The sequence below is a fragment of the Zeugodacus cucurbitae genome, chromosome 5 (genome assembly GCF_028554725.1).
Source record: "Zeugodacus cucurbitae isolate PBARC_wt_2022May chromosome 5, idZeuCucr1.2, whole genome shotgun sequence".
Lineage (NCBI taxonomy): Eukaryota > Metazoa > Arthropoda > Insecta > Diptera > Tephritidae > Zeugodacus > Zeugodacus cucurbitae.
This window is the reverse complement of record NC_071670.1, coordinates 74,516,553-74,804,910: the sequence shown is the minus strand read 5'-3', so window position 1 is coordinate 74,804,910 and position 288,358 is coordinate 74,516,553. Positions and strand designations below refer to the sequence as shown.

General features: G+C 36.0%; 23 protein-coding genes and 3 long non-coding RNA genes across 60 annotated transcripts; 10 read left to right on the top strand and 16 right to left on the bottom strand.

The window, feature by feature from the left end:
- Positions 1-40,783: 40,783 nt before the first annotated feature.
- On the top strand, positions 40,784-42,941 carry LOC128922170 (uncharacterized protein DDB_G0282077; the record flags this gene model as incomplete). Its single annotated transcript, XM_054231823.1, has 3 exons — positions 40,784-41,029; positions 42,511-42,558; positions 42,658-42,941. Coding segments are annotated over 3 exons (578 nt in total), but the record flags the coding sequence as incomplete, so codon positions are not given.
- Positions 42,942-67,551: 24,610 nt separating this feature from the next.
- Positions 67,552-72,889, bottom strand: LOC105212856 (homeobox protein B-H1). The gene is made up of 3 exons (XM_054231593.1): positions 71,859-72,889; positions 69,302-69,530; positions 67,552-68,821 (listed from the first exon to the last, which is right to left on the bottom strand). Exons 1-3 carry the CDS (start codon positions 72,517-72,519, stop codon positions 68,179-68,181), a joined length of 1,533 nt encoding a protein of 510 aa, XP_054087568.1. The 5' UTR covers positions 72,520-72,889; the 3' UTR covers positions 67,552-68,178.
- A 75,845-nt stretch (positions 72,890-148,734) lies between these two features.
- LOC114804069 (uncharacterized) lies at positions 148,735-152,296 on the bottom strand. The gene is made up of 2 exons (XR_003752361.2): positions 151,822-152,296; positions 148,735-149,024 (listed from the first exon to the last, which is right to left on the bottom strand). It is a non-coding gene; the product is annotated as an uncharacterized LOC114804069 (long non-coding RNA).
- A 7,412-nt stretch (positions 152,297-159,708) lies between these two features.
- On the top strand, positions 159,709-160,639 carry LOC105212863 (uncharacterized). Of its 3 annotated transcripts, none has more exons than XM_011185185.2 (3): positions 159,709-159,831; positions 160,067-160,240; positions 160,305-160,639. In XM_011185185.2, exons 1-3 carry the CDS (start codon positions 159,828-159,830, stop codon positions 160,520-160,522), a joined length of 396 nt encoding a protein of 131 aa, XP_011183487.2. In that variant the 5' UTR covers positions 159,709-159,827; the 3' UTR covers positions 160,523-160,639. The 3 variants fall into 3 exon arrangements, with proteins under 3 accessions (XP_011183487.2, XP_054087505.1, XP_054087504.1); XM_054231530.1 differs by having other exon boundaries at positions 159,725-159,888; XM_054231529.1 differs by having other exon boundaries at positions 159,737-159,911.
- A 366-nt stretch (positions 160,640-161,005) lies between these two features.
- Pab_0 (Para-aminobenzoate synthase) lies at positions 161,006-163,655 on the bottom strand. 5 transcript variants are annotated; one of them, XM_054231522.1, is made up of 7 exons: positions 163,378-163,655; positions 163,238-163,309; positions 163,122-163,157; positions 161,812-162,994; positions 161,561-161,750; positions 161,332-161,496; positions 161,006-161,246 (listed from the first exon to the last, which is right to left on the bottom strand). In XM_054231522.1, exons 3-7 carry the CDS (start codon positions 163,124-163,126, stop codon positions 161,080-161,082), a joined length of 1,710 nt encoding a protein of 569 aa, XP_054087497.1. In that variant the 5' UTR covers positions 163,127-163,157; positions 163,238-163,309; positions 163,378-163,655; the 3' UTR covers positions 161,006-161,079. The 5 variants fall into 5 exon arrangements, with proteins under 5 accessions (XP_054087497.1, XP_054087496.1, XP_054087495.1 ...); XM_054231521.1 differs by having other exon boundaries at positions 161,812-162,963; positions 163,122-163,173; positions 163,378-163,654; XM_054231520.1 differs by having other exon boundaries at positions 161,812-162,963; positions 163,378-163,652.
- An 833-nt stretch (positions 163,656-164,488) lies between these two features.
- LOC105212853 (ATP synthase subunit delta, mitochondrial) lies at positions 164,489-165,206 on the top strand. Its single transcript, XM_054231528.1, has 3 exons — positions 164,489-164,687; positions 164,741-164,952; positions 165,029-165,206. Exons 1-3 carry the CDS (start codon positions 164,489-164,491, stop codon positions 165,089-165,091), a joined length of 474 nt encoding a protein of 157 aa, XP_054087503.1. The 3' UTR covers positions 165,092-165,206.
- LOC105212854 (succinate dehydrogenase [ubiquinone] iron-sulfur subunit, mitochondrial) lies at positions 164,538-167,164 on the bottom strand. The gene has a single exon (XM_029040587.2). It carries the CDS (start codon positions 167,162-167,164, stop codon positions 166,238-166,240), a length of 927 nt encoding a protein of 308 aa, XP_028896420.2. The 3' UTR covers positions 164,538-166,237.
- Positions 167,165-167,529: 365 nt separating this feature from the next.
- LOC128922071 (uncharacterized) lies at positions 167,530-170,306 on the bottom strand. The gene is made up of 2 exons (XM_054231532.1): positions 170,166-170,306; positions 167,530-167,947 (listed from the first exon to the last, which is right to left on the bottom strand). The coding sequence occupies exon 2, from the start codon at positions 167,884-167,886 to the stop codon at positions 167,530-167,532; it is 357 nt and encodes a 118-aa protein (XP_054087507.1). The 5' UTR covers positions 167,887-167,947; positions 170,166-170,306.
- LOC105212855 (protein obstructor-E) lies at positions 170,280-172,684 on the bottom strand. 2 transcript variants are annotated; one of them, XM_011185176.3, is made up of 5 exons: positions 172,534-172,684; positions 171,259-171,450; positions 170,904-171,107; positions 170,498-170,794; positions 170,280-170,407 (listed from the first exon to the last, which is right to left on the bottom strand). In XM_011185176.3, the coding sequence occupies exons 1-4, from the start codon at positions 172,592-172,594 to the stop codon at positions 170,538-170,540; spliced, it is 714 nt and encodes a 237-aa protein (XP_011183478.1). In that variant the 5' UTR covers positions 172,595-172,684; the 3' UTR covers positions 170,280-170,407; positions 170,498-170,537. The 2 variants fall into 2 exon arrangements, with proteins under 2 accessions (XP_011183478.1, XP_011183477.1); XM_011185175.3 differs by having other exon boundaries at positions 170,280-170,794.
- Positions 172,685-177,747: 5,063 nt separating this feature from the next.
- LOC105212849 (dual specificity phosphatase 29) lies at positions 177,748-188,598 on the top strand. Of its 2 annotated transcripts, none has more exons than XM_011185166.3 (5): positions 177,748-178,050; positions 184,012-184,181; positions 184,591-184,719; positions 188,105-188,202; positions 188,260-188,598. In XM_011185166.3, the coding sequence occupies exons 1-5, from the start codon at positions 178,033-178,035 to the stop codon at positions 188,463-188,465; spliced, it is 621 nt and encodes a 206-aa protein (XP_011183468.1). In that variant the 5' UTR covers positions 177,748-178,032; the 3' UTR covers positions 188,466-188,598. The 2 variants fall into 2 exon arrangements, with proteins under 2 accessions (XP_011183468.1, XP_011183467.1); XM_011185165.3 differs by having other exon boundaries at positions 188,078-188,202.
- Positions 188,329-190,099, bottom strand: LOC128922072 (uncharacterized). 2 transcript variants are annotated; one of them, XR_008471342.1, is made up of 4 exons: positions 189,958-190,099; positions 189,648-189,888; positions 188,759-188,874; positions 188,329-188,435 (listed from the first exon to the last, which is right to left on the bottom strand). It is a non-coding gene; the product is annotated as an uncharacterized LOC128922072 (long non-coding RNA). The 2 variants fall into 2 exon arrangements; XR_008471343.1 differs by lacking the exon at positions 189,648-189,888 and having other exon boundaries at positions 189,958-190,097.
- Positions 190,100-190,263: 164 nt separating this feature from the next.
- Lytr_4 (Transcriptional regulator lytR) lies at positions 190,264-194,982 on the top strand. Of its 7 annotated transcripts, none has more exons than XM_029040611.2 (4): positions 190,264-190,397; positions 191,270-191,586; positions 191,644-192,838; positions 194,825-194,982. In XM_029040611.2, exons 2-3 carry the CDS (start codon positions 191,359-191,361, stop codon positions 192,814-192,816), a joined length of 1,401 nt encoding a protein of 466 aa, XP_028896444.2. In that variant the 5' UTR covers positions 190,264-190,397; positions 191,270-191,358; the 3' UTR covers positions 192,817-192,838; positions 194,825-194,982. The 7 variants fall into 7 exon arrangements, with proteins under 7 accessions (XP_028896444.2, XP_011183470.2, XP_011183471.2 ...); XM_011185168.3 differs by having other exon boundaries at positions 190,343-190,483; positions 191,365-191,586; XM_011185169.3 differs by having other exon boundaries at positions 190,343-190,483.
- An 891-nt stretch (positions 194,983-195,873) lies between these two features.
- Positions 195,874-202,464, bottom strand: LOC105212848 (uncharacterized protein DDB_G0292186). Its single transcript, XM_011185164.3, has 4 exons — positions 201,950-202,464; positions 200,509-200,666; positions 199,176-199,368; positions 195,874-199,109 (listed from the first exon to the last, which is right to left on the bottom strand). The coding sequence occupies exons 1-4, from the start codon at positions 202,001-202,003 to the stop codon at positions 197,151-197,153; spliced, it is 2,364 nt and encodes a 787-aa protein (XP_011183466.2). The 5' UTR covers positions 202,004-202,464; the 3' UTR covers positions 195,874-197,150.
- Positions 202,465-202,849: 385 nt separating this feature from the next.
- Positions 202,850-204,938, top strand: LOC105212846 (nuclear envelope integral membrane protein). Of its 2 annotated transcripts, XM_011185161.3 has the most exons (5): positions 202,850-203,105; positions 203,172-203,682; positions 203,736-203,931; positions 203,989-204,210; positions 204,268-204,938. In XM_011185161.3, the coding sequence occupies exons 1-5, from the start codon at positions 203,015-203,017 to the stop codon at positions 204,712-204,714; spliced, it is 1,467 nt and encodes a 488-aa protein (XP_011183463.2). In that variant the 5' UTR covers positions 202,850-203,014; the 3' UTR covers positions 204,715-204,938. The 2 variants fall into 2 exon arrangements, with proteins under 2 accessions (XP_011183463.2, XP_011183462.2); XM_011185160.3 differs by having other exon boundaries at positions 202,851-203,105; positions 203,736-204,210.
- Positions 204,939-205,024: 86 nt separating this feature from the next.
- On the bottom strand, positions 205,025-208,324 carry Cyp28c1 (probable cytochrome P450 28c1). 2 transcript variants are annotated; one of them, XM_054231524.1, is made up of 8 exons: positions 208,032-208,324; positions 207,828-207,966; positions 207,548-207,760; positions 206,073-206,323; positions 205,922-206,009; positions 205,741-205,861; positions 205,406-205,678; positions 205,025-205,330 (listed from the first exon to the last, which is right to left on the bottom strand). In XM_054231524.1, exons 1-8 carry the CDS (start codon positions 208,217-208,219, stop codon positions 205,164-205,166), a joined length of 1,440 nt encoding a protein of 479 aa, XP_054087499.1. In that variant the 5' UTR covers positions 208,220-208,324; the 3' UTR covers positions 205,025-205,163. The 2 variants fall into 2 exon arrangements, with proteins under 2 accessions (XP_054087499.1, XP_011183464.2); XM_011185162.3 differs by having other exon boundaries at positions 205,922-206,323; positions 208,032-208,323.
- Positions 208,325-212,112: 3,788 nt separating this feature from the next.
- Positions 212,113-217,487, bottom strand: LOC105212862 (dynein axonemal intermediate chain 3). Of its 2 annotated transcripts, XM_029040619.2 has the most exons (10): positions 217,340-217,487; positions 217,129-217,274; positions 216,930-217,070; positions 216,202-216,863; positions 215,959-216,133; positions 215,475-215,665; positions 214,316-215,413; positions 213,264-213,439; positions 213,005-213,207; positions 212,113-212,928 (listed from the first exon to the last, which is right to left on the bottom strand). In XM_029040619.2, the coding sequence occupies exons 2-10, from the start codon at positions 217,266-217,268 to the stop codon at positions 212,313-212,315; spliced, it is 3,402 nt and encodes a 1,133-aa protein (XP_028896452.2). In that variant the 5' UTR covers positions 217,269-217,274; positions 217,340-217,487; the 3' UTR covers positions 212,113-212,312. The 2 variants fall into 2 exon arrangements, with proteins under 2 accessions (XP_028896452.2, XP_011183486.2); XM_011185184.3 differs by lacking the exon at positions 217,340-217,487 and having other exon boundaries at positions 217,129-217,333.
- Positions 217,488-218,174: 687 nt separating this feature from the next.
- LOC105212844 (adenosine 5'-monophosphoramidase HINT1) lies at positions 218,175-218,907 on the top strand. The gene is made up of 3 exons (XM_011185156.2): positions 218,175-218,333; positions 218,387-218,528; positions 218,580-218,907. The coding sequence occupies exons 1-3, from the start codon at positions 218,200-218,202 to the stop codon at positions 218,847-218,849; spliced, it is 546 nt and encodes a 181-aa protein (XP_011183458.2). The 5' UTR covers positions 218,175-218,199; the 3' UTR covers positions 218,850-218,907.
- A 193-nt stretch (positions 218,908-219,100) lies between these two features.
- On the bottom strand, positions 219,101-220,326 carry LOC105212845 (rab-like protein 3). 2 transcript variants are annotated; one of them, XM_011185159.3, is made up of 3 exons: positions 220,090-220,326; positions 219,563-220,009; positions 219,101-219,502 (listed from the first exon to the last, which is right to left on the bottom strand). In XM_011185159.3, exons 1-3 carry the CDS (start codon positions 220,142-220,144, stop codon positions 219,294-219,296), a joined length of 711 nt encoding a protein of 236 aa, XP_011183461.1. In that variant the 5' UTR covers positions 220,145-220,326; the 3' UTR covers positions 219,101-219,293. The 2 variants fall into 2 exon arrangements, with proteins under 2 accessions (XP_011183461.1, XP_011183460.1); XM_011185158.3 differs by having other exon boundaries at positions 219,101-219,505; positions 220,090-220,321.
- Positions 220,327-225,365: 5,039 nt separating this feature from the next.
- Positions 225,366-231,239, top strand: Aper1_7 (protein obstructor-E). Its single transcript, XM_011185155.3, has 4 exons — positions 225,366-225,568; positions 230,359-230,574; positions 230,646-230,840; positions 230,893-231,239. The coding sequence occupies exons 1-4, from the start codon at positions 225,514-225,516 to the stop codon at positions 231,120-231,122; spliced, it is 696 nt and encodes a 231-aa protein (XP_011183457.1). The 5' UTR covers positions 225,366-225,513; the 3' UTR covers positions 231,123-231,239.
- A 1,713-nt stretch (positions 231,240-232,952) lies between these two features.
- Positions 232,953-235,465, bottom strand: LOC105212840 (uncharacterized). Of its 2 annotated transcripts, XM_054231523.1 has the most exons (4): positions 234,878-235,465; positions 234,406-234,823; positions 233,860-234,345; positions 232,953-233,797 (listed from the first exon to the last, which is right to left on the bottom strand). In XM_054231523.1, exons 1-4 carry the CDS (start codon positions 235,334-235,336, stop codon positions 233,403-233,405), a joined length of 1,758 nt encoding a protein of 585 aa, XP_054087498.1. In that variant the 5' UTR covers positions 235,337-235,465; the 3' UTR covers positions 232,953-233,402. The 2 variants fall into 2 exon arrangements, with proteins under 2 accessions (XP_054087498.1, XP_011183456.1); XM_011185154.3 differs by having other exon boundaries at positions 233,860-234,823; positions 234,878-235,459.
- Positions 235,466-238,466: 3,001 nt separating this feature from the next.
- LOC105212839 (uncharacterized) lies at positions 238,467-247,140 on the bottom strand. Of its 4 annotated transcripts, XM_029040630.2 has the most exons (7): positions 247,114-247,140; positions 244,050-245,888; positions 242,634-243,932; positions 240,718-240,895; positions 240,252-240,273; positions 239,181-239,696; positions 238,467-239,119 (listed from the first exon to the last, which is right to left on the bottom strand). In XM_029040630.2, exons 1-7 carry the CDS (start codon positions 247,123-247,125, stop codon positions 238,936-238,938), a joined length of 4,050 nt encoding a protein of 1,349 aa, XP_028896463.2. In that variant the 5' UTR covers positions 247,126-247,140; the 3' UTR covers positions 238,467-238,935. The 4 variants fall into 4 exon arrangements, with proteins under 4 accessions (XP_028896463.2, XP_054087494.1, XP_028896461.2 ...); XM_054231519.1 differs by having other exon boundaries at positions 242,634-245,888; XM_029040628.2 differs by lacking the exon at positions 247,114-247,140 and having other exon boundaries at positions 242,634-246,141.
- A 2,419-nt stretch (positions 247,141-249,559) lies between these two features.
- LOC105212838 (uncharacterized) lies at positions 249,560-253,185 on the bottom strand. Its single transcript, XR_008471451.1, has 2 exons — positions 252,513-253,185; positions 249,560-249,749 (listed from the first exon to the last, which is right to left on the bottom strand). It is a non-coding gene; the product is annotated as an uncharacterized LOC105212838 (long non-coding RNA).
- A 669-nt stretch (positions 253,186-253,854) lies between these two features.
- On the bottom strand, positions 253,855-254,723 carry LOC105212837 (uncharacterized). Of its 2 annotated transcripts, none has more exons than XM_011185151.3 (2): positions 254,566-254,723; positions 253,855-254,505 (listed from the first exon to the last, which is right to left on the bottom strand). In XM_011185151.3, the coding sequence occupies exons 1-2, from the start codon at positions 254,608-254,610 to the stop codon at positions 253,894-253,896; spliced, it is 657 nt and encodes a 218-aa protein (XP_011183453.1). In that variant the 5' UTR covers positions 254,611-254,723; the 3' UTR covers positions 253,855-253,893. The 2 variants fall into 2 exon arrangements, with proteins under 2 accessions (XP_011183453.1, XP_011183454.1); XM_011185152.3 differs by having other exon boundaries at positions 254,569-254,682.
- Positions 254,724-256,287: 1,564 nt separating this feature from the next.
- LOC105212836 (3'-5' RNA helicase YTHDC2) lies at positions 256,288-263,029 on the bottom strand. 3 transcript variants are annotated; one of them, XM_029040635.2, is made up of 5 exons: positions 262,889-263,029; positions 259,268-260,049; positions 259,004-259,211; positions 258,329-258,940; positions 256,288-258,272 (listed from the first exon to the last, which is right to left on the bottom strand). In XM_029040635.2, the coding sequence occupies exons 2-5, from the start codon at positions 259,832-259,834 to the stop codon at positions 256,375-256,377; spliced, it is 3,285 nt and encodes a 1,094-aa protein (XP_028896468.1). In that variant the 5' UTR covers positions 259,835-260,049; positions 262,889-263,029; the 3' UTR covers positions 256,288-256,374. The 3 variants fall into 3 exon arrangements, with proteins under 3 accessions (XP_028896468.1, XP_011183451.1, XP_054087890.1); XM_011185149.3 differs by lacking the exon at positions 262,889-263,029 and adding an exon at positions 260,302-260,429; XM_054231915.1 differs by lacking the exon at positions 262,889-263,029 and having other exon boundaries at positions 256,288-258,251; positions 259,268-260,198.
- LOC105212835 (uncharacterized protein C9orf85 homolog) lies at positions 260,907-261,895 on the top strand. The gene has a single exon (XM_011185148.3). It carries the CDS (start codon positions 261,086-261,088, stop codon positions 261,725-261,727), a length of 642 nt encoding a protein of 213 aa, XP_011183450.1. The 5' UTR covers positions 260,907-261,085; the 3' UTR covers positions 261,728-261,895.
- Espn (Espin) lies at positions 262,138-285,002 on the top strand. 9 transcript variants are annotated; one of them, XM_054231911.1, is made up of 13 exons: positions 262,138-262,277; positions 269,808-270,032; positions 273,019-273,312; positions 277,268-277,451; positions 277,646-277,828; positions 277,930-279,078; positions 279,331-279,715; positions 279,810-280,034; positions 282,224-282,698; positions 283,247-283,493; positions 283,553-283,801; positions 283,856-284,064; positions 284,139-285,002. In XM_054231911.1, exons 2-13 carry the CDS (start codon positions 269,881-269,883, stop codon positions 284,449-284,451), a joined length of 4,065 nt encoding a protein of 1,354 aa, XP_054087886.1. In that variant the 5' UTR covers positions 262,138-262,277; positions 269,808-269,880; the 3' UTR covers positions 284,452-285,002. The 9 variants fall into 9 exon arrangements, with proteins under 9 accessions (XP_054087886.1, XP_011183443.1, XP_011183441.1 ...); XM_011185141.3 differs by lacking the exon at positions 262,138-262,277 and adding an exon at positions 263,180-265,755 and having other exon boundaries at positions 283,868-284,064; XM_011185139.3 differs by lacking the exon at positions 262,138-262,277 and adding an exon at positions 263,180-265,755.
- Positions 285,003-288,358: the final 3,356 nt, after the last annotated feature.

Sequence of the window (288,358 nt, the reverse complement as noted above, 5' to 3'; positions counted from 1 at the left end):
AAACCGATCTTTTCACTTTGACACGCTTGGACACGCTCCTGAGGAGCGGGTGCGTCCGGGTGGTGGCTCAAACGCTTTGGGGCACCTAGTAGGTTCCATTGGCTACCATTAGAGCCATTTGTGGCGAACCTAGCTTCACCAGGAGCGTGACAATCATATGAGTACCATAAAAACCAAATTTTTCACTTTGACACGCTCCTGAGGAGCGGGTGCGTCCGGGTGGTGGCTCAAACGCTTTGGGCCACCTAGTAGGTTCCATTGGCTACCATTAGAGCCATTTGTGGCGAACCTAGCTTCACCAGGAGCGTGACAATCATATGAGTACCATAAAACCGATCTTTTCACTTTGACACGCTTGGACACGCTCCTGAGGAGCGGGTGCGTCCGGGTGGTGGCTCAAACGCTTTGGGGCACCTAGTAGGTTCCATTGGCTACCATTAGAGCCATTTGTGGCGAACCTAGCTTCACCAGGAGCGTGACAATCATATGAGTACCATAAAAACCAAATTTTTCACTTTGACACGCTCCTGAGGAGCGGGTGCGTCCGGGTGGTGGCTCAAACGCTTTGGGCCACCTAGTAGGTTCCATTGGCTACCATTAGAGCCATTTGTGGCGAACCTAGCTTCACCAGGAGCGTGACAATCATATGAGTACCATAAAACCGATCTTTTCACTTTGACACGCTTGGACACGCTCCTGAGGAGCGGGTGCGTCCGGGTGGTGGCTCAAACGCTTTGGGGCACCTAGTAGGTTCCATTGGCTACCATTAGAGCCATTTGTGGCGAACCTAGCTTCACCAGGAGCGTGACAATCATATGAGTACCATAAAAACCAAATTTTTCACTTTGACACGCTCCTGAGGAGCGGGTGCGTCCGGGTGGTGGCTCAAACGCTTTGGGCCACCTAGTAGGTTCCATTGGCTACCATTAGAGCCATTTGTGGCGAACCTAGCTTCACCAGGAGCGTGACAATCATATGAGTACCATAAAACCGATCTTTTCACTTTGACACGCTTGGACACGCTCCTGAGGAGCGGGTGCGTCCGGGTGGTGGCTCAAACGCTTTGGGGCACCTAGTAGGTTCCATTGGCTACCATTAGAGCCATTTGTGGCGAACCTAGCTTCACCAGGAGCGTGACAATCATATGAGTACCATAAAAACCAAATTTTTCACTTTGACACGCTCCTGAGGAGCGGGTGCGTCCGGGTGGTGGCTCAAACGCTTTGGGCCACCTAGTAGGTTCCATTGGCTACCATTAGAGCCATTTGTGGCGAACCTAGCTTCACCAGGAGCGTGACAATCATATGAGTACCATAAAACCGATCTTTTCACTTTGACACGCTTGGACACGCTCCTGAGGAGCGGGTGCGTCCGGGTGGTGGCTCAAACGCTTTGGGGCACCTAGTAGGTTCCATTGGCTACCATTAGAGCCATTTGTGGCGAACCTAGCTTCACCAGGAGCGTGACAATCATATGAGTACCATAAAAACCAAATTTTTCACTTTGACACGCTCCTGAGGAGCGGGTGCGTCCGGGTGGTGGCTCAAACGCTTTGGGCCACCTAGTAGGTTCCATTGGCTACCATTAGAGCCATTTGTGGCGAACCTAGCTTCACCAGGAGCGTGACAATCATATGAGTACCATAAAACCGATCTTTTCACTTTGACACGCTTGGACACGCTCCTGAGGAGCGGGTGCGTCCGGGTGGTGGCTCAAACGCTTTGGGGCACCTAGTAGGTTCCATTGGCTACCATTAGAGCCATTTGTGGCGAACCTAGCTTCACCAGGAGCGTGACAATCATATGAGTACCATAAAAACCAAATTTTTCACTTTGACACGCTCCTGAGGAGCGGGTGCGTCCGGGTGGTGGCTCAAACGCTTTGGGCCACCTAGTAGGTTCCATTGGCTACCATTAGAGCCATTTGTGGCGAACCTAGCTTCACCAGGAGCGTGACAATCATATGAGTACCATAAAACCGATCTTTTCACTTTGACACGCTTGGACACGCTCCTGAGGAGCGGGTGCGTCCGGGTGGTGGCTCAAACGCTTTGGGGCACCTAGTAGGTTCCATTGGCTACCATTAGAGCCATTTGTGGCGAACCTAGCTTCACCAGGAGCGTGACAATCATATGAGTACCATAAAAACCAAATTTTTCACTTTGACACGCTCCTGAGGAGCGGGTGCGTCCGGGTGGTGGCTCAAACGCTTTGGGCCACCTAGTAGGTTCCATTGGCTACCATTAGAGCCATTTGTGGCGAACCTAGCTTCACCAGGAGCGTGACAATCATATGAGTACCATAAAACCGATCTTTTCACTTTGACACGCTTGGACACGCTCCTGAGGAGCGGGTGCGTCCGGGTGGTGGCTCAAACGCTTTGGGGCACCTAGTAGGTTCCATTGGCTACCATTAGAGCCATTTGTGGCGAACCTAGCTTCACCAGGAGCGTGACAATCATATGAGTACCATAAAAACCAAATTTTTCACTTTGACACGCTCCTGAGGAGCGGGTGCGTCCGGGTGGTGGCTCAAACGCTTTGGGCCACCTAGTAGGTTCCATTGGCTACCATTAGAGCCATTTGTGGCGAACCTAGCTTCACCAGGAGCGTGACAATCATATGAGTACCATAAAACCGATCTTTTCACTTTGACACGCTTGGACACGCTCCTGAGGAGCGGGTGCGTCCGGGTGGTGGCTCAAACGCTTTGGGGCACCTAGTAGGTTCCATTGGCTACCATTAGAGCCATTTGTGGCGAACCTAGCTTCACCAGGAGCGTGACAATCATATGAGTACCATAAAAACCAAATTTTTCACTTTGACACGCTCCTGAGGAGCGGGTGCGTCCGGGTGGTGGCTCAAACGCTTTGGGCCACCTAGTAGGTTCCATTGGCTACCATTAGAGCCATTTGTGGCGAACCTAGCTTCACCAGGAGCGTGACAATCATATGAGTACCATAAAACCGATCTTTTCACTTTGACACGCTTGGACACGCTCCTGAGGAGCGGGTGCGTCCGGGTGGTGGCTCAAACGCTTTGGGGCACCTAGTAGGTTCCATTGGCTACCATTAGAGCCATTTGTGGCGAACCTAGCTTCACCAGGAGCGTGACAATCATATGAGTACCATAAAAACCAAATTTTTCACTTTGACACGCTCCTGAGGAGCGGGTGCGTCCGGGTGGTGGCTCAAACGCTTTGGGCCACCTAGTAGGTTCCATTGGCTACCATTAGAGCCATTTGTGGCGAACCTAGCTTCACCAGGAGCGTGACAATCATATGAGTACCATAAAACCGATCTTTTCACTTTGACACGCTTGGACACGCTCCTGAGGAGCGGGTGCGTCCGGGTGGTGGCTCAAACGCTTTGGGGCACCTAGTAGGTTCCATTGGCTACCATTAGAGCCATTTGTGGCGAACCTAGCTTCACCAGGAGCGTGACAATCATATGAGTACCATAAAAACCAAATTTTTCACTTTGACACGCTCCTGAGGAGCGGGTGCGTCCGGGTGGTGGCTCAAACGCTTTGGGCCACCTAGTAGGTTCCATTGGCTACCATTAGAGCCATTTGTGGCGAACCTAGCTTCACCAGGAGCGTGACAATCATATGAGTACCATAAAACCGATCTTTTCACTTTGACACGCTTGGACACGCTCCTGAGGAGCGGGTGCGTCCGGGTGGTGGCTCAAACGCTTTGGGGCACCTAGTAGGTTCCATTGGCTACCATTAGAGCCATTTGTGGCGAACCTAGCTTCACCAGGAGCGTGACAATCATATGAGTACCATAAAAACCAAATTTTTCACTTTGACACGCTCCTGAGGAGCGGGTGCGTCCGGGTGGTGGCTCAAACGCTTTGGGCCACCTAGTAGGTTCCATTGGCTACCATTAGAGCCATTTGTGGCGAACCTAGCTTCACCAGGAGCGTGACAATCATATGAGTACCATAAAACCGATCTTTTCACTTTGACACGCTTGGACACGCTCCTGAGGAGCGGGTGCGTCCGGGTGGTGGCTCAAACGCTTTGGGGCACCTAGTAGGTTCCATTGGCTACCATTAGAGCCATTTGTGGCGAACCTAGCTTCACCAGGAGCGTGACAATCATATGAGTACCATAAAAACCAAATTTTTCACTTTGACACGCTCCTGAGGAGCGGGTGCGTCCGGGTGGTGGCTCAAACGCTTTGGGCCACCTAGTAGGTTCCATTGGCTACCATTAGAGCCATTTGTGGCGAACCTAGCTTCACCAGGAGCGTGACAATCATATGAGTACCATAAAACCGATCTTTTCACTTTGACACGCTTGGACACGCTCCTGAGGAGCGGGTGCGTCCGGGTGGTGGCTCAAACGCTTTGGGGCACCTAGTAGGTTCCATTGGCTACCATTAGAGCCATTTGTGGCGAACCTAGCTTCACCAGGAGCGTGACAATCATATGAGTACCATAAAAACCAAATTTTTCACTTTGACACGCTCCTGAGGAGCGGGTGCGTCCGGGTGGTGGCTCAAACGCTTTGGGCCACCTAGTAGGTTCCATTGGCTACCATTAGAGCCATTTGTGGCGAACCTAGCTTCACCAGGAGCGTGACAATCATATGAGTACCATAAAACCGATCTTTTCACTTTGACACGCTTGGACACGCTCCTGAGGAGCGGGTGCGTCCGGGTGGTGGCTCAAACGCTTTGGGGCACCTAGTAGGTTCCATTGGCTACCATTAGAGCCATTTGTGGCGAACCTAGCTTCACCAGGAGCGTGACAATCATATGAGTACCATAAAAACCAAATTTTTCACTTTGACACGCTCCTGAGGAGCGGGTGCGTCCGGGTGGTGGCTCAAACGCTTTGGGCCACCTAGTAGGTTCCATTGGCTACCATTAGAGCCATTTGTGGCGAACCTAGCTTCACCAGGAGCGTGACAATCATATGAGTACCATAAAACCGATCTTTTCACTTTGACACGCTTGGACACGCTCCTGAGGAGCGGGTGCGTCCGGGTGGTGGCTCAAACGCTTTGGGGCACCTAGTAGGTTCCATTGGCTACCATTAGAGCCATTTGTGGCGAACCTAGCTTCACCAGGAGCGTGACAATCATATGAGTACCATAAAAACCAAATTTTTCACTTTGACACGCTCCTGAGGAGCGGGTGCGTCCGGGTGGTGGCTCAAACGCTTTGGGCCACCTAGTAGGTTCCATTGGCTACCATTAGAGCCATTTGTGGCGAACCTAGCTTCACCAGGAGCGTGACAATCATATGAGTACCATAAAACCGATCTTTTCACTTTGACACGCTTGGACACGCTCCTGAGGAGCGGGTGCGTCCGGGTGGTGGCTCAAACGCTTTGGGGCACCTAGTAGGTTCCATTGGCTACCATTAGAGCCATTTGTGGCGAACCTAGCTTCACCAGGAGCGTGACAATCATATGAGTACCATAAAAACCAAATTTTTCACTTTGACACGCTCCTGAGGAGCGGGTGCGTCCGGGTGGTGGCTCAAACGCTTTGGGCCACCTAGTAGGTTCCATTGGCTACCATTAGAGCCATTTGTGGCGAACCTAGCTTCACCAGGAGCGTGACAATCATATGAGTACCATAAAACCGATCTTTTCACTTTGACACGCTTGGACACGCTCCTGAGGAGCGGGTGCGTCCGGGTGGTGGCTCAAACGCTTTGGGGCACCTAGTAGGTTCCATTGGCTACCATTAGAGCCATTTGTGGCGAACCTAGCTTCACCAGGAGCGTGACAATCATATGAGTACCATAAAAACCAAATTTTTCACTTTGACACGCTCCTGAGGAGCGGGTGCGTCCGGGTGGTGGCTCAAACGCTTTGGGCCACCTAGTAGGTTCCATTGGCTACCATTAGAGCCATTTGTGGCGAACCTAGCTTCACCAGGAGCGTGACAATCATATGAGTACCATAAAACCGATCTTTTCACTTTGACACGCTTGGACACGCTCCTGAGGAGCGGGTGCGTCCGGGTGGTGGCTCAAACGCTTTGGGGCACCTAGTAGGTTCCATTGGCTACCATTAGAGCCATTTGTGGCGAACCTAGCTTCACCAGGAGCGTGACAATCATATGAGTACCATAAAAACCAAATTTTTCACTTTGACACGCTCCTGAGGAGCGGGTGCGTCCGGGTGGTGGCTCAAACGCTTTGGGCCACCTAGTAGGTTCCATTGGCTACCATTAGAGCCATTTGTGGCGAACCTAGCTTCACCAGGAGCGTGACAATCATATGAGTACCATAAAACCGATCTTTTCACTTTGACACGCTTGGACACGCTCCTGAGGAGCGGGTGCGTCCGGGTGGTGGCTCAAACGCTTTGGGGCACCTAGTAGGTTCCATTGGCTACCATTAGAGCCATTTGTGGCGAACCTAGCTTCACCAGGAGCGTGACAATCATATGAGTACCATAAAAACCAAATTTTTCACTTTGACACGCTCCTGAGGAGCGGGTGCGTCCGGGTGGTGGCTCAAACGCTTTGGGCCACCTAGTAGGTTCCATTGGCTACCATTAGAGCCATTTGTGGCGAACCTAGCTTCACCAGGAGCGTGACAATCATATGAGTACCATAAAACCGATCTTTTCACTTTGACACGCTTGGACACGCTCCTGAGGAGCGGGTGCGTCCGGGTGGTGGCTCAAACGCTTTGGGGCACCTAGTAGGTTCCATTGGCTACCATTAGAGCCATTTGTGGCGAACCTAGCTTCACCAGGAGCGTGACAATCATATGAGTACCATAAAAACCAAATTTTTCACTTTGACACGCTCCTGAGGAGCGGGTGCGTCCGGGTGGTGGCTCAAACGCTTTGGGCCACCTAGTAGGTTCCATTGGCTACCATTAGAGCCATTTGTGGCGAACCTAGCTTCACCAGGAGCGTGACAATCATATGAGTACCATAAAACCGATCTTTTCACTTTGACACGCTTGGACACGCTCCTGAGGAGCGGGTGCGTCCGGGTGGTGGCTCAAACGCTTTGGGGCACCTAGTAGGTTCCATTGGCTACCATTAGAGCCATTTGTGGCGAACCTAGCTTCACCAGGAGCGTGACAATCATATGAGTACCATAAAAACCAAATTTTTCACTTTGACACGCTCCTGAGGAGCGGGTGCGTCCGGGTGGTGGCTCAAACGCTTTGGGCCACCTAGTAGGTTCCATTGGCTACCATTAGAGCCATTTGTGGCGAACCTAGCTTCACCAGGAGCGTGACAATCATATGAGTACCATAAAACCGATCTTTTCACTTTGACACGCTTGGACACGCTCCTGAGGAGCGGGTGCGTCCGGGTGGTGGCTCAAACGCTTTGGGGCACCTAGTAGGTTCCATTGGCTACCATTAGAGCCATTTGTGGCGAACCTAGCTTCACCAGGAGCGTGACAATCATATGAGTACCATAAAAACCAAATTTTTCACTTTGACACGCTCCTGAGGAGCGGGTGCGTCCGGGTGGTGGCTCAAACGCTTTGGGCCACCTAGTAGGTTCCATTGGCTACCATTAGAGCCATTTGTGGCGAACCTAGCTTCACCAGGAGCGTGACAATCATATGAGTACCATAAAACCGATCTTTTCACTTTGACACGCTTGGACACGCTCCTGAGGAGCGGGTGCGTCCGGGTGGTGGCTCAAACGCTTTGGGGCACCTAGTAGGTTCCATTGGCTACCATTAGAGCCATTTGTGGCGAACCTAGCTTCACCAGGAGCGTGACAATCATATGAGTACCATAAAAACCAAATTTTTCACTTTGACACGCTCCTGAGGAGCGGGTGCGTCCGGGTGGTGGCTCAAACGCTTTGGGCCACCTAGTAGGTTCCATTGGCTACCATTAGAGCCATTTGTGGCGAACCTAGCTTCACCAGGAGCGTGACAATCATATGAGTACCATAAAACCGATCTTTTCACTTTGACACGCTTGGACACGCTCCTGAGGAGCGGGTGCGTCCGGGTGGTGGCTCAAACGCTTTGGGGCACCTAGTAGGTTCCATTGGCTACCATTAGAGCCATTTGTGGCGAACCTAGCTTCACCAGGAGCGTGACAATCATATGAGTACCATAAAAACCAAATTTTTCACTTTGACACGCTCCTGAGGAGCGGGTGCGTCCGGGTGGTGGCTCAAACGCTTTGGGCCACCTAGTAGGTTCCATTGGCTACCATTAGAGCCATTTGTGGCGAACCTAGCTTCACCAGGAGCGTGACAATCATATGAGTACCATAAAACCGATCTTTTCACTTTGACACGCTTGGACACGCTCCTGAGGAGCGGGTGCGTCCGGGTGGTGGCTCAAACGCTTTGGGGCACCTAGTAGGTTCCATTGGCTACCATTAGAGCCATTTGTGGCGAACCTAGCTTCACCAGGAGCGTGACAATCATATGAGTACCATAAAAACCAAATTTTTCACTTTGACACGCTCCTGAGGAGCGGGTGCGTCCGGGTGGTGGCTCAAACGCTTTGGGCCACCTAGTAGGTTCCATTGGCTACCATTAGAGCCATTTGTGGCGAACCTAGCTTCACCAGGAGCGTGACAATCATATGAGTACCATAAAACCGATCTTTTCACTTTGACACGCTTGGACACGCTCCTGAGGAGCGGGTGCGTCCGGGTGGTGGCTCAAACGCTTTGGGGCACCTAGTAGGTTCCATTGGCTACCATTAGAGCCATTTGTGGCGAACCTAGCTTCACCAGGAGCGTGACAATCATATGAGTACCATAAAAACCAAATTTTTCACTTTGACACGCTCCTGAGGAGCGGGTGCGTCCGGGTGGTGGCTCAAACGCTTTGGGCCACCTAGTAGGTTCCATTGGCTACCATTAGAGCCATTTGTGGCGAACCTAGCTTCACCAGGAGCGTGACAATCATATGAGTACCATAAAACCGATCTTTTCACTTTGACACGCTTGGACACGCTCCTGAGGAGCGGGTGCGTCCGGGTGGTGGCTCAAACGCTTTGGGGCACCTAGTAGGTTCCATTGGCTACCATTAGAGCCATTTGTGGCGAACCTAGCTTCACCAGGAGCGTGACAATCATATGAGTACCATAAAAACCAAATTTTTCACTTTGACACGCTCCTGAGGAGCGGGTGCGTCCGGGTGGTGGCTCAAACGCTTTGGGCCACCTAGTAGGTTCCATTGGCTACCATTAGAGCCATTTGTGGCGAACCTAGCTTCACCAGGAGCGTGACAATCATATGAGTACCATAAAACCGATCTTTTCACTTTGACACGCTTGGACACGCTCCTGAGGAGCGGGTGCGTCCGGGTGGTGGCTCAAACGCTTTGGGGCACCTAGTAGGTTCCATTGGCTACCATTAGAGCCATTTGTGGCGAACCTAGCTTCACCAGGAGCGTGACAATCATATGAGTACCATAAAAACCAAATTTTTCACTTTGACACGCTCCTGAGGAGCGGGTGCGTCCGGGTGGTGGCTCAAACGCTTTGGGCCACCTAGTAGGTTCCATTGGCTACCATTAGAGCCATTTGTGGCGAACCTAGCTTCACCAGGAGCGTGACAATCATATGAGTACCATAAAACCGATCTTTTCACTTTGACACGCTTGGACACGCTCCTGAGGAGCGGGTGCGTCCGGGTGGTGGCTCAAACGCTTTGGGGCACCTAGTAGGTTCCATTGGCTACCATTAGAGCCATTTGTGGCGAACCTAGCTTCACCAGGAGCGTGACAATCATATGAGTACCATAAAAACCAAATTTTTCACTTTGACACGCTCCTGAGGAGCGGGTGCGTCCGGGTGGTGGCTCAAACGCTTTGGGCCACCTAGTAGGTTCCATTGGCTACCATTAGAGCCATTTGTGGCGAACCTAGCTTCACCAGGAGCGTGACAATCATATGAGTACCATAAAACCGATCTTTTCACTTTGACACGCTTGGACACGCTCCTGAGGAGCGGGTGCGTCCGGGTGGTGGCTCAAACGCTTTGGGGCACCTAGTAGGTTCCATTGGCTACCATTAGAGCCATTTGTGGCGAACCTAGCTTCACCAGGAGCGTGACAATCATATGAGTACCATAAAAACCAAATTTTTCACTTTGACACGCTCCTGAGGAGCGGGTGCGTCCGGGTGGTGGCTCAAACGCTTTGGGCCACCTAGTAGGTTCCATTGGCTACCATTAGAGCCATTTGTGGCGAACCTAGCTTCACCAGGAGCGTGACAATCATATGAGTACCATAAAACCGATCTTTTCACTTTGACACGCTTGGACACGCTCCTGAGGAGCGGTGTGCGTCCGGGTGGTGGCTCAAACGCTTTGGGGCACCTAGTAGGTTCCATTGGCTACCATTAGAGCCATTTGTGGCGAACCTAGCTTCACCAGGAGCGTGACAATCATATGAGTACCATAAAAACCAAATTTTTCACTTTGACACGCTCCTGAGGAGCGGGTGCGTCCGGGTGGTGGCTCAAACGCTTTGGGCCACCTAGTAGGTTCCATTGGCTACCATTAGAGCCATTTGTGGCGAACCTAGCTTCACCAGGAGCGTGACAATCATATGAGTACCATAAAACCGATCTTTTCACTTTGACACGCTTGGACACGCTCCTGAGGAGCGGGTGCGTCCGGGTGGTGGCTCAAACGCTTTGGGGCACCTAGTAGGTTCCATTGGCTACCATTAGAGCCATTTGTGGCGAACCTAGCTTCACCAGGAGCGTGACAATCATATGAGTACCATAAAAACCAAATTTTTCACTTTGACACGCTCCTGAGGAGCGGGTGCGTCCGGGTGGTGGCTCAAACGCTTTGGGCCACCTAGTAGGTTCCATTGGCTACCATTAGAGCCATTTGTGGCGAACCTAGCTTCACCAGGAGCGTGACAATCATATGAGTACCATAAAACCGATCTTTTCACTTTGACACGCTTGGACACGCTCCTGAGGAGCGGGTGCGTCCGGGTGGTGGCTCAAACGCTTTGGGGCACCTAGTAGGTTCCATTGGCTACCATTAGAGCCATTTGTGGCGAACCTAGCTTCACCAGGAGCGTGACAATCATATGAGTACCATAAAAACCAAATTTTTCACTTTGACACGCTCCTGAGGAGCGGGTGCGTCCGGGTGGTGGCTCAAACGCTTTGGGCCACCTAGTAGGTTCCATTGGCTACCATTAGAGCCATTTGTGGCGAACCTAGCTTCACCAGGAGCGTGACAATCATATGAGTACCATAAAACCGATCTTTTCACTTTGACACGCTTGGACACGCTCCTGAGGAGCGGGTGCGTCCGGGTGGTGGCTCAAACGCTTTGGGGCACCTAGTAGGTTCCATTGGCTACCATTAGAGCCATTTGTGGCGAACCTAGCTTCACCAGGAGCGTGACAATCATATGAGTACCATAAAAACCAAATTTTTCACTTTGACACGCTCCTGAGGAGCGGGTGCGTCCGGGTGGTGGCTCAAACGCTTTGGGCCACCTAGTAGGTTCCATTGGCTACCATTAGAGCCATTTGTGGCGAACCTAGCTTCACCAGGAGCGTGACAATCATATGAGTACCATAAAACCGATCTTTTCACTTTGACACGCTTGGACACGCTCCTGAGGAGCGGGTGCGTCCGGGTGGTGGCTCAAACGCTTTGGGGCACCTAGTAGGTTCCATTGGCTACCATTAGAGCCATTTGTGGCGAACCTAGCTTCACCAGGAGCGTGACAATCATATGAGTACCATAAAAACCAAATTTTTCACTTTGACACGCTCCTGAGGAGCGGGTGCGTCCGGGTGGTGGCTCAAACGCTTTGGGCCACCTAGTAGGTTCCATTGGCTACCATTAGAGCCATTTGTGGCGAACCTAGCTTCACCAGGAGCGTGACAATCATATGAGTACCATAAAACCGATCTTTTCACTTTGACACGCTTGGACACGCTCCTGAGGAGCGGGTGCGTCCGGGTGGTGGCTCAAACGCTTTGGGGCACCTAGTAGGTTCCATTGGCTACCATTAGAGCCATTTGTGGCGAACCTAGCTTCACCAGGAGCGTGACAATCATATGAGTACCATAAAAACCAAATTTTTCACTTTGACACGCTCCTGAGGAGCGGGTGCGTCCGGGTGGTGGCTCAAACGCTTTGGGCCACCTAGTAGGTTCCATTGGCTACCATTAGAGCCATTTGTGGCGAACCTAGCTTCACCAGGAGCGTGACAATCATATGAGTACCATAAAACCGATCTTTTCACTTTGACACGCTTGGACACGCTCCTGAGGAGCGGGTGCGTCCGGGTGGTGGCTCAAACGCTTTGGGGCACCTAGTAGGTTCCATTGGCTACCATTAGAGCCATTTGTGGCGAACCTAGCTTCACCAGGAGCGTGACAATCATATGAGTACCATAAAAACCAAATTTTTCACTTTGACACGCTCCTGAGGAGCGGGTGCGTCCGGGTGGTGGCTCAAACGCTTTGGGCCACCTAGTAGGTTCCATTGGCTACCATTAGAGCCATTTGTGGCGAACCTAGCTTCACCAGGAGCGTGACAATCATATGAGTACCATAAAACCGATCTTTTCACTTTGACACGCTTGGACACGCTCCTGAGGAGCGGGTGCGTCCGGGTGGTGGCTCAAACGCTTTGGGGCACCTAGTAGGTTCCATTGGCTACCATTAGAGCCATTTGTGGCGAACCTAGCTTCACCAGGAGCGTGACAATCATATGAGTACCATAAAAACCAAATTTTTCACTTTGACACGCTCCTGAGGAGCGGGTGCGTCCGGGTGGTGGCTCAAACGCTTTGGGCCACCTAGTAGGTTCCATTGGCTACCATTAGAGCCATTTGTGGCGAACCTAGCTTCACCAGGAGCGTGACAATCATATGAGTACCATAAAACCGATCTTTTCACTTTGACACGCTTGGACACGCTCCTGAGGAGCGGGTGCGTCCGGGTGGTGGCTCAAACGCTTTGGGGCACCTAGTAGGTTCCATTGGCTACCATTAGAGCCATTTGTGGCGAACCTAGCTTCACCAGGAGCGTGACAATCATATGAGTACCATAAAAACCAAATTTTTCACTTTGACACGCTCCTGAGGAGCGGGTGCGTCCGGGTGGTGGCTCAAACGCTTTGGGCCACCTAGTAGGTTCCATTGGCTACCATTAGAGCCATTTGTGGCGAACCTAGCTTCACCAGGAGCGTGACAATCATATGAGTACCATAAAACCGATCTTTTCACTTTGACACGCTTGGACACGCTCCTGAGGAGCGGGTGCGTCCGGGTGGTGGCTCAAACGCTTTGGGGCACCTAGTAGGTTCCATTGGCTACCATTAGAGCCATTTGTGGCGAACCTAGCTTCACCAGGAGCGTGACAATCATATGAGTACCATAAAAACCAAATTTTTCACTTTGACACGCTCCTGAGGAGCGGGTGCGTCCGGGTGGTGGCTCAAACGCTTTGGGCCACCTAGTAGGTTCCATTGGCTACCATTAGAGCCATTTGTGGCGAACCTAGCTTCACCAGGAGCGTGACAATCATATGAGTACCATAAAACCGATCTTTTCACTTTGACACGCTTGGACACGCTCCTGAGGAGCGGGTGCGTCCGGGTGGTGGCTCAAACGCTTTGGGGCACCTAGTAGGTTCCATTGGCTACCATTAGAGCCATTTGTGGCGAACCTAGCTTCACCAGGAGCGTGACAATCATATGAGTACCATAAAAACCAAATTTTTCACTTTGACACGCTCCTGAGGAGCGGGTGCGTCCGGGTGGTGGCTCAAACGCTTTGGGCCACCTAGTAGGTTCCATTGGCTACCATTAGAGCCATTTGTGGCGAACCTAGCTTCACCAGGAGCGTGACAATCATATGAGTACCATAAAACCGATCTTTTCACTTTGACACGCTTGGACACGCTCCTGAGGAGCGGGTGCGTCCGGGTGGTGGCTCAAACGCTTTGGGGCACCTAGTAGGTTCCATTGGCTACCATTAGAGCCATTTGTGGCGAACCTAGCTTCACCAGGAGCGTGACAATCATATGAGTACCATAAAAACCAAATTTTTCACTTTGACACGCTCCTGAGGAGCGGGTGCGTCCGGGTGGTGGCTCAAACGCTTTGGGCCACCTAGTAGGTTCCATTGGCTACCATTAGAGCCATTTGTGGCGAACCTAGCTTCACCAGGAGCGTGACAATCATATGAGTACCATAAAACCGATCTTTTCACTTTGACACGCTTGGACACGCTCCTGAGGAGCGGGTGCGTCCGGGTGGTGGCTCAAACGCTTTGGGGCACCTAGTAGGTTCCATTGGCTACCATTAGAGCCATTGGTGGCGAACCTAGCTTCACCAGGAGCGTGACAATCATATGAGTACCATAAAAACCAAATTTTTCACTTTGACACGCTCCTGAGGAGCGGGTGCGTCCGGGTGGTGGCTCAAACGCTTTGGGCCACCTAGTAGGTTCCATTGGCTACCATTAGAGCCATTTGTGGCGAACCTAGCTTCACCAGGAGCGTGACAATCATATGAGTACCATAAAACCGATCTTTTCACTTTGACACGCTTGGACACGCTCCTGAGGAGCGGGTGCGTCCGGGTGGTGGCTCAAACGCTTTGGGGCACCTAGTAGGTTCCATTGGCTACCATTAGAGCCATTTGTGGCGAACCTAGCTTCACCAGGAGCGTGACAATCATATGAGTACCATAAAAACCAAATTTTTCACTTTGACACGCTCCTGAGGAGCGGGTGCGTCCGGGTGGTGGCTCAAACGCTTTGGGCCACCTAGTAGGTTCCATTGGCTACCATTAGAGCCATTTGTGGCGAACCTAGCTTCACCAGGAGCGTGACAATCATATGAGTACCATAAAACCGATCTTTTCACTTTGACACGCTTGGACACGCTCCTGAGGAGCGGGTGCGTCCGGGTGGTGGCTCAAACGCTTTGGGGCACCTAGTAGGTTCCATTGGCTACCATTAGAGCCATTTGTGGCGAACCTAGCTTCACCAGGAGCGTGACAATCATATGAGTACCATAAAAACCAAATTTTTCACTTTGACACGCTCCTGAGGAGCGGGTGCGTCCGGGTGGTGGCTCAAACGCTTTGGGCCACCTAGTAGGTTCCATTGGCTACCATTAGAGCCATTTGTGGCGAACCTAGCTTCACCAGGAGCGTGACAATCATATGAGTACCATAAAACCGATCTTTTCACTTTGACACGCTTGGACACGCTCCTGAGGAGCGGGTGCGTCCGGGTGGTGGCTCAAACGCTTTGGGGCACCTAGTAGGTTCCATTGGCTACCATTAGAGCCATTTGTGGCGAACCTAGCTTCACCAGGAGCGTGACAATCATATGAGTACCATAAAAACCAAATTTTTCACTTTGACACGCTCCTGAGGAGCGGGTGCGTCCGGGTGGTGGCTCAAACGCTTTGGGCCACCTAGTAGGTTCCATTGGCTACCATTAGAGCCATTTGTGGCGAACCTAGCTTCACCAGGAGCGTGACAATCATATGAGTACCATAAAACCGATCTTTTCACTTTGACACGCTTGGACACGCTCCTGAGGAGCGGGTGCGTCCGGGTGGTGGCTCAAACGCTTTGGGGCACCTAGTAGGTTCCATTGGCTACCATTAGAGCCATTTGTGGCGAACCTAGCTTCACCAGGAGCGTGACAATCATATGAGTACCATAAAAACCAAATTTTTCACTTTGACACGCTCCTGAGGAGCGGGTGCGTCCGGGTGGTGGCTCAAACGCTTTGGGCCACCTAGTAGGTTCCATTGGCTACCATTAGAGCCATTTGTGGCGAACCTAGCTTCACCAGGAGCGTGACAATCATATGAGTACCATAAAACCGATCTTTTCACTTTGACACGCTTGGACACGCTCCTGAGGAGCGGGTGCGTCCGGGTGGTGGCTCAAACGCTTTGGGGCACCTAGTAGGTTCCATTGGCTACCATTAGAGCCATTTGTGGCGAACCTAGCTTCACCAGGAGCGTGACAATCATATGAGTACCATAAAAACCAAATTTTTCACTTTGACACGCTCCTGAGGAGCGGGTGCGTCCGGGTGGTGGCTCAAACGCTTTGGGCCACCTAGTAGGTTCCATTGGCTACCATTAGAGCCATTTGTGGCGAACCTAGCTTCACCAGGAGCGTGACAATCATATGAGTACCATAAAACCGATCTTTTCACTTTGACACGCTTGGACACGCTCCTGAGGAGCGGGTGCGTCCGGGTGGTGGCTCAAACGCTTTGGGGCACCTAGTAGGTTCCATTGGCTACCATTAGAGCCATTTGTGGCGAACCTAGCTTCACCAGGAGCGTGACAATCATATGAGTACCATAAAAACCAAATTTTTCACTTTGACACGCTCCTGAGGAGCGGGTGCGTCCGGGTGGTGGCTCAAACGCTTTGGGCCACCTAGTAGGTTCCATTGGCTACCATTAGAGCCATTTGTGGCGAACCTAGCTTCACCAGGAGCGTGACAATCATATGAGTACCATAAAACCGATCTTTTCACTTTGACACGCTTGGACACGCTCCTGAGGAGCGGGTGCGTCCGGGTGGTGGCTCAAACGCTTTGGGGCACCTAGTAGGTTCCATTGGCTACCATTAGAGCCATTTGTGGCGAACCTAGCTTCACCAGGAGCGTGACAATCATATGAGTACCATAAAAACCAAATTTTTCACTTTGACACGCTCCTGAGGAGCGGGTGCGTCCGGGTGGTGGCTCAAACGCTTTGGGCCACCTAGTAGGTTCCATTGGCTACCATTAGAGCCATTTGTGGCGAACCTAGCTTCACCAGGAGCGTGACAATCATATGAGTACCATAAAACCGATCTTTTCACTTTGACACGCTTGGACACGCTCCTGAGGAGCGGGTGCGTCCGGGTGGTGGCTCAAACGCTTTGGGGCACCTAGTAGGTTCCATTGGCTACCATTAGAGCCATTTGTGGCGAACCTAGCTTCACCAGGAGCGTGACAATCATATGAGTACCATAAAAACCAAATTTTTCACTTTGACACGCTCCTGAGGAGCGGGTGCGTCCGGGTGGTGGCTCAAACGCTTTGGGCCACCTAGTAGGTTCCATTGGCTACCATTAGAGCCATTTGTGGCGAACCTAGCTTCACCAGGAGCGTGACAATCATATGAGTACCATAAAACCGATCTTTTCACTTTGACACGCTCCTGAGGAGCGGGTGCGTCCGGGTGGTGGCTCAAACGCTTTGGGGCACCTAGTAGGTTCCATTGGCTACCATTAGAGCCATTTGTGGCGAACCTAGCTTCACCAGGAGCGTGACAATCATATGAGTACCATAAAAACCAAATTTTTCACTTTGACACGCTCCTGAGGAGCGGGTGCGTCCGGGTGGTGGCTCAAACGCTTTGGGCCACCTAGTAGGTTCCATTGGCTACCATTAGAGCCATTTGTGGCGAACCTAGCTTCACCAGGAGCGTGACAATCATATGAGTACCATAAAACCGATCTTTTCACTTTGACACGCTTGGACACGCTCCTGAGGAGCGGGTGCGTCCGGGTGGTGGCTCAAACGCTTTGGGGCACCTAGTAGGTTCCATTGGCTACCATTAGAGCCATTTGTGGCGAACCTAGCTTCACCAGGAGCGTGACAATCATATGAGTACCATAAAAACCAAATTTTTCACTTTGACACGCTCCTGAGGAGCGGGTGCGTCCGGGTGGTGGCTCAAACGCTTTGGGCCACCTAGTAGGTTCCATTGGCTACCATTAGAGCCATTTGTGGCGAACCTAGCTTCACCAGGAGCGTGACAATCATATGAGTACCATAAAACCGATCTTTTCACTTTGACACGCTTGGACACGCTCCTGAGGAGCGGGTGCGTCCGGGTGGTGGCTCAAACGCTTTGGGGCACCTAGTAGGTTCCATTGGCTACCATTAGAGCCATTTGTGGCGAACCTAGCTTCACCAGGAGCGTGACAATCATATGAGTACCATAAAAACCAAATTTTTCACTTTGACACGCTCCTGAGGAGCGGGTGCGTCCGGGTGGTGGCTCAAACGCTTTGGGCCACCTAGTAGGTTCCATTGGCTACCATTAGAGCCATTTGTGGCGAACCTAGCTTCACCAGGAGCGTGACAATCATATGAGTACCATAAAACCGATCTTTTCACTTTGACACGCTTGGACACGCTCCTGAGGAGCGGGTGCGTCCGGGTGGTGGCTCAAACGCTTTGGGGCACCTAGTAGGTTCCATTGGCTACCATTAGAGCCATTGGTAGCGAACCTAGCGTCACCAGGAGCGCGACAATCGCACGAGTACCATATGTCGATGGTCACCCAATGATGCACCTTTGGTGGTCACTGGCGGATGGAACGGATGCACTAGGTGGATGGAATTCTATTTATACATGTTGGTGCTATCGAGCACTAACTTTTTCATCCATCCACCATCACTCCACGATCACCAGGAGCGCGACAATCACCAAAAACCGATTTTTTCACTTTGACGCGCTCTTGAGGATCGGGTGCGTCCGGGTGGTGGCTCAAACGCTTTGGGCCACCTAGTAGGTTCCATTGGCTACCATTAGAGCCATTGGTAGCGAACTTAGCGTCACCAGGAGCGCGACAATCATATGAGTACCATAAAAACCGATTTTTTCACTTTGACACGCTCGTGAGGATCGGGTGCGTCCGGGTGGTGGCTCAAACGCTTTGGGCCACCTAGTATGTTCCATTGGCTACCATTAGAGCCATTGGTAGCGAACTTAGCGTCACCAGGAGCGCGACAATCACATGAGTACCATAAAAACCGGGGTGGTGGCTCAAACGCTTTGGGCCACCTAGTATGTTCCATTGGCTACCATTAGAGCCATTTGTGGCGAACCTAGCTTCACCAGGAGCGTGACAATCATATGAGTACCATAAAAACCAAATTTTTCACTTTGACACGCTCCTGAGGAGCGGGTGCGTCCGGGTGGTGGCTCAAACGCTTTGGGCCACCTAGTAGGTTCCATTGGCTACCATTAGAGCCATTTGTGGCGAACCTAGCTTCACCAGGAGCGTGACAATCATATGAGTACCATAAAACCGATCTTTTCACTTTGACACGCTTGGACACGCTCCTGAGGAGCGGGTGCGTCCGGGTGGTGGCTCAAACGCTTTGGGGCACCTAGTAGGTTCCATTGGCTACCATTAGAGCCATTGGTAGCGAACCTAGCGTCACCAGGAGCGCGACAATCGCACGAGTACCATATGTCGATGGTCACCCAATGATGCACCTTTGGTGGTCACTGGCGGATGGAACGGATGCACTAGGTGGATGGAATTCTATTTATACATGTTGGTGCTATCGAGCACTAACTTTTTCATCCATCCACCATCACTCCACGATCACCAGGAGCGCGACAATCACCAAAAACCGATTTTTTCACTTTGACGCGCTCTTGAGGATCGGGTGCGTCCGGGTGGTGGCTCAAACGCTTTGGGCCACCTAGTAGGTTCCATTGGCTACCATTAGAGCCATTGGTAGCGAACTTAGCGTCACCAGGAGCGCGACAATCATATGAGTACCATAAAAACCGATTTTTTCACTTTGACACGCTCGTGAGGATCGGGTGCGTCCGGGTGGTGGCTCAAACGCTTTGGGCCACCTAGTATGTTCCATTGGCTACCATTAGAGCCATTGGTAGCGAACTTAGCGTCACCAGGAGCGCGACAATCACATGAGTACCATAAAAACCGATTTTTTCACTTTGACGCGCTCGTGAGGATCGGGTGCGTCCGGGTGGTGGCTCAAACGCTTTGGGCCACCTAGTAGGTTCCATTGGCTACCATTATAGCCATTGGTAGCGAACCTAGCGTCACCAGGAGCGCGACAATCACATGAGTACCATAAAAACCGAATTTTTCACTTTGACACGCTCGTGAGGATCGGGTGCGTCCGGGTGGTGGCTCAAACGCTTTGGGCCACCTAGTAGGTTCCATTGGCTACCATTTGAGCCATTGGTAGCGAACCTAGCGTCACCAGGAGCGCGACAATCGCACGAGTACCATATGTCGATGGTCACCCAATGATGCACCTTTGGTGGTCACTGGCGGATGGAACGGATGCACTAGGTGGATGGAATTCTATTTATACATGTTGGTGCTATCGAGCACTAACTTTTTCATCCATCCACCATCACTCCACGATCACCAGGAGCGCGACAATCACCAAAAACCGATTTTTTCACTTTGACGCGCTCTTGAGGATCGGGTGCGTCCGGGTGGTGGCTCAAACGCTTTGGGCCACCTAGTAGGTTCCATTGGCTACCATTAGAGCCATTGGTAGCGAACTTAGCGTCACCAGGAGCGCGACAATCATATGAGTACCATAAAAACCGATTTTTTCACTTTGACACGCTCGTGAGGATCGGGTGCGTCCGGGTGGTGGCTCAAACGCTTTGGGCCACCTAGTATGTTCCATTGGCTACCATTAGAGCCATTGGTAGCGAACTTAGCGTCACCAGGAGCGCGACAATAACATGAGTACCATAAAAACCGATTTTTTCACTTTGACGCGCTCGTGAGGATCGGGTGCGTCCGGGTGGTGGCTCAAACGCTTTGGGCCACCTAGTAGGTTCCATTGGCTACCATTATAGCCATTGGTAGCGAACCTAGCGTCACCAGGAGCGCGACAATCACATGAGTACCATAAAAACCGAATTTTTCACTTTGACACGCTCGTGAGGATCGGGTGCGTCCGGGTGGTGGCTCAAACGCTTTGGGCCACCTAGTAGGTTCCATTGGCTACCATTATAGCCATTGGTAGCGAACCTAGCGTCACCAGGAGCGCGACAATCACATGAGTACCATAAAAACCGAATTTTTCACTTTGACACGCTCGTGAGGATCGGGTGCGTCCGGGTGGTGGCTCAAACGCTTTGGGCCACCTAGTAGGTTCCATTGGCTACCATTTGAGCCATTGGTAGCGAACCTAGCGTCACCAGGAGCGCGACAATCGCACGAGTACCATATGTCGATGGTCACCCAATGATGCACCTTTGGTGGTCACTGGCGGATGGAACGGATGCACTAGGTGGATGGAATTCTATTTATACATGTTGGTGCTATCGAGCACTAACTTTTTCATCCATCCACCATCACTCCACGATCACCAGGAGCGCGACAATCACCAAAAACCGATTTTTTCACTTTGACGCGCTCTTGAGGATCGGGTGCGTCCGGGTGGTGGCTCAAACGCACCAAAAGAGCGTACAATCAATCACATGAACCGGGATGCGGAAGAGTGAGCGAGGCTACTTTACTACAGTTGTTATAGTACTACTATCACTTTTCTGCAGTCCTTCTATAAAAGCGTCCGGGTGGTGGCTCAAACGCTTTGGGCCACCTAGTAGGTTCCATTGGCTACCATTATAGCCATTGGTAGCGAACCTAGCGTCACCAGGAGCGCGACAATCACATGAGTACCATAAAAACCGAATTTTTCACTTTGACACGCTCGTGAGGATCGGGTGCGTCCGGGTGGTGGCTCAAACGCTTTGGGCCACCTAGTAGGTTCCATTGGCTACCATTATAGCCATTGGTAGCGAACCTAGCGTCACCAGGAGCGCGACAATCACATGAGTACCATAAAAACCGAATTTTTCACTTTGACACGCTCGTGAGGATCGGGTGCGTCCGGGTGGTGGCTCAAACGCTTTGGGCCACCTAGTAGGTTCCATTGGCTACCATTTGAGCCATTGGTAGCGAACCTAGCGTCACCAGGAGCGCGACAATCGCACGAGTACCATATGTCGATGGTCACCCAATGATGCACCTTTGGTGGTCACTGGCGGATGGAACGGATGCACTAGGTGGATGGAATTCTATTTATACATGTTGGTGCTATCGAGCACTAACTTTTTCATCCATCCACCATCACTCCACGATCACCAGGAGCGCGACAATCACCAAAAACCGATTTTTTCACTTTGACGCGCTCTTGAGGATCGGGTGCGTCCGGGTGGTGGCTCAAACGCTTTGGGCCACCTAGTAGGTTCCATTGGCTACCATTAGAGCCATTGGTAGCGAACTTAGCGTCACCAGGAGCGCGACAATCATATGAGTACCATAAAAACCGATTTTTTCACTTTGACACGCTCGTGAGGATCGGGTGCGTCCGGGTGGTGGCTCAAACGCTTTGGGCCACCTAGTATGTTCCATTGGCTACCATTAGAGCCATTGGTAGCGAACTTAGCGTCACCAGGAGCGCGACAATCACATGAGTACCATAAAAACCGATTTTTTCACTTTGACGCGCTCGTGAGGATCGGGTGCGTCCGGGTGGTGGCTCAAACGCTTTGGGCCACCTAGTAGGTTCCATTGGCTACCATTATAGCCATTGGTAGCGAACCTAGCGTCACCAGGAGCGCGACAATCACATGAGTACCATAAAAACCGAATTTTTCACTTTGACACGCTCGTGAGGATCGGGTGCGTCCGGGTGGTGGCTCAAACGCTTTGGGCCACCTAGTAGGTTCCATTGGCTACCATTATAGCCATTGGTAGCGAACCTAGCGTCACCAGGAGCGCGACAATCACATGAGTACCATAAAAACCGAATTTTTCACTTTGACACGCTCGTGAGGATCGGGTGCGTCCGGGTGGTGGCTCAAACGCTTTGGGCCACCTAGTAGGTTCCATTGGCTACCATTTGAGCCATTGGTAGCGAACCTAGCGTCACCAGGAGCGCGACAATCGCACGAGTACCATATGTCGATGGTCACCCAATGATGCACCTTTGGTGGTCACTGGCGGATGGAACGGATGCACTAGGTGGATGGAATTCTATTTATACATGTTGGTGCTATCGAGCACTAACTTTTTCATCCATCCACCATCACTCCACGATCACCAGGAGCGCGACAATCACCAAAAACCGATTTTTTCACTTTGACGCGCTCTTGAGGATCGGGTGCGTCCGGGTGGTGGCTCAAACGCACCAAAAGAGCGTACAATCAATCACATGAACCGGGATGCGGAAGAGTGAGCGAGGCTACTTTACTACAGTTGTTATAGTACTACTATCACTTTTCTGCAGTCCTTCTATAAAAGCGTCCGGGTGGTGGCTCAAACGCTTTGGGCCACCTAGTAGGTTCCATTGGCTACCATTATAGCCATTGGTAGCGAACCTAGCGTCACCAGGAGCGCGACAATCACATGAGTACCATAAAAACCGAATTTTTCACTTTGACACGCTCGTGAGGATCGGGTGCGTCCGGGTGGTGGCTCAAACGCTTTGGGCCACCTAGTAGGTTCCATTGGCTACCATTATAGCCATTGGTAGCGAACCTAGCGTCACCAGGAGCGCGACAATCACATGAGTACCATAAAAACCGAATTTTTCACTTTGACACGCTCGTGAGGATCGGGTGCGTCCGGGTGGTGGCTCAAACGCTTTGGGCCACCTAGTAGGTTCCATTGGCTACCATTTGAGCCATTGGTAGCGAACCTAGCGTCACCAGGAGCGCGACAATCGCACGAGTACCATATGTCGATGGTCACCCAATGATGCACCTTTGGTGGTCACTGGCGGATGGAACGGATGCACTAGGTGGATGGAATTCTATTTATACATGTTGGTGCTATCGAGCACTAACTTTTTCATCCATCCACCATCACTCCACGATCACCAGGAGCGCGACAATCACCAAAAACCGATTTTTTCACTTTGACGCGCTCTTGAGGATCGGGTGCGTCCGGGTGGTGGCTCAAACGCTTTGGGCCACCTAGTAGGTTCCATTGGCTACCATTAGAGCCATTGGTAGCGAACTTAGCGTCACCAGGAGCGCGACAATCATATGAGTACCATAAAAACCGATTTTTTCACTTTGACACGCTCGTGAGGATCGGGTGCGTCCGGGTGGTGGCTCAAACGCTTTGGGCCACCTAGTATGTTCCATTGGCTACCATTAGAGCCATTGGTAGCGAACTTAGCGTCACCAGGAGCGCGACAATCACATGAGTACCATAAAAACCGATTTTTTCACTTTGACGCGCTCGTGAGGATCGGGTGCGTCCGGGTGGTGGCTCAAACGCTTTGGGCCACCTAGTAGGTTCCATTGGCTACCATTATAGCCATTGGTAGCGAACCTAGCGTCACCAGGAGCGCGACAATCACATGAGTACCATAAAAACCGAATTTTTCACTTTGACACGCTCGTGAGGATCGGGTGCGTCCGGGTGGTGGCTCAAACGCTTTGGGCCACCTAGTAGGTTCCATTGGCTACCATTATAGCCATTGGTAGCGAACCTAGCGTCACCAGGAGCGCGACAATCACATGAGTACCATAAAAACCGAATTTTTCACTTTGACACGCTCGTGAGGTTCGGGTGCGTCCGGGTGGTGGCTCAAACGCTTTGGGCCACCTAGTAGGTTCCATTGGCTACCATTTGAGCCATTGGTAGCGAACCTAGCGTCACCAGGAGCGCGACAATCGCACGAGTACCATATGTCGATGGTCACCCAATGATGCACCTTTGGTGGTCACTGGCGGATGGAACGGATGCACTAGATGGATGGAATTCTATTTATACATGTTGGTGCTATCGAGCACTAACTTTTTCATCCATCCACCATCACTCCACGATCACCAGGAGCGCGACAATCACCAAAAACCGATTTTTTCACTTTGACGCGCTCTTGAGGATCGGGTGCGTCCGGGTGGTGGCTCAAACGCACCAAAAGAGCGTACAATCAATCACATGAACCGGGATGCGGAAGAGTGAGCGAGGCTACTTTACTACAGTTGTTATAGTACTACTATCACTTTTCTGCAGTCCTTCTATAAAAGCGTCCGGGTGGTGGCTCAAACGCTTTGGGCCACCTAGTAGGTTCCATTGGCTACCATTATAGCCATTGGTAGCGAACCTAGCGTCACCAGGAGCGCGACAATCACATGAGTACCATAAAAACCGAATTTTTCACTTTGACACGCTCGTGAGGATCGGGTGCGTCCGGGTGGTGGCTCAAACGCTTTGGGCCACCTAGTAGGTTCCATTGGCTACCATTAGAGCCATTTGTGGCGAACCTAGCTTCACCAGGAGCGTGACAATCATATGAGTACCATAAAAACCAAATTTTTCACTTTGACACGCTCCTGAGGAGCGGGTGCGTCCGGGTGGTGGCTCAAACGCTTTGGGCCACCTAGTAGGTTCCATTGGCTACCATTAGAGCCATTTGTGGCGAACCTAGCTTCACCAGGAGCGTGACAATCATATGAGTACCATAAAACCGATCTTTTCACTTTGACACGCTTGGACACGCTCCTGAGGAGCGGGTGCGTCCGGGTGGTGGCTCAAACGCTTTGGGGCACCTAGTAGGTTCCATTGGCTACCATTAGAGCCATTTGTGGCGAACCTAGCTTCACCAGGAGCGTGACAATCATATGAGTACCATAAAAACCAAATTTTTCACTTTGACACGCTCCTGAGGAGCGGGTGCGTCCGGGTGGTGGCTCAAACGCTTTGGGCCACCTAGTAGGTTCCATTGGCTACCATTAGAGCCATTTGTGGCGAACCTAGCTTCACCAGGAGCGTGACAATCATATGAGTACCATAAAAACCAAATTTTTCACTTTGACACGCTCCTGAGGAGCGGGTGCGTCCGGGTGGTGGCTCAAACGCTTTGGGCCACCTAGTAGGTTCCATTGGCTACCATTAGAGCCATTTGTGGCGAACCTAGCTTCACCAGGAGCGTGACAATCATATGAGTACCATAAAAACCAAATTTTTCACTTTGACACGCTCCTGAGGAGCGGGTGCGTCCGGGTGGTGGCTCAAACGCTTTGGGCCACCTAGTAGGTTCCATTGGCTACCATTAGAGCCATTTGTGGCGAACCTAGCTTCACCAGGAGCGTGACAATCATATGAGTACCATAAAAACCAAATTTTTCACTTTGACACGCTCCTGAGGAGCGGGTGCGTCCGGGTGGTGGCTCAAACGCTTTGGGCCACCTAGTAGGATCCATTGGCTACCATTAGAGCCATTTGTGGCGAACCTAGCTTCACCAGGAGCGTGACAATCATATGAGTACCATAAAACCGATCTTTTCACTTTGACACGCTTGGACACGCTCCTGAGGAGCGGGTGCGTCCGGGTGGTGGCTCAAACGCTTTGGGGCACCTAGTAGGTTCCATTGGCTACCATTAGAGCCATTTGTGGCGAACCTAGCTTCACCAGGAGCGTGACAATCATATGAGTACCATAAAAACCAAATTTTTCACTTTGACACGCTCCTGAGGAGCGGGTGCGTCCGGGTGGTGGCTCAAACGCTTTGGGCCACCTAGTAGGTTCCATTGGCTACCATTAGAGCCATTTGTGGCGAACCTAGCTTCACCAGGAGCGTGACAATCATATGAGTACCATAAAAACCAAATTTTTCACTTTGACACGCTCCTGAGGAGCGGGTGCGTCCGGGTGGTGGCTCAAACGCTTTGGGCCACCTAGTAGGTTCCATTGGCTACCATTAGAGCCATTTGTGGCGAACCTAGCTTCACCAGGAGCGTGACAATCATATGAGTACCATAAAACCGATCTTTTCACTTTGACACGCTTGGACACGCTCCTGAGGAGCGGGTGCGTCCGGGTGGTGGCTCAAACGCTTTGGGGCACCTAGTAGGTTCCATTGGCTACCATTAGAGCCATTTGTGGCGAACCTAGCTTCACCAGGAGCGTGACAATCATATGAGTACCATAAAAACCAAATTTTTCACTTTGACACGCTCCTGAGGAGCGGGTGCGTCCGGGTGGTGGCTCAAACGCTTTGGGCCACCTAGTAGGTTCCATTGGCTACCATTAGAGCCATTTGTGGCGAACCTAGCTTCACCAGGAGCGTGACAATCATATGAGTACCATAAAACCGATCTTTTCACTTTGACACGCTTGGACACGCTCCTGAGGAGCGGGTGCGTCCGGGTGGTGGCTCAAACGCTTTGGGGCACCTAGTAGGTTCCATTGGCTACCATTAGAGCCATTTGTGGCGAACCTAGCTTCACCAGGAGCGTGACAATCATATGAGTACCATAAAAACCAAATTTTTCACTTTGACACGCTCCTGAGGAGCGGGTGCGTCCGGGTGGTGGCTCAAACGCTTTGGGCCACCTAGTAGGTTCCATTGGCTACCATTAGAGCCATTTGTGGCGAACCTAGCTTCACCAGGAGCGTGACAATCATATGAGTACCATAAAACCGATCTTTTCACTTTGACACGCTTGGACACGCTCCTGAGGAGCGGGTGCGTCCGGGTGGTGGCTCAAACGCTTTGGGGCACCTAGTAGGTTCCATTGGCTACCATTAGAGCCATTTGTGGCGAACCTAGCTTCACCAGGAGCGTGACAATCATATGAGTACCATAAAAACCAAATTTTTCACTTTGACACGCTCCTGAGGAGCGGGTGCGTCCGGGTGGTGGCTCAAACGCTTTGGGCCACCTAGTAGGTTCCATTGGCTACCATTAGAGCCATTTGTGGCGAACCTAGCTTCACCAGGAGCGTGACAATCATATGAGTACCATAAAACCGATCTTTTCACTTTGACACGCTTGGACACGCTCCTGAGGAGCGGGTGCGTCCGGGTGGTGGCTCAAACGCTTTGGGGCACCTAGTAGGTTCCATTGGCTACCATTAGAGCCATTTGTGGCGAACCTAGCTTCACCAGGAGCGTGACAATCATATGAGTACCATAAAAACCAAATTTTTCACTTTGACACGCTCCTGAGGAGCGGGTGCGTCCGGGTGGTGGCTCAAACGCTTTGGGCCACCTAGTAGGTTCCATTGGCTACCATTAGAGCCATTTGTGGCGAACCTAGCTTCACCAGGAGCGTGACAATCATATGAGTACCATAAAACCGATCTTTTCACTTTGACACGCTTGGACACGCTCCTGAGGAGCGGGTGCGTCCGGGTGGTGGCTCAAACGCTTTGGGGCACCTAGTAGGTTCCATTGGCTACCATTAGAGCCATTTGTGGCGAACCTAGCTTCACCAGGAGCGTGACAATCATATGAGTACCATAAAAACCAAATTTTTCACTTTGACACGCTCCTGAGGAGCGGGTGCGTCCGGGTGGTGGCTCAAACGCTTTGGGCCACCTAGTAGGTTCCATTGGCTACCATTAGAGCCATTTGTGGCGAACCTAGCTTCACCAGGAGCGTGACAATCATATGAGTACCATAAAACCGATCTTTTCACTTTGACACGCTTGGACACGCTCCTGAGGAGCGGGTGCGTCCGGGTGGTGGCTCAAACGCTTTGGGGCACCTAGTAGGTTCCATTGGCTACCATTAGAGCCATTTGTGGCGAACCTAGCTTCACCAGGAGCGTGACAATCATATGAGTACCATAAAAACCAAATTTTTCACTTTGACACGCTCCTGAGGAGCGGGTGCGTCCGGGTGGTGGCTCAAACGCTTTGGGCCACCTAGTAGGTTCCATTGGCTACCATTAGAGCCATTTGTGGCGAACCTAGCTTCACCAGGAGCGTGACAATCATATGAGTACCATAAAACCGATCTTTTCACTTTGACACGCTTGGACACGCTCCTGAGGAGCGGGTGCGTCCGGGTGGTGGCTCAAACGCTTTGGGGCACCTAGTAGGTTCCATTGGCTACCATTAGAGCCATTTGTGGCGAACCTAGCTTCACCAGGAGCGTGACAATCATATGAGTACCATAAAAACCAAATTTTTCACTTTGACACGCTCCTGAGGAGCGGGTGCGTCCGGGTGGTGGCTCAAACGCTTTGGGCCACCTAGTAGGTTCCATTGGCTACCATTAGAGCCATTTGTGGCGAACCTAGCTTCACCAGGAGCGTGACAATCATATGAGTACCATAAAACCGATCTTTTCACTTTGACACGCTTGGACACGCTCCTGAGGAGCGGGTGCGTCCGGGTGGTGGCTCAAACGCTTTGGGGCACCTAGTAGGTTCCATTGGCTACCATTAGAGCCATTTGTGGCGAACCTAGCTTCACCAGGAGCGTGACAATCATATGAGTACCATAAAAACCAAATTTTTCACTTTGACACGCTCCTGAGGAGCGGGTGCGTCCGGGTGGTGGCTCAAACGCTTTGGGCCACCTAGTAGGTTCCATTGGCTACCATTAGAGCCATTTGTGGCGAACCTAGCTTCACCAGGAGCGTGACAATCATATGAGTACCATAAAACCGATCTTTTCACTTTGACACGCTTGGACACGCTCCTGAGGAGCGGGTGCGTCCGGGTGGTGGCTCAAACGCTTTGGGGCACCTAGTAGGTTCCATTGGCTACCATTAGAGCCATTTGTGGCGAACCTAGCTTCACCAGGAGCGTGACAATCATATGAGTACCATAAAAACCAAATTTTTCACTTTGACACGCTCCTGAGGAGCGGGTGCGTCCGGGTGGTGGCTCAAACGCTTTGGGCCACCTAGTAGGTTCCATTGGCTACCATTAGAGCCATTTGTGGCGAACCTAGCTTCACCAGGAGCGTGACAATCATATGAGTACCATAAAACCGATCTTTTCACTTTGACACGCTTGGACACGCTCGTGAGGAGCGGGTGCGTCCGGGTGGTGGCTCAAACGCTTTGGGCCACCTAGTAGTTTCCATTGGCTACCATTAGAGCCATTTGTGGCGAACCTAGCTTCACCAGGAGCGTGACAATCATATGAGTACCATAAAAACCAAATTTTTCACTTTGACACGCTCCTGAGGAGCGGGTGCGTCCGGGTGGTGGCTCAAACGCTTTGGGCCACCTAGTAGGTTCCATTGGCTACCATTAGAGCCATTTGTGGCGAACCTAGCTTCACCAGGAGCGTGACAATCATATGAGTACCATAAAACCGATCTTTTCACTTTGACACGCTTGGACACGCTCGTGAGGAGCGGGTGCGTCCGGGTGGTGGCTCAAACGCTTTGGGCCACCTAGTAGGTTCCATTGGCTACCATTAGAGCCATTTGTGGCGAACCTAGCTTCACCAGGAGCGTGACAATCATATGAGTACCATAAAAACCAAATTTTTCACTTTGACACGCTCCTGAGGAGCGGGTGCGTCCGGGTGGTGGCTCAAACGCTTTGGGCCACCTAGTAGGTTCCATTGGCTACCATTAGAGCCATTTGTGGCGAACCTAGCTTCACCAGGAGCGTGACAATCATATGAGTACCATAAAACCGATCTTTTCACTTTGACACGCTTGGACACGCTCGTGAGGAGCGGGTGCGTCCGGGTGGTGGCTCAAACGCTTTGGGCCACCTAGTAGGTTCCATTGGCTACCATTAGAGCCATTTGTGGCGAACCTAGCTTCACCAGGAGCGTGACAATCATATGAGTACCATAAAAACCAAATTTTTCACTTTGACACGCTCCTGAGGAGCGGGTGCGTCCGGGTGGTGGCTCAAACGCTTTGGGCCACCTAGTAGGTTCCATTGGCTACCATTAGAGCCATTTGTGGCGAACCTAGCTTCACCATCTTTTCACTTTGACACGCTTGGACACGCTCGTTAGGAGCGGGGGCGTCCGGGTGGTGGCTCAAACGCTTTGGGCCACCTAGTAGGTTCCATTGGCTACCATTAGAGCCATTTGTGGCGAACCTAGCTTCACCAGGAGCGTGACAATCATATGAGTACCATAAAAACCAAATTTTTCACTTTGACACGCTCCTGAGGAGCGGGTGCGTCCGGGTGGTGGCTCAAACGCTTTGGGCCACCTAGTAGGTTCCATTGGCTACCATTAGAGCCATTTGTGGCGAACCTAGCTTCACCAGGAGCGTGACAATCATATGAGTACCATAAAACCGATCTTTTCACTTTGACACGCTTGGACACGCTCGTGAGGAGCGGGTGCGTCCGGGTGGTGGCTCAAACGCTTTGGGCCACCTAGTAGGTTCCATTGGCTACCATTAGAGCCATTTGTGGCGAACCTAGCTTCACCAGGAGCGTGACAATCATATGAGTACCATAAAAACCAAATTTTTCACTTTGACACGCTCTTGAGGAGCGGGTGCGTCCGGGTGGTGGCTCAAACGCTTTGGGCCACCTAATAGGTTCCATTGGCTACCATTAGAGCCATTTGTGGCGAACCTAGCTTCACCAGGAGCGTGACAATCATATGAGTACCATAAAACCGATCTTTTCACTTTGACACGCTTGGACACGCTCGTGAGGAGCGGGTGCGTCCGGGTGGTGGCTCAAACGCTTTGGGCCACCTAGTAGGTTCCATTGGCTACCATTAGAGCCATTTGTGGCGAACCTAGCTTCACCAGGGGCGTGACAATCATATGAGTACCATAAAAACCAAATTTTTCACTTTGACACGCTCCTGAGGAGCGGGTGCGTCCGGGTGGTGGCTCAAACGCTTTGGGCCACCTAGTAGGTTCCATTGGCTACCATTAGAGCCATTTGTGGCGAACCTAGCTTCACCAGGAGCGTGACAATCATATGAGTACCATAAAACCGATCTTTTCACTTTGACACGCTTGGACACGCTCGTGAGGAGCGGGTGCGTCCGGGTGGTGGCTCAAACGCTTTGGGCCACCTAGTAGGTTCCATTGGCTACCATTAGAGCCATTTGTGGCGAACCTAGCTTCACCAGGAGCGTGACAATCATATGAGTACCATAAAAACCAAATTTTTCACTTTGACACGCTCCTGAGGAGCGGGTGCGTCCGGGTGGTGGCTCAAACGCTTTGGGCCACCTAGTAGGTTCCATTGGCTACCATTAGAGCCATTTGTGGCGAACCTAGCTTCACCAGGAGCGTGACAATCATATGAGTACCATAAAACCGATCTTTTCACTTTGACACGCTTGGACACGCTCCTGAGGAGCGGGTGCGTCCGGGTGGTGGCTCAAACGCTTTGGGGCACCTAGTAGGTTCCATTGGCTACCATTAGAGCCATTTGTGGCGAACCTAGCTTCACCAGGAGCGTGACAATCATATGAGTACCATAAAAACCAAATTTTTCACTTTGACACGCTCCTGAGGAGCGGGTGCGTCCGGGTGGTGGCTCAAACGCTTTGGGCCACCTAGTAGGTTCCATTGGCTACCATTAGAGCCATTTGTGGCGAACCTAGCTTCACCAGGAGCGTGACAATCATATGAGTACCATAAAACCGATCTTTTCACTTTGACACGCTTGGACACGCTCCTGAGGAGCGGGTGCGTCCGGGTGGTGGCTCAAACGCTTTGGGGCACCTAGTAGGTTCCATTGGCTACCATTAGAGCCATTTGTGGCGAACCTAGCTTCACCAGGAGCGTGACAATCATATGAGTACCATAAAACCGATCTTTTCACTTTGACACGCTCCTGAGGAGCGGGTGCGTCCGGGTGGTGGCTCAAACGCTTTGGGCCACCTAGTAGGTTCCATTGGCTACCATTAGAGCCATTTGTGGCGAACCTAGCTTCACCAGGAGCGTGACAATCATATGAGTACCATAAAACCGATCTTTTCACTTTGACACGCTTGGACACGCTCGTGAGGAGCGGGTGCGTCCGGGTGGTGGCTCAAACGCTTTGGGCCACCTAGTAGGTTCCATTGGCTACCATTAGAGCCATTTGTGGCGAACCTAGCTTCACCAGGAGCGTGACAATCATATGAGTACCATAAAAACCAAATTTTTCACTTTGACACGCTCCTGAGGAGCGGGTGCGTCCGGGTGGTGGCTCAAACGCTTTGGGCCACGTAGTAGGTTCCATTGGCTACCATTAGAGCCATTTGTGGCGAACCTAGCTTCACCAGGAGCGTGACAATCATATGAGTACCATAAAAACCAAATTTTTCACTTTGACACGCTCCTGAGGAGCGGGTGCGTCCGGGTGGTGGCTCAAACGCTTTGGGCCACCTAGTAGGTTCCATTGGCTACCATTAGAGCCATTTGTGGCGAACCTAGCTTCACCAGGAGCGTGACAATCATATGAGTACCATAAAACCGATCTTTTCACTTTGACACGCTTGGACACGCTCGTGAGGAGCGGGTGCGTCCGGGTGGTGGCTCAAACGCTTTGGGCCACCTAGTAGGTTCCATTGGCTACCATTAGAGCCATTTGTGGCGAACCTAGCTTCACCAGGAGCGTGACAATCATATGAGTACCATAAAAACCAAATTTTTCACTTTGACACGCTCCTGAGGAGCGGGTGCGTCCGGGTGGTGGCTCAAACGCTTTGGGCCACCTAGTAGGTTCCATTGGCTACCATTAGAGCCATTTGTGGCGAACCTAGCTTCACCAGGAGCGTGACAATCATATGAGTACCATAAAACCGATCTTTTCACTTTGACACGCTTGGACACGCTCGTGAGGAGCGGGTGCGTCCGGGTGGTGGCTCAAACGCTTTGGGCCACCTAGTAGGTTCCATTGGCTACCATTAGAGCCATTTGTGGCGAACCTAGCTTCACCAGGAGCGTGACAATCATATGAGTACCATAAAACCGATCTTTTCACTTTGACACGCTTGGACACGCTCCTGAGGAGCGGGTGCGTCCGGGTGGTGGCTCAAACGCTTTGGGCCACCTAGTAGGTTCCATTGGCTACCATTAGAGCCATTTGTGGCGAACCTAGCTTCACCAGGAGCGTGACAATCATATGAGTACCATAAAACCGAACTTTTCACTTTGACACGCTTGGACACGCTCGTGAGGAGCGGGTGCGTCCGGGTGGTGGCTCAAACGCTTTGGGCCACCTAGTAGGTTCCATTGGCTACCATTAGAGCCATTTGTGGCGAACCTAGCTTCACCAGGAGCGTGACAATCATATGAGTACCATAAAAACCAAATTTTTCACTTTGACACGCTCCTGAGGAGCGGGTGCGTCCGGGTGGTGGCTCAATCGCTTTGGGCCACCTAGTAGGTTCCATTGGCTACCATTAGAGCCATTTGTGGCGAACATAGCTTCACCAGGAGCGTGACAATCATATGAGTACCATAAAAACCAAATTTTTCACTTTGACACGCTCGTGAGGAGCGGGTGCGTCCGGGTGGTGGCTCAAACGCTTTGGGCCACCTAGTAGGTTCCATTGGCTACCATTAGAGCCATTTGTGGCGAACCTAGCTTCACCAGGAGCGTGACAATCATATGAGTACCATAAAACCGATCTTTTCACTTTGACACGCTTGGACACGCTCGTGAGGAGCGGGTGCGTCCGGGTGGTGGCTCAAACGCTTTGGGCCACCTAGTAGGTCCCATTGGCTACCATTAGAGCCATTTGTGGCGAACCTAGCTTCACCAGGAGCGTGACAATCATATGAGTACCATAAAAACCAAATTTTTCACTTTGACACGCTCCTGAGGAGCGGGTGCGTCCGGGTGGTGGCTCAAACGCTTTGGGCCACCTAGTAGGTTCCATTGGCTACCATTAGAGCCATTTGTGGCGAACCTAGCTTCTCCAGGAGCGTGACAATCATATGAGTACCATAAAACCGAACTTTTCACTTTGACACGCTTGGACACGCTCGTGAGGAGCGGGTGCGTCCGGGTGGTGGCTCAAACGCTTTGGGCCACCTAGTAGGTTCCATTGGCTACCATTAGAGCCATTTGTGGCGAACCTAGCTTCACCAGGAGCGTGACAATCTTATGAGTACCATAAAACCGATCTTTTCACTTTGACACGCTTGGACACGCTCGTGAGGAGCGGGTGCGTCCGGGTGGTGGCTCAAACGCTTTGGGCCACCTAGTAGGTTCCATTGGCTACCATTAGAGCCATTTGTGGCGAACCTAGCTTCACCAGGAGCGTGACAATCATATGAGTACCATAAAAACCAAATTTTTCACTTTGACACGCTCCTGAGGAGCGGGTGCGTCCGGGTGGTGGCTCAAACGCTTTGGGCCACCTAGTAGGTTCCATTGGCTACCATTAGAGCCATTTGTGGCGAACCTAGCTTCACCAGGAGCGTGACAATCATATGAGTACCATAAAACCGATCTTTTCACTTTGACACGCTTGGACACGCTCGTGAGGAGCGTTTGCGTCCGGGTGGTGGCTCAAACGCTTTGGGCCACCTAGTAGGTTCCATTGGCTACCATTAGAGCCATTTGTGGCGAACCTAGCTTCACCAGGAGCGTGACAATCATATGAGTACCATAAAAACCAAATTTTTCACTTTGACACGCTCGTGAGGAGCGGGTGCGTCCGGGTGGTGGCTCAAACGCTTTGGGCCACCTAGTAGGTTCCATTGGCTACCATTAGAGCCATTTGTGGCGAACCTAGCTTCACCAGGAGCGTGACAATCATATGAGTACCATAAAAACCAAATTTTTCAATTTGACACGCTCCTGAGGAGCGGGTGCGTCCGGGTGGTGGCTCAAACGCTTTGGGCCACCTAGTAGGTTCCATTGGCTACCATTAGAGCCATTTGTGGCGAACCTAGCTTCACCAGGAGCGTGACAATCATATGAGTACCATAAAAACCAAATTTTTCACTTTGACACGCTCCTGAGGAGCGGGTGCGTCCGGGTGGTGGCTCAAACGCTTTGGGCCACCTAGTAGGTTCCATTGGCTACCACTAGAGCCATTTGTGGCGAACCTAGCTTCACCAGGAGCGTGACAATCATATGAGTACCATAAAAACCAAATTTTTCACTTTGACACGCTCCTGAGGAGCGGGTGCGTCCGGGTGGTGGCTCAAACGCTTTGGGCCACCTAGTAGGTTCCATTGGCTACCATTAGAGCCATTTGTGGCGAACATAGCTTCACCAGGAGCGTGACAATCATATGAGTACCATAAAACCGATCTTTTCACTTTGACACGCTTGGACACGCTCGTGAGGAGCGGGTGCGTCCGGGTGGTGGCTCAAACGCTTTGGGCCACCTAGTAGGTTCCATTGGCTACCATTAGAGCCATTTGTGGCGAACCTAGCTTCACCAGGAGCGTGACAATCATATGAGTACCATAAAACCGATCCTTTCACTTTGACACGCTTGGACACGCTCGTGAGGAGCGGGTGCGTCCGGGTGGTGGCTCAAACGCTTTGGGCCACCTAGTAGGTTCCACTGGCTACCATTAGAGCCATTTGTGGCGAACCTAGCTTCACCAGGAGCGTGACAATCATATGAGTACCATAAAACCGATCTTTTCACTTTGACACGCTTGGACACGCTCGTGAGGAGCGGGTGCGTCCGGGTGGTGGCTCAAACGCTTTGGGCCACCTAGTAGGTTCCATTGGCTACCATTAGAGCCATTTGTGGCGAACCTAGCTTCACCAGGAGCGTGACAATCATATGAGTACCATAAAAACCAAATTTTTCACTTTGACACGCTCCTGAGGAGCGGGTGCGTCCGGGTGGTGGCTCAAACGCTTTGGGCCACCTAGTAGGTTCCATTGGCTACCATTAGAGCCATTTGTTGCGAACCTAGCTTCACCAGGAGCGTGACAATCATATGAGTACCATAAAACCGATCTTTTCACTTTGACACGCTTGGACACGCTCGTGAGGAGCGGGTGCGTCCGGGTGGTGGCTCAAACGCTTTGGGCCACCTAGTAGGTTCCATTGGCTACCATTAGAGCCATTTGTGGCGAACCTAGCTTCACCAGGGGCGTGACAATCATATGAGTACCATAAAAACCAAATTTTTCACTTTGACACGCTCCTGAGGAGCGGGTGCGTCCGGGTGGTGGCTCAAACGCTTTGGGCCACCTAGTAGGTTCCATTGGCTACCATTAGAGCCATTTGTGGCGAACATAGCTTCACCAGGAGCGTGACAATCATATGAGTACCATAAAACCGATCTTTTCACTTTGACACGCTTGGACACGCTCGTGAGGAGCGGGCGCGTCCGGGTGGTGGCTCAAACGCTTTGGGCCACCTAGTAGGTTCCATTGGCTACCATTAGAGCCATTTGTGGCGAACATAGCTTCACCAGGAGCGTGACAATCATATGAGTACCATAAAAACCAAATTTTTCACTTTGACACGCTCCTGAGGAGCGGGTGCGTCCGGGTGGTGGCTCAAACGCTTTGGGCCACCTAGTAGGTTCCATTGGCTACCATTAGAGCCATTTGTGGCGAACCTAGCTTCACCAGGAGCGTGACAATCATATGAGTACCATAAAACCGATCTTTTCACTTTGACACGCTTGGACACGCTCGTGAGGAGCGGGTGCGTCCGGGTGGTGGCTCAAACGCTTTGGGCCACCTAGTAGGTTCCATTGGCTACCATTAGAGCCATTTGTGGCGAACCTAGCTTCACCAGGAGCGTGACAATCATATGAGTACCATAAAAACCAAATTTTTCACTTTGACACGCTCCTGAGGAGCGGGTGCGTCCGGGTGGTGGCTCAAACGCTTTGGGCCACCTAGTAGGTTCCATTGGCTACCATTAGAGCCATTTGTGGCGAACCTAGCTTCACCAGGAGCGTGACAATCATATGAGTACCATAAAACCGATCTTTTCACTTTGACACGCTTGGACACGCTCGTGAGGAGCGGGTGCGTCCGGGTGGTGGCTCAAACGCTTTGGGCCACCTAGTAGGTTCCATTGGCTACCATTAGAGCCATTTGTGGCGAACCTAGCTTCACCAGGAGCGTGACAATCATATGAGTACCATAAAAACCAAATTTTTCACTTTGACACGCTCCTGAGGAGCGGGTGCGTCCGGGTGGTGGCTCAAACGCTTTGGGCCACCTAGTAGGTTCCATTGGCTACCATTAGAGCCATTTGTGGCGAACCTAGCTTCACCAGGAGCGTGACAATCATATGAGTACCATAAAACCGATCTTTTCACTTTGACACGCTTGGACACGCTCGTGAGGAGCGGGTGCGTCCGGGTGGTGGCTCAAATGCTTTGGGCCACCTAGTAGGTTCCATTGGCTACCATTAGAGCCATTTGTGGCGAACCTAGCTTCACCAGGAGCGTGACAATCATATGAGTACCATAAAAACCAAATTTTTCACATATGAGTACCATAAAAACCAAATTTTTCACTTTGACACGCTCCTGAGGAGCGGGTGCGTCCGGGTGGTGGCTCAAACGCTTTGGGCCACCTAGTAGGTTCCATTGGCTACCATTAGAGCCATTTGTGGCGAACCTAGCTTCACCAGGAGCGTGACAATCATATGAGTACCATAAAAACCAAATTTTTCACTTTGACACGCTCCTGAGGAGCGGGTGCGTCCGGGTGGTGGCTCAAACGCTTTGGGCCACCTAGTAGGTTTCATTGGCTACCATTAGAGCCATTTGTGGCGAACCTAGCTTCACCAGGAGCGTGACAATCATATGAGTACCATAAAAACCAAATTTTTCACTTTGACACGCTCCTGAGGAGCGGGTGCGTCCGGGTGGTGGCTCAAACGCTTTGGGCCACCTAGTAGGTTCCATTGGCTACCATTAGAGCCATTTGTGGCGAACCTAGCTTCACCAGGAGCGTGACAATCATATGAGTACCATAAAACCGATCTTTTCACTTTGACACGCTTGGACACGCTCGTGAGGAGCGGGTGCGTCCGGGTGGTGGCTCAAACGCTTTGGGCCACCTAGTAGGTTCCATTGGCTACCATTAGAGCCATTTGTGGCGAACCTAGCTTAACCAGGAGGGTGACAATCATATGAGTACCATAAAAACCAAATTTTTCACTTTGACACGCTCCTGAGGAGCGGGTGCGTCCGGGTGGTGGCTCAAACGCTTTGGGCCACCTAGTAGGTTCAATTGGCTACCATTAGAGCCATTTGTGGCGAACCTAGCTTCACCAGGAGCGTGACAATCATATGAGTACCATAAAACCGATCTTTTCACTTTGACACGCTTGGACACGCTCGTGAGGAGCGGGTGCGTCCGGGTGGTGGCTCAAACGCTTTGGGCCACCTAGTAGGTTCCATTGGCTACCATTAGAGCCATTTGTGGCGAACCTAGCTTCACCAGGAGCGTGACAATCATATGAGTACCATAAAAACCAAATTTTTCACTTTTACACGCTCCTGAGGAGCGGGTGCGTCCGGGTGGTGGCTCAAACGCTTTGGGCCAACTAGTAGGTTCCATTGGCTACCATTGGGAGCCATTTGTGGCGAACCTAGCTTCACCAGGAGCGTGACAATCATATGAGTACCATAAAACCGATCTTTTCACTCTGACACGCTTGGACACGCTCGTGAGGAGCGGGTGCGTCCGGGTGGTGGCTCAAACGCTTTGGGCCACCTAGTAGGTTCCATTGGCTACCATTAGAGCCATTTGTGGCGAACCTAGCTTCACCAGGAGCGTGACAATCATATGAGTACCATAAAAACCAAATTTTTCACTTTGACACGCTCCTGAGGAGCGGGTGCGTCCGGGTGGTGGCTCAAACGCTTTGGGCCACCTAGTAGGTTCCATTGGCTACCATTAGAGCCATTTGTGGCGAACCTAGCTTCACCAGGAGCGTGACAATCATATGAGTACCATAAAACCGATCTTTTCACTTTGACACGCTTGGACACGCTCGTGAGGAGCGGGTGCGTCCGGGTGGTGGCTCAAACGCTTTGGGCCACCTAGTAGGTTCCATTGGCTACCATTAGAGCCATTTGTGGCGAACCTAGCTTCACCAGGAGCATGACAATCATATGAGTACCATAAAAACCAAATTTTTCACTTTGACACGCTCCTGAGGAGCGGGTGCGTCCGGGTGGTGGCTCAAACGCTTTGGGCCTTTGGGCTTTAGTAGGTTCCATTGGCTACCATTAGAGCCATTTGTGGCGAACCTAGCTTCACCAGGAGCGTGACAATCATATGAGTACCATAAAAACCAAATTTTTCACTTTGACACGCTCCTGAGGAGCGGGTGCGTCCGGGTGGTGGCTCAAACGCTTTGGGCCACCTAGTAGGTTCCATTGGCTACCATTAGAGCCATTTGTGGCGAACCTAGCTTCACCAGGAGCGTGACAATCATATGAGTACCATAAAACCGATCTTTTCACTTTGACACGCTTGGACACGCTCGTGAGGAGCGGGTGCGTCCGGGTGGTGGCTCAAACGCTTTGGGCCACCTAGTAGGTTCCATTGGCTACCATTAGAGCCATTTGTGGCGAACCTAGCTTCACCAGGAGCGTGACAATCATATGAGTACCATAAAAACCAAATTTTTCACTTTGACACGCTTGGACACGCTCGTGAGGAGCGGGTGCGTCCGGGTGGTGGCTCAAACGTTTTGGGCCACCTAGTAGGTTCCATTGGCTACCATTAGAGCCATTTGTGGCGAACCTAGCTTCGCCAGGAGCGTGACAATCATATGAGTACCATAAAACCGATCTTTTCACTTTGACACGCTTGGACACGCTCGTGAGGAGCGGGTGCGTCCGGGTGGTGGCTCAAACGCTTTGGGCCCCCTAGTAGGTTCCATTGGCTACCATTAGAGCCATTTGTGGCGAACCTAGCTTCACCAGGAGCGTGACAATCATATGAGTACCATAAAACCGATCTTTTCACTTTGACACGCTTGGACACGCTCGTGAGGAGCGGGTGCGTCCGGGTGGTGGCTCAAACGCTTTGGGCCACCTAGTAGGTTCCATTGGCTACCATTAGATCCATTTGTGGCGAACCTAGCTTCACCAGGAGCGTGACAATCATATGAGTACCATAAAAACCAAATTTTTCACTTTGACACGCTCCTGAGGAGCGGGTGCGTCCGGGTGGTGGCTCAAACGCTTTGGGCCACCTAGTAGGTTCCATTGGCTACCATTAGAGCCATTTGTGGCGAACCTAGCTTCACCAGGAGCGTGACAATCATATGAGTACCATAAAACCGATCTTTTCACTTTGACACGCTTGGACACGCTCGTGAGGAGCGGGTGCGTCCGGGTGGTGGCTCAAACGCTTTGGGCCACCTAGCAGGTTCCATTGGCTACCATTAGAGCCATTTGTGGCGAACCCAGCTTCTGGTAAAGTTTCGGGTAAAGTTTCTGGTAAAGTTTCGGGTAAAGTTTCGGGTAAAGTTTCTGGTAAAGTTTCTGGTAAAGTTTCTGGTAAAGTTTCTGGTAAAGTTTCGGGTAAAGTTTCTGGTAAAGTTTCGGGTAAAGTTTCGGGTAAAGTTTCTGGTAAAGTTTCGGGTAAAATTTCAGGTAAAGTTTCTGGTAAAGTTTCGGGTAAAGTTTCGGGTAAAGTTTCTGGTAAAGTTTCTGGTAATATGGTACTCATACGATTGTCGCGCTCCTGGTGAAGCTAGGTTCACTACCAATGGCTCAAATGGTAGCCAATGGAACCTACTAGGTGGCCCAAAGCGTTTGAGCCACCACCCGGACGCACCCGATCCTCAAGAGCGCGTCAAAGTGAAAAAATCGGTTTTTGGAGATTGTCGCGCTCCTGGTGATCGTGGAGTGATGGTGGATGGATGAAAAAGTTAGTGCTCGATAGCACCAACATGTATAAATAGAATTCCATCCACCTAGTGCATCCGTTCCATCCGCCAGTGACCACCAAAGGTGCATCATTGGGTGACCATAGACATATGGTACTCGTGCGATTGTCGCGCTCGTGGTGACGCTAGGTTCGCTACCAATGACTCAAATGGTAGCCAATGGAACCTACTAGGTGGCCCAAAGCATTTGAGCCACCACCCAGACGCACCCGATCCTCAAGAGCTCGTCAAAGTGAAAAAATCGGTTTTTGGTGATAGTCGCGCTCCTGGTGATCGTGGAGTCATGGTGGATGGATGAAAAAGTTAGTGCTCGATAGCACCAACATGTATAAATAGAATTCCATCCACCTAGTGCATCCGTTCCATCCGCCAGTGACCACCAAAGGTGCATCATCGGCATATGGTACTCGTGCGATTGTCGCGCTCCTGGTGAAGCTAGGTTCGCTACCAATGGCTCTAATGGTAGCCAATGGAACCTACTAGGTGGCCCAAAGCGTTTGAGCCACCACCCGGACGCACCCGATCCTCACGAGCGTGTCAAAATGAAAAATTCGGTTTTTATGGTACTCATATGATTGTCGCGCTCCTGGTGAAGCTAGGTTCGCCACTAATGGCTCTAATGGTAGCCAATGGAACCTACTAGGCGGCCCAAAGCGTTTGAGCCACCACCCGGACGCACCCGATCCTCACGAGGGTGTCAAAGTGAAAAATTCGGTTTTTATGGTACTCATATGATTGTCGCGCTCCTGGTGAAGCTAGGTTCGCTACAAATGGCTATAATGGTAGCCAGTTGAACCTACTAGGTGGCCCAAAGCGTTTGAGCCACCACCCGGACGCACCCGATCCTCACGAGCGTGTCCAAGCGTGTCAAAGTGAAAAAATCGGTTTTTATGGTACTCATATGATTGTCGCGCTCCTGGTGAGGCTAGGTTCGCTACCAATGGCTCTAATGGTAGCCAATGGAACCTACTAGGTGGCCCAAAGCGTTTGAGCCACCACCCGGACGCACCCGATCCTCAACAGCGCGTCAAAGTGAAAAAATCGGTTTTTAGTGAATTTTAGCTCATCTCTGAACCACCAACGCTTGCGCAGCCATTTTTCGCTAGTACATTTGAAAATCTTACACTTTCCCATGTTCGCCACCATTTCTAATCGATGATAACGACGTGTGGCCCCCTATAGGTGAGAAATTGTACTATACAGAACATTACCGTGTACACATTTGAAAATCTTACACTTTTCCAGGTTCGCCACCATTTCTAATCGATGACAACGACGCGTGGCACCCTATAGGTGAGAAATTGTACCATACAGAACATTACAGTGTACACACAGTGTACAAACTGTATATATTTAATATATTAAAACTTTTGTAACTGTTTTTTGGTAAAGTTTCGGGTAAAGTTTCTGGTAAAGTTTCGGGTAAAGTTTCGGGTAAAGTTTCTGGTAAAGTTTCGGGTAAAATTTCGGGTAAAGTTTCTGGTAAAGTTTCGGGTAAAGTTTCGGGTAAAGTTTCTGGTAAAGTTTCTGGTAAAGTTTCTGGTAAAGTTTCGGGTAAAGTTTCGGGTAAAGTTTCGGGTAAAGTTTCTGGTAAAGTTTCTGGTAAAGTTTCTGGTAAAGTTTCTGGTAAAGTTTCGGGTAAAGTTTCGGGTAAAGTTTGTGGTAACTTACCCTAAAACTATGGTAATATGGTACTCATACGATTGTCGCGCTCCTGGTGAAGCTAGGTTCACTACCAATGGCTCAAATGGTAGCCAATGGAACCTACTAGGTGGCCCAAAGCGTTTGAGCCACCACCCGGACGCACCCGATCCTCAAGAGCGCGTCAAAGTGAAAAAATCGGTTTTTGGTGATTGTCGCGCTCCTGGTGATCGTGGAGTGATGGTGGATGGATGAAAAAGTTAGTGCTCGATAGCACCAACATGTATAAATAGAATTCCATCCACCTAGTGCATCCGTTCCATCCGCCAGTGACCACCAAAGGTGCATCATTGGGTGACCATAGACATATGGTACTCGTGCGATTGTCGCGCTCGTGGTGACGCTAGGTTCGCTACCAATGACTCAAATGGTAGCCAATGGAACCTACTAGGTGGCCCAAAGCGTTTGAGCCACCACCCAGACGCACCCGATCCTCAAGAGCGCGTCAAAGTGAAAAAATCGGTTTTTGGTGATTGTCGCGCTCCTGGTGATCGTGGAGTGATGGTGGATGGATGAAAAAGTTAGTGCTCGATAGCACCAACATGTATAAATGGAATTCCATCCACCTAGTGCATCCGTTCCATCCGCCAGTGACCACCAAAGGTGCATCATTGGGTAACCATCGACATATGGTACTCGTGCGATTGTCGCGCTCCTGGTGACGCTAGATTCGCTACCAATGGCTCAAATGGTAGCCAATGGAACCTACTAGGTGGCCCAAAGCGTTTGAGCCACCACCCAGACGCACCCGATCCTCAAGAGCGCGTCAAAGTGAAAAAATCGGTTTTTGGTGATTGTCGCGCTCCTGGTGATCGTGGAGTCATGGTGGATGGATGAAAAAGTTAGTGCTCGATAGCACCAACATGTATAAATAGAATTCCATCCACCTAGTGCATCCGTTCCATCCGCCAGTGACCACCAAAGGTGCATCATTGGGTGACCATCGACATATGGTACTCGTGCGATTGTCGCGCTCCTGGTGAAGCTAGGTTCGCTACCAATGGCTCTAATGGTAGCCAATGGAACCTACTAGGTGGCCCAAAGCGTTTGAGCCACCACCCGGACGCACCCGATCCTCACGAGCGTGTCAAAATGAAAAATTCGGTTTTTATGGTACTCATATGATTGTCGCGCTCCTGGTGAAGCTAGGTTCGCTACCAATGGCTCTAATGGTAGCCAATGGAACCTACTAGGTGGCCCAAAGCGTTTGAGCCACCACCCGGACGCACCCGACCCTCACGAGCGTGTCAAAATGAAAAATTCGGTTTTTATGGTACTCATATGATTGTCGCGCTACTGGTGAGGCTAGGTTCGCTACCAATGGCTCTAATGGTAGCCAATGGAACCTACTAGGTGGCCCAAAGCGTTTGAGCCACCACCCGGACGCACCCGATCCTCACGAGCGTGTCAAAATGAAAAATTCGGTTTTTATGGTACTCATATGATTGTCGCGCTCCTGGTGAAGCTAGGTTCGCCACTAATGGCTCTAATGGTAGCCAATGGAACCTACTAGGTGGCCCAAAGCGTTTGAGCCACCACCCGGACGCACCCGATCCTCACGAGCGTGTCCAAGCGTGTCAAAGTGAAAAAATCGGTTTTTATGGTACTCATATGATTGTCGCGCTCCTGGTGAGGCTAGGTTCGCTACCAATCTCTCTAATGGTAGCCAATGAAACCTACTAGGTGGCCCAAAGCGTTTGAGCCACCACCCGGACGCACCCGATCCTCACGAGCGTATCAAAGTGAAAAATTCGGTTTTTATGGTACTCATATGATTGTCGCGCTCCTGGTGAAGCTAGGTTCGCTACCAATGGCTCTAATGGTAGCCAATGGAACCTACTAGGTGGCCCAAAGCGTTTGAGCCACCACCCGGATGCACCCGATCCTCACGAGCGTGTCAAAATGAAAAATTCGGTTTTTATGGTACTCATATGATTGTCGCGCTAATGGTGAGGCTAGGTTCGCTACCAATGGCTCTAATGGTAGCCAATGGAACCTACTAGGTGGCCCAAAGCGTTTGAGCCACCACCCGGACGCACCCGATCCTCACGAGCGTGTCAAAATGAAAAATTCGGTTTTTATGGTACTCATATGATTGTCGCGCTCCTGGTGAAGCTAGGTTCGCCACTAATGGCTCTAATGGTAGCCAATGGAACCTACTAGGTGGCCCAAAGCGTTTGAGCCACCACCCGGACGCACCCGATCCTCACGAGCGTGTCCAAGCGTGTCAAAGTGAAAAAATCGGTTTTTATGGTACTCATATGATTGTCGCGCTCCTGGTGAGGCTAGGTTCGCTACCAATGGCTCTAATGGTAGCCAATGGAACCTACTAGGTGGCCCAAAGCGTTTGAGCCACCACCCGGACGCACCCGATCCTCACGAGCGTGTCAAAGTGAAAAATTCGGTTTTTATGGTACTCATATGATTGTCGCGCTCCTGGTGAAGCTAGGTTCGCTACCAATGGCTCTAATGGTAGCCAATGGAACCTACTAGGTGGCCCAAAGCGTTTGAGCCACCACCCGGACGCACCCGATCCTCACGAGCGTGTCAAAATGAAAAATTCGGTTTTTATGGTACTCATATGATTGTCGCGCTACTGGTGAGGCTAGGTTCGCTACCAATGGCTCTAATGGTAGCCAATGGAACCTACTAGGTGGCCCAAAGCGTTTGAGCCACCACCCGGACGCACCCGATCCTCACGAGCGTGTCAAAATGAAAAATTCGGTTTTTATGGTACTCATATGATTGTCGCGCTCCTGGTGAAGCTAGGTTCGCCACTAATGGCTCTAATGGTAGCCAATGGAACCTACTAGGTGGCCCAAAGCGTTTGAGCCACCACCCGGACGCACCCGATCCTCACGAGCGTGTCAAAATGAAAAATTCGGTTTTTATGGTACTCATATGATTGTCGCGCTCCTGGTGAAGCTAGGTTCGCCACTAATGGCTCTAATGGTAGCCAATGGAACCTACTAGATGGCCCAAAGCGTTTGAGCCACCACCCGGACGCACCCGATCCTCACGAGCGTGTCCAAGCGTGTCAAAGTGAAAAAAACGGTTTTTATGGTACTCATATGATTGTCGCGCTCCTGGTGAAGCTAGGTTCGCTACCAATGGCTCTAATGGTAGCCAATGGAACCTACTAGGTGGCCCAAAGCGTTTGAGCCACCACCCGGACGCACCCGATCCTCAAGAGCGCGTCAAAGTGAAAAAATCGGTTTTTGGTGATTGTCGCGCTCCTGGTGATCGTGGAGTGATGGTGGATGGATGAAAAAGTTAGTGCTCGATAGCACCAACATGTATAAATAGAATTCCATCCACCTAGTGCATCCGTTCCATCCGCCAGTGACCACCAAAGGTGCATCATTGGGTGACCATAGACCTATGGTACTCGTGCGATTGTCGCGCTCGTGGTGACGCTAGGTTCGCTACCAATGACTCAAATGGTAGCCAATGGAACCTACTAGGTGGCCCAAAGCGTTTGAGCCACCACCCAGACGCACCCGATCCTCAAGAGCGCGTCAAAGTGAAAAAATCGGTTTTTGGTGATTGTCGCGCTCCTGGTGATCGTGGAGTCATGGTGGATGGATGAAAAAGTTAGTGCTCGATAGCACCAACATGTATAAATAGAATTCCATCCACCTAGTGCATCCGTTCCATCCGCCAGTGACCACCAAAGGTGCATCATTGGGTGACCATCGACATATGGTACTCGTGCGATTGTCGCGCTCCTGGTGACGCTAGATTCGCTACCAATGGCTCAAATGGTAGCCAATGGAACCTACTAGGTGGCCCAAAGCGTTTGAGCCACCACCCGGACGCACCCGATCCTCAAGAGCGCGTCAAAGTGAAAAAACCGGTTTTTGGTGATTGTCGCGCTCCTGGTGATCGTGGAGTCATGGTGGATGGATGAAAAAGTTAGTGCTCGATAGCACCAACATGTATAAATAGAATTCCATCCACCTAGTGCATCCGTTCCATCCGCCAGTGACCACCAAAGGTGCATCATTGGGTGACCATCGACATATGGTACTCGTGCGATTGTCGCGCTCCTGGTGAAGCTAGGTTCGCTACCAATGGCTCAAATGGTAGCCAATGGAACCTACTAGGTGGCCCAAAGCGTTTGAGCCACCACCCGGACGCACCCGATCCTCACGAGCGTGTCAAAGTGAAAAATTCGGTTTTTATGGTACTCATATGATTGTCGCGCTCCTGGTGAAGCTAGGTTCGCTACCAATGGCTCTAATGGTAGCCAATGGAACCTACTAGGTGGCCCAAAGCGTTTGAGCCACCACCCGGACGCACCCGATCCTCACGAGCGTGTCAAAATGAAAAATTCGGTTTTTATGGTACTCATATGATTGTCGCGCTACTGGTGAGGCTAGGTTCGCTACCAATGGCTCCAATGGTAGCCAATGGAACCTACTAGGTGGCCCAAAGCGTTTGAGCCACCACCCGGACGCACCCGATCCTCACGAGCGTGTCAAAATGAAAAATTCGGTTTTTATGGTACTCATATGATTTTCGCGCTCCTGGTGAAGCTAGGTTCGCCACTAATGGTAGCCAATGGAACCTACTAGGTGGCCCAAAGCGTTTGAGCCACCACCCGGACGCACCCGATCCTCACGAGGGTGTCAAAGTGAAAAATTCGGTTTTTATGGTACTCATATGATTGTCGCGCTCCTGGTGAAGCTAGGTTCTCTACCAATGGCTCTAATGGTAGCCAATGGAACCTACTAGGTGGCCCAAAGCGTTTGAGCCACCACCCAGACGCACCCGATCCTCAAGAGCGCGTCAAAGTGAAAAAATCGGTTTTTGGTGATTGTCGCGCTCCTGGTGATCGTGGAGTCATGGTGGATGGATGAAAAAGTTAGTGCTCGATAGCACCAACATGTATAAATAGAATTCCATCCACCTAGTGCATCCGTTCCATCCGCCAGTGACCACCAAAGGTGCATCATTGGGTGACCATCGACATATGGTACTCGTGCGATTGTCGCGCTCCTGGTGAAGCTAGGTTCGCTACCAATGGCTCTAATGGTAGCCAATGGAACCTACTAGGTGGCCCAAAGCGTTTGAGCCACCACCCGGACGCACCCGATCCTCACGAGCGTGTCAAAGTGAAAAATTCGGTTTTTATGGTACTCATATGATTGTCGCGCTCCTGGTGAAGCTAGGTTCGCTACCAATGGCTCTAATGGTAGCCAATGGAACCTACTAGGTGGCCCAAAGCGTTTGAGCCACCACCCAGACGCACCCGATCCTCAAGAGCGCGTCAAAGTGAAAAAATCGGTTTTTGGTGATTGTCGCGCTCCTGGTGATCGTGGAGTCATGGTGGATGGATGAAAAAGTTAGTGCTCGATAGCACCAACATGTATAAATAGAATTCCATCCACCAAGTGCATCCGTTCCATCCGCCAGTGACCACCAAAGGTGCATCATTGGGTGACCATCGACATATGGTACTCGTGCGATTGTCGCGCTCCTGGTGACGCTAGATTCGCTACCAATGGCTCAAATGGTAGCCAATGGAACCTACTAGGTGGCCCAAAGCGTTTGAGCCACCACCCGGACGCACCCGATCCTCACGAGCGTGTCAAAGTGAAAAATTCGGTTTTTATGGTACTCATATGATTGTCGCGCTCCTGGTGAAGCTAGGTTCGCTACCAATGGCTCTAATGGTAGCCAATGGAACCTACTAGGTGGCCCAAAGCGTTTGAGCCACCACCCGGACGCACCCGATCCTCACGAGCGTGTCAAAATGAAAAATTCGGTTTTTATGGTACTCATATGATTGTCGCGCTCCTGGTGAAGCTAGGTTCGCCACTAATGGCTCTAATGGTAGCCAATGGAACCTACTAGGTGGCCCAAAGCGTTTGAGCCACCACCCGGACGCGTTTTTATGGTACTCATATGATTGTCGCGCTCCTGGTGAGGCTAGGTTCGCTACCAATGGCTCTAATGGTAGCCAATGGAACCTACTAGGTGGCCCAAAGCGTTTGAGCCACCACCCGGACGCACCCGATCCTCACGAGCGTGTCAAAGTGAAAAATTCTGGCACCTACTAGGTGGCCCAAAGCGTTTGAGCCACCACCCGGACGCACCCGATCCTCACGAGCGTGTCAAAATGAAAAATTCGGTTTTTATGGTACTCATATGATTGTCGCGCTACTGGTGAGGCTAGGTTCGCTACCAATGGCTCTAATGGTAGCCAATGGAACCTACTAGGTGGCCCAAAGCGTTTGAGCCACCACCCGGACGCACCCGATCCTCACGAGCGTGTCCAAGCGTGTCAAAGTGAAAAATTCGGTTTTTATGGTACTCATATGATTGTCGCGCTCCTGGTGAAGCTAGGTTCGCCACTAATGGCTCTAATGGTAGCCAATGGAACCTACTAGGTGGCCCAAAGCGTTTGAGCCACCACCCGGACGCACCCGACCCTCACGAGCGTGTCAAAATGAAAAATTCAGTTTTTATGGTACTCATATGATTGTCGCGCTCCTGGTGAAGCTAGGTTCGCCACTAATGGCTCTAATGGTAGCCAATGGAACCTACTAGGTGGCCCAAAGCGTTTGAGCCACCACCCGGACGCACCCGATCCTCACGAGCGTGTCCAAGCGTGTCAAAGTGAAAAAATCAGTTTTTATGGTACTCATATGATTGTCGCGCTCCTGGTGAGGCTAGGTTCGCTACCAATGGCTCTAATGGTAGCCAATGGAACCTACTAGGTGGCCCAAAGCGTTTGAGCCACCACCCGGACGCACCCGATCCTCACGAGCGTGTCAAAGTGAAAAATTCGGTTTTTATGGTACTCATATTATTGTCGCGCTCCTGGTGAAGCTAGGTTCGCTACCAATGGCTCTAATGGTAGCCAATGGAACCTACTAGGTGGCCCAAAGCGTTTGAGCCACCACCCGGACGCACCCGATCCTCACGAGCGTGTCAAAGTGAAAAATTCGGTTTTTATGGTACTCATATGATTGTCGCGCTACTGGTGAGGCTAGGTTCGCTACCAATGGCTCTAATGGTAGCCAATGGAACCTACTAGGTGGCCCAAAGCGTTTGAGCCACCACCCGGACGCACCCGATCCTCACGAGCGTGTCAAAATGAAAAAATCAGTTTTTATGGTACTCATATGATTGTCGCGCTCCTGGTGAAGCTAGGTTCGCCACTAATGGCTCTAATGGCAGCCAATGGAACCTACTAGGTGGCCCAAAGCGTTTGAGCCACCACCCGGACGCACCCGACCCTCACGAGCGTGTCAAAATGAAAAATTCGGTTTTTATGGTACTCATATGATTGTCGCGCTCCTGGTGAAGCTAGGTTCACCACTAATGGCTCTAATGGTAGCCAATGGAACCTACTAGGTGGCCCAAAGCGTTTGAGCCACCACCCGGACGCACCCGATCCTCACGAGCGTGTCAAAGTGAAAAATTCGGTTTTTATGGTACTCATATGATTGTCGCGCTCCTGGTGACGCTAGGTTCGCTACAAATGGCTATAATGGTAGCCAATGGAACCTGCTAGGTGGCCCAAAGCGTTTGAGCCACCACCCGGACGCACCCGATCCTCACGAGCGTGTCAAAGTGAAAAATTCGGTTTTTATGGTACTCATATGATTGTCGCGCTCCTGGTGAAGCTAGGTTCGCTACAAATGGCTATAATGGTAGCCAATGGAACCTACTAGGTGGCCCAAAGCGTTTGAGCCACCACCCGGACGCACCCGATCCTCACGAGCGTGTCAAAGTGAAAAATTCGGTTTTTATGGTACTCATATGATTGTCGCGCTCCTGGTGAAGCTAGGTTCGCTACAAATGGCTATAATGGTAGCCAATGGAACCTACTAGGTGGCCCAAAGCGGTTGAGCCACCACCCGGACGCACCCGATCCTCACGAGCGTGTCAAAGTGAAAAATTCGTTTTTTATGGTACTCATATGATTGTCGCGCTCCTGGTGAAGCTAGGTTCGCTACAAATGGCTATAATGGTAGCCAATGGAACCTACTAGGTGGCCCAAAGCGTTTGAGCCACCACCCGGACGCACCCGATCCTCACGAGCGTGTCAAAGTGAAAAATTCGGCTTTTATGGTACTCATATGATTGTCGCGCTCCTGGTGAAGCTAGGTTCACTACCAATGGCTATAATGGTAGCCAATGGAACCTACTAGGTGGCCCAAAGCGTTTGAGCCACCACCCGGACGCACCCGATCCTCAAGAGCGCGTCAAAGTGAAAAAATCGGTTTTTGGTGATTGTCGCGCTCCTGGTGATCGTGGAGTGATGGTGGATGGATGAAAAAGTTAGTGCTCGATAGCACCAACATGTATAAATAGAATTCCATCCACCTAGTGCATCAGTTCCATCCGCCAGTGACCACCAAAGGTGCATCATTGGGTGACCATCGACATATGGTACTCGTGCGATTGTCACGCTCCTGGTGAAGCTAGGTTCACTACCAATGACTCAAATGGTAGCCAATGGAACCTACTAGGTGGCCCAAAGCGTTTGAGCCACCACCCAGACACACCCGATCCTCAAGAGCACGTCAAAGTGAAAAAATCGGTTTTTGGTGATTGTCGCGCTCCTGGTGATCGTGGAGTCATGGTGGATGGATGAAAAAGTTAGTGCTCGATAGCACCAACATGTATAAATAGAATTCCATCCACCTAGTGCATCAGTTCCATCCGCCAGTGACCACCAAAGGTGCATCATTGGGTGACCATCGACATATGGTACTCGTGCGATTGTCGCGCTCCTGGTGACGCTAGATTCGCTACCAATGGCTCAAATGGTAGCCAATGGAACCTACTAGGTGGCCCAAAGCGTTTGAGCCACCACCCGGACGCACCCGATCCTCACGAGCGTGTCAAAGTGAAAAATTCGGTTTTTATGGTACTCATATGATTGTCGCGCCTGGTGAAGCTAGGTTCGCTACAAATGGCTATAATGATAGCCAATGGAACCTACTAGGTGGTCCAAAGCGTTTGAGCCACCACCCGGACGCACCCGATCCTCACAAGCGTGTCAAAGTGAAAAATTCGGTTTTTATGGTACTCATATGATTGTCGCGCTCCTGGTGAAGCTAGGTTCGCACCCGATCCTCACGAGCGCGTCAAAGTGAAAAATTCGGTTTTTATGGTACTCATATGATTGTCGCGCTCCTGGTGAAGCCAGGTTCGCTACAAATGGCTATAATGGTAGCCAATGGAACCTACTAGGTGGCCCAAAGCGTTTGAGCCACCACCCGGACGCACCCGATCCTCACGAGCGCGTCAAAGTGAAAAATTCGGTTTTTATGGTACTCATATGATTGTCGCGCTCCTGGTGAAGCTAGGTTCGCTACAAATGGCTATAATGGTAGCCAATGGAACCTACTAGGTGGCCCAAAGCGTTTGAGCCACCACCCGGACGCACCCGATCCTCAAGAGCGCGTCAAAGTGAAAAAACCGGTTTTTGGTGATTGTCGCGCTCCTGGTGATCGTGGAGTGATGGTGGATGGATGAAAAAGTTAGTGCTCGATAGCACCAACATGTATAAATAGAATTCCATCCACCTAGTGCATCCGTTCCATCCGCCAGTGACCACCAAAGGTGCATCATTGGGTGACCATCGACATATGGTACTCGTGCGATTGTCGCGCTCCTGGTGGCGCTAAGTTCGCTACCAATGGCTCTAATGGTAGCCAATGGAACCTACTAGGTGGCCCAAAGCGTTTGAGCCACCACCCGGACGCACCCGATCCTCACGAGCGTGTCAAAGTGAAAAATTCGGTTTTTATGGTACTCATATGATTGTCGCGCTCCTGGTGAAGCTAGGTTCGCTACCAATGGCTATAATGGTAGCCAATGGAACCTACTAGGTGGCCCAAAGCGTTTGAGCCACCACCCGGACGCACCCGATCCTCACGAGCGTGTCAAAGTGAAAAATTCGGCTTTTATGGTACTCATATGATTGTCGCGCTCCTGGTGAAGCTAGGTTCGCTACCAATGGCTATAATAGTAGCCAATGGAACCTACTAGGTGGCCCAAAGCGTTTGAGCTACCACCCGGACGCACCCGATCCTCACGAGCGTGTCAAAGTGAAAAATTCGGTTTTTATGGTACTCATATGATTGTCGCGCTCCTGGTGAAGCTAGGTTCGCTACAAATGGCTATAATGGTAGCCAATGGAACCTACTAGGTGGCCCAAAGCGTTTGAGCCACCACCCGGACGCACCCGATCCTCACGAGCGAGTCAAAGTGAAAAATTCGGTTTTATGGTACTCATATGATTGTCGCGCTCCTGGTGAAGCCAGGTTCGCTACAAATGGCTATAATGGTAGCCAATGGAACCTACTAGGTGGCCCAAAGCGTTTGAGCCACCACCCGGACGCACCCGATCCTCACGAGCGCGTCAAAGTGAAAAATTCGGTTTTTATGGTACTCATATGATTGTCGCGCTCCTGGTGAAGCTAGGTTCGCTACAAATGGCTATAATGGTAGCCAATGGAACCTACTAGGTGGCCCAAAGCGTTTGAGCCACCACCCGGACGCACCCGATCCTCACGAGCGTGTCAAAGTGAAAAATTCGGTTTTTATGGTACTCATATGATTGTCGCGCTCCTGGTGACGCTAGGTTCGCTACAAATGGCTATAATGGTAGCCAATGGAACCTGCTAGGTGGCCCAAAGCGTTTGAGCCACCACCCGGACGCACCCGATCCTCAAGAGCGCGTCAAAGTGAAAAAATCGGTTTTTGGTGATTGTCGCGCTCCTGGTGATCGTGGAGTGATGGTGGATGGATGAAAAAGTTAGTGCTCGATAGCACAAACATGTATAAATAGAATTCCATCCACCTAGTGCATCCGTTCCATCCGCCAGTGACCAGCAAAGGTGCATCATTGGGTGACCATCGACATATGGTACTCGTGCGATTGTCGCGCTCCTGGTGACGCTAGATTCGCTACCAATGGCTCAAATGGTAGCCAATGGAACCTACTAGGTGGCCCAAAGCGTTTGAGCCACCACCCGGACGCACCCGATCCTCAAGAGCGCGTCAAAGTGAAAAAACCGGTTTTTGGTGATTGTCGCGCTCCTGGAGATCGTGGAGTGATGGTGGATGGATGAAAAAGTTAGTGCTCGGTAGCACCAACATGTATAAATAGAATTCCATCCACCTAGTGCATCCGTTCCATCCGCCAGTGACCACCAAAGGTGCATCATTGGGTGACCATCGACATATGGTACTCGTGCGATTGTCGCGCTCCTGGTGACGCTAAGTTCGCTACCAATGGCTCTAATGGTAGCCAATGGAACCTACTGGGCGGCCCAAAGCGTTTGAGCCACCACCCGGACGCACCCGATCCTCACGAGCGTGTCAAAGTGAAAAATTCGGTTTTTATGGTACTCATATGATTGTCGCGCTCCTGGTGAAGCTAGGTTCGCTACCAATGGCTATAATGGTATCCAATGGAACCTACTAGGTGGCCCAAAGCGTTTGAGCCACCACCCCGACGCACCCGATCCTCACGAGCGTGTCAAAGTGAAAAATTCGGTTTTTATGGTACTCATATGATTGTCGCGCTCCTGGTGAAGCTAGGTTCGCTACCAATGGCTATAATGGTAGCCAATGGAACCTACTAGGTGGCCCAAAGCGTTTGAGCCACCACCCGGACGCACCCGATCCTCACGAGCGTGTCAAAGTGAAAAATTCGGTTTTTATGGTACTCATATGATTGTCGCGCTCCTGGTGAAGCTAGGTTCGCTACAAATGGCTATAATGGTAGCCAATGGAACCTACTAGGTGGCCCAAAGCGTTTGAGCCACCACCCGGACGCACCCGATCCTCACGAGCGTGTCAAAATGAAAAATTCGGTTTTTATGGTACTCATATGATTGTCGCGCTCCTGGTGAAGCTAGGTTCGCTACAAATGGCTATAATGGTGGCCAAGGGAACCTACTAGGTGGCCCAAAGCGTTTGAGCCACCACCCGGACGCACCCGATCCTCACGAGCGTGTCAAAGTGAAAAATTCGGTTTTATGGTACTCATATGATTGTCGCGCTCCTGGTGAAGCTAGGTTCGCTACAAATGGCTATAATGGTAGCCAATGGAACCTACTAGGTGGCCCAAAGCGTTTGAGCCACCACCCGGACGCACCCGATCCTCACGAGCGTGTCAAAGTGAAAAATTCGGTTTTTATGGTACTCATGTGATTGTCGCGCTCCTGGTGACGCTAGGTTCGCTACCAATGGCTCAATGGTAGCCAATGGAACCTACTAGGCGGCCCAAAGCGTTTGAGCCACCAACCGGACGCACCCGATCCTCACGAGCGCGTCAAAGTGAAAAAATCGGTTTTTATGGTACTCATGTGATTGTCGCGCTCCTGGTGACGCTAGGTTCGCTACCAAAGGCTCAAATTGTAGCCAATGGAACCTACTAGGTGGCCCAAAGCGTTTGAGCCACCACCCGGACGCACCCGATCCTCACGAGCGCGTCAAAGTGAAAAGATCGGTTTTTATGGTACTCATGTGATTGTCGCGCTCCTGGTGACGCTAAGTTCGCTACCAATGGCTCTAATGGTAGCCAATGGAACCTACTAGGTGGCCCAAAGCGTTTGAGCCACCACCCGGACGCACCCGATCCTCACGAGCGCGTCAAAGTGAAAAAATCGGTTTTTATGGTACTCATATGTTGACATATAGGGGATATTTAATGACAGTCAATGGTAATGAACCTAGGAAATATTTTGGTGTGTTGAGATCGACGGTTCGATCCCACTGTGATAAGAATTTGAATCATTTTATTAAATGAAATAGACCATTTGTTTTTAATTTTATAAAAGTATATTAATTTATTTTGTAGAGTATTCAATATTTTAGTTATTTCCTATTTCATATATTTTCTTTTTCTTGTGGATGATTTGGTTTAAAACTCTGCTGAAGTGGGATAGAATTCATTACAATGTTGACATATAGGGGAAACTCGGATAGCAAAGACACAGACATGACTTTACTATGTTACACTTCATACATTTTCTTTTGCTTGTGGATGATTTTGCTTAAAACCCTGCTGAAGGGATAGAATTCGTTACAATGTTGACATATAGGGGAAACGCAGATAGCACAGACACAGGCATGACAGATATTTAAACAAAGAACGTATAATCAAAGACCGTATAGAACTTTGGTTTTTATTTTTACACAAAGCGTTTGAGAGAACTAAGAACAATAGACACTAGGGCTCTCGCGTCAATTCTCCATGCGATTGCTTTGTTAGATTTACATTTGCAATTTATTTTATATTTGAAGTTATTTTATACAAATTTATAAATTAATATAATTACCAGAAGTTCGAGTTATGGAAGGAAATGTATATGAAATTTGGCTTCTAAACGCGTTTGCCAACCCAAAAATTCAAGTTATGGAGATCTTCGAGTTATAAAGTGTCATAACTAAGCCATACAAAAAGCTACAAAAGTAAAATTTGGTATAAAGGATCGCACTTTGAAGGACCTTATTTGGGTGTAATTTTTTAAAAGTGGTCGTGATTTTTTGTACAGCTGATCTCCTTTTTGCACGGTTAACTGGGACAGTAAATTACTGGACCAATTTAAGAAAAAAAATCGTGCAAAAAATAATTGGTAAAAAAATAATACATTTCAAAGTTTCGTCATTAATCGCTGTGTCTTGTTTTTTCCTTACTTCTTCATACAGCTTCATTTATTTGTTTACTTATAGAAATTGTTGCAACCTTTTCAACGACTTTCAAATCTAAAACTTGTATTTTTTAGTTTAAACCTAATTTAGAATTTATTCAATTCTATTAACAGCAATGTATTAGGTCTCCTTTCCGCTTTTTTGCTATTTATTTAATGCTTTATAAAAAGTGTTACAGTGATCGCATTTAGTTCAAATATGCGCCGTTTCGTTCGATAATCTGTTTCCATCTAAACGGCAACTTCATAATACCCCCTCGTATAAGAACGGAGTTTGTCCATGGCGAACAGGTGGTAATCACTTGGCGTTATGTTCGGGCTATATGGTGGATGCGATAAAACCTCCCATCCGAGCTCCTGTAGCTTGACGAGTCATCAACGAAGTGTGTGGTCTGGCGTTGTCCTGGTGAAACACTACACCCTTCCTGTTGGCCAATTCTATACGCTTCTGGTCGATCGCCTGCTTCAAGCGGTCCAGTTGTTTGCAGTAGATGGTAGAATTAAGCATCTGGCCATATGGGAGCAGCTCATGGTGGATGATTCCCTTCCAATCTCACCAAACACATAGCAAAACCTTCCTGGCCAATCCCGGCTTGGTCACTGTTTGGGACGATTCACCGGCCTTCGACCACGACCGTTTTCGCTTGATATTATCGTATGTGATCCATTTTTCGGCTTTAGTGAACTTCATGTTTATACGTCTATAACTGTTGAATGCAATATCCAAACTAATCATGCATAGCGCCGTTTTGTAGGTTATATCAAGATCTCTCAAAGATGTATAGTATTGCCAGATATGAGCTCTGTAGAGCTTTATACATAGCCGTGAAATTCAAAAGACAAAAAAGCGGAAGGGAGATATTTGTGACGTATTGACGTATGGATTTTTGATTTTATTGCAAAAAAGTATACAATTAAAATAAAAAAACCGTACAAAAAATACATGTAAAAAGGAGATCAACTGTATATTTCTTGCAAACCAATAAAGCTATATACATAAACCAAACTTTCTGCAGCCACTTCCCTTACGTACCCCATTACGCACCATAAAAATAGTTGAAATCGGATAATAACCACGCTCACCTCCTATACAAAGGTTAGGTAGAAAATTACTAAAAGTGCGTTAACTCACTAAGGAAAAACATCAGGAACACTCATTTTTAAATTGGCCTCTTACACGGACGAAAAATGGGCGAAATCAGTTCACAACCACGTATATGGGATATAACTCAATTTTGAATTACATCAGATTCCTTCACTTTATAATAATAAATTAGGAACCAATGAAGAAAGCGTAATATAACTTTACACGAAAACTGTATTAGAGCTGTGGCATCACTTGTGGAAAATTGTCGAAATCGGAGTATAACTTTTCAATGCACCGGATATCGAACATTAAGAACTCAGAGCCTAAGAGTAATTTTTCTCCGAAAATCGAAATCTCAGATCTCAGAATATCTCAGAAATTTTAATTTAATTCAGAGGGCATATAGTGTACCTTGGTATTGAAAATGAGTGAAATCGATTCGTTATTCTATTGGAATTTATGCCGAATATATGAGTCAAATTGTGTGCTATCTTAATAAAACTAAACATTTAATATTTTATGCAGTCTACACAGAAGTTTTACAGTTACAAGACATTGAATTGCTATTCGTTGGCGTAGGTTCAAATCCTATCCCTCGTGTTATTGAATATATATTTTTTAATTATCTTTTTGTTTTTCTAAATTAAAAAAAAAGATATTTCCAAATAATATTTCTTGTATTTATATTTTCATTAAATTGTATTTAATTTTTTCTATTATTTTTTAATTTATTATTTTAATGTTGTACACTTTTCTCAATTCATTTACTTTATATTTGTTAATTGTAAGAAGTCAATTATTGCTGTTTTGTTATGATTTTTACACCAAACATTTAATATTTTATGCAGACTACGCAGGAGTTTTGCAGTCGCAAGACGTTGAATTGCAATTCGTTGACAAAAAAAAGTTCAAACCCTGCCTCTCGTGTAATTGTAGAGTTTTAATTTTCCATTTGTCTTTTAATATTCAAAAAAATGTTTTAAATAATATTTCTTGTATTTATGTTTTCTTTAAATTTCATTTAATTTTCTCTCTACTTTTTTTGGATTATTATTTAATTTATTATTTTAATGGTGTGCACTTTAATCAATTAATTTACTTTATTGTTATTCTACGTTGTCCTAAGGCACCTGTCAATAAGCTAAAAATGTCCGTTGATGTTCGTTGTATTTAAATTTTTATACTCTCGCAACAAAAGTTGCTAAGAGAGTATTATAGTTTTGTTCACATAACGGTTGTTTGTAAGTCCTAAAACTAAACGATTTAGATATAGGGTTATATATACCAGGGTGACGAGTAAAGTTCAAATCCGGATGTCTGTCTGTCCGTCCGTCCGTCTGTCCGTCAGTGCAAGCTCTAACTTGAGTAAAAATTGAGATATCTTAATGAAACTTGGAAAACGTGTTCCTTGGCACCATAAGAAAGTTAAGTTCGAAGATGGGCGGAATCGGACCACTGCCACGCCCACAATATGGCGATAACCAAAAACACATAAAGAGCTGTAACTAAGCCATAAATAAAGTTATGAAAATAAAATTTGTAACATAGGACCGCATTAGGGAGGGGCACATTTTAATGTAATTTTTTTGGAAAAGTGGGCGTGACCCCGAACCCAAATAGGTTTTGTGTATATATCTTGCAAACCAATAAAGCTATATAAACCAAACTTTCTGCAGTCGTTTCTTTTAGCCGTTTCCTTATACAGTCCAAAAATGAAAGAAATCGGATAATAACCACCCACACAAACGCAACAAAAATATAGGTAAATCTCTAAATAAATTGCGAGAGTATAAAATGTTCTGTTGCACCCGAACTTAGCCTTACCTTACTTGTTTATTAACAATTTTTACATCTTATTATAATTTCAAACTTATTTCGTTTTATCGTATTTATGTATATAATTACTCGCTAATAAACTTACAAATTAAAGCACATAAAAAACGTTGTTATGAAGTTATACTGAGCAATTTTCCTTTGATTGTAAGTTGGAATTGGTAGTGCCCTTTTCTCTCTGTTTCTAAGGAAATGGTAAAGGCTCATTTATTTTATCCAAACGCAAAGTTTTTATTTTCGTGAGGAATATGTAATTATTGAGAATTAAGAAATAGTTTAATTATGGAATAAAAAGTGTTTTAAAAACATTTAAAGTAAAAAATTATAGTCATTTGATATTTAGTGGTAAGGATAATGCAATAGTCATTCGTGTAAGTGAGGTCAAAAATTTAACAATTGATATGACATTTACCTCCCTTTATGATTTTTCAGTGATATCTTAATTCTTACTACAACTTTCGTGTACTATAAATATTATTTCGGAAATCACAAAAGTGAATTAAGCATACAATTAAATCCTAGTAAATATGTATATAATATTGTTAATATATTGTAGAACATAAGCGGCGGCGACTATATTTTCAATACTTGTGGCAATTTCAAATACACGATTGCGTACTTAGTCATATTTAAACACAATCCGAAAATTGTTTAAAAACGTATTATATATAACCACGATATCATTAATATTTTTAAGACTTGTGAAATTTGTAAATATACCACTACGTGTCACTGTCAAGTATTTAGTTTCTAACGATTTTATTCTTTCACTACTTATTTTTTTTTTTAATTTAAAGCAAATACCCATACATAAGGCTAAAACATTTACATAGATTGTGACTTTGCTGCATGCTCTTGTATGTCCTATAAATTAATATATACATATACATATGTATATAATGTTTTATGTTCGAATTGATGTTCAACTTTGCAACTTCAAAGCATCGCATTTTATTCCATTGGCTACTTTTACGATGAATTCAAGCGCTTAATCGAAAAAATATGTTGGAAAATTGCCTTTCACGCTGATGACTAAAATAAAGTTTTTTTATAAAATTCCTTTGAATTTTATTTCAGTAAAAAATATTGTAAAACGTTCGTAAAAGATTCATAAAATATTCATTTTCCTCAACTCTTAAGCCGGACGTCCGCTGGGGAAACTTACTAAAATGCTAACGGTTGCATCTATCAGTGAATATCGTTCGCGTACTCTCAGCACGCGTATACTCGTATATATATGTACATTCGCACTAGAATATTAATACTGTAGGTACGTAATTTTTGAAGCAATAGAAGCATCAAAATAAGATTGAGATACTGTGACTTTTTTAAACTTTAAAAATCCATTTTCCGCAGACTAGAAAGGTATACGATTTCTAAAAATATACTTAAAGTATCTAAATGAAGTGAGGATGGAAAAGCTAAGGGTGAAAAACTTGCACAAAATTGTATGAATCCTTTCTCCACATATAACGTCAACAAAGTGGTGCCGTTCTATGGTCAGATGGCACGTGTTTCGTATCGATTAACAATGGATTTATTTTGTTCTTTGTTGTATGTTAACTTGTGGTACAAATGTTCACCGTAAATTATATCATATTATGTCATGATTTTCTTTACTCAAAACAAAATAGACAAATATTTGAAGATTATGCAATTTGTCACATGAATGTTGTGCCACGTGTTCGGATGTTATCGCATTTGAAATAGCTTCAAGTAGGTCTACTTTCATAATAATATACAACTAAGCTCAACTTTTTATTACCAAAATTTCTATGAAACGTTCTGTGAGTTGAGACTGTGTATTTTAGTTGCATTTGAATTTTACAATATTTCCTTATTTTGAATGCAATGTGTTTATTGTGTACATATATGTATAAGTACATAAGTATATGTATTTGTGCGACTACCATACGTGCTGCCGACACTTTATGAACCAATATATATGAATGTGATTTGTTGTTTTCCATCAACGCCTTTTTGACAACCGTAACACCTATGCTTCACGCCTATCATAATTTATTCCAATAGTGACAGGATATTTTACACCTACATGCACAGTAAGTTCGTATATCAACAAACATGGATGTGAAGTATTCGAAGACTTCTGGATATTGTTAATTTATTGAGCCGTGCATGCCGTTGATTTACAAAGTATTTATTATGCGATTTTCTGACATTTCAAAGTGAATCCTTGTTGCTTCCGTACATCGTTATTTGAAATTACCATATTACTGAATGTTTGGATACATTATACATACATATGTATAATTGCATAATATATGGAATACACTCATATACTAAGCGTGCCCATGCCTGAATACGTAAAAAGCAATCGATTGTATACAAAATTTTGTTGATTTATTGAAATGTAATGTTATTCAAATTATGTTTCCAATTCCACATTGAAATTTAATTTAATATTATACCCAAAAGCCTATCAAACCTGTTGCCCTTCCATGTGCCCATTTGTAATATAAAATAATAAGGAAGGGTTAAGTTAGGCGTAACCGAAGATTTTATATTCTCACAATTTACAAGACTCACAGCGGGGGGAATTTTTTCAGATGTTGGCTCATATTTTTATTATCGAGTGAAATAATGCTAATCGAAACAAATTGTATATACTGGATATATGAGAAAAAAGAGCACCAGTGCAAAATTATATTAGTGGATGCTTTGAACCTCTGTGCCAGTTCTCGGCGTAAGCTCCATATCTCAATAATATTTAATGATTATATTTATATTAATTACAAATTATTATGTTGTAAAATAGTAAATTCATATTTGTTTACTAACGAATGTTTAACCTACATAAAACATTTTTATTATACAATTTTGGAGATACCAGTAAGCATAGTCATAATCTTCTTGGATTCTGAAAATTTTATCGACTAATAGTATTCTGGTATAACCGAACTTAGCCTTTATTTTTTTATAATACAATTTTGTAAGGGGTTTGTGGCTATAATTCTTACAAATTGCGAGAGTATTTAATTTTCCCCAGCGTCTAAACATTGCTCTTCTTTACCATATTATGTTGCTCAGAAGTAATTTACGGTGGTCTGACCGCAAGTTATTATGCAATGCACGTGCTATGAACTCAATAGCAATTTTAAGAAGCGAACACATTAAAGTTACCGATTTTAGCTGCATTGATTTGATTTGCAATCAACATCTTTATGAGAGGGACGTTCAAAAAGTAGAGTCACCTTTCCTTTTAACACATCATATTATTTTTATGAATTCATAACCATTACTATAGGACCTTCTTTAGGATTTGTGCATTCCAGTGATCCTTCAAACCTCCCACAAATAAACGAGTAATGTTACTTATATTCCATTGATTATGTAACTATGTAATCCGGCGACAAAAATAAATTTGAATATATATATCACGTACGTTTTCAAGGGTCACCTTAACTTTTGAACATACGTCATAATAGCAACGCGCAAATACAGAAGCCACACACTTTAATGATCATCTCAATCATGATTTATGGGAATATGTGGTGCTGTTGGTGACCTGCGATGAGGAGCAAACACATTAGTATTTTAAAACACAAATTGATCAAATTTAAGCATACCGGTACCGGTTCAAATCCGGATGTCTGTCCGTCTGTTTGTCCGTGCAAGAGATAACTTGAGTAAAAATTAAGATATTTTGATGAATATAACTAAAAACTTATAGAGCTATAATTAAATCATTAATATAGTTATGAAAAGAGTATTTGGTACAGAGGATCACTCTAGGGAGAAGCATATTCGAGTAGTAATTTTTTTGGAAATGTGGGCGTGAACCGCATATTCTGCATATATCGATTAACATGTTAGGTATCTTAGCAAAATTAAATGAATGGTGTACCTTTGTGGTGAAAATGAGGCAAATGGATTCAGCCCTCATATACTATATATGATGACTTTCGTTATTCTAGTGGACTTTATGCCGAATTTGTGGGTCCTAAAAATGGGCGGAATCGGATTATAACCTTGTTTACCTCCCATACAAATGTTAGGTTGAAAACTATTAAAAATACGTTAATTCAGAAAATTCTGATATTATAAAAAAATTGTTTCTACCAATGTGCCTTTGTGCCAAAATCGGGTCAATACTTCCTGTAGCCCCCCAGAAATAGTTGAAATCGGTCCAAGAATTACCCCAGCCCCCACATACTATATATGTAGATTGAATTTTCTTTATTCTAATGCACTTTATGCCGAATATATTGGTGGAATTGTGCGTTAGTTTAATAGAATTAAATTAATAACTTGCAAGAATATTAAATGTTCGGTTACACTCGAACTTAGCCCTTCCTCACTTGTATAATTTATTTTTTATGTACAGAGGTAACATCTTGTGGGATTGCCTTTTGCATTATCGATAATTCCTATGTTTTCGGCATTTTATTTATGCATTTTTATGCATATGCACAGTTAGTTTGTTAAGAATGCAATAAAACCCCAACACTACTCTTACTCAAACCAAATCCAAGAAAAAGGCTAAATCGCGGTTTGTAATTACTTCTGACTCAAAAAAAAAATTTTATGTAAATACTTTTGACTACTGAGAGTCTTTTCTTCATTTGTCCATTTCTCTGTCATATGTCCAGCTATTCTTACCAATAGCATTTTCTTTTCTCGACGAAAATGTTGTCTCACCATACGGCATTATATACGAGAAAACTCTATATGGTTTTATTCACTTGAACTTAAACAGACGTTACTCAGTAAGCTATCAACCTGCAAAACTCGATTTTTTTCGCATTGGATTAATGGGCCAAATATTCATTTAACTCTTATTTAATCGAGTGAAATTTTTCGTTATTCTAGTTAACTTTATAATTGATATTGATCACTATGTGAGGAATGAGAATGAAATGAAGTGAAACCCTTTCAGAACTTCCCCTAACCCCCATATGGCCATCAAATAACTTCTGGTGATAACTATTTTTTAAATCAATCGACATTAAACAAGTTATCTTAATGAGACGAATCGTACATATTGCTTATAGGATCAACTTAAACGATCAATTTAAAAGGTGGGGAATGTTAATGCTCGACATTTTTACTGTTAAATTTTTCCGACACTTTCAAATATAATATTTCACACGTCTTTAATTTTTAACAATTTTAGAATAATAATGTATAAATTACTTTGTATGTATGTTTGTATGTGACCGTGATATTAGTCAATTTAATTAACTTTGTTATCCTTTGTGTGTATGAAAGGTAAAATAATGCTCATGTATGTAAGTACAATAACATTACATGTACTCATGTATGTAAGTAAGTAATGTATAGGAAATTTATATTATGAAAAGTCAGTTGAAAATATAACCATTACATTTAATTGAGCATAACCAAAAGTTTTTATTATTAGTTCTTGCGGTCTGTGCAAGCTGGAAACGGTTGCAAATTTGTCATAGACATAGAGGGTCATTAATACCGCATACTTTTCCTATATACATACTATGTGTATGTAGACTAACCCATGCCAGCTTATGAAAGTTGAACCTTCGGAAAAGAAAAATTAACGGCATTTTAAATGTGAACTCTTTATATAAATTGGCTGAAAACATATAAGTGAAACTTATGATACAAAACTTATTAGGCATGGCTAAGTTCGGGTGTAACCGAACATTTTATTCACTCGCAATTTATTTATTTTATATATATATTACACACAATTTGATCCACGTATTCGTCATATATATGGTATAAAGTCTATTGAAAGTTGGAAACCCTAATATTAGGAATATGGGAGCTACATAGGCGATTTCATAAATTTTTGGCACGGAGACATGTTATTAGAAGAAAAATATGCCCTCTGAATTTCTTCAAAATATAGCTCCCATATATCTAATCCAACTTTCAATGGACTTTATACCATATATATGACGAATATGTGAATGTTGGTTATATTTTTATTATAACTATTTTATTCGAGCCAATATATTTATGGCGAAAATTTGACAAAAAAACAGAGTTTTTTGGTTTAAACTGTGTCAAAAATTCAAATTTCAATATTTTATTTTTTCCTTCGTTCATTAACTAGATTTATCTATGCACTATCGAAATATTTTTGGTTTATTGATTTTGGATGAACCAAAAATGAGTTTTGAGTTATGATTATTATTATGAAATTATTTTAAATAAGGAGTCCTCCTTCAAAGTTGCTAAGAGAGTATAATAGTTTTGTTCACCTAACGGTTGTTTGTAACCTAAAACTAATCGAGTTAGGTATGGAGTTATATATACCAAAGGGTTCAGGGGATCAGGGTGACGAGTAGATTTGAAATCCGGCCTGTCTGTCCGTCTGTGCAAGCGATAACATGAGTAAAAATTGAGATATCTTAATGAAACTTGGTACACATATTCCATGGCCAAATAAGATGGTCGAAATCGGCCTACTGCCACGCCCACAAAATGGCGAAAACCGAAAACAGTTAAATTGCCATAACTAAGTCATAAATAATGCTATAAAAGCAACATTTGGTACAAAGGATCGGGGCATATTTGGATGTAAGTTTTTTGGGAAAGAGGGCGTGGTCCCGCCTACTATTAAGTTTTTTGTACATCTCTCGTAAACTACTAAAGCTATATCAACCAAACTATCTCGAGTCGTTTCTTTTAGCCACTTCCTTATATAGTCCAAAAATGGAGGAAATCGGATTATATCCACGCCCACCTCCCATACAAAGGTTATGTTGAAAACTACTAAAAATGCCTTAATTCAGTAAGGAAAAACACTCATTATAAATGAGGTACAGAAGAGCTACACTCAAATTGGTATACAAAATTTTAAATGGGTGTGACTCCGCCCACTTATCGGGTTATAACTTCAACTAGATCCCATATACCTTAAATTAGGGTATTCAACTTTTAATGGACTTTATACCATATATATGACGAATATGTGGGTCTAATTGTGTGTTATATTAATAAAATTATATAAATAAATTGAGATAGTGTAAAATGTTCGGTTACACCAGAACTTAGCCCTTCCTTACTTGTTATTTGCTGAACTATGTCAATGTCGTCGTATAAATCGTACAGCTCATCGTTCCATCGTCTGCGGTATTCGCCGTTGCCAATGTTCAGAGGACTATAAATCTTCCGCAAAAGCTTTCTCTCGAAAACCCTAAGAGTCGTCTTATCGGATGTTGTATTTTGAGTGGCGTATGGGTCTGGTGGTGAATGAGGACAAGACGAAATATCTCCTGTCATCAAAAAAACAGTCAGCACACTGGCGTTTTGGCTCCCACGTCACTGTTGACAGTCATAACTTTGAAGTCGTGGATAGTTTCGTCTACTTGGGAACCAGCGTTAACAACACCAACAATGTCAGCCTCGAAATAATATCATCCCAATTTGAGTCAAATAGGTTAAAGAGTAGTGAGTAGTGTCACGCACATTGTCTACCTCCTACAAAATTTTTAACCACTTTGACACGTGATCATCTGTTTTAAATTTTATAACAAAATTTATAAATTTATAATTTTGTTATATCCCTTTTTTGTTTAACTGCATTTTTTAGTCGTTGCAGTATTCCGGGTTTGACCATCTACAATACCACCCTTTTCATACTGGCAAGGGTTAAGTGTACCAAATTTTTTTTTTTAACGCTTAACCGAATGTTCGATCGGACAGACGGATGGACATTGCGACTAATATTTTAAATATAAACTATTCTAACTTTCACGTTGGATCAAACTGCAAAACGTGAATCCCGGACAGGCAACGTGACTTGAAATTTATATATATATATATAGATAAATAACCTTCTGTATGACCAACATGTGATACAAGTAATTAAATTTGTAGAGTATTTATTATTATATTATGCTTCGGTGGCTAATACAGTGAAATTATTATTTATAAATAAGGTTATATCTGATTTAAAAATCCACTGAAGTGCAGTTAGTTTTCTTATAAAATATATATTTTTGTACAGAATACAATAACAATAAATCTTTTGAAAGGGCATTGGTTGGTTTAAGACAAATCCACTGCAATAGATATTGAAATATTCTTTAAATAATAATAACTTTTGGATCAATTAATCAAACTTACTTTTCTCCTCGAGTTACTTGGAAAACCATAAAATTCAACAGTAAATGATATATCCCTTTCGTTTTAATTATATATCATTTATTATTCAATGTAATAGGTACGTTTAAAAATTCACACAACACTTAATCAAATTGCATACATAGATTTTATTAACTTTAAAAATTTACATATATCTTATATAAGACTTAAATAATTAATTAAACGCGCTATGTGTATTAAATAAATAATCGGTATTTGCTTAATGCATAACCTTCTTTACAGTTCTCATAATTCCCATAAATTAAACACTAATAATCATATGTAAAAGGTTTATGGAGTGTATAATCATCGGCACATGAGAACCGATCCCCCAATCACAACTATTATTAGCAGTTATCTATTATGAATAAGCATATAGGGATCAACATAAATTAATTCTATTAACTTAATTGTAATACATTTGCATACTTTACAAAATATATTATGTACGTACGTTATATTTTGAATGTGCATGTACGTTTGGCCAATTTATTTTCGAAGTTATCTTCAAACTCAAACATGAATTTGATCATCATCGTCAGACTGGAGCTGGGAGCTTTCACGTGATCTGCCTGGAGGGCTTCCTGGGTTAAGAGTAGGACTGGGGGAACGCGATAATACGATATGTCTTGTAGGCGACTGTTGAATAGGTGAACATGGTGAGTACCGCTGATCTGTTACAGCATTTATTTGAGACGGTGGGCCTACTGTCGATGCAATAGATGGTAATGGAGGTGAAGCGATCGGCTTGACAACAGCTATTGGGTTACTAGTCGATGTCGCACCAGTTGCTGCGGCTACTGCTGCCGCCGAAGCGTTTTGGTAATAGCTGCTTAAAGAAGATAGCGAGCTGGAAGCTGAGAGGTGAGAGAAAGGTGACGTGGCAGAAACTGGCAAGCTTGCAAGCGGTCCTACATTATGAACACCTGCGTATAAATTATAAGGAAGCGGCTTTTGCATTGCGGCAGCTGCCGCTGCTTGACGGTAATACAAATCAATGCTCGAAGGAGCAGGGACAGCATGAGGTGACTGTGAACCAGGATATGGCCATGCTCCCAAATAGGGTGTTCCACCATAAAGTCGTTGAAATGCTGCAAAGTTCCCTGCCTCTGCTAGTAATTCCAATCCCACTGCAGTTTGCCGTTTCCATTTGGTTCTGAAATAATGTGAAAAAATATGTTTAATATGTATTTAGAGTTAGTATAGCAAAAGGTTCATTACAAACAGACAGGTTCATTACTTCAGACAACTTTTTATGATGTTCCAAATTTTAATATTTTTATTAATTGTAAATGAAGAAGTTTCACTCCTGAATTATTGTGTGTCATATAGTATTATTAAAATAAAGTCTCTTTCTAACATACTGACGGTTTTTGTACCAGGTTTTAACTTGGCAGTAAAATGAATTTTTAGAATATTATTTCATATCCCCTCATGTTAACAATAGATGTAGTAAATTTCAAAACATTTAATTGTAGTATTATATTAGAACAAAGTTTGTAATGTTATTTCCCTAACTCAATATTCATTTATAAAGTTAATAGGAATCTGTCTAAGGTTCTTACTTTCCTTCCATCCATCAAGTATTATTGTGTGTCATATAGTATTATTAAAATAAAGTCTCTTTCTAACATACCGACGGTTTTGGTACCAGGTTTTAACTTGGCAGTCGCTTAAGTCCAGCTTATGGGCAAGCTCTTGTCTTTCTTGAACACTTAAATACTTTTGTCTTTCAAAAGATTTTTCTAGAGTTTGCAATTGATGATCTGTAAAAGCGGTGCGCGCTTTACGTTGTTTTTTACTCAAACCATGTGTGTCATTTGTGGAACCACTTTTAATGCTATTACCGTCCTCATCTTTAGCACCTGTAATCAAAAATATTTAATATTATAAATATTTTTAAAACTATAAAAGTAAATGTAAATAAAACTACATTATACAAAGAAAACTTTAGATTTTAATTAATTGTATCAATAAATCACATATCTACTTAACAATCAAGCTTATACATTTATTTTTATTTGCAAAACTCAAAGGTATAATCACATATATCAAGATTATCAGAATGGCGAGAGAAATAGAATTCCAATAAATTTGATAATTAACAAATAGAAAATCCAATACTAATTTAAATATGGACATAAAATGCAGCAAATATGTTTCAACTCTCGTCAAAAATTAACAATAACCGTTGTCACATTTCCCTATACTCAGTTCACTGAATACGAAGATACGACCAGTATAGTATGTTTGTTAAAGTACAATTATTTGCAACACTCAAAAATATAATCACGATTTGAAGATAATCAGAATGGTGAGCGAAATTGAGAGCCAATTTTCTCTTATAAAAAGTCATTTTACCTTTAGACAAGTCAAATACTAATTAAAATATGGACATAAAAGTAGTATCAACTCTCGTAACAAAATCCGTTGACGCATCCCTATCCCTATACTCAGTTCACTGAATACGATTATCTCCCGCCGTAATGAGGTTGATTTTGCTTGTCATATAAGTTGATGTCTATTATATTCAAATAAAATTAAGTGAGAATATTTCGTTAGTCATCACATAATGTGACACCAATTATGGTGATGTCTTTTTGAGCCATTAGATTTTAAATTCAATAGTTTCTGCATTTCTGGTTTGCTTTATATGTATGTATGTGGAATCTATATGTGAGGTATTTTAGTAAATTAGGCAGTTTTATGCTTATAAATTTGATATAAGAAATTAATGATATCAGGGTTATTAAGTAGGGATTCTAATCAGGTGTCCGTATCGCCAATAGTAAATGTTACATATTACTTTAATTTATATTTTGCAAATGCTTTCGAATACCTACAAAAGAATGTGCAGTATTGATAATTAGAAATGAACTCACATGAACAATGAGTTTGCTCTTTTTACCCGGCACTTGTCCAAATATTGTAATATAATTCTGTAAGGTGTAATATATAATAAATATAGTTTAAAAAAACTAAAAAATACACGCTTTTAAACCACATCAAACTAAAAAATTAAAAATAATTCTTAATATATGCTGCCAAAAATAGTTAACGAAACATTTGTACTTTAGGTTAAAAATCGTGAGTTACTCAATATGAGAAAAATATAATACAAAGCACCCACGCTTTTTAACCAAAAATTCAAATATGTTTCGTTAATTATTTTTGTCAACAAATATTAAGAATTATTTTTAATTTTTTATTTTGAAAAGCGTGTTTTTTAGTTTTTTTAAACTATATTTATTATATATTACATCTTACAGAATAATATATATTTCGTTCTATTTTCATCTCAATTCGAGCAAAATTATTGGAGTATCACTCAGTTATTATGGATTAATTTATTTTTAACTTTTTAGTTTGATGTTATGCTCTAAGCAGTTCTGCTAAAAAGGGAAATCTCAAAATCGATAATTAGGCAGTATTCAGTTCTTACGCAGAACCTTCCTGTTACTAATTGGCTTTTATAGAGATGTTTTGGAACATTTGGAATTAGAAAAAATTTACTAGCATTTAAAGATACAGGTGGAAAAGCATATTAAAACGAGTTTTCTATTGCAGTTGCTTTTCAGAAGTGTTTAATGTAGGCCTTGTTTTGATGACAACCAAAAGTTCTCTTCTAATATTTCAAAACTAAATTTTATTACCTGGAAGACAATGGTTTTGCATAATTTCATATTATTTCTCTTGGTGTGCATTTATTTTGAAATTTTTGTTATCATACATTTTTGTTAAGTGCGTCTGCATTTTAAATTCCCCGCTATATAAGTATACACAGCTTTACTATAAAAGTATACTTTCATTAAGGATATGTATTTATATACATATGTTGCATACTTTTTAAGCTCATCTTTTTGCTGAGTTGCTCACACTTTAGATCGCCTTGTTGCAATGGAAAAAGTTACAAACATACAAACAAATATACATACATACAAGTGAAGCTAATAAAGCTTATTAAAAATAGCTTAATGTTTGTGTGTAATTTCTTCATATTTTGAATTTTTTTCTCAGGTTTATGCATATATGGGTTTGGCGATGATATGTGTATATGTTATTTTGTCTTAACACTAATTTAACGTTGCCTTATTGTCCAATTAGTGTTTTACGTTAGATGTACATATGAACTACGGCCAAGTACCCAAAATTTATCGGTCACCCCACCCAATATAAATTGAATCTCACCTCACCATTACTACAAACACTGTTATCGTCCAAGTGGCCGCCGCTCCCAACTTCACTGTCACAATCTTCGTTGTCCTGATAATCACTATTGTTATCAAAGTCGCGAGCGACTGAAGTTGCATTCGCGTAATGCTGTTGCATTGCTGCCGCATATTGCACTACATTTATACCGTTTGAACCAATTTGTGTTGCGCCGACGGGAAAATGAATTTTCTGTGCAACCGCGCTAACGGGTGTTTGTGTATGTTGTGGAATTAGAGTATGTGATGGACCCCTCGAATGATGTATTTGCGACGGTTGAAGATGAGCAGAGTGATGGTGCATGGTTAATGGAATTGGTGATGAATCAGACTGTTGTACAGGTGTTGAAGATTCAAATGGTGGTTGGGAGCATTGAATAAACGAAGTTTGAGATGTGTTGTTCCCACTGTGATTGTTATTATTCATATTTTGTTGTTGTTGTTGATGATGTTGATGCTTGTAAAATACAGCAGCCGCTGCCACGCCAGCTGCATTAGCCGCTTCTACTGCTGCGGCGGCGGCGGCACTTCCAGCTAGAATATCGTTAATCATAAAACGTGACCGATTAGGTTTTATATTCGACATTTTTTGCTTTTGTTCACTGGTGGCTGAAGGTGAAGTTATAAATGTCATTGATTCTTTCATGACCACACAATTTCCAAATACGTAGAAATATAAAAATTTAGTTTTATAACACTGTATTTTTGAGTAACGTAGATATACGTATATGGATTAATTCAATACAAAACACTGTATTTTTGAGTAACGTAGATATACGTATTTGGATTAATTCAATACAATGCACGGTATTTTTGAGTAACGTAGATATACGTATTTGGATTAATTCAATACAAAAATATCACTCAATTGTTGCGGTATGTAAATTGATTTTCACACTAACAATTTTAATTAATTGCAGACACGTTTTTTTATCATATAAACTGATTTCAACGGATATCCACGGAGTTTTAACTTTCTTCGCCACCGTCAAAACAAGACTAACCGCACCTGCAAGAATTTCAGATACCATGAGTATCGTATTCAACTGCGTGTGACTTCGCCAAGGGAAACTTGATATTGTGGTGGATGTTTAACGATGCAGATATGTTTTTCTCTTTTACTTTGACTATGATTGCTACTCAAACATGATTGCTTTTTCACTCACACCAGATAACACCGCCATGTTTTGCACTCTCCGCCTTAAATCCAATACGAATGTTTCTACTGATACCAATTCGTTAGTTTGCATATACATATGTATATGTACTATTAAAGAAGTTAATATGTATATAGCATGTGTTAACGTTTAATTATATAGTTCTTTTATATTTTAAGGGAAACAGATATTCACAGGTACTTATACACATATACTTCAAATGATTTATTTTTGTTACGTATAATATACTAAAGGCTAAGTTTGCCAGCGCTCACCCGAATTATTGAATACACCAAAATCTAATACATACATATATATATAAGTACTATACATATGTATACTCGAGGTGAAATGAAGACGCTATAAAATTATAGGAAATATTTTGTTACAGATAAGTCCATTGTACATACATATTAGGGCTCTTAAAATTATTTGATTAACCTGAAAACCGATTATTCGAATATCCGGTTTGTAACCGTTTGTACGAATATTAACCGGTTAGCACTATTCGGTTAGTCGCAATGTTCCGACTATTCGAATAGTCGTTCTACTGCGGTTATTCGAATAGTTATACTGTCACTATTCGAATAAATGAAAAAAAAACATAGCGATTTTTCCTAAGGCCAAAACCAGATATATGTCCGTATTTTCCAGATATATACAATGTGCGGTATAAATCGGTTGAGAAGTGTTCGGGCAGAAGGGCACGAGCAAAACCGACCACTGACCGACCCAAAAAACCGGTTCTTCACAGAAAACCGACTAACCACTCGTCGAAGTTTTGCCACAAAACGCCCCAAAGCCCCACCCACCGACCGCCCACACTGCCACGAGTGTGTCCCAAAAAAACCGGTTCCAAAAAGTAACCGGTTACTGCAGTACTAGGCACATGCCGCAAAAAGCCGAAAAAACTCGACAGCAAGTGGGTAGGGGTATAGAATAGCGAACTCAAGAAACATACCACGCAGTGTTGTATCAGTCATATTTTAATTTTGCATGTGAAACAACAACAGTGTTGGTATGACAGTCATAAAAAAATAGCGAGTTTTTTGTTAGTTTTAATGTTTCACTTTTTTTAATAAAAATAAGAAAATTAATGAACTTGCACTATTCGAATAGTCGACAACGAACGCTTTACCGAATAGTCGAAAATGAGCGGTTAATCGAATAGTCGATGACTAACGACTATCCGAATAGTGCAAACCGAATATTATTATTCGAATAATGCCCTATTCGGTTAATTCGGTTAATCGATTAGTCGAATACCAAGAGCTCTAATACATATATACATACGTACGTAGGTAATGTGCACAAACGTTTTTTGCCTTATTTTTACTGTAGTATGTTTACAAAATCCTCACTAAAAGTATGAAAATGAGTTAAATTACTTACACTAATTAAAGGAAGCAGTACATGTATGTGCAAGTAGTAGCAGTCTCGAAAACACATTGTGCTGCACTTGCTGAATGTATGTTTAAACAAATCTGTAACTAGAGCTGTAAACGTTTTATAACGAACCATTTCATATAATTCTCCGCCGGGTAAACGTGGTACCGCCTTTTTTTAATATTGTGAGAGTGGTTATGTTGTGAGTTTGCATCGAATGTACTTTCATTAAAATAAGAGTAGTTGTAAGAACATTTTATATCGGGAATTTTTGGTTATAAGTGGCATAGTATTCCAAATAAAAAAGTGTAAAAAGTAATAGATAACACACTATAGTATCTGTGAAAGTTTCTACGAATTCAAAATTAGCTCATTCCTTAAATTTACTCTAAGGTGCCAATTTAATATGCTAATGAAATGTAAGAACATTTTATTCGTATAGATTTGTAATAATTTAAGTCAAATCTTTAAAAAAGTGTATTTATAAATTAATATCTAAGTCTGAGCTACACAGAAGCAAAATCGTTATATTAAAAACTTAAATGTAAGTCACACAGTCGTCTCTCGTCTAAATTAAATAATGGAGAGCCTTATTTTTGCGGACAAAATCAACATTGTAAAACAGCAAAGTATAGATGTTGACATTAAATAAAGAACAAACGAATTTATTTTGCTCCTTAGTATTATACATACATACATATATGTGAGATAAATTTGGATGGTTTATATCACTTAGATCTTTACAGTTCGTATCAGTCTATTGAATTTTTTTTGGTCAAATGAATATCATTTAAAATGAGTTTAGATTATTTGATACATTGTAATTGTGACTATTTTGGAACATATTTCAAAAATATGTTGTTAATAGCATGAACATGTGCACATTTGTTTTATTTTTTAAGCAAATGCACATAGAATTTTAAGCATGCGCACCATAACCACAAAGTTATTTGCGAAATTAACCGCAAATTGCCTTCGGCCTTTTTAGGTTATTTATCGTGCTACCAATAAATATGCAATATAATTGGAATTGAAATACCCAAATGTACAAATGCATTTTAATTACTCGAATTATTATTATTTGTGTCGAACCCTTATGCTTCCTATTCACGTTGTTCATGCTCATCATTAGGGAACCGCAATTGTATTTAATTAGAAAATTAAAAACACAGAAGTATATGACAAGATAAAAAACTCACATCATTACTTTCTTTGCAACTTATTTGCAACTACGCTATTCTTTTCGAAACGGTAGGAGGTCAATTATTAAAGGCTGAAGTGGCGCCGTTGAGCGGAAAGAAATCAATAAAACACATTTCTTTACCTTCATTTTGATACTTGGTGAAACTGTTGGATAGATCAGATGGAGAGCGACCTGGTTTCGTTTCGTAATCCCAATTGGCGACAAATTGCAGGAAGAATTACAGGAGAAATTAATGGCGCGTTATTATTGATTCGGGTATAAACGCGTAAGCGCTATCGTGCGACTTCTTAAATCGATTGCTGGAAAAAATAATACGAGCTACAGAGCTAAATAGAGAAGGTACTATCTTCTATAAGAGTGTACAGCTGCTGGCGTGCGACGATGATATTGATATCATCGGAAACAACAACCGCTCCCACGTCACTGTTGACAGTCATAACTTTGAAGTTGTAGATAGTTTCGTCTACTTGGGAAATAGCATTAACAACACCAATAATGCCAACCTTGAAATCCCAAGCAGAATCACTCTTGTCAACAGGTGCTACTTTGGACTGAGTAGGCAATTGAAAAGTAAAACCCTCTCTCGACGAACCAAAAACAAACTGTATAAGTCGCACATTTATATAGTTCAGCGAATAAAACGACAGCGGCTACGCTGGCTAGGTCATGTTGTACGAATGGATGAAAACACACCAGCTCTGAAAGTGTTCAATGCAATACCCGCTGAAGGAGTATACATTGAATTTCATGATAGAGGCACATGGTGGCTATAAAAGGACCTGGTGTGTTCAACTTCTACAAATGCCATTTATATTATACATTATATAGTCGCTTTTGTTTATAATTCTTTTCGAATAGGTTAAAGTATCGAAGTGGACCTATATTTTTATGCTCTCGCAACAAAAGTTGCTAAGTGAGTATTATAGTTTTGTTCACATAACGGTTGTTTGTAATACCTAAAACTAAACGAGTTAGATACCAAAGTGATCAGGGGGACAAGTAGATTTGAAATCCGTCCCCATATATTGGACATGAGGACCTCAGTGCTTCTAATATTTTTTTTTTACGGAAAATATAAGTAAGTCTCTCAGATATTCTGATGAAATTTGTAGGTAATATTTTTCTGCGTGCCAAATTTGGGCCCGAAAATAGCCCTTCCTTACTTATTTTATTTATCATTCTTACAGCCTGATTTAATCACTTGAAATAATATCGTCCAATAAATATATAGAGCTTGTGCTAAAAAATATAATTTAATGACATGCATACAAATGTAGTATTCTTTTACCATTGCGTATTACATAGCCAAGTAATTATTTAAGATGATTGGATGCATTGGATGACTTTGTCAGCATTTGACATTATGTCATCGATCTCATTTCTATGAGTCGGTTAGCGTCAGGGGACGTATCGGAAATTGAATCTGTTATGGGCTCTCATTGAGAAAGCTGAAAATATCTAGTATTAAATTCCGGCCAAACAATTGGATTACATATTTTTATATAATAACAAATTTAAAATTAACTCTTTTAATATTTATGAGAAAACTGACATACATCCACTTCTCTTCAACTATAACATCCAAATTGATTTTTTCTTAACTGCATATGACTATGGTTTTATATTGACATTACTGCCGCATCGCTTTCCCTAACAACAGCCAATGAATTCCGATGACATAATTCACACACATTATATGTTCTGTGAAAGTATTTTTGAAAATTATTTAATTATCAAAGATATTGTAAATTATTTCACTTTAATTTGTCATTTCGAAATTAATTTTTTGCCAAAATATATACATATAAAGATATAGAATACATAAGCATGTAATAATAAGTTTCCTACCCCTTACACATTTGACAATTTTCAACAACTAAGAGATCAATTTAGTTTACAATCGTTAATTCATCAGTGTTTAAAAAAGCTAAGGTAATAATGATTTTATGAGCTAGTTTACTACCAAGGTGTTGATAAGATGCATTTTGTCTCTAAGCAAGAGGACAACATCTAAAATTCCTTGCAACTAGAATAAAAATCGACTGCGAATACAAGTTTATAAACACAAGTAAGAAAAGCCGCGAGGTTATTTGCATGTAAAAATAAGCTTTCGCGTTAAATCTTTAATTTTCTTTCATTTCTTTTTCCTTTTTGGAAATAGCACATAAGAACGGTAATATTTTTATGACTCAATTCAATGGTCTTAAAACTTACATTGTTGCCCGTAGTGTATTTTTATGGGTTTTTAATCGGTCTTGCGTTCACGAATAAAAGAGTTGAGTGTTAAGCATTGTTACCAATTATGAGCGAACCAATTAAGAAGTTAAAACCTAAGTAGAGGCATGAAATGTTGAGACAAACTGTCCGCAAACTCTGCAATATGGATATAAAATATACATTGTTGCAAAGATATGTAAAAAAGCATCGTGATTGTAATCGCCGAGTACAATTCCGTTGGTATCGCCACATTGTTAGTACCTCATAGATGATCGCGTTGGCGGTCATATGCTTGGCACATTATATTTCATGTGCTATCATTTACAATACATACATACGTATCTTTACAGGCATCAGAAAAATCAACTCCGCTATACCCGGTAACCCCGATTAATCGTGATGGCCAAAGATCAACCTATTGTTTTTTGTTTGCAATGTTTTCAAATTGTTTGCTTCGATTAACCGTGATTACATCTATTATCCGTGATGGTAGAATTTTTATATACATAACGCAACAAAAGTCGCTAAGAGAGTATTAAATTAACAGAGTATTATATATACATAACGGCTGTTTGTAGGTCATAAAACTAAACGAGTTAGATATAGGGTTATATATATCAAATTGATCAGTCGAGTGCTTTCGAAAATGGGCAAAATTGGACCACTGCCACGCCCACAAAATGGCGAAAACCGAAAACACATAAAGTGTCATAACTAAGCCATAAATAATGTTATAAAATTTGGAATAAAGGATCGCATTAGTAAGGGCCATATTTGGATGCAATTTTTTTGAATAAGTGGGCGTGACCCCGCCCCCAATTCGGTTATTTGTATATATGTCGCAAACCAATAAAGCTATATAAACCAAACTTTATTTCAAAACCATATCTCAGGAACTACTCGAAAGATTTCAATGAAATTTGGTATATAATATTTTCTTGACACCCTGATCACGTGTGGAAAATGGATGAAATCGGTTTACAACCACGACAACTTCCTATATAACTTAATTGTGAAGTCCATCTGATTCCTTCACTTTATAAGATATACATAAGGAAGCAATGTAGAAATAAAACTTTACAGAAATACTATATATGATCCGTGGCATCACTTGTGCAAAAATTGTCGAAATCGGACTATAACTTTTCAATGCGCCTTATGGTAATTTTTCACCGAAAATATCGGTAAATCTCTCAGATACCGTCCGTCCGTCCGTCCGTCCACACGAAAACACATAAACTAAGCCATAAATAAAGGTATGAAAGTAAAATTGTGTACAAAGGATTGCACTATGAAGGGCCATATTTGGAGTTTTTTGTACATAACTCGTAAACTACTAAAGCTATATCAACCAACTTCTAGAGTAATTTCTTTTTGGTACTACCTTATACAGTCCAAAAAAGGAGGAAATCGTTTTATAACCACGCCTACCTAATATACAAAGGTTATGTTGAAAACTACTAAAAATGCTTTATTTCAGTAAGGGAAAACAACAAATACCTTAAATGGGTGTGGCTCCGCCCACTTATGGGTCAACACTCCAACCAATTTCATTTGAATTCATGAAATTTGGTTTGTGATATTTTCCTCGCATCCCAATGATATGTTGGCCAAATCGGTTCACAACCACGCCTACTTCCTATATTCCAGAACTTTGAAGTCCATCTGAATCGTTTACTTTACAATATCTAAAGTAAGCACTAGTGAACATATCGGAACAGAACTTTCCATAAATACTGCATTTATAGTGTGGCATGGCTCTTCTAAAAATCTTCGAAATCGGACTGTAAGTTTTCAATGCCCCATATATCGAACATGAGGACCTCAGTGCTGCTATTTTTATATTTTTTTTTATACCGAAAATATAGGTAAGTCTCTCAGATATTTTGAAGAAATTCAGAGGGAGTATCTTTCTTCTAATAATATGTCTCCGTGTCTTTCAATGGACTTTATACCATATATAGACGAATATGTGGGTCGAATTGTATGTTATATTAATAAAATTACACCCGTACTTAACCCTTCTTTACTTGTTTTAAAGTTGTACACCAATGTTCATTTGTTCAATAATAAAAATATTAAAAAAAAACTAAAATCAAAATTGTTATTCGATTAACCGTGAAAATCGATTATATGTAATGCTTCTGGTCGCGACCATCACGAATAATCGAAGCCCGACTGTATTACAATTGTTTTGGCTATGTTAAGTAATCGAATAGAAATCAAATAGAAATCAAATAATAACACAATGCCGAATACCATTCGATATCGAATGAAGAAGTTACGATGCCCTTTTCACTTCATAATAATCAGAAAATTCAGATTTTTTTACTTTATGGTATGCGATACATATATGTATATCTATATATATATATAAATTACATGTCACGTTATTTGTCCGGGATTGGCGCCTAAACTACTGAACCGATTGTAATGAAATTTTGCACACATCTGCAGTTTGGTCCAACTTAAAAGATAGGATACTTTATATTTCAAATTTTAGTCGCAATGTCCTTCCGTCTGTCCCTTTGGCCATTCGGTCAAGCGATAATTTGAATTGAAATATTGATTTCTTAATAAAACTTCATACACGTTACAATTAGCAATATAAGATTATATTGTTGGTAGGCAAAACCAGACAAATGCAAAAAATAAAAAGTTAAGAAAAAAATAAGACAGCAGTTATTCACAGCACAGAAGGACGTTAGGATTTACACTTCTTTAGGTAAGTGGGCGTGGTCACAGCTCAACTTCCGTCAATCCGGTCGGTCATTTGGTCAGGCGATAATTTGATCTGGATAACCTAATATAGCTTAGCTCACACTTAAACCTTAGTAGTATGAGTTGGTATCCTTGACGCCCAAAATCGGACTTCTGCAACGACTAAAAAATAGTTTGCAAAGACTAACAAAAAGGGATATAACAAAAATAAAATTTAAGCTGTAAAATTAGAAATACATGATACGGAAGGGAATATGTGTTTAATTGCGGAAAACTTAGAAAGTAGTGAAAGTAGTAGAGTCTTGTCAAGATGGTAGAAATATAGACAATGGACGTAATACTACCCACTACTCTTTGACCGTTTTGAGCGGTGGAATAGAACTGCAACCAAATTCAAAATGTATTAATCTGCAAGACAATTTATGACCTATTGTTCGCGACAAAAATTTATTAATTGAGATGAAAGTACAAAATAAACATTTGAATAAAAACTCATTTAAACTACTGAACATCATTACGGTATGCCATCACATGATAGGGCAGCCACCGACCTAGTTACTACTACATTACTAACATAAGAACAAACAAGTAAGGAAGAGCTAAATTCGGGTGTAACCGAACATTTTATACTCTCGCAATTTATTTATTTAACTTTATTTATATAATATAATACACAATTTGACCCACATATTCGTCATATATATTGTATAAAGTCCATTGAAAGTTGGAAACCATAATATTAGGTTAGAAACACCGAGGTCCTCGTGTTCGATATATGGGCTATCACACTATAAACATAGAATTTGTGCAAAGTTCTGCACCGATATCTTCACTAGTGCTTACTTTATATATTGTAAAGTAAATGAATCAGACCGTATTCAAAGTTCTGGTATATAGGAAGTAGGCATGGTTGTGAAGCGATTTGGCCTATTTTCACAACATATCATTGGGATGTAAGGAAACTATTACAAACCAAGTTTCATTGAAATCGGTCGAGTAGTTCCTGAGATATGGTTTTTGATCCATAAGTGGGCGACGCCACGCTATTTCTTATATGAAATTTAGTGTTTCTGACGTTTTTCGTTAGTGAGTTAACCCACTTTTAGTAATATTCAACCTAACCTTTGTATGGGAGGTGGGCCTGGTTATTATCCGATTTTGAAAAGCAACCTTCCTATGGTGCCAAGTTTCATCAAGTTTTCTTAATTTTTACTCAAGTTGCAGCTTGCACAGACGGACGGACGGATGGACAGACGGACAGACAGACATTCGGATTTCAGCTCCACTCTTCACCCTGATCACTTTGGTATATATAACCCTATATCTAACTCGTTTAGTTTTGGGTGTTACAAACAACCGTTATGTGAACAAAACTATAATACTCTCTTTAGCAACTTTGTTGCGAGAGTATAAAAATTATTTATAATCGGATAATATTGACTGTTGATTTTGAACAAGGCGGTTTTTTATGGACGCGCCACCTGACTGGTAAAACTTTTCTAATATTGTTGATCCTTGGAACAGAAAATAGCGTTAGCAGTTGCATCGTCTGGAATTGCGGTTACTTTATTAGATGGCGAACGAACGGCACATTCAACATTTAAACTAAAAAATAGTGGAATATCAGCAGTGCTGCGGCAGTGTTCAGTCATATTTTGGGATGAGTGCACAATGGCTCACAAATATTCACTTGAAGCAATCGACCGAACTATGAACGATTTTAAAGAAAACGACAAACTTTTCGGCGGAGCGTTCTTACTATTATCAGGTGATTTCCGGTTGAATTTTTAAATGTTATGAATTAAATTAAAATTATTGTAATCCAAAATATTAAATATTATCATTAAAATTAAGTAACTATTTACCTTAACATTCTACTTTATAAAAATAAATGTTAGATGCAATAAATTATACAAATATTTTCATACCAATATGTACTTCTTTTGATCACCTATTTGTAGTTGAATGTGAATATTTTTATAGCTCTTAGCAATAAATATTTAACACTATGTAACGAAGGGGAAGATAGCATAATTAACTTCATTGCCAACACTTTTGTTCATTATTACTAGATGCAATATAAAAAGATGGTAGTTTAGCAAGTTGAATTTTAAACCTTCAAAAAAATATAGCTACCAGTTTGAACAATAAAAAATATTTACACAGAGTATCGCATGTTACACAGAGTATAATAGTTTTGTTCACCTATTCAACTAATGTTTGTAACGCCTGAAGCATTATTCATATACATATGTATATCAAGCTGATCAGGATGAGATCGAGACGAGTGTTTGCCGAATATATCCGAATGTTTGCCCGTCTTATATTTAAGAAAGTCCTTGACCAATTTCGACGAAATTCGATACATAATAGTTTCTTGGCATCCTGATGTTACGGGTGCAAAATTCGTTCCCAACCATGCTTTCTTTCCAAATAGCACAAATTTTAATTCCATCTGATTCGTTCACTTTAAAATATATAAATCAAGATATATAATATAAATCAGATATTACTGCATTGGAGGTGTTGCATAGCTCATTTAACAGTTCCGCTACAATATTTCAAGAACTCAAATATCGAATATTAAGACCTCATTGCTTATGAATAATTTTTTACCGAAAATAACGGTAAATCTCTCAGATAGTTCATAAAGATTCAAAACATTCGGAGGGCCTTATACCGTATGTATCGATTAATATGTGAGTTATCTTTAGTATTAGAGCTAAGTGAGCGTACAATTTTGGATATAATGTAGTTTGGCGAAAATTAGTGAAATCGTCCGGGAATTACCCCAACCTCCATATTACCGAATTTAATGATTTTCATTATTCTAGTTGTCTTTATGCCAAATATATGAGACAAATTGTGTGTTATCTTAATAAAATTTAATAAATCGGTTGCGAGAGTATAAAATGTTCGATTACGTCTGAAATTAGCCCTTTCGTACTTTTTTTGTTTTTTGTAATAAAAAAATCATATATGAACAAAATTACTTCACCAATTGTTAAATAAACTAAAAGAAAATGCATTGAAACTGGTATACGTATTTCCTAGTTTAGTAGTTTTCTGTCACCAAACATTTTATAAAATACTAGCAGACCGCTCCGGCTTCGCACGGGTTTAAACAAACTTTTCAAAAGTTATAAGTTTTTATTCACTTATTCTCACTCTACCATACATATGTAAGTACTTTATTAAGTATTAAAGGTAAAATGATGAAAATTCGAACATGAAATTATGTTTTATTTGCAATGAGCTAGTCTTTGACGTCCGTTGCCTTTCTCTCTGATTATGAAGGCGTTGGGAACGCTCAGAGTTCGACTCCCTAGTGCGAGCTTGTATATTTCTAATATTCTGTTCTTCAAGTCGTTGCACACGCTCCATGCTCGACCCTACTTGAGAGGTTATGAAATATTGTTCAGCAAGCAGCTGCGAGCGCTTGTACTCGACTCTCAGGCATGCGCATGTGATGCGAAGAGAATGACTTGTAAGACGATTTACAGTTTCAGATTAAGATTCTCCATCACGGAGTCTTTTTATTTCCCGAAAGTTGAGATTATCGCCTATATAGCCTATGTTACTCGGGATGAATGTAGCTTTCCAATGGTGAAAGCATTTTTGAAATCGGCACAGTAGTTTTTGAGTATATTCATTACAAACATACATACAAATCTCTTATAATAGAAAAAAGTATAGATTTAAATTTCTTTAATTTAATTTCTTTTAATTAACTTAATTTCATTTGGTAAATTGTATTACTTGGACTTCATTTGTATGTCAACGCGTTTCGCATATTCGGATATTTCCTCAAGTGTAGTAGTATTTACTGTTTATATTAATCACATGCAAATATTAAATTAATTGCAACTTTATGTTTTGAAATTGCCACACATGCCAGTACACGCTGATATGTCGCGATAAGCAGCACGATATATTTATAACACTACAAAAACTTACACCTGCGTAAGATGTACTTCCCGTAAATCGTGCTAATACTATTGCAAAGTGCTTATGATATATAAGCATTCAGAAAGGTACACCCTTATTTCAAAACAGTTGTAAAATATCTCAAACTCAAATATGGGGACAAAAGTGTTAACCAAAAACTGCCTTTCGATTATTTCTAGTTACCTTGTCAAATTTTCACTCTTTCAACATGGACAAATTATGAGAAGCTCAAAGGGTTGATTTGTGCCTGTGATTGAAATTGCCCTGATTTGCATGACCTTCCCATACTAGTCTTCCGAAGACTTAAAGGGCGACGCAATTGTCGCACATATCAGGGAACACGCAATATTTTCTATCTGAGAGGTGTCCATTCCAGTACTACCGCGGTTTGTTTACTGGTTTATTTGAATTTGAATTTTTAACAGTATAATTGATTGCTGGAGCACGCGCAATTGCCTGAATATTTCGACACGACAAATTTTATGACGAAAAAATTATGAGGCATAAACCGTATAAAATTACATTGCATAATGTTTGCGGTTGTCGCTTTCATGCTAGCTCCTTGTTGACATCTATGTACATATATGCATGTATATATATATATGTATATAAAAATTTGTAAGTTATATTCAACAACAAAAACGTCACACCACTTAAACTACTGTTCCACAACTAGTTAAACTTGGTCGAATTTGTATAATGTGTAGTACAAACTTACATATTGATTTTCTCTCGTTTGATATAAGAAGGGAATTAGGGTAACTAAATACTATATACTAATACTATTATATATATATACAGTAGAACTTCCCGAACTCAAATCACCATAATCCACAAAAAAACTTCGAGTTATAAAAGGTTTCATCAAAACATAAATTTAAAATAAAAAACTGTAAAGAATAGATTTATACACAGTTTTATTTACGTACTTCGTGTAAAGTTATATGTACATACATTAAAACATGTATTCTGTAATTTTGTTTGTTCCAGTTTGCTATTGTTTGACTCTTGACGTCTGGACGTCCGTATCACATGTCTTTGTTACATGATTTATGCAATCCATAAGTGTAATATCATATTTTTTGTTCGTCGCTATATGACAATATATGGGGCTCTTTTAATTTGACTTCTATTTCCAACTCAAGAGTTCGAGTTATAGAAGTTCAACTGTATATATATACATATACTTATATTTAGACATAGATCATAACGAAATAATAAAAACACAAACTACTTCAATAACCAAATATATAATATAAATATATATTGATATATAGGCGCTTTTATTTCTGGTAGATCAAGGAGGGATCAACACTACCTCTCTAATTAATAGAAAAGTTAATAGAAATTTATCTGTTCTCTCCTCACTACAAATAACGTGGTAAAAGTACTAGTTGCTATTATTACTTACTAGCTGGTTTTACTATAAGTGCTTTATAAATGTGAGGCAACTAAAACTACATTAGATTATAACTGGCATAGCCTCATAACATGCATTTATGTCACGAAAGTATTTTAATTGGGCGCCATTGCGCTTCGTGGTTACTAAAAATACCATACTTTCAAAAGGAGGTGCTAGCCTTCGACGGATGAGGGATTCACGACTTTGCTTAGCTGTAAATTTGCTGATGGTTGATATTAAAGCTATTCGCAGATTACAAAATTAGAGTTTTATTTCTAAAGCCAATTTTATAAATATTAATATTTCCAGCAGACGCCCGTTCTACTTTGGAACATTGTGTACATTCAGTTAAATTTTATAAATATTCAGTTAAAGATGAAAATTTTATTCGAACTGTAAATCTAAAAGTGTGATTAAAACTAAGAAAAATATTTGTTTCAAATAAAGTCATTATTTTAACATATTGCAAATAAGTTGGGGATTGTGAACTCCATTCCCTATATTTTCCTGTTTACATAAAAAAAGGATCTTGGCATAAAATATAGAAAATGTTTCTTCTCATATATAAGTATGTATGTACGCTAAAAACAAGGTCACATTTATTTAATACATTAATATTTATTTAATAAACGATTAATTAGTTATGATTGAAAAGTATTAATTTTTTGCTGAAAAACTCGTTTAAAAAGCTTTTCCTCAAATGTTCAATTTCAATATTGCTGTACTCCATACATTTTTTGACAATTCTGAGCTCCCGACCGATTAATCGGCCTTCGCATCGGCTCGGCCACAAAATTTAGTATCGGCATCGGCCGTCTTTGGCCTATTCTTTGCCGATTCTTACTTACATAATATTTTTTTCCAATTTCTTGATTTCTTAAAAGCCTAAATAAAGCACAGTTTGATTTGTATTTGCCTGAACCAATTATTCCTCACTATGATAATATTAAGTCTAGTACTATAAAGAACTTCATTATTTTTGTATAAAATTTGAACTTGTTGAGATTTTGAAGATAATTTCATAATGTCACTCTTATAGGAACCCTTGCTGCTATTGGCAAAAAAACTGGGAGTCTATTTTTAAAAGTTTCTGTTGAGACAACTTTCCATAATCAACTTCATTCGCCATAGACAGGAACGGGTAATAATCATTTTGTGCTGGTCTGGATTATGTGGTGCATGCAAAAGAACCTCCCAAAACAACTTTCTTTATGTTCTTAAAGGAAAAAAGCTATATTATTGACGAGCAACTTGTTTTGAGAAAATGCGAATCACTTTTTTTATATCTACATATTACAAAAATAATTTATTTAGTTTTGGATATTAATTCAATTAATAAACAGCTTCATATTTATATATAAACTGATTTTACTTAGTTTGTGATGTTATTTGTTTTTGTTCTTTCGGCATCGGCCAAAAATTGGTTATCGGACTAACACTACCCAGCGCATTCATTGCAAAAGTTTTATTTCTGGCTTAAATGTTACAGGCATTTAAGCGAATGAGGCACATAGCCGTTATGTGAACAAAACTATATTACTCTCTTTGCAACATGTTGCGAGAGTATAACAACGATGCCGCAAGAGGCATTTTTGATGGGGAAAGGCACTTAAATGGAGAGACATTTAAGCGGGGATCACTGTATATTTTTTACATTTGTATATTCGAACATTTATTAGCATTTTGGTCTATGCTTAACCGATTGTTGTATTGTTTTATACCGAAGGCCAAATGTCTAAAATAATTTTATACTCTCGCAACAAAAGTTGCTAAGAAAGTATTATAGTTTTGTTCACATAACCGTTGTTTGTAAGTCGTAAAACGAAACGAGTTGGATATAGGGTTATATATATCAAAATTATCATAGAGTCTAAATCCGACTCAGCCAATTACTATATGTGATGATTTTCGTTTTTCTATTGGACTTTATGCCGAATATATGGTTTAAATTGTGTGTTCTTAATAAAAAATATAACAATAAATTGCGAGAGCATAAAATGTTCGGTTGCACCCTTACTTGTTATTCTTTGATTAAATATCAAACATTTCTTTTTATTGGCAAATTTATCTACATATTATTAAATATAAATGATTCTTTTGAAAGAGCGCATACTATTTTTTAACGAAATTCACTTCTTACGGAATAAACATAAAGCGAGCAATGCTCATGTTTCTATGATTTGGAATATATAATATATATGTACATATATATAACTTATAATTTATAAAATATATATATATACGAAAATACATGTATGTACGAATTTTTTAACCGTTTCCGATTACATCCAGAGAGTGCTGCAGTGCTCATATATGACTGCATTGTGATTTGCGTGTAGCACCAAAAATGTAGCGTCAGGTGCCTCACACCAACTTAACCGTTTGAATGCAAACCCATACATATTAATCATAATTATGCTAATTAAATTTTCATAAGTTTATAAATATAGCAAGAGTGAGCATGTTCCCATACGTGTACATACATATACTAAGTATATCTATAAATAACTACATAGGTTATATGCATAATATGTATGTATGTAAATAAAGCAAAATTTTATGAACACAAAAAGGACAAAATTTATAACGCAATTAAGTAACGTACATCATTTCAAAATTAAATTCTTATTTTCAAATTCCAATACGTACATACATACAGACATACTAAAGCATAATTGCTTGTTTTTTGGTACTTTACTCCATATAAAATTTGGATATGAACTCGTCAGTTCTCAATAACTAAAACTGTCACAAAATTTTGTAAATTGTAGTCAGCACTCAGAAGCAGAGAGTTAATTGGACAGTTTTCACACCAACAAACCTACATATATGTATGTATGTACTATTCAGTATGAAAGAAAATATAGACAAATTGCGTGATGAGTGGCCTTGCGTGCGTTCAACATCAACTTATAAACGGTAGAAATCAAACCACAAAGTGCTCAACCGCTGTTTGCCTTACTTTTATTTACACCCAGAGCGACACGTCATATCAAGAATATTGTCCCACCCTTTATGTTATTCGTAATTTGCCTGCGGACTTACAAAATCAGAAAAATTGTTTACGCTTTAGTCAAGAATTAACCATCGTTAACTGCCAACACCCCCACCACCGCTTGAGTTTTCTTAAGTGCTTTAGTTTGGTATTTTGTTTCCGCTTGCTGTTTTTGCTTCTAGCACCTATTGTTAAAGTTACAACCTTTCAGATGCTCTCTTAATGTTCAATTGTAGTTATTATTGTTGTTGCTGGTAATGTTACAATGGGTGAATAAATCAACTTTAACATACACGTGACCACCACAACTACAATCATTTCAACCGCTAATTTGCCCCGTTTCAAATTAATTGTGTAACTGCACTGTGGGAAGATAAAGCATTTTGCTAATAAACTGTAGAAGTAAAATTCTTTACCATACTTTATTAGTAGCGTTATAAGTATTTGTATAAATAAAATCAATTGCATATACATAGTAATAGATCTGTACATGTATTTATATTAATGTGCAGTATGGGAAAAAATTATTTAATATAATCAATTATTAAATATAAGGTCTTTTGGAAAAATTAATATTATAAGTTTCTAACTATTTCTTTATGGTATACTTCACCAAGAATAATAAATGAAAAGTTTATTTATTTAATATTTACTTATTTATATTTATTATGCTGTTGACAATAGATGCTCTATTACTAGTTGTTGCCTTTTCCTGCTGGGATCTTCATTCTATACAAGATAGTATATTTTAGTAATGACTTGGAGTTTATTATGGTTCATTAAATGTTAGGTGCAACATAATTACGTCAAGGATTGACGCGTTTAAAACTTTTGTTCTTATTTTTATACTCTCGCAACAAATGTTGCAAAAGAGAGTATTATAGTTTTGTTCACATAACGGTTGTTTGTAACACCCAAAACTAAACGAGTTAGATATAGGGTTATATATACCAAAGTGATGAGGGTGAAGAGTGGAGTTCAAATCCGAATGTCTGTCTGTCCGTCCGTCCGTCCGTCTGTGCAAGCTGTAACTTGAGTAAAAATTAAGATATATTGATGAAACTTGGCATACTTATTTCTTGGCACCATAGGGGGCATATTTGGATGTAATTTTTTTGGGGAAGTGGGCGTGGCCCCGCTCCCTACTAAGTTTTTTGTACATATCTCGCAAACCAATAGAGCTATATAAACCAAACTTTCTGCAGTCGTTTTTTTTAGCCACTTCCTAATACAGTCCAAAAATGAAAGAAATCGGATCATAACTTCGCCCACCTCCCATACAAAAGTTAGGTGGAAATTACTAAAAGTGGGTGAACTCACTAACGAAAAACGTCAGAAGCACTAAATTTGACATAAGAAATGATGGAAGCTACATTCAGATTTTTTTTACAAAATGGAAAATGGGCGTGGCGTCGCCCACTTATGGGTAAAAAACCATATCTCAGGAACTACTCGACCGATTTCAATGAAACTTCGCAACCACGCCTACTTCCTATATACCAGAAATTTGAAGACAATCTGAATCGTTTACTTTACAATATATACATTAAGTACTGGTGAAGATATCTATGCAGAACTTTGCACAAATTCTATGTCTATAGTGTGATAGCCCCATTCTAAAAATCGCCGAAATCGGACCATAGGTTTTTAAGGCCCCATATATCGAACACGAGGACCTCGGTGCTTCTAACCTAATATTATGGTTTCCAACTTTCAATGGACTTTAAACAATATATATGACGAATATGTGGGTCAAATTGTGTATTATATAATATAAATAAAGTTAAATAAATAAATTGCGAGAGTATAAAATGCACCCGAACTTAGCCCTTCCTTACTTGTTATAGTTATGCAACGTCCAGTGATGTGTTCAACTATTTGGAACGCAAATCTAATAAAGCGGAAATTAATTTTACTAAATATAATCGATGTTGATATTTTGATTATTATATTTATATTATATTATTATTTTGAACACTTTTTATAAAACCCTTAATTGCAACTGTGTTTATAAGCCTCCCTTGTTGTAAGGTTTAATATTAGTATAAAATAATAGTATTAAGCACTTTTAAACATTAAGCCTAAAATCTATGTTACGTGGTATGCCCACATGCGCAGTGTAACCGTAAATGACAATACATTATCTAACAAATATTATTTAGTTGCAAGTATTGCTCTCTGAATATCCTTAAAAGAGAAATAAAATAATTCACCCAGCATTCAGATTCCACGAAAGGTTGCTAGATATAAAAGTCACTAGTGACCAGTGTTTTTAAAAATACGTATATATCTAAGCCAATATTATGTGTATATATATATATTATATATATATGTATGTATCTGTAATCATTTTTTATGGTATTTAGAGTCTATGTTGAATGTAAGGCCGTTTATGTATTAAAAGGAAAGTCCTTAAGTTTGTTTGTGTTTGCGATTTGATGTTTCCTGTTGTAATGTCCATAAATGCTAATACTCATAACGCACCGAAACATGGTTTTTACGCAACTTAAGTGCGAACAATAAAGAGATCAACGGAGATTAAAGTCACACAACGTTAGCCAGTTATTACTAAGCTAGCATACAAAGCTGAAAATAAATTGCATGTAGGGTGGAAGTTATTGTTAAAGCTTCTAACTGAGACGGTCGAATATAAAAGGAAAATAATACTAATCAGTAACGGTTATTTTCGAGGGTATGGAGCAAAAATTACAAAGGGAACGAATTTTACATTAGGCAATAAAACTCTGCTAGCTCTGACATGCATACGGAACAAATGTAAGCACAAATATATGCTCATGAAACCACTTGACTTCCTGACACGTGTACGCTCTCTCAGTTTACAGAAAGGGATTACTTAGTTATATATAAATATAACCACGTTGATGTTTGGAGTATTTACCGTAAGTAAATTGTTCATAAAGTGTTTTAACACTATTTTGAAAAAATGATTTATAAATATGTATATTTAAATGTGTACATTTTAAGAGTAACGCTTAAACTCTCTAAAAAAGTCAACTTAAATAAAAAGATGTATAACATATTTATCGGTATGCTAACACCTATGCTAAAGGTCATACATTCTCACCTCTTTATAGAGAGTATTGACTGATATAAAAATAATATTTAGGCCTTTCGAGCCCAACGTTGCCTGCGAGCAATTTCACTAGTTTGATAATTTAATGCAAAAGCTGTGTTCAATTTTTTAACTTGATTTAAGTGGCTACTTATAGGTTAGTATATTAAGAATGAAAATCAAAACAGTTAACAACATTCTTTATCGTCATTCTTATAATTTTTTTAACATAGTGCAATAACGTCTTTGTGAACAGAAATATGCAAACGTTTGCTAGAATCGATCCAATTACTATAATAATTTCACTTAATGAAAAAATGAGTATGCATTCTTGTTCGATATTTATTGAATAATATTTGTTGGAAAACAAGTTTGTTTGTAAGTCGCTTGTGTATTAATTGAGGATTTTATGAATCCCACAAGTTGCCTGTGGGCAACGTTGAGCCTTAGTATAATAAACATTTTTGTTTTGTAATTCTCTAAGGTAATGATAATCAAAGGCATTTGAATTTACAGAAAGTTTCTGGAAAAAGGATTCCATCTCAAAGGTGAAAATTCTAAAATTCTCGATGTTCTAAAATTGTCCCTATTACAAATGGTTTTGTCCGCAAACCCCAATCTTACTGTAATTTCAAACTTTGTGTCAAAAAATAGATTTCAAAAGCTAAGGGTTCCTTCTGAATTGAAAAAAAAAGTGAAATCAATCACAACTTAATATGTATGTGGGCGTAGTTTATCGTCTAGCATCAATTTGATGTCGAGAATTCTCTGATGACTTCTAGTGCTACATTCCTCGAGTCAACCAATAGAAAAGAAGGTCGCGCCTCATCAGCAACATTAATAGAATCTCCAAACGATTGGTTCTAGGAAATCAACAAGCAGTTTACAAGTTTATTTCTACACATGCTAATGCGAAACGCTACGATTAAAATGGGTATTGGGTTGTTTTTGGTGAAAAAGGACGTTGTAGACTATACCAAACTGGGATTCCATTGACTATTTTTTAGTATGATTTTTGTATACCGCATTGGCCCAAAATTGCTCACAAGCATTCTTCTGTAGCGGCCAAGGCGTAGCAACGTGAAATTTTGTTTGTAATCTCTCTTTGACATTCAATGGAGAAAAAAATTTAAAACCACAGGAAAAATGTCGCGGTCGAAAGAGTTAATTCTGCATCATTATTTGCAAGTCATTACCGTTAATCTAACTTTACCTCTAACAATAAATACATATTACTGTGTCGATATTTTAATGTAATGTAATTTAACAATTTCCTCCGAATATGAAGATCCAAGCGTCTCCATTTAACTTGGACATATCGGTAAATATCTATACTAATATTATAAAGAGGAAAGGTTTGATTTTTTGTTTGTTTGTCTCGAATAGGCTCCGAAACTATTGTACCGATTTCACCGTTGGAAAGCTATACTATCCCTGCGTGACATAGACTATATTTAATTAAAAAAAAAAATAGGGTTCCTTACCAAAACTCCGATAATGTAAAAAAAAATACCAAAAAACCAAGCGAATGCTGCGAAAACGATTGAAGATATAACAAAGTGATGTACTACAATTTTGTGGAACTTATCATTATCTACATCGCGACATCATATCTCTAACTATCAATTGTCTCAATAAGCGATTTTATATAAAAAAAAATTAATTAAAATACCACTACTTGAAAAAGTCTTTATTTGTACCTTAGTATTAATCCCTATCTTTAATTAATGATTATTATTTTAATGATTTATTATTTAAGATCCCTTCAAAACCTTTATATAACTTTTTGAGTTGTTAGATTCTGACATTCCATTCATAAAATATCACGAGTTAAAAATTTTGAAAAATATCCGCTCGGCGGCTAACTATGCGTTGTAGAGTTGTAGGCGTCACTCGGGCACGGAGGTACCGGAGGGGGGTTAAGATCGCTCTCGCGGTCGGCTCCTTACTGAATGGTCGTGTGCGGAATTAAAAAAAAATTGTCGCTTGATAATAATATAATATAAAAATTAATTGCTGTTTGTTTGTCCCGCAAAAAAACGAGAAGGGCCAAAACGATCTGGCTAAGTTTAGTCTTTAAATATTCGTGGAAGGCCCGAAAAAGATTTGAAAGTGAGTAAGTATGGAAAAGTTGCGAGGAAGATAATAATAAAAGAATTTTATTCGAGTTGACAAGGAAAATATAAAAAGAGAAAACAAAAAAATAATATTTTGAGGGTTGTCATTGTTGCTTTATTAAAATATTTTTGTTATTGTTCGATTGAATAAGTTTGTGTCGATAGCCCAAAACAATTTGTAACAAATAAGGAAAGGCTAAGTTCGGGTCCAACCGAACATTTTATACTCTCGAAATTTATTGATGTAATTTTATTAAGATAACATACAATTTGACCTATATACATATTCGGCATAAAATCCAATAGAAAATCATCATATATAGTATATGAGGGCTGATGTAATTCCAGAACCAATTTCACTCATTTTCACCACCAATTTGGTGAAGGTAAGCAAACAAACGACACATTCGGCCTTGAAATTACTCCTAAATTGCAAATGAACGAAACACCAGTCGACAAAATAGCCAAAAATAGCGCTATAACGAAGATTTTCCAAATATTAAAGAAGTCGCTGGAGGTACTGCACAGGACTTTAAAAGATCTTGAGTCGATGAACGTTTTTAGTGGAGGAGGTGGAGGATTTTGTTAGCGGGTGATTTACGCCAGACTCTTCCAATTATTCCTTGATCAACTGTTACTGACGGGCTAATCGCATGCCTAAAATCATTTAATTTGTGGCGACTCATAAAGAATCGCCAATTAACAACTAACATATGAGTGTTTTTGCAACAATATCAAATTGCGATTGTAGAATCAGTTGGAAATGGTAGGGTCGCAGTTGACACCTCGATGGATTAATAGCATTTCCAACAGATTTCTGTCACTTTATTGACGCGAAAGAGAAGTTTCCTGACATGAAACCTCAATATGATAACCATAAATGACTGATTGAATGACCTATATTGGTGGTAAAAAAAAGATATCGATGATCTTAATGCGACAATTTAGAATTTCGGTCCAAGAGAGTTGACACAGCTACAGCTATGACGTAGTCAATTATCCCAAACTATTTAAAATTGCCTGTACTATCACCACCCACTTTGCGATTAAAAGTAGTGTGAGTTGTCATCATGCTGCGTAACATAAATCAACCTCGAATAATCAATATCGTCGCCGAAGCCAAGATTGGACCAACTTAATTTAATGTATACCTTAGCCACAAAAACGTGTGGCCGGGTCTGCTAGTGTTAGATATTTTAATAATTATCGGTTAACAAATTTACTTAATAGATCACGAAGACTGCAGGAAATGTCAAGAACAACACACCAGAGAAACAATAGAGCACCCTGCATTATCAAGACAACGGCTTCAGCATTTGGGGGCTACACTGGAAGACGGCACTTCATTTGGTATCGCAAAGGATCAAAACTGGTCTATGTGTGGCTTTATAGCCTACCAGAGTAACCTAACCTAACCTAACAATTTTACTTAATACCTACATATCATTTATTTTATTTATGTGTAATATTTTAAAAAAGTTGCAAACTATTGCAGATATTCTACAATTGTGAGGGTATCTCATTTTAAGCTGCGACCGGTTCCAGTACTTACTGTAACTAACTTATTCTCAAATAAATAAATTCTATTTAAACGTTATATATGTATGTATATATGTAAATTAAGTGATTTACAAGTATAAACAAATATACAACAAGTAAGGAAGGGCTAAGTTCGGGTGTAACCGAACATTTTATACTCTCGCAATTTATTTATTTAACTTTATTTATATAATATAATACACAATTTGACCCACATATTCGTCATATATATTGTATGAAGTCCATTGAAAGTTGGAAACCATAATATTAGGTTAGAAGCACCGAGGTCCTCGTGTTCGATATATGGGGCCTTAAAAGCCTATGGTCCGATTTCGGCGATTTTTAGAATGGGGCTGCCACACTATTAACATAGTATTTGTGCAAAGTTCTGCATCGATATCTTCACTAGTACTTACTTTATATATTGTAAAGTAAACGATTCAGATTGTCTTCAAAGTTCTATATAGGAAGTAGGCGTGGTTGTGAAGCGATTTGGCCTATTTTCACAACATATCATTGGGATGTAAGGAAACTATTACAAACCAAGTTTCATTGAAATCGGTGGAGTAGTTCCTGAGATATGGTTTTTGACCCATAAGTGGGCGACGCCACGCCCATTTTCAGCTTTGTAAAAAAATCTGAGTGCAGCTTTCATCTGCCATTTCTTATGTCAAATTTAGTGCTTCTGACGTTTTTCGTTAGTGAGTTCACCAACTTTTAGTAATTTTCAACCTAACTTTTGTATGGGAGGTGGGCGAAGTTATGCTCCGATTTCTTTCATTTTTGGACTGTATTAGGAAGTGGCTAAAAAAAACGACTGCAAAAAGTTTGGTTTATATAGCTCTATTGGTTTGCGAGATATGTACAAAAAACTTAGTAGGGGGCGGGGCCACGCCAACTTCCCCAAAAAAATTACATCCAAATATGCCCCTTCATAGTGCGATCCTTCATACTAAATTTTATTTTCATAGCGTTATTTATGGCTTAGTTATGGCACTTTATGTGCTTTCGGTTTTCGCCATTTTGTGGGCGTGGCAGTGGTCCGATTTTGCTCATTTTCGAAAGCAACCTTCCTATGGTGCCAAGAAATAAGTGTGCCAAGTTTCATCAAGATATCTTAATTTTTACTCAAGTTACAGCTTGCACAGACGGACGGACGGACGAACAGACAGACATTCGGATTTGAACTCCACTCTTCACCCTGATCACTTTGGTATATATAACCCTATATCTAACGCGTTTAGTTTTGGGTGTTACAAACAACCGTTATGTGAACAAAACTATAATACTCTCTTTAGCAACATTTGTTGCGAGAGTATAAAAATATAGCATACATATATTCCACTAAATTCCAAATTCCTACATACTCCAAGTAAAAAGATATTACGGTTTGTATTGCTCATCATATTTGCACTACAATTTAACAATCAATTCTCCATATAAGTACGATCGAAGACATTGTGTTTACGAAATCACGTTTTCTCCGTAATCGTCGACCGCGTAAAAGTAAAAAATACTTTCAATTCAAATCAAATTTCTACAATCTAATTCTAATAATAGTAGTAAAGGAACTCGGTTCTTTATGCCCTCACGACCAGTTCTCCCTTTGCTAACATTTCCACTTGATCAATTTATATTTCTTTCTGTATTTTTGTGCGATTGTATCCCATATTATCGCATTGATTATTGGTTGTAATGCTGCAAATTAAATGCCTTGCAATACAATTTTTAAAGCTTCTTATTCGTTCCCAGGAACTCACCTGGATACACAGCTATGCATGAAGGTACTTATTTGTGAATGTTCGGTTTGTCATTTTATTGCAAAATTCAAGTTGTATAAATACAATCGTGCCAATAATCATATATGTACATGTATACATTCTACATATATAAAGATATGGGTATTTGGAAAGCTGTAATTTTGTATATTTATGAGAAATGTAGCGAAAATGAAATTGCCAAGACTGTTCAAAAATACGTGATCGATACCTTCAGTTAATCACAAAGATCGTATATAAATATGTATTATTATATGTAAGTACTTCTTCTTCTTCTTCTTCTTAACTGGCGTAGAAACCGCTTACGCGGTTATAGCCGAGTCCACAACAGTGCGCCACGCATCTCTCCTTTTGGCGGTTTGGCGCCAATTGGTAATACCAAGTGAAGACAGGTCCTTCTCCACCTGGTCCTTCCACCGGAGTGGAGGTCTCCCTCTTCCTCGGCTTCCACCAGCGGGTACTGCATCGAAAACTTTCAGAGCTGGGGCACTTTCATCCATTCGAACAACATGACCCAGCCAGCGTAGCCGCTGTCTTTTTATTCGCTGGACTATGTCTATGTCGTCGAACAACACATACAGCTCATCATTCCATCTTCTGCGGTATTCGCCGTTGCCAATGTTTAAGGGACCGTAAATCTTCCGCAAAACCTTTCTCTCGAAAACTCCTAGTGCCGTCTCATCGGATGTTGACACCGTCCACGCTTCTGCACCATAAAGTAGGACGGGAATGATGAGGGACTTGTAGAGTTTAGTTTTTGTTCGTCGAGAGAGGACTTTACTTTTCAATTGCCTACTCAGTCCATAGTAGCACCTGTTGGCAAGAGTGATTCTGCGTTGGATTTCAAGGCTGACATTATTATCGGTGTTAATGTTGGTTCCTAGGTATACGAAATTATCTACAACTTCAAAGTTATGACTGTCAACAGTGACGTGCGAGCCAAGACGCGAATGCGCTGACTGTTTGTTTGATGACAGGAGATATTTCGTCTTGTCCTCGTTCACCACCAGACCCATTCGCTTCGCTTCCTTATCCAGGCGGGAAAAAGCAGAGCAAAGTACTTATCCGCATAAAATAGTGTGCATTTACCTTTTGACCTTGAAGTCAATCAGACGATAGATAAAATAAATCTACCATAAAATGAAAGAAGTATTGAAGTTCCAAAGCTTAGGCCGATCGTTGTTTCCTTTTTTGCTGCGAGAGAATAATGAATTACCTGGTATTACGAAAATAAAAATCGAATGTTAATACCAACTACTCAATTTATATATTGTTATAATATACCGATGATCGAAAACTCTTATTTTAACGTTAGCCTTTATTTAATTAACCTTTTTTTCTTTTTCTTTGAATGAATATATATGTAGTTATATTCTGAAAGTTTTTCCTCGTTTGTGGTGTACGTATCCAAACTTGGGGAGAACATTGCGGTGTGAAATATGCCTGAATATAAGCATGAAGCACCTGAGCAATGCTATATGTAATGAGCTTCGTTATTCTAGTTGTCTCTGTCAATGTATTAGTTAAAAAAATGTTTTACTATTATGCCAAACATGCTTTAGTTGAATAGCCAAAATAAATGGAAACTGTCCAGTCCATCAATTAGCCCCTGGTCCAGTCATATTATCCTTAATCATTTCGACCCCGACTTTTTTTCTATTGCGAACATAAGAGAATACCACAAAAAAATAGTTTAACGTATTATTATTTTATGTATGAAAACTTAAAACAGTTTTTGTTGTTGTTGTATGGATAAATTTGTACACTGTCTGTTGAGGTCAGGGGATCGAACTTTGGTGATTCTATTACTGTTGCAGATGAGGGCAGACTTCTTTTTCTATTGTTTGACTCCGAGAATGTAGCACTAGAAGCCATCACAGTATTTGTGATCTTAAATTTAATTTAGTGAGTGGAGTATGCTTTACCACATTCAAATGCTTGTGATAAAGTAGCCAGGAATTAACTACATAAAGCTTTATTTTATTGTGAACTCTTGTAGGCTAAACAAATTGCTTTGATTCATGACAAGGTCAATTGCTTTTCTATAAACAAATAGTTGAAATATTCTATTGGAGATTTTTGCATTTCCACCTGTAAGATGGAATCATGATTTTCTGTAACAAACATTTTTATTACCCCTATGGACCAAAGTTGCCCACAAGCAATTTGTGGGTTTAAAATAATCGTAACTTAATACACAAACTACTATAAACAAACTAACTTTCCAATAAATATTATTCAATATTTTTCAAATAAAAATTTATTCTTATTTTACTATTAAATTAAATTATTACAATCATTAGATCGATTGTAGCAGACGTTTGCATATTTCTGTTCACAAAGACGTTGCTGCACTATGTTAAAAAAAACTACAAGAATAACGGTAAATAATTTAGTTATCCGTACTCATTCTTAATATCTTAACCCATTAGTATCCACTTAAATCAAGTAAAAATATTAAACACAGTTTTTGCTTTAAATCATCAAACTGGTGAAGTTGCTCACGGGCAACATCGGGGTCGAAAGGGTTAATACATGATGTTAAAGGTAATATCTATTAGTTTGTAACCTCCATCTCAGTTCAAAATGAAAAGTACCACACGAAACTGATGCTGTAAGACCGCTATTTTATAGGAGAGGTGGCGACGGGGAAAGGAATGTCGCGTCGAATCTCCAGTGTTTGACGACACACTTTGTTTCTTATTCGTAGCACTTTACTCATTTGCATTTTGAAATTCTTTACAGTGCTGAATTTGCGCAAATTTTCAAATTAATATGAATATACAATATAAAGCATTGTTCACTTAAAATCTGTCGCACAAATATTATTATAACTGAGAAGATAAACGACGGAAACTAAAATTTTTTACGGATTTAAGAAGTGAATTTATTAAGCTTTTAATAGTAATATTAAATCTTTATTAAATATGAAACTACGGGTACTACGGTTTTTTAATAGAGAGCATTAACTTTTGAACAGTTTACTTGTCACTTTGCCCGCATATTTATTAAACAAAGGCAACATTGAGTCATATGTTTAATAACCAGGACACTTCTTCTCAAATTATTTTTAAGTTGTGTACAATTCACCTTCTTGCTTTGATACCACTTCATGGCAATGAAATAATAAATTATGCTTGCCAAACCCTGCCAGAATTTTTCATAAGTACTGTGGTGTCGAATAAATGTTAGAAATATTTTCTCAATACACTCTTTTATATAAATATTAGATGTCATTGTGGTCGAAGTGTACGGCTTTTAAGGCCACAAGAGCATATTGTCTAACAAATCATAACTTTTTGAAAGAATTTATAAATTTTATATATATATATATTTTGCTTTCACTTTCTTATGCATATTTGCAACAAAATATGTTGGTCCAGAAAGTTGATTTCAGTCGAGTTTGACATAAGTTTTGTCATCTATTCAAAAACAGTCCTTGAACTTTGTTAAAATTTCATTGTACAGAGACGAGTACGGCTATTTACCAAAATGTAATGCTCGTCAGTTCTGTTTGGATATTTAATTGCAAGGTATGTATTTCGTCCAACATTTGAACATATCCGCCGGCCGATACTTATACTAGCCCCGATTTTTTGGTTATTTCGGGTCTGGTAACCTGGTATTTTTCTTAATTTATGTAAATATCTAATTATAAATTACGAGCCTTTTTAACATAAATTTTTAGCTCTTTCTAAGCTTAAAGTACCAATTAATTTTCGATTATCGTATAATACAACTGATATGCAATTGCATTGAAATTTCACATATTCACAATTCATGTGTATTAATTACGAACTCAGATCTGCACTGAACTTTTCTAGATAATTTGAAAAATAACGGTATAGCTACCCTACAGTGCGTATTGATTTTAAGTGAACGATGCTTTATTTGGAAATTTGAATTTAATAATACATATATTATCAGACTCGGCCACACGTTTTTGTGGTTAAGGTATACATTAAATTAGTATATATTTCAATATAGAAATGATTGAAGTACCTTATTATAGATCTGTATTTAGCGCAAATCAACGTATGTAGTTTATTAAACTTTGTATTTTTTAATATTATATTGGAGTATGCAACAAATGTGTAAATTACTAAGTTGGCTCAATCTCAAGCTTCGGTGACGTCATTGATTAGCTTCTTCACAGCCAGTCTAGTCTTGTTCCATTGCAAAGTCGAGGGTGATTTATGTTATACAGCATGATGACAACTGACGCTACTTTTAAATGCAATTTAAGTGGTGATAGTCCCGTCAATTTCAATGATTATAAAAAATGTTTGGGATAGTCGACTACGTAATCGTGGCTATTTTGCAACCTGACGTTTCGTTAATTTACAATTTAGGAGTAATTTTAGGGTAAAATTTCCAATTTCCTTTTCCAATGCTAGGGCCACCACATTTACGTTCGAATTTTTGCTTATAGCAATGAAATTAGGAACGATTTTCCAGTACCCCTGGGAGCATCAAGAAAGTAATCCCTCCAGATCTATTTTCCAGAGTATGTATTAAATTTTAGCGATTCTATGTTGTTCATTCTATGGTAGAACAGTTGTATGAATTGTTTGGGTCAATGTTTCAGTATCGTATTGTTGTTACCTTTGTAACTCATTTACATAAAATAAATAATTTATTATGTTATTGCTATATCAGTTCTACAAATTACTGCAAAAGTTTGATTGTGTTTGTGCAATTTGTCTTGCATGCATTTTTATTGGCTGGAATATTTTAAACATATTTATTTTAAATCATAAAAACCAAAGTGTATTCAACAAAGGGAACTAAGTATTTGACATACCCGTTTTTGACAATAAAATAGTAAACAATTCATTTATTTGTTTACATTAACCCGTCTTTTTTATCTTGAACAATATAATATATATTGATAAAATTGTTTGCAATTTGTCAGTTGGAGCACAAAACATTAGTAAATTGCTTCCACGTGTTGTTTTGCATAATCAGAAAGTATTCGGCATTTTCTTTTATTCATTTAAAAAATATTTTTTTTTGGTTTGAAATTTGTTTACTTTTGAATTTCAAAATTTGAATTTTTGAATAAATGTAAGGGTTAAATCAATGGCAACAAACATGTCAAATTTGGGTAAAAAAAATTAAATGTCATATACTTAGTTCACTTTGTTGAATACACTTTGATAAAAACAAAACAAAATAGCTAATTTTATTTAATCAAAATTATCTATCGACACAACCTTATGCAATTGAACAATGACAAAAATATATTAACAAAGCAACCATCAAAATATTATTACTTTTTGTTTTTTTTTTTTTTGTTATATATTTTTGTTGTCAATTCAAATAAAATTCTCTTATTATTACCTTCCTCGCATTTTTTCCATATTTACTTACATTCTAAACCTTTTCTGGTTTTCCGCGAATATTTCAGGACTATTTTTATGCTACAGATTTTTTTTTATGAATTTTGCAAACTTATATATAAATATGCACACTATTAATAAAATATATTAGAAAATGGAGAATAAGGACAAAAAGTAGCTAATGAAATATATATTTATGTTTGTGAATGTAGCGTACAAGAATTTGAGAAAATTAAATGAAAGAGAATGACAAAAAACTCGAACCGAGTTGTCATTAAATTATTGAAAATAACTTAAGGAAATTAACCATGCGAAACACTTACCAAATTAATTTACAACAATTTTATTTTATTTATTTTTTTTAATTTAAAATTCATAGTGTCTCATTATTATCTGATAAACATATTTAACAAAATATTTATTAAGATTATTTTTGGGTGTTACAAAAAACTGTTAAATGTACATATGTATGTCGATCTACAAACCAAATTCGAATTGTTACAGTTTTATTGAGACATGGGTTGCTTATTGCAACCAAAACTTAGTTAAAATAAACTAGGGTTAATGCTCCTATCTATTAAACTATTTGCACAACATTAATAATTATTAGCGTGATAACGCTTCAAAAAATATTGTATAAGTTTTAGATGATTTTTCATACATTCTAGACTACATCAACGCTTTCTACTAAATTTTCCACATGAAATTTCCATGACGTCCTCTCTGTAAGTTTCAAAATAGGTAAACTTAGACTATTCATACTTATTATACAGACAATCGAAATAAAAGGTATGTAGAACACCTGTACTGTGTCATCTCGAAATGTGACATTATTCCCATGATGGATTTTCTGAGAGAGTTTCAGAGTTAATTGAATTAAAGGCAGTGTGGTTATAATTTTCTAATCACCTCATTTGAGTTATACAAAAATAATGAATGTATTCATGTTATATGATGTAAAAATTAAAAATATGCAGAGTGCCTTACAATAAACGCGAAACAATAGGTGTACTTAATTGTGGTAGCATTTATTAAGCTCAACATTAAATGAAAATCGGTGAAACTAAATACAATTATAAACATACAAAGTCACTTTTGCGAGCTGGCTGCGAGTTGAACTAATTCTCATTCGAAAGTTGCTCATTGCGAGATAAACTACAATAAAAAATAGTTTCTGTCATGTATTCATTCGTAGGAATACAATAGATATCATACATGTACTAGCTCATGTTCATATTCGTGTGCATGTATATGGCACATTTAAAAGAACAACTAAACTAGTGGATCAGTAATGAAGCAGTTAAATGAATTTAATAGTGGGAATGTTATGCGCTTTTAATAAAGGAAGGCATCACCATTGCTTGCGTTTTAGCGCTACGTAATTAAACAACATCATAAGACTACATACGTATATATTTGCAGTAACAATTACTAGTTACTGGGTGAATAGCTCTAGATCTAAACTTGGCGATATCGTTAAGCACATATGTACATGTGAAACGTGAAACCCTTTTCATAAATATGTTGTTAAAAGTAGGCCACTTTCATATTTCAATTCTATATCATAATGGATGCTGCTATGACAATATATACATATACTATATATTCATATTTTTAAAGATTATTTACAACTAAATACAGATAAGTGTTAATGTGAATTCGATGCTTTTATGGTCGTCCAAGGCACTGGTATAGATCATAGAAATGTAAATTACCGCAAATAATTTCCTGTCATTCATCAACAGCCGCCTGCAATCCTTAAATGGTAAAATTGACGAGTGACACCCCGAAATCAAGCACGGAAGGAAATGCACATGCACATATACATCTACTTGCGTATTTATCAAACATGTTAAAAAAATATATAAGGGTGCTTTCAAGCCATTTGCTAGAAAAATTAGGTGGTTATCATTCTATAAATCTTTGGTAAGCAAGAGCGGATTTGTGTCACCATACTTATAATATGTTGCTCAATTTGCAGGAAAGTATTAACCAACTGAATATTGCCGTGTTGCATTTCGATATCTTTTCATCACTGATAAATCTGTTATGATAACAAAAAAAACAAATGCATTTTGAAACGACTAAATACATAAATTGCTAGGTACATGTACAAGTATGTTTGTGTATTTTATGGTCATGCTTATATACATATATGCTCGTATATATTTGATGAAAAGATATCCATAACTTAAATATTCCTAAATAAAATAAGATATCAAACTATATTCAAGGGATATTCATGGATGCATTGTAAATGCTAACATTTATTTTTTTGTTTAGAAGCTAAATTTAAACAATCTTGTTCTTTTTCAATGTTTGTTATTTTAATCGATAGACGTTTTCTCCATGAAAGTGCTCTGTTCAAAAACAATAGATAAACATTTATAAAGGGTGATTTTTTAAGAGCTTGATAACTTTAAAAAAAAAAAAAAACGCATAAAATTTGCAAAATCTCATCGGTTCTTTATTTGAAACGTTAGATTGGTTCATGACATTTACTTTTTGAAGATAATTTCATTTAAATGTTGACCGCGGCTGCGTCTTAGGTGGTCCATTCGGAAAGTCCAATTTTGGGCAACTTTTTCGAGCATTTCGGCCGGAATAGCCCGAATTTCTTCGGAAATGTTGTCTTCCAAAGCTGGAATAGTTGCTGGCTTATTTCTGTAGACTTTAGACTTGACGTAGCCCCACAAAAAATAGTCTAAAGGCGTTAAATCGCATGATCTTGGTGGCCAACTTACGGGTCCATTTCTTGAGATGAATTGTTCTCCGAAGTTTTCCCTCAAAATGGCCATAGAATCGCGAGCTGTGTGGCATGTAGCGCCATCTTGTTGAAACCACATGTCAACCAAGTTCAGTTCTTCCATTTTTGGCAACAAAAAGTTTGTTAGCATCGAACGATAGCGATCGCCATTCACCGTAACGTTGCGTCCAACAGCATCTTTGAAAAAATACGGTCCAATGATTCCACCAGCGTACAAACCACACCAAACAGTGCATTTTTCGGGATGCATGGGCAGTTCTTGAACGGCTTCTGGTTGCTCTTCACCCCAAATGCGGCAATTTTGCTTATTTACGTAGCCATTCAACCAGAAATGAGCCTCATCGCTGAACAAAATTTGTCGATAAAAAAGCGGATTTTCTGCCAACTTTTCTAGGGCCCATTCACTGAAAATTCGACGTTGTGGCAGATCGTTCGGCTTCAGTTCTTGCACGAGCTGTATTTTATACGGTTTTACACCAAGATCTTTGCGTAAAATCTTCCATGTGGTCGAATAACACAAACCCAATTGCTGCGAACGGCGACGAATCGACATTTCACGGTCTTCAGCCACACTCTCAGAAACAGACGCAATATTCTCTTCTGTACGCACTGTACGCATTCGTGTGGTTGGTTTAATGTCCAATAAAGTAAACTGAGTGCGAAACTTGGTCACAATCGCATTAATTGTTTGCTCACTTGGTCGATTATGTAGACCATAAATCGGACGTAAAGCGCGAAACACATTTCGAACCGAACACTGATTTTGGTAATAAAATTCAATGATTTGCAAGCGTTGCTCGTTAGTAAGTCTATTCATGATGAAATGTCAAAGCATACTGAGCATCTTTCTCTTTGACACCATGTCTGAAATCCCACGTGATCTGTCAAATACTAATGCATGAAAATCCTAACCTCAAAAAAATCACACGTTATTTTCATTCCTGGTTTACTTTGTCCTAATCTCATAACATTGGTGAAATTATTCACATTTTATTTTATTATAAATATAGTAAATCTGCTCATGTAAAAACTTGTATATTCATAAAATTAATATAATAAATATTTTTCGGTACATCATAAATACATAAACATGTTTTATCCAATAATTTTATTGGCTTATGGATATAATTAAGATGTGGAGAAGCACTAAAATTTATAGACAATATCAAAAACCATATCTAAAGAACTACTCGACCAACTTTAACTAAATTTGGTACATGTTATTTTCTTGATCTTTAATGCTACAGCTTGGACGAAATTGGTTGACCATCACGCCTACTTCCCATATAGCAAAGTATAAAATTTCGTCTAATTAATTTTTTTTAAATATTAATGTGTCACTAGTGAAGATAACGGAATAAAACTTTGCACAAATATGGTATTGGAAGTGAGGGATCACTCATCTAAAAATGATCGAAATCCGACTATAACTTTTCATGGATTCAAATAACAAACAACAGTGGCTGAATATTTGGGTGTAATTTTTATATAGGGTGCAAACTTAGTAAAATTAAATAAATAAATTGCAGGAGTATAAAATGTTCGATTACACCTGAATTCAGTCCTTCCTTACTTGTTACGTTTTTTTTTTTTCGACTCCTAATGTAAATTCTTGCGTTATGTCAAGTGTAAAATGTTAAGTTATTATACATATTTGCTTTATGCTCACAAAATAAAAAATATCAAAGACTGGACAACCAAGCACACGTCACCTGAGTGTCTTCAGCCAACTATAAACCACAAGCATTCAACGATATAGACTTAACGACCGTATTGCTCATTAACGACAAGGAGTGAAAAGGAAGAAGTCCTTAAGTCAATTTTGAGGAAAAAAAGAAATACTAAAAAAGTGTGTAAATAAATATAAATAAGAATTTTCTCAAAGATTTATCAGCATATAATTTGAAGAATTCATTGTATTTTCGCTCCTTAGTATTTTATAAAATTTGCAATTATAGCAAGAATGCTTTTAAACAAAATAAAAAATATGAGTTAAGTATGTTTTTGTTCCGAACAAAATTGTAGTCGGCACCTTAATTTGTAATATAATATGTGGCAACTAATTGCCATTGTTGGTAAACTGAAAAGTGCTTCGAAGAACAATTGACAGGCCACAAGCCACAAGCCACAAGCACAGTAAAGCGTAGAGGGTGTTTTACTTAAAGAAGTTAAGAAGCCACTTACTGTTATTTTTATTTGCTTAATTTTTTTGAATATAACAAGCAAAATAAATAAATTGTACTCTCTTTCTCCATATATGTGTACATATTTTCGTTAATGAATGACTATATAAGTACATACATATGTGTATATTTACCGTTGCTGAACTTCTATGGATTCTTCGCGGCTTAAACTGCTTATCGATAGCTACAGCAATTTCAGTTACAGCACGTACATAATACAGTATACTCCGGATAAAATAATTTTTAAAAAATGTATTCAATAAAGTGAGACAAATGCAATAAATTTATAGAAAATGTAAGATTGTTTTCTTCATAAAGGAAGGAATTGGAATGAGCTGATATTTTGTTAAACTTTACTATTTTCTGTTATGTCTGAGAATATCCGAGTTTTTAAGAAAAGTACAATAGAAAGTATTAGTAAGCGAATTAATACATATTTTTTAAACATTAGGGATTAATATACTACAAATATATCAACTCTTATTTATGTTTTGTGGGTGACTGTTATGAAGTAAGTAAAAACCAGTATCTAATCGGGTCCTTTACAGTTATAACTCAGTCCTAACTCTGAAAAGTACAAAAGGCAATTTAAAATAAACGATGCAGTAATTGTTATCGGTTTAATAAGTATTTTTAAGTTCAAAATAATTGTACATGAAGCACTGGGAAATCCTTTGCCTGCATTAATTTTCCACTGTCATACACATACGTAAATATGTGTACATAAAATATGACACTAATAATAAAATCATAATAGCTGTTTTATATAAAAATGTTTAATACCTTTTTTTAAACACTTTGTCCAATAATATACGTACATAATAAGAAACGTGCTCTAATGAATTAAAAGACTTATTAATATAAACTATGTATTAAGATTTGTTCGTTTTATACTTTTAAACCTTTAAAAAGGCACTGTCAGCTAATTTTTTCGTAACATCCATACTTAAATGTTTACATTTTAAAAGCTGAATTGGTGAATATCAGGAGCGTTGAGAAAAAAATCTCCCTCAAATATTCATAGTATGCAGAATATACTTAAATGTTTACTTATCTACACATTTTTTAATCTGCATATCATATTACAATTTTTGATGCTTTTTCATAACGAGTGTAAGAATATTCATCCCAGCACATTGTGTGGTCTCTTAAACATGCTTGATTTAATTTTTTCGCATTCACACTGATATTTGTGAATGTGTGCTATATTAAAAATTTCTCATATTTTTTGGAACTATTTAGTTGATTGTGTTTACTTTGTACTTTTATATACATATTTAAGTATTGTATATGAATGTACGCTAATATCTTGTCGTAAACAAAATAAAAAATAATTCGAAAACATAACGATCAATTAAAGAATAAAGATTTATATTAGATTAAAAACAAGTAAGAATGATTTTAATACTGGTGAAACCAATTTCGTAATGTCTGCTAAAATTCAATCCGGAGTAGAGAGTTTTGAAAACTCGTCGAAAAGGGGTAATATGTAATATTATAAATCTAATAACTACACAAGCACTTTCCATACTAATCTTTATTTTTATGACTTAGTATGTGCAGTTTCTTTATGATATCGAGTTCTTATTTCTAGTACTCAGTATATTTAGGTTTAGTACTTTTTCTTGAGATTTACGTGTATTTCTAATTGTGTCATATTAAAATGAAATGTTATACAACAGTGTGGCCTTTGATATGGCCGTCGTTACTAATTTTAGTTCAGGTAAGTGGCTTCACCTTTTATGATAGTACTCACCTACACTTATAGAACAAAACACACCATCCAAAAGAAACACACCTATGTAAGTACACTTTTATATATAGTTTATATTAACACAAAATGCATAATAACAACAATGCTTAATCCTCCTTATGAACAAGACCTTTTTTAATGCTGCTATTAGTGTATAATTCTGTTAATTTGAAAGATGCCGGTTGGCGCCATTAAGACGCTGTACCGGAAATAATAATAATAGCCGTTAATATTAAAAAAATTTGATCCCACCGCACACCTATACTTATTTGTGGCGAAAAGGTTTGCCCTAGGTGTGTGATGCAACATTAATAAGAATCATGTATGTATGTATTGTAATACTGATAGTTAGAAAGTGGTTGAATGCCGCAACTAATTTATTTTGTGAATGCATGTGAAAATGCGAGGTCACTGCCACTACCTTACCAATATATAAAGGGTGATTTTTTAAGAGCTTGATAACTTTTTTAAAAAAAAAAACGCATAAAATTTGCAAACTCTCATCGGTTCTTTATTTGAAACGTTAGATTGGTTCATGACATTTACTTTTTGAAGATAGTTTCATTTAAATGTTGACCGCGGCTGCGTCTTAGGTGGTCCATTCGGAAAGTCCAATTTTGGGCAACTTTTTCGAGCATTTCGGCCGGAATAGCCCGAATTTCTTCGGAAATGTTGTCTTCCAAAGCTGGAATAGTTGCTGGCTTATTTCTGTAGACTTTAGACTTGACGTAGCCCCACAAAAAATAGTCTAAAGGCGTTAAATCGCATGATCTTGGTGGCCAACTTACGGGTCCATTTCTTGAGATGAATTGTTCTCCGAAGTTTTCCCTCAAAATGGCCATAGAATCGCGAGCTGTGTGGCATGTAGCGCCATCTTGTTGAAACCACATGTCAACCAAGTTCAGTTCTTCCATTTTTGGCAACAAAAAGTTTGTTAGCATCGAACGATAGCGATCGCCATTCACCGTAACGTTGCGTCCAACAGCATCTTTGAAAAAATACGGTCCAATGATTCCACCAGCGTACAAACCACACCAAACAGTGCATTTTTCGGGATGCATGGGCAGTTCTTGAACGGCTTCTGGTTGCTCTTCACCCCAAATGCGGCAATTTTGCTTATTTACGTAGCCATTCAACCAGAAATGAGCCTCATCGCTGAACAAAATTTGTCGATAAAAAAGCGAACCGAACACTGATTTTGGTAACACTGATTTTGGTAATAAAATTCAATGATTTGCAAGCGTTGCTCGTTAGTAAGTCTATTCATGATGAAATGTCAAAGCATACTGAGCATCTTTCTCTTTGACACCATGTCTGAAATCCCACGTGATCTGTCAAATACTAATGCATGAAAATCCTAACCTCAAAAAAATCACCCGTTACATATATATCTTCGACAAGATATGGAGTTGAGCCAATGAGTTATATAAACTATACCAACTTGAACCTAATATTAAAAAAATTATAATTACAAAGTATTTTTAATAAGTAAATGTTCAAATATCGACTAATGTGGTGGAAAATATATACAGCATGAATAAAAAAAATATTTTTAATATTTTAGTATCTAAGAAAATCATGGAATATTTTATTAAGGTCTTTTCGTGCTGATAATTTATTTATGTCGGTGTTCTATAAAAGAAAACATTTTATGTCAACCTGGAATTTGTAAAAAAAATTATAACACCGAAAAGTGTTAGGTAAAAAGTTGTATAAAACATTAGTGGTACTCATTTAACGTTGCAATGATATAAATATAGTAAATTTGCAATATGGCAACAAATGTTAAATGAGCGCTCTTTGGCAATATTGTGGTAATATCAGCTTATTGTGAATTAATTGTAAGCATGCCATGAATGCCACTGAAAAAGGTCTCGCATATTTGCAAGATTGTCGTAAAATGAAATGCATGTAAAAATTAACAGCTGTTTTACGATATTGTAATTTTGCGATGTTGCCATACGTTTACGACGTTAAATGAGTACCACTATTATAAAAAGTATTCCTACTCCGATGCTGAAATACAGTCTCCGATCTAGTTATGATCCATAATTGCTTTGGTTTCGGCATTTTATTTACCAAATTATATATTTTAAGGCTTAGTTAGTTAGTTATGAATGCAATAGAAGCCAATCACTACTCTTGCTTAAACCAAATCCAAGAATAAAGGAGAGGTCGCGGTGTGTAAATACTTTTGACGGAAAAAAATGTGTGTAACTACTTTTGACTACTGCGAGTCTTCAGTTCATTTGCTTATTTCTAGCTATTCTAGCCAAACGGACTTCATTCGCTCAGGAATAGATCAAAGTTTACAACAACATAACATTTTGTTACAATGCGACAACAACAACAACAAGCAAAAGCTTTATCTATGAAACTTGTAAAAAAAAACGTTCGATGTGTAAATAATTTTGACTACCTCTGTATATATGTATATAGGATGAACATTTATCAGCGGTAATGAACTTCAGTGAAAAGAAAATATTTTACTATAGTTCGCCGCCTTTTAAGTCGGCACGATATTAATGCTTTGTTATTCAGAAGCAAAACAAAAATAAATATGTTCATATAATGAAGTGAAGCTTAGGTAGCAACAGAAGAATGGATCATTGCCAAAAGCGATTCGTAATGCAGTGGCTGTCGATAGCATTTTCGAATGATTGTGGGTTGGACCACTTAATGCAGGTTACGCAGCAAAATGTTGAGTCGTCAATGAAGTTGGTTATTCGAGTTTAGACAAAAGACGGAGGCTAGATATATTCACATATGTAGAAATAAATATACATACATACACTTATGTATATATAGTAGTAGGTTATGTGGTATTTCATTCATTCATGAAATTTGAGATTAAAATGCTTAACTATTCCATTTTCTATATCTAGCTTCGTTTTGTTATGTTTTCTTCTCTGATTTCTTTACAAATTTCAAACCAACTTTAACGAGTAGCATGAAAAATTGTTTCAAGTCTTGGTCTTGAACAATAAACATAATTCTAATGACAATGGCTCTTTTGTGAAGATTATCGAACCCATTTAACTCGTTCAATAATACCTTTGAGTTGTTATATTTCTTTTCTTGCCAGTAGTAGAAGACACAAAAAATAATTATAACACCTCGTTAGTTGTTCATTTCATTGATTTTCGGTAGCACAATCGATCTGAATGTCTACACAATCAACCAATCCTATTAAAACTGACACCTTTGCATGTCAGTTATGCCTCCACTACGCGTAGGCCGTGGAGAAGGGTCATTACGGCTATGTATGTATGTTATGCTTGCTACAATATGTATTTGTTTGGAAAATAAGTTCATAAGTTTGAAGGGAAGGTGTCTGCGATTTGTGCTTAATAAAATATATACTTAATTACTCATTAATTTTTAAATACATTAAAATTGCAATATTTTATTGTGATTAAGATATATTTATAATAACAGTTGTAGTTTGAATTACTACAATCATTTATAAATTTAAAAAGTAGAAGACTAAAACTTATCCAACATCACGTAACAGGGTAAAAGTTATAAAACTTAAAAACATGATTCAGAGTATTGATAAACGACAATGAATCACATTGGAAACATGTGTGTGTCCATATTTTCGTATGTGTATGTGGAGAACCAGTCGCTGTTATGTCAAAGCAGATAACGAAATTAAATGACCATATAAATGTGAGTTTGTTTAAACGAGCCAGCAATCATTGATTCGTTGTGATCCAAAGCATGACTGCCATTCTAAGCCGGAAGTTGAGCCGATTTAAGTTTTTATTGTCATATCGACGCTGAGTGAAGCATATGATGGCTTGCGTTATACCCTAAATTTTAATATTATATGATCTTACTTATACATAGATGTACACATATGAATGTATATACACTTAATCATGCCAAAAACTTAATTTGTGCGCTTTTTGGTTTAATTTCATTTCCAAATATACTTTAGATACTGGAGGCTAATTAATATATGTACTTTTAAAAAGGCTATGGGCCTTAACTTATAATTGAATATTCCAAGTAGTCATCGTTAATAGGTCGCATTTGTTTATGACCAGATATAATAGACAGATAGATATTCTCAATTAATTATAATACGACAGCTGTTAAGATATATTTTATATGAAATATACAGTATCCGACTAAATTATTGATATCCCACCACATTTTTTACTATTATTTGAATATTTCTTCCAAGACTTCAGCAAAAAAAATGCAAATACTATTTGTAGATTATAAGCTACCAAATAATAATGGTATGATATTATATTTACCGGGAGTGATGCTGAGTACAAATTTAGAGTTCTCAGCACAAAAAATGGCTTAGAAGATACTTATTTACCAGTAGGATAATGAGCCCAAACATACAAGTTGGGTTAGGAAGAATGTTTCGATCGAAAATCGACAGAAATCACACTATGGCTTGCCCAAACCTGTGACTTAAATCTTATTAAGCATATATAGCAATATTTAAATGATAAACTCGGCCGATATTCTTGTCATCCCAATAAATGAGACATTTTCAATAGATTGAAGGACTCCTGGGAAAACATACCAGAATCACTTTTTCTTTAATATTTAAGCTCTATTTAAAATCTAACCTTATAATACATGGGGATATCCATGCATTTGTCGTTGTTACATATTTGCCTTTTTCAGATGATCGCGTGTTTTGCAACAAATAGTTGAAACGTACATTATATAAATAAGGAAAATAGAAAATCAATCAAAGCGATCAATTTCACTGCTTAAAAGATATAATCATTTTGGTGTTTACATTCATAGGGTATACATAATTTTGTCGGATACTGTATATATATATATATATATATTTTATACATAATGGGCGAAAATTTGATTAAGTTCTCTAACTTTCATTAAAACGTCGCATAGATTGATTGATATTTTCGGTAAAAAGTGAATCATAGTAATTGAGGTCCTCATATTTGCCATCTAAGGCCTTGGTTGATATAACATTAGTTGTTTGCATACACACTCTCTAAAAAAATCACTAATGTTATTCACTAGGATCCCCTTTACTAAATTTAACTTTTGTGATCAGGGTGAATAATGGAGCTCACATCCGGATGTATGTCTGTCCGTCCGTCCGTCTGTGCAGGCTGTAACTTGAGTAAACATTAAGATATCTTGAAGAAACTTGGCACACTTGTTTCTTGGCACCATAGGAAGGTTGCTTTCGAAGATGGGCAAAATCTACTAAGTTTTTTGTACATATCTCGTAAACTACTTGAGCTATATCAACCAAACTTTCTAGAATTGTTTATTTTAGGTACTACCTTATACAGTCCAAAAAATGGAAGAAATCGGATTATAACCACAAAGGTTATGTTGAAAACTAGAGGACCTCGGTACTTATAGCCTAATATTAGGGTTTCCAACTTTCAAATAAATTGTGAAAGTATAAAATGTTCGGTCACAATTGCGGCAATTATTGCACGACGATATATTTACAAAAATGTGTCCGGAATGTTTCTTCAACAATTATACATATGTATTGAGTATTAATAATTTGATAACGGGAGTAGTTAAACACTGTTCCAATTGAATAAATAGAATAATTCATAATGTGCAGAAGCATGACATGAATAATAGTTATGTACAAATTTGTTACATTTACTAAAAAGTAAATATGTAAATTTAATTACATTTCAAATGTCAGGTGCTAAATGATAGCATCAAAAATGTTAAGTTAAATAGGTTGAAAACTAAAATTAAGGCAAATTTACAGATTTAGCTGACAGTTATAGAAGCACTATAAATATTACATGAACCGAGAAAGTATTTATCTAACAAAATAATACCGCGCTTTTTATTTTTCCACCACCATTCTCGCACCAGTGTCAGCAGAGGAACGACTTCGACAAAGGTAAAAACAACAAGTGCGGTTATATCTATTTGCTACACACCACTAACAAACGCACTTAAAAAAGTTATGTCTATTCATATAGGAAAGCGACTGACAACACGCAGAGTAACACGAACAATCTGATCGCTTTACCAGCCAAATGGTTTTGCAGTATGACTGGTCACCACCACAACCGGAAGCGATGGCTATCTCCCTCCGACACCCGTACACTTGACCACTAAAATTATTCCAGCGTACGTTAAAAAAATAATTGCGCTTTGAGAGGAAACACCTTTAAAAACTAGTAACACAGTGACTAAATTTATATAATTTGAAACTGTTTCGCTTTTATAAAGGTAAATAATTACAATTACTATAAATTATGCAAATCTTGTGTTAAATATAGATACACTATGTGTTAAGTATACAGACAAACGTACAAGTCTGCCCCCATGTGCATTTTTATTCCGATTAGGCATGTGAGTTCCCTTAGGTAAGGGAAATATAAATTCGGACGAAACAAAATTTTGTACACTTTTATATTATATTTATATGTATATATAACATATGCATACATATTCGTTAATTTTAATGTGAAGTTAGACCACTTCAATACATTTCGGTTCCCAATTTCATCACAATAAGGGTAGCATGAGCATTTGATGTTAGTTAAATGCTATATATGTATGTTTTATATGTATATTTTATGATTCAAACAATTCACTGCAAAGAAACACATTAACCGCTGAACATGTATAAAATCGGATTAGGCTGAGATTTGGATGTGGAAGAATTATACTCAACTATTATATATTGTTTTTGATAATCGAAAGGTAATAACTAGAAATAACCTTGTTAAAAAATTATGTAACGTGCAAATATAAATATAAACTAATTATCCACTATAGGGAGGTAGTCTTTTTCTGATGATATTAAAGAAGTAGCTGTATGCTCAACGCTCCGTAGCAACGTTACACAGGTTTTATTTTAATCACTTACATGTCTAGGGCATATATATTGTTCGGTTTGGATTGATCTCAACTATTCCTTACTCACCGAGTATATATTTAGTATGTCAGAGTTACAAATAAAACATGTGAGCAACATAAGGAAAAAATTAATTCATTTAGGTAATATATGCCAACATATGTATATAAACGCATACACATGTGTATCAAGCCATTGGGTTGCATGTTAACGAATGTATGAGCAAAAATTCGACGTTGCGGAAAACTCAACGAAACTCAACGCACGAATAAAAAACAGCATACGATAAGCAAACATTTTACGATAGCATTTACGATTACATAAGGAATATTATTTACAATTAATCGCGTTTAGCACAAGCAAGTTACCACCTGTTCACGGACTACACTACCATTGAAGTTGTTTGCTGTTGTTTCAAATATGATATACGTATGTATTTATAAACAGGATTCACCTGTCGAATTGCAAATTAAATTTAAATCTATACAAATATTTAATATGTACATAACAGTTTGTGTTTCGTTAAATTAAACGGAAGAAGTGAGTTAGAATTAAGTTTAAGTACTTGCAATGTATAGAGGTATAACCCCAATAAGCGGTACCACACAACAGATATTGAAAAAAAGTTTGCCACTAAAAAAGCCTTGAATAATTCCTCGACAATAGATCACTTCAAAATTCCTTAAACTGACTTGATACGTTGCTGCGAAAGCGGTTGCTAAGTTAATAACCTTGGTTAATAATATATATATACAAACATAATGTTGGATTGTCTAAAAACTTTACCCCAACTTGTGATATCTAAAACCAAACTATTTAGATATAGAATTATATACACCAAACCGATCAAGAACCAATGACGATAGTTATCGCACTTCTTGTAGTATTAAACATAACCGTTAATTTGGTGATATTCGTGATTGTCATCCGATTTACATTTTTATATTGTTGGACGAAATTTCTACGTTTGGTTGGTGCAAATCTAGTATTTATTGATCAAGATATATATATATTAAAACTATTACAGTACGATCATCCAATTCCACTCATACTCGATGCATTGTGTAGCGGGAGTACAAAAATAGTTAAAATCACTGCCTTTAACTTTTTAGAGTTTCTTCAATTCATTCGCAAACTCAACATAAGCACATTTTACATATAGTATTAACAAACAACAAAACCCTGTTTGTTTGGACGTTTTGACAATACCAACATTTTAATGATTACCAAATTTAATACAAATTAAGCACCCTTCTACCTGCGAGTGTGTAAAGTATTATTTAGCTTTATTGCTGAGAAACACGAAATGGTTTGAGTGGTTTCAGTAACCTAGTCATTTGTAGCCAAGTATCGCATGGTGTGACTAACGAATGTCGTGAAAAGTAAATGTAATTGTGGCGTCAGTTCATTACAGGTGGTTGCCTTTAATGTTGAAAAATCAACATTTAAGTTCCTGCCTTCCTCCGATGTTCAACTAAGAAGTACATAAATGCATTGAATTGCATCGAAACGAAGCGAATGGTGTTGCAAAAACCCTAACTAGGTAGGTATGTATAGCCTTTAAGTTGATCGCCACCACTGCGCACCACTTCGCCTATTTTTATAAGCACAGTCTCTTATGAGCAGACGTATTTATTTTTTGTATTCATACATTTACAAGTAAACGTTTTTGTATTAGTTTGTTATACTAAGCCATTTATTTATTCAGTTAGTTACTTATATAATAAAGTGAGGCGGTCGGCAACCAGTTAGTTATAGTAAATTGCTTGCATGTTATTTTAAACTTCTTTTTTATGTATGATCAAAATGTAAGAGGCGTTAACGAAGCATAAAAGCGCACGTTTAACAAATTTACTGAAATTTACAAAAAAATCACCATGTAAAGTCTAAAGGAATTGTTCATTCTTATTCCATGATTGGACAAAACTTAAAAAAACGATAAACATGTACAAACTGAATCGCCTTGAATGACCTACTGTAACGTGTTTTTATTTGCTTGAAGGAAATATAATATTGATGTTGCGGTTGATTCTATTGTTTTAAAACGTTAAAACAGATAGTCAAACGATAAATCCACCTGCCAAGTGCGCCAAAGCAAAGCTAGATCCAATTTCAACATGATTCAAGTTGTATGAGTTTCTTATATAATTAAGTAAACACTACCATTTTTATTCATACGGTGTAAGGGAGAATCTGTTCTGTTTAAATTCCTGCGAACCTAACTCGCATCTTTGTTATATATCATCGCATTAAAGTTTACATAAACTGTATATATGTACATAAATATGTACATTCGCCGCTTAAGTTGTGAGAAACCCAAATTTTGCGATACTTCGATGTTGACATGCATCAGATGTACACCATGAAAAGGCTACTCTTTCATTTCGTTCGTAAGAGAAAATCAAATTATAAAGAGGACGGACCGCAATGATATTCGTAAGCGGCTTATGAGATTAGTTTTTGGAGACGTTGACAAGCCGCGCCTTTAATAAAATATTCTTTACGAATCCAAAATAATTTTTGAAATGTTGTTAAATAATAAGTAAATTTATACATCAACAAACATTTCCTTTTATTTAACGTATTTGAAATCCGTATGAGATGATATTCATGTGATATATATTTTTTATTATAATATCTATATTCAACAAATTGATGAAAATTAGCCATGATGAATAAAATCATTTATTATTAATGCTAATGGTAGTAATTCATTGACAAACGTTCCTAAACCCAGTTGTATTTCTTAAAATTGCATTTAGTCCAATTTGCTGAATACTCTTTGATAAAAAACATAAACCTTTTCTTTTTGCAGTTAAATGTCAATATTTTTAACAATTAAAAAGTGTTTACCTTTTTGTCGGCTTTGAGTTGGATTTAACTTTAATATGACATTTGTCTTGATGGGATCATAAAGCGAATTGACGAATAAACGCAATACCTGTGATATATCTACGCAGCCAATCTCACACGGAGTCGCAACAAAAATTTATGACAAGGGTACAACCCTCATTTGCTTCACATATTCCTACATAAACATTTAGTATGAAACTATTTTCAATAGCGCGAAACTAAATACAGTTAGTTTTCCGAAATAACGAATATTCGTTTTAACGAAACCGCTTATAAAGAACAAGCAAATTTGTTACATTGAGTACATTAAATAACGAACATCGGTGATTTGTAAGTACTCGGTTTAACGAACAATATGAAGAAGACATATGAAGAAAGAAAAAAAATTAATAACATCAAACCAGAATTAAAATTAAAACTTGAAAAAATTCAAAACAAATGCGCAAATTGAAAAAATGTTGAATTTTATAAAAAAAAGCTTAAAATTATTGATAAGCACCAAATAGAAGTATGAGTATCAGAATTTGCCCATTTTGGAAGAATTTATTGCATTTGAATTGTTTTGTTATTGTTTTTCATTTTTTAACAAATAATTAATAAAACAATTTATTTAACTGCAATTTACGGATATTTAACTAATTTTTATTGAAAAACATACCTCTAAGTGAGTACTTGAATTAATGAAAGATCCGATGTAACGAACAGGCCTGACAATTAATGTGTTCGTTATTTCGGAAACTCCTGTAAATACTTAATTTTTTCGTGTACCGTTGCCAATACTAAGTAATCGCCTTCTGAAGAAAAGTCTTGCCGATGTCGATATACAATAATATTGGATTTGACTTCTAAATTTTATTAAGAGTACTCAAAATGCATATATTAAAATTATTACACACTACAAAGCATATAATATTATTTACACTTTTAAATTTAAAATTAAAAATTAATATATACATGCATATATGTATATATATATACAATATATACTCACATAACGCTGTTAACTTACCAAAAGTTGAAATTACAAAAGCCTTTAATTACTAACATTCCAACTGTTAGTCGTTCAACTGACCTCATTAAGAGAACTTGTTTCTCAATCTGCTTCAGCTTATCGCCCATCAGATTAGCCTGCTAATTTGATGTGACTATTCAACTTTGCAGCGAATACTTACAAATAATCGTTTTTAATCACTTCCAGTTTTATTTTTAAATTATGGGTAATCGCTATTGAAATAATTAAAACTTCGTCAAAGTCTAGACGGTTTTGTTTCCTAAATACATATGATGATACATTTATACATTAATAATATGGATATACGTGGTTGAAAAAATTTTTAAAAGTGGGTGTGGTCCCGCTTCTGATATGTTTTTGTACATAAACGATACAAAAGTCTAGCTTATGGAAACATCTCCATCTAGCACTGCTATGTATGGTTAAAAAGTATAACTACGCCCATCCCATACAAAGGTTATGTTGAAGACTACTAACCGTTCTATCATTATTAGGCAAAAAAAAATAGTATTAGTAAATTGGTCTCGGTACCAGATACGTCAACTAGTACTAGGATGTAACTACACCCAGATAAAATACGTAAACGAGATGTCCCAAATACTTGAGTCCACTCTACCCATAATTACCTGATTACGGTATCGAAGGCACTTCAAAACTACATGCAGATGTTGCTTATGCTGACAATGCTGTTTATGTCCATGGTTTATCAAATTTTCCTGACATCTTTATATTTCGCATTTAAAATGCGCGAAATCGGTTTTCAACTATCTACGCCATATAACAATATAATTTTGGATTCCATCTGATTCGTTTACTTTGCAATACATAAATCAAGAACCTATGCAGATATCAATATAAAACACAAAATTGCACAAATACAGCAATGGTGTCATAGCTCAAAATATTTTCCTTATAGTTATCCCGGGTGCCAAAATAGCTAAAATCGAGCTTATCTGATTTAATCGGGTGTAACCAAATATCTAACAAAATTTATTTATTTAATGTTATTTAAATAACACAATTCGTCCCGTATATTAGGCATAAAGTTTATTAACCGATATACATTCATATGATATTGTCAGTAAAAAATTAGCCACAACCACTGAAGTCCTCTTATTCGATACATGGGATCCAGAAAAATTATAGTCCGATTCGGAGATTTTTGGACGGGCGAAGCCATGCTAGAATGCTGTATTTATGCAGAGTTTTGTTTCGATATCTTCACTGGTGCTTTATTTATATATTGCAAAGTGAATGCAAATATCCGTGGAAAAGGGATCGACACACACCATATCTTTGTCAATTTTAAAGCCACTTTCGACAGCACGAAAAGGAGCTGATTCTATTCCGCTATGTCAGAATTTGGTATCCCCGCAAAACTAATACGGCTTTGTAAACACCAAAAGCTACGTCAGGATCGGGAAGGACCAAATGAGGTTTCAGACATGATGACTCACCATCGTATGACTTCTTCTATCTACTACGAGCCGCAGAACTTATTAGAGAAGGTACACTCTTCTATAAGAGCGTACGACTGCTGACGTACGCCGATGATATTTATATCCTTGGTAATTGCAACTGGGCCGTTATTTCTGACTTCTCCAGGCTAGATAAAGAAACAAAGCGAATGGGTCTGGTAGTGAACGAGGACAAGACGAAATATCTTCTCTCGTCAATCAAATAGTCAACACATTCGCGATCATAAGTCATAACTTTGAAGTTGTAGATAATTTCGTCTATCTTTGAACCAGTATTAATAATATACCAATACAATGTCAGCCTTGGAATCCAACGCAGATTCACTCTTGCCAACAGGTGCTACTTTGGATTGAGTAGGCAATTGAAAAGTAAAGTCCTCTCTCGACAAACAAAAACCAAACTTTACAAGTCCCTCATAATTCCCGTCCTGCTTAATGGTGCAGAAGCGTGGACGATGTCAATATTCGATGAGACGACACAGGGGTTTTCGAGAGAAAAAGATTTTGCGGAAGATTTATGGTTCCTTCGAACATGGGCAGAATATGGAACGATGCTGTAGGCGGCTAAGCTGCCTAGGCCATGTCCTTCGAATGGACGAAAGCGCTCCAGCTTTGAAAGTGTTCAATGCAGTACCCGCTGGTGAAAGGCGAGGTAAAGGAAGGCTTCCACACCGTTGGAAAGACCAGATGGAGAGGGACTTGGCTGCACTTGGGATTTCCAATTGGCGCCAAAATGCGAGAAGGAAGGTTGAATGGCGCGCTGTTGTAGACTCAGTTAAGAAGAAGAGAGTGAACGAATCAAATTGGCTCCAAAATTGTGGTATAAGGATAATAGGCGTGGTTGTTAATCAACTTCGCCCATTTTCAATATACATACATTGTCATGTCCGATGTTCATGAACCGAATTTCCGCTCATTTATTCAAAATGCGTTAAAAATCAACCAAAATATAAACCGCTTACTTAACTAACAATAATATTTTTACTTTCTGTTATATATCTTGAGTTTACTAAGTTTTAAGTTTATGGTTTAATAATACTTATTTATGTAAAAACCTTAAATAATTAATAAATATGTATAATAATCGTTTTTAATTTTATGATATTTAAAAAATTCAAATATGTAATTTATAAAAATGCGTACTCTTTCCGTTTTTGCGAATATAATTTTACGGCATGGCAACGAAGCGTTTCTTCAAAATGATGACACACTGAAAGTATACGAATTTAGATAAAACAAAACTTGTTCAGGTCGAGAGAAAATTATTGCCAAATGTATTGTACACAACTGTTTCAACATATTTAATTAAATTTAAAAGCTCGTATTTTTAAAAAATTATTTTACCACACTGATGGTACTTTACTCCACCCTTTTAGACTGTTCAGAGATTAATTCCGTTGTCAGGAATTAGCAGCCGCCCTCTCTACAGTTGCATTATAAACCACGCCTATTGTGTGTAATTGTTTTGAGAGGCTAAAGTACACAGTCAATTTTCCTGTCTGCAACGAATCACAACTAATCAGGTTGAAGACGGAACAATGATGCACTCGCAAATGTTCTGTCTCTTTTTTTATCCACAGAAATATATAAAACATAAAATAACATGCGCAGTTCGAAAGGTACATTGACAATTGTTTGTCTCATTCCATCTTAAACAAATTCGTATTGATTGTGTCATATTTATACCGTCAAAAATGTGCAGTTACCAATTAAAGATTTATTATTTTTTAACTTTACTTTGGATGCTGCTTATTATCTCTTTTAATACTATATTTTCATTCAGTATGTTATTGCTAGTAACAATATTACTTTATCATTTATTTCAAACATAGATGTCAAGAAAAGGAATAAGATATCAAGAATTTCCCTGCTCAACTACGACTTATTTCGAAAATAGGCCTCTGTATTGCCTTCTTGTTAAGAAACTATATAACTGTATACGAGAAACTTTTTATGTTTTGAAATTCGCATTAAAATATATGTACATATGTTAGTATGTAAAATTTTTCCACCAGATATCTGCTAAAAATGTCATTTAGTAAAAGAACTGTCATAATCGGTATTATATATATGTATGTATATATTTATATTGATATAGAAATATTCTGAGTGATAATTTAGATCAAATTTTTCATATTTTTCTGTCATCAAGGGAAGGTAAGGTAACACTGGTACACTTACGTACTTGAATCTAATCTACGTAATAATTTTAAAAAAAGCAAAAACCAAAAAAAACAAACAAAAAAAATTAAAAATTTGAAAAATACAAAAAAATTAAAAAAAATATTAAAAAATAAAAAAAAAACAAAAAGAGATTAAATGTCTGCTACGTCCACGTCATTAATCCTGTGTTACGCTAAATTCTGATAATAATAGTGCATAAATCAATGATTTTTCATCACGTTCTGAGTTGGTTTTTTATTTGTAGCTCATACAAATATTGCTGTCCCAAAATTCCCTTTGGGGGATAAAAAGGTGATGAAATAAGGAACATTTTAAGATATTTTCGAAAAAAATCGAAGGGGGCATAAGTTGTTAAAAATTCCAAAAAAAAAAAATTTTAATTTTTTGCTATGAAATATTAATTTTAAAAATTTTTACGGTATACAGTTTCAAAGTTTGAGAAATTCTGTACAAAACAGTCACAAGGTGTTTTAAAATCTGTTCATTAGTTTTAAAGTTTTGGCGGTTCGAAAATTTTTTTACAAAAAACTTTGGCCCCTTATAATATGGCAACCCCGCGTTACACAGACCTAAAACCATATGTTTTATTTTAGGTTTTACACGTACTATAAGATATATCATTGCCAAAGAAAATAAATAACTTTTTTTTTCAAGTGGCTTTTTTTCCAGAGAATGCCCCATAAGTAGGGGATAATATTTAGAATTTAAAAATTGTATGATGAAACATAAAAATGTTAAAACAATATTGGGATCCAATAGGTCGGTTGTAGTAGGCGGTGTTTATTTGTGCCTATTGTTTTCGCTTGACTGCGTTTTTTATACTCTCGCAACATTTTGCAAAGAGAGTATTATAATTTTGTTCACATAACGGTTGTTTGCATCTCATAAAACTAACTCGAATCCCCAAAATCTACACAAAAAATCGAGTTAGAGAGACTTCGAGTTATAGAAGTGTTCATTAAAACATACAAGTTTTCAAAAATCTGTAAAGTTTTGTTTATTTACTTAGCATAAAGTTAAAATATGTATGCTGTATTTTTGTTTGTTGTAGTTCGCTATTGTCTGGTTCTTGGTGCCTGTATCCCATGTCTTTGCTACATGATTTATGCAATCCATAAGTGTAATATCATAATTTTTGTTCGCCTCCATACGATATCGGGACTTTTTTAAAATTCTGCCTCGATAGTAAAATTTAAAATTTTTGGAAAATTGTATGAAATTTTACTTCTATTTCCATTTCAAAAGTTCGAGTTATGGAGAACTTCTAGTTAAGGAAGTTTGAGTTATAAAAAGAAATGTGTATGAAATTTCACTTCTAAAAGTTATTTCCAACTCAAGAGTTAGAATTATGGAGATCTTCGAGTTAAAGAAGTTCGAGTTATCTTTTAAAAACCTGCCTCGATAGTAAAATTTTAAATTTTGAATTATGCCCTGGTCGATGGTCGAAAAGTTCGATTTATGGAAGGAAATTTGTATGCAATTTGACATCTATTGCCAATTCAAGAGTTCGAGTTATGGAGAACTTCGAGTTAGGGAAGTTTGAGTTATTGAAGAAAATTTGTAGGAATTTTGATTTCTAAACTATTGGCTATTGCCAATTAAAAAGTACGAGTTATGTAGATCTTCGAGTTATAGAAGTTCGAGTTGTGAAAGTTCCACTGTATATATATCAGGAACAAATGAAAACTGTATTTGTGGTGTGGCATCACTTACGTGGGGAACTTATTTTATACTCTCGCAATTTATTGAAGTAATTTGGGGGCGGTTTAGCTTATATAGCTTAACTGGTTTAGAGATATATACAAATAACCTAACCACTTACCCGAATACATCCCGAATATGTCCTTTCCTAGTGCGACCCTTTGTACTAAATTTTACTTTTATAACTTTATTTATGGCTTAGTTATAACACTTTATATGTTTCGGTTTTCACAATTTTGTGGCCGTGGTAGTGGTCCGAGTTCGACCATTTTCAATTCCAACCGTCTCATGGTGCCAAGCAATACACATACATATGTACCAAGTTTCGTAGATATCTTAATTTTTACTCAAGTTATCCGTTGCACGAACAGACGGATGGACGGACTGACAAGATATTCTGATTTTAACTCGTCTCGTCATCCCGATCATTTTGATATATATATGTAGCTTTATGACTTACAAACAACCGTTATGTGAACAAAACTATAATACTCTCATAGCAACCTTTATTCCGAGAGTATAGAATTATGTAAGACAAGGAAGGTCTAGGGTTTGAGCGTAACTGAACATTTTATACTCCCGCAATTCGCAAGACTCACTGATCTGGTATTTTCAGTTTTGGCTGATATTTTAATTACCGAATGACGTGCTTCTCATCGAAATAGTATCTCTTAATTATAGAGAGCTCTTTTATATTCAGATATGTACGATATAAGCCAAGCATCAGAGAAGAGAAGTAAGAAATAAATGTTTATTATTAACAGATTTATATTTTCATAGTTTTCATTACTTTTCTTTCGACTTTCAATATTTATTTTAAACTCTATTTCAAACAATTTCGTTCGTATTGATTACCTTAGTCAAAGCGATAATGGCAACCGCCAACATATGTATACTCAGGTAAAAATACCTACACACATGTTTGTATATGGATGTTAACAAATAGATCTCTCCAAACATTAGTATTTCACATTAATTTGAAATTAAATGGATGTTAATTACCCAAATTATTTTAATCGCAATTATATAAGATGCCACACCTTAACAAACATAACTACACTCGCGTGCATTTATGCTCAATTTGGTAGGAGGTTTCAGCAATCGACGAGTTTCCGGAACACAAAGCCAGACATAAATACGAAGACATATACAATCTATGTGTGAGAACTGATGTCGAATTGGTGCTATGCATGTACGTTTAAAGCTACAGATACACTTTTGCCCTAATTGTTGTTCTTAATATAACCAGTATCGTCATTTTAACCTTCATTAACATTTCGATCGTCATTTGGCCTTAATTTCTGACAAATCATGTTGAGAGCCTTTTGATGTTATCGCTAGCATTAATTGTTTCTGTAATTTTGGACCTCTTATTTGAGTCTTGTTTCGTCGTTTTGCACCTTTTTCGCCACTTGTTGACAGATGGCTAAGTACTCTATACATACATTATACAATTCACATACATATTTACTCTGTGCACATCTTGTTGGCGATACACCGTCGAATATCATCCCGTTTCACATTTAACAATCAATCAATTTGTGAATTCTCTTTTTGTGGGATATATAATGCCTACATTAAATAAATATACGTACTATTATGAACCAGTTTTGAATGTATAATTTGTTGAAGACAGTTGCATTAAATATTTAAAGTTGCAACGACAGCTGGGTCATGTATGTATGTATGTATAACGCGTACTCTGTAGGTGTGAAGTGTGAAGAATTCTTGTGTTTTTCTTATCTAAATTGCTTTCTGAGTATCAATAATTTACCCAGAGTGCGATACAGTGTCGTGGTGTCGCTTTGGAGATCGAGTACAAGAGAGTTTGGCACAGCCCTCTTAATTTTTAATTATACTTAAACACTTTTTTCCAGATGTGCACAGCTTTTGTAAATGAATACCTCTCTATTCTATAAACTAGACAACATCCGTCGCTTTTCACTGTAATCTATATACATACATACATATGTATAATTGAATATTTTATATTTTTAAAGAAGTTCTTAAATTATTTTTTTGTTCTGAAAATGTAGAAAAAATTGTTATTACGTAGTAAATTATGACGACATAAATCATCTGTGACGGTAATCTTTTTTTGGCCGTCTGACTTGACGACTTCTCTAGCTCTGCCTATACGTATGTACCTATATAACAAACTAAGCAGTGTTTCACTAATCAGTCAGACGATTTTAAGAATTTTAATAACGCCAAAGCATTGGATTTGTATTAATAATTGAACTACAAAAACGATATTACATTGATAAATAGAACTATTCAAATATTACCGTCTTAAAATCTTTGCTTTTGAATTTTGAAATTGGAAAAATTTGTATTTACAAAAACGCGCATATAACCATTCGAGAATGTTAATTCTTTCAATCTCAAACAACAGTAAAAATAAGAGCTTTAAAATTTATATACATATACATATATATGTGTTTATAGTGACACGCAATGTTTCTTAAGATGTAGATATGTATATAAGTAATTATTTACACGCACAATTCAAGTCAACTAAATAACATGGATTTAATAGGAAATATTATTAAATAATATTTTTATCAGCATTGTTTAGATGACAAACTTTTTAAAAATTTCTACAAACATAATTTAAATAAGATATCTTGATAAGATATCAAACGGTTAGTGGATTTTTAAAAGCCCTTTTTTCATTTTAAAACATTATTAGAAACTTAACATTGCCTGTTGAATGTCGGCCACTTAACAGTCTTAAAAACAAGAGCAAGTAAATAAATTAGTACGCCGTATTTGTTTATTATTGTAATATGCTTCTAAGAAACCTGGTAGCAGTTATAGCGAATAAGTAATAAACTCTAATATAATACAGAAAGCAGCAACGATCATTATAATCAAATTTGGGCACTAATGATCGTTTAATAACATCGCTTATGCCCCTGACAGACGGCGGCGTTAATCCTGATTAACTGGATTAATTCGGGAGTTATCTCCGTTTGCTAACTCTCATTTAATTCTCAAGTGGGAGTTCGTGGCATTTTCTTTGGCAACATTGTTAAACATGGCCGCTTTTAACCCATTGTGAATGAAAATATGCAAATACTGACAGCTGTAATTAGTGATTTTGTACTAATTGTGCGGCTAACCACCGCAATATTAGCTTTCTATCCAATTTTATTATACCCGGACTTTACACGTTCAAGAAATTGCTTTCAAGTTGCCACACACTCACACTTTTTTACTATACACTCTCACTTTTAGAACTTGAAAGCCGTCTTGCTTTAAATTTTTCAGGCAAGAAGTGTTTCAAGTTGATGATCAAGAAATGATCAGCTGAGTATAGAGATCTCCAATTTTGAAATTAAAAGTATTTTGAAAATTTTGAAATTAATTACGAGTAAAGTTGAAATAAGTAAATTATTCCCTTTTACGAAATTGTACTCAAACAGAGCATTTTATGGAACATTAATCTTCCGTTGTATCTACAGAATGATAGCAGTCTTCTTGACGGCGGCATCTCTGTAACAATAATTGAATAACAAGTTGCTTGCAGCCTACGTCATGGCTTTCAATTTATGTCAATTTTGATAATTAGTTCGTGTGATCAACTTGAAAGCAAGTTCTAGCCGTGTAACGGCAGTGTTACCAAACTGAAAATATTATTGCTAATCACCTGTTTATGAAAGTTTATAACTCGCTTTGCTGCCGTCTGTCACCTACATATTTGGAACTGATTATCGGGGTTAACTCTGCCGTCTGTCTAGGCTATTAGTCTGACTTATAAAATCAAATCACATCTAAAACATTTCCGTACTCAGTCCCAAAAATTATTGGCACTGAATACTCTGATACTCTGATTGAGGGATAAATGGTACAAATTCAGTTTTAATGAAAATTTCTGGCTGTAAAAGACAGGAAGTCAAGCTACGCAGTTAGAGCACAAGTAATAAGTCCAGGTAGGTAGGTTAATTAGAGTTAACCACTCGAGAGTCAATAAGATATACAAATGATACCTGCATATATACAGACATAAATACATACATATGCGTATAGATGTGTATCAATATTTGAATGCTTAAGGTACGACGTATGTATATGTAGAACACGCATTAACGTATAACGATTGAGTGTGCATACTCTTTTAAAAACTTTAATGCATTACTTCCGCATTTGTGAATTTATGAAAGTTTTCTGAGTTACATTCAGGTATATACATCTACATATACAGTGGTTTTGCATATACATATGTATGTACATATAATCTATAAAGAGCAACGCTGTTTTTACATTAAGAGCTATCGAGGACAGGTGTAATTTAATTATCCTAACGTGTAAATACTGTAATTGCTACACCGTATAAAAATTCGTTATTGCCCTTAAATTTGCTCAGCTATTATGTTGAGTTTGTTTATTATTAGTACACATGGTTCCGGTCTCTGACTCTCCTTTTTGCACACTTACAATGTTAATACGAATAAGTCCCTTTTAAATTAAACATAAAATTGTTCACTTATCTAAGTTGCCACCGAACTGTTGAAGTACGCTGTTGTACTGCCGCAATACAATGTGGTTAGTTAAGGGTACTGATACACATATTTGGCTATTCGACGACATATGAACACCACAAAATGAGTGCTGTACAAATTTCGTCTAGTCATGTCTGCGCATTCGTGACCCTAAAAGCCTACCCCATATAGCTGCTAAGCAAAATTTCAAGATTGCATGTTAGTTCATATATGTATGTATATTTATGAATGATCATGCATATGTATTTTTGTTAGCGAAGCAGTTGTCAGGTGTCCTGCCGCTTTCATCCTCATTATATTTAAAAGGCAATTTAATTGTGTAAACGATTACACTATTCTCTTTCAATTATTTAAAAAAAACGTTAGATATCATAATATAAATTTATGTGAATACAAGTACATATGTATGTAAATAAAACTATGTTATTAAATCAAACAGTGATAAATTTAAATACTATAGCATATGGAACTCGGATATTTGACCATAGGATGTTAATAATATATACCAACAGTGAAAATTAATCGAACAATCTTGGGCCAATGCATCTGTATGGCTTACATGAACTGTTCACCAGAATATGATCGCCGTAAATATGTATGTACATAGAGACGAAACTTTACACGTCAGTAATTGCAAGTTATGCGAAGAATTAGCCAATACAAATAAAGTATATATATATATAACATTTGATCTAGTCATATAATAAAGCTTATTAGTGGTACTCATTTAACGTCGTAAACGTATTGCAACATCGCAAAATTGCAATATCGTAAAACAGCTGTTAATTTTTACATGCATTTTATTTTAAGACAATGTTGCAAATATGCGAGACCATTCTCAGTGGCATCCATGGCATGCTTACAATTAATTCACAATCAGCTGATATTGCCACAATATTGCCAAAGAGCGCTCATTTAACTAGTGTTGCCATATTGCAAATTTACCATTGTTATATAATTGCGACGTTAAATGAGTACCACTATTGAGTTTTAAAATACTTCTTCAGTTCTTAGTAAATTTTATTACTCTAGAAACACAATATTCTTATTAATCTATGTTGCGATACATCAGATACAGTACATTATAATGTACATATGTGTATGTGATTGGCGGAGGAACCGCTTAGCCGGTTATAGCCCTATCGATGACTGCGTGCCACTCCTCTCTTTCCCTCGCAGTTCGGCGCCAGTTGAAGATCAAAAGTATAACCAGGGCGCTTGTTTGATGACAGGAGATATTTCGTCTTGTCCTCTTTCACCTCCAGACCCATTCGCTTCGCTTCCTTATTCAGGCGGGAAAAAGTAGAACAAGCGGCGCGGTTGTTGCTTCCGATGATATCAATATCATCAGCGTACGCCAGCAGTTGTACACTCTTATAGAAGGTTGTACCTTCTCTATTTAGCTCTGCAGCTCGTACTATTTTTCCAGCATCAAGTTAAGGAAGTCACACGATAGAGAGTCACCTTGTGTGAAACCTCGTTTGGTATCGAACGGCTCGGAGAGGTCCTGTCCAATCATACCGGAGCTTTCGCGGTATAAAGGCAGCTCCTTTTCGTGCTGTCGAAAGCAGCTTTAAAATCTACAAAAAGGTGGTGCGTATCGAAGATGTGGCGCATGGTGAATATCTGACAGTTGTGGATTTTCCAGGTCTGAATTCCAGGTAATATCCATTCAGTTTGTTGATGGTCGGCTTTAGTCTTTCACACAATACGCTCGATAGAACCTTATAGACGATATTTAGGAGGCTTATTCCACGGTAATTGACACAGATTATGGGAACTCCCTTTTTATGGATTGGGCAGAGCACATTGAGATTCCAATCGTCAGGCATGCTTTCTTCCGACCATATTCTGCAAAGAAGCCGATGCATGCACCTTATCAGTTCTTCGCTCAACCGTGCTATTCGGATTCCTTCATGGTCGGGTAAAAGAGCATCTGTTCCATCGTCATCCATTGGGGAATCGGCCATCTCCTTGTGTTGTACTTTCACTGCCATTCAGCAGGTCGGAGAAGTGTTCCCTCCATAATCCCAGTATGCCCTGGACATCGATTAACCTTGGTCTCTACATGAGGATGCTCTGGTCTTGAAACCTTCGTTAAGTCGTTTCAATTTTCGAGAATTACCTCTGTTGGCCAACTTCTCAAATATAAATATAATATTATACACCAAATTCGATCAAAGTAGTGGGCAGTACCACATTCATTTCCCATTTTTCAGTAGAGATCTTCTCTACTATATTTAGTAGTACTGTTTGTTTTTTTGAAGTTTTGTGGGCTGTAAACTCGTAAATGTACCTACAAATGTTTATCCCTTGTTCCAAATTTTATAGCTTAATTTGTAGATTTCTTATATCCCTATGTTTATCCCTTGTTCCAAATTTTATAGCTTAATTTGTAGATTTCTTATATCCCTATTTTGTTGAATTTTTTAGTCGTTGCAGTAGTCCGGGTTTGACCATCTACAATACCACCCTTTTCAATACTGGCAAGGATATAATGTACCAAATTTTGTAAAGATATCAAAATCAAGTTAACGCTTGACCGAATGACAGATCGAACAGACCGAAAGAATTGCAGCTAATATTTTAAATATAGACTCTTCTATCTCTCAAATAGGATTGGAATAGGATGCAATAATTGTGTTTAACACTAAACTTACCAGAGCGTCAAATGGCCGCTTTTGAGACTTTGAAAAATAATTAATATATGATAATTATTTTGTGTTTAATGTTTATGCTAAATTCTGTATTAATTACAATCAACTGGAAAACAGTATAATTTTTATTTCAAAAGTTGTCATTTGACCGCCATCTGTAGAAATAGTTATGTACATATGTATATAAAATATGTCGGTAGATTTAGTGTTAATGCTAAAAATAAATGGAATGTCCTTACCCTATCTTCAAAATATACTAACAATATAAGGTAATACGAATTGTAATGGTGTATAATATTCGACTGCGACCACACTTAACACGTTTATTAAATAACAGCAGTAATGCCAAGTTTGGAAAAAATTCCCAATACGAAATACAATGATTATATACATATATGTACATCTACATATATTTTGATTGCTTTCATTTGTTCATTAATCATTGACGCCACATTAACTTATTATTGCGAAGGCTTCCGTTCAAAAGCGTAATCAATTAAGCCCATAACGAATTCGTGGAATGACGCTGCATGGGTAAAATTACATTACTGCATGCTCACGTCAAATGTTTATGCATTTGTATATTTATAAGTATCTATATATTAATACACATAGGTAGTTCTGAATGCAGAAAAGGGGTTACAATTTATATTACCATAAAGGACTCGGGCTACTAAATGCTTTGTCATGACCGACAAAGAACGTTTCCTTTATTTATAGAATTATATTACCACGAGAGTGATTTTGAATTAACTGAAGCCTTATATATCATTCATTAATTCTTTTTAACAAACTAATAATAATTAATTTGAAGTAATCTGAAGTTTTAAAGTAGGTTAAAATTTCAATGAATAAAGTGCAACTTAAAATTACTGTTAGCTTTTTGATTATTCTCAATTGAAATAATTGAAATTTTAAATTTTTGTATTGATATGTTTCAATAGAAAGGTTAACTCATATAACACATACACAGTCAGTAAATTATTTCTAAATAGATTTATAAACATACACATTTATGTATGTACCTAATGCAACTCATTTAAAAGAGGTGTGGAAATAGTTAAGTGAAAGCAAGACAAGTCATCAATCAGGTTCACTTGACCGATACTTAGAATTGTACTTTGTTTATTACCGCTTTCAATTTTTTGAAACTGTACCACGAATAAGTAACTCCTTGGCGTCAAATTTTTGTCAAGCGTGTTGTATGACTTTAACAGCATTTTGGCGTTTCACCACAATAGTGTGAGTTGTGAGGACCTTTTCTGCTATAATCCAATCACACCAAATCCATTAGTTAAGCGAATGAAAGACCAGGTATAAACATAAATATTCGTAGTGTAATATAATTTATCATCAATCAAGATGTTAGAGTTGATAACTGGGCTGGCTGGGTTTCAAAAGTAAGTATTTCCCAATAATTCAATTAACGCTTTTGAATTGAGTTTTATGCTTCATAATTGTATTATATATCTATACTCGTATATGTACATAAGTCACATCAATGTCCTTATAGGCAATAATTATGTGGAATGCATTCAATGCATTTATTGTATTCCAAATATTGTTATTTACATATATGTACATATTTATTAAAATATCAATGGTATATTTGATTTAATTATTTAAATTGCAATTTCAGAATACATATACTAATACATATTCGTATGTACAATATATAACTAAATCTCACAATCCTTATAAAAGACATAATTGACTAATCATAATATGTATTTGAAAGGAAATGACACCAACTAAATTATAAAACGTAAAAATGTTTATTAAACATCATAAATTAATACACTAATTAAGATATTTCGGAAAAAGTAATATGATTATAAACACATGCATGCATATATGGACGTATGTTCATATGCTTTACAAATTCATTAGCACATTAAAATGCTTATGGGTGACAAAATTTCCGGTCATCAACTGTCACGACTGCAAAACACAAGCAGTTCAAGAAATCATAAGGGGCAAAGGTAATTAAGAGCAATGAAAGCACCGTAGTTGGCTCTCATTAATGGAAATTTAATTTCTTTTCATATTATACATATATTTAAGTAATACATAATTCAGATACCCCCTAATTAAACTGAATTTTTATGAGAGAAATTTTAATTGAAATATAAGCTAATTACTGGATTTCTGAATCGCTACTAAAAAAATTATAAATTATTTGATACGCATCGTCGATCTGCATGAAAAAGTATGCGGATCAAAGCATGGTACCAATTATAACATAAAGAACAAATAGTAACAAATACTATCATTCTGCGTAAAGATCTATGAATTCACTACTATGAAAATATTGCTTTTTCGTTTAATTACGTCTTGGGACTGAAAGATGATCGGCAAAACCAGGGTTTGAATGGAGGTACGTGTGTTTATAGAACTTGTACTTGAATTAATACCGTATATGTATATATCTACTGCTATAAGTCCTGTATATCTTGATGAAACACACACATGTTTCTTGGCACCATAAGAAGGTTGCTTTCGAAGATGGGCAAAATCGGACCAATGCCACGCCCATAAAATGGCGAAAACCTAAAACACATAAAGTATCATAACTAAGTCATAAATAAAGCTATGGAAATTTGGTACAAAGGATCGCCCAATGAAGGGGCTTATTTGGATGTAAACTAATTAAGCTATATCAACCAAACGTTTTAGAATCGTTTCTTTTAGGTACTCCTTATACAGTCCAAAAATGGAGGACAATTTTAAATGGGTATGGCTCCGCCCATTTATGAAACTATTCGACCAATTTCAATGAAATTCAATTCGTAATATTTTGCTGACATCCCAATGATATGTTATGAAAATAGGCCAAATCGGTACACAACCACGCCTACTCGCCTTCTACAAATGGCCGAAATCGGACCATCATTTTTCAAGGCCCCACATATGGAACATGAGGATCTCAGTACTACTATTAAATTTTTTACCGAAAGTATGGCTTGGTCTCTTAGATATTTTGAAGAAATTCAGAGGGCATATTATATATGTATGTATATAATAATATTAGGGTTTCCAACTTTCAATGGACTTTATACCATATATATGACGGATTTGTGGTTCAAATTGTGTGTTATATGAAGAGAGTATAAAATTTTCGATAACACCCAAACTCAATATTACGGATTGTTTTAGTTGGATTCTCAGACCATGAGTGTAAAAAAGAGATTTTTACGTAAACTTTTTTGCTCCCTGTATGTATTTATTCCTAGTCATATATAAATACGTACATTCCAGTACATACATGTATGTATGAAAAAATAATCATTAAGCTTTAACTATGAGAGCTTGCGAGAAAAAAACGTAAATTACTTTGATAAAATACTCATGAACTCGCTTTTTAAATATGCAAAAAGAGAGCAATTTACATAAATTTTCCCAACATTAAAACAATTTTAACTCACAACACCTTCACCCTTAACACCTACATATGTACAATACACTTTCATGAGCCACTTCGTTGGTGGGTGAATTCCCCCCTCGAAATTAAGTTCCCTTACCTTTGACACTTTCCTTTGCAATATTCAGTGTAACTGCGGGGTGAATTTTCACTGACAGCTTTGTCGTCAACCACATTAACAAATTTACATCACGCCCTTCCTTGAATTAATAAAACACCCAATAACCGTATACAAAACTCTTAGCAGGATTTTCGTACCCCTCGTTATATTTTTTTTATTCATTTTTAGAATAATATTGGTTTGGTTTGTTGTTGAGTTGTAAAGTCAGGTGCCTGCCACGCTGTGGAAAGTGGAAATTATATATTCTGACACCATTAGTGTTAAAAGAGCACACATTAAAACATTTGAATTCCATGTGAATATGAATGTAATATATGAGAATGAAATATTGGATCTAAAAGGATTTTTTTCTTACATATAATTAATTTATCCAACTTAAATACATATTATATAGTGAGACATATCAATTTTATTTGCAGTTTCTTTAAATAAATTATCATAAAGCACAAAATCAAGAATATTTTGTCAATCTCTGAACGCAATCAAGATGAATATTTTTAATAGATGTAGTTTAGTACATTAAGTAAACCATTGTAATTAATATAATATGATATAAACTTCTTTTAGACCACGAAAAAAATGTCTGATAAAAATTAATGTTAAGTACTTATCCTTCTAAAAATATAAACTGAATATATGTTCTTAACGAATCTAGTACATTTAGTGTCATAACTCAAAACAAGTGAAAGGCTAAGTTCGGGTGCAACCGAACATTTTATACTCTCGCAATTTATTGATGTATTTTTATTAAGATAACACACAAATTGAACCATATAAGCCAAAGACACACTAAAACTAAAATATTTTCTCTGAATTATATTAAGATATCTGAGAGATTTACCGATATTTTCGGTGAAAAATTACCATAAGTGTCAAGAAAATATTATATACCGAATTTCATTGAAATCTGTCAAGTAGTTCCTGAGATATGGTTTTTGTCCCATTTACAATGTACAATGGAAAAAAAAGCTGAGTGCAGTTTCTTTCTGCTATTTCTTCTCTAAAATTTAGTGTTTCTGGCGTTTTTCGTTAGTGAGTTAACGCACTTTTATTAATTTCCGACCTAACCTTTGTATAGGAGGTGGGCGTGGAATGTAAGGGAACCAATTGCAGAAAGTTTGGTTTATATAGCTTTTTTGGTTTGCGAGATATATATATATATTGTAAACCTATTTGGGAGCGGGGCCAAGCCCACTTCCCCAAAAAAATTACATCCAAATATGTTTCGTCAAGATATCTCAATTTTTACTCAAGTTATCCGTTGCACGGACGTACGAAAGGACAGGCAGACATTCGGATTTTGATTATTGTATAAAAATTGCATTATGTTGCGTAGAAGAATAAACCGTGAAATAAGAATGTAACGTTATTCAACTTGTTGCGTTGCATTATTTTTTAACCACGACAACAGCACATCTTAGTTGTTCCAGAATTAGTCATGTTTGTTTAGAAAGAACGACATATTTTGTGTTACAACATAAATTGTCATATAATGATGTTAGTTTTCTTTTCAGAAAGAACGACAAATTTTGTGTTAGAATGACCTGATATTGGTGAAAAAAGAATTAAATTTTGTATGTTGCTTATTTTCAGCAATAACGAAAGATTTAACTTATGACAACGATTTTTATTTATATTTTCCACAAATAACGACATATTTCGGAGTGGGTCACGTTTATGCCAAGAAAAAACTTTAGTACACTCTATTTAGTGCACTTATGCTCAGCGTTTTATTTAATATATTACGTGTCACTGGTTTATTTAAAAAGATAATAGATGCGATTGATTTTAACTTGAAATAAATTACAATTAAATACATACCTCTGAAGCTGTTCGGAACTAGGGGTTAAAAAAAAAACTTTTATTGCGCAAATTAAAGTAATTATCCACAAAAGAAAGAACACTATTGCACATGCGTAAGAGGATATGTTAGCCCACGGTGGAACATCTGGATAGCTAGTTCGATTGGCTTCTCTCCAGTGCTTGGCGAATCGAGGATAGCTATTATGTGATTAATTTACAATATTAATCCACTCGTCTGACGTTGCGCTGAATATATAGAGCAAATATCTTTCATATTTTATATTCTTTTATTATCTTTCAATATTTTTCACAGAGTTCTAACACTAGTTTTTGGCTTCAGAATTCGCAAACATTAGAATTTCGCTGCTTATATATACCCATAAGTTCGATATTCTCTATATAAGTAAATTTAAATTTATTTATACAAGTAAATTATTAGTTGAATCCATTGTTAAAATATTGCTTGTAAACCACATTAAAAGATCAGTATCACTGTATCAGTTTAATATACACACACATAAGTATTTAAAGTGGCTTAGATTTATGTTTGCATTTTAGTTAAACTCAAATTCTATCGCTCAATTATGTCATGATAAGACACAGGCACATTGTATGGATTGGTTCGTGCTGAGCATTCTTACTCATTTGCTTACTAACTACAAGCTAAAGAACAAGTTTCAATTACGGCTGCAAACAACCATCAGGTTAGTTGCCTGGCTTACCAATGGAAATATGAGGATGGCGTTAAAATCCCTTTAAATTAATGCCACGCGTATTAAATGTGCGTCGGTTCCTTTATTCTACATTTCTTCCAGTTCTTCCATCTTTCGTTTATTGTTGCTATGAAAGTAAATCCCCCTTTCGAGAATCAATTTATTGATGCTGTTCTTTAAAGTTGTTTTAAAATTTATTACCATGTACACAACGAGTATATCCGAGTTTGATCTTTATACCTACTAGTAGGTGTGAGCTGTTGAGTCAGTTAAGTAAGAAAATGTACGATAATGGTATTTTATTCTTACCACGCTTAAATCATTTAATGTGGGCCAACAAGTCCCAATGTGTACGTTGATGTGAGTATACGACCAAAAATAAAGGAACATTTAACAATAGAATGCAAAGGGTTGACATAAAATATAAACCTTTTAATTTGCTTGTAAAGAAATTTTGTTATCTTCTATACTATGTTGTAAAAAATGTAAAAAGGGGGAGCAGTTAATTTCTTCTATAAGTTTGAAATTATCTTCATACTAAGTTTTGGTTAATCTCGTTTAATATTGTGAAATTGAAGTTGTAGAGGCCTATTTTAGTCATTTCATTTCGCCAATAGATTTTATGTGGTTTTGATTGATATATAGAGCGACTATACTTGATTTAGCTTCGTTTGTTTGTCCTACACACAGTATCTGAAATGAACTTAGCATTTTTGGAATCATTTGATAATTATCATATTCCAATATAGCTTTTCATTTAATTTTAATTGAAATAGTGGCACATATGTACATACATACATATTATAGTGTAGGTATCTTTTATCATATTTCAAAGAAAGATTGGTTGTACTTGTGAAAAACATTTAAATATTTGTGATAAACAAAACTTTAAGAATATGTTGTGTTTACTTAAAAACAAAGGAACCGGCTAAATGTACACAAACAACTTGAAAACAAGAATATAAAAATGCGATCGACATTCAAATTTATGTTCAATCTCATAAAACGCGATAAATGTCCAGAGAGCACTGCTAATGGATAATATCGTTAAATACCTCTTAAGTGCTTTCAACGAGTTTATGGTGTCAACGATGTTCTTTTGTATTTATGTTTTTTGAAATCAATTAAAACTTATGTCGAATTAAATAGGTGAAACCCTTTTGTTATGATGCCTTATTAAATCTTTCCCGTCGCAACAAGCAGAACATTACTACCTTATCACCGCCTTATTACCTTTTTTGTACAATTCTTTTATATAATGCTTAATTTGAATATGTATATATGTATGTACATATATGATCGTTTTAATTTAAATACAAAGTGTTTTACATATAAATATTATTTAGTTTGAAATAGTCCCAAATGCTGTTAGCTATTGACATAACAACTATTATAAATATAAGTACGTATGTAAATATGTGTCGACAATAAAGGTTTAACAAGACATAATCACAAAAGAGTTTTTCATATTTAATATTTTTATAGCAAATTTCATTAATTTTCAAACCATATTATTCAAATAATGACTTTACTATAATACTAATTTCCATTAAAGTCATTTAAAATCTTTATGGTCCGAACGCATAAATATGTAATAATTATATTTTTGTCAGAAAGGTGTTGAAGTAGAATTAATGCTCCCTGATCAGCAGGATGGCTCTAAAATGAATAAGTGCAGTCAAATGTGTTTCCGACTATATAATTTATACATTTACGTACATACAGAATTACACGTACTATCCCTTAATACACCAAAACCAAAAAAGCCTGCTGTGCTGTATAGCGGTTACTAATCACAAAAATGTGTACAACTGTTTAAAAAACCTTAATGTACATCTAATAGCAAAGTTGGCATTACCCTGCTGGTAACTCAAAGTAAACAGTTGCTGTATCCAATTACGATCTGTAATCCCGTCGAGTGGTGTGGCACGCTTCACCAATTTGCTTATTGACTCAACAGCTAAACACAAATGTACATATGAAGGTACATATAAGATGTGTATGAACACATACATATATATAGTAAAAGCATCGATATATTCTAACTGCCTGACTGCTCACAGGACAATACATTGAAAGAGCGAATTATTTCAATGTACGTACGCATTTAAATTTAATTACATCAATGCCTCTGCTAATTTGTCAATTGCCAATACAAATCGCAGAATGTATGGAAAAATAATAATTCAACAAAATAGTTTACTTAAATACGACGACGAAACTATGGGGAAGATACAAATAGAACAATCGAATATGTATAAACTTAACCGTTCATATATTTGGTATTCGGTATAACGTAAGGGTAGGTAAATACTGAGTTTGGTTTTTTTTTTTAATTATGCACTGAAATCTTTCGACACATTAAAATATTAATTACTGTTATACATATATATATGTTATACATATATATCCACTATTTTTTTACAATACCTTAACAAGTAAAATGTCAAAAAAAATTTCATTGACTTGTCTCATTGAAAGTTTCCAGAATTATCAACATCTCCTAAATTTATAATATATAATTTAATAACATTGAGTTTTATTTCTAGCACATGTACTCAATGTTTATTCTCGTTTGATCAACCCAAATTATATTTTATAAAAATATTCGTGAAGTTAGTGAATTTATTTGACCTATACTGTGTGAATTTAAATATATTTTTCATATTTCATATTTCTGGTTTGGTCAACCCAGCTTGGTCAGCCGGATATATATTATGAACATATTCCTAATGTTAATAAAATTATTTGTCTTGTTCTCAGTAATAAAAGTAAATCCAGTGTGTGAGTATCTTAATTTTGTAATTCTTTTTTGGGGCGTGAAAACCAAATTATACTATTTTTTGAACACTCAGACGGAAAGTGTAGGTTTTGTGTATTAGTTTCCCTTATGATTCTAAATTTTTTGTAATGAAATTAAAACACCGCTTTCTCATTGAATTACTGCAACTTTTTTTATTATTCTAATTTCTAACTTGTCCATCAGTCAGTTAATATAATATTAATATATGTAATAACGTAAAATTTGCCCGACCCAGTCCACCGTAAAATTTTAAGCATTGCATCTGCAAGTCAAATAAATTCAATTCAGTTTAAAGTGAAAATATTAAAATAACTAAATGCGGGTAAAGTGTAGTCGTCATTTTCTAGTGCTCGTGCACTAATAAATAATAATTAAAATAAAGTGTAATTGTAGTAAATATTTGATTTTAGTAAAAAAACACAAGGTATAGCTCCAAGCTAGAAATAAGGACAATGTAAGTAAAGCCTTTATTAGAAACAAATACAAAGTTATAAAACACCGTGACTAATTAAACTTAGCCACGGTTAATAATGAAATCGGTTAAATTGTCATTACGAATTTATATCGCTGATATAGAGTATTATAAGGGTTACTTTACGTGTGAATACTTATGAATTTGGTTACTTTTTTACTTAAATCCATATTAATATTATAAATGCGAAAGTAACTCTGTCTGTCTGTTACTCTTTCACGCCTAAACGGCTGAACGGATTTTGATGAAATTTGGTATGGTGATGGATGATAACCTAGAAATGGTCATAGGCTATAAATAATCACGCCATGGTTCTTACGGGGTAGGCAGTAGGCGGATAACTAAATTGAATTAGTGATTTTTTATGGTTTTTGCTGGGAGTTTTGCTCTATCATGCCTAAACGGCTGAACGGATTTGGATGAAATTTAGTTAGGAGATATTAATAATTAACATTTTGTTTTACTTCTAATTTACAGTTACATAAATATAATATAAACATGAATTGCTGTTCGTTAGTATCGCAAAAAGTCGAGAACGGCCAAACCGATCTGGCTAATTTTAGTCTTGAAATATTCGTGGAAGGCCAGGAAAAGATTAGACAGTGAGTAAATATGGAAAAATTGAGAGGAAGATAATAATAAGGGAATTTTATTCCAGTTGACAAGAAAAACATAAAAAGAGAAAACAAAAAAATAATATTTTGAAGGTTGTCATTGTTGCTTTGTTAAAATATTTTTGTTATTGCTCAATTGTATAAGGTTGTATCGTTTGCCCAAAACAATTTGTAACAACTAAGGAAAGGCTAAGTTCGGGTCCAACCGAATATTTTATACTCTCGCAATTTATTGATGTAATTTTATTAAGATAACACACAATTTGACCTACATATATATTCGGCATAACGCCCAATAGAAAATCATCATATATAGTATATAAGGGCTGATGTAATTCCAGAACCAATTTCACTAATTTTCGGGAATAGGGGCATCTTGGCACCTGTTAGTAGGCAAACAAACGGCACATTCGGCCTTGAAATTACTCCTAAATTGCAAATGAACGAAACACCAGTTGGCAAAATCGCAAAAATAGCGCTATAACGAAGATTTTCCAAATATTCAAGAAGTCGCTGGAGGTACTGCACAGGACTTTAAAAGATCTTGATTGTCGATGAACGTTTATGGTGATTTACGCCAGACTATTCCAATTATTCCTGGATCAACTGTTACTGACGGGCTAATCGCACGCTAACATATGAGTGTTTTTGCAACAATATCAAATTGGGATTGTAGAATCAGTTGGAAATGGTAGGGTCGCAGTTAACACCTCAATAGATTAATAGCATTTCCAACAGATTTCTGTCACTTCATTGACTCGAAAGAGAAGTTTTCCTGACATGAAATCAATATAATAACTATAAATGACTGATTGAATGACCTATATTGATGGTCAAAAAAATATATCGATGATCTTAATGCGACAATTTAGAATTTCGGTCCAAGAGAGTTTACACAGCTACAAACTAGGATGACGTAGTCAATTATCCCAAACTATTTAAAATTGCCTGAACTATCAACACTCACTTTGCAATTAAAAGTAGTGTCAGTTGTCATCATGCTGCGTAACATAAATCGACCTCGAGTAATCAATATCGTCGCCGAAGCCAAGATTGGACCAACTTAATTTAATGTATACCTAGCCACAAAAACGTGTGGCCGGGTCTGCTAGTGATAATATAATTTAATAAAAATCCTCAAAAGTACACTTTAACCAAAGTTTATATCTTTACATAACTATGTTGCAATACATACATATTAGCTTTTATGAACCACAATAAAGGATCAAATAAAATTATTTTGTAGAGGAGCGAAAGTGTTCTCATATGTATAAATATATATATGTACATTGATATTGTATAACAAAATGTAGAACAAAGTACTCATATTACAAAACAGCAGTTGACAGTGAAAATTGTTTTCTGTAGCGAAATAAATGAGGGTGTAAGTATATGATGAGCCTACTTCCAGGTCGGAAGTAACGTTGTTAAATATGCACCACTGATTTACCATGATTCAAGCAGATTTTTTACTATGAATAAGTATTACATTTTCTTCGTAAGTAACTGCTCACATTATTCGATGATAGTCCAATTACTGGGGGATTTATAGCTTTCGGAAGTGTGTTTAGAAGTTTTTATTTTGCAACAATGGTTATGCGGGACAAATTGAAAACATAATTTATTGCATTTGTTGTATGTTTATACAGATTGGTGGTTGTTCATACATGAAGTTCTCTATTTTGTTGAAAATGCTGCCACCATTTTTTATATTTGGCACGTGATAGGAAGTTCAAATGTATGATAAAAGATTAAAAAACTATGTGCAAATAACATCACCCAGATCATTAACTTCATTGTAAAGCTACAAATATCCTTCCGAAATAATCCCTTTATCCCTTTACTAAAATGTACTTAGTGCTTTTGGTTGTATTAATCGCATTCTATAAAAATATTGTTTCTGTCCCACTTTCGATCCCTTTTTATCAGCCAACTTTCAGTAATTATCAATCAGTTCTTTAGAATGTTGTAAGTATTATATTTTAAAAAATCTATGCATTTTAAATACAAACATCATTTATATACTCGTATTATGGAAAGTTATAAAAATTTGTACAGTACTTTTCCGAAATATCGAACACATTAATTGTCAGGCCCGTTCTTTACATTGAATTCGTTAATTCGGGTACTCACTTAGAGGTTTGTTTTTTTTTTCAAAAACATTTAGTTAAATATCCGTAAATTGCAGTTTAATAAATTGTTTTATTAAATTATTTGTTAAAAAAGAAAAACCATAACAGAAATAGAAATTACAAATCCCCGATGTTCGTTATTCGGTTTTCGTTAAAACGAATATTCGTTATATATAAAAAAAAACTAATGTTTTTATATCTTCTACACGTGTTTGTGTGTAACGTTTATTATTTATTTATTATCAAAAAATATCTTGCTCAATATTATTTATTTAACCTATGTTTTTATCGAAAATGCCAACTGTTAGCCAATGCAAACTACAATAATGTATGTGAATGTATTGGGAGATAGTGAAATATTGTGCTATTACATATTCCGAATAAAATCAATTTCGTTATTTTTAGGAAAACCTTTCTTTCGTTTTGATGTGGGGGCAGTATGATGAGTGAGTAATGGAATAATCATCAAGTTTAAATCCAATTTCGAAAGCCAGAGGTATTTTGTTAAAAGATTTTTGGGCAAATACAAATGTTTGTGGTGAACAACTAAATCAAGTAAAATTATATTTAGTTTGAAAATTTTGGCTTGACAAACGGTCCACGTGAAATGTTTCTGCGAACATGCAAATTGTATAAGTATACATATCTATGCTTTTTTTTTCAAATGTGCCGCAAAAGGAAAGAAAAAGCAAGAATTTAGAAACAATTTCGATTTTCTCATAACGATCTCATCGGCGCATACATTCATACATTTTCTCAAAAGTGATTCATATGAAATGAAAATGTAATAAAACCGCCATGTAAACAGGAAGAAATGTGCAAAAGAAAAACAAACAATAAAAGTCGTTGTGAAGGCAGCGAATTGGCAGACGAGAAAAATATGTAATACAATTAGGGTGGGAAATATATTGCCGATTTACTTAAAATTTTATGTTCTTTCTGCAAGAGGTGGTGAGAAAAAACTGAAAACGGCCAGCGTGCGACCAATAGGTTTCGTTAACCGTAAAATATTGTATCCGAAAAATAACAATGAATGCAAAGCGTTGCAAGTTAAATAAGGTGTACTCGAAAGAGCTTGTTGCTTTTGTCTTTTTAACAACCATTCGTCTCAATTTAGTTAGAACTTACGTACTTATGTATGTACATGTATATATATTTAAAAAGGTCATTTGCTACGTAGAGTGAAAATCATTAATAAAATAACAATTGCAACATACCACTTGTAAATCTACATGGTGAAATAGCTATATTTATATACATAAATATTTTTTTTGCATGAAAAAATTCATTGAATAACAGCTGCAGAAAGTTATTTGCGAGCTTTTATTGACTTATTAAGCTATGTTATTGATGTTTCAATAGAAGTACTCAGATGTAAGTAATGAAGTACTGAGCCAACTCGTGTGCTAGTACTTTGTGGGAATTGAGTACAATGCACAAGTATTTACTTTGTTATATATGAATGTGCGCTACTTGAAAAATACAAAATATCATATTTTTACGCCGATTACCCATTCTCAAGAACTTCAACCGATTTCAATGAAATTCGGTATATAATATTTTCTTGACACACTGATAACACGGAAATCGGTTCATAATCACACCTACTTACCATATAACACAATTTTGTATTCGCGACTCACTCACACTGTAAATCATATGTACATCAAATATAGGTTACCCTATTTTTCATTCAGTCTTTAAATGTTAAAAAAGGAAAATATTTAATTAAACAAAAGTAAAATGAGTTATGAGAAACAACTTGACTCACCACTTATGGGTCAATAACCATATCTATCAATATCTTAGGAACTACTCAACCGATTTCAATGGAATTCGGTATATAATATTTCCTTGACACCCTGATAACACTGAAATCGGTTCACAATCATGCCTCCTTCTCATATAACTCAATTTTGAATTCCATCTTATTCCTTCACTTTACAATATATACTTAAGGAACCAACGAAGATAGCGAAATAAAACTTAACACAAATACTGAATATGATCTGTGGCATTAGTCGTGGAAAATTTTTCGAAATCGGACTATAACTTTACAAGACCCCAGATATCGAACAATTAATTTTTAATTTCTCACCCAAAATATCGGTAAAACTCTAAGATAATTCAAAGAATTTTTTTCTTCTAATAGTGTGTCTCTGTACTAAAATTGGTAAAAATTGTGTCATAACTTCCCCTAGCCATATTCCTTATATTCGGATTATCAGAGTTCCGGGGGGCTTTATGCCGCATACATATATCGGTTAATATGTGACATATTTTAGCAAAATTAAGTGAACATATATTATGTATGATGATTTTATTTATGACGAATATATAGTTCAAATTGTGTGTTATCTTAATAAAACTATATCAATATATTGCGAGTGTATAAAATATTCGGCCTTTCCTTTTTTGTTTTGAAACATGGATCCTTTCAGGAATTGTAAGATTCTTTTCCAAAAGCTATTTTCGATTTATTTAAAGATTGTTTTACTTTTCAGAAACATGTTTTGCATATACATAGAAAAATTCATAAAGTCTTGATATTCACGCAATGTGTTTGTAATGCATATTCATTTTCATTTTAAACACACCTAGTTCGGTTGAGTCATAACATAGCTTCCTTATCCAATTTTACACACATTATTTTAAGAAAACTTTTAAAGAAATCGTTTTTAATGGGGCGTTTTATTCAGATGTGAACATTAAACCATGCGGAATGAATTTTATATTTCAATATAAAACATTATAAGAAATAAAATTAAAAAAAAAAAACAGTGTTATGAGTCACTAAATAAAAATATCAAAAACAAAAAGCACAGAAGTGTTTACTTATGTAATATCATAAATGTCGTACAAGTGTAAAACTCAACAATTATTAATATAAAATTAAAATTAAAATTAAATTTAAAATTAGAGGGTTTCGGGCTATATGTTTTTTTGCTAACTAACAAACAATATCAGTATGATTTAATTCTTCCCCTCTTGTGGTCGTCTGTATTAAATGTTGAATCAACCAATTGAAGTACAGTAGTTTTCCGAAATTACGAATATTCGTTTTAACGAAAACCGCTTATAACGTACAAGCTATATTTTACATTGAGAAAATTATCCAAAGAAGTATACCAACGAAGAGAACGACGATTGATCAAGTTTCTAAATAGCTATCAAAATTGACGAGTAATACTAATGAAAAAGATTGTGATCTCATATAATTTGAATTTGCATTTTAAGCACATTACTTCTTTTAAGGCAACATTTGAATTCTTCTGTTATGATTTTTCTTTTTTTAACAAATAATTTAATAAAACAATTTATTAAACTGCATTTTTCGGATATTTCCAATTATATACATTTCATAAACTTCTTTAGAGTATAATATTAATTAAGAATAGAAAGTCATCTGCAAAACTTTATGGATACCAAATTTTATCAGTGTGATATTTAATTGAAGTAACGTGACGAATAAAGAAAATACTCGAGATGCTTTTAACCGCGATAATTGCAAAGGCACACTTTTTCATTCGTTTTGGTATGCGGTGTACCTCAAATTCCCTCTACTGTGTTCCACTATTAAGAAATTCGATGCGGAGATTTTCGTAAAGCCAATATAACTATGGAAGCTCACTCCATGAAAATACATGTAAGAATCCGTCAATACTCACTTCAGCATCATTAATCTTTCATCATCTGTAACTTGAAATAGATGTATGAGGGAAATGAAATTATTTCTAAACCCTTCCTATATTTAAAAACTACTTTAGTACCTGTATATATAGGTACATATGTATAGATATTTGTAAATAAGCTAAAACTCATTCATTCGCACCGAACTGAATACATACAGTAGTTCTCTAATTTAATAATTATGTGTCCATTACTGTATTACTGTGCATATGTCAATGCATATCACAACACGTTTATTAAGATTAAATTTAAACTATTGAAAACGAATGTTTATTTAATTTAAATACTATATTAATTAATTATTAAATATTATACATGTAAAACAACCAATAAATTATTTATCACTTCTTATTATCCACATGATTGATTATAAAAACAACATTTTAGAATAAAACAAAAGATAAATTAATTCAAAAACATATCCTCGGTTTTGATATGAAGTCCTCATTTAGCAATGATTCAACTCGAGATGGTTAGCCAACTCAATTCGGTCTAAATGCTGTGCCCACATTCCGTTGATTATTGTCAGCTCCATCTAAAACTAACATTATCAGTTGTCAGATCTAAAAATTAAGAACAGAGATTAATGGGCATTTTAACAGAAAGTGTTGAGGAAAGGCTTTACAAATTTAAGATCAACGTCCCTAAATTACATCAACGCCAACTTATTGATGAACTCATATCGTCTCAGAGTAACCGATACAGTATACTCTCGAAAAGTAAATTCTCAGAAAGTAAATAATCGCGGAAAAGTTAATCACCTTTAAGATTACACATGCATCTCGAAAAAGTAAATTTTTTAATTTACTTTTCAGAGAGTGTGATAAAAAATTCGAAACGAAGAAAGCAGCGTTTTTTACGATGTTTGCAAAAACACTTACTCTCTTGTTTATCGCGTCTTTTTAGTAAATAAACTCTCCTACTTGATCCACTGGTTTAAAAATGAAAACGATGCAAATCATTGCAAAAGAAAAAAAACAAAAGAATATTCAAGATTTTTTCTCTTCATAGTAAATACATATGTATGTATGTAAATGTAAACATGTTTTTCATGTAAATCCATATGTTTTATTGAAGCAAATAAATGAATGAATTTTTTAAGTTTAAAAATGCATTTAATATTATAAAAACAGATAATTTATGTATATATTTGGAAAAGTAAATTACCCAAAATACCATTCGATTTACTTTTGGAGAGTATACTGTATTTATATTTCTAAAGACCCACAGTGCATATTTGTTCATACAAATACATGTAACACTAACGCAATATAACCCTATATCTAACTCAATTAGTTTTAGGTGTTACAACCAACCCTGGGAATGAAATATCTTCGAGTTACTACTGCAGACAATTTAAAAGATATTCTTTTGACACTCAGATTAAAAAAAAAAAATGGAAAATGAGATTCAATGAGATTCGGTACATAACATTTTATTGACATCCTAATAACACATATAAAAAATAATAAAAATAATTGGATATCACTACGCCCACAATGCCACGTTAAGTATAAAACTATAAAGTGCTATAACTAAGCCAAAAATTAATAATAACAGTTAAATTTGATACAGAGGATACACTATTGAGGGATCTATTTGAAAGCGGGTGTGTCTCCGCCCCGTAATAGTTGTATGTACGTAAAGTGCTTAACTCACTAAATAAAACAAAAAAACAGAAGCTCTAAATTTTACAGGAAAGATGGTACAGAATGCCTGCACTCAGATTGGTATCGAACATGTAGGCCTCATTGCTAATAGATAATTTTTTACCGAAAAAATCGATATATCTCTCAGATATTTTATAGAAATTCAGAGAGAATATTTTCTTCTAAAATTCCATATATGAACATAATTTAAGGATTTTCAAACTTCCAGTTCTTGTTGTTGTTTTTTTTTCATTCTCACTAGATGTATTCAAGATATAATTTGATGTCATATTATATTATCACTTGAAGAAAATCTTCAAATTATTTTTATGCCCCTTGTAATTATAAAAATAAGTAAACAATAGTTCAAACAAGTAGGTGGTCCATTTTCGTCAAAATATGTACAGATGTATGTGCATTAACCGTTCTGTATAGATTTAAGCTTATATGAAATATTTTCTGAAATGTTGAAAAATGTTTACCATATATATATTTAATATGTATATTCACAAATGTTTTATCTGCATTTGCAGCTAAAATTAAATACCTTAAGCTAAATTACATTAAACACGGTTAAATGCGCAACTGTTATAACGTTGTATATGTATGTGTAATAGTATTCAGCGGCAAAATTACCAAGCAGTCGATTATGCAGTTGCCTTTTCACAGTACTGTAATGCGGAATACGAATAAGTTCAGTTGTGTTCAAAATAATAATGGTGCGTGTGTTAGAGTCTTCTCAATGAAATTGGAAAAGAGACGAAATATATTATGGACAGATGAAAGTTAAGTCGTTCTTTGTTGAGGCAGAGGTTCACGACAGTATGTGCATCGTACACCGAAGACTGAATACCACCCTAGACACACTACAATAACTGCAAAACATGGAGAATCAAAAATATTAGTTTTGACTTGTCTTTTATTTTGACGGTGCTAGGCCCATATTTCGTATCGTTCAGGCAATAATCACTTTGGGTAATAGTGAAGGAGGCCGTTATGAAGACCCAATCAACTCTATGCCGCGTCCCTGTGAGCAAGTTTTATATAATAGGGACTTTTCGACCAAATACTGAAGTATATACTCTTCATATCACTTTGCAAAAGTGTATTAAAACAAAGTAATAGACATGCATGTAATCGTTTAATATTTTCATCTACACACATATGGAGCCATCCGACTAACTTTATAATTCCAATATATAGTAGTCGGTTCGAATGGTTAAAAATCCGTTCTACTTAATGTGTTATTTTTCAACTTTTTGTAAAATTGGTATTGGAATTTCCTCTTAAAATATATATTTCTTCACACTCACAATATGATGAATATGTCATAAATGTATATATCTAAGATTATCATTATGATTATGTTGTTGCATATGTACTTATATTGTAAATTGGTTAAATGTAAAATGAAAAAAATGTAATTGATAACTCTTGTACCGATCATTTGGCATATAAGCATCCTATATGAAGGTAATTTTTCTAACAGTCATGTATGTCAAAATAGTATTTTGTTGGCGAAGATATTAACATATTGTAGTATCATACATACAATTGTAAGTATATACTTCACTCATCTCACACAGAAACTTTAGGTATTAGGAATATTTGTACTATATGGTTTGAGTAGTTGGTAAATGTATTCCAAGGATTGAAAGTTATATACACAGCTCGATTATTTCAACTACATGAAGCGTCTAAATAATAATACCGTCGGTAGCCAGGTTTCTTTCCAAGTATTCGTTAGCATGCGATTGTAAATTAACATTGGAATACATAAACTATTCGTTTTCAATAACAATCCGAAACTAAGTCATCACTCTGCGGATACTTGAGCTTAAAACCAGTGAACGCTCCTAAAGGCAACGACGAATGTACAAATGTACGAGTGCACGAATACAATCAAATATCAAAGCAGTTCCACCAGAGTAGCGTTGTTAATCTTTTAAACATATTATTCACATGTCTCGTCTCACGTTGTCTCGTTTACACCAACGTGAGGAGTATACTTATTCACTAAAGGGTGTTGTACATATCCGCATACATAGGTATATGTATGATTATGGTACTATAATCTTGTTTCTCAATGAACTTTGTATGCGCATGCTTTGTATTATCCTACATAAGTAAGCTGTTTGTATTTATCAGTATATTCTTAGTTATTGGTTGTAATTATTTCCAATTGACGTTCGTTAGTCACTGTTGGAAATAGAACTACATAGAGAATTAAAGTCTCAATCAACATGAAATACAAATACAGAGCTCCATATATTGTGAATATATGGTGAATTATTAATTACTATCATGAGGTGAGTTCTATAGGTGCTGAAACTTTGTACCCCTTAATCAGTTTGTTCAAAAATCTGTAGTTTTTCCTCTATGTTGAGTTGGAGGGAACAAATTTCCTCCGGCAATAATGTAATTTTGTTATTAAATACATACATATATTTGTATATGCAGGAAATATTATGGCTTTCGTATTCTCCACGAAAAATATTCAAAATTTTTCCTTCATCTACCAATGACCTAAAATATATGTTGGATCGACCAGGGTTATTTTTTTAAAGCGCTGCTATAGGCCTCCAATGCTGTAAAAAAATTAATTTTTATTGAAAAATGTATGCCTAAGTGAGTACTCGAATTAAGGAAAAAATCGTTATAACGAACTAGTCTTACAATAAATGTGTTCGTTATTTCGGAATACTACTGTACATTAATTTCATATTCATTTGTTTGCATCGATTAACTTTTTATAATTTGAAATTCGCTCACTCGATTTTTTTTAGAAGGAAAATATAATTCGCATAAAGTTTTATGTTTTAAGTCTTTTAAATTCTGACTCAATAGTAAAATTTTGTATTATGCCGACACAAAAATACTCGTTCACGCACAAAATACAAAAATACTCATTCAAATAAAACTTGATTGACCGAATGTAATAAAACTTTACGTAATTTAATTAATCAATTTCGGGTTTTGGATATTTATATGTTGAAATTCTGAAATAAAATATTAAAAATAATTTAATTTGACAAAAAATATTTATATTTAATTTCAAGAGTAATATTCACAGTGGGACTTTAAATTCGCCAGATGGTAATCTATGGTTTTTATGTCGCAGTTAAATATTATAACGAAATGCCAATTACAGGCCAAACACCAATAGCAGACTCGGCATGAATACTTTTTGACCCTCAAAAGTACGAAGATCAACATAAATTTGAATATGTAATACCTCTCGTTGATTTAACATGCTATAATTATAAATACTCACTGCTATAATACTGAAAATTCACCACAACACCCCTTATATTCTGCTTCTAACACTACCTTAATTCGTATATAGCATACATATGAATAATTGTATGGATACTACAATGAAAATTAAACAATTTCATTTGGCATCTTCAACATCCAATTACTTTGTGCGACGCAGAAAAAAAGCTAACTCCGCCCCGATATATACCAGTTTACAGCATCACCAATATTCGGCTACAAGGAGGCACACTTAAGTATACATATAGCTATACCGTTCCCACATCATCGCAAACATGTCCCAAAATAGAAAGTATTTTCAAGTAGGGGTTGACAGTTCCAAAAGTACAAAACAAGTCTCGTTTCTTGCAGAAAATTTTCAGCTATTAGGATTTTTTTGTATGGCTTTTTAACAGTAAATTGGCATTTGTAAATGGCGCCTACTCCTCTTATAACACGAATACTTGTTTTTTAATTTTTAAATATGATATTATATTCGAATTATTATTGTATTAGTACATTCATATGCCTACATGTATAAATAAACATCAAATTAAAAAATGTTATGATATATATGAACTCGCTCGCTGGACATTTTAAAAAGAAGCGAAGCCAAAAAATGTAGGCATTAGCGATGATATGCCTGCATATAAAATACAAAATAGCTTTTCTCTAAAGTATTGAATTGTATGAACTATGAATATTATTCTCTTCTTGATGACTATATGTATATTAGAGGGAGTTTAAGATAATATAAATAACTCTTAATTTTAATTGCTAAGTTTCTATTTGGTGCTGCAGTAGTTTTCCGAAATAACGAATATTCGTTTTAACGAAAACCGCTTATAACGAACATGCAAATTTGTTACATTGAGTACCTTAAATAACGAACATCGGGGATTTGTAAGTACTCGGTTTAACGAAAAACATGAAGAAGACATATGAAGAAAGAGGAAAAAATCAAATACCATCGAACCAGAACTAAAAATACTAAAAATAAAACCGGAAAAAATTCATAAGAAATGTGCAAATTGAAAAAATGCTGAATTTATAAAAAAAAAACTTAAAATTATTGATCAGCACCAAATAGAAGTATAAGTGTCAGAATTGGTTCATTTTGGAAAAATTTATTGGATTTGAATTGTTTTGTTATGGTTTTTCATTTTTTAAGAACTAATTAATAAAACGATTTATTAAACTGCAATTTACAGATATTTAACTCATTTTTATTGAAAAACATACCTCTAAGTGAGTACTCGAATTAACGAAAAATTCGATATAACGAACAGACTTGACAATTAATGGGTTCGTTATTTCGGAAAACTACTGTATTTGCAAGAGTGCCTATGTATATATATGTTCACATATACATATGTACATTTCTTTCTAAAAATATTTTAAAATAAAAACTTTATCTTTTTTATTTGTTACTGTAGTGTTGTGGTTATGTCAGGCTTAATTAACATATAAAATGTTATCCAAACATTCCCATAGTTCTTATATATCCGATATAATGTTTTTTATTCCTCCATTTGGGTTTTATATTTTATATTATAACAAGTGATCAGGCCACGCATTACTGTGGATAAAATATACGTTAAATTATATTAATTTGAAGTTGTATGCGATTGAAAAAGGATTGTTTTGAACATGCGTTAATCTCAACGGCGTAAGTGAAGCAAGGAATGACTGGCAAAGTTTGGCGGAAATCACCAGGCAGTAGAAAAACGCCACCACCGCAAAGTTTATCGTTGCCGATAAATTAATATGCAAATATTTTGCCAAGTTTTATTTTGATATCTTCATTGGTGCTGACATAAATTAAAGTTATGTTTTTTTTCATCCCTTGTAACATAAGAATATCAAAATAATATTATGAGCACAATATGAATCAAATAGGTCAAAAGTAGTGGTCAGTGCCACGCCCATTGTGCACTACTATCTAGTATCTTTACTATCGTTACAATAAAAATTAACTTATTTTTAAACTTTTCGTCAGTTTGGGTGGATTTTACAACAAAAATATTTTTAGCTATGACCTCGCTAATGAACATAACAATTAATCGCAGATCGCACTCCCTGCTGTGATCAAGTGTTTCAAATTTTACAGCTTAATGTATAGCAAAAACACTGTCATATTATATACCTTTTTTCTTAACTGCATTGTTTAGTCGTTGCAGTAGTCCGATTTTGACCATCTTCAATACCAATCTGTTCATAGTGCCAAGAGTTAAGTGTGCCCTGTTATATTAGGATATCTATGTAGATCAAGTAATCGCTTGACTAAATGACCGACCGGAAATTCGGATGCACATTGCGACTGATATTTCCAGTTCAGTTGGCGTGAATCCCGGACAAACAACGTATACATATTTATATCAGTCAACAAGTACGGTTTAAAATGAAGTGGGTATGTTTTCCTAAATATAATACAATGTTCAGATATCTGAAATGTTTCACACTGTAATAATTCATTATTATACAAAAGTAGGCAAATATGGACCACCAATCTTTTTTTGGTATATAGTTCACCAAATACATGCAATAATACAATCAAAATTATTTTATTAGCCCCTACCATATTAGACTCAATATGTTCTGGGGATATAACAGAGTTTAATTCCAATCTGGACTATATGTTTGTAAAGTATAAACTCAAAAACTACTGTGCCGATTTCAAAAATTTTTTCACCTTCGGAAAGCTACATTCACCCCGAGCAACATACGCTATATTTATTGCTATCATCTCAACTTTCTGGAAATAGTTCCCAGGTGAGGGTATCAAAAATACTCCGTGATGGAGAATCTTAGTCTGAAACTGAAAATCGTCTTGCAAGTCATTCTCTTCGCATCGCAATCGCGTGCCAGAAAGTCGAGGAACAAGCGCTCGCAGCTGCTTGCTGAACAAAATTTCAAAGCCTATAACTTATAACTTTTGAAATGTTTGCTTAAACCCGTGCCAAGCCGGAGCGGTCTGCTAGTTTTAAATAAAAAACGCAACATTCAATTACGAACAAACTGCAACTGTGATTTTCAAAACTCACTATTGCTCGAGTATTCGCACATGCTGAACGATAAATTCAAATCGAGGAAGTTGGTGAGAGACGCTACATCTCAAAAACACTGTCATATTTTAATTCGATATTTTCATTAGTACTTCAATTATATATATTAAAGAGAAATAATCCGATGCAATTTAAAATCATGTTATATGGGAAGTTGGTACGATTACAGTCCGTTCTTTTTTAAACATAAGTCATATACTAAATGTTGTTGACAATAAAATGTAACGCTTGTAAAGTTTTTTTATCGAGTTTAATTTTCAACATAACCTTTATATGTTGAGCATAGTTACAATTAGAGTCCGACCGATTAATCGGCCTTGATATCGGCATCGGCCACTGCGGCCACAAAATTCACCTGTTCACCTTATAAAACACAATTTTATTCATTAACCAAGAAATGAATTATTTTTGCATTTCGTGCCGCAAAAGAAAATGTTTTCAGCAAGTTGCAAATTTAGAAATTTTTGAGAGATCGATATAGATAGTCCCTGGTAAGGACATTTTTTTTTTAATTTTAAAAGCCCAGATGTCCCTCCTTAAAGTGATCCTCTATACCGAATCTGACTTTTAAAGATTTATTTGTGGGTTAGTTTTATTACTTTATACTGTTTAATCCACAATTAGGGGTTTTTAACATTAAACTTTTAATAATACCGTTCCATAGTGGGACAGCTGCATACGATTTCTGGAAATACCATTGTGGAATTTTGGCACATAGTCAGAAGAAAAGGAATTGCCGATGAGTTAACTATTCATTTATTCAGTTAATAATTGTATAGTTTGTTTCCAACAACAACTTTTCATCAAGTTCAATGTGTACATGTGCGAATACAATATGATAATTCTTTATGCTTTCTAACCTGCTTTCGTTACGAGAGTTGAGACTGTAATGCTGTAAATCCCTGCCCATGAATATAAATGAGGACAGACGACTTTTGCTACAAACAAATCAAAATAAAAGCATTTGTAGCAATGTCACAGCAAAATTCGAATATTTGCCTCAAATAGGCAACATATATTTGCTATGCATCATAAGGATCATGGAATAAATATATACATACATATAAAGGCTTTTTTTTAATATTCATTGAGGTCTGTATTCGCTGACAAAAATTAAATTTGTTACGTAAATCTTTTCCATAAACAATCTCCCCTTTTCACAAACAGTTTCTTTCTGGTCCCCCAGTATTCAGACTATCGACCCTTTCTTTGTGTTGAAGACAGAACTAAGTTTGTTGTAACCGGATATTAAATATAAATGAATCTTTGTTATAATAGGGTACTAAGGTTTTGACCAATTTCACTATTATATTAGATATATTGAGGCTGGGAAAGGTCTAATGATATTTTGTGGGAGTAACATTGGTCTGATTTCATCCATTTGCAATACCAACCCTTTCATGGCGCTAAAGCCATATCACACATATTGACCGATACATTCGGGTAACAAAGAAAATCACAAATAAGATCATCGTTATAAAGTCAGACATAAGTTCGGCAATCCCGCTTTCAGTCTAGAACAGGTATACTGCCATTTCGAATTTTCTTTAGGTGTGAGTTGCACACATTAGAGTCACCATATTCCGATATATACATATATAGAGCCACTTTCAGTAGTATTCATATGCCTAGTTGACATTATTTTAGTAGTTCAGATTGTATATACAAACGTATGTTAAACCACCACCATTAGTTTATGGGCAAGTAAAATAAACATATGTAATCTTCAAAGTTATAGGAAAGAAAACTAGTCCTCAAATAAACCAAATAACTGTTATTAAAGAAATAAAATAAAGGATACTAACAATCAAAAATTTATCTCTGAAATATGTGATTTTGGCTTCCTCTTTCTTTGCTCGAAATCATTATCAGACAACTTATTGCTCATTAGAAGCAACAATTATCAGAGTAAATATCCCGATATTTTTCTTTTACCAGAGTAAATATCCAGATATTTTTCTTTTATACTTATCAATAAGGGGCCTGCTACACCTTCAATATGTATCGTGATATTTGGATCGCGATCTATATTGAATATTGATGGATTACTTGGTGACCGCTAGACGTTCAATATATATTACGTCAATATTTATACGATGTTGTTAGTGTTTTCATGAGAAAAAATATTTCAAAAATTTATTTGTTTATTTTTTCGTACATTTTTTCATAAAATTTCGGAAAAAACCTAAGAAAATCATGTTTGGCTATTGTATTTGCTCCCACAGCAATTTATTATATGTATCCAATATTTGGACGTTATCAAAAAACCTTTGCCAGATGAGTTGGATAGCTCTGGCAAAGATTCTATTGTAAACAGTATAATTCATGTTCATTTATTAGAATGAAGTTAATTTTAAAATTTTGGCACTGTTGTATTTCACCAATTCGGACTTGTAAATCACAAAATATGCTACACATTCAATATTTATGTCGCGATCCACGATCCACCATCTGGATTTCAAAATATTTAAATATTTTGTGATATGGATCGTGATCCATCAATATTGCATGTTAAACGTTCAATAAATATCGCGATACAGGAAATATCTCGATAAATACTGAACGTGTAGCAGGCGCCTAAGAGAACATTGAACATAAATCCGGTACAATTTATTTTCTTCATTATTTTATTTATTTCCAGAAATTCTGTGCTATGTAGTGATGTAATGCATTTTCTCAAAAAAATATGTTAAAAATAATATCAATGTTATGTTATTAATAAAATATTGTTAAAACTTTATTTGTGAATTATGGTGGTACTACCAGATGTATACGGGAAAACTCCGAAAACTATCGATTATATTATCTGATATTTTTTAAGTGCAACGTTACAGACTTTTTGGGCTGGGCTGTAATTTTTGTTTAGAAATCTCTCTAGTAATTAACATGATTTAACCTCTAATTGACTTAATACGGTTTTTATTAATGTATATGAAACAATATCCTCCAATTGTGCGATCGGCATTCTGAAAACACAAATAATTTCTTATATATAAGCATTTATATTTATTCCATAAGCTAATTTCAATAATATTTCATTTTATTTATACATTTATTTTAGCCCATAAAATTTTTAAATAGAAATCTCGAATGGTTTCCTGTGGAGTCGTTGCATTAACCCTAACACAACTGCCTGAAAGTAAAATATGACTATATATTTTCCTATACTTTGCCAACTAATACGCTTTTGAATCACTCTTATTTAACTTAAACACATACATATGTATACGATGTAAATGATTGCATATTATGTTGCATTTTATAAAAACTAAAAACTATTCTTCGACTTGGCAACACCATGTGAATAAATACGTAGTGAAAAGTTCATCTATACATAAGATCGTGAATAAATTTTTTTATACACAAATTAAAACATACAACCAGAAGAAACTTCAAAATGCGTAAATGCATAGTTGTATTTGCTTCGTTATTGGTTATTTATGCCCAATTATCAAATGGCTAGTATTAGAAACTACATCGCGTTCGTGTTTTGTTGAAGTCTTTTGTTTTGTTGCTGAAAATTTATTCATATACATACACATCGATACATATACTATATTTTTATTTTTTTTAATAACCAGATTAAACAAAACAGAAATAGATTCGTGAACAAATCTAAATAATATCGATTTTTAGGGTTGCTTCGTCGGTGTTTCCAATGTCGATCTAGAGGTGAACTTGGAAGTTGTAAAGATCCATTCTCTTTTAATGCAACTGATGTTGAAAATGAACCCGGATTATCGGCTGTACCATGTGCTTCTGGCTGGTGTGGGAAAGTAATCGAAGGTGGTGGCACATATGCTGTGGACGGTGTGTAGTGACTCATTAAAATTTAAGTATGTCACATATATATGTATGTATCCGTATATTTCAGACTACGACCAAGCAATACAGCGGATGTGTGTACAACGAGGTCCAGATGATAATCAAGATCGTTGTGCCAATACTGTTTACAATTACAAAAAAGTTTATATGTGTTTTTGTCAAGGAGATTTATGCAATTCGAGCTCAAATATCCGTGCTAATTATTTTTATTTTGGAATTGTAATAGTCGTTTTTATATGTAATCAATTATTTGCATCTCTATCTTAAATTTTAACTGAGTGTGCTTGAAACACTACAATACTAATACTTAATTTTTTATACCTATCACTTTCTCAGTAGTGCAATAAATAAAAAGCAAAAATATCTAAAAATTATTTTTCATTTTATATATGTATCTCCAACAAAAATATAATTCTTAATTGTAGTACCTTAGTTTTTATCCGGAACTATCGTTTTCTTGATCACATTTGATAGTATTAACAATATTGAATAGATCGTTGTGCCAATACTGTTTACAATTACGAACAAGTTTATATGTTTTTTTGTCAAGGAGATTTATGCAATTCGAGCTCAAATATCCGTGCTAATTATTTTTATTTTGGAATTGTAATAGTCGTTTTTATATGTAATCAATTATTTGCATCTCTATCTTAAATTTTAACTGAGTGTGCTTGAAACACTACAATACTAACACTTAATTTTTTATACCTATCACTTTCTCAGTAGTGAAATAAATAAAAAGCAAAAATATGTAAAAATTATATTTCATTTTATATGTGTATCTCCAAACAAAAATATAATTCTTAATTGTAGTACCTTAGTTTTTATCCGGAACTATCGTTTTCTTGATCACATTTGATAGTATTAACAATATTGAATAAGTTGCGCATTTGTAATTTATACATTTTACTTTCTTGCTGCAAATTCACACGCCGATCCTTTTCGTGAGCGAGTTTCTCTTCAAGCTCTTGTGCTGTGGAATGAAGGGCATCTAATTTCAAAAAATTATAAAATGGATTAAACTTTATATTCCAAAATAAATAGCTTTGTTATTAAAACAACAGTGTAGGGCTTACCTTTGTTAAGTAAGCTTGATCGTTGTCGTTTACAAGCAGGGCATACGTTTTGTAGTACATTTTCTTGCATTGGGACATTTGTAAGCTCAATTGACTTTTCGTCTTCTTCTATATGACATAATTGATGGTAATATCCTTTGCATTCGAGACATTCATCAAAACAACCTGAGAAGAGTCAATCTTGAATTAGAAAAACATTAAAGCTCGATACTTAATTTCATTTACATACCCCCACTTTTAAGGCACTCATTGCAACACCGTTTTTCATCTGGTGAGCTGGAACTAGATCGTGATGGTGCTTGATTCTCGTTTTTATCAGTATTAATTCGTTTCGGGCGTTTCGATTGTAAAACGCGTTTTACTTGTGGTGAAATCAAAAATGTTTTGCGTTTTTTTTCTGGTGGAGGATAGCTACCGTACTAAAAATAAACATTCCATAAATTAAATATGATTGTATAAATATTCTAACTACAATTTTACCTCAATGCGACCATAGTGAAAATCAGCACGTTCGTTATTATGGACAGTACGTCGTTTACGTTTTGAGCGACGTTGTTGCATTTGAACAATCATAATAGGGGTAAACAGTTGAAATAAACGTAAGAACATTTCTTGCCCATAATGTTCAGGCAGAGTTCGATGTTCAGTTGAATCCAGCACTCCCCATTGGGATTGAGACGTGGTTTGAAGTCTTTCAGGATTAGAATCATCAGAAGATGAATTTAATTCTGTAGTATTTCTTTCTCTGGGAACTACTGCACCCGTTAATGTGTTTCCATTATTATTTCTTGTTGATCTTGTTCTTATTTCATATTTTCGTTGGGAATGTATTACCGTTTCTAAAGAAGTGGAGGCATGACAAGTTGATGTCGTAGAAGTGGGTACAGAACGTGCAATAATGCTTGCAGCTGCCTTGGCAACCATATTTTCAGTACGTGCTTTATTAAGAGCTTGCCGAAGATTGAGGCGGCTAATTTTTACGTTCTTCGAAACAGGTAAATCTTGTAATGACTCAACGGACTCGTTATTTTTATTTGACGTATCGGGAAACCCGGATACATCTTCTAACAGCACCTCATTTTCATTTGTGATGTCATTATTAGCTTTTTCTTCCACAAGATTCAGTTGCAAGAATTTGGAAGCATCTGTAAAGCGTCCATTACCAACCAATCGTTGGGAAATTGGTTTCAGTAAAGACATTTGAGAAAAGCTATTCGAATTTCCATTGGAACCTGGCAAATTGAAGGCATCAGTACTAGTTACACCAAAGCCATCGAGAAATTCACCTGAAGACAAAATTAAATTGTTGTCTTCATCCGAATCTTCAATTTCATATACTATCTTTTCTTTCTGTATTTCAAAATATTTTTCAATTAATTTTTGTTCTGTGTTCCGAAACAGTACTGTTCCGGGTAATATTTCTACAGACAGATCATTAATAAGAGGTACTACATCCTTAGAAATCGTAGAGTTTATTGCTTCATTATCGATAATCACGTCATTCTTTTTTAACATTTTGGTGAATTCATCAATTATTCGACGAAGTCTTAGGAATAGAAAATGCTGTTCAGCATTTATTTCGTAAATCTCCGATTCAATCTCTTCCAAAATACGTTGTTTCTGTGCCGGATCCTGTTGGGTTGCGTACAAAATATTATTCCACCTTTTTTTAGTGTAATATCTGATTTTGAGACTTTTTCTTAAAGCATATATGATGCTTCTTATAAAATATACCATAATAAAGCTAGCTAAAAACAAGATTAAATTAAATAAACTCAATCTTAACTTACTGCATCTTCCTCCTGATTAAATACGTCAATGACCATCTAAAAACACAAATAGCTGATAAAAAAGAAATTTCTCTGCACCATGTGATAATAATTTATATATGTATAAAGTAAAATACCTGATGCACCTTGATATGAGCCTTTAGAGAGCGCTGGCAGTACACGATATCATTTTTAATTTCTTTCGGAAACTTGAAGAAATTTTCCAAATAATATTGAAAAACACGAGAATTCGCTGCCATCATATTTAACAAAATACCTGAACACTTAAACCAATTCTCTATAAATCACGGGCGCTGATACTTATTACAAAAACATTCTTTAAATCTGATCAATAGCACCAACTTCCGTTTCCAAATCAAAATTTTATAACCACTCGCAAATCACAACAAAATTTTATTCAAGAACTAACTTGCAACTTCTGCCTAGGAATGCTAATTTCGATCTAATAATTTATTATTATAATCGATAAAGAGAAATCGATTCTCATAGTAAATGTTAAGCTTTCTGACCAGTGCTACCGAATTGTTGACACTTACCTAACATTGGTAGGAAAAATACAAATAAATTATAAATTATCCCATTATGTTTTTAAATGACAATATACAAATAAAATTTGTTGAACATCTTGCCAATCATAAATAGATTTGCTTAGACTTTTACATTTAATTTTAAGTATACCTAACATTCACACAATTGCAATATCAACAACAGATGGCGGGATGAAAACATGTTTGGCCAGGATGTTAATAAATTTTAAAAATAGTTTTCTGTTAAAGTTTCTATGAGTTTCTCAAGAATGATTTGACAATACTAACTTAAACTCTTGTGCCTTTAAGTTTCTGTAGTGACGATATTTGGGAATATCCTTTCCTTTTCAAATTATGATGAAACCATACCGCTCAATAAAAGATGTCGCTAAATACGATGCAAAAAAATGTAAGAGATGACACAGGGCTGCATAAATCGATTATATTAAAATATATTGTTTTTTAGATTTAAGTTTAGGTTAAGTGTGTTTGTTCGAGTTTTTTACAATTCCACTTATTACATCACGTGGCAACTCTACAAGCCACTTTTGGTTAAAAATTATAATATCCAATATAAAATTAAGTAGTACCTATTCAAAAGCTTGCTGCAGAGATTCTAAAGAAACACAGCTTTGTAACGTTTTCGCGAATTGTTCGATCGCTGTTATCCATTGCTTATTAAGTCATGTAAGATTATAAAATAACAAGCCATTTAGGCGTATTAAAGAAATGACGAATAAATATAAAATTGATATGTGCACTGCACCGGCCCCTAACCTTCAACATTACATAATTTCATTTGACTAAATTATTATACATATGCTTTTTATTGCAGATAAAATGTCGTTTGTTCGGAATACTCGCAGTTTAATGGGTCGGAGCATCCATATGATGCAAAAGCGTGGATTCGCCGATGAAATGAAGCTTACGTTCGCAGCTGCTAATCAAACATTTTATGATCAATCAGAGGTTCGCCAGATTGATGTTCCTTCATTTAGCGGAAGTTTTGGCATTCTTGCAAAACACGTACCCACTTTAGGTAAGTTTAACTATCAAAAACGAATTTATAGAATAAATAATTTCGTGTTTCAGCCGTTTTAAAGCCTGGTGTAGTGCAGGTCATTGAAAACGATGGAAAAACTTCGAAATATTTTGTATCTAGCGGCTCAATAACGGTTAATGAAGATTCATCTGTTCAAGTTTTGGCTGAAGAAGCACACAAGGTGGAGGATATTGACGTTTCTGAAGCGAAACAGCTTTTATCACAATATCAATCACAATTAAATTCTGCTTCCAGTGAATTAGTAAGAAAATGTTTACATATAGTCTTATATTACTTGAGTATACATATATTCAATACTTTTAAAATTACTTATTTAGGCTAAAGCGGAAGCAGCCATAGCTGTTGAATGTGCAGAGGCTCTTGTACGTGCTGCAGAATAAGGAGTTTCCTGCATCGTTAAGGGCATACAATATGGTACATTAAATTAATATCTGTTTGAATGTTCAAACTGAAAGTCATGCTAAAAGTTTGAATAAACTATAAAAATGTCGACGATGTGATGGTTTCATAGTTCTTTTTTGTTTATGCAATAAAATTGGATATACCTAACTAATTCAACCACGTAAAAACATTAGGTAGGGTTTCAAAGGTACGTAAAAATTATGACGGTATTATTGTATGCTGTTGTAATAACATTATTAAATCCTAAAAAACAGAATTTCGTTTTATAAGAGTTTAAAGAGATTTATTACTGTAATTCTGTGCGTTAAATATTAGAGGTTGTCAAACAAAATTAACTCGTTAATGGATATTCATGCTATTAACTATTTTATTTCAGAAGGTAGTGAATAAGAGGAAATCAATATTTTCGTTTTATTATCAGATTTAGTGATACAATCAATATCAGATTCGCATTATTTTTAAATTAATTTCAAAAACCCAAGACAAGCTAATCTTGGCTCGCTGTCTATATACTTAACAAATAATTAGATAGTGTGACCGTCCGCTACAATGACTCCATTAATATATGAAACCATTTCAAGTCACGTTGTTTGTCCGAAATTCTCCTAACTACTGCACATTCTGAGCAGTTTGAACCAACTTGATAGATAGGACAATATATTTATTCAATTATTAGTCGTAATGTTTATTCGTCCGATCGGCAACTCGACTATTCAACTATTTCTATCAAATTAAGTACATAATAATATTTTGTCATTCTGGACTCGCATATTTCCCATATAACACCATTTTAATTTACCGATAATATTCTGGAAGCAACAATTCTGAATGGATTGTTTAAAGAAGAAATGATCCTGTTATGAGGACTGCGATAACTTCACACCTACCTAGATTAATTGTTAATTAATTAATTTGTAAGTTTAGTAAGATAATTATTAAGACATATATGTACATACACACAAAATGAAATCAAATAACATAAAATAATTAACTATATGTTAATTAAAAAATCTGGGAAAGCGTATGAGATGAGAGTATTGGATGAGCAAACATAGAAATATCTATTTCAATATCATCAGTAGATGAAAAGAGAATATGGACATTTTTACTTCAATAATAGTTATCTACTTCTGAAGTTTGATCGTGTCCAGCAGAGGTTTCTGCTTCGATTTCAAACCACATAATAACTGCTTCAACTTAATGATAGCTTTCCCAGGATTAAGACCTTTTGGGCAGGTATTAGTGCAGTTCAAAATAGTGTGGCAACGATAAATACTGTATGGATCATTTATCTGATTTAACCGTTCTTCAGTTATATTGTCTCGGGAGTCTATAACCCATCGATAGACTTGCATTAAAACATAGGGTCCCAAATATCTATCGCCATTCCACCAATAGGATGGGCACGACGATGTGCAACAAGCACAGAGGATACATTCATATAGTCCATCTAATTGTTTGCGATCATCAAGGTGCTGTAAATACTGGGCTTTTCCTATTGATCCATTGATAGTATCCTTACGTTGTAACCATGGTTTAATAGAACTGTATTGAGCATAAAAATGTCCTAAATCAGGAACAAGATCCCGGATGACATACATATGCGGCAATGGGTATATTTTTAATAGTCTTGAAGGATTTTGGTCAATTTTGCTCGTACACGCCAACGCATTTACACCCCCAATGTTCATAGCACATGAACCACAAATTCCTTCACGGCATGAACGTCTAAAAGTCAATGTTTGATCGATTTCATTTTTAATTTTTATTAAAGCATCAAGAACCATTACTCCACACTTCTGTAGGTCTATATGATATGTTTGCAGGCGAGGTTTTTTTCCAGGCTCCCAGCGATAGATCTGGATTGTTTTTATAATGGCAGTTTTGCTCTTCTCGTTTGTTACACTCGTTTCTTTAACTGCAGATATTTTAGAAAAGTTTTTGGCATGTGTGTTTTCTTTTTTATTTAATTTTTCAGAAATATAATTGCACGATCCTTTAGTAACCCAGCGGATATTGGAAAGATTCCTTAATATTTGCCAGCGTATCATTCGGAGAAGCAATTAATTAAGTATCTATGCAGTATTTGCATTAAAATGAATTACAGTGAAATTAAAATAAATGAATTTAAAACATACATTTCATAACCTACTCTAAATTTATAAAAACCAAAAATCTCCGGAGAGGTACATTACGATAACATTGAGATTGATATGAGACTTTGTTCAGTATTATTCAAAAATACAAATATTTATGTAATTAATAATGAAATGGAGATACAGCATATATATGTTAATGGCGTTCAACCGTTTAGCCGGTTATAGCAGAATCGATGAGTGCACGCCACTTTTCTCTTTCCTTCGCAGTTCGGAGCCAGTTGGAGATTCCAAGTGTAACCAGGTCGCTCTCCACCTGGTCAGAATAGCTCATCCGGTAATCTATCGGTCCCTGCCGCTTTGTTGTTCTTCAGGCGGGTAATTGCTATTCGAATTTCTTCATGGTCGGGTAATGGAATATCTATTCCATCGTCATCGATTGGGGAATCGGGTTCGCCATCTCCTAGTGTTGTACTTTCACTGCCATTCAGCAGGTCGGAGAAGTGTTCCCTCCATAATCCCAGTATGCCCTGGACATCGGTTACCAGATTACCATCTTGGTATCTACATGTAGATGCTTCGGTTTTGAAACCTTCGTTAAGTCGCTTCATTTTTTCGTAAAATTTTCGAGCATTACCTCTGTCTGCCAGCTTCTCAAGCTCTTCGTGTTCACGCATTTCGGCCTCTTTCTTCTTTTGTCTGCAGATGCGTCTCGCTTCCCTCTTCAGCTCTCGGTATCTATAAGCATATGCTTAACTTCAAATTCACTTCAACGTGCCAAAGTAAGTTAGAAATGTTCCCCATTGGGACTATTAGCAACTATGATGTTTCTTTGGTCTTATTTTCAAAATATTGAGTTTTAACCAACCAACCAACTCTTGATGTTTTGCAATCATCGTCGACAAATTCATATATATATTAATGGTGTTTCGAAAAATGCCAGAAGCGATCTATTTTCGAGAAATTCAAATATAAGTCCCAAAATTGTCGTAACACTTAGAAAATTATCTAAAAAAGGGGATAAATGGAGTCGCATATTCGAACAAATTTTTTTTCAAATTATTGTACAGTAGAACTTCCATAACTCGAACTTCTATAATTCGAATTCTTAAATTGGCTATAGCGTTTAGAAGTAAAATTTCACACAACTCAAACATCCTTAACATGAATTTTCCCATAACCCGATCTCTTGAATTAGCAATAGAAGTCAAATTTCTTTCCATAAATTGATCGATCATGGCATAATACAAAATTTGAAATTTTACTATCAAGGAAAAATTTTGAAAATAGTCCCCCTATCGAGGCAAACAAAAAATATGATATTACACTTATGGATTGCAGAAATTATGTATCAAAGGCATGGAATACAGACTTCAAGAGCCAAAGAATTGAGAACTGAAACAAACAAAATTACTGAATATATCGCTCCTTTACTTGAATAGTGTCACAACTCAAAAAAGTCGATTTTTCAGGAAAGCGATTTAAAGTTTTCAATTGTCTCTTAATTAGCAAATATAGAAAAATTCCATCAGTTTATTAACAAATCTAGTGGCATGTAATATATTAAATACAATGTTAAGCATAAATGGATCAAATAGAGTGTACTAATGCTTTTTCTTGGGCATAAATGTGACCCACTTTGAGTTATGTCGTTCTTTGTGAAAAATATAAATCAATTTCGACGTCATAAGTCAAATGTGTCGTTTTTGCTGAAAAAACAATCTGAAAAATTTAATTAATTTTCAACCAACATCGTTGTAATACAAAATGTGTCGTTCTTTCTGAAAAGAAAATCAAATTCACCTTTTCACAATATGTGTGGAACACAAAATATGTCATTATTTCGTAAAAAAAAATTATAACTAATTCTGGCACAACTGAGAAGTGTCGTTATTGTGGTTAAAAACTAATGCAACATAATAAGTTTAAGAACGGCACATTCTTATATCACGGTTTATTTTCATACGCATCGGAATGAAATTTTTATACAATATGGACGGTGAAATTGTGCACATTTTCTCAACTCAAAAATCGTGTTTTTTGAGTTATGACACTATTCAAGTAAATGAGCGATATGTTTTAACGTATATACATTAAACTTTATGCGAAGTGAATAAATAAGACTGTAAATATATCTATATTTTACATGAAATGAAAACTTCTATAGAAGCTTTATAACTCAAAGTCTCTCTAACTTCAAAGATTTTTATACTCTCGCCACAAAGTTGCCAAGGGGTTTCAAACTTTCAATGAACTTTATACCATATATATGCCGAATATGTGAGTCAAATTATTTGTTATATTAATAAAATTAAATAAATTGTGAGAGTATAAAATGTTCGGTGGCACCCGAACTTAGCCCTTCCTAACTTGTTGGGGGTTATGGTGATTCGAGTTAGGGAAGTTCAACTGTATAGTTTATTAACATCCTTACATGTACAATTTTCATTATACTCTCGCAACTTGCATTATATGTACACAGAGTATCACAATTAAATTCTGAATATCTGTCTGTCTTCCAGCCAGTCTGTCTAATCGTCCTTGAAAACTGCGATATCTTGATGAAACTTTGTACACGTGTTGCTTGGCAATTGGAGGGTGTTGTCACATCCACCAAATTTCGTTCATCGAAAAGTTTTAAAGTACTATAAGTACTAAGATACATTTATATTAATTCGCAACAATTGCTTGCTGGAGACTCCCTCTTTAGTACTTTAGCAATTTGATAATAACCACGCATCTTCTTCATACAAAGGTTATTTTGAAACCTTCTTAAGGTGCGCTAAAAAAGTATGTTATAGTCAGGCTATGAACGCCTTTAGGTCGCTTTTAAAAACCCTCCGATTATTGCAAAATAAGAATCAGGCACTTTAATTGTTTTTTTTCATGCCGAATAACGTACCATATATTCCAATCATTTGTAAAATTTTTTCTATAAATTTTTGACAACACTTACCTTTGAGTTTTGCAAATTCTGAAAGTATAAAATGTTCGATTACGACCGAATACTGTGGACTAGAAATTTAGATGCGTTGAATATCACATTTAAATGAGAAGTAAACCCATCCGATCTTATTGATTCCATTTTTTATTATGTATTTCTAAGTTATTAAAAAATATGGCTTAATTACTCAATTTCCATGGATAATATACTTCTAAAACGGCTCATAATTTAAAATATGTTCATATGCATCATGTCTGGTAAGAGTATATGTCCACAGGATTTTGAATAGAAAACAAATAATCTATATAAGAATGTTTGAAGGTACATAAAAAATACATATTTACATGACATACGGCTGTATAAAAAGTGTTATAGAAACTATTGTTATTCCTTTTTATCATCGGAATCTTTGTACCAATCTTCACAACCAGGAACATTTTCAGGAGCGTCACACATCTCCGTTTCTTCATTGTAGACTTCGCCTAATTGACAGGCTAGGTCGCGAGGATCTTCACCATTTAAGCAGACATGGAATTTTTGACAGTCTGTAGGATGGGGGAACTTCGGATGAGTAACTACTTGACCTTTATCATCATTCTTTGGGCGATCCTTGGGACATACAAATCCGGTAGGGGATTTTTCTAATAAAACGAAAAATACAAACATATAAAGTATGATAATTATCTTATATATTTAGTTTAACATATTCGAAGAGAATTAAAAACGTCAATTGCAGCTACTAATACTTACTCTGTGGGGCCTCGCAGCCTTCGCGTTTTGCAGTATCTGGCCAAACACAAGTTCCACCAAATTCATCAAAATGCAGCCCAACAGTACATTTCATTTCTAACGCATCTCCATCGATGCAATTGTAAAAAATATCACATACAGAGGAATCAGGATGTGCAAAGAATCCATTTTTACGAGGACAAAATTTAGATGATTTTGGCTCCTCTGTAATTTAACATTACTTTATGTAAATAAAAATGTTTAACAAATACATTTATATTCCATATTTATGTGTATATGACAGGAATATTGCATGACTTGTTTACACATACATACATATATACATATACATTTTAAAACAACGAGAAATACTTACGCAATTCAGTACGGTCTCCACAATCTACATTGAACGGTTGATCACACTTATTGATGTGTCTATTGAGAGGGTCGAATACTAAGCCATCTGGACATAGTTTTTCTTTTGCAACGCCATCATTACATTGATAGTATTTATCACATTGAACATCATCGGGATATTCACCCTCAGGTTTGGGACATTCGAATGTACCTTAAAAATTGTATCAAATCAAAATATTTAGAATTGGGCTTAAATACATTAAAATTTAGAATTAATTTAAATTATGTAAATATATAATGCTATGCATAAGTTTTCCACAAGCTGTACTCTGTAAGTGAAGAAATAAATAACATTTTTTTTATATTAAATTGAAATATTGGTTCAAATATTAAAGTTTTACTAAATACGGTGCGACATAACTAAAACGCATTATTATTTAACTAAAATGTATGTATATTTTTATAATCTTACTTCGAAATATTTTGTTTTGCAACAATGCAACACATCTTAGTGGCATACATATATAGCATGAGCGGTATGCCTGAAAGCACACGATTTAACACTCTTCTTGGTTTAACCGAAAAATACAATAATTTTACCTGTTGATATGAGTACATTATACTAGTCAACTTGTTACATCTCATCATCAACTCCCTTCCTATTCACATTTTTTTACTTGCTTAAATACAACATTGCAACTTACAAATTTACGCATGTCAACTGAGTAGTTTCTTCTTCCATTTAAATATGAGTATGTATGTACCTTTATACATATGTTGGTGTATATACAATATTTTATTAGATTTCCGTATAAAACCAACTTCAATATGCAAATAAGTTTTTGTATAAACGATTATATTCAATAATTTTTATATCTCCATGAGGATAATTATGCTAATTTATACAATGCATTAAAACTCTGACGTCTGTACATATGTATGTGTACTGGCACTACCATAATTTGTTACTGGGCGAAATGAGGACGACTAAACAAGTTTGAGTTTTTAAGGTTAAAATTTCAGTTTCATAATAATACCAATCGCTCAAGGTGATATAACATTTTATAATTTTGAATTAAACTTTATGTATTCGCATTCATATATGTTATATATACGAACTATACATATATACTTTTTTTTGTTCATACAAAAAAATGCACTCACCATTAGTGTATAAATAAGTAATATACATATAGTGAAATACTCACTAAATAACATTAAATTCTACTTTAACTAATTTAACTTACAACTGAAAAGTATTAAGGTATGTATATATTATTTTCAAATAACTTACTTTCCGCTACGATACAAACTGCGAAAGTTCCAAGCGCCAAATACAAAAAATTATATTTCATTTTGATAAAATATATTTAGTTAAAAAATATCTTGACAATTATTTTTAATAGCAAATAAAAAATAGTATTGTCGCACTTCTGCACTGTACGACAACTGAATACAAACTATTTTTCTTTGGCCACGATACCGACTTTTGAAGACTTTTATCGTATCCAGCATGTTAATTTAAAAACCAGTTGACTCTCTTTCTTAGTTTTTCTGTAGTGTGGCAAAACAACTTTAAAATCCAGTTTGTTAACAAAATGGATAAGTACGAATACTTGAACTGGTAAATAAGCAAGCGGTATGCCTAATTGTAAACATACACACACAGTACTTGGTGCGGGTACACAATTTCGCAAAGTGTATGTAAAAGTACATATATTTTTCTGTTCTTTCACATTTCTCCGGAATATATGAGAATTATACGTATGGAAATGCAAAGGTATTCAAAATATCGTGGTGATGCAATATTGATTCTTATATATGAATGACATACATAAGTTATTCGGTATGAAATTAGAACTGAAAAGTATCTTGTATAATTAAAATATAATAAATTAAATGTTTTGGTCAAATTAGGTCACAATAAGCATCAATAGCATGGCTCAGTTGTTGGCAAAACTTTGTATTAAACTAGTAAGAAAGGCTAGAGCTAAATTCGGTTGTAACCGAAAATTATATAATCTCGAAATTTATTTATTTAATTTTATTGAGATAACACACAATTTATCCCATAAATTCGGCATAAAGTTCACTAGAGTAACGAAAATCATTATAGATAGGTAGGTGTAATTTCTTGACCAATTTCACTTATTTTCGATATAAAGCCAACCGGAAGTTTGTAAATCATAATATTTCGGTATATTTCGGTAGACAGACATCCGGATTCCAACTTGTCTCATCATTCTGATCGTTTTGATATATATATATAACACATTTAGTTGTAGGTGATACAAACAACCGATATGTGAACAAAACTATTATACTCGGTGCAAGATGTTGCGTGAGTATATAATTTGAATTCAATATGCGTTATTCGACGAAACTGTGAATATATTGCAATCACATTTGATATCTTATTTATTCAAACTATTGGCCATAGATCCACTCAGTTTCATTATTACATTTCCTCGTGTCCGAGATATTTGCGTAAAAATCTACCTATGTAACTAAAAGAATCATTATTCATCATATTAGTACGAAAGTACATAAGGGAAGAATTTTAATATATTGGGCATGAGATGAGAAGTATGCAGCAGAAGAGGGAGAAGCAATATATTGAAGGTATGGAGTTAGATCATGGGACCGACTTATTTCAGCACCAATCTACATTATATATTTTCTTAGATTGTTATACTCTCGCAAATTAAATTAAAATTATTAGGATGACGAAATTAGTTGAAATCCGGATGTCCGTCCATGCGTCTGTGAGTGTAAGCGATAACATTAGTAAAAATTAATCTATCTTATTGAAACTTTGTACATATGCCATTGCCACCGACACATGCTGTTAAGTGAAATAAAATTCTATAACTTAGCCACAAATTAAGCTATGAATATTTGGTACAGATGATCATATTTGGTGAAATTTTCGAAATTTAACATGCAATTTGTCCATAAATTCGGCATAAAGCCCACTAGAGTAACGAAAATCATTATACATATGTATATCTATACTACTATTATAAAGAGGAAAGATTTGTAAAGAGGAAATGTTTGTATTGAATAAACTCGAAAACTACTGTGCCGATTTCAAAAATTATTTCAACATTGGAAATCTACATTCACCCCGAGTAACATAAGCTACATTTATTGCTAGAAAAGATTACAGATCCTTATTAAAACTCAAATAACATAATTCAAGGAGTAAAAAAAGTGCCCGTCGCATGCGCTGCAGAAACTATTGATGATAGAAAAAAAATATGTTCTACAATATTAAATAACATATCAATATCTACAAAAAATATCGCGACAGCATATGTCTAACTATTATTCTTCCTCTTCTTGACTGGCGTAGACACCGCTTACGCGGTTATAGCCGAGTCCAAAACAGCGCGCCACGTATCCCGCCTTCTGGCAGTTTGGCGCCAATTGGTTATTCCAAGCGAAGACAGGTCCCTCTCCACCTGATCCTTCCATCGGAGTGGAGGTCTCCCTCTTCCTCGGCTTCCACCAGCGGGTACTGCATCGAATACTTTCAGAGCTGGAGCACTTTCATCCATTCGAACAACATGACCTAGCCAGCGTAGCCACTGTTTTTTTATTCGCTGGACTATGTCTATGTCGTCGAATAACATATACAGCTCATCGTTCCATCGTCTGCGGTATTCGCCGTTGCCAGTTCTTAAGGGACCATAAATCTTCCGCAAAACCTTTCTCTTGAAAACTCCTAGTGCCGTCTCATCGGATGTTGACATCGTCCACGCTTCTGCACCGTAAAGTAGGACGGGAATGATGAGAGACTTGTAGAGTTTGGTTTTTGTTCGTTGAGAGAGGACTTTACTTTTCAATTGCCTACTTAGTCCATAGTAGCACCTGTTGGCAAGAGTGATTCTGCGTTGGATTTCCAGTGCTGTTAATGCTGGTTCCCAGGTAGACGAAATTATCTACAACTTCAAAGTTATGACTGTCAACAGTGACGTGGGAATGCGCTGACTGTTTGTTTGACGACAGGAGATATTTCGTCTTGTCCTCGTTCACCACCAGACCCATACGCTTCGCTTCCTTATCCAGTCTGGAAAAAGCAGAACTAATGGCGCGGGTGTTGTTTCCAATGATATCGATATCATCGGCGTACGCCAGTAGCTGTACACTCTTATAGAAGATTGTATCTTCTCTATTTAGCTCTGCAGCTCGTATTATTTTCTCCAGCATCAGGTTAAAGAAATCAAACGAGAGTGAGTCACCTTGTCTGAAACCTCGTCTGGCATCGAACGGCTCGGGAAGGTCCTTCCCGATCCTGACGGAGCTTTTGGTGTTGCTCAACGTCAGCTTACATAGCCGTATTAGTTTTGCGGGGATACCAAATTCAGACATCGCGGCATAAAGGCAGCTCCTTTTCGTGCTGTCGAAAGCAGCTTTAAAGTCGACAAAGAAATGGTGTGTGTCGATCCTATTTTCACGGGTCTTCTCCAAAATTTGGCGCATGGTGAATATCTGGTCTGTTGTTGATTTTCCAGGTCTAAAGCCACACTGATAAGGTCCAATCAGTTTGTTGACGGTGGGCTTTAGTCTTTCACACAATACGCTCGACAGAACCTTATACGCGATGTTGAGAAGGCTTATCCCACGGTAATTGGCGCAAATTGTGGGGTCTCCCTTTTTGTGTATTGGGCAGAGTACACTGAGATTCCAATCGTCAGGCATGTTTTCTTCCGACCATATTCTGCAAAGAAGCTGATGCATATACCTTATCAGCTCTTCGCCGCCGTATTTGAATAGCTCGGCCGGTAATTCATCGGCCCCCGCCGCCTTATTGTTCTTCAAGCGGGTAATTGCTATTCGAATTTCTTCACGATCGGGCAATGGAACATCTGCTCCATCGTCGTCGATTGGGGAATCGGGTTCGCCATCTCCTGGTGTTGTACTTTCCCCGCCATTCAGCAGGCTGGAGAAGTGTTCCCTCCACAAACTCAGTATACTCTGGTCATCAATAACTAGATCACCTCTGGGGGTCCTACAGGAGTGTGCTCCGGTCTTGAAACCTTCAGTTAGTCGCCGGATCTTTTCGTAAAATTTTCGAGCATTACCCCTGTCGGCCAGCTTGTCAAGCTCTTCATACTCACGCATTTCGGCCTCTTTCTTTTTTTGTCTGCAAACGCGTCTCGCTTCCCTCTTCAGCTCTCGGTATCTTTCCCATCCCGCTCGTGTTGCGGTCGATCGCAACATTGCGAGGTAGGCAGTCTGTTTTCTCTCCACTGCGAGACATATATTTAAATACCACTGTCGCTATAAAAGCTCCTTTATTTATACTTCGGTATTAATCTATTCGAAAGATATCACGAATTTAAAACTTGTAGAAACTTATAACTTTTGAAAAGTTTGTTTACACCCGTGCGAAGCCGGAACGTGTTGCTAGTAGTATATACGGGCTGAGATAATTCCTAAACTGTTTTTACCAAGCTTACCTCACTTAATTTTGCTGAGACATCTTAAGGGATATATTATGTGCAACATATATAAAATAGCAAAAAACATAAATTTTATAGTGAAGGGAGTACATAAAAGCTGGTCTGAAATTGGTAAAAGGTTTTCGGTTTCGTTCATTCTGAAAGAATGTTATATACCAAATTGACTTTAAATTGACGATACAGTTGCCGAAATGAATGATTTCTAGTGGTTCAATTTTTGTATGGATTCACATGCTAAACTAATCTTTTTAGTTGTTTTAAACATAACCGTTGTGGATGCGGTTATTATCCAATTTCATTCATCGCATTATATATTATAAAATGTTAAAACGTAACAATTATACGAGTCCATTTAATGTAGCTTTAGTTGTAATCGAGATAAGTACATGCAACCTATTAGATAGCCCTGTCGTCCATAAAATAATATGTGTAAAGTATTAGCAAATTCTTGATTATTTTAGTACATTTTAACGACATATTGTGTTCGTGGTTTTTTTCAAGATTTCAAAATGTTTACACAAGTTATCGCTTGCGTGAATTGACGGACAGTTTGGATGTTACAAACAGTATTTATTGTTGTCTGATGTTTTCAATTTTAGCGTGAAAATACTAGTTGTTAAGAATTTTACGCTGACCTATTACTATTATTTATATAAATTATACGCTCTTTGGTAATTAACATATGATTTAGCCGAAAGCTGACTTGATATTGCTGGAAACACCTCAACCACACGACATGATAATGGTTGACGATAGGGTAAAACTATTGATTTGAATATAATATAAATACATATGTATAAAGAATATATATTTTTCCGATTCAATGCTCTAATCAACTCCTTTCATTTATTTATCTTTATCTTTATAATTTTTTGATAGCTGGGAGCATAAAAAGTCATACCCCCTATAAAATTACACATATATTGGAATATATTTGCAAAAGTATTCAAAAGCATTTACAAAAGCTCAAAGCTTAGATGAAATGCATAAAAGAGCTTTCGTTTTCCCTGAAACGGGGAAAATTGCTATTGTGCAATTTAGTATCGAAAATAACGTCAAAAAAGATTTACTATACAGTGTCAAAAGCAGAAGTGATTCAGGAATTGACGTTTCAAAATAAATTAATAAGTTTGCTATAATCAACCAAAGATATTAATCGTAAAAGTGTGAAAATAAATACACCGAAACTACGCAAATATATGAAATATACATACTTACTTGAAATATATATACTTTATAACCAGTTGAAATATATTGACATATGCAAATATCATTGAGATTACACCAATTGTATTAATAACTGCAGCGAAAATAAATTCATCAAAATGTCATGGAGATATACGGTACAAATAATGTTCTTTTATATTTAAATATATATACATATATGCATGTATAGCTTTCCATATGCGCTAATGATACATTCCAATGTACACGAATTCAATGGAGTGAAACACAGCCTTAACCTTCAGTTTGAAAAGAAAAATAAGTATAAAATTAAATTAATTATTCTTGTCTTTGTTTTTGTGCTGCTGCTATCACCTTGTATGCATTCTTCTTACATATATATGTAATATTGATTATGCGCAAATGTAAAGCTACAATTCGCAAAATAGCAATGTGCAAGGCTAATGTTTACACACAAATTTAATTACCATATATTCTTGCTGGTACGAATATAACAATAACATATGGAATACAATTTTAATAATAGTAAAAAATTAGAAATGGATTTCAATAATTCAATAATATCACATGATTTAAAAAACAAACTTTCGGTATTGTTTGCAGTTGTGTTTAATTAAAAACTTAATACTCAAGAATGTTAACGCTAGTTAACCATTAATCGATTTTTATAAGAATTTGTACATGTGAAATAATTTTTTTAACAATGCGCTAATTCGTACAAAATATCTTGCATATTATTGTTGTTTTTGGACAACTGTTGAGTTGCATGTATTATTTTTTGAGTTTAAAACGAAGTTTAATTTGGGAGAGTATTTTACTCATTGTATTTGGGCTTTGTTGAAAAAATACTCACTGTCGGATGATATGCACATCCACTCCTAATCGAACAGATATCTACGATACTTATTAAAAAATATATTAACCATTGATGTGTTTAACAAAGGGCAATAAATGTTTGTCATAGTACATATGCTTATGTCAACTACTTGTTTATTTCGGTTAGTTCAGTAACAAAAAAAAACTCCTCTCAATAAAGCTGTTACACAGCATATAAATATTTCAATCAACCGTTATGAATCGACCAAGTTAGTTGCCATGAGACCCAATCAAAATGAAATATTTTCGAATCGAATAGTTAATTTAGATTAGAATTAAAACTTTATAATAAATCATCAGACACCTATGATGTTTTAGCTTCAATTGAAGCGCTAGGAAGATTCTAACAATCGAATAACATTGATTGATTGCATCAACAGAGTTACAAAAAGAGCCAGAATTGAAGTTATAGTCTCAATTTCCTTCTGTGAAATAAACAATTGCAAAAACAAATAAGTACGATTGGAATCTAGTAGTTAAATGGCAAACATTAAGTTTGATTTGGGCCTATTTAACTATATTAGTTATCTCCTACAAACACTATTTTTAAACACGTTCTTGTTATAATATACCCTTTCAACTTTCTTATAATTGTATTTATCAGTTCTCTGCCCTCTATTTGTAATTAACTCGCTGTCACATTGGTCTTTATTACAGTTCATCCTTGACCATCGATAAGAATTTCTTTTGGACTATGAATTAGTTTTATTACTTTTTCTGCAATTGGAAATGTTTTAAATTCATTAAGTCAAATAAATAGATCAACATCTCAATGTATGCAACTGAATAAAAATAATACCGAGGCGGTTAAAAGATTTTTATTAGCACATTTAATTTTTCCGTTTGCGCAATGTAAGAATCAAATGTGAATAAAAAAATTCGAAAAAAAAAAACAAATAACAGTAAGGCAGAAGGGTTGTCAAAAAAGAGTGAGAAAGCTTTTTACTTACCAAACTTTTATAATTAAATCATGTTCTGTGAACATATTTGTGTATATTAAGGTGCTTCATTTGAAACGAGCATTGTTAATACCGAAAATTGCAGTATAACAAATTGTTTTATTAAATTATTTGTTAAAAAAAGAAAAAATCACAGAACAGAAAAAAAGAACATACTAGTCGAAACGATGAATACTTTTGTACAAATTTTTTACACAATTCCAAAACTTAAATTTACTTCGGTTTCGTTTAACCGAATATTCGTTATTTCGGAAAACTACTGTACATATGTATTTTTTAATTCCTTTTCTTGATAAACTCCTAATTATCAGGTCAAGAATTGTTGTTTCGATTTTCGACAACATTTTATTAAAAATACATCGATTTAATATATTGAGACGAGGGATGTTTAATTTTCAATTTCATATTCGTGGCGCTAATGTTTCGCTTAGATTTTTATTCGATTATCAATAATTTAATGTAATGTACTTCTTTTCATATAATTTTTACGTGGACTGACTTACTTTCCGAAATGTTTCATGTGTCATCCTGTGCATACATGAATCATAATTGAATTAAATACCTGCTATTTGTAGGTTTGACCATGAATTTCTCGTGGGTGGTTATTGTTATGTATGTACTTTATTTTTCAGAACACTCACCAAATATAAATAGTCTGGTGTCAGGAATTCTTATTTAGAAAATATTTTGGATGTTTGCCAAAGGCTATGTTTCACAGCATCTGTCTGTACGAAATCGTATAAGAAAATATTAGTATGCACATCATGAAATAAAATTTAGACTCTGTTAAGTGTATCACTTTTAAATAATTTGTATATAAATCGAGAAATTCTTTAAGGAAAAAAATTAGACTCTGTTAAGCGTATCACGTTTAAATAATGTGTATGTAAATCGAGAAATGTTTTGAGAAAAAAATAAGATGTTGAGATTATTATACGTAACTTTCAGTTTCTATCTCACAAGCAATATGTGCCAAACACTTTTAAATTTTTATACACTCGCAACAAATGTTGCTAAAGAGAGTATTATAGTTTTGTTCACATAACGGTTGTTTGTAACACCCAAAACTAAACGAGTTAGATATAGGGTTATATATACCAAAGTGATCAGGGTTAAAGGTGGAGTTCAAATCCGAATGTTTGTCTGTCCGTCCGTCCGTCCGTCTGTGCAAGCTGTAACTTGAGTAAAAATTAAGATATCTTGATGAAACTTGGCACTTGGCAAAATCGGACCACTGCCACGCCCACAAAATGGCGAAAACCGAAAACACATAAAGTGCCATAACTAAGCCATAAATAAAGTTATGGAAATAAAATTTGGTATGAAGGATCGCACTATGAAGGGGCATATTTGGATGTAATTTTTTTGGGGAAGTGGGCGTGGCCCCGCCCCTACTAAGTTTTTTGTACATATCTCGCAAACCAATACAGCTATATAAACCAAACTTTCTGTAGTCGTTTTTTTAGCCACTTCCTAATACAGTCCAAAAATGAAAGAAATCGGATCATTACCACGCCCACCTCCTATACAAACGTTAGGCTCAAAATTACTAAAAGTGGGTTAACTCACTAACGAAAAACGTCAGAAACACTAAATTTCACATAAGAAATGGCAGATGAAAGCTGCACTCAGATTTAAAAAAAAAATGGAAAATGGACGTGGTGTCGCCCACTTATGGGTCAAAAACCATATCTCAGGAACTACTCGACCGATTTCCATGAAACTTGGTGTGTAATAGTTTCCTTACATCCCAATGATATGTTGTGAAAATAGGCCAAATCGCTTCACAACCACGCCTACTTCCTATATACCAGAACTTTGAAGAAGATCTGAATTGTTTACTTTACAATATATAAAGTAAGCACTAGTGAAGATATCTGTGCAGAACTTTGCATAAATACTATGTTAATAGTGTGGCAGCCCATTCTAAAAATCGCCGAAATCGGACCATAGGCTTGTAAGGCCCCATATATCGAACACGAGGACCTCGGTGCTTCTAACCTAATATTATGGTTTCCAACTTTCAATGGACTTTATACAATATATATGACGAATATGTGGGTCAAATTGTGTATTATATAATATAAATAAAGTTAAATAAATAAATTGCGAGAGTATAAAATGTTCGGTTACACCCGAACTTAGCCCTTCCTTACTTGTTTTTATTACAATAGGTGGGAGAAAAGAGGAGAACAAATGCTCCATTTTAAAGAAATGAAAAAGCGATGTGGTGCCCGCGGTCATAATAATAAAACAACGTATGTATTTCAATAGAAGCCCTCCCTAGTTCAATTGCAACCGAACATTAAATACTCTCGCAATTGTAATTTTGCATACGAATTCGAGGGTCAACTACTCAGCTATTGATGTTATATAACACTTTATCCATATTAGTTTTATTTCTAAATTAATTACTCCAAAGTCAAATTAATTAAAAAATTATTGTATTATATATTATTCATATTAATACTTTCAACTCTTCAGTGTTCATAATCTGTAATTATTTCAGCACTTGCTCGTTGTCCTTAGCGTTCTTGAAGATATTTATCGCATTTCACGTTGGCACTGTTGCGGGTATTTTCTTGGACATCATGGATTGTCAGAAATAATATTTGACATGATTTCCCCAAAGATCGATAGTTAAAAAATTAAATTAAAATTGGGAATATAAATAGAACGAGAACAATTTATAAAATTAGAGGTTATACAAATTTATAATTATTTTATTAAAGTTCAATACTTTTTACTTCTAATACATGATCAATACTGGTATGTTTGTGAGTGCCACATGCCATAGTCGATTTTTATTTCACATCGGGTGTATTAGAAATTCTGTGTGTGAAATTAAGATCTCATAATCGAAAATGTGATATTTATTTATTCACAGAGAACAAAATATCCATTTTTGTATAATTCAGTCAATCTGGTGTTAAGACCTTTAACATTTTGATAACAAATACTCATTATTTCAATTCCTCGAAATTAGTTAGGATTATAGCAACTTGAACATATGTATGTTGGCATTACAACATATATGCTTAACTTCTCGAACGAAATCACCTGGTGACCCTAATGTACTATCTAATAGTACTTTAAGAAATACGTAACATATAAAATTTTATTTATATTTTTGATTTTACTGTAATGCAATTTTATGTGGTCGCTAGGACGAGATGACTTTAGACTTTAAAAAGCGTCCTCGAGTTTTAAGAAGATGATCCACTTTGAGACTTAAAAGAGTCTGGTAGAATCTTATAAACAATTATTAAAAAAATTCACAGAGACAAAAATGAGAAACACACTGAGAATCGCGTAATTGTTCATTCATAAACACTTAACTTCATAATTATAAATGAAAACAAGAACGGAAAGGCTAAGTTCGAGAGTAACCGAATATTTAATATTCTCGCAATGTATTTATTTATTTATGTGTGTGTGTGTGTGATTGGCGTTGCAACCGTTTAGCCGGTTATAGCCGAATCGACGATAGTGCGCCACCTCTCTCTCTCCTTCGCAGTTTATTTAATAACACAAAATTCGACTCATATATGTTATATGGCGGTTGGTCTATTAATGTTTAAATGAGTGATGCCATACCTCCAACGTTGTACAAAGTTTTATTCTGATATCTTCATTGTTTATTGCATCTTAAATGTTTGCAGATATCTTAAATGTTTGCCAAATGTAGGAAAATACAAGAATGATATAAGACAAGATTACGTTATTCGTTTACAGTTAGCTTTTCTGGGTTTTAATTTCCTGTTGAGCGACGCACTCACAACCCTCAAACACGCGAGCAAAAGAAAAAACGAAAGAAAAACTGACAAAAACTAAAATTCTAAGTGAAGAATGTATTAACTTGAAAAAGAAGTCCGCAATGGCGAAATTAAACAACAATCGTACAAAAAAGTCGTATATAAAGAGTTTTTTCACTTTTCCAACCAACAAAAAAGTTGGCAAAATGGCGAACTTTTTGTAATAAAGTATATAATTTTAATTATAAATATGCATTATTATATTGGATAGATATTAGACGACGATTTTAAGATTCACGTTCATTGTGATATTTTATCTACACATTATTCAATTTGGTTCACAATGTTTTACATTTTCGTTTTCCATTTGACAACTCTTCTGTTGTCTATTCCCATTCGGAGGTCGTGAGCCCGTCACTATGTCGTAATCTTCTCTTCTATCATTCTTGGAAAAATATTAATATTCAACATGTTTGTATCCAAAAAAACTTGCATTTAATTGTGTGTGTTTCAATATTTATAATTTAAGACACCGAGTCGATTGGAAAGTTCCGACCAAATTACAGGCCGTCATTTGCAAAGAGTCCTATATTATTCAATGACACCTTGCAGGAATCTGGCAGGGCTACGAAGAACAGAATGCGCCTTACACGATGTTGACTGTGATGAAGTTTACCCGGGTATTTACATTGGTGATGTGTAAGTATCAACATGAAAATAAATTATATTTCCTGTACATGTGTCATAATGTACCCTGTTCTAAAACAGGTCCGTGGTATCTCTATTTTATTATCTTAATATTAAACCACATTATCTTTAGTAATAAGCCCATATTGATGAAACTCCAACTGTTTTCCCTTGTGGTCTTCTAAAATGAATTATATGTCAGAGTAATCCATAACCGTTACGCAAAACAAAAAACGTCAAAAAGATTTGAAGAAAAAATAATCAAAAATATATAGTGCTGATCAGTGGTAAACATCTTCTTGTCAGGATGTATACTTAGTTAACTAGAATAATTCATAAAATATTTATTTTATTGGACTTCTATGATTTAATATAGATAAATAACTTTTATTCTTACATATATAATTTTTCTTTATTATAGTGCTGCGGCGAAAAACAAATCATATCTACGAATGATGGGCATTACACATGTGCTAAATGCGGCTGAGGGTTGCCGATATGGTCAAGTGGACACTGGACATAGTTACTATCGTGATATGCCAAGCATAAGGTTTGTTAAATGATAATTTCTAGAAAAATAAAACATGTTTTGCTATTGAAAATGGGCGCATAGCCACGCCCAAAAAATTGCGAAAACCGAAACCTATAAAGTGTCATAACTAACTATTTAGTACAGAGGATCATTCTACGGATGGTCATATTTGGATATATATTTTTTTTTAAATGAGGCGCCCCGCGGTCAATTGGATTTATTGTATATATGTCGTAAGCCAATAAAGCTATATAAAACAAAATTTTTGCAGTCATTTACCCCATCATTCACCATAAAAATAAGTGAAATCGGATTATAACCACGCCCACCTCACATACAAAGGTTATGTTCAAAATTACTAAAAGTGCGTCTTACTAACGGAAAACATCAAAAACATTAAATTGTAAAGAAGAAATGGCAGAGGAAAGCTGCACTCAGATTTTGTAAAAATATGGAAATTAAGCGTGGCGTCGCCCACTTATGGGTCAAAAACCGTATCTCAGAAACTATTTAAACCAATTTAAATGAAATTCTGCATACAATATTTTCCTGACACCTTGATGACAAGGATTAAATATGGGTGAAATCGGTTCAAAACCTACTTGCCATATAACTAAATTTTGGATTCCATTTGATCCCTTCACTTTATAATATATACATACATTAGGAACCAATGAAGATAGCGGAATAAAACTTTACACAAATACTGTATTTGAGCTGTGGCGTCACTAGTGGAACAATTGTCAAAATCGGACTATAAATTTTCAAAGGTCGATATCGAACATGAAGAACTCAGTGCCTAAGGGCAATTTTTCACCGTAAATATCGATAAAACTCTCAAATATTTTAACGTAATTCCGAGGGAATCTTTTTCTTCTGATACACTTGATCTCCTATTTACATGTTTTTTTTTGCCCGATTTTTTTACGCGGTGTTTCTGTACACCTTACCATTTTTACACGGATTTTTCATTTTAATTGTATACTTTTTTGCAATAAAATCAAAATTGCAAATACGTCACAAATATATTGCTCTTAATATATTTAAATAAATTATAAATTAAGTTTAAACGAAAAAAATAAAAATTTAAGATTTGAAAGCCGATGAAAAGGTTGCAACAATTTTAATGAATAAACAAATAAATGAAGCTGTATGAAGAAGTAAGGACAACGAAGACACATAATATTTACCTTAACTTTGAAATGTATTATTATTTTTTTACCATTCCCCGAATCGTCGTTATTTGTTTCTTTTAACAGTAATACAAATAATATCATAAAAATCTACAGTGTAAATCCTCACTGTATGAATAGATAGATTTATTTTTATAAAATTGTAAAAGTATATTTTTTACACGTTTTCTGTTTTTCGCACGATTTTTTATAATTGGTCCTAATAGTGAGCTTTACAAGGAAATTTGATTATTTTTGCACGGGTAATTTACTGTTCCAGTTAACCGTGCAAAAAGGAGATCAAGTATAGTGTATCTCTGTACCAAAAATGGGATCAAGATCAAGTGTATCACTGTACCAAAAATTGTTAAAATTGGGTCATAACTTCTCCCAGCTCCCATATACCTAATATATGGATTTTCAAACTTACGGGGACTTTATTTCGCATATGTCGGTTAATATGTGAAATATCTTTAAAAAAATTAAGTGAGCTTATTGTCTTGGATATAGTGTACCTTGATGGTGACTTTATGCCGAATACATGGGTTAAATTGTGTTATCTCAATAAATAGTGAGATTATAAAATGTTCGGTTGCACACGAACTTAGCTCTTCCTTGTTTGGTTTATTTTTAATGTAAGAAGTTTTTAACAAGTTTTTAATAAAAAAGCAATTTCATTATTTGATATACATATTATCACATAAAAACAAGTTTTAATTAAAAATATTGTCCTGCTTGATAAAGGGTTAATAACTTTTGTTATCGCATTTTAGCAACTATAACTTTAATTTTACACATTCTGACGTCATTTTTATTTGTTTTGCTTTATATGTACATATATTTATATGCGTCTTTGTCGCAGATTTGTATATTACATCCGAAAAACGCATCAACCAATTTTAACATCATACATAGATTAAAACAACTTTTTCTATATTTTTAAGTTTTACGTTTTACGCACTCAGAACCCACTAAAAATAATTATTTTGGTAATTAATATTTTTATACTCTCGCAACAAATGTTGCTAAAGAGAGTATTATAGTTTTGTTCACATAACGGTTGTTTGTAACACCCAAAACTAAACGAGTTAGATATAGGGTTATATATACCAAAGTGATCAGGGTGAAGAGTGGAGTTCAAATCCGAATGTCTGTCTGTTCGTCCGTCCGTCTTTGCAAGCTGTAACTTGAGTAAAAATTAAGATATCTTGATGAAACTTGGCACACTTATTTCTTGGCACCATCGGAAGGTTGCTTTCGAAAATGAGCAAAATCGGACCACTGCCACGCCCACAAAATGGCGAAAACCGAAAACACATAAAGTGCCATAACTAAGCCATAAATAAAGTTATGGAAATAAAATTTGGTATGAAGGATCGCACTATGAAGGGGCATATTTGGATGTAATTTTTTTGGGGAAGTGGGCGTGGCCCCGCCCCCTACTAAGTTTTTTGTACATATCTCGCAAACCAATAGAGCTATATAAACCAAACTTTCTGCAGTCGTTTTTTTTAGCCACTTCCTAATGCAGTCCAAAAATGAAAGAAATCGGATCATAACCACGCCCACCTCCTATACAAAAGTTAGGTCTAAAATTACTAAAAGTGGGTTAACTCATTCATGAAAAACGTCAGAAACACTAAATTTCACATAAGAAATGGCAGATAAAAGCTGCACTCAGATTTTTTACAAAATGGAAAATGGGCGTGGCGTCGCCCACTTATGGGTCAAAAACCATATCTCAGGAACTACTCGACCGATTTCCATGAAACTTGGTGTGTAATAGTTTCCTTACATCCCAATGATATGTTGTGAAAATAGGCCAAATCGCTTCACAACCACACCTACTTCCTATATACCAGTACTTAGAAGATGATCTGAATCGTTTACTTTACAATATATAAAGTAAGTACTAGTGAAGATATCGGTGCAGAACTTTGCACAAATACTATGTTAATAGTGTGGAAGCCCCATTCTAAAAATCGCCGAAGTCGGACCATAAGTTTTTAAGATGTTCGGTTACACCCGAACTTAGCCCTTCCTTACTTGTTAATAATAATTTTGATTTTTTTACCATACTTATACTTTTTTTATTATTACAAACTAAATTTAAAATATTTTGTTGGCTTTGTTGGTTTATCGATCTACAACCTTTTTTATCACAAATCCCTATTTTTGATAAACAAAATATAACAACATTGTAGAAGAAACAACAAAGATACTATTTTCAGATATATGGGGTTCCCAATGGTTGATGCGCCTACAACAGACATTTCCCGATATTTTTATGTCGCGGCGAAGTTTATTGACAGTGCAATTAGTAGTGGAGGTGCGTAAAACTTAATGTATAATTTCTTTATGTAACTAATTATTTTGCTTATTCTAGGGAAAATTCTGGTTCATTGCTTGGTGGGCATGTCAAGATCTGCCACATGCGTACTCGCTTACCTGATGATTTGTCGCAAAATGTCCGCCTCAGACGCGATACGAAAAGTCCGCATGCGTCGTGAAATTCGGCCAAATGAGGGATTTCTGCAGCAATTGGCTGATTTGGATATGGAGCTTAAAAGGAAAAAAAATTATCAATACTGATTTTTGAGAACATACAATATTAATACTATATTCGAACGTTTAGTACAACTGGCAATAGAATTTAGCAGCACTAATAAATGGATTCTAAAATACTAATAGAAATATATATGTACATATATATACGAGTATACTATATATGTGTTATGTATGTTTTGTGTTAAAGAAATAACGGGTATTGTCAAATTAAAAATTTCACGGATTTGTAGGGTGTCAACATTTTTTTTATTATGGTGAACTACATACATACATGATCGGGAAGTACAATAAAATTTTGGACTGTATTCATGGCTTACTTTGTAGCAGAAGCTAAAATTAGACGTGTTTTTATGAGGCGAAGAACAATATAATAACGATGCCCATAATCCATAATCCTTCATAATCGCCAGGCATAACTTCGTGTGACTTTTTCCTATTTCCAAAAATAAAGACAACCGTAAATGTCCGAAATTAACGTTATTTTTTGAACAACTATGTATGTTTTCAATTTTTTAATTTATACTCAATTATTACTATAATTTCATATTCTTCTTTCATTAAACACACAATTTTACCTAAATCTCAAGAATATTTTAAGTCCAGACTAGTCATTACTTTGGAAAACATTTTATATTGACATTGATCGAGTAGAAACAATAAATTGAGTGAAAATTAATTGATCTTAGTATAACTCGAACTCTTGAATTGGCAATAGAAGTCAAATTTCATACAAACCTCCTTCCATAAATCGAACTTTTCGACCAGGGCATAATACAAAATTTAAAATTTTACTATCGAAATTTAAAAGAGTCCCTCTATATTGTATGGAGGAGAACAAAAATTATGATATTACTCTAATGGATTTCATAAATCATGTAACGAAAGCATGGGATATAGACGTTGAGAGCCAAACAATAGCCAAGTGCAACAAACAAAATTAAAGAATACAAGTTTTATCGTTTTTAAATAAAACGTTATGCGAAGTAAATAATTAAAACTGTGTATAAATCTATATTTTACAGAAAAAATTATGTTTTTGAAAAATCTATGTTTTAATGAAAATTTCTATAACTCGAAGTCTCTCTAACTCGAAGTTTTTTTTGTAGATTATGGTGATTCGAGTTAGAGAAGTTCCACTGTATATAGTTATAACTAAGTCACACATTAAAGTTATATAAACGGGTATATACATACTTATATACATACCTCAAAAAGTACTTCCTATTTGAGAAAAATCGGAAAATAATCACTCTCAACCCAATACAACTGTTAACTTGAAAACTGCTGAAAGTACGATAACTGTTTAATTCTCCAAGCACGAAGTACCTATAGGATCTCTGGATCTTATACAGAAAATATATTCTTCGATGTTTTTTCTTATAAAATAATGTAACCTGTTGCTCTTCAAACCATATGTATGTACATAATTTATTGTTGTTCCGGTTGCCTTTATAGCGTATATGTCGAATTACTTATATACGTAAGGTATCTAAACAAAATCGAGTGAACTTATTACCTTTGCAAGCGGTCCATGAATTATCCCAATCCCCAACCCTTCTTTACAAATTTCTTTCTTTTAGGTGACTTTATGCCGAATAAATTAGTTAAAATGGGAATTATTTTAATGAACTAGGTTCATTAATAAAACAGAATTAAATCAGAAATAAAAATAAAGCAATGATTCGATTGGGAAACTTTAAATTTTTCACAGATAGGAACAAAAACTTTTATCATTTCCAAACACTTCCTTAAATTGAATAGTATCTGGTGGGAAAACAAGTTGAACAGTGATTGTCATTTTGAATAAAATAGATTGGCAACACTGGAATAATTTATCCAATTTAATTTAGACATAATAATTGTGCTATTTGTGAATATGTTCCGTTGTAAAAAGTTTCTAGGATATTATTTTTATAATGATGAATGAATACTTATTAATTTTGTGTCGTATTTAAAGTAATATAAATAAACATATGACAATAGTACAAAAAGTTTTTATTGGAATAGTAAACTGCATAATTCTGCATTGCTAGATGAAAAATGTTGGTACCTGCCTGGGTATATAATAATTATGTATCTAAAATAACTGCAATGAATATACTTATGTATATAGAGGAAGTCATATTTAAATGGATGCGCACATGAAAATGAACATCAACTATAGTAATAAAATGTGAACTTTTTTGAAATGAAAAAATCATCCAAATTTTGCATAATATAATATTTAAGTTGTAATCGAACTACTGAAGGAACAATTGTCAAGAAATTAAAATTGTGTATACAAGTTATGGTTAATACTTAATTTATTAAATTATTATTTTACTAGAAATCTGAAATTTTTAATGAAAGGTTCTTATTTCAGAAACTTTTTAATCTCTTCTATTCAAAGTAGGTATTGTAAATACATATTTTAAATTCATGGTGACTATTATCCTTTGATAAAATTAGCTATATTTTAGTTGACAAGTGTTTGCCAAATCCCATTAAAAATCGTCTGTAGGTAAAGTTCCGTTTACATCTTCAGACTTGAAGAGATTGTCACTAAGATAAATAATATTATATTTAATTTAATGATTGAATAAAGTAAATATTTAACTTCCGCTCGATTCAACACATTATACATTGTTTTTCGTGTTACAGAAATTATTATTATAAACTTCCTGACACTGTTCAGTTGATGATTGTAATAATATTATAATATTACTTTAAACTCAATCAACTAGAACTTGTTTTTATAGTTTTTGTTTGATTTTGCATTGGTCTTCCAGTAAATGCTAAATAAATATAAGTAATTAAAACATTATATGTACAAACACCCAATTCGATAGATATACACATATATGTAGTTACATATTAATATTTGAACCCTAAATGAAAACGATGAAAATATAATCAAATATATATTATCTGGGGTAAAATGCAGAATGGAATTGATTTCGAAGAAATAATTACTTGCACTGACATAGACTCCAACCTCGCACTTGGCAATAATATTGCTGAATTGGTGTCATTTAATGGTGAAAAAGTCAATCATTCTTGTGAAGGTGTCGAAGTTGATCTTATATTAAAAGATCAACTTCGGCACCGAGATAACTCTTATGGAGGACGAAGCGATTGGATCGTGCATAATGCAACAAGCAACCAGGTAGATTATCCTTAAAATTTGTTTTATAGAAACACTTAATTAGTTTTTATATGACAGGTGAGGTGGACACGTAACAATATAGCTGCGACAATGGAGAGATTTGAACCTACAGGTCATCCTCATCCTACATCTTTAGATTATGGACTTGCTGACACCGTAGTTGCCTCGATTAACGAAGAAACAAATGCTGTAAAAATATTAAATCCTCCTAATCGGTCTTCAATTGATATTGAATCGCTAGGAGCTGTTGGACCTGCGAATCATGTTTATTCGTACGCTAATTATGAGCCTAGTGTAAATTGTGTTTCAAATATCTCTCAGAAACAATTAAGAGAAAAATGTAAGAATGAACAGATTCATTTCGAACAAAATTTATTGCCGAAGGGGCTATATTCTAAAGCAAGTAGTGAGCAGAATGGGTTCTTGCCAATAAGAGATCGTCATACTTATACAACCCATTATGGAACAACGGAAAATTTGTATGAAGAAGTTAGTGAAAAAAATATAAGAAAGGTTCTTTCTGATAATCGAGTATCCATTACTGCAAATTGTGTGAAGGAGGAACTTCTACGTGTTCAACACAATCACTTCCGAGTGTTAGAAGAGCTTAATTTATCACTGGAAGCACTAATTATGCCCCCTAACCTGACCTCGAAGAATATAGAAGAAAGAGCAGAAAGTATTGTGCACTGTCGAGGTGTTGGAACCGGTTTTGCCTCGGCAGTCGTGACCTCAAATAAAATGTTACCTCAAAAACGTCGAAAATTTGGTTTGCTTGTAAGAGATTCATCTACCTTATCAGGTCATCGCAATAAACCAGCATTTTCAAGTACAAGTCTTGAGGATGTGTCAGAGACCTTTCAATCGGTGGACTGTAAAGATAATTTCCAAAATTCGTCTAACAAAGATGAACTTGATGAAGAGGATTTGGACAGTGGATTTAGTGGTAGTGGTATTAGTAGCGGTGCTAGTTACAATGAAAGCTTGCGGTATTATAAAACTAGTAGTACGTCGAAAACACAAAACAACCTTTTCTCTAAAAACTTGTATTGTTCACCTCCACCTTCTTTTGTGTTTACCACAAAAAATAATATGACATCCCAACAAGCTACCTCTGCAGCAAATAAACAATATTGCTTTGATTTAAACACACACCATATTCATTCAACACCAGTAGCACTTTCAACTTATACTAAAACGAAAACTAACTTTTTGTCTGAGAAATCGTGAGGTTTTGGTCCAATTTGTTTAGGTGAGTACAATATGTTAATGTTATTAAAATTGATTTATTATCCTTTGCCTCCTGAGCATCTAATATATTAATTTTTGCGAAAGACAAAATTAATTGTTGGTTTGGTTTATTGTCACGAACTTATATAAAAATTACCATATTTATGGAACATGGTAACAAGCATAATAACAACACACATTTAAAACTCTATGTAAACAAATTGAAGACGCTTAAAAAAGTACAAATAAATAGGTCACATAAGACATAATTTCACAAAAACCACGAATCAAGTTAGTCTTAATTAACTTCATAAGATACCTTTAACTTCAAAATCCATTAAAAATAATCTTGATTTGTTAACCTGAACAATTACCAGAACAATTTGAAGTGCGTTGTTGCTGCAAAATTAAAAAAAGTCCTGATGTGCTTTGAAAATGTACAAGTGATCATGCATTTAACTCTATTTTTAGAGTTAAATTTGTAGGAAAATCCGGTTTGCAAATAGGATGTTTAGACAATTTAGAGACATTTTAACAAAAAAATCGAGAGATGAATTTTTAAATTTTTGGCCTATGGGCGGAACCACTGTGCACAACGGATATATCAAAGCATGAAAAATTTACAAAATAGCGGTTTGTTCTTGGAGGAACCGCCAGGCTTAATAGATAACGTTCCTCTGATTCATTCTGTTTTTCTAATTTTATTATTTTGATTAGTGCCACATTTGAAAGATGATGTTTATTCGGTAACGTGTCTTAAAAGGTTAACACAAATGAATTCGGAAAGATTTTTTTGAGAACTTTTATGTTAAGGAATTAATAGTTGTTTTCACCATCTTACTTCAAAAATTAGTCGAATTGTCGGCGTAAGTCTAGATCTAAAGTAACATCTCAAACACTATATCCACTAGAGCAACAAGCACGTTCCTGGTGTCAACTGCGTTTATTCAGTTCCTGGTATGTTTTAGCTGTGTTAAAGTACTTCAATTTTTTTTTTGAAGTTTATTGTGAAAGCAAAGTGTATTCAACAATATGAACTAAGTATATGACATTTATTTTTTTTTACCCGAATTTGACATTTTTGTTGCCATTGATTTAAACCTTACATTTATTCAAAAATTCAAATTTTAAAATTCAAAAGTAAACAAATTTCAAACCAAAAAAAAACATTTTTTAAATGATTAAAAAAAATTCCGAATACTTCCTGCTTATGCAAAACAACTCGTGGAAGCAATTTACTAATGTTTTGTGCCCCAACTGACAAATTGCAAACAATTTTATCAATATATATATTGTTCAAGATAAAAAAGACGGGTTAATGTAAACAAATACATGAATTGTTTACTATTTTATTGTCAAAAACGGGTATGTCAAATACTTTGTTCACTTTGTTGAATACACTTTGTGTGAAAGTATTAAAAATCTTATTATTGATATTCACGAAGAAAACTCCACATTTTCGTTTCTAAGCGACTTTAGGTGAACCCTTGACTACTATTGCAATATATTGTATTTTTTCGTTCCCGACGACACCAAAATAGTTTCGCTGATACTTATATGCCAGACTCTCTGAAAATGCCCAACAACAAATTTAGAAAATCTGGAATGTACGCATGAGAAGTGACATGTTTTTCAAAACAACCTTTTAGTGATTAGCATTTGACACTTCTTACAATATATCCTTTTGTTACTAACTAATTATGAACTATATAAAAAATAAAGAATTGCAGTATATTCTTACCATTTTTATTTCTATGAAATAATAAATACACTGACTCATACTATAAATGGGACACCCCAAAAATATTAATTTTTTTAGATTACAATTGAAGAAAGGAAAATTATTATTAATTTTTTGCTTTGTATTTATATTGAAAGTTCAAAAAATTAATATTCTTGGAGTATAATGTGAGTCAGTGTACACGTAATCCTAATTCTTCATTCTAAACCCTTTACCTAAGATACGAAAAAATAATGAAACTTGTATTTGTATTTCATCTATTTTCAGAATTTAAGGTTATATATACAAAAGGAAATATAAACGCATATGGAGTGAGGAGATTCATTTATGTATAATATACGGATACAACTTGAGTATTATTAAAATAAAATTATGAAAAAGGTGTATTGGTATTGATGTGGAGAAATAAAGTAAATCTAAGCACATTTTAATACCTTAAACAAGTATGTAATATATGTACGAGTACATATATTGATTGTAAAAAAATAAACATATTAGCAAACGAAAAGAGTCCAAGAGAATTCTGCCAAATTGCTGTTGAGTCTGTGAATAAATCGTCATGGAGTTAGCGGAAAAACTTACCATTGTTCACATGTTATCTATTGAAGGCCCCGTCTAGTTTTGTGAGTATAAAATAACAAGTAAAGAAGTGCTGACAACTTTTCGTACTATTCTTACCATAAAATTTACGGTTTCTAATGGTTTTTCTTACTGAAATAAAATAACTTTAGTAGTTTTCAGCATAACTTTTGTATGGTAGGTAGGCGTGGTTATAATCCGATTTTATCAGTTTTCATGCTACAAAATAAAGTATCTAAATTATATAACTCAAATAAATAACTAATGTTTGGTTGGTATAGATTAAGCAGTTTATGAGATACTAGCCATTTTAACAAACATTTCAAAAGTTGTAAAAGTATATTTTCAGAAAGTTGAGATCTAAATATTTTCGGCATTTAAAAAAAAAAAAAATTAAACTGCCTTTGTACCAACTTTGTATTTTATTATTTGCCAATTTTTCAGTTTGTTGGAAGCCCTGTGTTCCACCTAGGAACTTAGGTAAAATATATATCGCTCATTTACTTGAATAGTGTCACAACTCAATTGTCTGATTTCGTCAATTTGCAATACCAACATCGTCAAAGGAGCGTCGGAGGTTTCACTCATGTTATCCCATGTACAACTTTTTTTTTTAAATATTACAAACGAAACTTTTGAACACGTGCGCTCAAATTTGGCGTCAACTTGTTATGTTTTATTTATTTCGAAAACTAGTTTCAAACACTTGACTTATGACGCCGATCGATCGATAATAGTGCGCCATTCTTTTCTTTCCCTCGCAATTCGCCGCCAGTTGGAAATCCCAAATGTAACAAGGTCGCTCTCCACCTGGTCATTCTAACGGAGGCCTTCCTCTGCTTCCACCGGCGGGTACTGCATCGAACACTTTCAAGGCTCGAGTGTTTTCGTTCATTCGGATAACATGACCTGATCATCATCGGTTCATCATCTGAGGTATTTGCCGTTGCCAATATTTAGAAGACCATAAATCTTGCGCAAAGTTTCTCTCGAAAATTCTGATGTCTCATCGGATGTTGACATCATCCACGCTCCTACACCATAAAGCAGCACAGGAATGATGAGCGACTTGTAGAGTTAGAGTTTTCAAGATATGAACATAATTTTATTCATGTACATAAGTACTTATATCTAACTCTTTTAGTTTTATGTGTTGCAAACAAGCGTTAGCTGAACCAATATTCTGAGCAACATGTTGGGAGATACTGCATTTTTCAAGCATATAGACGCGTGGCCCCGCCCTAAATAGGGTTTTTGTATATATCTCGCAAACCAATTAAGCTATATAAACCAAACTTTCTGCCATCGGTAAATCTATATATATCGGTAAATCTCTCAGATAACTTAATTTAATTCAGAGTAAAGAGGATCTTTTTATTTAATAGTGTGTCACTGTACCAGAAATGGTTAAAATTGGGTAATAATTTCCCTTTCCCTTTCAATGGACTTAATACAATATATGCCGATTATGTGAGTCAAATCGTGTGTTATCTTAATAAAAATATAGCAATAAATTGCAAGAGTATAAAATGTTCGGTTGCACCCGAACTTAGCCTTTCCTTACTTGTTCTTATATAATATGTAAATTAAATTATTCTCCATGATATAAAAAAATAACTTACATATATTCAATTTTGTTGTCTAGCAATAACTTGGCTATTTACTAAATTACCATATTACTATTTAACATCTGTGCACGTTTTCTCAACAAAATGCTTGAATTTCTTAATTTTGTATGGAAGATAAGATACCTTTTTAATCATAATACTATTTTATTAAAATATTTGACAGTAGTTTCCAAGGGTTCATTAACTTGAATAATAAATATAAATAAAATATTTCATTGCTTAACATTATCAAGTTGAAATTGATTACTTTATCCTATATAAGAGAATGCATACTTAGTATAACAAAGAATTGTGTTGAACAATAAAGTAAGTGCGAAAAATGTATGTACGTCTATTTGTTCCCATCATTTCTAAAAACATAATTTCAAATTTTTTCTATATTTTATTTATTGAATGTTTTCATTTTGGTCAGTCTCCGGATCTTCATCATGTTCTGTTAGTAATGGACTATCATCACTTATAGATTTGAGAGGTAACGCGGTTCCTGGTGTTGAAGGTGCTGAACGTGAAATAAAAATTTTACGCATTTTACCTCCTTTGCTAGCGAAAAACTTTGTTCCCACTATACTATTTACTGGACTTTTTAGTGTGTATTTGCTCGAATTAGACAATGTATCATTCGGAATCATTGGAATATATAGAGCTTTATTTGATTTTGGGATAAAATGTTTAATTTTGTTTTGATGTAGTGTTGAAGGGCGTTTTAATAAATTGTCAGTATCACTTGGTGATCTTTGTGTGTTGTGTGCTTTTGCTGTAATTGTTGTTTTTGCCTTATCTAATGAGGAAGTAGCTAAATGGACTGTTGTTTTAGAAAACTTTTGATAATTAGGACAAATAACACTTGAGTTTGGCTGAATTTCACAACAAGCAACGGAATTGCGTTGTACTTTTCTCTGTGTGTATGTATTTGAGCTCTTATTCATGTCAGCAGTTGGATTCGATGGTGAAGATAACGTATGACATAGCGCAGGTTTCATATGAAGCAGCAAATCTTCATAGCTTATTTCTTCCTGCCATTGACGTATTTGATTGAGAATATCTTTCACTTCTCCAGTCGGACTAGTGGCTTGCGGTGGCGAGCTAGGTATACAAGCATTTGCAAGACTACTAACATCGGAGCAGTTATCTGAAGTTGTATAATTAGATAAATCATCCTTAGTATACTTATTAAGAATCTTATTAACATGACATAATGGCGATTCTGTATTATTTATCGATGTCTGTGGTTGTTGTTTTTCTAATAAATGGTAACAAGTTTCCAAACTTTGCCTTAATAAGTTAAGGTCTTTCAATTCTGTCTCTGACAAATCACTTGTGGGCCCATTAACACCAACAATTGAATCGCACGATTTATACGTCGGATTCAGTATACTAGTATTGATTAAAAGCTGCGTCGGAAATGTACTAGTGTGATGCAGTTGGTTAGATTTGATGAATCCATTGTTAACAACCACAGTGGTTTCGTGTTTGTTTGGTTGAACTTGTGTAGAAAAACCTTTGAGACCAACAGGCAACGCAAGTTGTGGTTTCACTTCAGTTTCATCTAAATTAATTACTTCAAATGATTTGCTACCATTCCCATTAGAACCATTATCAAAACGGTCTACTCTATTATTGTTTATAAAAATATCACTAATGCTGCTGCTGCTATTGTTAAAATAACGAAATTGCTGTTCACTTTGGGATTGAATACAACCTTTTGGAATACAACCCCCGCTAAAATTACTAGCGCCTCCACTGCTCCGATTACTTCTAGTCCCACTACCATAACCATTATCATCACGAGGATTGGTATTGTTCACCGCGGATTTTTCATTCAAATTGAAATGCTCACCTATCGAAGTTTGTAAAATCGTACTGTAAGGTGTTGTTGAGTTTTTTTTATCTTCAATATCTATGCCATTTTGATTTCCGCTAACTGAGCCATTGCGTGCAACAACAGTGAAATGTGGAGCTCTATTTTGTTGAAATATTTGCTGAGTGACAATGCCACTATTTATATCGTGCATACCCACATTATTATTGCATCCATTATTTCCACTTCCATAAACTAATTGTGAGGCCGATCGCGGTATTAAGAAGTCGTGTTGGAAATGTGAACTAAAACCAGTTTCGGGACTCGCCGCACGAGAATATGGCGGTGGTACCAAAGTATTTGCTTCGTTAATATTACAAATAAAGCTTGAACTGAGAGAATCAACCGTACTAGCTGCGGACAACGATCCAATTGGCCGAACAATATAATTACGAAAATATTGCACCATAAGGTAACTGGACCCAGTTTTAGTATTGTCACTGTTACATGTGAAAACAAGGGGATAGAGATCCGGCTTCGAAGTTACCTTAAATTATATAATTATGCTTTCATTAATGTATTATTCTTTTATTATAAAATTAAAAAAAAATACTTCGGTATAAGGAGGTGGCGGATGATGAAACGAATTACAGCGGCTATATTGTGGCGGTGCATAACAGGAACCTGCCGAGTCACCCTCAGATTGAGCGCGATGGTCGGTGAATCCCCAACCGCAAAGTGTTCGACGCCTCTTCCACAATGAATATGCACAAAGTAAGGCCAAAATAATTGCAACTACCACGCACCTGATTTAAATATATATTATTATATATGTATATATTATTTTGTATTATATATAATATATGATCAATGGAATACCGCAGTAAAAATACAATATTATTGAAAAAAAAATGTTTCGTCATTCAAAATTTATCATTATATGTAAAGGAATGGAATAAATGGAATGTGTTTACTAAATACATATGTATATAATACATACACAAAGTCCAAAGATTTTCAATTTAAAGAATGAGGTTCTGTAACAAGTAATGGTCTAGAATTAATATTAAGGGAACTTTAAGCATTATATTTTTAAATTTTGGTTTGCTTATATTGACGACAACCAGTAAATGACGCTCAATGTATCGTACTATGAGCAATTAAAGTAAAAAAACAAAGAATGCTTCCTAGAATATATACTACCAGAGTACAAGTTCCAATGCCTAATATGTATATCTGTTACTTGAAATACAGTGGAACTTCCATAACTCGAACCTTCTACAACTCGAAGTTCTCCATAACTCGAACACTTGAATTGGTAATAGCGTTAAGAAGCCAAATTTCATACAAATTTCCTTCCCTAACTCGAAGTTCTCCATAACTGGAACTCTTGAAGGGACAATAGAAGGCAACTTTCATACAAATTTCCTTCCATAAATCGAACTTTCTGGTCAGGGCATAATACAAAATTTAAAATTTTACTATCGAGGCCGAATTTTAAAAGAGTCCCTCTATATCGTACGGAGGTGAACAAAAAATATAATATTACACTTATGGATTGCATAATTCATCTAACACAGACAAGGGGTATATACGCCAAAAGCCAAACAATAGGAAAATGAAACAAACAAAATTACAGAAAACATCTTTTAACGTATGTCCATTAAAATTTTTGCGAAGTAAATAAATAAAACAGTGTATAAATCTGATTTTACAGCTTTTTGAAAAATTGTATATTTTAATTAAAATTCTATAACTCGAAGTCTCTCTAACTCGAAGTTTTTTTGTGGATTATGGTGATTCGAATTAGAGAAGTTCCACTGTATGTATGTATACTATGTTTTCCTTATATCAATTTCACTTCAATTCATAGAACCCGCATATGCATGGTTTAGTATAGATAGATGTATGTAAATGTGAAACAGTATATTTGTATAACAGCTTACCAAAAAAACCAGTGACTTATAAAAAACAAATTCAAGACATGATCTGATGGTGGTGGTAATTGACGTGGCCCACTTTGGTATGGTGGACAGCATCCTTGAGTGCAGCATTCTCTCGGCAACGAACAGTAATGACCTCCTTCACAAAAGCGAGCATGAACCTGGGAATTACAATTATTTTAAGGGAGTAAAGATTAAGGCCGTTGACATTAAATTATCTCACAATTTCGGTGAATTAAAGTCTTGTAAAATATCATGTATGAAATGTTAGGTTAGGTTAAAGGGTAGATCTCCGCAGATACAGAGTATCTCACTTAGACAGATTCGACTGTCCATTGTGACACCCGGAAAACTCCTAACGGTTCAATAAAACCCTTATGATGCGACCAAGCGCCTGGACCCTATAATAAAGTTCTTAAGTCGGCTAATGTCGATTCCAGTCACTTCGCTGGGTTCGCCGAAGATATGTATACCGAAAAATGTTAATAAAAAATATGAAATGTTAATGTGGCCGGGCTACGAATTGCTGGGGATAAGGTGTTAAATTCTATTCTGGTTAACTATTTGATAAAGTGAAATTAATTGTATAACTTAAATTGTAGCTTTGTTATATCCCTTTTTGTTTAATTACTCTTATTTAGTTGTTGCAGACGGGTGTTGAGCTGTGACCACGACCATTTACCTAAAAATGTGTAAAATCCTAATGCCCTTCCGTGTTGTGAATATCTGTTGCAAAAGTCTTAGTTTTTTCTTAACTATTTTTTTTGCATTTTCCCGGTTTTGCCTGTCTACAATACAATCTTATATTGCTAATTGTAACGTGTACGAAGTTTTATTAAGATATTTAGATTTCAATTCAAATTATCGCTTGACCGAATGGGCAGGCGGATGGACATTGCGATTAAAAATTGAAATATAAACTATCCTGTATTTTAAGTTGGACCAAACAGAAGACGTGTACAAAATTTCATTAATATCGGTTCAGTAGTTTATGCGCCAATCCAGGACAAACAACGTGACATGAAATATCAGGTTATACTGAAAATATGGTTGCAGAGAAACGAATAGATCATTTTCATTTAATCTTAGCATCAAATTATTTAATTGTCTCACATATTGAGCGATATATATAAATATTATTATAGATTGAGTAAAGAAGCGAAATGGATAGATCTAGTAACAATCACATTATTTACATGTGTATTTTACAATATAAAGAAAAAACTTTTTGTCGTATTTTTGAGAGTAAAGTTGTTTTAGGAATCCAAAACCTTGCTAACTTAAATACACATGTAGGTAGAGAGTAAAAATAATTACTTTATCACTAATATAAATGAATATATTGAAAACAAGCACGCATAACTTCAAATTTAAATCAAATTTTACTTAATTAAATTTGCGTATGTATTTATTTATTTATATCAATAAAAATGTAAAAACTTACAACACTCGGCATACGGAAGATGTTAAACATCAAAATAGCAGGGAGCAGCAACATTTCTTTTCGCTCCTAAAAACGGTTTGTCATTGAGTATAAGAATGTCGTAATTCCACATCCATTAACAAGATATTGAAATTTTGCTTTCCTTTTTTTTCAATGAGTGAGCTACGGAGCTTTAAAAATTTAAATATTTTTGTGTAACTACGTTGAATTGAGTGATATTTTTGTTTTCAACGAAGGAAAGTCGGTACTTCGGATAGAGATGATTAAAAATAAAGAAAATCATTTAATTTTCTATTTGTTATATATTTGGGTATTACCCAATATATTAACAGCTATTTATCACTTTTACATATACATATATATCAAGATACGTATTTTAGTAATAAATTCTGTATTATTGGTTATCAATAATCACGTAAATTAATTATACTTTATAAAACCAAGTTGTGACATTATGTCGCTAAAATAAATATTGAAGGTGAGAAAAATTTGTAAACCACCCTTAGCCAATACTCGTCATTTCCCTTTCCATTTGATATACGTAGTATTGCCATCCGCAAAATATTGCCCCTAATAGAACGGAAATAGGCCTATTACTTTTTAATTGCGGGGTATATGTATGTTAAAATAAATCAAATACTGAACTCAAATTGATATTAATTAGTCAGACTTTCCTGATAATCAGTTTATACAACCTTTGTATAAATATAATTTTTCGATTTCTACGGTACCGTTGTTATAGAATAATTATTTATAGAAATTCGCTAAGACTTAAATAATGAACGATAATTAATAATTTTGTAATCGTTGAAATGCCAATTGTTTTCTGTTTCGTTCCCATTTTAGTATTACTTCTCTGCTTTGAACAGAGATAAAATATAAATTGACTAGGTGTTACCCTGTACAAACAGGTAATTTGAAAATATTCAACGTTGTTACTTATGCTTTGGGTAGAAGATCAGTACCAGTAAAAAGCCAGTTTTAATTTGGAAATAGTATTTCAAAATCGCTGGAACATTGACTTTCATCTATAATATATAATAATTTCTAATTCGGTGCTACTAAATGAAGTTCTATCTCTTGTCAATTTATCTTGTAATATATTACTGCAATGTATTCATCGCAGGACATCTGGAAGGCGCCAATACACCTCAAGGTACAGCTCTAGCACATTAAGTCATTCATTATGTTTGTATACTACTTAAATTTATGTACTTTAAAGTCATATTTTTGGAACCTGGCACAATAGTTGATTATCATCCTAAGACGCGCCACAAAGGATTTTTTGATAATGATATGCGGATTTATTGTTATAGTGGAACCCAAAAAGATTGGACTCGTCTTTTTGAGAATATTGAGCTTCAATTGGAAATTGAAAAGGATGAATTCAAACAATATGAAGGTGCAACGCCATCCGAAGTTCGACAAAATTTTGAAGATCGACAATCATTATTTAGTTTTAATTTGTTCACACATAAACGTACGCGTTTAAACTTATACCCCTTCAAACAACAGTGCATTGGTATTGATACCACGCTTCCGTATCGTGTACGTCTGCTTCAATTACGAATAGACTATTTTCGCATTATTCAATTTTCCTTGGGTATCTGTTTATTTATATTTGCCGAAAACCTAAGTAATAACTCGATGTTGTTTTATTTCACTGGAGTTGCTATTGGAATATGCTCATCTTTCATGCTTATTATTTGGTTGACAAGTAAATTAATGCCCAGGTAATTTTTATTTTCGCCATTTTTGTCCATTTTAATAATAACTTTTTATACAGGCGCCCTATGGTATACACCATATTGATTGGTGGATGGTCAATAGGTTTTTACATTATTCAACGGCTTTGGGATAATCTTCATTTGATTTTTCAAATGTATCGCGCCTATGTCCTTTGCTATATATTCACGACGGGCATGATATCTTTTTTCTTTTGTTACCGTATTGGTCCACCTACAAATCAACGATCAAAAAATGTAATTAAGTGGGTTTTACAAATAATGGCAACAGCTGTCTCATATTTTTCAATACAGTATCAAGAGGCCAGTGTAATGATCATAGCCTTCATAATGGTTTATAATTATTTGCCAAGTTCACTCCTATACAAGCCTCTAAAGATGTATAGATGGTTCTTTCCTCCGAAAAGACGTTTACTTACAAACGAAGAATTTTATGAAGAAGGTGTTAGAGAAACTTCCAAAGCCCTGAACGATTTAAGAACTTATGCCTGTAGTCCCGACTGTAAGCAGTGGAAAGTATGGTTATATGTAACTTTCTAGATGCTCTTGTTTTCATACGAATTTCGTTTACAGATTATATCCAAACTAAGTGATCCCTTACGATTTGCAGCTTTTGTAGAAGGCCAATCTCATCTGCGAGAAGAAGAAATCTTACGCTATGAAAATCACACAGAAACTATTGAGCACAGCGAAACCGACTCAGATGAAAATGTCGGAATGGAGAAAGAATACGAAAAATGGAATTTTGCTCGTTCCAATTTAAAAAATGAACAATACTGTTGGAATCGAAGTAAAAACTTTAGTAATAATGTAACGTATGGCGATACTAGCGAAGAAGATGAGAATGAAGGAGATGAATTTGTTTCTGAAGACACTACAAAATCGAAAGGTTCCTTTGATAAAAATATTCAGGACAAATTGCATTTTGAACGGAGTAGTACACATAATTTGTATGGCAGTATAGTAGGCCGGACATATTCTTCGAATATTTCTAATACCAAAAAAAGAGAAAGAAAGTAAAGAACGTCGACAATTTTGATGTTGCCCTTAGCTGCCAAAATTATTGCAGTGGCTCTAAAAGTTATTATTGGTGAATCCTCTTCTATATTGAAAAAACTTAACACAATGAGCCAATGATTATAATGAGTTGAACTACTCTTAATTAATTTTGTACCTACGTTTGCTCTTTGAATGTTGTATGACATGTAACTAATAAAAAGACTGCTAATTTTTTTCATTTGAAATATTTACTTTTGTTGTTGGGTTGAACGGATTGTTTCAGAGTTTATTTTTACAATTATTAAACAAAAATAAATAAATCGGACATTATTATCGAATATTTATATTGTTGTGTAATTATGGCTACAATTTATTATATAAAGAAAGGTACCTTTTTCGAATTGGCGATTATTTTTCTAATTTCTGAAGAAACTATAGACCAAATTGGATCCTCTCTAAAAGTATACAACTTAATTTCTTTCACAAAAATTAAGCCAAACACCACCATCTTGTTGTGTTAAAAAGTGTTTGGGATCTAGTTTAACAAATGGTTTAGTTTTCGCATTCAAAGTAATGCTGAATTGACATACAACTGAAGCAATTGCAACCTTTGTTTGAATAGTTGCAAAATTAATTCCTTTAGAAAATAAAGCATTTCGTTAAGAACATATATACATATATTTATGCAGTTTAAAAGAGATAAATTTCCTACCCAAACACATTCGAGGGCCATCGCCAAATCCTAAAAATGATCCAATATTGCGACGTGATTTCAAATTATTTCCGTCTTCTGTAAGAAATCTTTCAGGATGAAATTGATCTGGATTATAATAGTAATTTTCATCTTGATGAATTGCATATATAGGAATCATTACGGAGTCACCAATGGCTAAGGAGACTTTTTCACCATTTTTATTAGTAAAAGTATAAGGTGCAGTACATCTCTTAATGGACCACAAACCAGGCGGAAGAATTCTAATACACTCTATGTTGAAAAGTAACATTGTTTTATTAATATGTGAAATATATTTATTACAAATAACTTACCATATATACATGCATTCAAATAAGGAAGTTCATTTAATTTGTCCAAACATAATTCACCATTAATAGAATTCTTCAGGATTTCTTTAAGTAATCTTTTTTGGACAGTTTGGTAGCGACCTAACTAAATTGAATTAAAAGTAGGAGATTAACACATTAATATTACGGGAGGAATATATCTTACTAAAAATAAACAGTGAGATATAACCGTCGCTGATGTATCCAGTCCATCGATGAGGAAAGTCATTGTATGCGAAATCAAATTTTCATCGCTAAGGTTGTGGCTTTTCTTTAATGACATTAAATGGTCCATGAAGTCACGGTGTTTTACTGACCTTTTCAAATAAATTCTGAAAGCCTCTTGGATTAGCTTCATGAAGAAGTCTTCACATTTGTTTGGAATAAATTTCACTTTGAAGGTGTTTATAATTTTAGGAAATATACCAGCCATGACGGCATATATATTAAAAATGTTATTGTTTTCGGAAAGCATCTTTACATTTTTCATAATTTTGTCGGTGAAAGTTTTTTCACCAATACCGAGCACACTCTTTGCTATATTTTCAGAAGTAAAACGAAGTGCAATCTGGAATTGTAATTTAATTGATTATGAATTGATGCAAAAGTTCCTATGAACAGACTTAGCCGTTACAATATATGTACATATATATGTTGAGTAATAGATGGTTAGATTTACAAATATTTACAGCGAAAGGGAATTTTTTGATCATTGAATTATATTACTTGTTCTCATATTTTAGGTAGCAATAAGTTAGTTTAGTATTAACCCAACTTTTTCAGATATATGTACATATGTACATTATTGGACTAAAGTTGTACTCACTTACGTTCTCTTAACAAACAGTAATTATCAAAAATTGTGACAGTTAAGTTTGCGTGTAACAACTATAATGCTGAAGTACATACATATAATAATAACATATGGGCATTTCCGCCATGTCGAACGTGACAATCGTACACCTTTCAACTAAAAAAAAATGTGAACTAAAATGTTTTTTTAAATTTTGACAGTAGGATTTTTTAATAGCCCTTCATTAGCTCTACATTTAGTGTTAAGGTTGATTTTGGAACGGTTTCATTTTCAAGATAATTGCAAAAAAACCAAGGCATTCGCACGGGACAAAAAATGGAAGTTTTTTGGGGACAACGATTCAAACGGCGATTTCGGCGAATTGTGATTAGGAATGTGAAATACAGTTTTTTTCAGAAGAAAAGCAACTAAAGGATTTCTTAATTTTAGTTAAGAGATTTAATTTAATTGTATAAAAATTTACTGTTTCTACCCAAAATTTGGCGAGCTTGCTGCTTATATTTGCGATGATGTGGGAGCAAGTGTTGTTTTTTGATGTCGCACGGGACATTAAAATATATGATAATAAGAGAGCAAAAACTTACAGTTATTTGCAATCGCATGCTTTCTTATGCATTTTATTTTGCTCTTTGTACCCTTATAAAGGTTTTACACAAAGCAAAAAATTATACATGATATGTTTCTTTAACAATTTTGACGAAAAAACAAATGTAGTAGAAAAATCGAAATGAGAAAAGTAGCTCCTATTCGACTTGGCTTTGGTATGTCTCGTAATTGGTTATGAATTAATTTAAAATTAATTTAATATAAATAAATTTAAATATTTTCCTATGAAAATATGCAAAAACTTTGTAATTCTAATAATGTTTTATATTTTGTCTGTGGTGGACCTTCTGGCGGAAATGCCCATATCTCAATTATCCATATCTCACAACAACATTCAGATCGTTCACAATATATCGTGACATTGAAACTTACATCTTTTCCATTGAGTCCTTCTTTTGAATGAATATTCATCTGATGTTTTATAAACTCACACCAAGCCTTAGAGACCAATTGCATTATATAGTAGGAGGTGCGAATACGGCTGATTGTAAAACCTGGAGACACTAATGATCGCTGTATATGCCATTCCCGGTCGCTCAGTACAAAGGGATTACACATTAATAATGGATCCTTATTTCTGTCAATCTAAATACAATTATAACTTGTCTTAAAAAACATATAAAATATAATTTATAATTGGTGAATTGTTTACCAGTTTTGCGACATCATTGGAATTGAAATGTCTAAACGAGGTCACAAAAACGTCGTGTACAAGTTGTGGTTCTAATAGCATAAGTAGTGGAGAACGGAGGAGAAAAACACCCACATAACTTTCACAATTTTTATATTTTCTATAATATGTACATAGGAATATTTACGTTTAAAAATATTGTAAAGATTTTATAAACTTTCTTGCCTATAAATATTGTTGATATCGTCTGCAAAATGTTGTTTCTTGGTAATTAATCCTGGAAATGATCCAAATAAAGGTAGTGGCTTCGGCCCTTTTATACCACGAATACTCCAGTATGTAAAATTCCATGTCAAAAACAGATAAATCATGGTAATGGCCACCGTTAATAAGACAAATGCAAATAAAACCATTTTATTCTTTTATTTAAGCTGTTTTCTAATTTATAATTCTTATCCAAACTCTTAAGGTTCAACTTATGCGTTTCAGTATCGGAAAGTTTATAAATATGGCAGTATTTACATGTTCATTTTATTTATATATGTGTTTTTTTATTAAATATCCAAAAGTTCAGAGTACTAAATATAGTTTCATTTCGTGACGATAAACGTTCTATAGTTTAGACATGGAAGAAAATAACAAGTGTGTAACCGAGCATTGTATATACATATATAGGCTCTATGGGGGGAAACATTGACAGGTATTGACAAAAATGTATGCTAAACAAGTAAGGAAAGACTTAGTTCAGGTGTAACCGAACAATTTATGCTAATATTTTTTAGATAACACACAATTCGGTCCATATCTCTATATATAGTGGAACTTCTCTAACTCGAATCACCATAATTCACAAAAAAGCTTCGAGATAGAGAGACTGCAAGTTATAGAATTTTCATTAACGCGAAATTTTCAAATCACAGAATATGCACAGGTCCGTTGAGCAGATCCCGAGTTTGTTCAGATGACGCATTAGTCTGCAGTGGTCAGTGTAAAGTTCCACTAGTTGTCTCATTTTGTTTCTTGGGAGCGCAATAAGTTGCTTGAATCTCTTGCGGCTGTACCCCCTAGAAACAGTTTGGAGTGGCGAAGTCCCTGCAATTGCATCCAGTAGCGATTCCTACTTACCAATTCGCCTTCGAGTACTCTATTTCTCAGAACTTGCGGACAGCAATGAAGGGCTCCGGGCCCACCGGCCTGGCAGCCGCGGCTCAGAACAATGTTAATCTGTTGTTGCTGCACACTCTATTGAGTTTTCCGATGCAGTCCAGGACCAACCCCGAGTTTATTTCGAAGGATGACAGTGCCTGGCTATCACTGATCCAATATTACTTCAGCGCATTTGCTAATAGCATACACCTCAGCTTGAACGATACTGGGAAAATGTCCCATGGGCACCCACAGCTTGATACGTGAGCCCAGCACCTATACCATCTGTGGCCTTAGACCCATCAGTGTACCACTGCTGGCTACTTTTGCTTATAACTTCTTTAATTATTCAATACTATATCTTTTATTATTCCCTTTTATTATTCAATACTATATTGAATTTCCTTTCAAGGTGCACTTTTTGGTAATGTCGTCCCTTGGAAGGAGAACCATTGGAAGTTTTCTACCTATGATCTCCAATTGTCGGGCGTTTACCATCCTGCTACTACCTGATCCTGCTCTCGTCAGGGACAGTAAAGTACTGTTTGCAGTAGAGCCAACCATCATGTGGAGTGGGGTTAAGTTCAGGATTGCCTCCGTTTTGGAGGGATTGATGTTAAGTCCGAAATTGACGCACCATTTCCTAGCCAGGGTTTATCCTCTCTGCTTCAAATTTACCTCTGGCTATAATTAAGATATCATCCGCGTATCCCTGACATCGTATGTTATTCTCTGTTAGTATCTCCAAAAGCTCGTCCACGACTAGGCTCCACAAAAGCGGCGATAGTACACCTCCTTGGGGACATCTCTTTGTTGTGCCCCGACGTACTCTGTTAAAGTCGTCGATCCGCCTTCTATTTAGCGCTATGGTGACACTTGAGTGGGAGGTATTATCAAAAGCGCCTTCTATATCTATAAAGGCACACATTACCACCTCCCCATTCTCAAGAGCGTTACTAAGCTATACAGAGGAGTGTCTATAGATCTGCCAACCCTATAGGCATGCTGACTTGCGTGCAAGGGGTAGTACTCTAATGCCACAGTCCTGATCACAATTTTCTTCATCCCCTTCAGCAGGAAAGAGGCAATAGTGATTGGCCTATAAGATTTAGCCAAAGAGTAGTCCCTCCTTCCTGCTTTCGGTATGAAGACAACTAGTGCAACTCTACATTTTTTCGGGATGTAGGCATGTGCTAAACTGTCTCTCATCAACCTAACAAAGTGAATGAGGATATGTTCTTGACCACGTTGTAGTAGCGCTGGAAAGATACCATCCACTCCTGGTGATACCATCTTAAAGGTTCCCATGGCTCACTTTACAGAGTCTGCATGAAAGATTTCCTTAGAACTACCTGAAATTATCTCTTTTAGCAATTCTGTTTTCCTTACTGTACTCTGTAAGACTTGTCCTGTATTCATTCCCTTCTCCAGTGCTTTGTTAGCTTTGTTGAACAGTCGACACACTGATTTCCTTAGTGATGAAAGTATCTTAGACCACCATGGATTTTTGTTTTTTGGTCTTGGACGGATCAGCGGGAAACTCTCGTAAAACGCATCTGTGACCATGCTTTCAATGAATTCTGCCCTTTCCTCGATCCCTAGGCAATTATTTTCACCACCGTTATGCACAATTTTTAAAACGTTAAGTCCAAGTATTTCGCCAGTTTATATTCCTTGGGTTCCGTACCGAAGGTTGGTGGCCAACATCCACCTCAAATCGAATGATCCTATGGTCTGACAAAGAAGGTTCAGAGGAGACTCTCCACTGAGATACCAGACCATTCGCAGGGTGGTCGCTAAGAATAACATCAAGTACCTCTTCCCTAGCCCTTGTGACGAATGTTGGCTGACAACCCTCATCGCTTATTTCGCTATACACTCAACTATAAACTCTAATAAGGACTCACCCCTTTTGTTTCAATCACTGCTCCCCCACTCCCAATGGTGCGCGTTCGCATCACAGCCTAGTACCAAGGCAAGATTAGCCAAGCTGCAGTATTCAACCAGCCTCTGTACTTCAGCTGGTGGCGCCACGGACAAGTCACCCGGAAAGTAGGCTGAAGCAAAGACCAGCCAGCCTGCACTGCTACAAGGTCTCTTAGGAACTCTGAAAGACAAAAGAAGTCAATATCTCTTCTTATGACCGCACAGGCCCTGGGTCTTTCACTTGAGAGATCCCAAATTACCTTCCTATTGTTTCCTGTGAGGCCTTTAATCTCTCCTTTAAAAGCCCATGGTTCCTGTATTAGGAGGGCACCCAAGTTATCCATGATGAACCTGTTCGAAATGACAGCCGAGGCTGCCTTAGCTCTGTGCAGGTTCACCTGGGCTATCGACATGAGGGTTGGGATCATAGAACCGGCTCCTCTAGGAGTGGTTCCTTCTCCTCACAGGTCTTGCCATCCTGCATACCCTCATTCTCCTATTATATTCCGATGTCTTGCGCTTCTTGGGAGAAATACCGTCATGTAGTAAGTGCTCGGTATATCATCTCCTCGCCTCGTACAGAGTGACGGCCCAGTCCTTCTATGTATGTTGTTTGTTCATCTCTGCAGTCGATCAACAATAGTCCTGACCGGAAGAAGATGCCCGAAAACGTCAGAGGATGTTTCCAACCTTTGAGCACCTCACCCATAATAACCTCCTGAAGGGTGGTCAACATTCCAGCCTCAATAGCTTCCGCTGGGTAGTTGCACGGAAGTACCGCCATCCTGATGCTTTGAGGGCATCAGAATAGCGGCCACCGTCCATTCCTTGCTTCTCCGAGGGCGCGGGCACAACATCTCTTCCGTATTTCTTTAGAATTTCTGAGAGACCATTATATACAAAGTAACCAGGATGAGGAGTAGCGTTGAAAACCGATCTGTCCGTCCGTCCGTCCGTCCGCCCGCCTTCCATGGGGCTAAGATATATTACATATTAACCGACATATACCGTATAAAACCAAGCGGTAAAAAGTGGAGGTGAGGTCTTCAGCTTCGGTACTTAGGGCCTTGAAAAGTTACTTTCTGATGTCGACATTTTTTCGAATAGCAGTGCCAAAAGTATTGGAGCATAGCTACATTCCGATATATTAATTAAGATTTGATTTATATATTGTTAAGTGAAAATATCAGATGAAATTAGAAATTATTTTAAACAAGTGAGCTGTACCAACCCCATTACCAGTTTTTATTTAGAGTGATATTATATGACACTTCACTTTAAAATGGTCAATGATGTGTTGAGCTTACTCTTTTAAAAAGGTTAACTTAGTTAACGTTCATAAGAATGTGTATGTATACGAAAATTAAAACTAAACAATTAGCATTGAAAATGTATGGTATTTTTAATATTCATTGTATTTAATGTTTTACACGTTTAGTCTCCCGTATATGTTAACCTCATATCGGAATCCAAATTTTGTATTTCGTTATTCTTATTAACATTTATGGATATTTGGGGGTCAAGAAAACTGTCATACCACCAACTGCATTCTTCTAAGAGATCTTCGTCTTGGATGCATTCATACCAATATAATCTTTCAGTATTCCCACCTATTGACTTGTTCAGCAAACGACGACGATGATCTCCACGATATAAGAAATCTATGTAACTTAAAGTATCAAAGGCATCAAAGTCTTTTACTATTTCATTGGATTCCATTTCAGTGTCAACATAATCATCGACGGCCTCCATTAATACTCTTACAGATGAAAGTATCATGTCGATACGTTGTAGATCAACTTTTTCGTGAGGTAGTATCCTTGCTCTTACAGATGCTACTTCTTCACCCACTCGTTGCTGGATGCGAATTAAGGATTGTTTCTTTGCAGCCTCATAAGCTAAATGTTTTTTTTCAAGCCGAGTTTCTCTCTCTAGCTTTTCTTCATCAACACGCTTGCGTGACATTAAAATGCTTAGTAAACGATTTAAATTCAATTCATCCCATTTACGTTTCATTCGTTCTGTATATGAAAGATTTTTAGATTCATCTCTGAAAGTTGAATAAAACAGAAATATTGATTGTTTAGAAAAATGTATATTTATATATAATGAAGATAGTATAATACTTATTCTCATCCTCGCCTTCCTTAACTTTGCGCGTTGCATTTATTATATATTCCTTTTCAAGTCGTTCTAGTTCCTTCCTAGCATCCAATTCAGCTTGACGTTTTGCCTCAATTATGTCACGATTATTTTCGAAATACTGATGCTCCCAAGCCTGAATAGATTTTTTACGGTTTTCTTCCTTACTAAAATACTCTTTAACTCTCTAAGACGAAAAATAATATAATAATAAAACTGAAATATTATTTAACATCAACAAACCTCCAGTTCTTTAGGCTCTGGAGTGTAAAAACTTTGTGGTAACTTCATCATGCGGAAACTGCTGTTATAATCACCAATTCCAAGTAGCTTCTCAGGTTCTGAAGGGCGATGTTCCGATATCGCCGTAATTATTCCACCGCCCAAAATATCATTGTAGCAGGCATCATCGTCTCGCGCTTACAAATATGTTAAAATATTATATTATAACTTGTGGGATCAAGTTGTGATTTTCGTATTATAGAATAAATATGGATGACTTCTGTCGCAGCAGAATATTAGAATTATTATATTATTACCACAATAATAAATATTAAAATATATGAATTAAAGATTCAACCAAATACGCTGCCTTATGAAACAGTCCTTTTGGTCCAAAGTTTCACTTAGTTTCATTATAAATAATATGAATGATCTACTATAAAGTCGAAGTTGAATATATTCTCAAAATTTTATAATGTACTAGCAGACCGCTCTGGCTTCGCACGGGTTTAAACAAACATTTCAAAAGTTATACGCGATTGCGATGCAAAGAGAATTACTTGCAAGACGATTTTCAGTTTCTGATTAAGATTCTCCATCACGGAGTCTTTTTGATACCCTTACCTGGGAACTATTTCCAAAAAGTTGAGATTCTAGGATAAAATATAGCCTATGTTACTCGGGGCGAATGTAGCTTTCAAATGGTGAATTTTTGAAATCGGCACAGTCGTTTTTGAGTTTATTCATTACAAACATTCATAAAAATCTTTCCTCTTTATAATAGTAAGTATAGATTTGAAAAAAAGCGATAATATAAAAACATTTTGTTAAATATTTAAGTTGATTCTGCGAAATTCATCCTTAAACTTCCAAAGAACAGTGACAGTGCATTAGCAAAGTCGATTTGTAGTGAAATAAGGAGACTATTGCTTTATTAAATAGTCTTCAATTATTGAATCATGGTAAATGGTTGGAGTTTGCGGCTAATATGTGTTACGTATTTTTTTCTAGCAATGGTTTTTCATAACTCAGAATATATAAAAACTTTGTACGATATTTTGTATAGCAATTACCTAAAATGTCCCAAGCTTCCATATTCCCATCAATACGTGTGAGATATAAAATTCCAGGTCTCGACTCACTCCATGTCACCGCTGTCAAATCGGCAGAACATTTTCTCCAAAATATTGGCGAATAATTAAAATTTTCTTTCCATACTGCAAATATAGCCCGACCTATTGAAACAAATACAACTGGATAAAATGGATTCTTCCTTATTGCAATTACTGGACCATCGTGAACTCTAGCAAAATTTATAGATTTAGAAACGGTCTCGCGGCATTCTTCATCGGCATATGAGCCTAACCAATTCAGTCTTTCAATGTGTCCATAAAATGATGATGTTATAACAGACTGTCTTATTTCTTTTGGATTAATTGGTTCTAAAATTGTAGCAAAATTATTCGAATTTACTTTTTTTTTTGCAGAATCTGGGACCTTGCAGTGAAATACAGATGAATCGCAAAATACGGATGTTATAGGTTCATTAAATACAATAGTAAATATAGGTTTTAACACTTTATTTTTATAGATGGATTCACTTTGAGTCAGAGCTTTGGGTTGATCATGTCTTAAAGTTCCAGCTTGAAGTTTTTTATCATTTGTTGAATCCAAATCCCAGAAGGAAATTGTTCCATCCACGGAGCAAGTGAGAAAGAATTTATGTACAACATCTTTATTTGGATCAGTAAGAGTCTTTCCAAAGGAATTTACATAAAAATGTTGACCCAACCAATATATTCCAGTGATTGAAGCTTTTTGTGACACTTCTAAAGCTGATGACATGACCGGCGGTACAATAGCATCTTCATTTATCTGTATTGTCCATTTTAAGAAATCAGCTATTAAAACACGATATTTGGATTGTGCCGCTGTTAGTATTTCTTCAGCGTCAAGTTTTTCTGCCCGACCTTGTAAATCCCAAGCAATTATTTGACCATTTTTACCTCCACCGAATAAAAGATTAGGGTCGTGTGGACAAAATGAGAGTACGGTCACTTCTTGAGATGATTCGAACTCTAATTTGTAATTTAAATTATCAGCAAAACTCCACATTAAAATCGGATTTGGCTGCAATACAGCACGTTGAACTACATCCACATGCCGAGAGACTAAAATAGATTAACCATTAATGACAAATTATCCTACCAAATTCTGTATAAACATATGTACTTATTTCAACTGTTGCAGGTGTATTGAATGTATAAGAGGTAGCAATTAATCCTGACAGTGAGGAATACCAATCTATCCCGCAAACGTAGCGCTCATAGCTCTTGGATATATTAGCAAAACACAAGGTTTCTTCTAAATGTGGAGTTGTGTAGTGTTCAATAGGTTTATTACAAATATATGCATAATCATTACTAAAATTATAAAAAATAAACACATTTAGTTAGCTAAAAACTAGGTAAACAAGGTATTAATAAAAAATTTAGTAACACTGTGGCACGTTTATGATTAATACATACATTTACATATATAATTGATATTAAATACTTAGATTTTTTCAGCAACTCGCGTCCAATACATTCCTTATAATTTAACCTTGTAATCAAATAATCGCTAATACATAAGTATTTACTTTTTACATACACATATGGTTTTGTCCGGTACCTTAAAATTTATAATGACAAAAAAATACAAGAAGACAGCTTACCGGTACATATCGATCTGATTGAACTCAAGGGTGTCCAGTAACAGTCGAATATTAGATGATATTACGGGTGGTGGTTTAGATATTGGAGGTTCCATTGGTGATGGTGTGGGACTTCTGCTTGGGCCGTGCATTTGATCCTTAGAGGTCTCGTCTTCTGATGTTTCATCCATTCCATCTATATTTCAAAAGGTTAAGGAATATTAATAAATTATATAAAGTTTGATAGAGGTGTTTTGCACGAACCTTCATCACTTATTTCATATAGATATTGTGCCCAAGCATTTGTTGGAAATGTGGGATCGGTTTGCTGCTCTAGATCAATTAAAGTTGGTGCGGATTGTATTCCAATAGTAACTCGACGGCGCGTAACATTTTCAAATTTTATTGATTCACTAGGTAATAACTCTACATATCCATCTCGTATATCTGAAGATTTCCGTAAAGAAAACTCTTTGACTACAGGTATTTTTAAAGGATATACACTTTGCACTTCAACCTCTAACGGACTCGAGTGGACTTGCTCCATAGTCATGTTTACTTCATTTTCACTACCTAGTGATATCCACCTACGAGGTTTTTTTATCAAACGTTTGTTTACAAGCCAGCGCTCATATAATTCCATATTTCGAATTATAGTTAATGCTATTTTAGCATCTGCAGGACTCAAAAAGACAATGAATGGATCGCCTTCAGGGACATCATCTTGATTTTCTGTTAAAATAGGTGCGTAACCAAATAGCAAATGATCCTCTAAATTAAACCCTTCAAGTGCTGAGCTCATAAAATCACCATCTTCTATATTTTCAAATTGATCTATCAAATTTTTATATTTTATTTGTTTCCAGGGGAATTCCTGAGTAACATTCATTCCAACCAAAAGTTGTAAACGTCGTTGAACATTTTCTCTGAAAGTTAAGGTAAGTAAATGCTTGAAAATGAAATAGATATAATTAAAGTATATATTTAAGTACTTCAGGATTATTTGGTGGCACGATGATAAACTAAAAAGACTTCGCCAAGCTTCAGCAATATCATAGGTATGCTCTGGATTGCCTTCATCATCTGAATCAGGTTCGCGCCACTTCTTTACTTGCAGTTTACCTGTCGTAACTCTTTAAACCGATAAAATAAAGTAATAACTTTAAATTAAAATCTTAAAAATAACCCTACAATTGAACATCTGAGTCTTCTTCTGCAGGAACATCATCTTGTTCAGTAATCACAGTATTAACCGTGCTGGGCTTCGCCAAATGAGTCTTTGATGGTTTTCTACGCGACTGCGATTTCAAGCTGGTAACGGACTTCGACATTTTATTCTAAAAAAATAATTCGAATGGTTATTTTTTATTTATAAAACAGAATTTTCAAATTAAAAATTTACTTATAAAATTTTTTTTAACATGAAAATTCGAAGACTTGTTTAATATCGATTCGCATTGGAGTTCTATGACAACAAAAATTGTATGTTTTTTTCTGAGTAGAGTTGTTAGATAAATATATGTACATATGTGGATATACTTAGTAAATCTTTAAGTATCCCAAAAGGTAAATAAGTATAAACATAGGAGGACAATTATTTGTGTATAAACGAGCAGATGAATTGGATAAAATGGATCAAAAACATTATTCATAATATAATAATATAGAGTATAAAGTCAACCAGAATAATGAAATCGATCGTAATTTTAAAGATATACAGTTGAACATCCATAACTCCAACTCTTGAATTGGCAATGTAAGTGAAATTTCATACAAATTACCTTCCGTAACTCGGAAGTCTCTCTAATTCGGAGTTTTTTTTTTGCGAATTATGGTGATTCGAGTTAGGGAAGTTCAGTATATAATTTTCATTCATTTTTCAAAATTTGAAAAATTCTCCCATTTTTGTCATCAAAGCATTTTTAGTAGACTATCGGCACTGTCAATGAAAGTACTTGTCTTAATTTTGCTCCTTTTATTAGAGGAGTAGCTTTTCCAATTCCATCTATGTATGAGGAATTTTCAGTAATGGAGTTTTATTAATAAAGTTTTTTCTCGAACACTTTATATATTCTCAATTCTTTTTTTAATTACCAAAACTTCTGCCCCTCAAAATACTATATCTCACGAAACAATTTACCGAAAGCTTAAAATTTGTACATTATTTACTACTTTTACACAAAAATATTAAATACATGCAAATATTTGTTTTGAATTGTATGAAAGTTGAGGCTTGCTTATGCCTTGTGAAAACGGTCTGTAATGTTAATGAACTTTGTATCAAAGCAACACTGTTTCGTGGTTTCATCTCTTATTATTCACATAAAAAAATTCTGGAACTATTATATGCATATGCGTTTTTTCATTTCGAGTGCAATTTTGGGTTTTCGGAAAAGGTATACATTTTAGTTTTTCCAAATATTTTTCTTTCAAAATTGACTTCTCCTAGCTTGCCTCGACCTTTGACCAATACTGCGAAGATGTCTAGCGAAGTTGAGAAAGCTCAAACAGCGAGCGCAGCCGAAGACACAATTTTTGGCAAAATTTTGCGAAAAGAAATTCCATGCAATTTTATCTATGAGGATGATAAGGTTAGTTTACATTTAATTTTTTTGAATGTTTTTTCATCCGATTGATTTTAGTGTGTCGCATTTCATGATATCAATGCTCAGGCGCCCACACACTTTCTAGTTATACCTAGGAAGCCTATTGTTCAACTATCCCAAGCAAGTGGAAATGACGGTGAATTACTTGGCCATCTTATGTTAGTAGGTGCTAAAGTAGCTAAAGATCTAGGATTAGACAAAGGCTACAGGGTTGTTATAAACAACGGTCAACACGGAGCACAGTCTGTTTACCACTTGCATTTGCACTTTCTTGGAGGACGTCAAATGCAATGGCCTCCAGGCTAAAATTTCATGATAGTAGGGGCACTCAATAAAAATTTTAGAAGATTATTATGGATATAAATTTTTTGTTTATATTTAATTTTTTTAATACGGTCGAACTCTTGAACTATCGAGGCACGATTTTAAAATAGTCCCTATATAATATGGAGGTGAACAAAAATTATGGATTACATAAATCTTGTAACAAAGGCATAGAATACAGACGTCAATAGCCAAACAATAACAGACTGCAACAAAAAATTGCAAAATATACGTTTTAATCTGTGTACACTGTACATAAAAACTGGATAAAAATCTATATTTTACAGCTTTTTGAAAAATTGTATGTTTTAATGAAAATTCTATAACTCGAAGTTTTTTTGTAGATTATGGTGATTCGAGTTAGATAAATTCCACTATAATACATTCTTAAACTAGTTCCTTATATCAATTTTGTCCTTGTTTAAATCAAGTTAATTGCGAACTTATTCTATTTCCAATTTCCAAGCTTGCGTGTTTTCTTCTATCTGTCGTTGCACTGGTCGAGTCGCGTGAATGATTTTTCTTCTCAATTACACGGTCGAAAAAACGAGATAGTTTTACGGCATCAGTTGTTCCCGCAGCAAAACTACGAGAATCTCTACAATTTAACCATATCTCCTCCGCAGCGCAATGCTCTGCTGTAATTTCACCCATGTATTTTTGAACAAAAAGCATTTTTAATTTATTTAGCCTACCTATGGAACCAATTTTTTGAATTTGATTAGATTTTCGTTTTTCCTCTAAAAGATCCAGCTTAGCACCAATTACCAACATGGGAAGTTGTGTCGATCCTACAAATTGTTCTGGATCAAATGTATTATCACAGCTTAAACTTTTAATGTCTTTTCCATCTTTATTAAGTATTTCGAAGAGCCAATGTCGCAAATTCTCTTGACTTTTGCGATTTGTTAAGTCATGAACTAGAATAATTCCATGTAAAGGTGTATAAAATACACCTCGTGTATTTCTATGACTTAATGACCCACCAATATCAAACAATTCAATAAAATACGGTTTTTGCTGTGGGGTCCCTTCCTTATATTCATGTAGCTTGACTTCTATACTGCATCCGACAGTCCATCCTGGACGTGTTAATGATTCACTGTGTGCTATCAAGTGTGTTAAACAAGTTTTGCCAACTCCTAGAAGATAAAAACTGAATATATCACACAATACTTAAAGCTATTTACGTTTGTATAAGTAATATAATAAGGATAGGTACCTGAATCTCCTACTATAAGCACTCTCGCTTTTTCAATGTTATTTGCCATAATCATGTATAAATTATATAAATTATGTGCACAAGTGTTTGGATTCGTTAATATTTATTATTGAAATTGGCATTCTCCCATCGAAATTTTTGTCGCTTTTGCTTTAATGTAATTATGAATTGGTTTTAAACACATAAGGCGAATAAAATTCATAATCAGCTGGTTTTCTGCCACCAAGGCAAATACAAAAGAGTGAATTCGCTCTGATTGCTACCATTGCTCATCAGCTTGTTAATCGAAACAAATACAAAGTAATATTGCTATATGGGCACAATTCCGATTTCTTTGGTGTCGCGATCTGATTGTACCGTTGGAAAGAGGATTATATAAATATATAGGGTTATAGGTAATTTTCGAGATATTCGGCTTTAAAGATCAAACATTTCATTTTTTGCTTAAAAACGTTAAATCAATGTAAAATTTTAATTTTATTGAATGTTAACAGGGTAATTTCAATATGTGAAGTGATACCCCATTTAAATCGTTGTCAAACCCCGACCGCCAAAGTAATCGGAATCGTGGCGCGATGTGTTCTTAAAATTTTTTTGACAAATATTATCAACCAGTTCGACCATTAATAGTACAGAACCTTCTAGTCAATACTAGTCTTATCTCATATTTCCGTTCCTTTGAAGGACTAATAAGCCAACACAATTATCCATAACAAAATATATATATATTTTTTTTATTACAAACATTTTTTAAAACTATAACATTGTTTGATATCACTACAACTAGTTTTTGAAAACTAACGAACAGTTTGATTTGAATAACTTAAAAACAAATTCCATAGAAATTAATAATAATATTTACATATGGTTTTTAATTAATTCCTTTATATTTTAGCTTCCAACTAAATTATGGGGTCTTTTTCGACATAATAGACTAGAAAGGCATGTGTTTAAGAGGAGATTTCTTGCCTCCTCGTTAAATCGGTCAACATGCAACATTTTGCTACAACTCAACAACAACACAATGTAGCGTCACGCCGCTTTCGCGTAATATCGCCGTTACACCTTCGACACAACACCATGGGCAGAGGCGTTTCAATATATATATTGAATTAGTATATTAAGGGGTAATTTAATTAAGAATATATTAATTCAAAATAATTCTTAAATTTTTTCCAATTCTGTATAATTTAATCCATAATAAATATATCATTAGGAAATTCGGGGACCACTCCGCCGCGACCCCTCCTTGCCATCGACCATCCCACTTGCTTCTTTTAACTGTACTCGAGGAAAAGGCAAAAGTGACGACAAGCGTATGTGTATTGATTATTGTGTGCGTGAATCTGATTTGCGTTCGTTTTGCTGAATTTTTGGCAGATGAGCAAATATTTTCATGAAATATTATAATTATTAAAGAAAGAAAAAAAAAAAGAAATATATTGAAATTAATATATGAAGGTAGATCTGCAAAAAATCCTTTTAAAAAAATATTATTAAGAATTCGAACGTAAATGTTCTTAACCGCATTTCGTTAACTCCTTCGCGTTTACAATCTGCGCCATAGTCAGTGTTTTGTTCAGATCACTTGCGTCTGTTTGTATCATTGTTCTCAGTTCCCTGATGCTGTGGTGTACTTTTTTCTTTCGAAGTGGCGAGTTTTCTAGGTTCCATTATAATTTCGCACTCAAAAAGTTGCGAGTTTACATTATTATTATACGTTCTTTGACAAAAGCACTGTATTTTTCAATAGCTACTGTGATCGAACTCAAATTACTGAACTGCAAATGCGATTGTAAATCACTGATATTTACAAAAATTGATCACAGTTGCTATATGTGATTTTTCAATCACAGTGAAAAAATCACCGGTAGTGAAATATCGCTCATCACTACAGCTTGCACAGACGGACAGACGGACGGGCGGACAGATATCCGGATTTCAAATCTACTCGTCACCTTGATCACTTTAGTATACATATATGACTCTATATCTACCGCTTTTAGTTTTAGGTGTTACAAACAACCGTTATGTGAACAAAACTATAATACTCTCTTAGCAACTTTTGTTAGGAACGATTGTAAATTAGTGGATAAATCATTCGACTTCAAAATAAACGGAATATTTTAAAGAACCAATTATGGGTCATAATTAATTTACATACGTACATACATACATATGTATATTCGAGCCCAAGTTACTTCATTGGAGTGAGAAAAAATTTAAAATTATGAACTGAACTGAGTTATGATGAACTTTATAAAAGTAGTTGAAGATAGAATTTGTTTCAGTTTTTATTACCATTGCATCAGTTCATTTATGTGTCATTGCCTAAGGCATTTACATACATAAATGCTTAGCCCCATATGATAATAGTTTCAATTTGAAGATTGTTATCTTCTTTGTTGTTCCACTTCAAACTTCGATAGAACATTTTTTGAATAAAGATTTATTGTCTCTCCGATAATCCACGAGCTTTCTGGTATATAACTTTCAAACAGTTTATTGTTGTACTTCCATACACCGAACTCGCGTGATTGGGAGAGAACTCTTAGAATATAAATACAGTACTTTTTGCTTAATTGCACATCAAATTTGCACAAATCTTCGTTCAATTAACCGGGGAATCAATTAACAGATACTCGCTTAATTGAACAATTTATTCAATTAAAATAATCCCTTTTAAATTAACAGTTTGTTCAATTACAGGAATCACGCTTATTTGGACCATTTGGTGAATTAAGCGATTACGTGGGAATCAAAATTTGAAAGTTGTTTGTGTTAATAAATAGTACAATATTAAAATATTATGCAAGAGTATTAAATCGATATGATTAAAATTTCAAGAATGTTTTTTTTTAAGTCAGTGGATACGATTTTGATGAACCAATATGAGTTATGATGTCCACGGCAAGAACCTTTTTATGGACGGAATTTGTAAATATAAATTTCACAAAATACTGTATCTATAAATATATCTTTAATGCTGAATGAAATACATATATGATTGTATTAAAAAAAAAATATAAACATACTCATGTCTTCAACCTCTTAAACCCACCTAACCCCTTAAAGGAAACTGCATACATATGTATGTATGCGCACTTAAAGCTTTTCAAATATTTGAATATTTATATACATTACATTAGGGGCCATCCATAAATTTCGTCACACGAATTTAAGGACTTTTTATCCCCCTTTATCCCCTAGGAAAAAATGCAATAACAATTTTATACACTTAAACAGGTATCTATGAATCTTTTTATGTACATATGTATATATATTTGTTATTTAAATTTATGATTAAAAAATTATACAGTGTTGATTAGAAGATTAGTTTTTTCAACAATATAATTTGGTGGAATTAACCGGGGAAATTTAAAAGAAAAATGATTTTTGATGACATATATTTTGAACCAACTAAGCGGGAAAATCAATTAACCGAGTCCAATTACCTGAGAAAATTTATATGTGTTACATATTCTATATTTTTAGCCCGATAACACCGTTCTATTAAACGGGGAAACCAATTAACCATAGATTCAATTAAACGAAAAATACTGTATACACATTATACATTGTAACAAAAACATAAATAATAAATTCATATACATACATTCATGGACAAAATAATAGGTGTGTACAGTTTTTACTTAATAACTATAAAGTGGTTGTATTTAAAACAATTTTGTTTTAGTCAAATTAATGTTTTACGTAATTCAACCGAAATATATTAAATAAATATTCTGCATTTTAAAACTGACAAATTTTTGATAAGAAGAAATTCCATTGGTCATATTAATAAGTGTAAAATATATTTTTCTGAATAAAAACAAAAAAATGTAGTTTGGGTTTTTAATTAACCAGTATATCCTCCAAAATATCCCTGTACTCAATGGCGATCATTATGACCTTTATCCAAAATAACGGACCAACACTTTGACAGTTGAACCATCCCCACACCAATATTTTTCTGCCCCATGTTTAATTTTTTTGTGGTGTTTGTACAATCAATTTTTTTGCCTTTTGGTCGACAAACAGTCCTTTTACAATCATTTCCATAGTTATTAACCTTAACTTTAGCCCTGGATAAAATATTTCACCTTCAGTGGGTCCACATCAATTTTTGTGTTGAGCGACAAAATTTTTCTATTCTGTATATCGACTATCGATCTTTTCTTTTAGATACTACTTTATACAGTCCAAAATTGGAGGATATCGCATTATAACCACGTCCACCACCCATACGAAACTTATGTTGAAAACTATTAAAAATGCTTTAATTCAGTAAGGGGAAGCACCAGAAACCTTAAATTTCATTATAAAGATTGGTATAAAAAAATTTTAAGTGGGTATGGCTCCGCCCACATATGGTTCAAAAACCATAACTCCGAAACTACTCGACCAATATCAATGAAACTTTGTTTGTAATATTTCCCCATCCCAAAGATATGTTGTGAATTCCCTTATACCCGAACTTTGAAGTCGACCTGAATAGTTAACTTTACAATATATAAAGTAAGCATTAGTGAAGATATCGGAACCGTTGTGATTTATTTCCAAAGTATTTTACAAAAAGATGATTGGTTCTTGTGCCTATTTCGGCACCGACATCTTCAAATAACTCGATTCCAATGTCCTTAGCAGTTCTTGCGCCTACTTCGGTACCGACATCTTCAAATAACTTGATTTCAATGTCGTCAGCAGTTTTTAAGCTTATACATTCTATAAACCGATCTTCCTTTAAATACAAACCGACGGGTTGTCCGGATTTCACTGTCCGCTAGCGTATATGTATAGTATAATCTCAAAGAGTAGCAAGTGAGTATACACTAAATAAAGTTGATAGCTTAAATGTTCCTTCTACACAAAATATTGAATTACAATGACATAACATGTACATATGTATGTAAATACATTGAAATCTTTCTCACAGTCGTAATTTTTCTTAAATACTGAGAGTAAAATATTTGTTGTAATATTACAAAATCTTCCTGCGTCATAAATAATAAAATTAATTTTCCTTATTACTAATAACACACGAACTGTAATAATACAATTTAAACCTCAACAATGCTTGATTGGTAAAAAGCTTTCCTATCACTTTTTGCACTGTAGACAACAAATCAGCATTAGGACAAAGTTTACTTAAAAACAAGCTTGCGAGTATATCAAATGTGTGTACATAAAATATTTAAAATCACGTTCCTACCTAACTGCGAAGTGGTTTAACTTTTCTTCATATTCAAAGATATTCAGCTTTTCGGGGTACTGTGACCAAACATATTCAGTTAAGATCGAATCGCAGTTGAGCAAACACGTTCCGGTCTCGCTACATCGAATCAGATATTTACAGTTACCCAACTTCGAGATTTGAAAAAACTTTGATTGTTTCATAAATTATAACAAGTTAAAGTAACTGTAATGCAACAAGGAAGTTTAAGTGTTTTATTAGTTCTCTTTGGAGTCATAGTGCAAGGTAAAAAATAAATAATTAATACTTCCTTTCAAAATAGTGATATGTACATACATATATAAAAATACTTATATATGTATATGGTTGGCACTGATGTTATATAAAACATCAACGATGCATTCGTGTTTATTGCACATTCATAGGGTTGAACAAATGAGTAATATACGCATATTCATAATTATGTATGTGTGTATGAACATACTCGTATTTGTATAAAATTGTTAACTAATATTGCTGAACGTAAAGAAATAGGTTTTATGAAACATTATATAACCCATTTATATGTATAGTACTTGTGGTTGTGGTTGAGTATGTATAAAAAAGATACAGATATGTATGTATGTACGTATGTGTTACGCTTATGTAACTTATGTACATACATATAAAGCTTGGTTACAACAATCGTTACCCGCTTTCAAGTGAAGTGGAGCATGAAACTTACTATACTGTATTGTCTAGCTAATCATTGATTATACAGTTATTGGACGCACCTTTCTGCACGTTTAGGCAACCAAAGCAATTCCGGTTGAATAAACGAGCTTTCAAATTTCGCTTTCAAATTAAGGCCATTCTCCGACCATTTGATATGATCATTTGGAAAGAACCTTGTTTTACCAAATTTTTTAGCGTTATTATGCATTCATGAAAATATACACGTATGTACATATGTACGTTCCCTATAGGAAATCGGAAAATAAAACCGTTTTATACTTTTTGCTATGAAATGTGCATACACATATTTATGCTCTTGAGTATAGTCAACAGTTGTGTGATATAATGCAATAAAGTCCAAGTTTATATACATGGATTCAGATGAATATTCATCAGCGTAAATGATTAAAACGATTCAAGTCGAATGAATCAAAGCGTTGTAAAAAACAAACTAAATTATTATCAATGAGACTTAAAATGCCTTGGGCCACAGCTAAACTTACATTATTAATCAGTTCTTTCTCATTAATAGTTAAAACCAAAATATAAGAATTAAAACTAAGTAAGATAAGATGCAATAAATGTAGAAAAAAATTGGTGGATGTAAATGTTTCTCTACACCTATACATCGACGAGTTTAGAAATAACTTGGTTAAATTATGCTCTTTCGGGGTTTAAAAATATCGTTCTTTGCTTTCTTGTTTGCCTTGACAAGTATGCATAACCACAACCAAAACGAGTCACGGAGTTCTTTTGCAGCTAGGTTTCAAATAAATGCGAGTAATATATAGGTACATATTTAGTAGGATGTAAGCAATATGAGATTTTCCTAATATTATTATTATACATATATGTAAATTATACAATTGTATAAAATTGAATTTAACAGCAGATTCTATTAGGTGTAAACTAATTAACTGCAAAATCCTTATGTTTGCATTTCTAATTTGATTTGACTATTATTGATTACAGTAGTTTTCCGAAATAACGAACACATTAATTGGCAGGTCTGTTCGCTATATCGAATTTTTCGTTAATTCGAGTACTCACTTAGAGGTATTTTTATCAATAAAAATGAGTTATACGATATACATATATCCGTAAATTGCAGTTTAATAAATTGTTTTATTAATTATTTGTTAAAAAAATGAAAAACCATAACAAAACAATTCAAATCTAATAAATTCTTCCAAGATGGATCAATTCTGACACTGATACTTCTATTTGGTACTGATCAATAATTTTAAGCTTTTTTATAAAATTCAACATTTTTCCAATTTGCACATTTTTTTGAATTTTTTCCGGTTTTATTTTTAATTCTGGTTCGATGTTATTTGATTTTTTCCTCTTTCTTCATATGTCTTCTTCATGTTGTTCGTTAAACTGAGTACTTAGAGCTGTTTCACACAAGCAATTCCTGTTGCGGCAATTCTTAGTTTTATAGGAGAGGGGGGGACGAAGAGAGGAGAATTTCTCTCTCTCTCTCTCGCCTCTCTTGGTCGCCCCTCTCCTATAAAACTAAGAATTGCCGCAACACGAATTGCCTTGGTGAAAGCGGTCTTACAAATTCTCGATATTCGTTACTTACGGTACTTAATGTAACAAATTTGCTTGTTCGTTATAAGCGGTTTTCGTTAAAACGAATATTCGTTATTTCGGAAAACTACTGTATTTGTAATAAAATGGACAAATATTAATCCTCTTTTTAGATAACGAAAAATTATATTGAAAAATGAGATTAATTTAAACTTTAAATTAACTTAAACTTTTTAAATTAAATAACAGTTAAGTTAATAATTTTTTCATAATTAGTTGATAGTTAACATTCTATTTTTTATACTCTCACGATATGTTGCACATAGAGTATCATAGTGCACATAAGTCCTAAAATTAGAAATCGGGCTACCCACAAAATGGCCATAACCGAAAACGTATAAAGAACTACTACTAAAACTAAAAAGCCATATAAACCAAACTCTCTTGGGTTATTCCCTTTAGGCACTTCCTTATACAGTCTAAAAATAGAGGAAATCGGATTAAAACCACTTACTTTGTATACAAAATTTGAAATGGGCGTGCCTCCGACCACTTATTGGTCAAAAACCATATATGTATGAAAAACTACTCGACCAAATTCCATAAAATTCGGTTTGTAACATTATCTTCGTATCCTTATACGACACTTTGAAAATTAGCGAATTTGGTTGACAGCCATGTATACTTTCCCTGTACCACAATTTTAAACTCCATAGCCATACTGGCATATACTATAATATATAGCTATTCTGGAATATATAGGCGCAATTGTGTTTTGTTATAATAGAATTACATAAATAAATTGCGTGAGTATAAAATGTTCGGATATACCCGAACTTAACCCTTCCTTACTTGTTTGTAATGAAATTAAGATAATAAAAATTACAACCGCTTTTTCTAAACTATTTTCATCTCATTCATATGTATATAATTTTGTAATGCAATGTTTGATTTGTGGATGTATACATATGTATGTACATATGTACATAAGCACATTCATATATCAATACTTTTACTAATGTAATATCTCTTAGCATTTATCTAAGCTAATGTATACATATATATGTATGTACATATATTTGCACATGCGTTTGTAATACAACAAATTCATTTGCAGTATTGTAAAAAATGACTTTTCCACAATCAACATAAAAACCTGTTTGTTGCTTTTAGCTGTTATCGCTGTTGCTGATGTAACGGAATTCAAGAAAAAATATAAAAAATATATACATAGATGAATTGGAAACGAATTTGCATAATTTAAAAGTACAGTAGTTTTCCGAAATTACGTATATTCGTTTTAACGAAAACCGCTTATAACGAACAAGCAAATTTGTTACATTGAGTACCTTAAATAACGAACATCGGGGATTTGTATGTAAGTACTCGGTTTAACGAACAACATGAAGAAGACATATGAAGAAAGAGAAAATAATCAAATAACATCGAACCAGAATTAAAAATAAAACTTAAAAAAATTCAAAAGAAATGTAGAAATTGAAAAAATGTTGAATTTTATAAAAAAGCTTAAAATTATTGATCAGCACCAAATAGAAGTATAAGTGTCAGAATTGGTTCATTTTGGAAAAATTTATTGAATTTAAAGTGTTTTGTTATCGTTTTTCATTTTTTAACAAATAATTAATAAAACAATTAAATACCTCTAAGTGAGTACTCGAATTAACGAAAAATTCGATATAGCGAACACACCTGACAATTAATGTGTTAGTTATTTCAATTAAAAATTAAATTTAATTTAAACATGAATTTTTCAAAAAGCTGTAAAATATAGATTTTACACAGTTTTAGTTATTTACTTCGCAAAAAGTTTTATTTAAATACATTAACACATGTATTATATAATTATGTTTGTTGCACTTTGCTATTGTCTGGCTCTCGACGTCTTTATCCCATGCTTTTGTTACATGATTTATGAAATCCATTAGAGTAATATCATATTTTTGTTCACCTCCATACGAATATAGGGACTCCTTTAAAATTGTTCCTTGATAGTATAATTTTAAATTTTGTATTATGCTCTGGTCGAAAAGCTCGATTTATGGAAGGAAATTTGTATGAAATTTTACTTCTATTGCCACTTCAAGAGTTCGAGTTATGGAGAACTTCGAGTTATAGGGGTTCGAATTATGGAAGTTCCACTGTATATATGTATGTTTGTATATAGATACACATTTGTGTACTAATAAGTATAATAAGATGTAAGGAAGGGATAAGTACGGGTATAACCGAACGTTTTATATTCTCGCAATTTGCAAGGTCCAAAGGCGTGCAAGTATTTTCAGATATTGCTGAAACTTTATATTAGAAAAGGTTGTAAGACACTGAATATTCGTTATTCCACGAAACCGTGAATAGACTGCATTCCTATTTGCTATGTATCACATTAGTCACTTAGTTTTATAACTATATGTACATTCATATGTGCATACATATGTATATTGCTTCATGCTTGCGATATTTATTGTAGAATCAATCAGTGCATTATTAAGGTACATGTCAAAGTTCACTAGAATATAGAAAATTATTAATATGTATGTACATACATATATACTCAAAGCGGTGATATTGTATCAAGTTAATGCCCATCACGATTGTAATGAAAATTCATAGCTGCCAGAACGGCGCTCTAAAGACAATAAGAAGATACTTCTTATCAACTCGTATGTTTTTTGCACGTATTTAAAAAAAATCACAGTTTTACGTATATCAAATGATATAAAAAATATATTTTGTATTCAACTATGTATATATTTTTAATTACTCGAGTATTATATTTTGCTGACTTTTTGATACTGTTATTGAAGGTCATGGTGGTCCCATTCAAGCATCCGAGTGCCCGGAGCAGATAGGTGAACAAGCATATGCTCACACTGAGCGATGCGACCAATTTTTTCTATGTACAAATGGTACTTTGACTTTGGAAACCTGTGAAAACGGTCTTTTGTTCGATGGGAAAGGATCTGTACATAATCATTGTAATTATAACTGGGCTGTTGATTGTAAGGAGCGAAAATGGGATCGTAAGTGTTTCAGTTGCTGACTTTAATATTATGAATTATTAAATTAACCTTGTGAAACATTTTGACTATAGCAACGCCATTATCAACACCTGGTTGTGAATATCAATTCGGCATTTACCCTGCTTCAAAGGAGTGCACTACTACATATATAAAGTGTGCATTCGGTGAGCCAATTGAGCAGGAATGTGATGCCGGGTTAACTTACGACGATAGAATTCATGGCTGTAACTGGCCCGATCAACTTTTAGATATTTGCAATCCAGAAGGTAAGTTATCCAACAACTGAAGATTCAAATGTCACACAAATATTTTTTATAGCTGTCGTCGGTTTCAAATGTCCAACCAAAGTCGATTCCGGATCGCCAGCTGCACGCTTTTGGCCATTCCCACGTTTTCCTGTTCAAGGCGATTGTCATCGTTTAATAACATGTGTTGAAGGGTATCCACGTTTGATCACATGCGGTGAAGATAAAATATTCGATGAAACTACACTTACTTGTGAAGATGCGGAATACGCATCCTCTAAATGTAACCACTTGGGAAAATAACTAATTCAATTGGTTTCTTTTCAATAGACAAATACTCTGTAAATAATCTTGCGCCCTATTTACAATATTTTATGTTTGCTTTATCATAATAAAAAACCCATGTACATATAAATAAAATGGACATATGCATATTTATGTATGTACATAAAAACTAAGACACTTACCCATCCAAACAGAGTTAGAACGTCGCACAAAACCTCGGGCGGATGAAATCTGGGCCAATTCCGGTGGCGTAGACCCGGCATGTACAATAAATTTCATATGCCTATGTACATATGTATGTACACCAAAGTTAAGGTAACATCTTAGACATTGATATCAGATTGTTCAATTGTTATGAAGAAAAGTGAAAGAAGGAGTTTGTGAAAGTTTATTAAACTACCAACTCCTCCTTATATAATGACCAGATATTTGAATTGATAAATTTTCAACGATTCAGCATTATACATTTCCTTTTTTCTTACCGAAGTTAAGTATATGCGTAATAAGTGTAATAATTATAATATCCAACGGTAGATTTGATTGCAACCACATACATATCTCCTTTTAAAATCCCCAATATTGGAATACTTATCATGTTTTGTGAAATCCTTATTATAGTACACCATATGTGTTATATGTACGTACATATGTATGTATATGCAAAATGTTTGCAAACACGAATTAACAGAACACAGTGCAAAAGGTTAAATTTAGTTTTTTTTAGTTAAAATGATAGCTGATGGAACAACAATTATCAGCAGGGTTGCTCCGTATGTTCACGATCTGTGTTGACACGCGAAATTGCGTGACAACTTTCAATGCAGCGGTACATCAGCGCACTTCTGGTTACGTTAAATTTAATTCGAACCTATAACTATTCAAGAATGTTCCTTTAAAACTTCAAGTGAAAATTTCAAAAACTCTTGAAGATATAGCCAATTTATGATGGAAGCGTCAGGCGACAGCGAGAGCGTGTTTAAATGTTTAAACGCGTTTTTCTCGAAACAGTATTTTTACGACTGGCGCATGAGGTTACTCAAAACCAATTAATCCAATCGGTTCCATAATTTTAATATGTTATTCTATACATATATAGCTCAAATCCTATTAATCCAGTCGGTTCTAAAATTTTAATTCGTTATTCTATATATATATAGCTATGGTATGAACTAGGATAAATCAAATCAGTTAATATCTTCTTTACTTTTCAACTTGATTTGTGGCTGAAAAAAGGCTATTTTCATAAAAAAAAAACATTGAAATGTCCGCCATTTTGTTAATTTTTGTGCGAAATTAATAATTCTAGTTCATACCAGAGCCAAACATGTACTCATTCTAATCCCGTTGGAATTTTTGGTTTCAGATGTTCCAGTGAGCGGAAATCACAACAAAAAAAAGTTATGTAATTTTTTTTCTTCTTTTTTAAATCTTCAAATAAATGTATGCAAAGTTACAACCATAAAAAATAGTTTATGTTCATTTACCAGCCCATTGAAAATCGTCAAAATTTGAAATCGAGAATGGCGGGTCCCCTTGTTGTTGTTGTTGTAGCGGCATAAAACATTCCCCAAATAATTTTGAGGAATGGTGCCGATTTGACAGTCCTTGGCCGGATAAAAATCCGGGTCCGTTCCGGTTACGTAGAACCGACTGTCGTGGGAACGGTCCCCTTAAGGAGCAATGCTTTCTGTAGATATAAATTTTGGAAATTATGCAGTTGCAAATAACATTTTTTAGTATCAAAGTTTAGAGGACGCATATCAGAATTTGTTAATTCAAGAACTTAGAAAGGAATAATGTATTAACTATCAACTTATACGAATGCAGCATTTAGGCAGAAATATTATAAATGTTAGTTCATATTACTACCTTAATAGACATTGTATTGGTCTTGAGCAGTTGCCTGATTTAGAAATTTATTTAAACTAAATAAAACAAGAGCCGGCTTCTGCAGACAAATGGCAATACTTACTTGTTGCTACAAAACAGGGCGATAATCAATAACAACATTTTTATTTACGTTAGAATTAATTTACATTTTAATAAATTTTAGTAATTACTTTTTATGTGCTATTAATATATATACTATACATATATATGTATATGAGTATATATAAATTTTAGTTTGTTTGTTAAACATTCATTATTTTAAGCTATACTAATCAAACAGAAAAATACTTGCAATAACTGCACTAAAAAATAATAAATTAATATATGTATGTACCACGGATGCAAAATGTAAAACCACTCTAACATTTCATGATTATACGTCTGCAACATACAAATGCATCTTGTGACTTATTCCATAAGACATCTTGACTGTTCTTGTGGTGTAGAAAAAACAATTGCTCGAATTAATCCGTCTCTAACTGATTCACTTGGATTACCTACATTGAACATAAATTTTACTCTATTACACACTACATCTGGTACGCAAGTATACATTGGATACCACCCAACTTTGTTGAAAACTACATACACCTTATATATTAAATTTCGATAAACATATACTGGTCGATCAAACGTTATTTCTAGCAATGAATCATATCGAACACGTGATGTACAGTGTGTATAAGTAAGTCTTGATCCTTGTATATCTTGAATATGTGCATATAGAATTTCCGTATATCTCTCAGAAAAACCAGCCGAATTCATAAGCTCTCCACAAAGGACCTGAGTTGGCACTTGAACACCTGTAATTATACAATTTTGGTAATGGTATATAAAAATAAGTATATATATTAATTTATCAAACCTGTTATCCATATATTACTATCCACTTGAAAGGTTAGTCCGCAATCAGTAACACTAGTATTTCTATAGTCAAATTGTTGATTTAGCGTTCGAACACAGTACGAACGTCGGGTGTCATTTGTAGTTAAATCAGAGTCACTACCACCTTGGAAAGTACTTATATTATTGGAAGATGATGATTGAGGAGTCGTTGTTACAATAGATATTGTATTTCCCGTGTTATTTTCAAATGGAGCAAATACTGCAGGACCGTTGGATGAAGTAGGGCGATGATATGATGGTACATCTCGTTGGCTTCGTGTTTCATAATATTCCCGACTGGTTCTGGAATTGCAAAAACCTTCGGGCATTGGACAGTCATTAATAGTTGGACTTGAAATTTTAATGAGAATTGCCAGAGCTTCATGCTGTTTCAGAAGTTTAGAACGTGCAGGACCTTCAGCAAATTGCTGTGGCGTGAGTGTAAGAAAACGTATCTTTTGAACAGCTTGACGTATAAGTGCTTCATCAATATCATTATTTGTACAAGTAAATGACGAAACCATACTTATTTCTGATGATGCCGTTATATGTCTATTTTTTTCTTCGTATGTACCGGCAGTATCATTATCAACAACAACCACGTCTTCCACTAACTGATTAGTATCAGTGTTTTCTTGTCGGTTATGAACAAGGCTGGAAACGTCCGGTTCCATTTTAATCTCTACAATTTCGGATGTGTTATTTTCTATATCAAAAGAGTGTTGCAATGAACCCTTATCTGACGATGTAGAAGCCGTCATCTGCACACATTCATTTTCAACAAAAAGTGCACGATCAGAAGCATATTTCACTAAAGCATTAAAAAGCTCCAACTCAGACGTAATATTTAATCGGTCTTGATCAAGAATAGCCATTAATGTTGAAATTTCTATATCAACAAAACTGGGATCGGCTAAAACATCACGTGTATTTGCTGCTATAATCTAGAAATTATCTTAGTAAAAATTAAAATTTCATTAAAAAATTGCAACACTTACACTCATACTGCTCTGCATTAAACGTGGTTCATCAAATAACTTAGCGAATTCATAAGCACGGCATGCATTTTTGGGACTCAAGTCTGCCCAGAGAAAATGGGTGCACTGCTCTACAACATACGGTAGCATATATTTTTTTGCAACGTAACATAACTCACAGGCCTTGTCAAATGAGCTAATGCTAATGCGATCGGAGTATATATACTCCAACATAGCTTGAAAGGCATCGGGCTGTACATCAGGTATTAATATAGGATCACTCTCATCAGGTAGATTACCATAGAACATCCGTTCAAAAACAGGCGAAGACATAGCTAAAATTAGTTTGTGTCCACAAAGAATACGTTGATTTGGAGCAGTGCCAACAAGAAATTTACAATCAGACCACTTTTCCGACTGTAATAAATAAAGGCCTCGCTCCTTTATTTGCTGAAATCCATTTTGCCAGTCCAATTCCATTTTTATATAATTTTTTATTTAAATTAATACCACAACAATCCTGTCTGTATACAATGTAAGTACACAAATTAAAAAAACTTAATACAATATTGCCACATCAATGAAAAAGTTTGTATATAATAATATATTGATCACAACATTATTCCTCGTTTAAAGAGTTCATTTTTAATATTAAAAAGTCGTATAAATCAAACTGTATTCAACATGCTTCAATGAGTTGTTTTGCACAAGCAGAAAGTATTCGGCATTTTTTTTGTTTATTTAAAATATATTGTTTTTCGTTTGAAATTTGTGTACAGTAATTTTAAAATTCACAATTTTAGGTAAATGTAAGGGTTAAGCATAAACTACATAGCTCGCGAATGCGAGTGTCCACTTTCACACGGGCAACTTTTGTTGCTAATTCTCGGGCGATTCTCTTTTGCTGTCGCCCCTTGCGTTCACACGAGCCATTCTTGTTCGACAACTCTGTTCGTGTTTTTCTGTCATTCTCTTTCATATAATTTTCTCAACTTCTTGTACGTATCGTTTCCAAGCAAAAACATATATTACATTAAGTAATTTTTATCGTTATTCTCAATTTTCTAGCACATTTTAATTATATTATGCATATTTCTATATGTATTTGCAAATTACATACAAAATTAAATGATTAAATTCAAATTTTCAAATATATTGTAAACAGTAATTTTAAAATGTGTGCAAATGCAACACTGTTACGTAGCAGCGAACTGTTACGAATAAGAACACAAAGCGTGTTGCCTGAACACAGCAGACTCGGCGCGATTCTCCTCTCCTCGTCGCCCCCTCTCCTATAAAACTAAGAATTGCCGCGATAAAAATTGCCCGTGTGAAAGGGGTCAATGCGAAAGTTTGACAGTTGAGTTGAATACACATGTTCTTATGACGTGAGCTACATAGCTTTCGCATGTTTTCGCAACCACCGCCCCGAAATTCGAACTCGGATTCGAAGACGCACAGAAGTTGAAAATTTTCAACTTTTATGCGCTAACACAGCAACATTCACATTCTTAAAAATAGCAACCAACATTATGTTACTTACAATCTTGTATTTTTTAATTGTTTAAGCTCGTTTTCTTCTATACAATATAATTTTGTGCAATATAATATTTATTAATAATATATTTATCAAATATTTAAAGTTATTTTTAAAGATAAAGGGTGATAAAGTTTTAACAAGGTAGGCAGTTTAAATTTTCCTTCCGTTGCTTAATTCAAGGTATTCTATGAACACTGCTAATAAAAATCACTAAAAATTGAAAATCTTTTTCCATGTTATTTAGTTCGTTTTCAAACTCGCAAATAAAAATTGAGTCTGTGTATCACCTTGTGGACGCATTCAAAAGCGCTTTTATGGAGCTGCTCGAAATATTCGCAGTCAAGCGCACTTTTACGCTTTCGCATTCGCATTCGCATACGCGAGCTATGTAGTTTCAGCTTTATGAGGTGAGCTACATAGCTTTCGCATGTTTTCGCAACCAACGCTCCGAATTTCGAACTCGGATTCGAAGACGCACAGAAGTTGAAAATATTCAACTTTCATGCGCTAACACAGCAACCTTCACATTCTTAAGCTGAAACGACATAGCTCGCGAATGCGAATGCGAATGCGAAAGCGAAAGAAGGCGCTCGACTGCGTTTATTTCGAGCAACTACATAAATGCGCTTTTGAATGCGTTGACAGCTGTGTACAAGGTGATATACATACTCAATTTTTATTTGCGAGTTTGAAAACGATCTAATTAACATGGACAAGGATATTAAATTTTTAGTGATTTTTATTGGCAGTGTTCATAGAATACCTTGAATTAAGCAAAGAAAGAAAAGGGAAAATTTAAACTGTCTACCTAGTTTATTAAAACTTCATCACATCTTATCTTTAAAAATTACTTTAAATATTTGATAAATATATTATTAATAAACTAATAAATATTATATTTCACAAAATACTTATGTTATATATATATATACTTATATACCTATAAAAATCACTAAAAGTTGAAAATCGCCGTCCATGTTATTTAGTTAGTTTTCAAACTCGCAAATAAAAAGTGTATATGTGTATCACCATGTACACAGGTATCAACGCATTCAAAAGCGCAATTATGGAGGTGCTCGTAATATACGCAGTTAAGCTCATTTTTTCGCTTTCGCATTCGCGAGCTATGTAGTTTCAGCTTAAGCTTAACGACAATACAGTTGAACTTCCCTAACTCGAATCATCATAATGCACAAAAAAAATTCGGGTTAGAGAGACTTCGAGTTATAGAAGTTTTCATTAAAACATACAATGTTTCAAAAAGTTGTAAAATATAGATTTATACACCGTTTTTTATTTACTTCTTATAAAGTTTTATGGACATACGTAAAAACATGTATTCTGTAATTTTGTTTGTTGCAGTTTACTGTTGTTTGCCCCTTGACGTCTGTATTCCATGCCTTTGCAATCCATAAGTGTAATATTATATTTTTTGTGCGCCTCCATACGGTATATAGGGTATCTTAAATTATGCCTCGATAGTGAAATTTTAAATTTTGTTTTATGTCCTGGTTCGATCTATGGAATGAAATTTGTATTCGTGCATATTTTCCCCTACTAGTAGTGAACCTCTGTACCGATTTACTTTTAAAGTTTAATTTGTGGCTTAGTTATTGCACTTTATAGTTTTGTGGGCGTCGCAATGGTCCTATAAAATATAGATTTATACTCAATTTTAGTTATTTACTTCGCAAAAAGTTTTATGTAAATACGTTGAAACATATATCCACTAATCTGGAATGTTGCAGTTTGCTATTCTTTGGCTATTCCGTCTGTATCCCAAGCCTAGCCTAGTGCAATATTATATTTTTGTTCGTCTCCATAAGATATAGATGTACTCTTTTAAAATTCTGCCTCTATAGTAAAAGTTTAAATTTTGTATTATGCCCTTGTCGAAAAATTCGATAAAGTTCGAGTTATGGAGATCTTCGAGTTATAGAAGTTCCACTGTATATTTTTCATTCGAGTCGATTTAACTTTTTCTGGAAGTTAGTTGGGCAGTTATATAATATGATCTTGAATATGGAAAGGGCTAATATAAAAAAAAAAAATAAAATACGCAATTAGAAATAAATTTGTTGAATTAAATTTTTTATTCCTTCGTTAAAGTACTGTGGGAGAAATATTTCACAGTATTATAAAATATTCAAAGAAAAGACATCTTTTTGTCTCTTCACGGCATATTATAGCGAATATTGGATCACATCTTGGAAAATTTGAGCTCGTTTGGCAAACGCTCAAATAATAACCGATGTTATCCTGATAATCATTTGTTTCTCATTGGCTCTCAATAGCTGTATATAATAGATTAGAACTAGTATTTTATTATTTTATAGAAATTTAGAGCTTTGCACCCATATATTTAATATATTTTATCACAATGTAAAATTTGGTTAATTCTAGCATATATGTTATACATGATTTTTGTTCGAATCGAATGAAAGTAGTCATCAAAAATCAGTGTACAAGTTTTGTTAGAAATTTGACTTAATGTAAATACTACAATGTGATGTGAAACATTTATACTACAACTTAGAACTTAATTGACAAGTCGCTCATTTTCGTTAAATATATAATCATAGTTTTCTATAAATAATTTAGTTAATGTATTCATCCGTCCGATATCACCAAAGACAATTTGTTTTGATGTAAAAATACATGGACCCCATACAATCGCCAAGTTAGATGCAGGCATCCGATTTTCTTTACTGAAGGTGGCAACACTGAAAACAAAATAATATTATATAAATTATGAAACTTTCTCCATAACTAATTCAAAATTACTTCTTCAAATGACGAATAAGAAATTTCAATGTTGCTCGATTTGGATCAGGAATTTCTTCAAGTATATTTTTCAATGTTTCAGTACCTGCACTCTCAGGAAAATTTTGCCCGATTTGATCATATATATATTGAGGGATCAAAGGCTTGCTCAATTCTCGAAAAAATTGCTTTAATAAACTAGTAATAGTATGTATATCATCAGAAACCAAAAGATTTGGATCATATATGTAGCTTTCAGATAGTTTTCTCTTTAATTCATCAATAGATACTTTGTTGCCAGAAGCTCGATATAATCCATCTTGTAAAATAAAGTTTTTACTTTCAATGTAAGCAACACAATCAACAACAAAACGGGGAACATTTTGATGAACTACTTCACTCATTTCTAATTTTTCAAGCGGAGCACCGAAAATTGGATATTGGGACTGGGTATCTGATTCCAAATATAAACTTGCCGTTTTTGCTGAACGAATGACGCCATTTTGTTTCTTCTCGCTTTTTGGTGAACGCACATTACTACAACATTAAAAAAAAAAAACAAAAATTAACAAATCGATAGCTTCAGATTATTTTTTTTTCTATATTTATTCCCATTGCAATAAAAGAGGTGTCTAAATTATATGTATAACTAGAGTAGTGTTGTACAAATAGTTTGATTTAGCTGCATACTTATGTATTTCCGATCAGGAATTAGGTCACATATTCTCTAAAAATATTACATTTACAAAATTTGGATTCTACATCTATATAATTACAAGACACTAGCAATCTTGGATTCGTGTACCCACCGTTCTGTATTATTTGGTGGAAAATTGCGAAACAAGCCTAATGATGCTGATGTCTTATAAAATTGTATCTATATACTTATTATGAAGCCTAATGTTGTTACACTAAATAAATTTATGTATAAACATATATCTGCCAAAACTATATAATATTTCACTATTATTATTAAGTCTTTGAATTAATTCAAGCATTCAATGATCTGAAGGATCAAACTACTATGTAAGAACGTACTCTTAAAATAACTATTTTTATGCTGACTTCATTTTTTTGTGTGAATATACTTACAGTTTAAAAACGCTTCTTGGAACTGTGTAGAAAATAACAAAGAAATTGAAATTGGATAAAATACATATTTAAAATTCGAATTAAAAATAATAAGATTTAGTGATGATATATATTATTAATAATTTCTGAAAAGGAGTGAAAGTTCACCACAAGTGAGTTAGTATGCAAATTCAACAACACCTCACCAGACAGGCATTTAAATTATTTGTTTAATGATACGATTATAGTCGTCTTCCGTAATAAGTTTTTTTAATTCTAAAACATGAGCAGCTCAATTTGCTTTATCTTACGAACAAATTGGGCGAGAGGTATGACACATGCCGCGCACGTGTCTTTTGAAGATTCGGCCCAACTACTATTCATTCTAGTGGCGCCCTTTCTTAGAAGTGATATGAACCTTTTAGCCTGCCTGGTACGATGAGTTTTTATAAATATTTCACCTAAATTGAGGAATACGTATACTCACATTTACTGCGCACACGTTCTGTAATTGTCTTTTTCTCATCCGAATTTGTTATATCCAAAATATTACCCGACGAAACACTTTTACTTAACTGGGGAAGAGATAATTTTGGAGGTGAACTATCGTATTCGGTATTCTCTTTAATGGCTTGTGATCGCAAAAGCTCTTTCTCGGACACAATCTATTAAATACAATGAATAAACAGACATACGTATAAATTAGAATCATCAATTTGAAATGAACTAGTTTGAAATAGGCAATAATTAACTGTTGACACTTAAAACATACTCTCAATCATACTTCTGGTGGGAAATAAAGTTTTTCAATAATAATAAAAATGGAAATTGACCACGTTTACAGCAATTGTGTTATTTTTTTATCGTCGGATTAACTAATAATGTTATGTTATATGACGACAAAGTCGTATGAAATGAAATATTATTCCTCCAAAAAAATTAGATTATACAGAGGAACTTCTCTAACTCGAATCACCATAATCCACAAAAAAACTTCGAGTTATAGACATTTTCATTAAAACATAAATTTTTCAAAAAGGTGTAAATTATAGATTTTCCCACAGGTTTAGTTATTTACTTCGCAAAATGTTTTATTTAAATACATTAAAACATGTATTCCGTAATTTTGTTTGTGGCACTTTGCTATTGTCTGGCTCTCGACGTCTTTATCCCATGCTTTTGTTACATGATTTATGAAATCCATTAGAGTAATATCATATTTTATGTTCACCTCCATACGAATATAGGGACTCCTTTAAAATTGTTCCTTGATAGTACAATTTTAAATTTTGTATCAAATTTGACTTCTATTGCCAATTTAAGAGTTCGAGTTATAGAACGATATATTAATAACATTAATTAAATAAATTGCGAAAGTATAAAATGTTCGGTTACACCCGAACTTAGCCCTTCCTTAATTGTTATTGATGATAGGTTGTTTTTTAGCTTATGTACCTATTTTTTACATTAGTATATTTTTTATTTTTTGTTAATAATAAAGTGTAATTCGCTGTAGTTCTATTCCGAAAATATAAAAAAGTTTAGTCCAAATTTGTTATTTTAATTATCTAATATGTAACTGGAAAATAAAACAATCTTAAGAAAGTAGTGTTGAAAGTGCACTTCAATCAGATATTGTTATCATTATATAATATTAAAATCAAATTATTAAATAAATTTTTCATATTGCTTTTTTTCAGCAAAAACGACACATTTGACTTATGACGTCGAAATTGATTTATATTTTTCACAAAGAACGACACAATTCAAAATGGGTCACGTTTATGCCTAAGAAAAAGCATTAGTATACTCTATTTGGTCCATTTATGCTCAACATTGTATTTAATATATTACAGGCCACTAGATATGCCAATAAACTGATTGAATTTTTCTATATTTGCAAAATAAGAGACAATTGAAAACTTTAAATCGCTCTCCTAAAAAATTTACTCTTTTGAGTTGTGACGCTATTCAAGTAAATGAGCGATATGTAAACTCAACCACAAGAACGGAATTAAATTATTGTGTGACTTCGACTATTTTAGGATGAGAGATGCAATATATACACTACTTGATATCTTTATTGGTGCTTGATTTACGTACTATATATTATGACTCGATATAATCGAATGGAAAAATCGTGATATATTATATGCGAAGAAAACGTGATTGTTTTGCAATATAAAGATGCTAGGAAACTTTTATACACCAAATTTTTTGAAATTGGTCGAAAATAAAGACCCAACTTTTACCATTTGAAATATGATGGTACATATAAATTGATCCTTGCTGCACTCACAAAATAGTATTTACGATCAATATATCAAAACTTGAGGAGAGGCAAATTTTCCCAAATTGATAAATAAATTAAACATATGTATTGCTTATACTTATTTTACTCACCAGGTCTTCTTCATCTTCAACATTGGAAATATTTAATAGATTCAACTTCCATGCATATACTGAGCTCAAACTAAAGACTGTGGCACGTTCATTATTTGCAGGTGTTATGTTGATTGGTGATGATGGAAATGCTTTATTTTGTTGTTGATCAACTAATGACGATGACCAATCAATTGTGGGTTTATTCACAGGTTGCAATTTTGTATTCTCCTTATTATACGAAAGCGAGTTTGCATTTTTACTTTTTGTTAAATAATACGAAGATTTGGTATATGTGTAGTCATATACGATTGCACGAATTTTGGGATCGATTAAGCTGTAAAAAATGCACACTGAACGAAGAAGAGGATGTTGAAAATTTGAGTTTAATGATGCCGCTATGATATCAGCACTCGAAACAATACTATAAATTGTACTATTACTCTGAGGGGTACTGCAGTGTGATGTTTGTAAAGGTTTAATGTTGTCTGCTTTGCAGCATTCATCCAACTGTTTGGAGAACAAAAATTCATCGTCAGTCTCCCAATCTCCGTTATCTTCTCCATTATCAGATACAACAAGGTATGGAATTGATGAATCATTTGACATTCGCTGTTTTCTTTTGTGCAAATATGTCGAATTACAACTTCGATTACCCAAATTATAATATTCAGGATCACTATCGTAAAGGGCCTCTCCAACAGTTTGAAATTTCCAAATGGGTTGATAAATGTCTTCTTCGTTTGATATTATAAGTTCTTCTTCAGTGTAAGGTGATTTATTTTGCTCATTAGACTGATTTGGGCTATTTAAAAATTTCTGAACTGTCAAATCAATCTCTGTATTTTTATTATAGTCACAATTATTTATTTTAACTACATTTTCATCAAGATCTAAAAATTTCCCTTGAGCTTTTTTACTTCTTTCCAATGTTTCCTTAGATTTTGTACGTAAAACTACTTCGTCATTGGTTTTCATGCATTTATTTGTACCCATACTTTGTCTTGCAATTAATTGTACACTCTCATTCTCATTAACAATACAGTCGCTCCCCACTCTGCTTTGAAATGCCATTGGAAAAAATTTCGTAACTTGTTCGCTCACAGTAATGTCAATTGGTGCTTCACCATAAATATCCTCTCCTTGTTTACCATGTTTCCACAAACCTCTGTGCCGCTTTACTGACTCATTCAGTACAGCCCATAATTTAAATGATATTTTAAAGCTATTATAATTAGCTAGCACCTTCAAAGCACGTTTAACATTGAAGCTCCACGGGTTGAAATTGTAAAGAAGCCAATCTTGAAACCAATTAAAGTACTGCAATCGGTTCGAACACAAATGCAAAACGCTTGTATTGAGGTTACATGATATTAGCACATTGTTAATTAAATGCACAATATTTAATTTGTTGTTTTTTGAATTTTGATGGCTTACTTCGTTTAGTTTGTCTAAAACATTGCCTTTAATATCGAAAAAGCAACAATTTATTTGTTTCATGTACTGTGCGTGTGTGTTGTTATACTTATTTTTTTCATATTTGTTTTTGTGAATTGTACTTTTTTCACTTGCTTTCCCTCCACCTTTTAAACAACCACGATCATTACACTTGCTTTCGATCACATTGCAAGTTGAAAAGCAACTAGTTAAACATTTTTCGGCGGTAACTGCTGAGAGCGGTTGATAATACATTACTGAAATCGGACTACGTTCGGAGGGCCATTTGATTCGCTGCAGTGATGATCGTGCTACGTTGTTTGCTTCTGATAATGTATTGAGCGAAGTTTTGGAATACTCAACAGATGTTTGATACCCTCTCTGTTTATGAAACATATATTTTGTCATGAGATTTTGTTTAAATACATCCACCATTGCGTCAAAACGATTTTCGATTTGCTCACTAACATCTACATGACTTATATTATTTGTAAATGTAGTGTTTTCTTCTTCTACTTTTTTATCAGTAGCTGCAAAATGAGTCATTCCTATTTCTAAATAGAAGGGGGATACAAAATTATAGTTTCCATAACTGGATGCAGGAGTGGAGTATGTGTGCATCAACACGCTTCTTGATGGAATGCTCTTAGGAATACATAAAGCATAATCGCCATCATCAAAATATGCACCATAAGTGTGATAATTATGAACTTGTTGACGAACTGATTTCACCCAATAGCAAACACTTTCAGACAATGGAGCTGCAAGTACTTTATAATTTGGTGTGTTAAAATAACGTTCTGGAATATTTTTTAGCATTTCAGATGTCTTTGGTCGTTTCCTCAAAGGTGATAATTTATTTTGGTTTACCAAAGCAAATGAACATTCAATCGAATTTTCGGTCAATTCATGTGTTTTAGACAATTTATGATCTGAAGTCACTTCTAAAGGAATTTTGCCAACGAAATGTTCACTAAATTTTAATCGACCGTATATATTTTGTTCTCTCCCAAATGTACTGTGGCTAGATTTTTCTTGTTTATAATCGAGGATTCTTTGAATATTAAATATGACATTTGGAGGAAGAATTTCATGGTTTTCTTTGATATTATGGATTACCTCTACCGGCTTTGGTGTCTGAATTCCACATTCTTGTATGTTCGAACAACTTTGTTTATTCTTTAAGCCTTTCTTCAGCGATCCCAAAATTCCATGAAAGAATTTTGGCTTATCCAAATATTGAAAAGACATCGTTTTTTCCGATTTATTCATAGCATCAAGTTTTCCTATTTTCTTTCCTATTGTCCTTGCATCCATTAGTTTATAATTTGTTTTACAAAATTCACATTCTTCAGTATTATACAAGTTGGAGCATTTAGCACAAATGTTTTCATAGATATTCTCTTCAGTGTTCACATGAATTTTATTCCAATTTCGCAGTTTCTGGGATTGGTAATTTTTCGGACCTTCAACCATACATATACAAAAGTCACATAAATATTTTTTTCCTTCAAACATGCCATAGCCACATCCACGGCACAAGTTTTCATAAATAATATCATTTTTATTCGCTATTCCAAAAAAATTTTTGAGTTGTAGTTTTTGGCTTGAAAATACTTTTTGTTTTATATTTTCGTATATCGGTTCCATTTTTTCCATCAAACCCGATTTTAAATAATTTACGCTGGATGTACGCTCGTTTCTATAACTTTTGCCTTCATTGACTCCAGTATTTATATGTGAAACCATTTTACCATAGACCGCAATATTTTCCTGGCTTTTTGTTAAGCTCAAACTGTTCTCATATATAGTTAAGTTTTCATCGGACATTCTGTATTTCTGGAAGCAGTTTAGAAAAGCTATTATATCACATTAGTAGTATTGACATTTATATTTTTATACTCTCGCAACATGCAGTTTTGTCCACCTAACGGTTGTTTGTAACACCTAAAACTAATCGAGTTTGATATGGAGTTATGTATATTGATCCGGATGACGAAATCTGTTCATCCGTGTAAAAATTAAGATATAAGTGAACTACTAAAGCTATATCAGCCAAACTTACTAAATGTTGAGTATAAGCGGGTAATAACCACGCCCACCCCCTCCATGCAAAGATTATATTGTAAACTACTAAAAGTGCGATAACTTACGAACAAAGAACTTCAGATGCAATAAAGGGAAACTTTTTCTTGTAATAATCTGCTTTTCTGCCAAAAAAATACCAAAATCAGGTCAATACTTCCTCTAGCACCCAAATACCTATTCTACGGGTTTTAAAACTTCGGACAGCTTAATACCGATTATATCAGTTTATTTGTGAGATATAATTTTGGATATAACGAACATAGCTTGGTAACTGAAATCGATCCGGGAATCGTTTATGTATAATAACTTTCTTTATTCGGGTGGGCTTTATGCCGAATACAGTAGTTTTCCGAAATAACGAACACATTGATTGTCAGGCCTGTTCGATAAATCAAATTTTTGGTTAATTCGAGTACTCACTTAGAGTTATGTTTTTCAATAAAAATGAATTAAATATCCGTAAATTGCAGTTTAATAAATTGTTTTATTAAGTATTTGTTAAAAAATGAAAAACCATAACAAAACAATTAAACTCAGATAAATTCTTCCAAAATGGACCAATTCTGACACTTATACTTCTATTTGATGCTGATCAATAATTTTAAGCCTTTTTTATAAATTCAGCATTTTTCAATTTGCACATTCCTTATGAATTTTTTCCGGTTTTATTTTTAGTTCTGGTTCGATGGTATTTGATTTTTTCCTCTTTCTTCATATGTCTTCTTCATGTTTTTCGTTAAACCGAGTACTTACAAATCCCCGATGTTCGTTATTTACGGTACTCAATGTAACAAATTTGCATGTTCGTTAAAAGCGATTTTCGTTAAAACGAATATTCGTTATTTCGGAAAACTACTGTATATGGGACAAATTCTGTGTTGTCTTGATAAAAAACCCCAAGAAGAATGTTGGAATTAAAATTAATTGAGAGACATGTACATATATGTTGTACATAACCACCTATTCACTTACTTACATATGTATTCATGTTCTTCTGTACTAAGTATTTACACCAAGCCTGCATGCATAAATAGGTGCAATTGCATGTACATATGTACATAAATATGACTTACTCAGCTAAGCCGCACCCAAAACTTACTTCTAATTAATGTTTTAAAGCGAATACGAACTTGCAATATATATGGACAAATGTACTATAAATACATACATATATGAGTATGTATGTACTATGAGCGCACAATGTTTCAAGGTGAACCGTATTTAAAATGGTAACAATACTAATTATTTTAGTATTTTATTAACATAAAATTTATTGCACATATAAATATATGTATTTGTATATGTATATAGCACTCTACAAAGAACACACGATTTATGTTACATTTACTAACAACTTGAATAAGTCCCTATTTTCGTTCGATGGGCTGCGTATAATTTGAAAGCGAGAGTTTAACTGAAAGGCTTGATCTGAATTTGGCGCCACACTGCAACACCCAGTCTCATTGATGAACTTACAAATATAAACAAAATATACGAACAAGTTTGGTTTTTCTTTTCACTCAAGTAATAAATGCGACAACTAACTGCAATGAGAACAATGGCATTATATCAGAGTAAATTTTCTTATTCTTTCGCTGTTTTTCTCCATAATTTATACAGTATGCCAGTATGTGAGCTCAATCGCGATATCTACTCACATAAATGCATGCATGTGTATGGGTGCACGCACGATAGAGTACAAGATCACGCCCTAAATATGTCGTTATATTTTTATACTCTCGCAACATGTTAATAGCTTTATTCAAATAACCACTATAACTTGAGAACAAACGAAAATACCTTAATTCGGTAAAAGGTGAAGCATCTATGGATACACATTTTTTGGAAAATTTTGTACGTAATATTTTCTGGGCTCGGCTATGCTTACATTATAATTCCGTGGAAATATGTATGTTATTCAAGCTAGACAATCTCCTGGCCCCAATGTAACCAATATGGTGATGAAATCGATGTACCCCTATTATAATAAAGTTTCATTTCATTCCATTGATCTCTGGAAATTGCGAGAGTATAAAAAGTTAGGTTACGACCGATTTTGGTGTTTCCTTACTTGTTGTGTACTTGAAAATCAGTTATTCGTAATATGACGTCATACCCGTAAAGAAAACAAAGCAAGGGCAATAATAAATAAACCTAAAAATTGCACCCGTATTGTATTTCGAAAGTTTAGCATTTGTTTTTGTTTTTTTTTTACACTCTTATAACATGTTGCACTGGGTATAATAGTTTTTCGACTATCGGTTGCTTGTACACTTAAACCTACATATATGAATCAAATATTAAGTTATGCATATACATATCTATGTATGTATATGATGAAGCATGGAACACCCGTTTTTTGGCACTGTTGGAGACGGTTTGTATAGCTACGCCCACAACATGCCATTAGTATTTCTACTTAAAGTACTATATCTAAGCCATAAGTCAAGTTATAAAATTAATTAATTAATTGGTCGTGGCACCGCCAATTTGGGTCGGAATATGGAGAACTACTCGACCAATGTCCTTAATAGAAAAAGACAAGTCAACCAAGCAGCGAAATAAATATAATAGGTTTATGGGACTACATCAAGGTCTGGTCTGATTTTGCTTTTACCTAGTCTGGTATGGAATAAAAAGAAAACAAAAGTTTCACTAAGACAATTTAAAACAAATAACATTGAGGTTTTCTCATTCATTTGGAATCTATGAATATAATCTTTAAGGCATTGATTCCTATTCCATACATACATACATACATACATATGTTCTATTTAAAATATAAAAATTTTTATAAACTCAAATATACATACATGTATTTAGCAAATCTGAAAGAAAGAAATACGATACCTGTAGTAAATTGTCATAGTTAGGCAACGTTGCAATATTTGAAAGGCCAGAAACAATATTTAAGCATAATCGGTTTTAAGAATATGTGGTAAATGTCGAACTATATCGTTACTTTCGACAGGAAATACGTTAATAAAACTTGCTTAGGATCTATGTTTCAAGTACGTACATATTGGTTATTCGTCTTATTGCACATAATTACTTTTTTATTCATTGATATGCATTACATAGTTAAAGCCATAAACCTCGATTGGTTTTCTCGTCCCGTCGTTCCGATTGTCAACTGTATGTGTGATATGCATTTGTGCTATTATTGTTTGTATCAAATATTAAATGGATTATTGTTTAATAATGTTTAATGTTTGTATAAAGCTGTTTTCGATTCGCCAAGCATTACAGAGTACCGAGTCGAACAAACTATCAGATTTTTAAAGACACGGCAGCACTTGTGGGACAACCTGCTCTACATGTCTTCTGACACATGCATAATTCTTCTTCTTCTATATGGTCGATACCTTACCTGCATATACATATGTACATTGCGATTAATAAAACCATGAAAACCAAATATATTATTTTAAAGGAAAAAATAGATTTATTTTGTTTGTAAATATTATTTTTCGATTAGGTAATAATAACCCTTATCTTAGGATTCCAATATGGATTGTTCCCATTTCTGCTTTAATCTTTTGGTGACGTATGTATTTCACACTTCTTAGCTGATACCGAGTAATCTTCCTGCCTAAATTAATTTCCTGTAACCTGAAAAAAATAAAAAAAGAACTAATGCAATACAAGTATATTCATATAGCATGTCTATTAAAATAAAATTGTTCGTTAAGGTAAGCCCTTAATCAGAACATACGACTGACGAGATTTAGTAAGATAGTTTAGAGTGACGTTGAAGATGAGGTGTATGCGTTTAATGCAGAAATAATGAAATCATTCTACTTTGCTACTTATAAAACATTTAGAATTTATGTGTATGCTCTACCGCTGAGAGCATACCGTTCTGCTCTACTTCATTGTTTAAAGAATTATTACACTTTATGAATACGTGTTGCAAATAACCGTTACGTAAGCAAATGTAATTAACCCGTCACTGGTATCGTCGGGTCTCAGTGGACTTCTCCACCTTTAAATATTACTCTAATATTAATATTTTTCAACTTAGGCGTGCACGCACTTAAGTAATCTCAGTTCATCGTGTGCTGCGGTAGATGTCAGACGTACGATACCAATTGCGTTATTTTTGTTTATATTCCATAATCTCAGAAAAAAATCTTGTTTCATTTAAGTTTAGAGCAAGTTGTAGTCTAAAATATTTGGTTTTGTTTCTTCTTTATTTTTTTCATATTTAATATATTTTCTACTTTTTAAAACAATATGATCTGTTTAGAGGTATCTGAGAAACTTTTCGACGTTGCTGTTTTTGGGAGATACAGTAAAACCTGTCTAAGCTGGACACCTGCGGCTCAGCACTTTTTGTCCAAAATTGGGTAAAAAACGTGCATTGAATTCAATATATAATAAAAAACATAAAAATTAACAAATTTTAAAATATAAATATGTATTACTACTGCTACTTATATTTTAGAAATATGCATCTATTTCAGTTTGTTTTAATTTTGATAAGCTTATATTGTGTTCCAATTTCGTTTTTAATTTTAAAAACTCCGGCAACAGAGTTGGTTGATAGGCTGATACGTAAAGAGTGACTTCATTCATGTTTGATAAAGCCTCCTTTCCAGTAGGAAGATTATAGCTTTCAGTGCACTCATCTTCACTTTCACTTGAAGAAGTTCCTTGGGAGATGTGTTTTACTTTCTCTACCACGTTTTTAAAAATAGTTTAATGGGAATCACTCACCTGTTCACCTGTACTTTTATTGATTTCTCCATATTTCCACAAGTATGGGCGATACTAATACATTTCGAATTTGTTTAGGATAGTTGTGATTTATCAAACTTTCATAATTCAGATCTCTTTGCGATGGACATTCCAGGAAATCATGGCAAGGAAATCCAGCACGTTGAAAGCATTTTTTTATCACAAAAGGGTCTAATTCGTCCCAGGAAAAACCAACCACCGAGTAGCATCCAAAACAGTAATTATTTTCGACATTTCACTTACATTGTTGCATTCATCAAGATGTCCAATCAGAGAAAGCATCTGTTTGATCCATATTTCGTTTTTGACAGTTTTTCCTTCCAATCTGAGGCAGCTTTAAGATCTACATTTGCTCCTTCACCACTTAAAGCTTTAAATTGAATGTTATATCTCGGTACAAATACAATTGTGGATAATATAAGTAAAAAGCATACAAATATGCATACATATTAAATGTATTGTCCAAGATAGAAAGGGATTTTAATGCTTGCCGTTTAAAAATTTAGACCAATTTTGTCCAACTTCCAAGATAGGCAGTGTCCAAATTAAGCAGTGAATATATGGATATTTTGTACTACATTATGTTGGTACAGAGCATTTTGTCCAATTTGAGCGAGTGTCCAAATTATAAGGGTGTCCAACTTTACAGGTTTTACTGTACTTTTCTTTAGTGGAAAAAAAGTCAATAAAGAGTGTCGAGAAGAACGAAATTTAATCAATCAAAATTAGTTGAAATGATGAAGATCTAGTTAAACTCGAGAAAATTATTTTATCCGAAAAAAGCTGTCATATTCTTTAAGAGAAGATTTCGGAAGAATTCTTAGCAAATACACCCTCGGCCAGCCATTGAAGATTACTTCCTTTTGCATGCTCCATGTATACTGAAGGGGTTAGCTATTATTAACCTAACAGTTCCGGACCACATTGCATTTATTATAGCATTATAAAGCACATCCAGGGGTTTAAAGCACGATTTTAATTTTAATTTATTGACACAGTTTGCGATATAATATGTACTATTTATGACTGAAAGAAATTTAATTTCTCACACTTTAAGGAGGTCTGAGAAATTGAAATTTATAATGTCACTTTTCTCTACATTGATATCACATTGTTCACTCATCCCAAATACATCTAAATGATCACTATAACTTTCTTAAGTGCAAATTTCACATACATACATTTTATTGATTAACTTGAATGGTTTGGCTTCTCCATGAAGGTGTTGGTTCTACTACATTGCATTGTAAGAATAAAATATTTTGTCGTTTGTATTTCGATGTTCAATGTTTTCATCATCATTATGACATCATTATATGTTGTATTATATACAATAATTACCGGTTTGTGACCTTAACCCTCGCCCATACTTACAACCACTCACACACACCACAATCGAATATATGTAGCTAAGCTACGAGGGTATATTTTTTATCTCTAAACTTCACTGTGCATATTGAATGGAATTTATACATATATATTAATGTCAATTAAAAATATCAAAATCACGGTTTAAATTGTTTAAAGATATGTTAATTTGATTTTTCTGCTGTTTCCGTTGTTGTTAAGTTGTCCTATATTGTACTGTGACTTTGTAAAAACATGTAATGTGATTCCTATTGTGCAAGCACTCACCGACACATTTGTTTTTTCTTCGCCATTTTATCACGGCATAATTTAAATCATATTTAGTTATAATTATTACAGCGACCAATTATTAGTTGCAAACTATAATTATTTGAACAATAATGCCATAAACAGTCATGTCCTCGTTAACATTAACTAAATTCTAAATATAGTATTTTCATTGAGAGTAATTTCAATTTCAATTTAGATTTTAATATTTTTTTTATTTTAAACGACCACGTCTGGCTTTATTAACGTTTAAAGAACAACTAATTCTTCTAGTTAACAAGTTCAATGCAGTAATCAAAATTCAGTATAAATATGGGCATGTGTATGTATATGACTAACAACCTATCACGAAAAAAATTATTTCCATTCATTCAAACCAAAATAGGCATGTGAAAGAACAAACGGGTACTCAGCACGACTCAACTTGAACTATGTATTTATATGTACATATGTATGTATGTATTTAAAAAACTGGTCTTGAATATGCGCTTGCTACTAAAGTCTTTCGTTTCGTTTTGTTTATACTCTCTCGACTACCGTTGCCAAACGTGGTTATTAATTCGTGCGTTATTTAATATTTTTCCAATTTGAAGAGAATGGAACTAAGAATTTTATAACTCGAATCATCATAATCTACATAAAATCTTCGAGTTATTGAGTTATTTCATTAAAACATAAAATTTTTCAAAAAGTTGTATTGCCAATTCAAAAGTTCTAGTTATGGAGATCTTCGAGTTATAGAAGTTCGAATTAAGGAAGTTCAACTGTATATTTAATGGAAACACTGTTCACATAAATATATTTAAGGAATATCGTTATTGAGCGAAAAGACTGGTATTACGACATAAATTATAACATTTTAGTGCTATGATTTTTTTTACTCTGAAATCCCTTTTAGTGTTTAATTGTATTTCATTAGATTTTCATCTATGTATATACATATGTACATACATATCTGAATTCTTACTGAAATTATGGCTTACACACGAGATATAGTAAAAATGCTGAAATTTTATAATGTTATCTTAATCTTATAAATTTATTTTATTATATGAAAATATGAAATAATTTAAACCCACTTAGTTTCGTTACAACATATGTCTTAATGTCCGAAAATCACATATTGGAGATACGGAGAAATATATGGACCGAGTTTGACCATTTAAAAATGACTCTCCAGAACTATGCATACATATACATATGTTGGCCGAAAACGCCAATTGCTATCACCTACACAAATTTAAAGAAAACATAGTGCGTATCGAGCAAGAATTTCCTTAAATATTTCTGGCTAAAATTAAAACACCTATTTCTTTAATTTTCCAATGTACAAGAATCTGTATTTATATATGTACATATGTACTATATATTATTATTATTTTTATTTATTTTCATTGATACAGGAAACAATTTCAGTATGAATGTCATCTAATTCAGTAATGGCCAGATCTGCAGCCTTATGTGTGCATTCATCTGCTTCCGAAAACACAGCTGGTACCCGATGATTAGCACCTTTAATGGTATTTATAGACCGACGCGAGTTTTTAATGTACAATGTAACTTTTACCGACAGTTTAGCGTAACAGGAACTCTTTAAAATACTGTTTTTGTAGTTTTTGCATTTTTGGTAAAGTTTTAAAACGTCATATCCATCAAATACTATCTGTTGTGTCGCTGCGTTAATGTCGTTCATAATTCCTGCTGATGTTTTAGCAGCAATAGCTCCGCAGACATTAATTTCATCATGTAAACTGGTCACAACTATCTGCACATCTGGATCCTTAACTTCTACACACTTTGGACTCTCTTCACGGCGATCCTCAATACTCTGTACCGCAGAATCAACTTGGTTTGTAGGCTCTACAACAATTATTTTGTATTGCAATTGCAAAGCGTTAGCAGTTCTAATCGTTATTTCTTGAGCTTCCTTTATTAAATCATCTACTATTCCTTCATAGTTAACATTTTTCAATACGACTTGCGTAGCTCCAGTCTAAAAAAGAAATATATATTTATCACATTATGTTCATTTTATGAAATTTTAAACTATTACCACGTTCGCAACGCAAATAATTATTATTGCTATGAGGACTTTCATTATTTCAGTTAATGGTAGCTGACGGAGAGTTAACGACTATTCCATTTGAAATTTAATTAAGCTATTTTATAAGCTCCAATTATCGATGTTTTAGATTACGGAAAATTTATGGTTGCCATCATAAATCATATAGTTATTCAGACATAATCCTATTGCACAGTCAACGCAGCACAGTCATTTTATTTCTAATTTTATTTAAAACTTGAGATTTATTAGGAGCTTAAAATATTGATGTTTGTTAATTATCCTATAAGTCAAATTTCCGACTAAACAGAAATCATTTGATCAAAATCGTACACATATATGCTAACATATTTGCGAACCAATTAGAATTTTCCTGTTTATGTAATAAAATATACTTTCTAATTTGTGCAATTAATTTTACACAGTATGTATTTATTACAATTATAGCGTGTTTGCCCCATTGTACAATATCGGCTAGAATTAAAACCCTAATTTCAGATTATCTAATTCAAAACAATTAATGATGGAATTGCTATTATAAAATAACTTAATCTCTTCCAGAATATTGCCAATTGAATTTCAGTAAAGATATATAATACATACATACAAATGTAGGTATGTAATCGGCATACTTATATATACATATGTATATTAAAATTTTTTTATTCTTAAATTACGAAATGTACGTAAATTGACATCATTATTATTTTGACTAACAAGTACTTATATATGTACATATGTACAATTAACTTCCATGTAACTACGGATAGCCTCGAACAATTTATATGCCATTCAACCACTCTAATTGAATGTTAACAAAGTGATTATACTATTTATACACTTTTATATTTCAGTCGCAATTTATAAGCTATTTTATAAGAACTCCTGCCATACATTTTATATACATACATATGTGCATATATGTATGTACATATATTACCTTTCAATTTAGAGCTGTTTCACACATGTCAACTCCTGTCGCGGCAATTCTTAGTTTATAGGAGAAAGGGCGACGAAGAGAGCCGAGAGAAATTCTCCTTAAACAGCTCTTACAAGCGCTGTTGGTCTATCCCCCCAAACGAAACCCCAAATAAGCCTTTTACATTTAATGTTTAACACTATTGCTTATAATCGTTTACTATGTAAATGTGACTATAACAATTAAATGTTTATTCCAGTAAAGACATGCAATTGTTTACAGGTTGGCTGCTCAAAATAAAAGGTACACCAGTAAATATTACATTTTAAATATGGGTCGATAGTCAGGTTAAGTAAACTAGTTTCTAACCGAAGACAGTGAATAAAATCACAAACTGACCTTGGAAAAAAATAATAATGTATTGACAATTCAATATTTCTCATGTAAAGTCTGGTTATTTGAGAGTATAAAAAATGGATTAATTTATAGAACGGGCACCACCAATATAATCAATATCAAACGGAATCGCTTTAGCACGATTTATTTTTACATGCTTTCTGTCTTAAGAAAAGTGTACCTATTACTTCGTGCAATTTAATATATTGCTGTTTAATCTTAATTTAGTTGTATTCTTAAAATTGAAGTTTATCTAATTTCATATATATATAACGATATAATCCAGCATCTACAACAAAATTTCTTTAATTGACCTGTATTTCAGAATTTAAAAATAATCAATAAAAACATTTACATATAATGTTACATATAATATTTATAGAGCAAACCATTAAAAATAATTGTATAGTTGAACTTTATTAATATTTTAATGAATTATGTGTATATACACTATAAAATCAAATATCAAAAACATTTTACATTGACTAAATTTCTAAACTGTGAAGAAGCTTTTGTATACAATAAACTGAAGTTGAAGTTTGCATGCAATGACCACTTTGTAAGAAAGTTTCAAATTGGGATTTTATTAAAACTCGAAGTTGTAAGAGCATTTTGGCGTCTTTAACAGGTAATTCATATTTAATCCAATGATCTAAAGACATTATAGCAATTTGGTTTTTAGCTGCTATATGTTCTGATAAAGAAATTGCTTTTACGTTTTTGTCTGTAAACTCTTCGTTATCTGAAACTTCAGAATCCCCCGATGTGTCTTCATCCAGTATACAATCTTTGCCGCAGTGGAGAATAATTACTACGGGTGAAACTACAGTGTTCATGTTTATGGAACAAGTTTTTCCCACACGTGTTTTTTCATAGAAAACCACCCAGTCGTATGGTAACTCATCAATGAATTCTTTAAAATTCTTCTTGCCTGGCGGATTCAATGCCGACGTCCGTTGTAAAAGCAATCGTTTTTCGGCTCCCGATATTAGAATATTTTGTGCGCGATCAATTTCTGCTACATTAGGATATAAGCCGGCAACCAAACAACAACGAACAATATTCAAATCATCGTTGAATAGAGATGCTTCTTGGCCTACATGAAATTTTTGGGAAGACAAATCAGCTATTTGTCGTCGCGTTGCGCAAAATGTTTCCATAGCAGAATGTGACAGAAAATATTTGCTACAGAACTCCCGAACACGTTTCCAATTGTTGCGAACAGAACAATAAGATTTATATAATGACAATATACCTAGTTGATCACTGAATGTCTTTCCTGCAAAAGATTTACGTTGGAATGAGGCATGACCTTGAGCTGCACGGTCTGTTGGCAAGATAAAAGGATCTTTTATTGAGTGATAAGCGACAATAGTCAATATAGAATCGAAGCATTTAAAAAAAATACCATACAATAAGCACTTGCCAAGTTGAACATCCAGTGGAATTTCAACTAAATGCTTGCCCAACTCTGTAACGTTTTCATCGCCATCAAAAACTTCAAGTATTTGCAGTTTTCTAATAGCATTCTGTACACTTACGTTTGAAGGAGGATTTAGAGAACGAGCTAAATATGATTGCACATCGCTTTGACGATCTAGCGTTTTCGCGTACAAGCAAACTTCAGTCAAGGGAATTCGCATAAATTCGGGAACGCTAAACTTTGGCATATACTCATATGTTGCCGAAGAAAATAATCGATAACAAACACCATTCTGAGTTCGACCAGCACGCCCAGACCGTTGATTTGCGTCTGCCTTTGATATCCATACTGATTGAAGTTGAGACGATTCCGTGATTGAGTCATGAGTTTTCATTTTAACTTTTCCCGAATCAATAATGTATGCTAAATCAGGTATGGTTATTGACGTCTGACCAATGTTTGTAGATAATATTATTTTTCGAACTAAATGTCTTTGGAGGGCTTCGGTTTGATCGTTTGAATCCATTTGACCATGAAGGATACAAATCCGATATGTGTTAACTGGTAGCGTACTTTGAATAAGATCTCGTTGTTGAACTATATCATTGTATCCTGGCAGAAATACCATGATAGCACCAGGATGCGGACTACGATATAGACCTTCAATTAGCGATAAAATCAGATCATGGTCAACTTCATTCTCATCATTAAATTGTTTCTGATAGGCATATAAAATACGTTGTTTTTCATGCAATTCCTGGTTTAATATCATTTCGTCTTTATGGACAATATCCAAGCTTTGCAATATTTTCATACATTTTTGATCTGAATGTATGGTCGCGTAATCGAGAGCAGTTAATCCTTCTGCGTTAACTAGATGGACATTCGCTTTATGGTGCAGAAAAAGTTCCAAATATTTTGGCAAATTACATTTACTTGCTGCCATAAGTGGGGTTGTACCTATGAGATATTTTTTAAATGTATAAGTTAAAATTTGGTATGAATTATTTGTGTACCTGTAAGAGAATGTACCGTATCCACTGGCATTCCTTCACTTTCAATAAAATACTGAATTTGGTCAAACAAAGTGAATATTTCTTCTTCGCGCCGGTAGTTTTCAGCAAAGCACTGATCAATAAGGGCATCTAAACTGAGTTGTAAATGTGTATCAATTATATTTGATTGCATTCCATTTGATTTAGAGGCAATTTTGCCAGTATTCATATATATTTCTTTTGACTTCGGTGTGTCGATTTCATCCATTGAACGTAAATATTTTTCCATTAAAGCAGTTCGGTAGCCCGTTCTATAAAGGATATCTTCAAGATGGAAAATTTTCACATTATAACCCTGGCCGGGTACATTTACCACTGCGCAATTATCGAAGTATTCTGACAATAAATGTATATCCATTGTAGCTGACATTAGAATAACTTTGAGATCTTTATTACTCTTTAGTTGGTCTTTAATCGTTATAAGTATAAAATCAGTGTATTTATCCCGCTCGTGAATTTCGTCAATTATTAAATGAGTTATCTTCCGAAAGAAATCCTTCGTATCAGCCATTATAGAACGTAAGAGACAACCACTTGTTGTGTAGATTAAATTTGTATTTTTCTGAACACGACCTTCAAAGAAATATTAGGCCATTATAAAATCGAAATTTCTTTAGGTACTTATTCCTTACATACTTTCCAAACGTATTTGATAACCAACAATATCTCCAATTTGTTCACCTCTTTCTTCTGCTACCCTATTGGCAACAGAAACTGCTGCTACTCGTCTCGGCTGTGTGACCATAATTCGACAAGGCCTGCTCCTACGCGTACTGTCGTTTAAAATATATTGTGGCACTTGCGTAGTTTTCCCTGATCCAGTTTCACCACTAATTATAAAAATCTGAAAAATTTTAGTTAATTAAAAGAAATAAATTCCTATATTATAATTTAACTCACGGGACTTTGTTTTAAAATTCGTTTTATCTCATCTTGGTAAAAGTAAATTGGGAGTTCTCGTTTATCCTTATAAAGTTCAGTAGGTATGCGATTTGGATGTGGAGGAACAAGACGTGGTCCCAATCCACCTAATAATGCTTCACAACGCAAACGGTTCTTTTTTTGTATTCGTTGACGACGTTCATGAACACTTCTCTCAGTTACAGTATATAAAGGTAATTTTTCCAATACCAATCGGCTAGCAGACGACAATTCGACTTTACGTAAACATCCAGACAATTTTAGACGTTTGCGATGTGTAATATGTAATACGCGGTTATTTTTCGAACCATAGCTACGCGATAATAATCCAAGGCGAGCAATATAATTATGAACATATTTTCTTTGTGCATTGGATAAACCTGGAATAACCAACTCAACATCTGTACCGGCTAAAAATTCTGCTATGCGATGTTGCAATTGCAACCGTTCTCCTTCAGGTAAAATTATATCTTTGTTTACTTTTTTGTCTCTTTTGCCGGATCTTATCGCCATCATTTGTTGTGCTACTTTTTCATCTTCAGTCATTTTTATGTTTTTAAACTAATTATTTTTGTATTTTATAAATTCCTTATAAACTTTTATTTGAGTGCTTTTTACATATATTTGCCAAATTTTCTTCTCCGCCATACAATTGCTCTTGTTTAGTACACTATTAGGACAGTGTTCAATCTAGCAAACTTTTGAAGTTCAATTGTTGAATTCCACTCCGTATTATTCATCTCTGTGTTAAGTTTTTGTCACTTGAAATCAAATAAATTCTTTAAATGATAAGAATCCAAAGAACATGATTTTTTCGATTACTTTAATTTAAAAAAACTTGAAAAGTGTCAAATCAAACATGTTCTGTCACATGAAATAAAATATTTTTTTATAATGGTGGGAATCATAAGAACATGATAACTTTGACTACTTTAATTTTGAAACACGTAAAAAGTGGCAAATCGAACAAAACAGCATAAAGTTCCGAATTTACATCGGTATAGATAACTTACTTTAAATTTCTTAATTATATTTCTAATGCCTGGCAAAATCTCTTTTGATTTTGCAAATTGCGTTCACACGGACAACTTTTTTTACCATATTGTGACGAAAATGATACCAGAACAAACTATAATCGGCAATCGAAATCGATAACTTGTCAGATTTATCCAGACATCGATATTCGTAGTGGCCAGAATGTTCGAGTGGCGATGTATTGCCAATAATCGACTATGTAAGGGCTGCCGGACTCGCAGCAAGACACAGTTCTAATAACAGAGTGGAAGAGTAAGGAGAATTCTAAGGAGGGGGTTGTCGAGTAAAGTGTGAACAACTTATAAGTTAGAGATGTAAAATAGCATAATAAGTAATAAGTGTTTAGATATAAGAAATTAGAAATAAAGATTAGTGTATATCCATTAAATTGTGACTTTTATTTCGAACTCAGAGTAAAGTTTCAGCGTAAGCGACAGATTTTGGAAATCCGTTACAACATATTTTATATAATTTTCTCATATTATAGTAAAATTCACACTACAATATACATGCCACATAAACGAATATTTCAGATCAGTTTTACTTATAGAAACTTTGAAAGAAGTATATCGTGGACGATGTGGAAATTAAAATATGGCATAACCGATAGTTTGCCTGCAGACGTATTAGATAATTGATTGTAGATAATTGAAAAATGTCGATAGTGAGGATTATAGCGTTCGATATATCATTCTCATATCTTAAACCATATTTTAGCCAACCCATTTCATTTAATATTTGTTTATAAAAGTTAGTCACAAAATGAGCACTCAGCGTGGTAATTCAACAAGGACACGATCCCAAAAGCATAAAAATCGAACAGTTTTTAAAAACGACTTGCATGACAAAACAAATCAACAAAAGAAAATAAATTCTCTACACGTCTCCGAGGTTTGTCAACATTGCAAGGATATCATAGAATGGAAAATTAAGTATAAGAAATATAAACCTCTTACTCAACCTAAAACATGTAATCTTTGTGGACAGAGGAATATTACCAAGGCATACCATGTGCTTTGTAGATGCTGTGCTCTAGAGGCACGTGTCTGTGCAAAATGCCTGAAAAGTGAGGAGCAGGTTATCATTGAACCACCACAGCCAACTATAGAAGAACAAGTTAAATTGAAAGTGGAAATGGAACGACTTATAAAATCTTTACCAGAACGAAAACGAAGAGCCTTCATTCGGTACATGGATAAGGGTAAAAAAGAAGAAGAGAAGACTGTTTCTGGGGACGAAATTGAATGCGACATACAGTCTAAGAAAGAAATGGATGATAAAATACATTTACCGCATACTAGAGAAGAACTAATTCAAAAGATTGAGATGCTCAAGTTAAATAAGGAAGATGAGTACTTTGATTCCGATAATGATTCTGATGTCGATGATGAAGGTCCTGTGTAGTTAATACGTTTTTTTTCTGTATGAAGTATGATTATGCATATTGAAGTAGTACTCTAATTTTGGAGTACTTATCATAATATTTATTATTACAAAGTACCAATTATATTATAAAATCTATACAAATACAAAATGTGTAAGTGATATATGATTAGATAATTATGAATAACAGTTACACATTTTTTTAATGCAAGGTAAATGGTCATATGTATACTTTTAACTATGAAACTACTTAGCCAAAAGTATATATATAAATTTCATGTCACGTTTGTTTGCAGTTTAGTCCAACTTGAAAGATATGATAGCATATGTAGATAGATTTATATTTCAAATTTTAGTCGCAATGTCTATTCGGTCAAGCGATAATTTGAATTGGAATCTAGGTATCTTAATAAAACTTCGTACACGTTACAATTAGCAATATCAGATTGTATCGTAGATTGGCAAAACCGGACAAATACAAAAAAATAAAAAAAAGAAATTAAGAAAAAAATAAGACTTTTGCAACAGATATTCACAGCATGGAAAGACATTAGGATTTACACCTTTTTAGGTAAGTGGACTTGTTCTCAGCTCAAAATCCGTCCGTTCGGTCGGCCATTTGGTCAAGCGATAATTTGAACTGAATATCCTAATATAACTTAGCTCACACAGATACTATGAGAATGTTTGTATTCTTGGTGGCCAAAATCGGACTTCGGAAACGACTAAAAAATAGTAGTTAAACAAAAATGGATATAACAAGCTACAATTTAAGCTATAAAACTCGGAATACATGATCTAGGTACGGAAGGGCACATGTGGTAAATTGCTTGATAAATTGAGAGACAAAAACCATATTATATTATAAATATTATTATTGGGAGCGGTGGAATAGAGCTGCAACCAAATACAAAATGTATTAATATGCCAGACAATTTATGACCTATTATTCACGACAAAAATCAATTAATTGAGATGTAAGGTCAAAATAATCATTTGTATCATAACTGATTTAGTAATCCCGATACTTTGGCAGCAAAAGATTTTAATGTTGACAATATTAACTTCAGGATACAACAATTGCTATAACATTTTTGTCTATATTTTTCTATAATTAGTTACTCCCTAAATAATTTCACTTTATGAAATAGTTCACCAGAATAGAATTTAAAATAAATATACCTTATCCACAGCAATGCGTGACCCGGCCACTAGTATATACATATATAAAGTTTGAATTTTACTGGGGTTCGTACTGTGAAATTTGCCTCTGTATAGATAGCTATTAAATATTTTTTTTATTTTGAATAAATACAATCAGACAGGTTATGTACACAGGTGTATTTCACTTCCGAATGAAGTTCAAGCAAATTTTCTTTCAATCCGATATTTGGAGTTCTGAAAAACGAATTCACAAGAAAAAATTCGGAAATAATTCACTTTAAATTAAATGTGTAAATTTGTTGCACACATCCATTCAAGCGTTTCCATTATGCACAAAAAATATTTAAAATAGTATAATTAATAATTATTGTTAGTTGAATTTTGTTCAAAGAGGAAAAGATAAGAATGCAGATATATCTGATTTATGTAGGATCAGGCAGACATTGGCCGAGGCTTAAGTAAAAACACACTGACCACTACGAGAGGACGACAACTAGATTTATGCTTTCCTTTCCGCCAGGGATAGATAAACGTTACAACAACGACAACATACCATTAGGCAATCGGGTGACATAATGCATCGCAAAAACTTACTACGTCGATGCGAGATGAAGACATGCCAAACACAGTAGTTATGATAATCAGAAGGTAGGTTCGCGCTCATTCGCGAAAATGTTAAAAAAGTGAGATCCAAGATATTTTAGCTTAGATCATGCATAGGCGGTGCTTTCTAGAAGGGAATTCTATAACAGCCATAATATGTTGGATAGATGTAGTAGGTACAACACTACTTATGGTGGTCGCTACTAAAGAGAAAATAAATCGCCCGATATTTTTCCTTACTTTTGATTTTATATACCACTGAAAAAGCTACTTCCTCAGAACATTGAATTTCATTCATCCCCATCACACACCATTAAAATAGCTGAAATCGGATAACTACGCTAACCTCCCATATCAAGGTTATATTGAAAATTATTAAAAGTAAGTTAACTCACTAACGAAAAACGTCAGAAACACTAACTTTTACAGAAGAAATTGCAGAAAGAAGCTGCACTCAGCTCTTTTTAAAAAATGGAAAATAGGAGTGGCGTCGCTTATTTATGGGTCAAAACCCATATCTTAGAAATTACTCGACCGATTTCAATGCAATTCGGTACATAATATTTTCATGTGTGGAAAATTGGCGAAATCAGTTCACAACCACGCCTACTTCTCATATAATTAAATTTTGTATTTCATCTGATTGCATCACTTTAGAATATATAGTGTACCTTGGTGGTGAAAATGAGTGAAATTGGTTCAGGAATTACCTCAACCCTCATATACTATATATAATAATTTTTGTTATTCTATTGGACTTTATGTCGAATATATGGGTCAAATTGTGTGTTATATTAATAAAAATATGGCAATAAATTGTGAGAGTATAAAATGTTCGGTTGCACCAGAACTTAGCCTTTCCTTACTTGTTGGATATTGATTCAATACTTTTTATTATGGAAGATTTAAGCTCTTTCGTTTTTCGCTTTATTGGATGAGGCTCCTTAATTTAAAAACTCTACACTAAACTTTCTAAGGGAAGGAGCTCTTGATTTTATGCTTCACTGTTCACTGGCTTACTTTCTGGACCTAATTTGATATCCAACCTTTGTTAGTTACCGACTAGCTATGTGGAGGAACAAAGATACTTTTTACCAAGGACTTTTACCTTTTTGACTTATAACTGAATACAAAGTTTATTAGGGTGCCTAAATATTTATACAAGTTAATGCTCGAAAAGAAGGTGAACTTTTACCTTCACGATGAAACACACATTTTATGAAATTTAATTTTATCCCCTTGCATAAAGAACCTAATAATCTTAGAACCTTCCGAACACTCAAGTTCAACTCTCATTTTTGTTTCCTATCGAAACACTTTAGTAAGTAACCATATATGTATCTATTATTATTTCTATATATCATTTAAAGGTGTTACAGCAACCGTTAGATGAAAAAAACTATTGTTTCAACAGTAACAACTTAAAAAGTGTAAGTTAAGTGACTACAAAGGCCTGAAATACTAACCCAATGGTTTAAACCAAAAGTTGATTACGTCACTACCAGGTTGTGGATTATATCCATGTAACTAAATTTTTAAACTGTTTTTTTTTTTTTTAATATAGAAGTAATACTGAGAACACCTAATACAAGTGTTGGCTCCAATCGTGTATTACAATATTGTATTTACACACGCATATATTATAACAAGAGCTCTAAAAGCGTAACATCATGTTGTATGAACCCTACTTGTTTTGGATAATTCATACATATGTACATATAAGCATACATACATTCAAATATGTGGATGCATTTGTATAAAGTACATTCACACAGTATGTTTATAACAGTCGTTATTATTATACTTTCATTATCTTTATTTACTATTTTTGTGGCCGAGCCTCTCTTTCTATTTGTGATGTGCCTCTAGATTTTATTGGAGAATACTTTTTCTTTTGATATAAGTATTGTCTGGCCCGGGAATTGAACTTACAACTTACTGAGTCATAAGCACACACTCAGTTACAGCGATCGCTCTATGTTGCATATAAACAAACAATAAGAGAGTCTTTGGTAAAAGCTGACGTCTTCGTTTGATGTGCTTGCCCATCTTGAGTTGCCGCCTTCCACATAAACATCAGTTGAAATAAGCAGTAACCGCCGTCCATGTCTCTTTCTTCACAATAGAGAGGCACAATGCTTTATACTTAATCGTCAGTAGACTATTGGAAGGTGCACACGCCACCTGTTGCTTTGTGAAAGTTTTAACCAAATATCGATATGTTAAATATTTAGTTATCTGTGAGATTCTGTCTCAACACCACAAATTTAAAATAACTGCATGTAAGGTTTTTAAGTTTCCTGTCTTTTGTGATTTTATACATATTGATTTTAGATTTTAATTGATCATGTACTTTTCAACAACGAATTCTATTTTAAATACATACGTTTTGTACAACGTACGAAAATATACTTTACATTACTTAATTAACAATTAGCAAATTTGTTAATTTCGAGTCTAATATGTTTATGCATATGTATATGCATATTAGTGATGCTAACTACTACAGTGAACGCGTTCGTTTCATTTCAAGTTGGTGGTGTGGTTCGTGCACAATTCAGAGGAATTTCAAAATTTCAACTATTTACTAATTTTTTTCGTATCAGTTAATTTCATACCGGTAAAGTGAGTGGACAAAACTAGACGGATAAACAGTTTTTGAAGTTTTTTGAAAATTTAAAATGGAGAGTTGCTTTTGGCAAGTGAAAAGTGAAAAATATGTATCCATATTCACTCGTAAACTTTTTTATGAATAATTGTGAAAGTGTTTTTTCCTGAAAGCAATTCAGTTTTCTTTTTTGATTTTTCTTATTCACGCATATAATAGTGATATATTTACATATGTATGTATGTTCAAACGCGAATGATGCGCTTCGTTGTCCATATTTGTACCCCGAAGTTAAAGTGCAAACTGTTTGGACGAGTATGTGCCACCTTAGTAGCCAAATGCTGCTTGAACATTTCATATGGACATATCAAACGTTGGAAACTTGCATAAAACAAATCACATATGTATGTATCTAAGTACATATACATATCCCAAAAACTATTACAACAAATCAATGGACGATTGAAATTGTAAGTTTCGTATACACTGTTCATTTCTAAAATATTTCTTAAACACGATCTGTCTGGCTGTCATTTACTTATTTTTAAAGGAGCGGCCTTCCTTATCGTATCTGAAGTAATGGAATGAAGCATCAAAATATGTCTTCGTTCAATGCTAGTCATGTGGCCTGCAAAAGTACTGCATTAAAATTGTTCCTTAACATGCGTTTTCCCTTAAGGATGTACACTTTTTGTAATTGCAAAAAAACATTAAAAATCCATATGGTCGTCTTTAGATTTATTTAATTTTCAAAGCTAACATATGTATGCATATGATTGGTGCGATTTGGTTAAGCACTGCAGTACCAGTCTCAAAGTAGACTCGCCAAAAACTGCTCACAACTCTTCGAATGAGCATTTTGATAATTAGGCTTATAATTATTAATGTATTTAAGCACCTTAATGTGTTTCTCAATATAAAGACACTTATGTACATATCAATACCACCAAATATAATTGCCACGTTATTCAATGTATTATATTTTCAATTCTTTTTAGAACAAATTTGAAACTTTCAGAGAAATCAGTTAGCCCAAGTTATGAATTTTTCCAGTTGAGTCAAAATCTCAATTATGTTTTTTTACTATATGTTTCTCAATATTAACTCGCCTGAAAAATACTTTTCTTGAGGTACATTCTGTAACCATATGCAACTGTAACCTTGATAACCACTCTATTCGACTTCAATTTCTGTCCGCCGAATTAGCTTTTCATGTTTGGTAAGAAATGATTGATAATGATGATAAAAATTTTCCTTCGAGATTAAATAAAATATTTGAATACAGCACATGACATCTCTAACATCTTTTAGCCTCAACAGTGAATCACTAACTTTCAAATCGCAAATAATATTTGTTTTTGTATTTTCATGTATATAACACATTATTATCTTTAGCATTATTCGCTCTTCACTACTTTTCAATATTTCCAACTTTACCATTGTCAATGGCGATGAATGCTTGAGAAATTGTTAATTTATATACTTTATGAGATGTTGCTTTTTGGTCGGACATTATTAAACCACATGAAAACATACATACATATGTATGTATGTGTTACATTTACAAAAATACGGTATATGATTGATTCATATGGAAAATAGCACTTTTACTTTTACTTTTGTGGTTTCATCAAACAAAGGACACAGTGTTTCCGCTACAATATATTTCATAACCGTGTTTGTATTATTCAAAACAAAAGATAATATAGATGTTACTTTTATATATGTATGTTGATTTTGAATAAATTCACAATATGTTTTTTTATTTAAACTTGATATTGAGAACTTATATATGTATTTTGAACTCCGCAATGTTATTTCCCAGCAAAGCATTTTTCTGTGTATCAAAGTGCAATTAATTAACACGAATTTGAACATCTGATTCTTTTAAAATTAAACTTTTAAAATGTATTATAAATCTTTCAGATACTCTCGCAACAAAGTTGCTAAAGAGAGTATTATCGTTTTGTTCACATAACGGTTGTTTGTAACACCCAAAACTAAACGAGTTAGATATAGGGTTTTATATACCAAAGTGATCAGGGTGAAGAGTAGAGTTCAAATCCGAATGTCTGTCTGTCCGCCCGTCCGTCCGTCCGTCTGTACAAGCTGTAACTTGAGTAAAAATAAAGATTTTTTGATGAAACTTGGCACACTTATTTCTTGGCACCATAGGAAGGTTGCTTTCGAAATTAACAAAATCCGACGACTGCCACGCCCACAAAATGGCGAAAACCTAAAACATATAAATTGTCATAACTAAGCCATAAATAAAGTTATGAAAGTAAAATTTGGAACAAAGGATAGCATTAGGGAGGGCATATTTGGATGTAATTTATTTTTTATCTCGTAAACCAATAAAGCTATATAAACCAAATCAAGAAATGGCTGAAAGAAGCTGCACTCAGATTTTTTTACAAAATGGGAAATGGGCATGGCGTCGCCTACTTATGGGTCAAAAACCATATCTCAGGAACTACTCGACCGATTTCAATGAAATTCGGTATATAATATTTTCTTGACACCCTGATGACACGTGTGGAAAATGGATGAAATCGGTTCACAACCACGACAACTTCCCATGTAACTCAATTTTGAACTCCATCTTATTCCTTCACTTTATAATATATACATAAGGAACCAATAAGATAGCGGAATAAAACTTTACACAAATACTGTATATCATATGTGGCCTAACTTGTGGAAAATTTTTCAAAATCGGACTATAATTTTTCAAGGCCCCGAATATCGAACATGAAGAACTCAGTGCCTAAGGGTAATTTTTGACCGAAAATATAGGTAAATCTCTCAGATATTTTAATGTAATTCAAAGGTAATCTTTTTTTATAATAGTTTGTCTCTGTACCAAAATTGTGTTTTCTTTATAAAATTTCATCAAAAAATTTCGAGAGTATAAAATTTTCATTTGCACCCGAACTTAGCCCTTCTTTAATATATATATATAATAGTTTGTCTCTGTACCAAAATTGTGTTTTCTTTATAAAATTACATCAAAAAATTTCGAGAGTATAAAATATTCATTTTCACCCGAACTTAGCCCTTCTTTACTTGTTTTATAATAAATTGTTTGTATGTAATATACAAGTACATAAAGAATATGTGTAATATAATTCAAATATAGTAGAAAATGGAGAATAAGGATACAAATTAGGTAATGAAATATATATTATATATTTATATTATGTACGATATTATATATATCATGTAAACCCGAACCGAGTTGTTGAACACAATTTTTCCCGTTTAAACGTTAAGAGTGACATCAAAAGAGAATATTTCGAAAATTTTCGATAGTAATATTCGTGTTTGTACTCGGACTTATAGGACATTCAGTTTAAAACTCGTGTCGCCAACTTGATCATTTGAAATATGTAACTATATACCTTATCGATTTTGTGTTAACAACCCTTAGACCAACAAAACATCATATTTGCTTTTGCGGTTAAATATATATTTCTGGCGGCATTTAACATTGGTATTAATTTTTTCATGTTGCTTATTACTTAACCAACCTGTCCGAAATCGGACAAAATATGTAATTGATACTCGCTAATAATAGAACATACATACATATGTGAATACAAATGATAGAATTTTCACAAATCATTTATAATAATTGCAAAAATAAAAAACATTATCATAAACATATAGTAAGCTTATTTATATTTATATATTTATATTTTTAAAAATAATTAATATTTGTAGAAATATTTAAGAGCAAACTGCAAGCCGCATCATAGGCAACATCGCCAAATTTACTGTTCAGCGCGACAGCAATATGCATTCGCATAAATTAAACACATGTGGCTCAACGGGGAGCATTTCATCAATAGAAAGACCAAATGCGGGCGCATTGGCATTGCATTATGCCGCAGCACGCGGGTGTTTAGACTGTGTACAATTGCTGGTTCGAGCATCACCAGATATTTGGTAAGTACCTTCGCATTTTCTTATGCAGATTATTTATAGATGTATGTGCATGGCTATATGTATGGTATGGTTATAAGCTATATGTATATCGTGCATTAGCATATGCATATACTATTCAGGGTATCGCCTCAATTATAATAAACACATTATCAATTATGGTGAAAGTTATTAGTTTGACATTAAATTATTTATAATTTGCCGCAGAGCGGGGGTTAGCGACAATACGGATTAACATCATAAATATATATATATATGTATGTCAATAAGAATAATCACCAGCATTCATCAATAATAATCCAGGTATAATCATCTTTTTTTTACTGAGCATTTAAAGTTTAGAAATCTATCTAAATATTTATATATTTCGTAACTTGGGATTATAGAAACCTGGATTTGTATTTGTTTAAATGAGTTCATTTGAGTCGAAATAGCATCTCGAGATTGGGAAATAGTTGATAATAAAACGTAACGACTAATTCAAACAATCAGTAATATATAAAATTATTCCGTTTGAGGCGTCTACGGGAGATGATTTGTATTGAGATTGAGTGTATTTTAAGCAGATCCATAAGTTACCTCCACGATATTTGTAAGGGAGGTCGTGCAATAAATCGATTGAGGTTATGGCAGTGAACTACTGTATTACAATAATTTGAGGTAAGAATTTTTGTCATATTAAAATACCCTATTTGTGGTATTGTTTTTGGCTTTAAAACATATTAATTTATCTATAAAATTTCGTATTTAATATAATAAATAAATTATCCATACTGATTGGTTAGTAACTAATAGAACTACTAAATTATCAAATGTGACCACAACAGCTACCGATGGAATGTGGGTAAATTAGACTATCTCAGAGAACAACGTTTCTCTATTACACTTTACATACTCAGTTATAATAGCACCTGTACATACATATGAATAAAGAAAGCGTTATTATAATACAAGCCATCACTGAGATTGTTACCCAACTTGCGCGATGTATTCATATATGAGTTGTTCGTATCTCTGTCTTTGGCATTAGACTGCAATTGACTGTATCAAATGTGTTGTATTTGAGTGCCATCGAGTTACGGCTGCAAGGCTGCGGAAAGGTGCACAGCGCTCTGACCGGCGTTGTGCCGCTTTTGGTGCACCAACGAGCAACGGGTTTCTTGAGTGCTTAGCTGAATAGTGACTTACTTTTCTGTATTCGTATTTAGTATCTTGAAGTAAGCGGTAGTTCGTTTGGACTCAGTGGTCACGGTTTATGTTTGGTTAAAGAAGATAGAAAGGCAGTCGGCCGTGGCCAGTTTGCGCGTGTAACAGTAACAGTTTTATTTTTACTGAGTGTTTGTATTATCAACAATAGGCTGCGCGTTGTAAACAGATTTTGTTCGAACATTTAGTATAAGCACGTACTTTTAAATACATAACATTTTAATTAACGTTCGTAAATGTGGTTGGTAGATCCAAAGTTATTTTATTGATATTGTGTGAAATTGAAACGGTCGAAGCTGTCAGAAGTTTATTGTTGTTTGTCACGCTTTCCTTCTTCTAAAATTAACAGATTACTGGCAAGTTAAATGCTGGAGCCTGATATTGCTATTACTTAAAAATCATCGAACCGAAGAATGTTCTAAGTGCATATTAATGCTGAAAGTATATTAAATAGTATACTACTTCCACGAATAAATGCACATATTTAACAATGAAAAGGTACAAAAACTTAAATCATATGTTACCTTTTGCAATAAACATTTTCCTAAAAGTCACGCATATATTATATTCATTTTTCATGTACGTGTTTATTGATAAAGTGGAGATAATAAGTTCAAAAATTGCTCATTGAGTATTAGTAATAATATAGAAAATTTGTTGACTGCCTGAAAGACCTGCAACTTTCCAGTAAAGTATAAACTCAGTACTGTGGTATAACTATGTATAACATACCTACAATTGTTAGCGCAAACTATTTGTTTTTGCTTTTCGACTGTGTTGAAACCGTTGTACTAGTATACGAACATACATACATACGTATGTACGATTAACTTGTTGCAAGAACTAAATCTGAAGTAAAAACATACCAAAAATACACAAAGAGTACCATTTAGGAAAATGAGAGCGATAGATACAAGTTTGTTCATGTGTGTTTCTATTGCATGCCGAAGAGCCGTAAGAAGCATCTATAAACGAACTTGCATTTTAAAACTGAGCCGAAGAAATTAATCACCTAGTTGTGAAACCGGGTAGAGCTGTATCACTTGATGCGCTGGTGCTTTGGTACCATTCATTGTGGAAAATTCGAGCAGTAATGTTGCGCATTCTATATTTTAACTACTTTAACTCTTATGCAGTGATATAGTTAATAACAGGTTCATTTGAAAGATGTCTCTAGAGAAGTTTTTAAAAACGAAGATTTAAGAATGATAATGATTGTGCTTTAAAGTTAATGTCTCTCAAACTGTGTTTACGAAATGCTAACAGAAGTAGACGTACATATATATACATACGTACTATGTATATTTAAATATTGAGTAGTGCGAAAGTTCAATGTTCGTCGATTTTTCCCTTACATGTCTATGTACATATGTATGCGCAATCATAATTGTGTGATATTGTGAAAGTTGCCAAAGCAGAAGCAATGAAAGTGAAAACGGTAAATACTCTCTTAGTCTAATTATATAGGATTATAAACTCATATATATTGATTTTTAGAGAATTAATATCTCCATTATTGGTTAAAAACAAATACAAAACATTTTTTTGGAGAATGAATAGCCTTTGTAGAAGCTTAATGGTCAATATTTGGCATTAAATACATATGTACATCATTATAGGTTCAGAGCTTTTTTATATTTGAATAAATATCTTCTTACCCTTTTATATTTATAATATACATTAAATTCAGGGATTCTAAAGTCTTATGATTAAGCACATTGCACCTTTTAATCTTCTACCTCTCTCTTAACGTTTCGTTTACTATACTCTGACAACAACACAGTTACTTCTCTACAATCAGTGGTAGAAAAGGCTTTTTCGGTAGGATGACCACTAGTTTCACTTCCTATCGTCGTAGCAAAATAAAAAGTAAATCAAACAACGACATTTCTTCTATTGTTGCTGAGATGAATGGTGTTAGTGGTATAGTAGATAGCTTACCGCAACACATATCTAACGATGATATCTCAGATTTAGCTGAAATTATGGACAAAACTGGGCGAAAAGAGAGTAAACTCTGCAATGAAGACGTAGCTGTTGTACGCAAAGAACATAACAATCGGCGCAGCGTTGTAAGGTAAGCCCCCAATTCGCCGTAATATTTGAGTATTTAAAATCTGTTACTAAAACTATTATATATTGATAAAAACTCGATTTCACTTACTCTTCAATCAAAGTTGATGTCTTAAGTCTTTAGTTAAGTCGGAAAATCTATTTATTTGGATACATACTACATATGTATGTGTTTGCGTAGTATACTTTTTCAAAAAATACGAATATATTTTTAATAAAATACAAATTTTCAATATTTTGTCATTTGAGATGAATAGTGTTAGTGGAATAATCAAATTTCTAACCTTATTTCTCTGCGTTTCAAAATTCGACATATGTTATACAAGCTTGATCGAAAAATGTTATATACTATTGAAATAATAAGAAAAGATATTTAATACTGAGTTATGTGAATTCGAGAATATAAAATAGGATTTCTCGCCAACATATTACATTTTCAAATTAGAACTGTTAGTTTAATAAAATTTGTGTTAGGGACCTTCTTCAACATAACGAACTTATACGAAAATAATAAGTATTATACGTAATATTTAGTTTCTGAAAAAAAGCTTCCTATAAGCGCTTAAGTATATTGTACTTATATTTTAAAATAAAAAAAATGCTTGTTAGTACAATTTTAAATTTAAAAAAAAAATGGTGTGTTTAAGTATTGTTATAGAGTGCGGCCAAGTTATGTGTCTTAGCTCAGTTGATAATTTTATTTGCGTAATATATTTCCAACTATGAATTATAAGCCCCAAAGAAACATATTTGAAAAAGTTTACCAATAAATCTGCACATTTGCCAATATTTTGTCAACATTTTCTACTCTTTACATTTTATATTGTGATGGTTTAATGGTGTTTTCTAAAAACATTAAAGACATACTACCTTTTTATATCTTTTAAATGTATGTTTCTATAACATTTTCGAATTTGGCGAATATGGGCTGGGGCTTCGTTGCAATAGTATTTCTGATACGAACAAGCAATTTTTATACTCTCGCAACAAATGTTGCTAAAGAGAGTATTATAGTTTTGTTCACATAACGGTTGTTTGTAACACCCAAAACTAAACGAGTTAGATATAGGGTTATATATACCGAAGTGATCAGGGTGAAGAGTGGAGTTCAAATCCGAATGTCTGTCTGTCCGTCCGTCCGTCCGTCTGTGCAAGCTGTAACTTGAGTAAAAATTAAGATATCTTGATGAAACTTGGCACCATAGGAAGGTTGCTTTCGAAAATGAGCAAAATCGGACCACTGCCACAAAATGGCGAAAACCGAAAACACATAAAGTGCCATTACTAAGCCATAAATAAAGCTATGGAAATAAAATTTGGTATGAAGGATCGCACTATGAAGGGGCATATTTGGATGTAATTTTTTTTTGGGAAGTGGGCGTGGCCCCGCCCCCTACTAAGTTTTTTGTACATATCTCGCAAACCAATAGAGCTATATAAACCAAACTTTCTGCAGTCGTTTGTTTTAGCCACTTCCTAATACAGTTCAAAAATGAAAGAAATCGGATCATAACCACGTCCACCTCCCATACAAAAGTTAGGTTGAAAATTACTAAAAGTGGGTTAACTCACTAGCGAAAAACGTCGGAAACACCAAATTTCACATAAGAAATGGCAGATGGAAGCTGCACTCAGATTTTTTTACAAAATGGAAAATGGGCGTGGCGTCGCCCACTTATGGGTCAAAAACCATATCTCAGGAACTACTCGACCGATTTTAATGAAACTTAGTTTGTAATAGTTTCCTTACATCCCAATAACATGTTGTAAAAATTCGCCTAATCGCTTCACAACCACGCCTACTTCCTATATACCAGAACTTTGAAGACGATCTTGATCGTTTACTTTACAATATATAAAGTAAGCACTAGTGAAGATATCGTTGCAGAACTTTGCATAAATACTATGTTAATAGTGTGGCAGCCCCATTCTAAAAATCGCCGAAATCGGACCATAGGTTTTTAAGGCCCCATATATCGAACACGAGGACCTCGGTGCTTCTAACCTAATATTATGGTTTCCAACTTTCAATGGACTTTATACAATATATATGACGAATATATGGGTCAAATTGTGTATTATATAATATAAATAAAATTAAATAAATAAATTGCGAGAGTATAAAATGTTCGGTTACACCCGAACTTAGCCCTTCCTTACTTGTTTTATTTTTGAATAACACCACTTCGTGGGCGCGGTGGTGGTATGGTGAAATAGCACTCCTGCTTATTTTTACACTTTACTATAACCGGAGCCGATAGATTGCCGGCAGAACTATTCAAATACGGCGGCGAAGAACTGATAAGGTGCATGCATCAGCTTCTTTGCAGAATATGGTCGGAAGAAAGCATACCTGACGATTGGAATCTCAGTGTGCTCTGCCCAATCCATAAAAAGGGAGATCCCACAATCTGCGTCAATTACCGTGGGATCAGCCTCCTAAATATCGCATACAAGGTTCTATCGAGCGTATTGTGTGAAAGACTAAAGCCCACCGTCAACGAACTGATTGGACCTTATCAGTGTGGCTTTAGACCTGGAAAATCGACAACTGACCAGATATTCACCATGCGCCAAATCTTGGAGAAGACCCGTGAAAAGAGGATCGACACACACCACCTTTTTGTCGATTTTAAAGCTGCTTTCGACAGCACGAAAAGGAGTTGCGTTTACGCCGCGATGCCTGAATTTGGTATCCCCGCAAAACTAATACGGCTGTGTAAATTGACGTTGAGCAACACCAAAAGCTCCGTCATGATTGGGAAGGACCTCTCCGAGCCGTTCGATACCAAACGAGGTTTCAGACAAGGTGACTCACTATCGTGCGAGTTCTTTAACCTGATGCTGGAAAAAATTATAAGAGCTGCAGAGCTAAACCGAGAAGGTACAATCTTCTACAAGAGTGTACAGCTCCTGGCGTACGCCGATGATATTGATATCATCGGAAGCAACAACCGCGCCGTTTGTTCTGCTTTTTCCCGCATGGATAAGGAGGCGAAGCGAATGGGTCTGGAGGTGAATGAGGACAAGACGAAATATCTCCTGTCATCAAACAAACAGTCGGCGCATTCGCGTCTTGGCTCCCACGTCACTGTTGACAGTCATAACTTCGAGGTCGTAGATAATTTCGTATACCTGGGAACCAGCATCAACAACACGAACAATGTCAGCCTCGAAATCCAGCGCAGAATAACTCTTGCCAACAGGTGCTACCTTGGACTGAGTAGGCAATTGAACAGTAAAGTCCTCTCTCGACGAACCAAATTCAAGCTCTACAAGTCGCTTATCATTCCCGTCCTGCTTTACGGTGCAGAAGCTTGGACGATGTCAACATCAGATGAGACGACACTAGGAGTTTTCGAGAGGAAAATTTTGCGTAAGATACCGCAGACGATGGAACGATGAGCTGTACGAGTTATACGACGACATTGACATAGTTCAGCGAATAAAAAGACAGTGGCTACGCTGGCTAGGTCATGTTGTCCGAATGGACGAAAACACTCCAGCCCTGAAAGTGTTCGATGCAGTACCCGCCGGAGGAAGCCGAGGAAGGGGAAGGCCTCCACTCCGTTGGAGGGACCAGGTGGAGAGCGACCTGGTTACACTTGGGATCTCCAACTGGCGCCGAACTGCGAAGGAGAGAGAGAGGTGGCGCACTATCGTCGATTCGGCTATAACCGGCTAAACGGTTGCAACGCCAATCACACATACTATAACCATACCCATACATTCTATCTCAATTTTTATAAAATGTTACAAATTACAAAGTAGTTCAAATCTATGTATAATATGTTCTGAAGAATAATTACTAAACTTTTTTTATTAAAAAATTATTTGCTTATTAAACCAGATGAAAAAGTGAGCATCACTTTTGATTCCCGATACTTACATATATCTTATTCATATTATATAATTCATAATTTCATAGTTGTTTCATTTTTTCACATAAACCCTTACAGCGCGAACACTCAAATGGACAACGATGTCACACCGGTCTACTTAGCAGCGCAAGAAGGGCACTTGGAGGTGCTAAAATTTTTAGTTCTTGAAGCTGGCGGTTCTCTCTATGTGCGAGCACGCGACGGAATGGCACCGATACATGCTGCTTCGCAAATGGGATGTTTGGATTGCCTTAGATGGATGGTAAGAGTATGAAATACAGTAGTAAATTACACCTTCAGTGCGCATAAATCAACAACCAAGGTAACGGTGACTAGAATTTATTGATTCGTGGTTTGTAACCCTGTTGTTCCCAAAATGTATATTAAGAAGAATTCGATTCTGTTTCGCTTCTATTACATTTACAAAGAAACTCCTTTCATTTTGGAATAAAACAGGTGCAAGATCAGGGTGTTGATCCAAATCTACGAGATGGCGATGGGGCTACACCGCTGCACTTTGCCGCGTCAAGAGGACACCTTTCTGTTGTACGGTGGTTACTCAAACATGGTGCGAAACTATCATTAGACAAGTATGGCAAGTCCCCAATTAACGATGCTGCAGAAAACCAACAAGTAGAGGTGAGATCCTGTTCTTTATGTAGGAATTTAATAATTTAAATAAGGTTTTTCAATTGTTACTCTTCTATTTTTCTACATTTGGGTATATTTGTTAATTGAAGTGTCTTAATGTGTTAGTGCAACATGGTAGTACAATAGATTATGCTTGTCGTGACAACATCCCACTACAACGACAGAAAGCATGCTCCTTGTCTAATAAGGAATTTCGAGACATACACAATTGCAATTTCAATAGTACTGAAGGAGGTAACTGTATCAATAGCAGCTCACACGGGAGCTGTACCTCGAATAGTAGTAAACAGACTAGTTGCACCAACACCATCAAATCAAAAACTTCTTCGACTTTAAGCTCAGATATTGAGCCCTTTTACTTACATCCCCCATCGATCTCTATGGCCCATAAACGCATTGATGCCATTTATGCACATTCTCAACAATCACGGTCATCGTCTGAGAAATTATACAATGGACAAATGGTGCCGAATGATGGCTTGTATATAAATCCAATGCGTAACAGTTTCTTTTCTCCCCCTTCCCCGACTGGCAGTGTTTCTGGAGAATCGTTTTTCCTCCACGACCCTCATGAGCTAATTTATAATCGAGTTCGGGAGTTGTTCGATTCCGATTGTACCAGTATTGAAAATCAAAAACCGAAAATGAATCGCCACAAATTTCACAGTCATAGTAAAATGCATAAATCAAATACCATAAACAATGCAGTTGTTGTACAAGCGGATGTGCACTCCAGTTCAAGTGGGACAGGCAGCGGATCAGAAGAATCTATTTCCGCTTCTATTCAATCAAGCATGAATTTATCCAAAACAAACAATCTTCGAAGTCAAAGTTTTAATCTTCACACTAAATGTAACAATGAAATTAGTAGCCACGATCAAGGCTTCAACGCCAGTTCGAGTACAAAGACCATCACCAATGATAATAAAATAATTAATGCAAATTTAACCTCTGGAATCAACTACAATAAAATCAACAACAATAATATTAAAATTGATAAACAAAAACAAACAGCTAAGCAATCCAAAAGTAATTATTTAAACAATGAGAAGAAGAAACCAGAAAGTTCACATGACCATGATTACGAGGATATATATTTGGTTCGTGAGGAAGCGCGGAAAAACAAAAACAAATACGGTTCCGGGCGATCACGGTCCCGTGATAGTGGGTCGCATTCACGTTCAGCTAGCACTTCCTCAACTCGAAGCTCAGACTTCGTACTACAATATAGCAATCATGTAAGTACTTACATATTCATACTTAAATACATATATATATTTGATAAGAGGAACTTCTCTATTTCAATTTAAGCAATATACATATAAGGTCGCAAGATGAGGTCATTTTCGTCTTCTATTCCTCCTCACATTCATTATATATTTACATTGAGATATTTTTAATACAACAATAAATTAGTTTTTGGGATTTCAAAAATAATTTCTCATATCTGTATATAGAATTGTAAACTCAAATAAAAATTTTGATTTTAGAATATGAACAACAAACATCAAAGTGAAGCACTGAATCGAAATAAATCGCAATCGACTATTGGAATACATAGCAAACCCAAATACGAGTTATCGCAAAAGGAAAATTTCACCGTTAAAAATGTGAATCTAAAGAACCTGCTGAACGTCAATAGCAATACCAATGGTGGTGTTAAAAGCGACACCTATGAAAGCGTGTGTCCGATAGAAGATATTGCTGAGCGCACAAAGCAATCACAGAAAAACTCCGTTATTCGAAATAATCTTGATTGTGGTAGCATTGGTAACACCAGCAATATATTCCACCCAATATGCAATGATGTCAGCACATGCGATCGCCAGTTGAAACGAGTTTCTTCTGCTCCGCCTATACAAAACATAGAAATCGGTATGTTCCACGTTCGTTTGTTTATTTCTGCATACAAAAGCTTACTAAAGAATACATATAACACGCGAACACATATATTTTCGGATCATTTTAGTAAGTGGACCGCCACCACCTCCACTGCCGCCACCGATGAACGCTCCCTTACTCAAGAGAATGCAATTAGTTGCATCAGATCCCATGAACTTTTGCATTAGTCACTCAAATAGCAACTTGGATAATATAGATTCAGATTCAGGGCTTGAGGTAATTGAGGAACCTAGTTTACGTCCGTCTGAATTGATCAGAAGCAAACACAACCGAACGATGTCTACCATATCAGGTGAGATAAAAATAAACTCATCAATATTTTGTTCAATATATTCATCTACTTATTAAGTAAATCATAAGTTGTATGTACTATGTATTCGAAGCAATTTTAAATTAAACTAAGATTATCGCTGAATCAGACACATATTGGGAAATTACAAAATTAACTTACCTCTATATGTTGATAAGCACAACCTTATACATAGATATTTTGATCAATATATGTTAAAAAAAAAAGAGAAAGTTCGTTTTATAGCTAACTCAACTAGACTCCACCTTCGTAAATTGTTTGTTCATAACTAAATAAGTGTGTAGTATAAATTTAATTATATTAATTTAGTTTAACTAAGGCTTACATGTGGACATATTACATTTATCTTCTATGTAAGAACATACATATTTACGTATTATTATTATAGTGAGATTGAGGCATCCCAGACTAGAAAATTGACCGCCACAAAGGTCAAATGCTTACACATGTATATTTAAATTTTTATATTCATCAATCAATATAAAATTGTATTTGAATGGTGATTTTGAAAACTCGACGGCCAAAAGCCGTATACCGGATCGGCTGGTTCAGTAACTTTCCTTATTTTCCAATCCAAATTTGCACTCCAACCATTTATACAAATACATATGTAATTAAATTCAAATATACATACATATATGAGCAAGGCGAGTAAAAAGATACCGAAGAAAGTGAATGTGAATTGTGCAGCTTGGTAATGAACAGGTTAAAAATCCAACATATCCCAACAAGCAAAACGTCTATTGCAAAAACGTGACGTGATGCACCAAAGATTTATAAAAGGTTGTTCGTTGCATGGTAATTCTTTATTCTTCCCTATACATGCTTTTTATTCAACTAGAACAGCCAAATACTCAAAATGATATTATTTGGCAGACCGAAATGTAAATTGTCTATTTTAATTGAAGTAAGGATAAACATACTTCTTCTTCCATTCAATAGTTTCCGTTACTTGGGTATCTCTTGATTTCACACACGTGCATTCATAGATCTCTACATGACTGCATCTTTATGACAATGTGTTGGTTAAAACTAAAACGACATCAATAATGACCATACGGATACATACGAACCATATGGATGCATACTACAATATCTACTAGAAAGATACGCTTTAGTTGCATTGATGACATCCACTGAACCGCTACTTGACCACCGCACGGTTAATTATACGAATAAGTCATAACTACATGGACAACTATTATTGTAAATCTAATAAGTTTTTTAAATACTTGACTGACAGAAAACTTTTTTTTAACTCCATGTTAGGCCAAAAGAAATTCTCTCGACGAAATTATTTCACGTTGCGTTTTTCCTATTTCGACATATTTAATATTCGTTGTAAGTATAATTAATGTGTTGACACGTAAAATAAACTAAATTATGCATATACTCCCAAAACTATTTGTAAAAAATAAACGTAATTAAGCTAATACATACATTAAAAATACCAATTTGTGGAAAACATAATAAAAAACCATGAGCAATTCCAACTATGTATAGCGATATACATATTTATATAAATACTCAGATGTGAAAGTGGTTTTGTGTATTGCGGAAGTTGTATATTCAAGGATTAGAGTAACTTCTGCAGAGGTTTATGAAAGAAATATCCACCTAATAAAATAATATATTAATAAATCCATTAAATTCTATGGTAATCTATCTATCTAGATCTATCGTGATCAATTTATTCGTATTCAACCAATTCGGAAACTGTAACGCTCGCCTGTGAGTTTTCGAATTTTGTGTTTACACTAGCATCTTAAATTTCCTCTAACAAAGAAATTTATACAATTAATTGTAACATAATAAATTACAAATTATTAAAATAAAATGTTCGCACATTAGATCTTGAAATATGGCTTAAGTGTTTTTTGTGTTCACTTTCGCTTATTACGTCCTGTTTTCAACAGTTTTCGACGTACGTTAAAATTCGCTATAGTAAGAAGCTTACCTCCATTTTTGTGAATAAAATAACTTGTGGAGATTATGAACACAACAACCAATTAAACAATTCGATTAAGCAGCTGCACAGTGAAGTAATGTGTTCTGTCACAAAACGAAAAATTAAAAAATGTGCACACATTTCAATGCAAATTATACATACACATATAAATGTACATTTGCATGTCCATACTAGTTAATTGTTTATTATTTTATTTTTATAGCAAACAAGAAAGCAAAACTTCTTAATGGCGGATGTAATGGAAATATACCCAACTCTGCTCCAATTGCCAATTGTGTTACACCAAATAGAGAAAACAGTAATTATCATGATAAAAGCTTTGCTTGTGATGGTTATCACGTTTGCAATGATCAACAAGATGATAGAGTTCAGGTGCGCAATTACCATTCACACCATATAGATGTCCAACACAGCTATCAGCAATCGCAAATGTATAGATCTTCTGCCGAAGATCACTACGAACTACAACAGGCACAGTATGGGTACAGCAATTCTAATGGGAGCACAGTATGTGGCCCACGTACCGGTGGTCCAAACTTAGTTAATAAACAGTTAGTACTTCCCTTCGTGCCACCCAGTTTTCCAAACAAATCACAAGATGGCGTAACACATCTTATAAAGCCATCTGAATATCTAAAGAGTATAAGTGATAAGCGATCCTGCCCGTCTTCAGCAAGGTGAGTGTGCCTATTCGTATTTTACATTAAATTCAATTGATATTTATATATCACATTATATGCCATGTATGTAGTATTCATCGAAAGCCAACCTAATACACATACATACACATGTATGAAAAAAATGTATGCACGTAATGTTAACCTACAAACATTTCATAGATACGTACTCTTTGCGATTTATTAACGAATACCGTAAATGAATTAGTGCATTCAATTTATAAAAGTTATCCACTTCGCCTTGCTAATCGCGTGCCGCATGAGAGAAGCCACCGTCTGTTAAATTCAATGGTCCATTTCACCACAGCATTTATTTAAGCATCGGCGTGTGTATTTATAATTTATGCGAATTTTCCCAAAATGTTATTTTCATGTTCAAATGAAGTTATTAGTTCTTCAGTTCAGTAGTAAAAACGATGATATTACGAACGCATCCACGTTGGCATCGGTTAGATAAAGTTTTACAATTTTATTATTTCAACAAAGTTAATTATTTTAAAATATATATTATTAATTGATAGCATATATGTACATATATCCTTAATTAGATCCACAGATACTGAAGATTACATGCATATCCAGGTGGCTAATCAACATGGAGTTAATTGTGAACCACCAAAGCCTCCACCGCCGCCACCACTCCCAATTCATCCGTTAATGCATCACAATGAAAAACAAAATAGTGTAAAAACAGGAAATATTCAGCATGTATCTGTAGTTAATCAGGATACCGCCACCAGGAAGCAGCATCAACCTCTCTCCGCCATCTCCATTCAAGATCTTAATAGTGTTCAGGTAAACCTTATTTAATATGTATGTATGTATAATTTATAATTTTATCTGTAATTATACAGCTTCGACGTACTGATACTCAAAAAATGCCTAAGCCTTACCAAATGCCTGCACGCAGTTTAAGTATGCAGTGTCTTACCACGTCAGCTGATTCTTACCTTAAAACGGATTTAATTGCTGAATTAAAGATTTCAAAAGACATTACGGGCATTAAGAAAATGAAAGTGGAAAAACAGTTGGCCAGTCAATTTGACACTGAACATTATTCAGAAATTTCCAAACAATTTTCGACAAACAACTATATGGAACAGGTAAGGACATAAAATGATATAGTGTATTAACAGACACCTCATTTTCTACCGAAGCTTTGTATGCAGATTCCAGAAAAAGATCAGGCAGGTAACATCATTCCGGATTGGAAACGTCAGATGATGGCGAAAAAGGCAGCCGAACGTGCCAAAAAAGAATTCGAGGAACGAATGGCAAAAGAAGCAGAAAATAGACGCCTGTCACAAATACCTCAATGGAAACGTGACCTACTAGCAAGGCGGGAGGAAACCGAAAATAAATTAAAGTAAATACCTAATAAAATTTATATTCAAAATACATACTACAACACAATCGTATATACATTTTCCCTCGTTCCAGAGCATCAATTTATACACCCAAGGTGGAGGAAAATAATCGTATAGCTGAAACTTGGCATCTTAAGAATCGAGCAATTTCAATTGATAACATTAATTTAGTTTCCCCGAGCGTTGATTCACAGCTACTTGCTTCGGGAACTTTTGACAGTAACAAAGAAAATAAGGATCAAAATGAACAAGCCCTAATAAGTAACATTCTAACAACGGATGAAGACATCAATAGTAATCAATATAGTAAAGGAGATGACGCCGATAATATAATACCATGGCGGGCCCAGTTACGAAAAACTAATAGTAGACTAAGTTTAATTTGATAACGAAATATTTTAGCACTACTTCAAATTTTCTGGGAATATGAGTTTAAAATTATTACATGAGAATTTAAATTTTCTTGTTTAGAATTTATATGTGTATGTACATACATATGTTTGTACGGAACAATTATTTGACAGAATGTAATAATCGCAACTGACTCATCTTCACTGAGTTCAATCTTGGCTTAATGAGAAAAGCGTCGCGATGTTTTATGGCAATGAATTTTATGTTAATTAAAATTTTTGCAAAATTAGTAATTTTAGCAAAGGCTAGACAACAAATGGCACTGTCAATAAATTTAATACAATAGATGACAGTAGTCACAGATCCACAACGGCGTAGTCATTGTCAATATAAATATATACATACATAAGTACATACATATAGTGAAGGCACTATATTTATCTACAACATATATAAAGTTGCTTCATATACACATACAGATGTTTGCAATTTTACATCCATACACATATTATAATTAATTGATTATATTATGCCTGAATATAATTCGCTATTCGCAATAAATTGAATACATTTTTTTTTAAACTAATATATGGATATTTGTTCAATCATTGAGATAAAATTAAGAGTTGCGTAAAATTCGTGCAGCTTCATATGTATTGCGTGTTTGAATGATTTGAAAGTTCTCACGTTGACGCTGGTTATGTTGTTGTGTTTACGCACTCTATCGTTTGAAAGAGTAAAATCATCTAACGTACATTGCACGCTTGAGGTCAGTTAATTATTCCGATTTGTACTGTTTGAAAATTAATAATTTTCTTTGATACGTTCGTTTTCTCTTTTACTGTTTTTTTATAATTTATTTATTATAGTTATTTATAGATGGAACAGGCCATCTCGTCAGTGGATCTTCTATAACTCGAATCACCATAATCCCAAAAAAAGTTCCGAGTTATAGAATTTTCCTTAAAACATATAAATCTTCAAAAGGCTGGAAAATATAGATTTATACACAGTTTTATTTATTTACATCGCATATAGTTTTATTTAAATACATTAACACATGTATATTATAATTTTGTTTGTTGCACTTTGCTATTATTGGCTCTTGACGTCTATATCCCATGCCTTTGTTAGATGATTTATGCAATCCATATGTGTAATATTATATTTTTTGTTTGCCTCCGACCAATATAGAGGGACTCTTTTAAAATTCTACCTCGATAGTAAAATTTTAAATTTTGTATTATGTCCTGACCAAAAAATTCGATTTAAGGGAGGAAATTTGTATGAAAGTTTTACTCTATTGCCTCTTCAAGAGTTCGAGTTATGGATAATTTCGAGTTATGGAAGTTCCACTGTATATATATATATATATATATATATATATATATTTGGCGTAGGAACCGCTTTAAGCGATTATATCCGAATCCACCAGAGCGCGCCACTCATTCCTCCTTTTTGCTTTTTGGCGCCAACTGGAAACACCAAGTGAAGCCAGGTCACTTTGCACTTGGTCTTTCCACCGGAGTGGAGGTCGTCCTCTTCCGCGGCTTCCTCCAGCGGGTACTGCATCGAATACTTTCAGAGCTGGAGTGTTTTCTTCCATCCGTACAACATGACCTAGCCAGCGTAGCCGCTGTCTTTTTATTCGCTGAACTATGTCAATGTCGTCGTATAAATCGTACAGCTCATCGTTCCATCGTCTGCGGTATTCGCCGTTGCCAATGTTTAGAGGACCTTAAATCTTGCGCAAAACCTTTCTCTCGAAAACCCCAAGAGTCGTCTCATCGGATGTTGTCATCGTCCACGCTTCAGCGCCATACATCAGGACGGGAATAATGAGCGACTTATAGAGTTTGATTTTGGTTCGTCGAGAGAGGACTTTACCTACTTTTCAATTGCCTACTCAGTCCAAAGTAGCACCTGTTGGCAAGAGTGATTCTGCGTTGGATTTCAAGGCTGACATTGTTGGTGTTGTTAATGCTGGTTCCCAGATAAACGAAATTATCTACAACTTCAAAGTTATGACTGTCAACAGTGACGTGGGAGCCAAGACGCGAGTGCGCTGACTGTTTGTTTGATGACAGGAGATATTTCGTCTTGTCCTCATTCACCACCAGACCCATACGCTTCGCTTCTTTATCTAGTCTGGAAAATGCAGAACAAACGGCGCGGTTGTTGCTTCCGATGATATCAATATCATCGGCATACGCCAGGAGCCGTACACTCTTGTAGAAGATTGTACCCTCTCTATTTAGTTCTGCAGCTCGTATTATTTTTTCCAGCAATAGATTGAAGAAGTCGCACGATAGTGAGTCACCCTGTCTGAAGCCTCGTTTGGTATCGCGCATGGTGAATATCTGGTCCATTATGGATTTTCCAGGTCTAAAGCCACACTGATAAGGTCCAATCAGTTCGTTGACGGTGGGCTTTAGTCTTTCACACAATACGCTCGACAAAACCTTATATGCGATAGACTTATACCACGGTAGTTGGCGCAGATTGTGGGGTCTCCCTTCTTATGGATTGGGCAGAGCACACTAAGATTCCGTCATCAAAAGGGGGGTTTCTCATCCGAGGCTCGGTGTTTGTTTTCATTGGGGAGATTTTTTTTATGTGGTGGGTCCCAAGCCCTACGCACAACCGCACAAGCGGGCTTCGCCTTCTCACTTTAGCTCGCCTCCAAACGGATGTCTGTTAGCTACCCAGGGGATACTTGGTCTAAAACCGGAAGTCGTCAGCTGCTTGAGTCATATGCAAAAGAATCGTTCCTGGCCACTCCCAAGTGAATGGCAATCAGAAACTTTCCTCACTTGCGTCTAAATCTAATATAGATTTTTAAGCTGTCTTTTATGCATAAATTGATTTAATGCTTTTACCTTAATACCATTCCTTCGATATGATGAAAGATTAATATAACAAGTAAGGAACTGCTAAGTTCGGGTGTAACCGAACATTTAATACTCTCGCAATTTATTTTTTTTTTTCATTAAGAGAGCACACAATTTGACCCACATATTCGGAATAAAGTGCACTAGAAAACCATTATATATAGTATATGGAAACTGGGGTAATTCTTGGACCGATTTCAACAATTTTTGATACCAAGCTATATTATATCCAAGATTTTGGGTTTACGTAATTGTGATAAGATATTTCACATATTAACCGATATATACAGGACTTGAGGAAATACATAAACGAATCATATGGACTTCTAAATTGCGGTATAAGGAAAATAAGCGTGATTGTGAATCGATTTCGCGAATTTTCAAACTGTAGTAAAAGGATGCCAAAATAATGATAAGAACCCAATTTGTTGAAATTGGTCGAGTAGTTCTTAAGATATGGTTTTTGGCCCATAAGTGGGCCATTTAATTTGCAGAAAAAAAGTTTGGAAATTAAAAAAAAATAAATCAACCATTTATAAATTTTTCAACAACAAATTCCGGCTTGTACAAAATCTATTAATTTTATTGAAGTGAATGGATTCAGCACTTAAGAATGAAATTGCTGTTTTATATGTTTCTGCCCTCTTCAAAATGTTCAAGAAGCTGGCTACAAGACGACAAGGAAATTTCGTTACGCTATGTCGTTAAGTGCATGAGGCGCTCTCATGCAAGAATGATAGAAGACAAGATTACGACAGGCGTTTACAGTTAGCTTTTTTGGGTTTTGAGTTCCTGTTGAGTGACAACTTTCACGACCCCGAACACGCGAGCAATACAAAAAACAAAAGAAAAATTTACAAATTGCACGGTGGTACACAACAATAAAACCAAAACAAAGAGCTGAATTCAAGGCTAGTGCTTAATTATTATTTAAAATTTTAAGTGAAAAATGTATTAACCTGAAAAAGAAGTCCGCAATGGCGGAATTAAACAACAATAGTACAAAAAAGTCGTATATAAAGAATTTTTTTCACTTTTCCAACCAACAAAA

Coding starts and splice junctions, on each gene's coding strand:
- LOC105212856 (XM_054231593.1), bottom strand. CDS start 72,519: ATGAAAGAATCAATGACATTTATAACTTCACCTTCAGCCACCAGTGAA. Junction 69,531..71,858: donor TAACAGTGTTTGTAGTAATG/GTGAGGTGAGAT, acceptor TTTTGATTACAG/GTGCTAAAGATGAGGACGGT. Junction 68,822..69,301: donor ACCTGGTACCAAAACCGTCG/GTATGTTAGAAA, acceptor ACATTATTTCAG/AACCAAATGGAAACGGCAAA.
- LOC105212863 (XM_054231529.1), top strand. CDS start 159,836: ATGCATAGTTGTATTTGCTTCGTTATTGGTTATTTATGCCCAATTATC. Junction 159,912..160,066: donor AGTATTAGAAACTACATCGC/GTTCGTGTTTTG, acceptor ATCGATTTTTAG/GGTTGCTTCGTCGGTGTTTC. Junction 160,241..160,304: donor TGGCACATATGCTGTGGACG/GTGTGTAGTGAC, acceptor CGTATATTTCAG/ACTACGACCAAGCAATACAG.
- Pab_0 (XM_011185172.3), bottom strand. CDS start 163,363: ATGATGGCAGCGAATTCTCGTGTTTTTCAATATTATTTGGAAAATTTC. Junction 161,497..161,560: donor TGAGTGCCTTAAAAGTGGGG/GTATGTAAATGA, acceptor GACTCTTCTCAG/GTTGTTTTGATGAATGTCTC. Junction 161,247..161,331: donor ATCAAGCTTACTTAACAAAG/GTAAGCCCTACA, acceptor TTTTGAAATTAG/ATGCCCTTCATTCCACAGCA.
- LOC105212853 (XM_054231528.1), top strand. CDS start 164,489: ATGTCGTTTGTTCGGAATACTCGCAGTTTAATGGGTCGGAGCATCCAT. Junction 164,688..164,740: donor AAAACACGTACCCACTTTAG/GTAAGTTTAACT, acceptor TTCGTGTTTCAG/CCGTTTTAAAGCCTGGTGTA. Junction 164,953..165,028: donor ATTCTGCTTCCAGTGAATTA/GTAAGAAAATGT, acceptor TTACTTATTTAG/GCTAAAGCGGAAGCAGCCAT.
- LOC105212854 (XM_029040587.2), bottom strand. CDS start 167,164: ATGATACGCTGGCAAATATTAAGGAATCTTTCCAATATCCGCTGGGTT.
- LOC128922071 (XM_054231532.1), bottom strand. CDS start 167,886: ATGCGTGAACACGAAGAGCTTGAGAAGCTGGCAGACAGAGGTAATGCT.
- LOC105212855 (XM_011185175.3), bottom strand. CDS start 172,594: ATGAAATATAATTTTTTGTATTTGGCGCTTGGAACTTTCGCAGTTTGT. Junction 171,451..172,533: donor AGTTTGTATCGTAGCGGAAA/GTAAGTTATTTG, acceptor ACAATTTTTAAG/GTACATTCGAATGTCCCAAA. Junction 170,795..170,903: donor AGGCTGCGAGGCCCCACAGA/GTAAGTATTAGT, acceptor TCGTTTTATTAG/AAAAATCCCCTACCGGATTT.
- LOC105212849 (XM_011185165.3), top strand. Junction 184,720..188,077: donor CGTGATATGCCAAGCATAAG/GTTTGTTAAATG, acceptor ACAACATTGTAG/AAGAAACAACAAAGATACTA. Junction 188,203..188,259: donor CAGTGCAATTAGTAGTGGAG/GTGCGTAAAACT, acceptor TGCTTATTCTAG/GGAAAATTCTGGTTCATTGC.
- Lytr_4 (XM_011185167.3), top strand. Junction 191,587..191,643: donor ATAATGCAACAAGCAACCAG/GTAGATTATCCT, acceptor TTTATATGACAG/GTGAGGTGGACACGTAACAA.
- LOC105212848 (XM_011185164.3), bottom strand. CDS start 202,003: ATGTTGCTGCTCCCTGCTATTTTGATGTTTAACATCTTCCGTATGCCG. Junction 200,667..201,949: donor TCTTCCGTATGCCGAGTGTT/GTAAGTTTTTAC, acceptor TGTAATTCCCAG/GTTCATGCTCGCTTTTGTGA. Junction 199,369..200,508: donor ATAAGTCACTGGTTTTTTTG/GTAAGCTGTTAT, acceptor TATTTAAATCAG/GTGCGTGGTAGTTGCAATTA.
- LOC105212846 (XM_011185160.3), top strand. CDS start 203,015: ATGAAGTTCTATCTCTTGTCAATTTATCTTGTAATATATTACTGCAAT. Junction 203,106..203,171: donor AGGCGCCAATACACCTCAAG/GTACAGCTCTAG, acceptor TGTACTTTAAAG/TCATATTTTTGGAACCTGGC. Junction 204,211..204,267: donor CCGACTGTAAGCAGTGGAAA/GTATGGTTATAT, acceptor TTTCGTTTACAG/ATTATATCCAAACTAAGTGA.
- Cyp28c1 (XM_011185162.3), bottom strand. CDS start 208,219: ATGGTTTTATTTGCATTTGTCTTATTAACGGTGGCCATTACCATGATT. Junction 207,967..208,031: donor GATATCAACAATATTTATAG/GCAAGAAAGTTT, acceptor TACATATTATAG/AAAATATAAAAATTGTGAAA. Junction 207,761..207,827: donor CCAATGATGTCGCAAAACTG/GTAAACAATTCA, acceptor AATTGTATTTAG/ATTGACAGAAATAAGGATCC.
- LOC105212862 (XM_029040619.2), bottom strand. CDS start 217,268: ATGTCGAAGTCCGTTACCAGCTTGAAATCGCAGTCGCGTAGAAAACCA. Junction 216,134..216,201: donor ATATGAAATAAGTGATGAAG/GTTCGTGCAAAA, acceptor TTTGAAATATAG/ATGGAATGGATGAAACATCA. Junction 212,929..213,004: donor GAAGGCGAGGATGAGAATAA/GTATTATACTAT, acceptor TTCAACTTTCAG/AGATGAATCTAAAAATCTTT.
- LOC105212844 (XM_011185156.2), top strand. CDS start 218,200: ATGTTAATGAACTTTGTATCAAAGCAACACTGTTTCGTGGTTTCATCT. Junction 218,334..218,386: donor ATTTTGGGTTTTCGGAAAAG/GTATACATTTTA, acceptor GACTTCTCCTAG/CTTGCCTCGACCTTTGACCA. Junction 218,529..218,579: donor TTATCTATGAGGATGATAAG/GTTAGTTTACAT, acceptor GATTGATTTTAG/TGTGTCGCATTTCATGATAT.
- LOC105212845 (XM_011185158.3), bottom strand. CDS start 220,144: ATGATTATGGCAAATAACATTGAAAAAGCGAGAGTGCTTATAGTAGGA. Junction 220,010..220,089: donor GCTTATAGTAGGAGATTCAG/GTACCTATCCTT, acceptor TTTATCTTCTAG/GAGTTGGCAAAACTTGTTTA. Junction 219,506..219,562: donor TCAAAAAATTGGTTCCATAG/GTAGGCTAAATA, acceptor GTGAAATTACAG/CAGAGCATTGCGCTGCGGAG.
- Aper1_7 (XM_011185155.3), top strand. CDS start 225,514: ATGCAACAAGGAAGTTTAAGTGTTTTATTAGTTCTCTTTGGAGTCATA. Junction 230,575..230,645: donor TAAGGAGCGAAAATGGGATC/GTAAGTGTTTCA, acceptor TTTTGACTATAG/CAACGCCATTATCAACACCT. Junction 230,841..230,892: donor AGATATTTGCAATCCAGAAG/GTAAGTTATCCA, acceptor TATTTTTTATAG/CTGTCGTCGGTTTCAAATGT.
- LOC105212840 (XM_011185154.3), bottom strand. CDS start 235,336: ATGGAATTGGACTGGCAAAATGGATTTCAGCAAATAAAGGAGCGAGGC. Junction 234,824..234,877: donor TAATGCAGAGCAGTATGAGT/GTAAGTGTTGCA, acceptor GATAATTTCTAG/ATTATAGCAGCAAATACACG. Junction 233,798..233,859: donor TAGTAATATATGGATAACAG/GTTTGATAAATT, acceptor GTATAATTACAG/GTGTTCAAGTGCCAACTCAG.
- LOC105212839 (XM_054231519.1), bottom strand. Junction 240,274..240,717: donor AGAACGTGTGCGCAGTAAAT/GTGAGTATACGT, acceptor TTTTCTACACAG/TTCCAAGAAGCGTTTTTAAA. Junction 239,697..240,251: donor CCAAGAAGCGTTTTTAAACT/GTAAGTATATTC, acceptor TTAATGTTGTAG/TAATGTGCGTTCACCAAAAA.
- LOC105212837 (XM_011185151.3), bottom strand. CDS start 254,610: ATGAAAGTCCTCATAGCAATAATAATTATTTGCGTTGCGAACGTG. Junction 254,506..254,565: donor TTATTTGCGTTGCGAACGTG/GTAATAGTTTAA, acceptor TTTCTTTTTTAG/ACTGGAGCTACGCAAGTCGT.
- LOC105212836 (XM_029040635.2), bottom strand. CDS start 259,834: ATGACTGAAGATGAAAAAGTAGCACAACAAATGATGGCGATAAGATCC. Junction 259,212..259,267: donor GAATTTTAAAACAAAGTCCC/GTGAGTTAAATT, acceptor AAAATTTTTCAG/ATTTTTATAATTAGTGGTGA. Junction 258,273..258,328: donor TACGGTACATTCTCTTACAG/GTACACAAATAA, acceptor AATATCTCATAG/GTACAACCCCACTTATGGCA.
- LOC105212835 (XM_011185148.3), top strand. CDS start 261,086: ATGAGCACTCAGCGTGGTAATTCAACAAGGACACGATCCCAAAAGCAT.
- Espn (XM_054231911.1), top strand. CDS start 269,881: ATGCATTCGCATAAATTAAACACATGTGGCTCAACGGGGAGCATTTCA. Junction 283,494..283,552: donor AAGATCTTAATAGTGTTCAG/GTAAACCTTATT, acceptor GTAATTATACAG/CTTCGACGTACTGATACTCA. Junction 283,802..283,855: donor CAAACAACTATATGGAACAG/GTAAGGACATAA, acceptor TTTCTACCGAAG/CTTTGTATGCAGATTCCAGA.